This window comes from Mustela erminea, chromosome 20, assembly GCF_009829155.1.
Source record: "Mustela erminea isolate mMusErm1 chromosome 20, mMusErm1.Pri, whole genome shotgun sequence".
Taxonomy (NCBI): domain Eukaryota; kingdom Metazoa; phylum Chordata; class Mammalia; order Carnivora; family Mustelidae; genus Mustela; species Mustela erminea.
The window spans coordinates 26658425-26945533 of NC_045633.1; the positions used below are offsets into that span (position 1 = coordinate 26658425).

The 287109-nt window shown below is 49.5% G+C and overlaps 1 protein-coding gene and 4 long non-coding RNA genes across 14 annotated transcripts; 2 read left to right on the forward strand and 3 right to left on the reverse strand.

The window, feature by feature from the left end:
- Positions 1-25984: 25984 nt before the first annotated feature.
- Positions 25985-31416, reverse strand: LOC116580776. Its single transcript, XR_004281788.1, has 3 exons — positions 31160-31416; positions 30878-30995; positions 25985-27820 (listed from the first exon to the last, which is right to left on the reverse strand). It is a non-coding gene; the product is annotated as an uncharacterized LOC116580776 (long non-coding RNA).
- Positions 31417-31757: 341 nt separating this feature from the next.
- CARD11 (caspase recruitment domain family member 11) lies at positions 31758-143789 on the reverse strand. 4 transcript variants are annotated; one of them, XM_032327466.1, is made up of 25 exons: positions 143541-143788; positions 72498-72631; positions 63038-63250; positions 61506-61643; positions 60296-60621; positions 57442-57621; positions 56420-56572; positions 55863-55988; positions 55202-55399; positions 53788-53964; positions 52983-53034; positions 51365-51447; positions 50159-50259; positions 49227-49279; positions 47748-47880; positions 46906-47107; positions 46376-46502; positions 44315-44555; positions 43638-43734; positions 43148-43243; positions 41452-41587; positions 40068-40247; positions 36314-36438; positions 35190-35305; positions 31758-33509 (listed from the first exon to the last, which is right to left on the reverse strand). In XM_032327466.1, exons 2-25 carry the CDS (start codon positions 72502-72504, stop codon positions 33305-33307), a joined length of 3465 nt encoding a protein of 1154 aa, XP_032183357.1. In that variant the 5' UTR covers positions 72505-72631; positions 143541-143788; the 3' UTR covers positions 31758-33304. The 4 variants fall into 4 exon arrangements, with proteins under 4 accessions (XP_032183357.1, XP_032183358.1, XP_032183354.1 ...); XM_032327467.1 differs by lacking the exon at positions 143541-143788 and adding an exon at positions 87261-87350; XM_032327463.1 differs by lacking the exon at positions 72498-72631 and having other exon boundaries at positions 143541-143789.
- On the forward strand, positions 87491-91729 carry LOC116580774. 4 transcript variants are annotated; one of them, XR_004281780.1, is made up of 3 exons: positions 87491-87572; positions 87695-88765; positions 88989-91729. It is a non-coding gene; the product is annotated as an uncharacterized LOC116580774 (long non-coding RNA). The 4 variants fall into 4 exon arrangements; XR_004281781.1 differs by having other exon boundaries at positions 87495-87866; positions 88618-88765; positions 88989-91728; XR_004281783.1 differs by having other exon boundaries at positions 87503-88765; positions 88989-89116; positions 89208-91727.
- Positions 135524-143457, forward strand: LOC116580775. 4 transcript variants are annotated; one of them, XR_004281786.1, is made up of 4 exons: positions 135577-136579; positions 137241-137499; positions 139440-139506; positions 140837-143457. It is a non-coding gene; the product is annotated as an uncharacterized LOC116580775 (long non-coding RNA). The 4 variants fall into 4 exon arrangements; XR_004281784.1 differs by lacking the exon at positions 140837-143457 and having other exon boundaries at positions 135524-136579; positions 139440-139562; XR_004281785.1 differs by lacking the exons at positions 139440-139506; positions 140837-143457 and adding an exon at positions 138556-139043 and having other exon boundaries at positions 135524-136579.
- A 6005-nt stretch (positions 143790-149794) lies between the features above and the next one.
- LOC116580777 lies at positions 149795-156192 on the reverse strand. The gene is made up of 3 exons (XR_004281789.1): positions 155219-156192; positions 151379-151619; positions 149795-149916 (listed from the first exon to the last, which is right to left on the reverse strand). It is a non-coding gene; the product is annotated as an uncharacterized LOC116580777 (long non-coding RNA).
- Positions 156193-287109: the final 130917 nt, after the last annotated feature.

Sequence of the window (287109 nt, forward strand, 5' to 3'; positions counted from 1 at the left end):
TATGGTTATGAAGACACAGACTGAGAACGTGAATTTGTAAAACACGTCTCAGGCTGCTGAGACCCAAGTAAGATCTTGCTAGGACCTTATTACAGATTTGAACCTGTCCCAGGTGAAGTGAGTCACAACCTCTTGGTAGTAGCTCAGGTATCTCTTAACCTCCAGGTGACTGGCCAGATTTGGGAACCGTGGTCGGTTAAAAGCCAAACTGAAGCGTATTAAAATGTTTAAGAGTTTGAAGTATTGGAGCAAAAATTCAGTCACACCAGAAGTGGTTAAGAATACTCCTCGGAATGGGCCAGGGAAAAGAATTCTATAGAGAAAGTGCCAGGAGCAAAGAAAGGGAATTTATTCTCTATAGCTTAAAGGTTAGCTGGCTGTTTGTGATTGGTTGTCTTCAGCGTTTCGATTTTGTAACTGTGAAGCATTTACAGACTTGGATTTTGGCTTGCTTTCCTAAGCCATCACTGCATTAAAGCCACTTTAGTCTAATGGCCTCCTTGTTGAATTGTTTTAGCAAGTCTTAAAGATGATCCTGTCCCCAAACCCTTCTCACCAGGTGGATAAAATAAAAACCAGCTTGCAAACGGCTGACCCAAGTACCCAGGTTCCACACAGGATGGACTTGGGCCCTGCTCTCAATTTTACTGTATCATTGTCTCTGTGTAGAGAGGAGTGAGTGTTAGAAAAAGTGATTTTGAATGTTATGTCATCCCATTCAACAAATAACCTTTACGTACTCATGAAAACACCAGGCACTGGAGACTTTAGGAGAGGAAGCTGAAGGTGGAAAAGATGAATTCTTCGTGTCAAGAAACTTCCACGTTAAGGAACCAGGATGCTCAAGTCACTGAGCACACTGGAGACTACAGGAGTCCCTAGTCTCCACCTCAGATCCAGGATATTCCAGGATCTCAAATCCCCAAGGAGCCTAAGTCCCAATGATGGGTGGCATGTCATTTACAGGGGCATGAATTTGTATCACTTATGAGTCAACATATGATCTAGTACTCTGTCATCCTTCGAACATGATGAAAAAGAAAGTCTTGTTTCTCTGTTAAAATGGCCTTCTGCAGAAAGACACAACACCAGTGTTATGACAGAAATGGAAAGGACTTGCAGAAGCCTCAGAAAGCAGTGTTTCTTAAAGAGAAAACAGGACTTTTGAGCAAATAAAGAGGGAAATGTAGACTTCAATGGTGGACCAGAGTTAGCTCTTCATTCAATTAAAAGAAATCTTGAAAAGGTAAGGCACAAAACACTGTTGAGCAAGTTACAAATAACTTTACATCTTTATAAATAACTTTGTGTCTGTGTTTATGCAGTTATTATGTAGTATCCAGTCTGGGGAGTTGATAAGGTCTCTGGGCATAGCCCTTACATTTGTCAAAGGGCTCAGGTGCTTGAAGTAAACAAGCTTATCTGTGTACTTAATAATGATCTCTTAATAATCCCTTACATTCGTGTGATGAGTTGTAGTTTTTTAAGTGCTTCCACATACACCATCTCATTTGTCCTCTGCTGGGAGGGAGGCAAGGCAGAGATTATCATAACAGGACAATCTGGGTCCCAGGAAGTTCACGTCACATGTCACGGGAAGTATAGTTAGTAAGTTGAGGAAGCTTGATTGGAGACCTGACCCAGTGTCTTCCCCACGTGCAGTATGAAATGGATGAAAGCATGAGAACTTGGAAGCTTGGTTCTACCACCTACTAGCTATGTGATCTTGAACAACTCACTTAACCTCTCATGCATAGAACGAAGGCCCTAACACATAATGGGCGTTCAGTAATTTCTAACATTGTTATCCTCTTGGAGCTGTGGGGATCCGGTGCTAGAAATTTAGAACAATGATACAGGCATGATGAGGAAGAATCCAGAAGGACCAGACACTATATGATATTAAAATCTAAAACCTGGGGAAAGGTCAGGTTAAATAAATTCAGGTATAGCCGTATAGATGAAATAACATACAGTTTCTACAAATAAGCAAGACTGAAATTGGTAAACAGATGGCCACCATGTGTTTAAAGATTGGTCGAGGGGTGGGAGGCGTGGCCTGAATGCTCCTCCCACCTCGTATTCAATTCCACCTCCTGAGCTAAGGGGCAGCCGCAAGGGAGGGTCCAATGGCAGGGCCTGGAATACGTATGTGGAAGAGCGAGCTTCCCTGGGATCTCTGGAAAAGAGAACAGCCACAGGACTCCCAGTCTCCAACTCTCACTCTCACTCATCGTGAGCTCCAAGGTCAGGGATAAGGCCCAAGACTCTGGGGTTCCCAAAAGGAATAATCTCCCCTTGGATCCTATGAATGTAGTCCTGTGTGATGTCTTCTTTGGCCTGGAGAGAATGTGGGAGAGCTACATGGGCAAATGGGCTGAAAGCTTTCCCGTCTCTGAGGATGGGAACTTGCCAACAGGCACAACTGCTGAAACACAGGAGCTTCCTCTTTGGGCTCAGGGGAGCAACATCTAGCCTGTTACCTCATATTTCCTCACTACAAAGGGACCCTAAGAGCTTTCCCTGGAAGCCAAAGAGCTGTGAGTAGAAAAGAGAAAGTCTGAATAGGCTTAAGGGGACCGAGGGGCCAGAGAGAAGAAACGGAACGTCTCAAATAATGATAAATGGATGAAAGCTTGACGTCACCCCCATCACCACCACCACTACCATGATTGTCACCACCATCATCACCATCACCATCAGCACCACCATCATCATCACAATCACCATCACCACCATCACCATCATCACCATTCCATTACCACCATCATCATCCCCCCTCAGGAGAGTTGTTCATGGTATAAAATGGCATTGTAGGGGTGCCTGGGTGGCTCAGTGTGTTAAAGTCTCTGCCTTCGGCTCAGGTCATGATCTCAGGGTTCTGGGATCGAGCCCCGCATTGGACTTTCTGCTCAGCGGGGAGCCTGCTTCCTCCTCTCTCCTCTCTGCCTGCCTCTCTGCCTACTTGTGATCTCTGTCTGTCAAATAAATAAATAAAATCTTTAAAATAAAATAAAATGGCATTGTAGGGGCAACTGGGTGGTGTGGTTGGTTGAGCATCTGACTTTTGGTTTTAGCTCAGGTTGTGATCTCAGGGTCATGAGATCAAGCCCTGCATCAGGTTCTGTGCTCATTGAAGAATCTGTTTGAAACTCTATCTCCCTCTGCCTTTCTGCCTCCCCTCTGCTCACACACTCTAGCTCTCAAATAAATAAATCTTTTTTAAAAAATAAAAATGATAACGAGACATTGTACCACAACAACAAATGATAGTGGTAACCATTGAGAAATACTAAAAAACAAGATGAGAGAAGTGGAAGATAAAGTGAAAGAAATATCTTGAAACCCAGAGGACAAGTATAAAGAGATGGGAATCATGAGAGGAAGGAAGGGAGAGTTACATGGAAATGCTAAGAGTTCTAGAAGGATGAGGGAGAGGTCTGGAAGAAAGAAGTAGTAAGAGACTTCCTTTTCTGACAGTGTTGTAGACCAAATACTCAGACCAAACCTTCTGCAATAAAAATTAAAAATGCCTTATAAACTATTTAAAACTTTTTTTTTAAGAGTCACTGAGCTGATTAAGGAAGCCTCAGGGGCCAAAATCAAAGTGGAAACAAAAAATTCAGATTTAAGCAGATTAGTGCTGAAGCCACCAGCTTTCTTGACAACATCTGTTGACCCCTTGAAGATTAGGTTTCTATTTTCCTGGCTGCAGGAGATAAAACCTAAAGATTGTTGAAGGTAGGGAGTCTGATAGGAGAGACCTGCGTAAACCTAGGACCAGAAAGGACTACATATTCAGTGATAGAGCTGGTAAAATCAACAGTATGGATGTCAATCATTTATCAACAGATTAACTTCCAAAGGAAGCAGTGTACTTTTTTTTTTAACAACCAGTGAACACCGAAGAAAATAAAGCATCATGAGTGAAAGACAGCCCAAGATACAGACAACAGAATCACACTAAAAAATGTGGGATATTGAACTTGTCAAATACAAATGATAGAATGAAGACGCTTAATATCACAAGAGAAATAGAAGAGCCTGGATGGCTCAGACAGCTGAACGTCTGACTCTCGGTTTTGCCTCAGGTCATGATCTCAGGGTCTTTGGATCAAGCCTTATGTTGGGTTCCGTGCTTAACAGGGAGTCTGCTTGGGAGTCTCTCTCTCTCCTCTCTTCCAGCCCCTTTCCCTGCTCCCGTGTGCATGGGTATGTTCTCTCTCTCTAAAATCAACCAATCAATCAATCAATCAATAAAAAAAGAAATAAGAGAGGATGTTGAAAGTACAAATAAGGAATAAGAGACTATAAAAAACGTTTGGGAGAATGTGAACAAGAGCCAAATAATACATCTAAAAATGGAAACTATGATTGAAATAGAAATGTAATGGGTATGTTAAGTTGAAGACCAAGACACAGATGAATGGAGGAAGCTGGAACACAGATCTGAAAATATCACCTTGAATCCAACATGAAAATATGGAGAATAAGGGACAGGAAAGACCTACCGAACATCTATCTAATCAGAGTTCCGAAGGGACTAGAGAGAAGAAGAGGCAGTATCTGAAGAAATTACAGCTTAGAATTTTAAGTCGGCACACAACACAAACTGTTTAGCTTAACAAATGAAATCTGGGTGGAGATACACCATCATGACCTTGAAGGACATCAAAGACAAAGAGAAGACCTTGAAAGCAGCCAGAGAGAAAGCAGTCATGGCTACTATTTATAGGAGAGTTACTAGGAGCCAGGCACTATTCTAAGCATTTTACATGTGCCATCTCAGGAAACCTGGGAAGCAATCACAACAGTTGACAGACAGCTGATCTCTCAATGGCCAAAGTAGAAGCCAGATTGGAATTAGTATCTTTTTTTTTTTAAGATTTTATTCATTTATTTGACAGAGAGGGGAAAGCAGGCTCCCCCTTGAGCAGAGAGCCCAACGTGGGGCTTGATCCCAGCACCCTGGGATCATGACCTGAGCCAAAGGCAGAGGCTTAACCCACTAAGCCTCCCAGGTGCCCCTGGAATTAATATCTTAAAAGTATTGAGGGGACATAACCATTAGCTTAGAATGGTAAACCCAGTAAAAATATATTTCAAGAAAAATGGGAGTACACGAGGGCATTTCAAATAAAAACAGACAATTACTTTATCCTAATAACATGTGTTATGGACACATAACTGTGCCTTCATCCCAAAATTCATATGTTGCACTCCTAATACCCTGGACCTCAGAATGTGACTCTGTTGGGGCATAGGGTCTTTAAAAAGGTAATTAAATTACAAGGTCATTGGGTGGGGGTTGTGACCCCGTGACCAGTGTCCTCATAAGAAAAGGAAATCTGGACACAGATGCATACAGAGGGAAGACCATGTGAAGACACAGGAAGACGACGGCCACTTATAAGCCAAGGAGACTAGCCACAAAAGAAACCAAACCTGCCAACACCTTGATTTTGGACTTCTATCCTCCACATATGTGAGTAATTTAATTTCTATTGTGAAGCCATCGAGTCTGCAGTATTTTTGCTATGGCAATCTACTATAGTTTGCTTTAAGAAGAAGGAAAAATCATCTCAGAAGGAAGGTCCGCCATACAAAAAGAAAGAGGGGCAGTTTGTGAACACATAGGTAATTCTTATCAGTGACAATATTAAATAACAATAATAATTTTAATTTGTGGAGTTAAGGAGACTATAGCCTTAAAGCACTGGACACCAAATATATAGTTTGAGAGGAGAATAAACATTTTGATTAATGTTAAACTCTGTCAAGTTAAATATTCATGCTGAAAATTTGAGGGTAAGCACAAAAAGAAGAGAAATAGAGTGCATAAATTCCACACAGGCAGAGGGGAAAAATGGAATGAGGAACCAGAAATCAACCAAGACAAAAGAATGTGAGGAACGAAGGAGAGAGAAACACAGGAATAAAGGCAGGACAAATGGGGCAGAAATATATTTGGTGTAAATACATCCAGATATATGGTTCAAAATAAGTGTGAGCAGACTAAAATAGTTCAAAGACAAAATCTGTCAGACTGGATGAAATAAAAACAAGGTCCAGCTGCTTGCTCCTAAAGGACGTACCTGATGACCCAGAAAAGATCAAAGTAAAAGAGTAAAGGAAGATTTGCCAGGCAAATACCCAACAAAAGGAGTCTGGCATATCTATAGTAATAGGAGACCCAGTAGATTTTAAGTCTGGAAGCACGGCTGGAGACGAAGAGTCATTTTATAAGATAAAAGTTTTATGGCACTGGTAAGACAGAACAATTCTCAACTTGTATGCACCTAATAACATCCTCAAACACTGAAAGGAAAGAATGGACACAGCCTCACAGAGGAATCCACCATCACCGCTGGGTTGAAGGTGTGGGTTAAACATACCTCTTCCGGTAATTAATAGTTGAAGAAATCAAAAGGTGCTGTTGTGGGAGTCTGTTACTGTAGCCCCCAGAAGAATCACTTCCAGTATGAATCTGGATTGGATGTGGAGCATGCATTGACAAATAGAGTGTGGATTTCTTTCTTTTTTCTTTTTTTTAAAAATATTTTATTTATTCATTTGACAGATATTACATGTAGGCAGAGAGGCAGGCAGAGAGAGAGGGAGAAGCAGGCTCCCTACCGAGCAGAGATCCCAACGTGGGGCTCAATCCTAGGACCCTGAGATCACGACCCGAGCTGAAGGCAGAGGCTTAACACACTGAGCCACCCAGGTGCCCCTAGAGTGTGGCTTTCTTAAGGAAGCCTGCTAGCTTCTGTTTTTGTGCACTCAGAGCCCTGTGCTGCCTTGACAAGTCCAGGTGCTGAACTGGAGACACTGGGAAAAGATGAAGATCCAGGACTACCTGCAAAGGGAGACTGCTCCAGCCATCCCCATGTCCCAGCTGAGCTGTGCCCTCAGGCTCAGCTGAACCACACTGAGGGAAGGACCAGCACAGCTGCCTGGCTTGAGTCCAGGTTGCAGAGTTATGACCACATGAAATGCTAAGTCACTAAGATTTGGACCAACTTGTTATGCACCAATAAATAAGTTAAGCGACAATGAACAAGTCTGACCTACTACAGATAGGTTGAATTGCGATCCCAACAATTACAGAATACGTATTCTGTCCAAATGCAAGGAACATTTTCAAATGACCACCAAGGGGGTCAGAAGGCAAGTTTCAACACATTTTCAGGGACTGGTGTCATCCAGACCTCATTCTCTGACCATGTTGCAGTTAAATTTGATATTACTACCTTAAAAAAAGGTGTCAAGTTAAATTTGATGTCATTAACGTTAGTAGTTCTTCTGAAAGCCGCTAAGTTTTATAAGTCAGAAATAGACTTTCTAAGCAAATAGCCCAGCTTGTTAAATTTGTTTGTTAGAGTATCAAGTAAAAAAGGTCATAGGCTTGTTTGTTTTTGCCTCCTAACCTAGCACATCCTTACTGCTACAACTGCAATGTGGCGGTACAGTCCACAGCATGGCTCTCTATTCTGATCTTGGCTCTGTCCTCTACTCACTGTGTGGCCTTGAGCAAATTATTTAATCTTGCCGTGCCCTGCTTCTCTTCATCCGTAAAGTGCGAACAGTAATGGCATGAGTTGAAATTACTGAAGATTAGATGAGATCTGTAAAGTGCTAAGAAGAAAGATGTGCGAAAAGTAAGACCTCTGTAAATGCTGATTATAATTATTACCTTCATATTCTATACACTGACACTGATACTTGACAGTGAAAAGTCTCTCACCCAAAATCACACACCAAGGAGGTGGCAAAGCCAGAATCCCCCCGTCTTTCTACCTTCCTTGGCAACTTTTGCCCCCTTTACAGCATCACATGTCTCCCCCTTTGTGGGATGAGGAAGGGAGTCGCCATTCCTTCCTTCCCCTGCTCCCCTCATGCCCATCCACTCTGAAGAATTTAGTAATTCTGGCTCATATTCTGAGGAAAGATTGTTCCTGCCTTAGGACCTTCCTCTTGTTAGTCCGTCAGCTCCCAAAACTGTCCTGCCCTCATTTGTCTCCCAGGCATTCACCCTTTTGGGCAAAGCGCAAACCATACTTTCTCAGGAAGCCTTTCCTGACCCCAAACGTTCCTGCCTGCCCACCAAACTAGGACCAGTTCCACTGTCTGCTCTCCTAGTACCCCGTGCTTTCCACTTCCAGCATTTATCACACTTAAAATTATTTGTGTCCTTGTATGTCGAATGTCTCACCAACAGCATCGATGAAGCAGTCCGTCTATGTAAGGGTGGAGCCCTGCACCTGCACATAGTAGGAACTCAATCACTACTTGTTGGGTAGGTGGGTAGGAAGAAAGAAGAAGGGGATAAAAGGTGGATGGATGGATGGATGGATGGATGGATGATGAATGGATGGATGGATGGATAGATAGATGATGAATGGATGGATGGATGCATAGATGGAATGGTGGATGGATGAGTAGATGGACAGATGGGTGGGTGGATGGCTGGCTGGGTGGGTGGGTGGATGAATAGATGGATAGATGGGTGGGTGGATGGCTGGCTGGCCAGGTGGTTAGATAGATGGATGAGTGAATGGCTATATGAGAGGATGGATGGGTGGGTAGGTGGGTGGATGAGTGGATGAGTAGATGGCTGGTTGAATGGCAGGTATAGTCTCCAGGGGCCTTGAAGGCATCACAAAGGAACCTCTCTTTAGGATAGGCCTTGTCATTTCTCTTGGAAGGGGAGAAGGGAATTCTTCAGGGTGGTGCCTGCCATGGTTTAGAATAGAGTTGTCTTGCTGGTTGACTATTTCAACCAGAGTCAGTATGTTTTTTTTGTTTTTTTTTTTAGGAACATTAGTCATGGGACCTAGGACTCATGTGCTCTGGCACGTCTCTATTTGAAACTAGGTTCTACTTAACCGAACCCCACGTGCCAGAAGGAGAACATTTATGGGATCTAAGAGTCAGCAATTTTGAGAACCAAGCAGCCATCTGGACAGCAGGGTGAGTTTTTGTTTCAGGTGCTGGTCCGGGTTCAAACATCACAGGTTGGTGTCTGTTATTTCGTCCTCAGTAGCAACACACGTGGAGACTTCCCTGTCCCCTCTGAGGAGCAGGTTAGGATCTGGGGATGCCTTTGGGCGATGCTCAAGAAACAGCCAGATCAGAAGGGCTGCACAAATGCAAGGTGAAGGGGAAGGTCACACGTTCTTTGGACTTAGTTTAGTCTCACGAAATTCTCCTAAACCCAAGATTTATTCATTTCTGGCTCCCACCTCAAGTCCATTGAAGGTTCTAGGGGCAGGGATCGCCTTTTGAGATTTTATTTATCAGAGAAAGAGAGAGAGAAGGGGCAGAGGGAGAGAGAGAGAGAAGGGGCAGAGGGAAAGAGAGAGAATGCCCAAGCAGACTTCCCACTGAGTGTGGAGCCCAGTATGGGGCTTGATCCCAGGACCCGGAGATCAAGAGTAGGATGCACAGGGCGCCTGGGTGGCTCAGTGGGCTAAAGCCTCTGCCTTTGGCTCAGGTCATGATCCCAGGGTCCTGGGATCGAGCCCCGTGTCGGGCTCTCTGCTCAGCGGGGAGCCTGCTTTCCTTCCTCTCTCTCTGCCTGCCTCTCTGCCTACTTGTGATCTCTGTCTGTCAAATAAATAAATAAAATCTTAAAAAAAAAAAAAAAGAGTAGGATGTTCAACCCACCGGGCCACCAGGCACCCCTGAGATCTCCTTTATTTCAACTCATCCCAGGACCCAGGCTGACTCCGCAACCACCACCTTGAAGACTGCTGATCCCAGGAGAGGGAAAGAAAGAGCTCTGGAGGGTTTTGGACCCGCAGTGCAGTGAACAACCGGGAAACGACAACTTCTTCCCACACAGCTTGTTGGCCAGAACTTGGGATGGTTAGCTGGAGGCATCTGTTTGGGGGAGGCCATCGTACTCAGTGATTTAATCAAACACTAACCTGGGCGTTGCTGGGACAGCACTCTGTAGATGTGGTGGACACGGGGCTCGAAGTAAAGAAGATTACCCCGTGAATGCAGGCGCACCTCATCCAATCAGTTGAAAGGCACAAAGAATAAAAACTGAGGTTTCCCTGAGCGGAGGAATCCTGCATGGGTCTCCGGCCTGCTGACCTGTCTTACAGGGTTCACACCTGTTAGCCTTACAATCCTATGAGCCAGTTTTAAAAAATAAATCTCTTGTGGTATATAAATATAAGCCTCTTGATAAATATATATGTATATATACACATTATATACACAATTATTATATATACGTACTATATGTATAGTATCATGTGTATATAATGGCCTATTGGTTCCAGTCCTCTGGGGAAGCCCCACACTGGTCCACAGCTGCTTGTGTCTGTTTCTACAAAGGGACCAGGAAGTACTGTCTTAACCACAGATCATAAAAACACCCTAAATCTTTGGTTACTAGTAATAACTACTGTGGCGTTCCTGCAAAGGTTAGAGATAATCCATGGAAAATACTTAGGGTCCAGAATATATCCTGGATATTCTAGGCTCTGCCTGCCGCTTGCTGGCTGTGCCGACTCCCGGACCAGTTACTTATCTCTCTGTGCCTCAGTTTCTGCTTCTGTAGAACGGAGATGAACTAAGCAAGCCTGAACAGGTTGTAAAGATGAAATGGATTAATAGCCAGGAGGAATTCAGTCGGGCATGTGGGCGGTTACCTTATTCCTGTTACAGCCTGGCTCCCTCCTTGCCCTTGGCCTTCTCATCCCATGGCACCTGTCTAGAAACGCTGTCTACCTTATTGTGGGTTTCTATGTCCTCCCGGACGGGGAGCAAGGAGGTGTCCTAGGACTGGCTACGAAATTTGCAGGCCTCAGTACAAAATGAAAATACGGGGTCCTGGTTCAAAAGGTGTTAGGAATTTCAAGGCAGAAGAACAACAGAGTAGGTGTGGGGCTCTGCGTGTGCTGAGAGCATGGGCTCAAGGGTGGGGGGAAGGGGGACAGGGGTGTGGGAGTGTGTGGGGGCATCCAGGACCAAGACTCTCACAGGGAGCATGTCTGGGGCACGGAATTGCTGCGTGTAGAGATGACCCCGTCCTCCTGCAAAGTTGGGTTTGGACACCCGCTCGCACCAGGCACTGGGGACAGGCGTAGCTGTTTACGGTCGCTCTGGCCTACCTCGGGAATGCACAGGAAATGGTTTGGTTTTCCCCGCCAGTGATTCACTCCCCTCAGCCTTGCTCTTTCCACTCTCTGCTTCCTGTCCCTTCGCTAGAGCTCGGACAGATTCTGTCATTTCCCGGGCACTTTGGGGGCAATAAAAAGGCCTGTTTGGTTGAATCTAAAACTTCCATCTCAAATCCAATTTCACGGTCATCTTGTCCCCTTCTGCAGAACAGCCAGGCCTTGCCCTGCGGGCCCCGGGAGGGAGGCAGGGAGGAGGAACCAGCTGCTCTTCCCTCCTCTTCCTCCCTCTCTGCTTAGCCTGGGGTGGTGTAGAGCAGGGAGAGGAGGTGGAGGGGCAAAAGGGGCGGTGTCTCTTTCTTAACTTGACTGTGACACACCCCCTGCCTCCTCGCGGTCTCCCGCTTGTATGGCTGGCAGTGGAGGGATGGGGAGACGGCGGGCGGACATTTTGGTCACTTCTTCAGCCCCAAGAAGACATCTTACCCCTTTCACTGCCAGGTGGGGGGAACTGATACTCCTCTACCTCTAGCTTGGGGTCCCGCATCACAGTTCTGGGACGGCAGGGAAACGGCCCTCCTCCTAAGACAAGACCCAGAGACACTCAGAGCTCTGCGGGGAAAGCCAGAAAGCAAACAGCTGCTCCTCTGGCTTTGACACAATAATAATAATGAATGATTGCAGCTTGTTTTTACCTAACACGTCTTCTACGTGCCCCGAGATGCGCGGAGCTCTTCACTGACATTAAAGCCTTATGTTTCCTCAACCAGGAGGTACGTGCTATTTTAAGTCCCGTTTTTCACCGATGAGAAAATTGAGGCTAAGAATGGTTAGGAACCACGCCCACGGCCACAAACCCCTGCAGTGGCCAAGTCAGGGCAGGACACAAGATCCTCCCAGCTCCATGCCCCACGCTCATACTCCACTCTCTGACCTTGTGGAAGCGTCCATACAAGGTGCACAAGTACTATGACAATGGCGGTAGGGGCTGATTCTGCCTGTGGAGTATCAGGGAAGGCTTCATGGAAGAGGTGATCTTTGAGTTTTGTTGTAAAGGGCAAGCAGCTGGAGGGAATGGCCTGCGCAGATGTGGCTCTGCGGCCTGGACAGCATAGCAGGTAAGGACTTGTGGGGAGCTCCGGGAGGATGGGGCCCAGGGTCTGTGTCAAGGTGAGTGCTGGAGGATGAGGCTAAAGCCAGGCCCACTGAAGACCCTGAGAAGCATTTTGGACTCTGTTCCTGAGCTCGAGAATTCTCACAGCACCGAACATATTATGAAATTATCTCATTATTTACACGCTCATTCTCTGCCTCCCCCATTAAGGTGGACATCTGTGAAGCCAAGCATGTGACCGTTTTCTTCATCTCTAGATCCCCGAGAGCTGGCAGGCAGTGGGCACTCAGTGCATGCTTGGGGGAAAGAATGCATGAAGTCCTCCTGACTAGGAGGTGTGGCCCCTGTAGCTAGACCTTGCTGCCACTGTGTCCAAGTCCTCAGGCTCCCACTGAGCGGCTGCTGGCTCGGTGGGTGGTCTAACCTTGGCCCTGATCTGGTCTGGCCTCCTGGAGAACATGGCTCGAAATCCCCCTGGCACCCACCAGGTGGCGCTCATGCCACACAAAGAAACCCAGAGCGGGTTCTGTTGAACTGCGAGTGAGGAGGGGTAAGTTGGGGGTGAAAATCTCATCTGGGAGCCACAAATGAGTTCTCCAGGCTGCCATTTGTTCTCATTAGTGCCTGGATTCCCTTCTCCAGAACGAGACGGGGTGACCAGTGTCTTGGGACCCCAGGCCTTGTCCCCCTCCCCGGCCAGGGGCAGCTGTAGGTGAGAAAGCACAATGGCACGGGGAGGGGTTGCTGGGGTCGGGACCAGGGGTGCCTGTGTCTGTCACTCCCATCCAGCCAGCAGCTCTACTGCTGGCCACTACGCCTGTTCACCAGGCTTGGTCTTGGCCGCTTGGGAGAGCAAGGCCATTCATCAGCCCACTGCATGCCGCCATCCCCCCACCCCCCCACAAACCGCCCCGCCCCTGCTTGTAGCTCGAGGTGGGTGCTTCCAGCCCCAGGGATCTGGCCACGCCTGCCTTCTCCTACACAGCTGAGTTCTGGAAGCTTCTGAGGCCACCCTGGGAAAGAACCTGTCTCATGACCTGGGTGGTGGGGATGCATTTCTTCCATCAGGGACTCAGGTGTTTCTCGGTAACTCAGCCTGATGGCTACTTTGAGCCGGAATTCGAACCCATGGCAGAAAACGCCATCTTGGCCAGTTCTGGGTAAACTGGGTCATTTAAACTCAAGAGTTTAGAGAGTCCCTTTGCCCTTCTTTTGGCCCTGGCGTGGCAGTTATGTTCTAGGGAGTCATACAGACTTATGGCGCTGAGCAGGTGCCTGGTCATTGGTTGTTCCTGATGTCAGTGTCCCCTAAAAGGACAGGGGCGTGTCTCATCCCCCTGCTCTACTTGTCCCGAGGTGTCCAGGCCTCAGAGAGTTTCCTCTTCGGTAGCCTGTTCGCTGTCCCTTACTTCCATGCCCTTTGTCTCCTCTGCCCTCCCACCCCCACCAGCTCCTCCCGTATTGGCACCCCGCAGCTTACCAGATTTCCCTGGGTTCCGTCTGTCCCCAGCAGTCCAAGTCCTGGGGACTTCTCATTCCTCTCCCACCGGAGGGGGCAGGCTGCAGGGCCCCTTGTCCGACCCCCCAGTGACATCCAAACCCCGTGCTTTCCCCTCTGTCTCTCCACTTTCCTTCCCCAGCTGGAAGGGGCTCCGGCTAGTTTAGGAGCAGGGAGAATGCGTTCTCTGGATCTTAGTTTCTTTCCACGGATTTTGGAGCCACATGTTTTGTTCTGCCACAATGGTCAAGATTTGGCTTTCTAAGCTCTCTCCCCCAAGGGGATGGCTGCCTGCCCTGCCAGGGAGGGGCGTGAGGTCGAAAGGGGGTGTGCGCATGCGCATGCCCTGCGTATTTCCGGTGGGAAGACGCTCCCAGGACCACGTGGTCTTGGTGAAACAAACACACCTGTTTCACGTGGCAGGGGCGTGGCCTCGTTCCTGGGATCTGGACGTGAGATCGCTTAGCCCTGCGGTGACTGCCCGCGTGTGCTGGGGCAGGTGCGTACCAGGCAGTACGCGGGTGCTAATGGCGTCCTGGGCTTCTGCTCCCGCGGTTAGAGCAGAGCCGCTCACCTTGCAAACAGCATGCATGCGGCACACAAGCGGTGGAGGTATCCTGAAATTTTCTGGTAGCCTCATTAAAAAAGGAGGAAGGAACCGTGAGAATAAATTTTAAGAACATATTTTACTTAATGTGTGAGCAGTAGCAACATGTAATCAATACACGAGTTATTGATGATGCAGGTTTAAGTCTCCAAAGTCTGGTGTGTATTTTCCGCGTGTAAGGCATCTCAGCTCTGGTGCTACATTTTAATGAGAAAGAGTTGACCTGCCTTTAGATGTCACAAAACCTACAGCCGGAAGAGAGATTCGCATACTCCAGGTGCACCGAACGTACTTAAAAGTTTCCCAATAACTGAACAGTGTCAGTTTTCAAATTAAAAGAAAATTTAAAAACTTGGTTGCTCAGTCTCACGCCCCACGTGTCCAATGCTCAATAGCCACGTGTGGCCAGGGGCTACCCTGTTGGACAGAGAGGTCTAGAATGTTCTCTCCTTCTCTTCCTCTCAACACACATTCTCTTCTTCCTTTACCTGGCTAACCCCTCCCCACCGGTGAGCGCTTGCTCCCCCCAGCTTCCCAGGATGCCCTGGCCCCTCGCTGCTGGGTGGGCGCGGCTGCAGGTTTGTTTTCCAAATTAATGGCTGATTTTGAGGAGCACAGAGACCCACCCTTGAGGCCAGGCCGCAGTGTTAAAATGAGGCTGCTGTAAAACCCGCATCTGACAAAGACATGTATCCAGACATGTATATAAAGAACTCTCCAAACTCAAGGGCAAAGAAACAAACAACCTAATAAAAAATGCACAAACGATTTGAACGGACACTTCGCCAAAAATAGTGTTTGGGTAGCAGATCAGCACATGAGGAGACACTCCGCTTGAGAGCATGATATGGTGCCTGGAAAGAAGGAGGGTGGGTAGAGACAGCCTCGGCTGGCAGGGCAGCTCCTGATAATCTAGGCAGGGCCAGCCGGGGGGTGGAGTGGGGTGGGAGGGTGTCACAAATGCCCAGGGCTGCCTCCAGCTGGGCCCGGCAGCTCAGGGCCCTCCCTTGGCAGTTGCCTCCTGAAGAGAGAGCGAGGGCCGTCCCTGTGCTAGCAGACGGACAGGCGATGCAGCACGGTCCTGAGGTCAAGGAGGCTTCTCCAGGGGGGATCCCACAGCCGAGATGTTAGCCAGCAGAAAGGGGTATCAGAGAGCAGGGGATCAGAACATCACGGAGGGACTGCACCAAGGACAGCTTTGTGGGAGCCCACGGTGGGGGGGTGGGTGGCAGGAATCATATTTGAGGTGAGGCTGGGAAGGTGGCAAGGGCCGGTCTTGCAGAGCCTAAGGGCCACATTTAGGATTTTGATCCTGACTACCGACTCCCTTTGAGTCTAATGGCCAATGCAGCTCAGACCAAACCTCCCCATTGGCCTGGCCGGGGGCCCACCAACCAGCGTCAGACTGCTGCCAAGCTCCTGCTGGCATTCTGGGCTCCTCTGCTGATATATGTCCTGATGCCTTCAAGCAAGTTCTGAGAACTCTCTCGGGCACAGGGAGCTCTCGCCCAGGAGCTCATGAGAAATTCTGAGTCTCGGGCCCCGCCCAGAGCAACAGGACTGGAGTCCTGGGGGTGGCTTCGAGGGATTGACCTTTCGCAAGCTTGGCTGATGATCTTGTGCCCATTCTGGTTTGGGAACGCCACAGTCTAGGGCCAGCTCTGCATTACACAGATGTGTGGACTCCCGCCCCCAGGCTTGCTCTGGGTCCTGCATGGAGACCGTGTGGGGCCAGACAGCACGCCCGCCCTTTAGTGTCCGAAGAACCTACCTTGACACCATCGGTAAAAAATGCATCAAGACCCACCTTGTGCTTTGTGGGAAAATGCCTGGGTGGTTGGCATGAAATAGAATTCATAGGCTCATTCTTCTGGAAAAGAAATCCATCCATTTGCAGGCAGTGAAGGGTGTCTGTGCAATGCGGGGGACAGTTTTGGGAGCCACGGTATGGCTTTGGCCAAGACCCACCAGCTCTGAATATGGTTTCTGAAGCAGCCAAACAGGCAGCCTCCAAAGTTGCCCACAGTTCTGGCCACGTTCCTTGCTCTGCAGAGAGAGTGGGTGCCTCTGTCCCCCTCCTCTCCAGCCGGCGGCGGTGGGGGGGTGCCTACTCACCCTTGGGCACGTAGCTTCAGTGTCCCCTCCTTCCTGCTTGAGCTTGTGTGGGACTTGCCTAGGAACTGCCCCCTGAGGGTAAGCAGCTGGGGTTGAAACCAGCCCCTCCCCTCCAGGGTGTGCGGAGCGGGCTCAGACCAGTGCAGAAGACCCAGGATCCCCATCTTGCCTGAACTTTGCATTTAGCAGCTGCGACAGCAGCAGCACCTAGCTGGCTTGACATGGGCCGTGGAGGAGTACTGACACCACAGATCCAGTGAATAAAACCCATCGGGGCTTGCTTTCGCTTCTAGTTAACCAGCTCTCCATACCGCTCCTGGCCGTCCACGGATGGGGCTGGCTCTCGGCGCGCTAACTCCTGGCACCCCAGTCTGCCCTGCAGTGGGCAGAGCAAGCTCCGCTGACCGGGCATCCCCCAGAGAGGCGCATGTGGGAACTGCCCAAGGGCGACCTCTGGGCTTTGGCGGAGCGCAAAGGGCACCGGCCACAGGGGGCCGGGCTGGGGAATCCCGGGGTCCAGCTTCCGGCTTGCTGGGTTTGCCAATGGGACTGAGCCACTGACTGTCTCTTGGCAGAGTCCAAGCCGTGCTGACAGGGGAGGCCAAAGGGCAGAGGGTGTTATTATAGAGGAGAGACCATGATTTACAGCAGCAGTGGTCCGGGACGGCCGGGCTCGTGGACAGCAAGGAGATGGAGGAGAGCTGGCAGGCTCCTAACAGGATGAGGGATGTACATTTCATTGAGACGGTGTGCCCGAGTCCACGCGGCAGAGATTAAATAGCCCGTCCCCTGCATGCAGAGAGGCAGAGATAAATCAGGCTTTACTGCAAGCAGGGTGGCAGGGAGTTAATTAGGAATGGGGGAAAAAATACATTTCAACTCACAAGGAAGCCGAGGGAGCAGCGATGCCCAGCGTGGCCCCACCCGGGGATGTTTCTCTGGGGGAGAAGCCGCGGTCCACCCTCCCACCAAAGGACACACGGAGGGGCTCTGGGAGTATCCCCTGGGGAGAGTCGGCACCCGGGTGAGAGAAGGTGAGACTGCTGGTGGTCCTCGGAGCTGAGCCCACTTGCATCAATGGGGCTTGGCCGGTGCCTTGCCTGTGGGATTTGTGGGGTCTGGAACTTCCAAGCTGAGGTCAGCTCCCCAACTGGCCCACTGTCTTTCGGAGGCCTGTTTGCTGGGCTGTTTCGGCTTCTGCACCACGATTGTGCAGTACCCTGTACCTGGGACGCGCACCGTTCAGAGCCCAGCTCATTTCCAATTGGTCATCAGCTCATTAATCATGTACTGAGCCCCTCCTTTGTGCTGGGCTCCTGCGTTGGGATCTAGAGTCCTTCCAGCCATGTAGCTGCCAGGCGCAGAGCCCTGAGCAGGCAGGGCTAACCCAGCGTATGGAGGTGTACTGGGGGCACTCAGGGGCTGTGGACACCAGAGTCAGGGCAGCTGGCCTCCCTCTGTGGTGGGAAGAGAGGGATTGGTGATCAGGAAATTCTAGAGGGAAGCTTGGCTTGATGTATGTGACAGTCTACTGGGGCTATGGTTATAGTCCAAACGTCATCACTTAGAATGACAAGGCTTTGTGTGTTGGTAACACACCTGGCTGTGAGTCCCTGCGTCTCTCAGGTAGTTGTCCTTTGGGTAGTGACCAGATGACTTTGATCTTTGGCATCCCCATTCCCCGCACTCCCAACATGTGCTGGTCCGTGAAGGGAAAGGATCACGAGAGCCTCTCCCTTGGTTAATTCAATGCTTCATCTAGGAAACAGCACAGCCCACTGGCCACGGCTGGTCACGTGGTGCAGCCTGACCCGAGGGGGCAGGAAGCGGAAACTAGTGGTAGATCCGGAAGGAGAGGGAACCCAGTGACGGTGTACATGTCTGGGAGCCTGCACCCTGAGCTGAGTCCCAAGAGTAGAAACTAGCCAGACAGGGGAGGGCCAGCAAGGGGAGGGAAGGGGCAGAGCACAGCTGGAGTGTGTGTACGTGCATGTGTGTGCATGTGTGTGCACGTGTGTACGTGTGTGTGCACATGTGTGTGTAGGGTAAGATGATAGAGTCAGCACAGGGTGCAGAGACCAGACGGGGCAGGGCTTTGGAAATCAAACAGCAGAGCAGATGCTGTCCTGAGAGCAGTTGGTTGCCGGGGCTGGGGGTGGGGGGTCCCTGGAGGGCTCTGAGCTGTGGCGGGACCAGACCATATTTGCATCTAGGAAGATTCATCTGGCTGAAGAGAGGCGAACAGGCACAGGGAGCCTGAGCAGAATGGGGGGAGATGCTTTCTCTGTCCAATGGAGGGGAGAGGGGCTTGCCCTTGGGGTGGGGCTGATGACGGAGAGAGAGACCCCGTTCTGAGTGTGTCTGTCTTGCGGGCTCTCGTGCAGGACCATCGCACAGGCTGACACTTTGGACACGTTGTTCTGCTTGGCTTCTAAGCCTGTGAGTCCATGGGGGGCACAGATCTGGAAGTTGTAGCCTTGGGATGTGAAAGAAGCTTTAACAACTACTGGTTCTCAAATAAGAACAATACAAAATGGGGAGGGGACCACCGTTTCTGGCCCCCTATAATGGGGTAAGCACTGCTCCATGAGCTGGGAGCTCCCTAACATGGTAGGAATGATCCCCATGCTTTTCTGGGCCTCACCCTCTTTCCTCCCTGCCTTCTGCTTCCAGCTCAGGCCAGTCCCCATGTCCTGCAGCTCTGCAGCCCTGAGCCATCATCATCCCTTCCCCAGGGCCACCTCTAAAGGTCAGAGGTGCCTCAATCCTTGTAGGAGGAGCCCAGGGTTCCAGCAAGGCGTGCACAGGGCAGGGTGGGGTTGGGGGAGGGCACAGAGGGCTGAACTCTCCTCCTATGCACCGGTGTGAACATCTGACGCCCAGACGGGGTAATGGAAACTTCTAGAAGCAGTCAGATGCTCCGCAGGGGAGCATATGGGTCTTGAAAAAAGCTTTATGGTTTTTATCATTACAGAAGTATTATGGGCTGGCTGCAACGTTCAGATCTTTGCAAGGCGGGAAGCCAACCCCCGCTCCTCCCTCCAGTTCTGCAGCTCAGAGGTGAGCCTCGCTGACAGTGGTATCTACAGGCACATTTTCTGTGCATGCACAAGCCTGCATACATGCGTACACACATCGGTATGTGTGCATACACTCACATATAGTATGTGCTTCATGCATCATACATGTATTACATGGTACGTGTGCATACGCTCACATATAGTATGTGCTTCATGCATCATACATGTATTACACAGAAGGGTAATTTTCTCCTTTTCTCCCTCCACGGGCTGGGACACCTTTGGATGTCAGGACACACGAAGCAGCCTCCCTCTTTTTCACGAGCCCAGAATCCCATGGGTCCGTGATGGCCGTGCTCTGTGGACTGCTGAATACGTTCTTTTGCTACGATTTGGGGCTATGACAAGCAGCAGGCACGCATGAACACAGCCAGTGCGCCCTTGGAGGTGAATTTCACTGGTACAGAGGCTCAGCGGTGCGGGCTGCTGTTACCTGGCCTGGGGCTGAGGCTTGGTTCTCCCCCAGCGGGTGGGTCACAGAACTCTGTACCTCAGTTTGCCTATCTGTGAAATGGGATTGCAGGAACCCCCTCCCCTTTTACAGAACAGCATGGGTCCATGTTCAGTGGGGCATCGATGCCACTGTGGGTCGAGCTCTCTGACGACGGGTCTCCGCCTGGGGTTGGGTGGTTTGGGGCCCAGGACCCAGGATTCCAGGCTCCGAATGGGGCCTGGCCAGCAGGGGAACAATGCCCAGCTCTGGGAGAACAACGGGCCCTTCCCCGCCTGTCAAGGCATGAGGATTACATGCAGAATAATGCAGTCCCCGATCAAACCTGCAGCTGTAACTCAGGCCCCAGACGCTGCCAGCGCCATAAATTTGGGCGGGAAGTGCTGCTCTAGCAGTTTGCGAACAAGAGCGGGGGAGGTCGGGTGAATTACAGCCACGGAGGAAGCCGAGGCCCCCTGCCCGGCATTGTTAGCCAGAGCCTGGGATTGATTGCTCACTGGCTTAATGAAATTGAATTTTAATTTATATCTCAGCCCACGATGGGGGGTGGGGGCCAGGGGCGTGCCTGGGCAGAGGTGGGCTCGGCCCCAGGATGGGGGCATCTCCGGCAGGGCTGGGGGCCCCGTGGTGCCACAGACAAATCCTGCAGGAGGGACGCATGGGCTGGCCAGGTGCTCCCCAAAGTTTCAAGGGCATTATCCCCATGGGCATGTTTGGCTTTTCCCTTCCCGCCAGCGTGCACCGGTCACCACGTGCTCTGGGGGGTGGGGTGGGGAGGGCACTTCACAGAGCCAACATTTCGGGGTGACACTGACCTGGCCCTCATTCCCATGTCTCCTGGCCTTGGAAAGCCACTGTCCTCCTCCAGGCCGGTTTCCTCCTCCAAAGCTTGAGATGGTGGGAGCACCTATCTTTTAGGGTGTTTTGAGGTTTCAGGAGGTGGTGTTTCTGTGTCCGGTCCACGGTGGAGGTGAGATTTGCAGGAACCACAGTCCCCAGTGGAGCCTCCCCAGGCATGGCCCAGATCTCATGGGCAGCGTGGGACCCACCCCCGTGGCCAAAGGAGAATGAGGGTCTCCTTTGGGCCCAGTGAAGAGGGGGCTTCACAGAGGCTCCAGGTGGGGAGGTGCGGGGTTCCCAGGAGCTGGGGTCCTGCCTAGATGGGAAGCAAGGACAGGCTGAGGGGGCAGGAGGGGCTGAGCCTGACCTGACCTGCCCGGGAGGCTGAGAGAAACACCAGAATTTTTCTCTGCCTTTTCCTACTCGGTGGCCTCCATCATCTGGGCCCTGCCAGGGGCTTCCTATGTGACGCCCGGCAGGTGGCTTCAGGTGCAGTCCCCCCATGAGTCAGGTAGGGGGAATGGCCCAGCTCCTGAGGGTCTGGACCCCTCCCCACGTCAGGCTCTGTCCATATCCCACCGTGGCACCTGTAGGGTCTCTGGGCTCAGGCAAGATGTGATGAGGCTCACAGGCCCCCTGGAATGAGGGATGCAGAGACATGGGTTGTTCCTGGGTCCTCAGATAGAAAGGAGGCCACGTGTGGTAACATCCCTTCGTGTATAAACGTAGCTGTCCATCCCTGATGAGCAGGCAGAGGCCGGACCCCTGGCCGGCCCAGAGGGTCCTGATAGGTACCGACATGCCCACCCTGTTCTTCAATGTAAACACACTGATTACAGAAGAAAAGTCTAGGGGAAGCCAGCGTTGCTCGCCAAAACCAGACAGCTCAAAAATAAATATCTCCATTGTCTCCTGTCTCCTCCTCATACTATAGTGTATATTATCTGTATATGCATGTCTATGTATTTTAATATATCACGTATATATTATTTGTGTATATTACATACATATCATTATACATGATATTATTTTTCAAAAGTCTGCGGAGTTCCTAACGTCATTTGTCGCATACCAGGAAACGCTTCCTCACTCTGAGCCTGTGAATTCGTTCTCTTGGGTTGAGGTCTGTTGCTAATCCGTGCACCCTGCAAGCAAAAGCAAAAGCAAATTCAGGCCCAAGGAGAAGCTGATCGGCTGGAGGTCCCAGGGCTGGGGAGGGACAAAGGACAGCAGAGAAGGGATGTGGGGCCCCGGGTCAGGACTGGTGGGGGTGGGCAGCAGGTGGTGGGTGCGGTGGAATGGACAGGGGTGTCCCTGGTGCTGGGACTGGGTGCTTTCGACACACCCTCCTAACAGTCCTCTGAGGGGTGTTAACATTCTTGCTTCATTTTACTATCTTTTCATGAAATAATTCAAACACAGAGAAAACCAGAGAGTAGAATAGACCTGTCCCATGCCTGTCTTCCCGCTCCCCTGAATTCTATGACTTGTCCTGCAGGTGTTTTTTCGGATCTGATGGAAGAAAGAGACCATGACAGGTGTACCCTACCCCAGGCCTTTTCCCTTCTCTCTCCTACCCGGGAAAGAGCCACATTTGCAATGACTATTCGTCATCTCATCACACGAATTTGTGGTGTGATCAGGCACATAGGTCAGCGTAAACAGTCCGCGTGACCCTCTTCTGATTTTATACAGACCACGCCCACTTTACAGCTGGAAACACCCATGCAGTTCCCATGGTTGTCAGCGGCACAGCCAGACTCACAGCCTGCTGGTGGGGGCTCCGGTAAAACCACAGAGAGACGTTTCTCCCCTGAACGGGCCACCCGGGGCCTGCGGGAGGATGCTGGATTTATCGATGTGACTTTTAGGGTCTGGGACCTCCAAGGAAGTGCCAGGCCTTGGAGGGCCCCGGGTGACTTGGGGGGATGGCAGGAGCCAAGAGGAAACTGCCCTTTTGGTCCCGTGTTATTTTACAGAGGGAAATCAATAGCTCCTTGCTCCAGCCGCTGGTGCGGGGAAAGTCTGTGGCTCTGGAGGGGACAGGAGAGGCCGAGTCTCTGCAGAACCAGGGTGGGCGTAATCCTGGGAGACTGATGTCAGCAAGCATTGTGGAACTCTGGGCTGGGGGAACCGGGTCCTGGTCCCCCACCCCCGTCTCTGACCAGAAAGTGGGTCAGTGGGCCTGAGGGTGAGGATCTGCAGGGGACCGGGTGTGACAAGCTGGCCGCAGCCTGCCTGGGGAGATTTGAAGAGGGAGGGTGCATTGAGGGCAGATGGCTGTCAGCCTGCAGGGAACAAGGCCAGCAGTGGGGCTGGGGGTGGTGGAGGAAATTGGGGCAGGGAGGTGGGGGGGGGGTTGCCCCATGAATATGCGTGTGGCTGAGGGCCCTGGACTCCTGCGTGCCCTACCATGGACCTGACACCCTCCACACACGTGCACACCCACCCCAAACACACACGCATGTGTGCACACACCCCAATACACAGACGAGCACGGAAACGGTGAAGCCTTTCCCACCACTAGAGGGTGCCAGAAGTCTTCCCAGACTCTACATCCACTGGCTGAAGCTGGTGTGCATGGACACACACACACACACACACACACACACACACACAGCCTGTGTTGAAAAGAAAAGGAAAAGCAAGAGTGAAGAAAATCCCCAGAAAAACCAGCGGCTGATGGTAATTCAAGTGGACGAGGGCCACAGATCCCAGATGAAAGGAATGGGGCCAGATGAACCCGTGATCCTTGCCTTCCCTCCCAGATGGAGGGGCTGTACAGACACTGCTGCGCCAGCCCGGGACTCAGGGTGTCGGGCATCCGGCGGGTCTCCTTCCCCGTGCTCCCCTCTAACTCCTCTCCGCAGGGAGGGGTGCAGGGGTAAGAAATCACATTTCCCGGGCTGGGCTAGCCACCCTGCTCCCTAGCCATGACCTGGAACGCAGCAGGAACCGGGCGTTGTAAATGTTGCCGAGCGCCCGGCCACCTCCCTTCCTGCCGGGCCTGGAGCCCTCCTGGATGGCAGCCCTTGGCCGCCTGGGCTTTCTGCCCAGCCCCTGCAGGGGTGTAGCACAGGGCGTCCCTGCCGGGCCCCTTGCCCTTGGATTCAGAGAGCCAGGATGAGCGCAGTGGCTCTCCCTTGAGGCAACACAGCCTTCCACCCTCTCGTCTGGTGCATGGGGAGGGTAGCTGAGAGTGTCTGGAGTTCCTCTCTAGGTGAGTTCCCGGCCAGGCTTCCCCCGCTCAAGCTTTCATTGAAGGTCTGCATTCCTTCCTGCTTAGGGTGTCCCTGACAGCGCACCCCCAGCCATGATCAAGGTCTGAACCACCCTTAGCCCTCGCCAGGCAGTTGTAGGGGGTGGTGCCTGGTTCCACTCTCAGTGCTCGGGACACCAGACCTCCTGGTCTGTCCATACCGTACCGTGGAGGGGGGCTGGGCTCCTTTGCCCTGTGTCGGGGACACCTGCTGACCGCTCCAGGCTTTGCTAAGTTTGGAAACAGAAGAATGAACTACACCCAATTTGTGTTCTAGACGGGCTCCTTCCCTTGGGCCTGTGAACAGAATCCAGGGGCATCTGTGTGCTTCGACTGGATGGAATGACCACCTCACTTGCTCTAACTCTGAATCAAGGTTGGTGTTTCCTTCCATTATCTGCGGGGGCAAGGAGCGAGCCCCCTGAGGAATGCACGCGTCCCCGGGGCTGGCTCGCTGACCGACACGCGGGCACCTCGCGGCAGCTCCACTGGTGACTGGAGACACCATCACACCTGTCCCAATGTCCCCGCCCTAGGTCTTGCCGTTGAATCTTGTTACTTGAAGCATTTGCAAGAAGGCACATCAGTGACCAGATTACAGATTTGCTCTTAAATACTTTGAGAACTGTATTTCAACAAAGACAGTTTCCCTTACAATCCTGTGAGCTTTATTTGATGCATGGGCAAATGCTGCTTTGAGAGGAAGGGGGTCTCTGAGGGGTTTCAGATGCTGGAGGGATCATGGGGCACACCCTGGTGAAAACCACTCCTGGCCAGAGACACACCGGTGGCCCGGGGGCCGGTTGGGGCGAGGTCTGGCCAGCCCGTTCCCTGGGCGGTGGTTGGGGGCGCTGGGAGTGGGGGAGGGATTTGAAGGGCACAGAGCGTTAGTCTGGGCACTAAGGCTGAGTGTTGGTGGCTGGTGGGGGGCGAGGTTTTCAGGCCACCCTGTTTGGTTTTGAACATTTGGGGCAAACCCAACCTGAGAAGCCTAGGGGCCCTGGCCTCGCCAGACTGTCCCATTTGGGGGCTCCCTTGTGTGAGGTCACTTGGCCCTCACAGCCACCCCCCGCTGGGCACATCAGGTTTTATGGCCTCACTCTACAGAAAGATGACCTTCGGGGAATTACAGAAAGTTCCCTTAGAACTCAGATGTCCCTCCTTCCATCCCTGGGTTCCTGCATCTGCCAGCCCACAGACGCCTGGGGACCCCTCCCCGTGCAGGTACGCTGTCCCCAAGGAGTCTCGTGTCCACCCCGTGCTGGGTTTTGGGCTGGGGACACGAAGAGTAAGGACCAGTCTTTTCTGGAAGAACTAAAAGTCTCGGAGCCATGGTCTGCGTCTCCGTCTCTCACACACACATGCGTACGTGCGCACGCACACACGTCTCCCACAGCCTTGTAGCCACATTTGTGCCCAGTCAGCCCAGCTGAGGAGCCTTGCAGCCTCGGTCAAAACAAGGTCAGAGCCGAACACGACATGTGATAGAAAAGGAGGAAATTCCAGTTATTAGACATTCATTTCCAGTCAGCCGTACCGGCTCGGAAACTTTCGAGACAATTTTTAGACGAGCACCTGGGGTTTCGACTCAGCCAGTGCTGAGAGCAGAGCGTGAGCCCGTGGCCCCCTCACTCACAAGCTGCTAATTTTAGCACCCAAACAAACCAGCAAGCCAAGCGTCTCCTCTTCTGGTCCACGCCCCTCCTCTCCCACCCCTCTTCTCGTGAGCCCCACGCTTCCTGCTGCCCCTGCAGGGGGCCCCTCCCTCTCCCTCCCAAAGACCTGGGTGCTCCGGCGTGACCCTGACCCCTGCCCCGACAGTGAAGCCTACCCCAGGGATGCCCCAGCTGGCTGTGAGGGGTACCCCGAGGCCCCTCCCTTCAAATCTCAGCTCTGCCCCTTCCCAGCAACTGTACCTCAGTTCCCCCATCTGTTAAATGGGGCTGACGTTCACCACGGGGACATGTTGGTGCCAGGACTGGTTTGAGGGTGTTGTTCAAGGCCAGAGGTCCAGGACCCTCAAAGCCAAGGGAGCAGGCAATCCTGGCCAGCTTGCCTGAGGTGGTGGTCAGAGCCCCAGGTGAGCAGATGACCAAGAGAAGGAGGGGGAAAATCAATGTGGGTGAGGACAGGCTGGCAGTGCCCGGCGACCCCCCAGCCCCATGGAGGGAGCTCAATTCATCCACAGAGGTCGGATGACAAGAGGGCAGGGCGAGAGGCGGGAAGGGAAGCCGCCAGGTGAGGGCCCGCTGCCCGGATGGGCCACTGCGTCCCTGACCCAGGTCTGTGTGGAGGGGGTGCTTGGACCCTGCAGGAGGAGCCTGGCTGGCCCAGACCCCGGGGACCCCATGAACCCTGCAAGCGAAAGTGACAGCCACCTTTGGTTTGTGACTGTTTCTCTAACAAATAGAAATTCAGCGAAACAATAGAATCGGATTGGGAGAAATTAGGTGCGAACCGGGTAAAGGTCATGGGGTCACGTGAGGTCACGTGAGCTGCCCTTTCTGCTAAGAGCGACACCTCCAGCTGTCAACATGCAGTGTCCCTCTGGTGTCCCACTTGGATTTCTCTTCTTTGAAGGTGAGGGCCTGGGGACAGCCAGGCTTGTGGGAGCGCAGGTACCCGGACTACCTCCCCTGTACCCCCTTCTCTGCCAATGACTGGTCCCCTAACCCTGACCTGCCTGTGCTCACAGCTGGGCACGCCAGGGGAGCCCCCTGCCTGCTGTCAAGGGAGAGTGAGTCCTGACATGGAGTTTTCGCTGATCCCATGGTATCAACACTGTCCCCACACCGAGGCTCTCCCTGATACCATCTGGCTCAGCCACCCCCAGGGCTGCCTTGTTTGCTGGCCCCTTGTCACCCCCAGGGGGCCTGACTGCTCTGGAACTTTCTGGCTGCAGATATTCTCAGCTCCTCTGGTGATGTGACCTGAGAGTGGCCTTTCGAAAGTGGCCGAAGACAAGAAACACAGTCCGGCAACCATAAAAGGCATCCCAAGACTTGAGTTCCTTAAATGTCACGAAGCAAACACATTGTGTGCACTATAACCCTGGAAAACATGCTCTCTCTTTCTCCCATCGACTTCTCTCACTGCGGCTCCTTCCTCCAGTCGGAGGATTCCCCCCAGGCCCCTATTCTCATTCTTGGCCTCCTCCTGACATAAAAGGTCCAAGGGTAGGAGTGGTAGAGCCCTCCGTAGGGGAACAGTGTATCCCATCACACAACAACCTGTCCTTCTTTTCCACTTGAGCTAGCTGGGGCAGGCTTCTGTGTCTGCCCCAGGACTTTTGCACCTGCTGTGCTCACTGCTTGAACACTCTTGCTCCACATTGTTTTTCCATGGCTTGTTGCCATTCCCTTTGAGCCCTTGCTCAAAATGTCACCTCCTCAAAGGTGACATTTACCATCTAATAGATTTACCATCTAAATAAGCTCTCTTGTGGCAAATGTTGTTGTTTCTTCCCATAAGGACTAGTCCTGTTTCCTATGTTTGAGTGACAATGTGCATAGCCCCAGAGTGGGTATAGGATTCAATACTCGCCAAATGAGACATCAGAGAAGGCCTACTGGGGGTTTCTGGGAAACATATTCCTCCACAATAAAGGAGAGATCTTCCCTTCTTGTTTTGGGCACCAGAAGTGAGGATGTGATGTCTGGAGCTGTGGCAGTCATCTTGTAACAATGAGGTAATTGGCCCGAAGAGGAAAGCCAACTGTTCTCTAGAACAATGAGAAGGTCTGGTAAGATAGGGTTTGCTTCCTACATGACATTAAGTGATTGGGGCTAAGTTCCAACTACCTCCTTTAGATGAACTACATGCTGGCCAATTTGTCACAGTCCCCACCTATCCCTATGGACTTACCATGGCCCACTTCACTCACTTACATCCTTGCTGGACTCTGGGCAGCTCCGATGGCGATGCAATGACTTGCACTTAATTATATGTCCAACCCAGCAGCTGCCTGTGCCCAGCTACTGGGTGTGAGGGGTAAATCAGACAGACCTGCTCTCCACCCTTGTGAAGCTCACAGTGAAGACAGTCACCCCAACATGGTCTGACAAGAATTGTGGCGGGTGTGCCCCTCAGGTCAGATCAGGTCAGGCCGTCCTCCCCCAGAGGACACCTGATGCATGAGTAGGAGGGAGGCAGAGTGAAGGGAACAGCATATCAGAAGAGGAACAGCCTGTGCGGAGCCCTAGACACCAGAGAAAAACCAAGATGGCTGATGTGGTTGGGGGGGTGCTATGTGTGGTTTGGGGGTGTCCTAGCTGACAGCGAGAGGCAAAAGGAGGCCCAGCCCCGAGGCCTGGGCCAGTGTGGCAGTGGCCATGGGGAGAGGTGAATGGCTTCAGGAGGGATTAAGAGTTCCAGGATGAGTGAGAGTATAAGAGAGACAGAGACACAGTGAGAGAAAGTGGGTGTCACCTAGTGTTTTTGGCCGCAGGATCGAGCAGGGGTGGGTGGGGAAGGCAGGTTTGGGGTCTGAGGGTGTGAATTTGGCTTTAGGCCTGTGTGGACTGGTATTCCCTAGTGGAGGACAGGAGGTGCTACGGGGTCCTGTACAAAGCTCCTCCCACCAAACCCTGCTTACCACTTTGCAGCAGAGAGCAGCCCCAGGGGCAGGGGTCTTAGAACTTCCAAGTTTCCCCAAGGCCAGAGAGGATTGGCTGGCCACACGCTGACAGCCCCTGTGGGTCTCGAGCGACAGGCCCACGGAGAAAGCCCCAGACCAGAGTGCCAGGCCTGTTCTGGTCCTCACCCACAGAAGCCGGGCCATCAGAGGGTACCACTGTGATGGAGGGCACCGGGGGCTGTGCAGTGAGTGGGGTGACCCAGGCAGAGCCCCTCTCAGAGATGCAGGGCCACAGCTAGTCCCTGCCAATGACCTACATATCTAACGAGGAAATGATGGGGTGGCCTGCCGGGGACACTAGACAGCTGTGGGAACAGATAGGGAGAGAGCTCCTAGGTGTAAAGTATGGGACAGCGTGAGTAGTGTCCTCTGTCATGCACCAAAGCGAGCAGTGGGCACACCATAGCTCGTCTGTGCACGAAGAGCCTGGACGGGTGCAGGCGGCTCTGGGGGATGGGGACAGGGCAGGGGACAGGATCTACGTGGATGGCGTCCTCTAACACATGCTTCTGAAGCCTGTGATATTTTATCTGTTAGAAATAGATTAAAAACCAAGGAGCCTCTGCCCCCACTGAGGTTCCTGGGTCCTTTCTGCTGGCCTCAAGGGTGATGGTCTGAATTGTTCTCAGGGTCTGTTTTTTTTTCCCCCCAAGCCCCACAGCCTGGGTGGGGAGGGAGCCAGGACAGTGGGGTAGGACACTTCCTGTTGCTTTTAGTTTGGGTTCCTGGGGTTTGAAATGGAAACAAAAAAACCAAGGATCAGTCTCAGTTGGAACCCTCCCCCTGGCCCCAGACTCCTGCCCCTGGAGATTTCTCTGGCCCCAGGTCATCAGAGCACAGGCTGAGGCTTCCTGGAAGTTGCTGGAACCCCTGCAGAACATTCTGGATAACACAGGGGCTGGGGCAGGTGCTAGGAGGTGCATCTCCCCATCAAGCAGCCAGAACATCCTGGTTGACCTTGGCAGGACTGCCAAAGACAAATCCAGGACAGGGAGCAAAGCAGGGCTGGAGAGAGATGCCAACCTAGATAGATGCACTCGCAGGGAATGTGACCCTGGACGCCGTGGGTTTTGAGGCCATTGTGATGGCACGACGCCAGGGCTCAGAGATGAGCCCCTCCCCCACTCCCCTCCCCACCCCCAAAGTGTGGCCTGGTTAGGTAGAAACCCAAGCAGGCTGCCTCGGGGAAGAGAGGAAACACACATCCTCTCCCTTCTGATCCTGAGACTTGGCCCCAAGCCAGCCACTGCCTGGGACCCCGGAGCCTGTCCCCAGTCACTGTGAGAGCAGAGAGGCCCGGCAGTTGCCACCAGGGCCCTGCCCTCTGAACTGGAAGATCCAGCAAAGCTTGCAGTTGGCAAGTCAGCTGGGGCTGGCTGGAGTTCCAGCTTTCTAGCTGTGTGACCTTCGTCTAGCTACTTGGCCTCTCTGGGCTTTTCTTCTCCTGTATAACATGGAGGAGAGTTGTGGGGTCAGTAAGTCAAAGAACACTTACAAAGTGCTTGGCACAGAGTAGGAGCTCAAAAAATAGCTGCTAATATTTTCCCAACCCGAGAGCACAGGTCATTAATCTGGGGATGCAGGGACCCCAGGAATCTGAGAAAGCCTGCCGTTTCTCCCCCCGGGGAAAGTGTAGATCTACAAATGTGACACCATTTCTGGGGCTCCGAGCTGTGTGGTTGGTGTCTATCCCTGGTGTTACCCCCTTGGCACAGGCTTCCTTCTCGAGCTTGGGGTCCTGGTTTCTCTATGCAGGAAGCAAGCTCTACTGTGCATCGTGGGCGCCTCCCTGAGCCCTGGGCTGGCTCCCAGGGGAAAACACGGCTTGCAGACTCTGGTACAGTAATTTGAGCTGCAGTCTCCCCATCGCCCAGCCCCACGCATGCCCCACTTTCCTTCCCAGGCAGCCTGGAGCTAGAGCAGATGATGTCAGAGGTCTTCTTTGAAACCCCCCCCCCCCCAGGGTGCCAAACCCCAGCCTCCTGCTGACTTCCCCGTTCCATCGGGGACTGACCCAGAACACAGCAACTCATTCCTGACCTTCTCTCCTCCTGCCCCATCTTATTAGCACGCACACAGGCCTGCCTTCTGGAACCTGATGAAAATGGCTCAGGGGTGCAGGAGAGAGGAGGGAGAGCCCACCACCAATTTTTTCCAGGCATCTTTCCCCACGTGTGTCGTCTCTTCGCCCTTTGTCTTCTCCCACCTCCCAAATTGCATGCAAGCCACGAGTTTGGTTAGTCTGCACAGGCCTGAGCATCTGAAATTAAATAAATAAATAGAAATAAATCAGCAGACCTTTCATTCCGGGTCCCTCTTCTGGTCACGTCTGTCCCCTTGGCTCTAAGTACTTTAAGAGGAAGCACCGGGTATGAGTGGAAACACAGCTGCCCCGGCTTGGGTAGAATTTACTGTTCAATGTACAGCTCTAGCAAGACGGAAGCCGCCACTTCCAGCTCCTGCAGCTTCTCAAGAGGCGGACGGCTTATCTGGGGACAATTAACCACAGCTGGGCCTCCAGAAGCATGGCCTCTCCGGGCCCAGTGCATCCAGCTTGATTCTGGGGCCTGTTTTGAGAAAGGGAAAAAAAAAAAAAAAGCCTTACTAACTGGCTCTTGGGGGAATATATTTTTGTTTGTAAAGGCGTTGCTCTCTCTGGCAAACCTGGGTCTTGGGTGCGGGGACTAATCATCATCAAAGAGGGACAAGGGGACCAGACCCCCTGCCTCGGACACCCCTCACCCCCACCCCCACTTGTACCTCCCCAGGCTTTGTGGTGCTCATTTGACTTCTAAGTGTCAAAATGCTAAAAAATAAAAATTTAAAAAAACCCCGCAGGATGCACAGTGTTGTTTTTTAAGACCGAGATATTCATCAAAAGCTCTTTTATTTGTAATTCATATCTTGACTATGTGGCAAAAACCTAAACCACTCATGCCCATGGTATTTAAGACTAAGAGTTGTTCCTGTATCTGTTATGAATTGCTTTAAGCTGTTTAGTAACCAAGGACTGAAATAATAGTCATTGAACACAAGATAAAAATTTATTTCTGTCCCATGTAAACAAAACCCAAGCAATAGCCCTGGGCTCCAAAGTGCCATCAGTGACTCAGACTCCTTTTCTCTATCTTCTCCACCACCCTCTTGCACAGAGTTTCCATTCTCAATGTCACCTCAAGGTCCAAGGTGACTGCTGGAGCTCCAGCCATCACATCTGTAGTCCAGGCAGGAAACTAGAGAAAGGGCTGTTTGTCTGCTTTGTCTTTCCTCCAAACCTTGTTGCCTTAAATTTTCTTGATTACTCCCTAGCTGCAAGGGAGGCTGGGGTATATGGTCTCTTAGCTGCACACCGTTTCCCAGAATAAAAACAGGATCTTGTTAGTAAGTGGGCTGTCAACCAGCAGTTTCTCCCCCGGTTCCCATGAACACGCAGACCTGGGATGGAAGCCCATCCTACCACCTACCCGTTTGATAAATACTCAGTGTGGTGGCAGGCTGGACTGGCCTGGTTTTGGCCACGCCCAGTCAGGTCCATACTTGGAAAGTCTGCATGAAGAAGTCCAGGAGGAGAATGGTTCTAGAACCCACAGGGTCTTTGCTATCTGCTGCGGAGGGAAGCACAGCTGTCCTGCACACACACCTGCCGCCCCAGCCCTCAGGCAGTGGGAGCAAACCCAATCCAGACCCTTACCCCGCATGCTGAACGGAAGGAAGCAGCTATGAACGTGACGTGCAGAGAAGCAGAGAGCCCGTGTGGGGAGAGCGGAGTAAGGGGCCCTGGTCTCTGGGGCTGGAGTCTGGGACGGGGGTGGGGGGGACCTCCCAAGCAGCCTATGGAAGGACAGGCCTGTTCCAGAGTGACTTGATAAGTTGTCACCAGAGTCAGGACGTAGCTTAGTCAAAGAGGAGCTGGGACCCATCCCGCCCAAAAACCAGGGGTGACTCAGGTGTGTCCTGGGTGAACTGGATGAACTAGGATGTCCAGTCTCCCCGCCTGCACCGGACATGGGGCTTGACCTAAGCGATCCCCGAGTGCTCTGCAGGTTACTGAGGGGGCAAAAGTTGAACACCTCTGCCAACGATGAAATAATCATAATTTTATAAAGGCTGAAAACAAGGAAATGGAGAGATTTTAATGCGAGAAAAATAATAGCATGGCACACTTCCCCCTCCGCCCCAACTGTCCTGCCTGGGAAGGCGTATCTGGCGTGTTCCGAGGGCTGGCAGGTGCCCTGGTGTTCAGGGTCCCTGCCTACAAGGAGGACACCTGTTCCATGCGTTACATTCATCTCCTGTTCCGGCTTCCGTGGGGCCGCTGGCCTACGGCCTGGCGTCGGGTCCTTCGGGGGACCCTGCCTCCCTGCTGGTGCCGTGGGGCCAGGTCAGCCCCGGGGGGCATAAACCCGTCCCGTCCCCACTGGAGAGTGTCTGTCCCCTCAGCTGCGTCTGTCCCGGGACTCCCTGGTGGGAGGTGGCCCGTGACCAGGAGGACGGAGCCCCCTCACCCCCCGGCACTGCCCGCTGGGGTCCGGACACCCTGGGAGCTGCGCTCGGACTCCGGGGGCCCCCTCACAGCTGGCCCTCGTCCACCCAGATGGTCTTGCGCTGCTCCTCGTTGATCTTGTCTTTGATGACCCGGAGCAGCTCCTCCACGCTGCCCCACATGTCGGCCTCCACCGTGGCGTACAGGCAGGGCAGGGCCTCCAGCTCCTTCTCCTTCAGCCGGCACAGCCGCAGGAACTCCTCCTCTGTCTCCGGCCGTGGCAGCATCTTTCTGTGGGCAGAGGGCAGGGGCGGGGGAGGGACACACACACACAGGGCGCTGTGGGAGCTGCACGGCAGCCCAGGCCAGGGGACCATCTGTCCCCGGGCTGGGCGGGGGGAGCCTTGGGGTGGGGGTCAGGGGGTGCTGTGCCACTTGACCTCCCCTGCCGCCTTCCAGCACTCCACCGTGCCACGGGCCCCGTTATCTGGTCACTGCGGAAATCCCAAGAGGTGGGGCTTAAAAAAATCTTTTAATTTTTTTCCTTTAGTTTACTTAAAATTTTTTTTTTCCCATCTTTCAGAGCTAGTTGATGGACCGCGCAGGGGGGCTACGCTGCTTAGTCTTATATAATCATGGTCACACACACGTAAAAGTTCCCGTCCTGACCGCTATTACAGAGCACAGGCCGGTAGTGGTACGTCTCTGCACGTCACCGTGCCACCGAGCTCCAGAACTTTCTCATCCTGCGAAACTGAGCCGCACATCTGCGAACACGCTAACTCCCCCTCACCCTCCGCAGCCTCTGGGGTCACCATCGACTCGTCTGCGACTCGTCCGGGGGCCTAGAGTAAGTGGAATCGCGCAGGATTTTCCCCTTGTCCCTGGCTTGTTTCACGGAGCTTGGTGCTGTCGAGGTTCATCCCTGTTGTCACTGGTGCCAGAACGTTCTTCCTTTCTAAGGCTGCATCACAGCTGTGAGCTGTTCGGAGATGATGCTTTGGGTTCCTCCGGGCAGGGTGCCCTGGCGTGGAACCACTGGGTCATGCGGCCATCCCGCGAGGACCCTCCGGGCTGCCGTCTTCGGCAGTTGCCGTGTGCTCCCATGTCGCCGCCTGCAGTGTGTGAGGCTTCCCCCGAGCCTCGCCATCACGCGGCCACCTCAGGTTTCCAGACAGCACCCATCACAATGTGTATGCGGTGGCGAGGTGGGGATTTTTGTCTTGTGTGCTCATTCGTGGGTTCCCCGGGGCCAGGCACTTAGTAGGTGCACTGGAAGGATTTGGTGGAAGAGGCCAGAGGCCTCACTACCTCTTCTCACTTGCAGCTGTGTATGTGTGGGAGAACTGGGGTTAGGGATAGCACCGCCTGATGGCCAGGTGCCAAGCCCCACAGCCAACCTGCCACAAATACCACGGGCTTGACCTTGAACATGGATTCAGACCTTTCCTCATCGCCTGCGAAAGAGGATCGGGTTCCAGCTCTCGCCCAGGTGGTCCTAACCCCTGTCTCTACACAGCACAGGAAGGAGCATTTTACGTCCTGTTAGATCATGTCAAATGGCGTGGTCTGGACCCCACAGCTGTGAGATGGCTCTCCCCGTTACAGTCCAGCACATGGTCTCTTGCCGCTGTCCCTGCCTCGAGGTCTGGGCTCTTCTCCCTCAGCACCTGCCCTGCTTGCCCTCGCAGCCCGAGGGCTGCTCCAATGTCAGCTTCCCTTCCCCAGCTGCCTGCAGCCTGCATCCATTCCCCCTAGTCCTCGTCCCTCTGGACGTGCTCTGGGTATTATTTTCTCCGTTGCTAGAGGCTGGGGGTCAAGTCTGCCCTGGATGGCAGCCAGGCACAGCCAGGCACCCTAAACAGAGAGCAGGGGGACCAAGTGCCCAGTGGTTCTAAGTGGCAACCCCAGAGGCGTGGCAAGGAGGGAGGGGCTGCAGGAAGCCCGGCGGTAGGGGTCTCTGAGCTCTACCTGAACCTCTTGATATTCTTCTCTGACACCCGAATGAAGAGCACGATGGGGTAGATCCTGGATTTGATCAAGTCCCTGGTACAGCTGATCCCGGCCTCCAGCAGACAGTGTTTGTCCTGCAAGCACAGCGGCCAGTGGTCAGTAGCTCCTCCAACCCCTCTGGGTAGCGGGGGCGGGGCCCATGGTGTAGGGTCAGGCTCTGCGGGGCAGGGATAGGGGCGAGAGAGCCCTGAGCGCCCCCAGCGGCACCAGGGAACCAGGTGAAGCCTGACCCCTGCTTGTTGGCACACTTGGTCCCACAAGGCTATGCACAGCAGTGAGTGCTGCCAGAACACAGGCATCGAGCCCAAGGGGAAGCAGGAGGCACGAGTGAGTTTTAATGAAAAGCAAAATCAGCTTCAGGAACATCTGCTACCCCTTTCTGCTTACGAAGGCGTTGGTGGTTCTATCAAGGGTAGAAAACCCCCGAAAAGTGAGGTGGGGCTGGACAGTCCCGGGAGCATCTGCAAGGTGTGATTCTCTGGCGCCGAGGAGCTCACTGCTTCTGAAGAAGGACAATCTCCGTGTGACCCCTCAGTCACCATCCACTGCAGAGCTGACACCCTACATGCTAGGGCAGCACTCAACAGTTAGCTTTGCTTTGGAAAGGGCCCCGGAAGGAGAAAGAACTCAATGCTTGGGGCCAATAAGGACCATATTGTCTGGCTGCAGAAGATTCTAGAATGCATGCAGATACTTCTCTAGTTGCTACCAACTTCCCTCTGAGGGGAATAGAACTCCTGGTGCCCACTTGTTCTCTCTGCCTGTCTCTCTGACCCACATGCCCTGTCTCTGGCCCTTGTTCTCACAAACAGGCACACGACCCTGGGCGAAGTGAATTGGGAAGACAAGTGCCAGGGAGCCATCAGAAATAGAAGGTGGCTTCAAACTGTCAACGTGCATGTCAGACCCCAGAGAATGAGGGTGTGTGGAGAGGAACATGGGGCAGAAGAGAAAAGGAGAAGGAGGAGGTTTGCCCACAGGGAGATCAGAGCAACTCTGTACCCCACCCCTGTCCACGGCTGAGGCCGCCTCACAAATATCACCGGTGGTCTCACCCCATCCAACCCCCAACTCCACCTCACCTTGGCGGCCACAGCTTCGATGTTGGCGGGAACAATACATTCAAAAGTGTTGGGGTTCTTCTCCCGGGAGTAGATGATAGTCTCTGTCTTCTGCTTCCTGAGGAACTCGTCTCTGGTGACAACGTCTGCGGACAGAGGGCCAGTCCTGAGGGCAGCACAAACCTCCCCTTTCTGGGCTCAACAGAACTCTACCTTGATCCCCTTCGGGCCACGTTTAAATGAACCCTAGCTTCTGTACTAGACTGTGAGGCTTCTCAAGGGCAAGGTCAAGGGCTTCTTTACACTTCCCACAGCATCCCACAGAAGAGCTGGCTGGTAAATTCTCAGCATTAAGTTTCATTGGACAAAGTAGCTCAGACACTGAAGTGCAATACTGGTGAGCTGTCTATCGTGAAGGATGGACAACTGTCCACCCACCCAACCTTTCAGCCATCCATCCATCCAACCAACCATCCAACCAACCATCCATCCATCCGTCCTTCCATCCATCCATCCTTCCATCCACCCAACCATCCACCCATCCACCCATCCAACCATCCATCCACCCTTCCATTCAACCAACCATCCATCCATCCACCCACCCATCCATCTATTCATCTACTCATCTACCCATCCACCATCCATCCATTCACCCATGCAACCAATCATCCATCCATCCATCCACCCATCCATTCATCCACTCACCCATCCATGTTTCCATCTACACATCCACACATGCAACCATCTATCCATCCACTTACTATCTATCCATTCATCCATCCATCTACTCATCCACCCACCTGTTCAACCATTCATCCAACCACCTACTCACTCACTCATCCAAACAGCCATCTGTTCGTCTAACCATCCCTCCATGAATCTACCCATCCATCTAACTGTCCATCCACCCAGCTACCCATCCACCTACCTATCTAACCATCCATCCCCCCTCCAGCTATCCATCTATCTCTCTACCCATCCACCAATACACCCGTTCATCTATGTACTCATCCAACTACCCACCCATTCATCCATCCCCCGACCTTCCCTCCATCCATCCGCCCATCCCTGAAGTTAATTTTTGTTGAAATTTATCATTTATTGAAAATCTAAGAATCAGTCATTAGAATCAAAATATGCTAAACACATAGCTGTTGTTGTACTTGAGAACCTATGACACAGCTGGGGAGAAGAATGCGGGATACAGGAAGCTACGAAACAATTTAGTAGGCACAGTGATGGGCTATTTACTGTGGCAGCAGTGAGGAGGTCTGGAGGGAACAGAGGAAGAGGCAGGCTTCCTGGAAGAGGAGGTATATACTGGAGACCCAGCTCACTGGCTGGGTGACCATGAACACATCTTTAATCTCTCAACCTCAGATTCTCCATTTATGAAAGGAGAGGGTAGAGTCAGTCCAGGACTGGAGTTCCCTGCTCAGACCCAGGCTGGCCGGGGCAGCCCACACTAGCCCGCGGATTTGGCGTGTACGCTACATTGTGCACTGGAAGTGAGTGGGAGAGCCAGCATGGGAGGAGCCAAAGGTGATTTTGGGGGAGGGAGGCAGCCTAGAACGCCCCCCTCTACAGTGCCCACAGCTGCCTGGCTGTGAATGCACCAAAGGGAAGACAGAGCACATTTGTAGGATTCAGAGCGGCTAAGTGGGATTTTTAAATCGGCTTTCTACCTAATCTCGTATTGCCAGGGAGGAAGCCTCAGGCAGGAGTGAGGTCCTCTTCCCAGAGCCTCCCTGCAGAGTGTGTGAGGTTCCCAGATAGGCAGGCAGAGCTGGGGGTGGCACACCCTTGAAAGGTTCCTACACCTGAAGCTGGGCTTGGGAGGGCCTTGGAGACACGCAGACCCTGTCGAGAAAGGCGGGGGTTGTCGCGGCAGCTGCAGGACTCAATGAGCTGTCTGCACCCGCCTGCTCCATGTCGGGGGGCTAAGAACCTGGAACCCATGCTGTCCTTGGCCCCAGGGTAGCCTCTGGCCACCCATGAGCTTCTAACTTCTAGGAGAAGTGGCCACTATTATCCTAGTTCCGCAGCAGAAGGAACAGAGAGCTTGATACCCTGCCCCAAATAAACAGCTGGGGAGCGATGGGAAGGGCAGAACCTAACCCAGAGACCACTCGCCTCAAGGAACATGCTCATTCCCACCAACCACACTGTCTGCCAAGGCCCTCCCGGCATAGAGGGTCTAAACCATGGGGTGGGCACTGGGGGTGCAGCCTCTCACTTCCCACTGAGCTGGGCATCCAGGGAGAGCTCAGGGTCGTCAGTGCCAGCATGCAGGAGAAGCCTGCGTGTGGCACTGTGTCCCGGGAATCAGCAGGGAGGTCTGCTCCCACTCAGGCCATCCCCCCAATGTTAGGGCTTACTGATGAATGCAGGTGGCAAAAAGCAAGAGAGAATGCTCGTGATATCTGGACCCCACCCTGTGATGGCTCTGAACGTTCCCGGACCCAGACCCACACGAGAAACCCACATGAGGTCTGCAGAAAGGACCCCTGGTGGATGGATACGGCCGCTTGGGTCGCAGGGATGGGGCTCTGCAAGCAGCAGGAGCACGGATGGGTCTCAAAAACATTATGTGGGGTGAAGGGAGCCAGTTACAAGGGATTCTACACTGCATGGTCCTGTTTGTAGAAGAGTCTAGAAAATGCAGACCAATGTGTGATGGCAAACAGATCAGCAGCGCCTGGGGCAAGGGGTGGAGGGGAACCCGAGGGGACCTCGAGGGGATGCAATGTCCTGTCTCCTGCTCGTGGTTGGGTTGTGGGGTGCAGACACCCGCCCAGACTCATTCAAGGGCACGTTGAAAATGGTGGCATGTTGCTGTATGTAAACTGCACCTCTGAGGGCAAACCCAAAACCTGGAGGTCTGCACGTCACATCCACTAGCACGACTGCTGTTAAGGCACAGGACCAGTGTCGGTGAGGTAGACACAGAGGGGACTGTCCCTCGGCCTTAACGAGGAAGGACGTGCTGCCACCGGCTACCAAGGGGTCGGACCTCAAGGACACGATGCTGAGTGACTGAAGCCAGAGGCCAAGGGACAGACACCGGATGACTTCCCTCACACGAGGCCCGCAGAGAAGTCAGATCTACACAGACAAAGAGTAACATGGGCACCCGGGGCTTGGGGTGGGCACTGAGGGTTTAGTGGGGACAGAGTTTCATTTTGGGAAGATAAAAAAGTTCTGCAAATACGGTATACTTAACAGACCTGCACTGGACACCCTGAAGCTGTTGAAGTGGTAAATTTTGTGTTACGTGTATTTTATTATAACAAACGCCCCGCTGGACACGTGACTTTCAGTTGATACGGGGGTCCCGGATGGCCACGAATTAAATACAGATGATGCTAAGGACGACTGTAGTTTGCGGTCAGGATTGGGGCTCAGCCCTCTGTTATCAGGTGTCTGACCATCGTCCCCTAGCCACATCAAGGACACAGGCGCCCTAGTGATGAGGGATGGCTCAGCTCTTACCTAAGGGGCCGGAGTGGGCACCCCAAGTCCCGTCCTCTAACTGACCCTGTGCCCTTCATCCCGAAGCCTCGGTGTGAATGGTGAAGGGGAGGTTCCCTGCTCTGGGGTCACGGGGAACTCCGAGGGGGCTGCCACAGCGACAGGGACCGTGACTCTACCTCCCTGTGCACACCGGGCCAGGAGGGGGCGTGGCCCTTCCATCTGCTCTCCTGCCCACCCCTGCACCTGACCTGGTGGAGGAGGTGGCCCCGGGATGCGCTCCTGGCTGGTGGGGCGCACTCACCTGGCTTGCACATGGTGAACTCCATCGCACCCCCAGAGTTGAGCAGTTTCTGCACCAGAGCCTTGGCTAGCATGGTAGGCGTGAAGAGGACGGGCCGGCGGCGCTCACAGTGCAATGAGTGCACCGGGCTGTAGGGGATCAGGCTGAGGTTCTTGCTGAGCTCACTCTCGGGGTCCATCTCTGGGAGGGGACAGGGAAGGGCCAGCAGTGAGACCCTGGCCTGCCCGCTGGGGTGCAGGGCACGGAGGGCCTGGGAGCCTCCTTGACCCCACGGGGTCTGCAGGAACCAAGATGTCCCTTGGCCATCCGGGAGTGTTTACGAAGTAACCCAGGGCCCGGCCCTGCTCTGGGCAGCTGGGGCCATGGCCCTGCCTCCTGGTGCCTGCTTTCAGGGAGGTGGTGGCGGCTGGAGGCAGGTCAGAGGCCTGTAATGAGCCCCACCACTCTGGGCGGCAGTGCTGAGCTCTCAAGAAGGGAGTGGGGGCAGGATGGGCAAGGATGGCTTTTCTGAGGACAGTCGGGGACTGGGGCCAGTGCTTAGAAAAGGAGCCAGGTGAGAAGAGCTGGAGCAAGAGCTATCCCTGAAGGGGAGGGTGGGTGGGGGGTGCAGAAGGAGAGTGAGGGGCCAGCAGGAACGGACGAAGGGGCTTGGGTGGGAAGGGCCGGCCAAGAGGGGCTTGGGGCTTATTTCAGAAGCTCTGGGAAGCCACCAGGGCCAAAGGCAGGGAATGATGTGGCTTCCCTTCTGCCTTTTCCAGCCTCTCTGGCTGGTGTGTGGGGAGTGGCCCAGAGATGGCCTTGGGCAGCTCCAGGAACCACAGCCCCAGAAACCGGCGGCGTGTCCTTTCCTAGGTCCCCTGACCTGGCTGTCAGAGGGCCAGTCTGGAGGGGAGCCCAGGCCCTCCTGCCATCTGTGCCTGGGCCACCTGGCCCCATGAGGGCAGCTGGGAAGGCTGGCTCGCCATCAGTCCCCTTCCACAGGGGCCCATGCAGCCGGGGACCCCGGGCCGGCTTGATAAATGGCAAGAAGCACGCAGTGGGGAGAGAAATCAATAAGTGAACACTTCACAGCAAACAGCTCCAATTAACATGGGCATCTGGGCTCCAACCAACGCTAGCGAGTGTTTGTGAGGGGTGAGCCTGGCGGGATGCCCTCCTCCCCCACCCCTGCCGGCAGGCTGTGTGCGCCACGGGGCCAAGGCCAGGCAGGTCCCCTGGCAGCTCCTCCCAGGGTGGAACCTGTTTCGAGGGAGTGTGTGTACCAGACCCCTGGTGGGGAGCCACAGGACCCGCCTGGACCCCCGGAAGCCCCCATGCCAGCAAGAGGTGGGGAGGGGCCAGGTTCCCTCCTGCTTCTCAGTCAAGAGCTAGGTGGCATCCATACCTTCCTGCTTCTCGGTCAAGAGCTTGGTGGCATCCAGGGACGTCCGGGTCAGGCTCCCCAGGGGGCTCCCCGAGACGATGCGGACTCGCTCATTGCTGTTCATTCTCTTGTACTTGTTCTCGGACCTGCTGACGAACTGGAGGACAGGGGCGGGGCTGGTGGGCCTTGTTTCTAACCAGACTGAACTGCCGCCACCAGGCTTGGGGACACCTCTGGTAGGACCCCAGCTCTTCCCAGGGACTGGGGTCAGTCACATTCTCCCGTGAAGATAGGAGACACTTAGCAGGCTGGAAGGGTCCTTGAGCGATTTTGGACATCACTGCTAAGTAAGTAAGCAAACAAAGGCTGACTCTCTCCTCCCTAATCAGGCTTGAAGCCTGCCGAGGGGTATGGTGCAGGTGGGGTGCACAGGGAGTCCCTCTGGCAATCCCATGTGCATTCCTGGGGAGCCATGGGTGGAAGGTCCCTGGCTGGGAGCCCCCACCTGGTCGGCGTGGGCAGGACAGCTCCAACTCCCATGACACTGCTCTCCACAGTCCCTGCCTCAGTTTCTCCAAGTGCTCTGGGCGTACCCGCCTTGTACAATTCAGAGTTGAGCCCTGGAGGGTGGAGAGGGATTCCTCCATGGTGGACACAGACTCTAAATTCCCACCGACTGTCTGAGCTGCTTTGATCTCTCCATACCCTCCTGCAGCAGGAAGAAAAATCCAGGGAGCTGAGATCTCAGTCGGGCTCTGTCGTTCACCGGCCCTTGGGCCTAGGGGCGCCCAAAGTTTATGACTTTTGCATGAGAAGTGGGCAGTGACATGGGCAGGACTGTGTGGTCTCACATGGTCCTGCCTTTAAGAGTAGCTCAGACTCTCCAGGGCTCCTTCCACCTCCCTAAGTATCTCTCTGGTACCTATCTGCATCTACCTGGTTTCAGTGTCACACCGCTGGGTGTGACCTGGGTTTCCTATGTTCTCACACTAGGATGGAGCAAGTGGAGTGACATACCAGCTCCGCTGGGGTCTGACTAGCATGGTACCAACACAGGGACACACTTGTGGGACCACACCTTAACCTTCCTCCCTTAGCTCTTGTCAGCAGGGCTGACAAGGCTGCAGAGGATGCTTCTGCATTTATGTGAAATCCCTTCTGAAGCTATCACCTACTGTGCTACTCAATGTCCTTGTAAAAGGATTCATACAAAATAAAATCCATTTTAGAATTAAACATAAGGGAAACATTTTTCTGGTCCCAGAGAACTAAAATGTTTCTGGGATCAGATAAGATTTAAAGAATCTGCAGCCTTTCCCTTTTTCCCTTGGCTGCCATGATGCTCAGAGATAAATTTCATGCATGATCAGAGGGATGAAACTGACCTAGACACCTGTGATGTCTGGTTTTTTTGGTCCTGATTCACTGTTTCTGATCTATTAATATTTGAATAGCTAAGTTATTTAAAATCTAGCCTTAACTTCCTCCCATATTTTATGCAAGTGACATTGTTTCCAACAGGTGCAGAGACTGTCCACTGACCTGTCACTGTGAGGGCACGATGGGAGGGGACATGTGAGGCACTGGGGAAAGTTTCGAGTGGTATACAAACACAGAGCACAGTTATTTTGATCAGGTCTTCTCTTCTCGGCAGCAAGAGGGCACAGACATAGCCAAACACGATTGCAAAGTCAATAGGTGCTCTGGGGCATTTTACCTGAAGGAGCTGGCCAAAAAGGAAACTTGCTCGAGAGAGGCGGGGACTGACCCGGGGGTCACTGGTAGAAAGTGGCTCTTCGGGCTGAAGGGTGTTCTGAAATCAGTTATCAGTCAGTCAGATTTGCTGGGCTCAGCAGGATGCGAGAGCCCATGGAGGCAGGCCACTGAGAACCAGGGACGTGTCCTCCAGCCCCCTTGGTATGAAGGGGAGAAGCATTAGTCGTGGAATCAAGGCATTCCAGATGGAGAGCAAGCTTGGAGGATAAGAGGGGCCTTGTTCTAGCGGAGACTAGAGATGCAGGGGAAAGGCTGTGTCCCTGCTGGGGAAAGTCCCCGAGGGCAGGACTCCTCCTGGAGGGGCTGTCCCATTCCCAAGGAACCAAAGTCCCTATAGCCCATCACCCTTGAGATTAGTGGCTCCCGTGTCTGCCCTCTCCAAACCGCCGCTGGGTGGGAGGTGTCTGCTGGCAGGGCACAGGGGTACCTACCCGGAGCGCCCTTAGGGTGTGGTGGGTGTTGTCTGTCTCTTCTCGGTTTCCCCTGTGCATCAGACGCTGTAACTTGACCAGGAGGAGTTGCTGGGCTCTGGGGGAAACGGGAGAGGAGGGCAGAACCTCAGGGCCAGGCCTGCCCCTAGGCAGGGGGAGCTCTGGGGCTCAGGGGCCACCCCAGGGAGGACATGATGCCAGGCAGCTCAGTTTGAGCCCCGCGGCCAGGGCTGACCATGGCAAATCCCCTCCTCCGAGCCCTGGGAGGGGGTGTCTGCAGGTGCTGACCTTACAGGGCCGGCCTGAGTGACCGCTGGAGTCCGCAGGTGCTTAACCGACACCTGCCGTGTCTAACGGATGCACTATGGCTGTCTAATTACGTGAGGATGTCAGGGAGGCGGCCTGTGGCAGCACTCACCATGACTAGCCAAAGAGCATAAAATCGAAAGCCCCATAGCATTCTCCGGCAATGGCTGAAGGATGGTTTCCCGGGCGTGAGTGAAGCAACAAGACTCAAGGGAGAAACACCCATGGGCGGCTGGGGAGCTTCAGGAGGAGGAGGGAATGGTGGGGGGGGGGGCTCACTGGTCAGCAGGCGCCAGTCCCCCGGTGAGCCCCTCTGCTGGGTGGCAGCCCCTTCTTCCCCTCCCTTGCCCCGGCACCGGCTCTGTCCTCACCGGCTGTAGCTGGGTATGGTGCCCACGTCCAGGTCGTGTTTCGTGAAAGGGTCGACCCGTGCGCACAGCCACTCGTGCCTGTCCTGGTACATGGTGTCGATGACATGCACGATGTCATCGCACTTAAGGGACAGGGAGCAGGCGTCCAGCTGACTGGAGATGTTCAGGTTCAGCCGGATGTAGAAGGAGTCCCCCGAGGTGATGAGACCCTCCTCCATGTCCTTCAGCAGCTTCCGGTACCCTGTGCAAGGAGAGAGGGTCAAGGAAGCGGGGGCTGTCCGCCGGCGAAGGGCTTCCCGCTGCCAAGATCCTCCAGGCACAAATTCCCTCCTTGCTGCCCCTGGGGATGCACCCAAGTGGCGCATGCCTCTTAGAGCTTGCAGGGACTCCCCCGTGTCCTGTGCAGGTTTCCCTCTTTGTCTTGGCTGCCAAGAAACTCGTAGCTAAGTTGTGTGCCAAGTTGCAACAAGTCTGGGACCTCCGCTATGACGCCCTCCACACTTTCATTTAGCTCTTCTGCTGTGTGCGCAGCTGCACTGTCCCCAGGGTTTGGCTGTGACATGTTGCTCTGCTGGGAGCAGTTTCATACGTATCTTTTGAGGACACGCGCTCTTGTTTCTCCTGGCTGTACTCACGGAAGTGCAATCACTAGGTCCTTGATTATCTACACATGTAGCTGTCCAGACACCACCCAAAGGTCTTCCCAAGTGGTAGGACCACACTGTGTGCTGTTTTAACCTTATCTAATGCCACTGTCCTCTACAGTATGTTTGTACAAATCCCTCTGGACGAAAGCAGGGCATAAACCTCGCATACAATAAATCCAGCAAACTGAATGTCTATAACATAAATCCATAATGCAAATCCCTAAATCAGACCACGCCCGCCCCCCGCAGAGCTGCCTAACCCAGTAGAAGCTATAACCGTTCTAAGAGTCAGGCTCTGTGTGTCGTCACCACACGCACTGGAGGAGGCTTGAACCCGCCAGCAGGGCTGTCTGGTCAATGTTTCTGGAGAAGCCAGGGATGGCTGGTCGGGTCCTTCCCGCTCCCCAGGGCTCCCCTGGGCGGAGTTAACGCCCATCGCTATATAAGCTCTCTGCTGACTCAGAGAAAAGCCCTACAGACCCTGCTAGGCGGGACCTTTCTGACCCTGAATTCTGGACCACAGAGCTTCAACTCAGGGGACTGCTGGCCAGTGGGCAGGGTGCTGCCCAGAGACTTTCTGCTGGGCTGGAAAGCCGGGCTGGGAAGAGGGGAGGAGACTGCCCGCGTGAGGAGGAGGAGGCTTGAGCGGCTGGTCCCTGTGTGTGGGGACAGAGCCGTCACAGTCATCTTCCCCAGCAACCAGCCACTGCCGGGAAGGAGTGCGCGCTAGCAGGGGGCAGTGGGGAGCGGCTAGAGAGAAAGTGGTTATTTATTCTCTGTTGAAACATTCATGAGTCCTAGTGGTTAAAAATAAGATCCAGCTGCAGAGACAATCACGCAGGAAAAATAACCCAGAGGTGAGAATGGGCGCTTAGTCTTTGGGAACTGCAAGGTGGAGCCTGGTGCTCACTGCCCAGGACTCGTGGCCCGAGGAGCCAGGATCGCAGCCCTGCTGGGGCCAGATGACAAGAGAGGGAGGCCTTCTGGAGATGGTCCTGGAGCCTCGACCATGGAGCAGAAGGCATGGCCCAGACTGTGGCTTGGTGGCCCTGCTGGTGCCGGGGCGGCCAGCCTGGAGTCCCCGCCTCCATTGGGGCCAGGAAGTAAGCTTCCACTGGGCAGGGAGAGGGGTGAGGCAGGCCAGGCAGGGAGCAGGCTGTCAGCCAGAGGCCCCTGCTTCCTCCTGCCCGGTCCGGCTGTCTGCATGCGGCCAAGCAGACTGTCTACTCTGAGATATCCCAGGGCTCCCATTCACCTGCCCTCCCCTGCCTGCCAGGGTGCCATCAGACCCTCCCGATGGGGCTGCGACCAGCTCGCTCCTCCCACTGAATGTGGAGGCCGCTTATCCAGGGCCCTACCCACACGGGTTGCACTGCTGGCCATGGCCGTGCACAGGTGGGCGTGGCGGCCTTACCTTCCTGGTTGAGCTTGTAGTGCAGGGTGATTGGGCCGCTGCATCTCTGGATGGTCCAGTGCACCTCCTCCTTTGTGCACGTGTCCAGGGGGACACTCTGCCGCTCGCCTTTGATGCAGCCTTCCACCTGGGTATCAGAGACACACTGTTCTTCTGGGGTCCACGGGCGGGAGGGGCTACAGGGGTGAGGCTGCCCGGCCAGGGAAACAAAAGCCCCTCTCCCCAAAGTGTGACCAGCTCAAGGTCGCCAAGAGTCAAGGAAGTGGCCCACTTAAACTCATCTACCTCCCCGTGGGCTGATGTGTGTGCACAGATGTGTGTGCATACGAGCTCCAGACACACGCACATGCACACGCACACACATGGGGGCCTTTGGAGAGAACTGGGCTGACGGGCTGCAGGCCTGCCCCCCTCCTGCTCCCTCCTGCGGGTGCGTGTGCCCTCTGTGAGCACAGGTGTGGAAGGAGTGGGGAAAGCCCTGGGCCTTACTCTGGCTGTGCTGCCACCTCCCCCGGCCCCCGGCCCCTCACCAGCAGCAGCTCGTGGCCCTCACGGAGGCCCGCCTTCTCGGCCAGAGAGCCCGGCTTGACTGCGTGGACAAAACTGCCTCGTGTGTTGCCCCCGAGCAGGGTCAGCTGTGAGGTGAGACTGTCGCTGTTCAGCGTGGTGTGCTGCACCGACGGCCCGGGACCCCGCACGTGCCCCACGGACGTGACAGATGGCCGGAAGGGTCTGGGTCAGGGAAAGGAGAGGCGGTTAGGATATGCCCCACGGTAGGCCTCCAAGGGTAGGGTCCCCTCCCACGGGCTGCAGTGTTGCAGGAGAAGCCACCTGGGCTGGGAGGTGTAACTGGCACTCGTGGGATGGGGGGAACCCAGAGGTGAGAATGGGAGCTTAGATTTCGGGAACTGGAAGACAGAGCCTGGTGCTCACTGCCCAGGAGTCACAGCCAAGGAGGAGGAGCAGGGTCCCATCGCTGTCCCCCCCAGCCCGTGGCCGCGGCCACACTGAGCTCTCCCACCGGACGTCTGTGCCAATAGGCTGCTCGGCTCCTCCTCGAACACCGGGGAGTGGACGGCTGCCGTCGGCACCGGTCACCAGGCTTCCCGCCTCTCAGGTGGGGTGGGGGCCCGATGGACATCAAGGGCTGCCCCCTTGCCTCTCTGGGTGGCCCTGGACAGGCCACTTCCTCTCTGGGCCTGATCGGGGTCCGGGGAAATGCTTTCTGGCTCTGGGACCCTCTGAGCCTAGAATCCAGGGGAGCTGGATGGTCCTTTTTTGGGAGATCTAGGGGTTGGCGGGCCTTTACCCTGCGGTCCCCTCCACCGTCCCCTCCCCCAGCTCTGGCTCCCCTTTCCCGCCACCAGGGTACCTTTCTAAAGAGAACTTCCTAAACATGAGGTTGACTTGCTCCAAGTCGTAGGCATCCAGGCCCTCGGACTGGTGGGAGGAGGAGGAGGAGTGGATGGACGGGGGTCCGAAGGAGCAGTGCTCGTGACTGTCGTCTGCAAGGGGGCCAGTGTGCTCGTGAGAACCCGCAGAACAGGGAGGGTGGCTCCTGCTGCTCCCCGCCTGCCTCCCAGGAAATTCTCCCACTGGGCCCCGGGCCAGGAGGCTGGCTGTAGATGCTGCACTGAAACTTCTTCCAAAAAACCATGCCCCTGCCTCTGAGGCCCTTCTAACGGGAAGCCCTGCCAGCTACCTGCTTTCTAAGACTCCTGCATCTATACGTAGGGAAGGGGTCTGCCCTAGCAGAATTGAATTGGGGTCCATATTTTCATCTCAGGACCACCTTAGGTCTTACATCTGCTGCTTCTAGGCTTGCGGGGTGGGGCGGGACCTGCAGGGCAGACTCTGGATGGAGGACTGACCCCTCTTCCCAACTCAGTGGGACCCCAAGGCCTCAGGAGTCAGACACCCGCTCCCTGCAGCCCAGGCGCCAGAACAGAGGACGTGCAAACCAGCTCTGAGCTGGTAACAAAGGCCTCTGAGCATCGGGAATTTGTCCTGACGCTGCAGAATGCCTTGGATGGCTGCCCAGAATTCTCTTTGGAGCTTTCCCCTTTCCAAAACTCCTTCAATTCTTCTCATTACCCAGCCTCTATTAGGTGCTAACCTCTCTTTAACACTTGATAGCTTCTGATGGTCTCCAATTAGGGAGAACTGCTAATCCTTCATCGTATCTGCTGGCAGCCTGAACCGCTGAGGGTGCGGGCAAGGTTGGGGGAAGCCCGGGAACGAGAGAGGGCGGCAGGCCCACCTGGGGCCGTGGGGGCCAGCCCCGGTGCTCCCGGCGGAGGAGGAGCCGTTGGAGGCATGGGAGCATCTCCAGGAGGCTTCTGGACCCTTCCCACCCATCTGTCTTCTGCCCACCCAGGCAGGTGCTTGGGGTGGGTACATCACAGCCCTACCAGGGGTCAGGCAGTGCAAGGACTCGGGGATGAGTCTTTGTGTCCTGTGCCCCAGGTGTAGTGGGCTGTGGGGGTTCCATGTGCGCTGGCCTAACCCCCCCCATGCCCCGATTGTAAGGGGCTGCAGCTCCCTGGAAACGGAGCCCTCGTTCCCAGCCTTTGCAGAGCTTCTTGTAAACCCATGGCTCTGCCGTGGGGCCAGTTTAGGACTGCTGCCCACCCTCGGTCTCCCCAGGGCTCGTGCGCCACACACCTCCGGTCTCAGGGAGGAAAGGAAGGAAAACACTGTCCTCTCAACGTCCACACTACATGTGGACCTAGGAGGTGCAGGGCTCTGCCCTGAGCTGGAAGGCCCGGAGTGTGGGTGACATGGTCGTGCCCCCGCCAGACGGCAGGCAGCCACCACGCAGGTGTGCCTCTGAGATCCGCCCGGTGCCTACCGTCAAAGTCCAAGACGTCGAACCCGCCACTGTCATTGTCTTCTTCGACTGTGCTGCAAGACACAAGGGAGGCACGGGGAAGGGCAGGTGACCAAAGGAGCTTCCCAGGCTGTGTGCCGTGGTTGAGGGCGGGGGAAGATCCTGGAACGTTCTGGCTCTCTGAGAGGCCTTGGCTTAGAGAGGGCAGCATGGGCAGGAGGGGAAGGTGGCCAGAGAGCTGGACGGACCACTGGAAGCAGGGTGTCCCAGGTGGCCGGTGTGAGGGGGCTCATCAAGGGCCGGTCAGCAGCGTCCCAACAGCCCCACTGGCTGGTTCCCACTCACTCCCCTTCCTGACACAGAGCCTTGAGCACCCACTCGAGCTCAGGCCACCGTGTGGGATGGGCCTACATGGCTGAGGGTGCCCTTTACACAAGACAGGACACATGCTCTGAGTTCTAAGCTCTCCACGACCACGAGGCCCACACCAGGCCGTGGACAGTTCAGGGACATGGATTCCACCCTGCAGGGTGCTGGGTGCTGCCAGACCTTCTGGAAACCACCCAGGGATCTCTAATCCCGAGCCGAGCATGAGATGCCCGATGTCCCGCTGACCCGCAGCATCTGAGTGCCCAGGGAACACCTCCACTGCGGTCTCCTCAGGTGGGGGACGGATGGTTTCCCAGAGGTGAGGAAAAGGGAGGGGAAGCAGGAAAGGGGAGACTCTTGCTGGGGTCTATGGCTCTTGGCAGGAAAAGCCTGATTTCCACGCGAGCGGGGCAAACCGACGTAGGCTATGGCGTTTGGCAGTTTGCGGAGCGACCCTGGGAAAACCAAGCGCCTTCTCTGAGCCTTGCCTCACCGGTGAACTGGGCAGCGCGAGGCTGGCTCAAGGGCTGAGTGAGTGGGTGTGGAGACTGTGGGGCGCCCTCTGGTCACCCCCCGCCACCTACCTGCGGTGAGGCGCGTCTTCCTTATAGCGCCGGAGGATGGAGTCGTTTCCGGGGGGCTCGGCGGTGATGGACATGATGCTGGAGCGGCTTCGGTGGGGCTGCTTTGAAACACAGATGCACGATGGGGAGCCCTGTGCCTCCGCGGGCACAAATATTACAGATACAGGGGCTCAAATGCACGTGGATGCGTCCCTGCCCCCAACAGGGACAGGCGAACTGGTTCTCAGCAGTGACCTTGGCCAGAGAAGGCTTGCGCTCAGCCGGGGGCCGCTTAGGGCAGCTGTAGCCAGAGTGGGGCGCACATCTGCTTACACATCTGCTAGCCTTGGGCGGGGGCAGGGAGGCCGCTGGGGCTGAGGGTGGGGCTTGCAAGGTGTGGGTGCAGGGCTGTGCCTTGAACCCTGCTCGGTTGGGTTCCACGGGCCCCGCGGCGCCGGGCTTGTAACCCTGACTCTGGAGAGGAAGACCCCGGGGCCTGGTGGTGGCGGCAGCGACAGATGCCCCAAATGGCACGGCTGCTAGAGGATGACCCTTTGAAGGAAGGCCTGCTGGCTCCTGGCAAGGGCTGCCTTAAATAAGAGCTGAGGCTTTTGCCCCCCAGAGCCACACACAGAAGGCATTTCTTATCAAACCTCTGGGTCCCCCAGGGCCTGATTTTGGAAGCTGAGCTGACAAGCTTCCCAGGGCTTTGCCTCTGGGGTTAGAATTTCTGCTGCCTGCCTTGGGGGGTTGGGACCCCCAGATTGGGGGGGTAAGGGGGGGAGGAGGGCGGGCTGGGGCTGGGGGACGGGCAGTGAGCCTGGCCTGTGTGGTCTGCGGCTCCAGCTGCTCCAGCAACCCCCCCTCTCCGGGGCTAGCCCCCCAGGGGCTGCCAGAGGGGCCCGGGACCTGAAGTCCTGGCAGAATTTTCAGCGGCTGCCTGTGTGGTTCCCTACGGCTCCTCGGAGGTCCGTCTCTTCCTCCCACCAAGTGTTAAATTGGGAAAGGAGGCAGCGAGAAGGTGTAAATACATCCTGAGCCGGTGGAAACATCTTTAAATAAACATAAGGAGGGTCTGGGCTGCAGCCCCGGAGTGAGGCTGCTCGCAGGCCCAGGGCAGAGCACAGAGCGCAAAGCAAGGGGGTGGGCTGCTGCAGCCCACGGAGAGGTGGGGCTGGGGACGGGCTCTGAGCCAGAAGGGGTGTGCTGGGGACCCGGCTGGCTTACCGTCTTGGAGAAGGAGTTGGTGATGGGCAGGGATCTGGAGGAGCTGGGGCTGGCGTCTGTGCCTTCTTCTTCATGCCCTCGCCCTGTCCCGCGGAGGCAGGAGGCAAAGGGGAAAGGCAGGGGAGAGGGGATTGAGAAACCCCCGTGAGCACCGAGCACCTGGGAGCTGGCCTGTCTGGGTGGCCTGTTCTCCTAGGGAGGGTGGGGGGGCAGCCTCCTCCCTCCTCTTGTTTCCCCAGCTGTTGGCTCCCGGGAGAGAGTCTCTGGTCTTGCCCACTAGTATGTCTTGCTGCCGCCAGGTCCTGGGCAGCCTGGGACCATGTCCCGTGTCTTGGGACTCAGATGGGGGCCCCAGCTGGCGCTCTGTGAAACAGCAGGAATGGAAGCATGGGTCTGGTAGACTGGAAACCTCCCTGCCCAGGGACCCTATCCTCAAGACGGATCCCACCGTCTCTACCAAACAGGCCGACGGGAGACAGGAGCCAGAGTCCGCGGCCTCCGTAAAGCCCTGGGCGGCCCTCCTGCTCCTCTGGGGGGCTGTCTGGGGTTTTGTGCACACTTCTCTCAGCCCTTGCCTTGCTGCACAGGAAAGCCAGCTTTCCCACCCGCCCCCCCAAAGCTTGTGCGTGAATAGTCGGACACACGCAAACGTTGCCTTAGACAGTGCAAAGGCTAGGGGAGGGTCCAGAAGTTCCATCATTCTGCTGCCTCTTTTCCTTCTTTGTGGGGCAAACACTCCTTCACAGGCCTCAGGACCTTTACACCCCCTTCTGATGAAGACGATTCTAGAGATACCTGCTCTGGCAAAGAGAGGGGTGGAGGGACCCCTACCTGTGGGCTCCTCCTTCCCCTGCCCCAACCAGACCCGGGAGGGGTGCACATCCTCAGTGTGGAGCCTCTGCCCTCTGACCTTCTGCAGCCCCACTCCCAGAATTCCCTGCTCTGAGCACTGGAAGGGCAGCACGCCAGGATCCTCCAGTCTGCCCCTGCTCCCTGTTGCGTCCCGAGTGGCCTTCGTGATGGCTCTTTATCCAGCCGTCTTCCATCCCCTCTTGCTTGGGTGTCCACAGCCACATTCTCCCTCCTCACTGATGGCCCCGTTTCAGAGCACAGGCTCCCATCAAAGGCACCTGGCACACAGCAGATATCTGACTTCCCCAGGCACACCCTCACTAGCCACCTGTCCCCCAAGGGTCACGGTGACAATGAGGGGCAGGGATCCTGAAGATGCTGTCTCTTGGAGAACCAGGGGCTCACAGCTGGACCCAGACTGCCTGACCAAAAGCCGGGACGGACAGTCGAGCCCGTGTCCTGCTGACAAGCCGTGAGCTGAAGCGCCAACCCTAGCTAAGGGATCATGGGCTCCGGGCTGACCTCAGTGTGTGTGTGAGCACGTGTGTGCACATGTGCGCGTGTGTGCCAGACGGGACGTTTCTACATCACAGCTCTATCCCTGTCCCATGACGATGAGCGTTAATTACTACCAGATGCCCCACCACCCCGGGGCCGCAGGCCTCTCTCAGGCTGACTGTGCAGGACAGATCGCCACAATGGGCAAAAAGGAGCGGGAGAGGCAGACGGACAGACAGAGAGGAGAGGAGTCTGGGTGCATACCAACCTTGGAGATCTGAGGCTCGTTTCAGGCTGATGGGGGACTTGGCTCTCTGTAGCTGTGAGAGGGAGGGGAAGACAACAGACAAAGGGGACAAATCAGACAAGGCCTGAGACACCTGTCAGCAGAGTGAGGGAACAGACAGAGGAAGCTTGTGTAGCCTCAGGATACCTGACGGCATGTGATGCCCGCACCCCAGGCTGTGTGGCAGCGGCTTGCACAGAGGGCCCCCCCCTCATCCTGGGAGGTGACAACACATGGCTCAGTGGGTATTAGAGCTGACAGTGGAGGCCAGGGAAGGAGCGCATGCGGGTGTGAGGCCCAGCAGAACCAGGTACATGACGCACACATGGGGAATTTTCCAGAAAGCATGAAGCTTTTGGCTACCCTCGCCCGGCACAAGGTGCTGGTGCTTCCAGGGGGGTGGGGGGTGTTCCACCCTGCGCTGCCCGGCCCCTCTCATGGGAGATGATTTCATGCGCTGATTCCTCCTGGAGAGGGAGCCTCGGACGGCCCTGGACACCGAGCGGAGCGGACAGGAACCCCAGCGGACCTCTCACAAGGCATTAATGTCAATAAACATGGGATAGACACTCAATACCTATTTGCTGAATAAACGAATGAATTTTGAAATAATCTTTACTTCATTCCGTCTCTAACTTCAGCTACGCGGACGAGAAATGGGAGGTGTGTGAAAGCAGATGGGGGAGAAGCTGGGGCTGGCAGGATTCCCACCGATGGGGCTGGAACAGGGGGAGTCGCATCCAGCCACGTCCCCCAGGGGCCCCGTGGCCGCCTCACCCCCCCGTACCTGGATGCCCTTCAGATTCATCCTGCGTTTGGGGGGGTGGTAGGGCAGAAAGTATCTGCTGTCTTCCGGAGACTCCTCCGAGGTAGACGAGTCGTCAGCTTCCTGCCCATTGGTCCTGGGGCTGGCGTCCCCAAAGTTCTGAGAGATGATGGCCACTGGCAGGTTCCTGGGCAGACTCTGGGGCGGAGAGAGGTCAGCACCAGTGATGTGGCAGGATGAGCGGCCACCATTGGCGGCTGACCTTCCCAGGGGCCCCAGCTTGAAATTCAGGACAGCCTGTGCATCTCCCTGACCCCTGTGTCCCCCTCTCCCCCTCCCTGATGCCCAGGCTTGTGGTTCTGGCTCTATCCACTTGTCAGCAGCCTCCTGCCCTTGTCTTCCCCTGCTTTGTGGTGTTTGCAGCATCAACAGAATGGCCCCTGGGGCCTGACAAGCCACCTTCACACCCCAAGGGGCAACCCTGGGCCTGAGCTCCAAACACAGAACCTGGCAGCTCGGGCCTTGTCTGTCCGGTACTTTCTAGCTACTGCCTCGGGCCCAGCTGCATGGGCAGTCGGTAACTTCCAGCTGCCCTCCCCAAACCACACAACCTTCCTGCTGCTTCCTCCAAACCCAAAGCTCTCTGCCTTACTTCCCGGCACAAAATGCATCAAGGTCCCCAAAGAACAACGAAGGGCCTCAGCCCTCAAGCCGACTTGGCCACCTCCTGCCACCCGTCCTGGCATGTCTCCTGCCTGTCCCTGCCCACCACCGAACAGATGGCAGAGCTGCCCAGAGGGATAGTTGTGATTCACAGCATGGTGTTGAAATGCCAAGTTCCTGGACCGGTGTCCTCTGAGGGTCTCGCTACAGGTTCCCCAGGCCACGGACCAGGGGTGCCCCCAGCTGCTAGGGTCTGGGCTCCTTCCCTAGTACATGGGAACTGTCATGGTACCTTCCTGGCAGGAGGGCTTGGTGGGCCGGAGCTCACACGCAGAAGGCACTCAGCCCTGCATCTGTGTGCGACTGCACTCGATCGCACAGCTATGACGATGGTAATGTCGTCTGCTCCGATGGCAGCGTCCAGCGCCACACCATCCGTAAAGGACGGTGCCCTCACAGGTACCAGGGGCTGCAGTGGGCAGCGGGCACCTGACACCCAGTGACCCTCCACGTGGTGGTGGCGACTTCGACGGGTGGCTGGCAGCCAGCCATGGTCCACGGAGAAGGAGCTGAGGCTGCCTGGTGAAGTCACTTGCCTAAGCAAGTGGCCAAGACAGGGTTTCACCCCGCATTTCCCAAGTTCAAAATTCACCGTCTGTGCAGAGTGGTGTGTGCCTGTGCAGGAGGGTCAAGGACAGGGTGGGGCTGCAGTGTGGGGAGGCCCCCCCCCCCCAGCTGCAGGTGTGCAGGGCCCTGCCCCGCCCAGCCCCACCTGCTCCAAGCTGCTGCTGTCCTTGGAGAGCCGCCGGAGCTTGCTCTCCAGGTTGACGATGCAGGCTTCCCGCCGGACCATCTCAATCCTCATCTCGTCGTGCTTCTCCTCCAGCTCCCGGATCTGCTTCCTGTACTTGTCCTTCTCGATTAAGCACTGTGAGTACTGGGTCTGGGCTTCGTCCCGGGAATGGAAGGCCTGCGGGGTGGGGATGGGGGTGGGGGGTGGGGAAGACAAGGCCACTTTGGTTCTTCACCCTGACCGATCCAAATCAGACCCGGGACGTGCTCTCTGTCTGGACGCCTGCCTCCCAGCTCGGGGATCAGGCTGCTCTTCTCCTGACCCCAACTCTTCCTCAACAGTCCACATCACAGCTGCCAAGTGTCCCCACCCTCGCCAGGCCCTTGCCAGGAGCCAGCACCGTGCTGAGAGCCCTGGGGCAGTATCTCTCGCCAGCACTCTTCCCCTAGCGGGTGGGGCTGTCTTACTCCTCCCATTTTCCAGATGTGGACACTGAGGCCTCCCTGGGGCAGAGCTAGCCTGCACATCTGATCAGTGACGGAGCCTGAACGTGGCTGTCTGACTCTGGGGACCGCACACTGGTGTAGGAGCCCATGGAGCCCGGCGCAGGCCCCCACGCCGTCTGGACGCCAGCCCGTACCTGGTCCCGCTCACGCTCCACCTCCTCCAACTGTAGCATGACCGTGTTCATTCGGTGCTTGTACATCTCACAGTCCTTGCCCAGCGTCGAGCACTTCAGCTCCAGGTCCTCCTTCTCCTCCAGGTACTGCGAGCGACGGGGAGAGCTTGGTGCCAGCACCCAGCGGGCAGAAGGCGGGGCTTCTAGGCTTGGGGGGGGGTCTCCCAGCCTAGCCTCCCCGCTGGGCTGTCCCTCCCAGAGAGCCAGCTCTCTGAAGAGCAGGGCCCACATTGGGGGGTATTTAGCTGGGATGTGCTTCCTACCCACTGCGTGCAAGGGAATGCGCAGGGGGGACAGGGCAGACACTGCGTGCCCTCACAGGGCCTGTGGTCAGAACGGGGAAGGCGGGGGCTGGGGTGTGCAGCAGTTCACCATTCACAGCGAGGGGCTCAGGCCAGCTTGCCTGGGAAATCTGGACTGGACTGAAACCTTAGTCCCCAGAAGAGAGTGGGGGTCGGTGTACTGGCCGGGGCCGGGGATGGGGGTGGGGTGCTGCCCCTCCACCTGGGGGCTCCCACCTTGTCCCGCAGCTCCTCCGCCTGGCGGACCTCCTCCTGCAGGTTGTAGATCTTGTTGACCAGGTCTTGCCGGTCCTCCAGAGCCTCCTTGCGGTCGTGCTCCAGGATGTCCAAGATGGCCTTGTCGGAGTCTGGCAGGCTGCGCTTCCCGGCCTGGGCAGGCGGGCAGGAAGGTGTGACCATGCTGGGGCTGGGGCTGGGGCAGGGCCAGGAGCCAGGTGGACCCAGAGAGAGGGGCGGGGGAAGGGAAGGGGGGAACCACAGAGCCAGCGACAGACGCTGGGAGAGGCAGAAGGTTTTGTGCCAGGGAAGCAGAGAAGGAGTTGGTGCCTCCTGGGGTCCTTAAGCAGCTTATTATTTAAGAATTTTATCTCCTGGAGAGAAGCATAAAACCCACTTCTGCTCAGGAACATCCCAATGCCTATTGTTCTGCCCTAGCTCTTATCAGAGCCAAGAAAAGCAGCCGGCGCTCCCCCAAACACTTCACAGGTGACAGCAAAGAGGGGACAGCTCTCCCGTCCAGATGCATCCCCCCAAATATCAATTAATCTGCTTTGGTTAACCTGGGATGCTGGCTCCAGATCCACGCCTTAAACCCCGGACAGCCAACCTGCCTCCAGAATGGGGGAGCCATTCTGGAGGAAGGGGGAGGGGAAGCCTTTTTCTTTCCCTGTCCAGCTGTCTCCTCCTCCACACCCGAAAACAAGTCTGTGATGAGAAACATGGGGAGCCACTGGACATTTTAACAAATCATGCGGAGCCGAGAGGTGGATTTCTTGGGATCTTTAAGGGGGAAATCGGTTTCCTGGTGGTCCCTGCCTCACAGAGCACGGGACAAGTGTCCCCTCCCATAATGTCGTGTCTCCGGCAAGTAGGGAGGGCGGTGACCCCACCTGGCAGGGCGGGGACATAAAGGACCCCAGGGACACCGTGGACTGCCTGCGGCGCTGCGGTCAGCAACAGGGATGCACACCCAGGCCGGGGTCTGCCCCTCTTGTCCCCTGCCCTGCCCCAGCCCACACCTGGATGATGGACTGCAACTCCTGGATTTTGGTCTTCAGCATCTCATTCTCCCTCTCCAGTTCCAGAACCTGCTCCCTCTTGGGCCGGTTCTCAATGTCGTTCTTCAGTTTCAGAGACTGGTTTCTCTCGAGCTTGCATTCTTCCTCCACCTTATTCAACCGGTGCTTGAGCTGGTCAATCTGAAACATCCAACGGCGCGGTTGGCAGGCAATACAGGGGAAAGGCAACGGTCGCCCAGATGCCCAGCGGACTTCCCGCACAAGCTGTTCCGGTTAGCGACAGAGAAGGGCTCAAAGAAACCTGCTGCGGTAAAACAAAGTGCCATCTTCTTGATGAAGAGCTCTTGATTTGTTAATTTAGGATAATTATGAAAGGGGCTACATGTCCCTTAGAGAACCTGGGGGGGGGCTCCATTCAAAATCCCATGTCATCGCAGGAAGTGAGGTGACCACGAGCTCAGGGTTCTGGGCCCCACACCCTGACTTTGCCCCCAGGGTGACTGGTATAGGCTTGTCCTTGTGGGTTTCCCACAAACTTCTATTCGGACAAACAGCACTGCTGTGAAAAGGACAGTGTGAGAACCTCTAGGTTCACAGCATCTCTGTCTTAAAGGACCCACACTCAGGGCCGGGAAAGAGGCTGCTTGGAAGAGGCAGTTTTGACACCCAGAAAGGCAACAAGACAAACGGAGATGTGCTGAGCTCTGCCCTGGAGAGGCGACTGTCAGGAAGGTAGCCCAGGAGAAGACTTCTTAGACCTTCGTGACTAAGTGCGTCTGTCTCCCCAAACTGATCGACCTTACAGAACACCCACAGCAGGCCTGACTTCAAGGGCCACAGGAAAGGGAGGCGCCAAAGGGGCAAGCTCCCTCTTACAAATCTAGGCTTATGGGGAGAACCCTGCAAGGCACCTGGCAGGCAGAGTGTGGTAACTTTAGCAAGGAAAACAGTGCTTGGGCCCCCATGGAAGGAAGAGGCACACAGGGAAGCAGCCTGGCGCTGGGAAATGACCTAGGGACTCAGCTGGCCAGATGTTCTTTCAAGTTCTGGACACGCTTCCTTTCTGTTCCTATATCACCAGGGAAATATAATATAGGACAAAGTTCTAGGAGAGAATCTTTTAAGTCACTGTCATGGGCTAACGTCTCCAAATCCTAGCTACAACAGAACTCCTTCCCGGCATCTTGGAAGGTCAGCCCGAGTGCCCAGTGCTGGGTCCAGATCCCGTGTCCCACCCAAGTGGGCATGGAGTGCCAGCACTGTGGGGTGCTTACTGGGTCAGCTATTTTGCCAAAGACAAGGGGCTGTGTCTCAGCAACCCTAAGACACAGGAATTATTTTCCATGATGGCCATTTACAAATGAGGAAACGGGCTAAAAGCCAAGTAAAGCGGTAAAGCCAGAAACAAAAGGTAGATTCGAACTCAAATGTGTAGGCTTTCAAAGTCCCGTGTTCTTGGCAGAAATGCTCTACTGCCCGCCATGCCACTGACTCCAGTCACCTGAATTCCAGCGAATTGTTTACTGATCTGTCTGCTTCAACTAAATTGTAAGTGACCCGAGCAGAAATCAGGTTATTTATCCCCGCGTCCCCCACCGTGCTTAGCACTGCGCCTTACACATGGCAAGCGCTTAATAAATATTCCGAGTCTATTTTCCACCCAGCAGCCAGAGTAATCCTTCTAGATATAAATCAGTTGTCACTCTCCAGCTCTCAATCCTTCAGTGGCTTCCCATCGCAACCGGAATAAATTCCAGAGTTCTTACCCTGCCCTGACGATCTGGACCGTGGCCACCTCCCTGGGACACTTCCTAAGTTGGCTCCTGGCCACTGGCTCCCTTGATGGTCAAAAACACCAAGCATGCCCCCTACTTAGGACCTTCCATGTGCTCTTTGCTCTTCCCCATGATCCCTGCATGGCTGGCTCCCTTCCTGTCCTCAGACCTCTGCTTCCGTGTCCCCTCCTCAGAGACCCTGACCATCCTCTTCAAAGTTGTATCTCTCACTCACTATCCTCATCCTCCTTCCTTCCCTCTTCTTAGTAGCCCTTATTATTAGCAGGTGCTTATGTATTTGTTTGCTGATTAGCATGTGAGCTCTGTGACAGCAGAGCCTGGGTCTTGAGTTATGTATCCCTGGAAAAGAGCCTGGTGCACGGTGGCCCTCAATAAATAAAAAGGATAAATGAGTTAAGCAAATTCCCTTCCCCGTCTCCATTTTGGAGGTAAACTCATTCATGACATTAATCACTTGGGTGGCGGATTGTTCATTGATAAGTACATTGACCGTCCCCAGTGCCATGCGGAGATTTGTGGATACAGCTGTGAACGGCGGGGTCCCGGCCTCAGACACCTCAAGTCTCCAAGTATCCGCCTCCTCGCTGATTTTCCTGAGGATCACTCACGGTCAGGGCCCCTGGGTTCTCCATCGTCCCCATCTCCTGGCTTTGTAGAGGGGGTGTGTGGGCATGTGTGCACACGCACGTGGTACCTGGGAGGGAGGTGGGGGGCGGGGCGGGATAGGGGGCGGGGGGAGGGAAGCCCCACCGGGTCCGTGTGCGCATGTCCGGACATGCGCATGGAGGATCTGAGGCCGGAACCAGGGGCGGGAATCCCCGCCGGGTCTGGATGCGCACGTCTGCACACGCGCACTGTGGCCCCGGCCCTCCGCTGTCATGCTAAGCCTCACTGGGTTGCTGTGTTCACACGCATGGTGGATCCAGGCGCCCCCAAGAACAGAGTGTTCCCCACTGTGCCTCTCCTAGCTGAGTGAGAAGCTCTGGGGGCCCGTGCGCGCCTGCCTTCGCGGGGGTCCCGAGCCCCAGCAGCCCCCCGCCCCCGCGCATGCCGCTCACCTCGAGTTGCAGGTCTCGGCTTCTCATGACCGCCATGTTCTTCTCCTCGCTGAGCTGGGCGTAGCGCATGGCCAGGTTGTAGTTGTCGTCCTTCACCTTGACCAGCTCGTCGTTGTAGCTGTCGCGCTCCTCCTTCATCTTGTAGTACCGCTCCTGGAAGGTCAGCAGCTCCACCCGAGTCAGCGTCAGCTGCTTCTTCTCGTCCTCCAGCTGCCGCGACTTGGCCAGCAGCTCGCACCGCTGCAGGTCCTTGGCCTTCATCTGCTGCTGTAGCTTGATGACCTCGTTCATGAGGAAGTGCGTGAGGCCCTCGTGGCCCTCCTCCACTGCGGAAAGGGGGCGCCCGTCAGGTCCGAGGAGGGGGAGAGTGCACGGGGTCCAGGGGTGGGGTCCGGGTCCATCCTTCAACTCACTCACTCACTCATTCACACCAACACTGCTCTGAGGCTTCAGGTCCTGGACGCTCAGAGCGAGCAAGAAAGCGTTGAGGAGGGAAAACGTCCTAGGAAGGGGGAAAAATATTGCTAAAGCCCTCCAGGGAGCCCTGCCAGGAGGAACGTGGCACATTTCAGAAACTGAAGGAAGACCGAAGTGGCTGGAGTCCAGAGAGGTGGAGAGGCAGAAGCGGGAGCGTCAGCGGGGAGGGGCTGACCGCGTAGGGTTCTTGTGGGCTCCACTAAAGCCATGGGTGTTAGCTGGATGCCGTGGAGGACCACCAAAGGTTTTCAGTGAGGAGGGTGGCTTGAAGGCTGGAGATAACACTGGAGAGAGCAGGAATGGCTGTAGAGTGGATGGGATTGGAGGAGCCTGGAACTGGGGTAGTGGTGGAGGCAGAGAGAAGGTTGATTGAGGAATATTTATGGAGGAAAGTTGAATGAGGTTACCGAGGGCTCTGGCTCAGGGTTGCTGCCGATACAGTACGCAAGGCAAGGACAGGATCCAGAGGGCAGTAGGGATTTCTGCCCCACTTGCACCAGCACTCATGGAGGTTGCTCCACGGACACCCACTTCTCTTGGCGCCTCCTTTGGTCTGTCTCCGTCACCTGCCTTTGATCATCAGGCTGAAATGAGTGGTTGACAGCACACCAGGGCCGCATGAACACTGTCCTAACGTCATGGCACTGTTCCCCCACTGGACTCATACATACACACAGATGCACACACACACTCCTACCAGAGTTCCAAGGCTCCTGATGGCAAAGCCACGTACCCACAATGGTGGAGAATCTCCGGGTGGGCTCCTTTCCGGTCACTAGTTTGTACAGTTCTGGGTAGTAAAATTCCAGGCTCTCCAGGAAGACCACGTAGCCCCTTTGGCCCTTGGTATGTAAGATGTCCAACAGTCGGCCTGGCAGAACAGAAATCACCCAGTGAGAAGAGTGCACTTCTGATTGGATGCCAGTCTCAGCGTCCAGCCTCACCCTGGACTCCTAGCCCTCAATAAACTTTAAGAAGACAGCCTCACCACATCCTGTCACTTGACAGTGGTATCTGGGAGTCCAGATACTATAAATCAAAGTGCCAGGTCCTCAACAGGGATTTAGGGGCTGTTAGTTTTCCTTTCTCTGAGAAATTGGTAGAACCAGGATAAATGGAATTGCAGTTATGGGAAACCAACAGTTTCAAAGAGCTTCCCAATTGACCGGCTTGACGGGTGCTGAAATTAACCACACAGGCACCAGCTCTTCTGTGATTGAAGGGGGCTGGAAGTACAAAGCACGTACAGAGTAATGCATGGTTTTCTGATACTCGGAGCAGGAAGACAAATCTTCAGGGGCAGAGCTAGGAAAAGTCATGGGAAACAAGCACGGCTCCACGATCTTTGGGAAACACCTTTAACCTAAATGTAACCTGCCAGGCACTTTCAGTTTCTTTGCTACTGGCTCCACATAATATTTACATTTCTTGGCCCATCCTCAAATATTTTATTTTCAGTTATTTCTTCCCTTGAGGCCCCAGGACAGATATAATAAATACGTTTCATCATACGGCAGGGAAGTGATTTCCAAACCTTTCAATGGTGAGCCACTGAAAGAAAGATATTTTACATTGTGACCTGGTGCCCATACACACCTACGCAAACACAGGTGTTCATATACGCTTATGTATGTAAAACCAAGTTTTACAAATCACACTTAGTACCTTTGAAGAATGGGATAAAGGGTCGTGGACCCCTTCTCAGAATAATATTTTTAAACAGATAAAAAGGAATTGGACTATAAAGGGAATCAATTCTAATAAGATATGGTATCAAATATTAAATTTGAGATTCAGTAATAAAAGTGCTTCTTCACTAATGCATTAATAACACGATCTCTTGGCAGCTCTAATAACTACTCTAATTTTGAGGGGGAGATGAGTGTAAATGCTGTTTTGGAAGATCTGTAACAGCTGTAACGTGGTATGAAGATATCTGTAATTTCATTGTTGACAAAGTCACAGGTATTGCTAAGCCCAACTGTGATTCGTCGCCTGCATACATTTGCAATTGATGGAAACGCTAAATCTCGGTTAAAGTTAGTAAAATAAAAATGTAATTTCCCCCCATCTAAGTTCACAGACGCTCCCAGTTCCAGATGTAGAGAGCTCGGTGGAGGAACAGGGGTGGGCAGAAGTCTGCGCACCCCAGTTTGAAAATTCCTGACCGGGAGAAACATCGTTCGGTAGTCATCTACAGGGTAATTCCTGGAGCTGCCACAAGAGGGCGCCCACCCTTTCCTCCTGGGCGGCTCCTCGGGTTACCTGCCCTGTTGATCTTGGATGGCAGCATGGGCGCGTTGAGGACCTCGTCTTCATCCTGCTCATCAATGACCTTACACTGGCGCAGGTAGGGGGTGAGCTTGGCCGGGTTGATGTAGCGACTGAGCATGTGCCGGTTGCACTCCACATTCTCCCACAAGGCATCCTCCTCATCCTTCAGTGTCTCCATGTAGTCGTCCATCTCTGGCCCTCCTCCTTTTGGACAAAAGCCCCAACAAGGTTAATAAAGGAGCCTCACCGGAATGACTCCTTAAACTCTTTTAGGGTGATCTCTAGAATATACTGTCGAGTGTTAAAAAAAAAAAAAGATAGTAAAGTACATAAGGTATTTTACCTCTTATTTAAGAAAGGAAAAGGATACGGACATAGAGATATATAATTCTTTATATACTACACATAAACAGTGGACAAGTAAGCCATAAAATTTGAAAAAAATTATTTATAGAGAGGGAAAATTTTGCAGTTGGAGTATATCCTTTCCATCCAAGTTTTTATCTTACTAAGAATTTATCTTCCCCCAAACAATACATGCTATTGCTTTCTGTTTTACAATTTCACATAAAAGACATCATATTGTATGCTTGTTTTCTTTTTCAACTTGTTTTTTTCTCTCAACCTTTTTTGAGTTTTATCTGCATTGATACACGCACATGCACACGTGCGTGCGTTCATTTTTTAAAAAACGGCTTTATTGGGATAAAATTCAGGTACCATACAATTCACCTTTTAAAATTCAATGTGTACATTTCAGTGGTTTTTAGCATATTCACAGAGTTGTGCGGCCATCACAATGGATTTTAGAACATTTCCACCATCAACCCCCAAAGAAACTCTATCCCTCTTAACTAGCATCTCCCCATCCCCCTGTTCCTGCTCCTCCAGCGGTAGGTGCCCCCAATCTACGTTCTGTCTCTGTAGACTTAATATTCTGGACCTTTCATGTAAGTAGAATCTTGCAACATGTGGTCTTTTGTGACGGACTTCTTTCATGAAGCGTAATGTTTTTACTTTTCATCCATATTGTTTCAGTACTTCATTTCTTTTTTCTGATGAATAATTTTTCATTATATGCCTATATCCTATCTTATTTACCTATCCATTGGTGAACATTTGGGTGGGTGGCTTCTATTTCTTGGTGATTATAAGTTATGTTGCTATGAATGTATGTGTTTATGTATGGGTTTTTGTGTAGACCTATGGGTTTTTTTTTTTTTTTTAAAGATTTGTTTTTATTTGAGAGAGCATGAGAGAGAGCAGAGAGCACACACAGGGAGGGGAGAGAGGCAGAGGAAGAGGGAGAAGCAGGCTCCCTCTGAGCAGGGAGCCCAGTGTGGGGCTCGATCCAAGGACCTCAAGATAATCACCTGAACTGAAGGCAGATGCTTAACCGACAGAGCCACCAGGGGGTCCCTAGGCCTATGTTCTTATATCCCTGGGACAGACACAGAAGGTGGAATTGCTGAGCCCCATGGAAAGCCCATCTTTACCATTTTGAGGAACTGCCAAACGGCTTCCCAAAGTGCCTGCCACAATTTACATTCCTGCTAGTGATGTATGAGAAGTCTAACATATCCATATCTTTGTCAACACTTGTGGTTGTCTCTCTGTTTTATTAGTCATCCGAGTGGGTAGGAAGTGGTCTCAGTGTGGTTTTGATTTGTATTTCTCTAACGGCTGACAATGTTAGCATCCTTTCATGGGCGTATCAGCCATTTGTATATGGAGAGATGTCTATTCAAACCACCCCTCCCCCGCCCAGTTTTAAACTAGGTTGTCTTTCCTATGGTGTAGTAGGAATTCTTTATGTGACCTGCATATAATTCCCTTATCAGATATATGATGTGTAAGATATTCTCCCAGTTACATTTTCACGTTCTTAAAGGTATTATTTGTAGCACAAAAGTTTTTAGCTCTGATGGGAGTCCCATTGATTTATTTTTTTCTTTTTTCACTTGGGCTTTTGGCATATACCTAAAAACCATTGCCTGGTTCGAGGCCGTGAAGATTTGCTTCTATTTTTCCTAAGAGTTTTATCCTTTTAGCACTTACATTTAAGGCCCATGATGCATTTTGAATTCATATTTGCATATGGGGTGAGGTTGAGGTTCAACTGGTTCTTTTTTTTTTTTTTTTAAAGATTTTATTTATTTATTTGACAGAGAGAAATCACAAGTAGGTAGAGAGGCAGGCAGAGAGAGAGAGGAGGAAGCAGGCTCCCTGCTGAGCAGAGAGCCCGATGCGGGACTCAATCTCAGGACCCCGAGATCATGACCTGAGCCGAAGGCAGCGGCTTAACCCACTGAGCCACCCAGGCGCCCCTGTTCAACTGGTTCTTTCACATGCAGGTATTTAGTTGTCCCAGCAAAATTTGTTGAAAAGATTATTCTTTCCCCATGGATTGGCCTTGGCATCTTCATCAAAAATCAACTCACTGTGTTTGCTTCTGGACTCTCGATTCTATTGCATGGGTCTATAGGTCTGTATTTACACCAGCACTGTACTGTCTTCATTACCGTAGATGTGTAGTAAGGTTTGAAATTGGGAAACATGCATGAGTCCTCTGAACTTTTTCCTTCTTTTTAACATTGTTTTGGTTAGTTACAGCAATTCCATAGGTTTTAAGGATCAGTTTGTCAATATCTGCAGAAGAAGGAAGCGGGGATTTCAATACTGAACCCACTGGCTGTGTAGACAGATTTGGAGGTCCATGAATACGGGGTATCTTTTCATTTGTTTGGGTCTTTACTTTCTTCCAGCAATGTTTTATAGTTTTCAGTGTACAAGTCTTTTTCTTTTTCTTTTTTTTTAGGTCTTTACTTTCTTCCAGCAATGTTTTATAGTTTTCAGTGTACAAGTCTTTTTCTTTTTCTTTTTTTTTAGGTCTTTACTTTCTTCCAGCAATGTTTTATGGTTTTCAGTGTCTTTTTTTTTTTTTTTTAAGATTTTATTTATTTATTTGACAGAGGGAGAGAGGGATCACAAGTAGGCAGAGAGGCCCGAGAGGGGGTGGAGGGGAAGCAGGCTCCCTGCTGAGCAGAGAGCCCGATGTGGGGACTCGATCCCAGGACCCTGAGATCATGACCTGAGCCAAAGGCAGAGGCTTTAACCCACTGAGCCACCCAGGTGCCCCTTCAGTGTATAAGTCTTGTACCTCTTTTGCTTAATGCGTTCCTAGGTATTTTATTCTTTTTGATGACATCGTAAATATGTACCGTTTTCTTAATTTCATTTGTGGAATGTTCACTGCTAGTGTATAGATAGACAACTGATTTTTCTCTATTGATCTCTCATTCTGCATCCTTACCAAAAGAATTTCTTAGTTCTAATTGTTTGTTGGCAGGTTTCTTGTGATCTTCTCTATGCAAAATAGTGTCACCTGCAGTTAGATAGTTTAATTCTGTCTTTTCAATCTGGACAGCTTTTATTTCTTTTTCTTGCCTAACTGCCCTGGCTAGAACTTCCAGCACAACATTGAATAGGATTGGCAAGAACGTCTTTTCTTGTTCTCGATCACAGGGGGAAAGTGTCCACTTTTTTTTTTTTTTTTTTTTTTTTGTCATTAAGTGTGATGCTAGTTGGTTAGTTGTGTGTGTGTGTGTGTTTAGATAGCAGGTTGGGGGAGATCCCTTACATTCCTGGTCTGTTGAGTAATTTTGTCATGAAATTAATCAAGTAGATGACCATGTGATTTTTAGTTTTGATTCTGTTAAAGTGACATATTATATTACTTGATTTTCAGGTATTAGAAAAACCATGCATTCTTGATATAAATCCCACTTTGTCATGGTATGTAATTATTCTTATATACTACTGGATTCAATTTGGTGGCGTACTTTTGAGGACTTCTGCATCTATATTCATAAGAGATATTGGTCAGTAGTTTTCTCACTTGTGAATGTCTTGGAGTGGTTTTGTTATTGGAGTCATATTGGCCTCACAGAATTAGTTGGGAAATATTCATTTCTTTTCTACCCTTTGGAAGAGTCTGTGAAGAATTTTCTCTTTTGTTTGGCAGAAGCTACCAGGGAAGACATCTGGGCCTGGGCATTTCTTTGTGGATATATTTTTGGTCACTAATTCTTTACTTGTTATATGTTTGCTCAGATTTCCTGTTTTTCTTGAGTCAGTTTCAGTAGTTTGTATCTTTCTAAGAATTTGTCCATTAGGAGACAATTATTCATATTATTCCTTTATAACACTTTCATTTACAGAAGCTTTCTAGTAATGTCCTCTATTTTATTTCTGATTATACTAATCAGAATCACGTTCTTCTGGATCTAGGGTGCCCTTGAAACTCTACCAAGGGATACCTTGCCTTAATTATGGGAAACAAAATGAATACCTATTTTAACTTCTTACTGCCCCAGCCATCATACTTTCAAACCATGGTTTCTCTCTTCTTAATTTCCTGTAAGTCTCATTAACCTCAGAGCGGGGAGCGGAGGGAAGGGGAAGAGAGGAGTGGAGAGAGAGAAGGGGACATCGAAGGGAAGAAGGGGAGAGGGAGAGAGAAAGGAGGGGGAGGGGAAGGGAGAGGAGGAGGAAGGAGGTGGGGAGGGAGAGAGAAGAGGGAAGGGGGAGGAACAAGAGGAGAGAAGGGTGCGTAGACTTCTCTCTTTTTTCCTTAGTCACTCTAGTAAAGGTTTATCAATTTTGCTGTTATTTCAAAGAACCAACTTTATCTGAAACGAATGTAGCATTACATGTCAAACATTCTTTAAAAAATTAAAAACAACAAAGAATTTTCGGTTTCACTGATTTCCATTGCCTTTCTATTCTCCAACTCACTGAATTCTGTACTAATCTCTATTATCTCCTTCTGTCTGCTTCCTTTGGGTTTAATGTGCTCTTCTTTTTCTAGTTGCATAAGGTGAAACACTAGGTTATTAAGATCTTTCTAAGTGAAAACATTAGAGCTATAAATTTCCCTCCAAGCACTGCTTCAGCTGCACCCATTTCGGTAGGCTGCAATCTTCACCTTCATTCATCTTGAAGTAAGTTTCCTAATTTCTTTCCTGATTCCTTCTTTGACTCACTGGTGATGTAGAAGTATGGTGTTCAGCTTCCCCCATATTGGTGAATTCCCCAAATTTCGGTGTTATTTGTTTCTAATTTAATACCATTGTGGCTGGAAAACGTGTTCCCTATTATTTCAATCCTTTTAAGCTGCTGAAGCTAGCTATACGGACCCGCATACCACCAAGCTTGGAGAATGTTCCAGATGTGTGCTTAAGAAGAGTGTGTCTTGCTGCCGGTGGGAGGAGTGTGCTAAGGACGTCTGCTAGATTTAGTTCGTTTATAGGGTCATTCAAGTCCTCTGTCTCCTTGTTGATCTTCTGGCTAGTGGTTCCATCCATTATTAAAAGTAGGCATTAAAGTCTGCGACTATTCAGTTAATTGTTCAATTTGACTGTTTTATGTATTATTCCATTGCAAGAATATACCATAATTTATTTACCCATGTCTCTACTGATGAATATTTAATTTCCCCCAGTGTTTTGCATGGACGCTAGGCGCTATTTGCAGCAGGAACCCACGGAAGCAAGCGAGATGCCGGAAGCAAGCGAGATGCCGGTCAGCTGGCCAGTCCCTTACTCCACAATCCTTTTGTACTAGGGAGTAACCTTGGAAGGGAATGTGGTGGTGTAAACACATCACAACACATCATGACTTTTAAAAAAAGTCAAATTTCAGAATACATGTATGAAATATACTATCAAAAAAAATTTTTTTTTGGTCTTGGTCCTAGTTCCTGACACAGAGCTCTTAGGACTCTTGGAATCTTGAATGATGAGTGTCTTTTGTATGGTAATGAGATGACACTCGGCTTAAGGGCTTGGAGATAGCTTTGTGGGGGGGGGGTGGCAGGGTGGATGCCGGAAAGACCAAGTAGTTAGAGGGTTATGACATTCAGCCCCACACCCCTACCTCTGGGGAGGAGAGAGAAGCTGGAAATTGAGTTCAGTCATCAAGAATGAATGATCTAATCAATCATGGCTATGTAAAGAAACCTTGATAAAAATCCTTCAGCAGTGGGCTTCAAGGAGCTACTGGGCAGGGGAATACATGTTTCCGCTGAACGGGTGGCTTACCTCAACTCCATGGGGACAGAGGCTCCCACACTCCAGACCCTTCTAGATTCCACCCTCCAGCTGCTCATTTGCATCCCTTAAGCTGTAATTAGTATCATGTCTTCTTGGGGTATATGAGTCATTTTGGCAAATTACTGAACCTGACAAGGGGTTGTGGGAACCCCAGATTTGTGGCTGCTTGGGGAGAGTATGGGTGACCCCTGGGAATTGAAGCTGGCATCGGAAGTGGGGGCAGGCCTGTGGGGGTCTTTGGTGACTCTGGAGAGTAGTGTTGGGATTGAGTCGAGTTGTGGCACCCCTAGCCGGTGCCGGGAGAATTGGCTGGTGTGTGGAAAATGACACGTTATTTGGGGGTCGGGAAGAAGATGTCACAGCGCAGCGTGAAACCACAAACGTAACACACCGCTAAGCAAGACGAGTCAAGCGTGTGTGCAGAGAGAGAGGAAGGAAGGGAGAGAGAAAGGGCAGGGAAAGGTTCCAGAAAACTGGACGCAATGGTCACATCTGAGAAGAGGAATAAGTTCAGAGGCTAGTGACCAAGGCGGACGTGGACATGACACTGTTTTAGTATTTACAACAAGCATAAGGCAGTGCACGACTTGTACGGTTTAGAAGGAAAAAAAAAGACAAATGAATGAAGGGAGAAGCCAAGTACGGCACAATAGTCAAGCCAATATCCAATCTTTCCCCCCAACACGCATCTTCAGGGAAGACCACAGGCCCAGCGGCTTGTTTGCACCAAGGAAACCCTCTGGCTGGTCCCCTGACCTGCCTCACGAAGGACTGGTCCACAGGCTGGGGGTTTCAGGTGAGGCCGAAGAGACAGCGGGACAGTGAGTGTGCTGTGGGCAATCGAGCTAGACGCAGCATTGGGGTCATCAGAGCTGGGTCGCAGAGAAGCCGCAGCACAGACAGGGGAGACTGGAACCAGAAAAGGTGGAGGAAGGCAGAAGAAGCCGGTCTGCTGAGCAAAGCCTCAATGAGAAGCCAGGTGGGTCCTGAAGAAGAGGCAGGAGCCGTCTCTCTCTAGTCCTGGCCCCATAAGCCTTGGCTACGTGTGCTGCCTGGTGCTTGCTGTGGGATCTCCGAGTCTCCACACCGATCTGAGCTATGCAGGTGGGTGTTTGCTTCATACAACTTGAAGGACTGTTTGCTGTCACCTGTTTGCTGTCATGAGTAACAACTGATTTGGGCGCGGAATGGTACACAGACAGCCCTGCCTCCCAAGACACAAGTCCTGACCCCCGCCAGCCCTCTCGCTGACACAGAGGATGGCCACCGGGGTCCCGTGGTGAGCCTGTGGTTTTAGGCGACATGAACATGCCCACGGCAGCCACTCCTCCCTGACGCTGGGTTAGTATGGCCATTTCTACCCAAGAAGCAAAATGTACTTTCCTAGACTATTCTCAAAGACTCTATCTAAATCCTAAGCACTCGATTCAACCCATTTATGGAGCATGTGGCAGCCACTGCTGTGTCTGTCCTTGTCACCACCCAACTCCTCCTGCATACAGAATCCTCAGGGTTCTCAGGAACTGAGTAGCCCGGGGCTTCAGGGAGGCTGGGCATCTTCTGAGCTGGGAGGAGCAAGGTCTTGTGCAGTCCCTACCAGTGGCTTCAGAAAAGGCACGTAGAGTGCTTTATAACACACACAACCTGTGGGAAAGCCTGCTGTGGGAGCACTTGGGTGCTTTTCCTTGATCTTTGACAGGGACACAGGAAGGAACACTGTCCTCCAGTTTTGGGATGTTAGCAGGTGGAGGTGTGTGTGATGCTTGGAGTTGTGCAGCCATTCTGTGACCTGAGGACTCACCTGAGGACAAAAACTAACACCCTCAAGATGGCAGAGCAGAAAGATGAAGAGAACCTGGGTCCCTGATGTCCCCTCCTGGGCATTGAATTCACTAATACCAGATGTTCCCCCCCACTGCCACTGGACTCCTTCACAGGCAAGATAATAAATGCCCTTTTCCCTGAGCCATTTTAAATTTGATCAACTATTACAGCCACCCCAAACCCTCCTGCCTGGTGAACATATCTATCTGATACAAAGACTAGCTAAGGACAGTGAGCTGAGAACCAGGTACTCACACAGGCTGACGCTGGTTACTGGGGGTCAAGGCCTGTGCCCAGAAATTAGTTAAATTTCAAGCCAGGGAGACATGCAGGTCTGTGTGGAGCAGAGAAGCATTTCTGACCTCTCTTCACGGGCCAAGAAGGCAGTGCCAGGCATAGCCAGTGCAACAGAAATGCCTCCTCCAGGGACTGGGGTGCCCTTTCCATGGCCTCTGCTGGGAAAAAGGAAAATAAAAACGAAGCAGGACATGACTAGAGCCAAGCACCGCGTGCTTTCAGTGATGCTGCGCACTGGAATGGCCAAGCAAGAAGCAGCCGCCTGCCCCCGTCCTCACTGAGAAGCCTCGGGGTGTGCCGCGGGAACAGCAGCGGGTCATGGGAGCCCCCACAATGTGACACTGTTCATGTCTCTAAAAAGGACCACTGAGCTGTGGTGTTAAGGATATACAGTGAAACCATACTGAGGAGCAAGGAACAGATAAAAACCAGAAAGGTGGCTCCCGTGCAGGGGGCAGCACCGTGTCCTTGTCCCTGGGAGACACCAGTGATTCTGGGGCCTGGGGTGACACTCAGCTGGGGACATAGTGTCCCCTGTATTATTGTCTCACACACAGACACAGACACACACACACACACACACACACACACACACACACACACACAAAACTACATGAAGTATTTCATGGGTAAAAACTACTGATAGTGTATCTAACCTCGAAGAAAAAACCATTTTGGACACAATTTCAGATCATTTCCTCCCCATACACTCGGCCGTGACCCAGCATGACTCTGTCTGGTCTTCGGAGATGGATCCACCGGCAACTGGTATCTGATTCTGGGCAGTTTCCTTGGAAAGAGTTTGCCCAGAATCGTGCCCTCAGACGCTGAGGCCCTGATGGCCTACAGTGCTGGGTGGTCCTGCCTGCTCTATGTCACGGTCCCCACAGTCCTCACTGGGGGTCGTGGGGTCTGGTGTTCAATTCTGAGTCAGAGCCTAGATCCCATGGGCCTTTTTACAAACAGCAGGAAAAGCAAGTTCAAGGGTCCTGGGGCAGGTTCTATGGAAAGGATCATTTTGCTCAGCTTTGCTCCTGCTGGCTCTCGGACTCTCCTCTTGACTGTGTCCCAGGCTCTTCACCAAACCTGCTCATACCCCTCTCTCTGCCTAGGACCTCCCCCACTGCGCCCCTGTCAAGTCTTAGATAAGCCTCACTCAGAGGTTTTGTTTTGTTTTGTTTTGTTTTCCAATACAGAAGGTAACACAAGCCAAGTACCTGGCATACAGTTGGTGCTCAGTAGACAGCAGCTGCCGTCCCGATATGGAGGTCCGACTTCTGAGCCTCCAGGCTGGCGCCTGGCCCTCCCCGAGCCAGTCTTCCTCGGGATCTAGAGCTGCGATGGCCAGAATCTATAAAAGGAGAGATAATCTGACTTGGCACAAGGGCGGAGATTGGAGAGAGAGAGAGAGAGAGAAAACGAACCACACAAGCATCAGAGTGATGCCCTGCTTTGGAAGAAAAGGCCAGAAAATCCTGGGGTGCCCATCTCTCCTGGTAGCAGTGACGCAGCGGACCATGGCCAGGAGCTGCTGGGGAGACGGGTTTTTGTCACAGCCCAGGGCCAGCCTGGAAGGCCAGGGGCCACAGGTCCTGAGCCCTCTGGGACTGGGAAGAAGGGCAGTGGTAGCTCTGAGGTTAGTCTTGGCCAGGTTGGAAGGTCTTTACAAAGTCCTTGGCAGGAGTGTTTGCAGAGTGGAGACGTTCTGATCACCCACAAATTCACAAGGTCAAAAGTGGCAAACCACAGTCCTGAGCCCAGAAGACTTCCCTTCCCTGTGAATTACGTCTTCAGCCCCCAGCACGCCATGGCTTTGGGCAGGAACACACCATGGCATGCACCGTAATTTCCCCAAGGTGGTGTTCCTTATGGTGACTGACGACGCCGTCGTCCGTGCCCAGCTTGGCCACCCCGGGAGCCCGGGAAAGGAAAGCCAGGGAGGCGGAAAGGTGAGGCACAACCCCTGAGAAGGTGAGGTGGGACCTGACACCTGTCCCGACGGCAGCTGGGATCCCGGTGGTGGGGACTTTAAGCAGCTGTTCATGACCAACCGCTCTTATTCGGCAATGACAGGGACCCTGGGACATCACTGTTTAATCAGGAGCTTGTTTGGTTTCAGCTTTGACGATTAATCACAGGTGACACCAGATCTCCCAGGGCTGATGGAAACTTCTCTTGTCGGGCGTCCACTTAGATCAGAGTGAGCTGTCACAGGCCCTCTGCCCTGGGGAGGTGGCAGTGACATGCTTCTCTGGAGGACACCATCTCCTTCGTTGCCTCGTGGCCTCCCTGCTCTGCGGCTGGGAACGGGGCCACCACTGCCTGGCTCTGCAGGCGAGGGCCAGGGGAGCAGGGGATCTGCAGAGCGAGAGGCCCCAGCAGAGACCAGCAGGCCGATAAGCAAAGGCAAAGGGAAATTATACTTTCCTTGCATTTGCATTTACAAGCAGGAGGACATGCATTTTTTTTCATAATCAGAAGAAAAGGCTTTTACAGAATTAATTGTAAGAAAGATTTTAGTTATAAGAAAGGAAAACCGGATTTCCATAGGGTTGTACAGCTACCCAACATGTCAACGCTGGTTGGAAAAACTGAGACACAGGACAACCAGTAATGAGGCTGAACTTTCTATTTCTGCTGTTAGAGTTTGGACGACACCCTCAAGAACTTGGTCACAAGGTCGGAAAAACATACAGGACGTGTTTCTTGAGAGATTAGCTTATTGGTGTAACATTCAAGTGGTTGAAACACCATCCCTGAGGCTTATAGATTATTTACTATGTGCCAGGCCGTTGCTAAACACAACTAAGCAACCTCAAAAACTCTCCAAGATAGGCAGTATTATTCGTATTATTATTGCTACCATCATCCCCGTTTTATAACCAAGCAAATCAAACCTGGGAGAGGTTCAAGGTCATATAATTAGCACGGAGGTCAGGATTTGGACCCAAGTTTCTCTGACTTACCACACACAGCCCCTAGAATCACCTTTTAAAAGAGACAAGTTTGCTTTTAGAAGGGCTGGGATCCAGAAAGGATATGTAGGTACATTCCCTGAAATAGCACTTTTACATGCAAACTTAACAGAGAACTCCAAATGCATTCTAAGAGGGCAGCTATAGGCTCAGGGTTAAAAAGAACGATTGCTTCTGGAAGTCGACTGCTTAGTGAGTTATTATTGTGTTATTCAAACGCAGTCTGTGCCCATTCACCCTACGGTGAGGCTGTTAAATCGACAAGCAGAACTTGTACACACTGTTTTTGTCAACTCCTACTTAAGGATAAACAGAGCCAAGGATCACTTGATGTTGGAGGAGAGTCTTCATGTGAAAGGAAGAAACCAAAAGCAACAAGTTGCTACAAAGAACTTGCACGAAGCAGACGATGCAGATTAAGAGAAAATTAAAAACAAAACCCCCCAAAACGAGAACCCCACAACCTGATGGTTAATATCCACTGAAATTAAATAAGATATTGCATCTTATTATTTTATAAACAATAGTAGGATGCTATGAAAAAGGAACAAAGAATGAGAGGGAGTTCTTGGCAATTAAAATAAAATACCAGAAATTTATCAATAGAATGTTTGGAAGACAAATTTGAGGAAATCTTCCAAAGAAGTTAATAAAAAGTTAAATGGAAGAAAGATAAGAAATGGTGGGGGAAATGAGGTTAATTTAGGTCTAATATCCAATTAATAGAAATCCTGCAAAGAGGTAGTTTCCTTTCTTGTCTAGCTTTTGGGGCTAGAATGTAAAGTTAGGGATGAAATTATCAGAGAATTAATATTAGAGGAGTTTCCCGATGCAAGACCACGAGTCTTCAGATTTAAATGGCCCTTTGGGTGCTCATTGCCATCAGTGGAAAAAGAACCTTCTCAGAACCTCTTTGTGAAATCTCAGGTCATCAGGAAATAAGAGAAGACCCTAAAAGCTTCCAGAGAGGACACATCAGGTCATAGGCAAAGGACTAGGAGTAAGTTTGGCATCAGACATTTCGACAGCCATACTGGAAGCTAGGAGACAATGAAGTGACGCCTTCACATTTTCGATGGAAAATATTTTTTAACCTGGAGTTCTATTAAACTTCCCCCCTCCAAACTATAGGCAGGAAAATAGAATGATACCATTTTCCTAAAGACAAAAGACTCTAAATACTTATTTATTTATTTTAAGGATTTGGTTTATTTGTCAGAGAGAAAGAGAGAGAGAGAATGAACAGGCAGGGGGAGTGGCAGGCAAAGAGAGAAGCCTAGAGCCTGGGACTCCATCCCTGGACCCTGGGATCATGACCTGAGTCTAAGACAGAAGCTTAACCAACTGAGCCAACAAGGCTTCCCGACTCTAAACATTTATTTCCCGCGTACCATTCCTTAGGAAGCTACTAGAGGATATGTTCCAGTAAAATGAAGGGAAAAAAGCAGTAAAGAGGAAGGTGTGGAGCTCAGAAAACAGAAAAACTGGACAAAGCCGCAAGGAAAGTTCCAGGATGAGAGAGAGGTGGCAAGAAGGAGCTAGCCAAGATTGTGGCAGGATCACGGAGGGCCCACTAGCAGGAGGTGGCCAGGGGGAAAACGGAATGGTCCTCTGATGTATTTCGCAATTTAGGAAATAATATTGTCAGGTAAATGACAGGACTGTGAGTCAGATGGAAAAATAGTGAAGGAAGGCACATTAAAAAACAAAACAAAACAATAACAAGCCCTCAACAAATGAAAAAAATAAAAGGCAGTATTAACTCCAGGAGAAAACAAAAAGGTAAGGAAAGACATCATCACAGCATCCAACTTGCCCCCAACATAAACAATGTTTACCTAAGTGATAATAATGTAACACATAAAACTGTGATCTAAATGCATGGAGAGAATGCAGGAAGGGGAGAGGCGTGGAGTGGGGTAACTCAGAAGAGGGCTAAATGCTCCTCTACCTAAGAGTATGTCAACAAAGAACGCCTTGAAGAGGCTATATCTGTAAATAGCCATACAAACCCGTTACTTAGAAATGAGGTAAGTAACAGAAGCAAACAACAATGAAGAGTCAGAAGTGCTTGCCTCTGGGGATCAGGACTGAGAACAGATGTTTTTATTACAAGCCTACTTCACACCGCGACTCTGCATGACTTATCTTATCCTGGCAAATAAATGAGCAAAAATTAACATATGTCAGTAGCTGGAAACAGGGACGATACATTTAAGTATAAAGAATCAAAGAGTTATCTCCATTCTCTGTGCACTTAACACAGTCTACCTTTCGCAGCGTTGGTCGGACAGCGCCCCTGTCTGTATACCGGAAGTGCTGCCTGTGTGTTTCATAGACGTCGCCTCGCTTCCCGGGAGCTCCGTTAAGGTAGGTTTTATTATTCTAGAGTTTATTATTCTCACTCTGTGAGAACGAGGTAGGATCAGAGAGTTAAATAATGGGGTGAGATCCCACCTGCCACTAAGCGGCCGAACAAGGATTCCAACTTACCCCTCATTGATTCCGACTCATCTGATGTTAATTAAACTAGCGGTGGTCACAACTAACATTTATTAAGCAGAACATCTATGCTTCATATGCATCTATGCTAATTAGCATCAATGTTATCCAGCAATTGATTCCTGGCTCCCTGGGCTCTCTATCTTTCTCTTTATGGCTTTATTCCCTCATTCAGTGGGAGCACATCCTCTAATAGCTGTCTACGAAAATGTCCATGGTGTAGCTCTAGGTAGACGCTGTGCTAAATGTTCCATGTGGATTATCTCTTTTCCTACAATACACTAGAAGACATGTACCACTGTCACCATTTTATAGAAGAGAGACTCGGAGGCTCAGCGACCTGTCTCATCTCCTATAGAACTTAGCATGACAACTTACTCTTAGGAGCTGTTCAGTATATACTGGCTAATAAATAAAAATCACGTCCTACGGGTGCTCAGTGGGTTAAGCCTCTGCCTTCAGCTCAGGTCATGATCTCAGGATCCTGGGATCGAGCCCCACATCAGGCTCTCTGCTCAGTGGGGAGCCTGCTTCCCCCTCTCTCTCTCTGCCTGCCTCTCTGCCTACCTGTAATCTCTGTCTGTCAAGTAAGTAAATAAAAATCTTAAAAAAAATTACATCCTGAATAAGATAAACAAGAGGCTATTACTATTTCAAATCCAGGGAGTGCCAGCCCTTTGGAAAAGAGCCGTTTGTGGGACAGATACCTCCTCTCTCCTAAGAGCTGCCCCGGAGCAAAAGCTCTGGAACTAGAAGGGGGTCAGCAGTCAGTCAAATAGATGTATCTTGGCTTAACTGATTTGCAGGGATGATTGGAGTGAGAGACTTGAGATGGAGGGTTTCATTTTTCCAAAGAAACCTCCATTTAATTGAAAGGATTTCTGGCAAAAAAAAAAAAAAAAAAAAGAAAGAAAAAAGAAAAAAAGGAAAAAGATTATTTAAAAGGATGGTCTACGGCTTGTTAGAAAGGACCAAGGAGCTGGTCCAGCCGTCTACATGTTCACAGCCCTGGAAATGAAGCTTTATAGAAAAGGACCAAAATGACCCCCCGCCGTGGCCCTTGCCACCTGCAGCCCCCACTCCTATAAAAAGGACATGTAGAGAAACAGGAAGAAACATCCCCCCTACAGGACTCTTCCCTGGGATCCCAGGTAACTTTCTAACTTATCTCTTTCAGCTCATTCAACAGAAATATTGAGAAGATAGTATTCCTCATCAATTAACGCCTGTACAGCAATCAACAGAGCTTCCCTGATACATATTTTGAAAGCAGCAATTATCGTTTTAAATTTGCAGTGGAGTGGCAGACCCCACCCGCTGCCTACCTAACATCCATTCTCTCTCAGCACAGTCCCAATTTTGTGGGAAGCCTTGAACAACTATGCTTACAGCCTCTCTGGCAGCTAGATGGGACACCGTTTTGGCCAATGAGATGGAAGCAGAAGTTTCTGCAGATGTTTAAAGGGCTCTGTAGAGGGGTGGGGCAGAATCAGGGCAGAAGAGTCTTTGATTTGTTCCCGTCTTCCTACCTGGAATGTGGATGCAATGTTCAGCTGCACAGCAGCTATCTTGTGAGCATGAAGACAAAGGTCACACTCTAAGTATGGCTGTGGAAGATTTTACAGTAGGATGCCACAGGCACTTTGGGTCCAAGCTTAACCTCCGAATTCTTGGTTCATGAGAAGAATAAAATCCCTACTATGCACAAAACTGATTTTGTTTCAAACAAAGGCGATTCAAGCCTCCTAAGAAAGTCCTATGAACCCTAGCAACAGACTTCTGAGGCCCACAATCGGAGTGACCACTTCTTCCGTTTGTGCTGATTCCTTTTTTTCTAGATCCAAAACCAGAGTAAGCAAGAGATCAGTAAGGACCAAGGACCGCTCGCCCATGAGCAGAGTGCCCTCCAAGGGGTCGGCGGCCCGTGAGGAGATAAGGCACAGTCCCGGACATGTGACGAACAGATCCTGCCTCAAACCCTGAGCCACGCTTTTCAGCCTTTTCAGCCTCGAGTCGTGTCTCCAGCCTCCACCACACCCACTGGAATCTCTCTGTTCTCTCATTCAGCTCTTGTTCTTCCACAGAAGCCCACCGTCCCCCAGGTTCCTACCAGCCCCAGCTCACATGACAGCCAAGCTCCTCGCCGTCATCCCAGAGCACCGCCAACCTCCCCTGACCATCTCCTCGGGGACCAGGCCACCCGTAATCGCACCTGGAGCTCCTCTAGGGACTTCATTCATCTACTTTCAGGTAATCCGGGCAAAGGGCCCATGGTTTCTGTGAATAAAACTGTGTCGACCTTGTATCTTTTAGGAAGGAAGAAGGGAGGCATCAGTAGATATCAGGGTTCGGGGTTGGTGGGGAGCACGAGGCATTGACTGAAGCCAGAGACCGAAGGCACAGCGAACACCACCCTTTCCCCATCCCCAGGCCTGCCACACACCCCACCTTCTCCTGCAGCTTCTGACACGCACCGTGGCAAAGAACATGGGAAGGGCACACACCTCTTGCATTAGCGAAGGATACTGCCCCCCTCCAGCTCCCGTTTTCCCATCAGCGCTGCACAGCAGCTTTTGAAACAAAGCACTTCCAGGAAAAACAGGTTTAAATTGTTCTGAAATGCATATCAATTCATTGCATTGGCTCTTCAGAAGCACCTGGATTCTGGAGCCCAGCACACAGTGCTCCGCGGCGCTGAGCCGGGAGCTGGGCCACTTGGCCAAATCTGGGAAGCGTGGTCTTGCTCTGGGGCTGGCCAAGGAGAGCCCTGGCCTCGGTGATCCTGAAATGCCGTTCTCTCGGAAGCCTGGTCAGCAGATGGCCTTTGCCACGGGCACAGTGACATCATGGCACCCACCAGCCAAGTCCAGCCCCAGAGCCCTCTGTGCTTTCAAAGACAGACCCTCTGCTTTATCCGGGTGGCCAGTCTTCACTGTTCAGCTGCCGTTTTGTTCTCTGGTTTGGGAGAAACTCGGAGCGTCCGCGGGCCCCTCTGAAGGCTTCAGGCTGAGACCTGGCTTGCAGTCGCGCTAACATTTGCTAAAGTAACAGCTCTAATGGTCTAAGGTATTATGATAAGAACATTCCATTGTCTCAGAACTGTGTTCAGTCGTCGGTTAGCCAAGACGCCCTGCATGACGGCTGGCGATATGGTCAGCCCAGGGTGCTGCCCTGCTCCGACCTCTCCCAGTGGAACCCAAGTCCCTGCTGTGGAACAGACCCACATTCTTGTGCTCGCCACCCGGGTTCGCCATCACCCACTTGCACACCCGCTGTGATTCCTTGAGAGGGCTTGTGTGATGCTCACGGGGAGTGTCAGGCACACACCGCCGGCCTGTGGTGAGCTCTGCGCACATCTGCCTGATGAGTGAACAAACGGGGCTCCTTCCAGAGTCCGGCCCGCATGCCTGGGGTTTCTACCGCGCAGAAACGGGACACAGAGTGCATTTCGGTGCATGAATCATAAGGAGATGTGATTCCAGTCCGGGAGAAGCGGAAGGAAACCACGAGTTCCTTTTTGATTTGGGGAATGGGGAGCCAGGTGGGAAGGGAAGGAATCAGACGTGGGGCAGGCACAGCCCTAGACCGGATCCTGCACGGATGGAGTCCTGCCCCCGGAGCTGGCGGGTGAGTGCGTGCGGTGAGAGTCTTCTGAGTGAAAAGGTTGGGCCCTTGCGTTTCACAGAAAAGGTCACCAGCGTCATCAAGTAAGAGCCCCACGCCGACAGCGGCCAGGAACGAGGCTGGAGGGTTCTGTGCAAGCCACACCTGGATCTTAAATCTTCCCCCCCACCCCCCCGTTTACCTCCTCCTGATGTCGCCTGGTTGGTTCTGCAACCCCAGGGGGAGTGCGAGCCCAGGTCAGAATGGCAGAGCCGGCAGGGTCCTGGGGGTGATGGTAAGGAAGCCTGCAGGTTCCCCGGAAGAGGTAGGGAGGGAGCAGGGCTGGGGAGAAAGAGGAAGAAGGAAGCCCGGGGTGGCAGGTGAGCCTCTGCTTGGAGAATGCAGTTCTGAGGTACAATGCGGTGATCGCCCAGGGGAACGAGCAGCAGGCCACGCGGGCCACACTGCCGTTCTGATGGACTTATCTCCGGGGCCCAGGGCTGGTCTGCAGCCTCACGAGCATGCTTTGAGGCCCCCGGCAACAAGGTGATCTGGGCTCTCTCTCTTCTGCCTTTCAAAGGCGCACAGAACACAGACTCCGAAGCCATGCGGTCAACAGCCAAAAATGCATTTGTATTTTCATGGGGCTGTGCCTTCTGTGAAATATCACGAGGATGGCTAACTCAGTGACTCTTCTGAGCACGTTTCCACACGTTTGACTAGGAGGACTCTGCTGATGACTTCAATCAGGGAGCGGGCTGGTATCTAGAAGCATGCAGAGTTCAGGTTTCCTCCTGCGGGAAGAGAGAGGTGGCTTTGGGGGCAGGGTGTCCCTGCCTCCGGCTTTTTCCGATGCTTCTGCCACAGTCTGAGTGGACCGCAACAAGTGAAACCAGTGGGGCCGCCTCTGCTGCGGGAGGGCAGCCCCTCAGAGGCCTGAGGCTCCTGCTTTGCGCGGCTGCAGGGGCTCCCACAGACGTCTTCTCGAAAGGCCTCTGGGGCTGGTGGGACCACTGAGGCAGGAAGCAGCATGGTATGTGGACCTCAGACTTTCTTATTTTTACCCTGCGGTGTTCGAGGCTTGAGGTCAGAGCTGTACTTTCTCCGACATCAGTCCCCTGGACAGGTCTGCAGGCAACAGCAGCAGAAGAGCCAGAGGGAGGGCCTTTGCTAGATGCGCGGTCTCTGTAGACGTCTTTGGGGTACGCCTACAGAGCTGGGGCGCTGGGATTGCATTTGCAAGGAGGATGTAGAGCCTGTCCTTGAGAGGTCAAAGTGCACTGTGCTTGTCGATGTCAGGTGACATCCCCCCCTTCCTGGAGAAGATGGGGTCTGCACATAAAGGATCAAGGAATTCTACTCTGAATAAACTGAAAGTCTAGTCAAAAAAAAAAAAAATCTTTGCATAAGGAACTAACACTGTGTGTCCTACTGGAAAGCATCTAATCCTTTTTTCTTTTTTTAAAGATTGTATTTATTTATTTATTTGATAGATCACAGGCAGGCAGAGAGGCAGGCAGAGAGAGAGGAGGAAGCAGGCTCCCCGCTGAGCAGAGAGCCTGACGCGGCGATTGATCCCAGGACCCTGAGATCATAACCTGAGCCGAAGGCAGAGGCTTAACCCACTGAGCCACCCAGGAGCCCCAGAAGGCATCTAATCTTGAAGTGGGGATCCTGGGTGTGAGTTCCAGCTCTGCTGTTTGCTGCTGTGCGGTCTTAGGCATGTTGCTTAACCTCTATGAGCCCCTCCCCCAGTCACTACCACCATTTCTCGGTCTGTAGAATTGGACAAGCAGCGCTAACATCTTAGGATTGCTGCTGTGCACACGGTAGGCACTTAATCAATATCACTTAATCTGGCCCTTTGGAAGCCAATGGCAAACTCTGGCTAGAAACAGGGTCTCTGCCGGATGTCACGTGTAATCATGCCAAACAGAACTTAGACAAAAACGCCGAAGATCTGTCTTCAACCGTTTTGTCGGGGCCGCCTGTTTGCATCTTACCCGCTCAGTGCTGTTGGCATCTCCTTATGTCCACTGTGCTGCTTATGGCCTCCGGGAAGGGATCTCTCTCTTTTCTTCCCTGGTCCACGCTGCGGTCCAGACAGGAGCTTGCACAGATGGGCGTTTAATATTTATAAAGGGATTGATTTCCAATGCATAAGTGCGCTCTCTCTTTTCCTCGTTTTAGCTTCCTCCCTGTGGCGGGGGAAGACCTTTGTGTCTGCAGACGTGGTGTGGGTCTTCACGACAGCCTGTGGACTGGCTCACACGCCCTTCTTTGGCACCGGCTTGCTTTGCTGTGTCTGCAATTTGGATCTCAGCGTCGATCTCTCTCGGCCTCTCAATCAGTCACGGATCAGAAGTCTAGAATCCACACTCTGTCCAATTTCTGACCCGCAGGGACAGAGCTATCTTGTCACAACCCACCCCGACTGGGTGAGAGCTGCGGCAAAGCCAGCTGGCCTCACGTTCTGTCGGGAAGAACACGATATCAGTCACTTTTTGCAGGATACTCCTTCCCTGGGGCATGGCCCGAGTCTGCAGGGCCGTCTGCGTCACCGTGGACAGCCCGTGCTAGCCACTGGCATGCTGCAAATCCGTTCGGTGTGGAAGCCTCCTTCTTGGAAAATTGCTAACCCCGTACCAGCCAGCACTTTCTGGAGAACGCTGAGGGCCTCTTTTGGTCCTGTGGGAGGTCACTAGCTGACCTTCAGGGGACACGTTTCTGGACGAAACTGTGGGTGTCTGACATGCAGTGGGCACTCATGCAGTATCAGAGGAGGGGAAAGAATGGAGCGTTGACAAAACCCACAACAGACGGCGGGAGTGGAGGTGGGCAGAGTGTCAGAAAAGATGGCTACGGTGCAGAAGGGCTGGAAAAACCACCCTCTGCATATTCAGCGTGTCCCGCGGGGGGCGTCAGTCACCTAATCTAGGATTACGCTAGACCGGGCTCACGCTTCCCAGGAGAAAAGGGACAATCATGACTCTGGTGATGGAAAGCTGCGGGACGCGTCCGTGGTTGTTAGTTTCAACTGGGTGGCAAAATGAGAGTGGTGTCTCGCCGCTCAGCACAGTTGCTCGCTCACAAAGGACTCCGGGACAAACCACGGCCTCTGGAGCCTTCTGGGACCAATGACCCAGTTTGTGGGGGTTCCAGAAGACTGATTTGTTCCATTCCCCTCTTTCTGCACGTCTCGAAACGTCACCACTTATTGCAGACATGTTGGGGAGAATACGTTCCGCGCCTACCTCCAGCACTCTTGTTTCCTTCCCCAGATTATTGTAACAGATTATTGTAACCATGAGCGTGTCTGTGCCAGATTCCGCCAGCACAGAGGTGAAATTCAAACCAGTCAGATTTCCTGTGCTGGGAGGGTCTGCCCAGAGATGGCAAGGGGGGGGGGCAGTAAGTCAGCTACAATGTATTAATTGAGGAACCACTATGTTGGGAGCAAAATAAGTTTGTGCCTCCAATGAAACATCCGGCTTTTGGGAGGGAGAGAGAAGCAGGAAAGGACCCAGAAAGGGTCCCTTTACTTATAATTAACTGCAAAATAAACAGCTCCCCCATGCATCAGGGCCCCTCCTTTCCACAGCCCCTGTAGCCCCACATTTCAATTAGCCCTGTTTTCTGGCCCCCTATCACCTCAGATAATCAAGGGCTGGCAGTAATTAATTGTGATAATGTGCTCTGGGGCACAGCTAACCGTAGCTCAGGAAGGAAGGCCAGAGACGTTCCTGTCCCCAACATGCCCGCGGACGAGGGCTGCTCAGGGTTCCAGCTGCACAGGCCTCGGGGTGGGCAAGGGCGGCGGGTAGAGAGCCTCACAGGCCTGCAGGCGGCTTCTGGTGTCTGCAACATCGTGGCAGCGAGCAGGGGTCCCCCCGCTGCTTCTACCTCCCTTCCTGGTCCTCACTGCCCTGAGCCCTCCAAGCCACTGACTCCAGAAATGAAGACATTTATACGCACAGTGGGATACGATTCAGCCACGAAACGGAACATGGTGCTGATCTGCACTATACCACGGGCAAACCTTGAAAGCCTCACACAGAGGGAAAAGAACCACACCCGAAAGAACCACGTTTTGTGTGATCCCGTTTATGTGCCATGTCCAGGAGAGGGAAATCCACAGACACAGGAACGAGGTGGACGACAGGCGACCAGGGGATGGGGACTGGCGGAGATGGAGGGGTGACTGCTAGCAGAGAAGGGGTTTTATTCTGGGGGTGCTGGAAAATGCTTCGAAGCTAGGTGGAGGGTGTGATTGTGCAACACGGGGAGAGTGCGGAATGCCACTGAATAGTTCACTTTCAAACGGGGGTGCACCTGAGTGTCTCAGTCAGTTAAGTGTCTGCCTTCTGCTCAGATCATGATCCTGGGGTCCTGGGATCGAGCCCTGTGTGGGATTCGCCGCGTAGCAGAGAGCCTGCTTCTCCTTCTCCCTCTGGGGTCTCTCTCTCTCTCAAGTAAATAAGGTCTTTAAAAACAAAATAAAAAGGGGTGTGGAGGTTAGGTGAACTTCACCTCCACCCTTCAAATCAGATCAAATAAATAAAAACAGCTACAGTTTCTGGAGCACACATGAGGTGCCAGGTCCTTGCTGGGAAGGTACTATCAACTCTGATGAAGAAGTAAGAGGCCTGGTGGCGGGGTGGGGGGGACCTGAGGGTGGTTGAGGGACCGAGTCAAGCCTACGAGGCCCGCACGCACCCCCCTCCTCCAGGCACCCCTGGGAATCAGGAGTGACGTCTGCTGGAGGGACGCTGCCTGCAGGAAATGCAGGACAAGGCCCAAGGGAGGCCGAGGCAGCAGAAGCAGCCGGGGTGCGTGCGGGTTTGTAGAGAGGACGAGGGCGGCGGAAAGGGAAGAGGAACTCATGGTTTTTAGCCCCCACAGCGGGTTAAATAACCCACAGGTGCATGGCCCAGGGATGGGACGGACGCGAGCGGGGGTGGGCTCCGGCCGGGGGTGGGGGGCGGGAATGGGAAAGTGGGGTCCGGCCAGGAAGGGCTGCTTCGGTGGAAGTGTCCGTGGAACCGTCATGTCCCTCCTCCTGGGAGCGACCGGCGGCGACCGGCACATGAACTTAAGCAATTTCCCGTAGGCCAGCTCACCTGTGTTAAAGCCACCAGGCAGCTTGAAACGTAAAAGAAACGGAGGAAAACTCACATTTTCCACTCCTTTGTGCGGGATAAGGGGGTAGATGGGACGAGGATTTTGCAAAGCATCTGTCCGGCTTTTCCTTGTAAGGAGAGTTCTGTCTTGTGTGCGTCTCTCCTTCTTAACGATCTATTATGTAAGAGTGTCTTTAAATGAATCTGTTGGGGCTGGAGGCTGGTGGGTGTCTCTTTTCACTTTCTCCCCTCCTGGGTGCTGGCAAACACCACCCGTGTTTTTCTGATGTTCTCTATGCTTCCTACACAGTGGGGTGGAAACATGTGCCCAGCCTCCGAGAGCAACAGGGGCAGGAATCTGGGGATCTCCACACTCAGAGATCATCACTAGCTTCTGTCCATGAAAGCGAAAGCCCATAAATCAGATGCAATCAGAAAACCTTTTTTTGGGGGGGGGGGCTTGTGTCAAATGACTTGATCACCTATAATTAATTAAATAAGGCGTCTGTCAAAACTGCACCCAGACACGGGAAATCAGGACGGACTCGAGGGCTGTTAAGAGTGAGTGTGGATTGCTGGGGACAAGGGAACCAGCTGATTTTGTGACCCTCTCTGGGCCTGTGTGGGGAGCTGGGAACAAGTCCGTCTGCAAAGCCAGGCTTGAAGGCCAGCTGCCTGGCGCTCTCTGCGATTGTCACTGGCCAAGCGGGCCTTTGTCCCCAGGCCAGGAGACTTCTCCATGGAGGAGTGGCACCCGCTGCGAGACTTGGAGACACCCCTGCGCTTATACTGTCTCTCGTTTTCAAGGATGCCTCCTAGACCTCCCTGCCTGCTTTCTAACCCGTGATGTCAGTTTGATCCCCTCAAGGTACGACTGTCTGATAAACACAAGAGCCCAAGGACTACAAAAGTTTCAGCCCAGCAGGACCTAAGGGATTCTTGAAGCCTTTTAGTAGGAAATGAGGAACCTTCTCTGAGGCCCTGGGGAGATGCTGGTGGGGCGGGGGCAAGGGGTGGGAGGACTTCCCCTTGGGCCCTGGTCCTTCTGCCTCCCAGAAAAGTCATTCATGCCCCGCTGTGCTTTTCTGCCCTGGGTTCTGGATCAAAGTTCTCTCGCCGGGCTCAGGCTCCAGCTTCTCTCTCTCTCTCCCTCTGTGTTGGCTACGGGCACGTGCTGATGGACCCTCGGCAACAGGTTCTTTCTTTGCACATGTTATCTTACTAAAGCTCAGAAGAGGCTGCTAGGAGCTCCTGGGGAGGGCGGGGATCCCGGGAAGGCAAGACTGTGGGGCTTCTGGCTGCCGACCCCTCCAGTGGGGAGCCTGGGTACCTCTCTGTGCACTCACGCCCACACCTCTGCCCTCGGCCCCCGCCCCGTCAGAAGAAAGTTTTTAAAAAAAAAAAAGAACAACAAAACCCAGCACACAATAATGGGAGTGTTCTGGTCCAAATCGACCAGGCATTTATCGAGGGCCCTTCTCTGAGCTCCGTTCCACGCTCTGTGCCGTCGACATGACAGCATCAAAGAGTCGCCCCAGCACCGGGGGGCCGGGAGCCACACCGTGTTGTTTAAGAAGTTCAGAAATGGACAGGAATATGCGTGAAGCTGTGAGACACACGCTGTGGACGAGAGCAAGAGGGAGGAGGTAGGGGATGGGGGGGGTCACCCAGCAGCCCCCACTCTGCTGCAGAAGCCCTCCCTGACAAGGACGCAGCTTCCCCAGCTCTGCACCCACATGGTTCCAAGCAAAAGGACCGGCCAGTCAGAAAATATACTTACGTGCTTGCAAACTAGCTCGGTCCTGGGTCTGCCTAGGGGGGGACTCTGTGTGGTCCCCTCCAACTCCCTCTCCTCCGGTGCGTGGCCTACAGGGCCCCCAGAAAGTGCTGATGCTGCAGGGAGCCAGCGGCCTCCCCGGAAGCCCACACAACACCCCCTCGGAGGCCGCCTCTAATTTTAGCAGGGCCAGAGGTGGGGGCTGGGGGGCTGCCATACTTCCCTTTTTATTTTTGTTCTGAGCAGAGTCTGTGGGTGACTTTCCACCGAGGGGGAGGCTGGGAGACGCGGAGGGGACGCTGCTCTCTCTGGCAGGTGGGGCCGCGTCTGCCGCTGGGGCGCAGAGGGGATGGGGGTGCCGGAGTGGAGGGAGGAGGGGCCAGAAGTCTGGCATCACTTGTGCTCTCCCCTCCTGCTGGCCCCTGCCGCCGTCCCAGACCTCACCAGGGACACCGCAACCTCCTGCCTGTGACCTGCACCAAGGAGGACTCCTGGCTGGCCTAGAACATTCCAGGGAAGATGATTCCGCAAGTCTCATATCAAGCTGCCCAGAGCCAAACAGCCTATCCTACTCTTTTCTCCTCCAGACATCCCATCCAGACGTCCACGGTAGGCGACGGACCCGGCTCCCCTCTGCCTCTCTGACCACCCGTGTCTCTGCCTTCTTACCCTGCGGGCTGCCCAGCGGGGTGGGGAGGCTCTGATCACCCCATTCCCCTGGGGGAACACAGGGCCATGTCCTCTCGGGGAAATGGGGGCAACGGAAGCCGTGGGTGGATGGGTCCAGGTGACGCTCGCACACGCCGGTGACCCAGCAAGGCCGTCCCGCCCCCTTCCTAGAAGCTCCCCGCCCCGCCTCCACACCTGGATGAGCGTCCCCGCCCAGGCGCCCCGGCCCCACACGGCGGAGCCCCACACTGCTTCAGCTTCCCTCCTGTGTCCCAGCCTATGTGGATCGCCACAGAACTTTCTGGACCCTCTCCGCTTTCCTAAAATACTGTGGTGAGATCAGGAAGCCCCACGCATTGTAAGTACCCAGTGCAGTGGGTTCTGAAAAAGAAGACCCCCTTATGACCAGTTAAGAAGTGGCACGTGGCCAACACCCTTGAAAGTTCCTTCACAGACCTTTCCATCCCGTGTTCCCACCCTCCGGGGTCACCAGTCCTGGGATGTCTGTCACCGAAAGACGGAAAAGCGTGCAACGCACTGTTTAGGACCTGGCTTGCTGTGCTCAGCATGTCGAGGGGCATGCGTTTGTGGCATGGTCACGGGCTTGTGCGTCTCACAGCTTATCTGTTCGCCTCTCAGTGGACATTTGGGTGGTGTCCCAAGCTCTCTTTTTGGGGACATTCTCGCACAGATCTTCATATGGACATGTGTTGTCATTTCTTTGGAATAAATACCTGGGATTAGAATTGCTGGGTCATGGCGTCGGGGTACCATCAGCTCCGTAAGAAACCGCCCGTTTTCCAAGGTGGCCGTGGGGTCCTGCCCTCCAGCCTGAGCTGGTGAGCGGTCACACACAGAAGCCAACGGTCAGGGAGCTCATGCACAGAGCTCACTCTGGTCAGCCTCTGGGCACGGCGGGTGGGCTGGGTCTGCAAGGCACCCTCTGAGCCCTCGGTGTCTCCACTGTCACATGGGGACAATGACCATGCCAGTGTCACTGGGGGTGTGAGGATGAAAAGGTGAAGTTTGGAGAACACGAGCTCAGTGCCTACATCTGGTCAGCACTCAGGGCTGGACACAGCTGATCTCCCATCAGGGATGACCCAGCCTCCCTCCTGAGGACAGAAAGGGGTTTGCAGCATCTCCTGGTCATGCTCCCATGTTCAAGGTGCTGATGGCATCACTGCTGGGTGAGCGGAAAGGAGGAGGGAGGTGAGCACGTCCCCCTCTCTGGGCAGGGCAGGACCTTCCGAAGAATAGCTGGGTCCATCTTCTTCCCAGTTCTCGTCCTCCAATTCTGAAAGCCAAGCCCTACTCTAATGCCACAGAAGGGAAGTCCTGCTTAACTGCAAATCCTGCCACGGGCCAGCAGTCCTGTGTAGCAGCTGACATTACCACCCAAAGCCAAGCCTCGGGGGAGTCGTAGGATTGGCCTGAGGCCACACGATGTCTTCGTCAGCTTCTGCTGCTACAGCAACACCCCTCAGACTTGGGGGGCTTAAACAAGAGGGACTCAGCTCTCACAGTTCTTCAGCCTGGGCAGTCCAAGGTCAAGGTGCTGGTGGGTTCTGTGTCTGGTGAGACCTCTTCCTGGTTCACGGATGGCCACCTTCCCATGCTGTCCTCACCTGGCCTTTCCTTGGTGTGAGCTCATGAAGAGAGAGCTCCCCTACCTCTTCCACTGCCTGTAAGACCCCAACCCCATCACAAGGCCCCCACCCTCATGACCGCATCTAACCCTAATTACCTCCCAAAGGCCCCACCTCCAAATACCACCCCACAGGGGCTTAGGGCTTCCTCACATGAATTCTGGGGAGGGTTTAGGGCTGGCTCTGCCTGGGATAGAAGGCTCCTGTGTGTGTCCCAAAGGAGTAGGGCCTCCCTCTACCTGCTGTGCTGTGAACATCACCAGGACACTGTCAACTGAGTGACGACTCCCGGACTCGCCAGCAAATCGATGGGAAGGAAGCACCACGGCGAAGCCTCCGTCCTAGTTGGTCAGAGCGCAAGGTAATGGGATTTCAGACCCAGGAGTGGTCTTTGGTGCCATTTCAGACCCCTGCACCGTGAATCCCCCGTTAGCGAACGTGAGTACTGACGGGTGGAAGGGAGCCCTTGCTGAATGAATGCTACCCACAAACGCTGGGCCTGGTGTCTGCAGGGCCCTCCGCGGGCGTTCCCGCAGGTGGCCTTCTCCATGCCTGCCCTGTGGGATAGGTCGCTTTACCCTCATGCTGCAGAAGAGGGTCCGGACACCAGGGCCCAGACCCCACGGGGTGGTGGGGGAGGCACAGGGACCGATTCCGGTCTTCTCTACCTCTGCACCCTGGACTTTCCTTCATGCCCCATTTTTCTTTGTCCTGCACAGAAAGCGGATCTTTCTAAGGAGAGATAAACCCGCCAGAGCCAGGATGAGGGTAGGGGAAAGGGGGTCCAACCACGTTGCAGGGTAGGGCCAGGTGCCTTCATGTCCTTCTGTCCCTGGGAGTCTAAGACAATCCCCACCAGAGAGACCAGCACGGGGTTGGTAGAATTCTTTCCTGGACTCAATGGGGAGATGCCCACTGGGCTCATCAGGGGCGCAGCACAGGGGTTGGAGTGTGCCCGCATGGAAGGGCAGAGGGAGCTGTATCGTCACGGGCAGCCGCTGAGAAGAGGTGCCCAGAGCCCCTCCAGGGGAGGTGGCAGGAGCTAAGTGACACGTGAGAGGAAGTGGCTTCCGGCAGCTTCCTGCACGCACACCCAAGGAGGTTCAAGTCTGAGCTGTAGGTGAAGAATGATTTCCCTACTATGGCAAGAAAGGAGAAAAAAAAAAACACCCCAACAACAACGCAAAACATCCGGCTCTGTAATAACAGCCTTGCGTGGTGTGGGGGGCAGGGGACCCAGACACAAAACACGCCCAACGTGGAGTGGCGCTTTGGGGCATCAGCCGCATCCCGGAGGCCCAGGTCTGTCCTGCTACGGCCCCAGAATGCGTTCGTTTGGGCCCGCCCAAGGACGCAGGATTCAACCTCTCCCCTTTGTGTTATTTGTTTTATTTATCTCCGCCTTGAAACCGTAGTTCTAAACACTGCAGGCCCTTGACTGCTGACTCAGCTGCCAGAGCCAAAACTCATAAAATCCTGTTTCCAAAAGGTCCAATGATTTTATTTTCTGACCATAAATATGAAATTTAATTAGCAGCTTGCTGCTAATGAAGTCACCACAGAAGCCAGCCTGGAGACCGCAGAGCAGGAGCAGAGCAGGAAAAGACCATCCCACATTAAACAGAACCTGTGGACCTGTTAACCCTTGCCTCTCCCTCTGCCCTTCGCCACAACCCCTGAATCCTGGAGAGCAAGGGAGCAGACTCCGAGCGGGAAGGACAAGGCGGGGCGGGGGTTGCTCACTTAGAGACTGGGATGTGGGTCGGATGTCCCCTCCGGTTGGTGGGAAGTTCCTGGGTACTCTGGCCTGGCTGTGTCTCCACGGCAGGGTGGGGGGGACTGGAAAGAGGCTGAACAAAAAAGAACTAAAGCTAAGGAAGAGCCCCGTTACTCTGTTTCGTTGGACACTTGGGGCTATTCACACTTGACCAAACACATGAATTCCAACACCCGCCCTGCTCCTCCAACTACCCCTGGTCTCAGTTTAACTTTTATAAAATGGAGTCTATAAATAATCTATAAATAGTTTATCTATAAAATAGGCATAATGCTCACAGCTGGTGGAATTTTAGTGATGATGGAACATAATTCTAAAGCCCGTGCCTGGAATATAGCAGGTGCTCAATAAATGGGAGCCATCATTATTAATATCCTTGGATGGATTCATTCATTAAATCCAAAGTCCAGAACTCAGTAAGATCTGAAGTCCTATTGCGAAGAAACGGACTATTTCAAGCATCATTCAAGAAGCTGAAGGTGAAACATGGAAACCCAATCCACACGGTTGGTGCTAAAATAATGCTGTCATCAACCAAATGTGTCCTGCGCCAGTGTCTAAGACCCAGGTATGTGTGGATGGTGTGAGAGTATGTCCATCAAGCAGAGGTCATGGCGCACACACAGATTCCCCAAACACAAACATCTGTTAGATGTGAGGGTCTCCTTCCCTCCTGATGGGATCTCCAGCACGAAACTTCAGACTGAGTTTGCAGTCAAGGCACACTTGTGTGACAGTACGATACTCTAGAAAACAGTTTATGGCAGAAGGTAATAGAGTTTTGAGGGTTGTTTTCATGCTTGCCTTTTTTTTTTTTTTTTAAATGAAGCATGCTTCCGTTCTGCTGGCATATAAGAACTTGAACCAGTAGGAATAGCACGTGTTTCAGCTCCTGTGGCTCTGGGGGAAATTTTCCTAGGGTCACCGCTGAGATTTCTGGGATGCTAGAGGCTGAACCCCCTCAGGTATAACTGTCAGCGCCAGCAGGTGCAGATGGCTTTAAGGATTAAATGTCATGGGTAAACAATGCTGGGTAAATCCAACCCTATTGTCTCCATTTACTGGGTTTAGCACCACGGTCTCCTCTACACCACAAGCATCAGTTGATTGCCCATGTGAGGAACTACCCTGGCTCACGGGCTGAAATCCCTCCCCCATCAGTGCTGTCGCACGGCCTCGACGCCATCTGGAGCCTGTGGGACCTGTAGCTCCTTAGGTCTCATCTCAGACCTTCTGAGTCAGAGCTTGCATTTTAACAAGCTCACTGGGTGACTCACACAGACACGGATAAGTGCTGTCCTAGCTCAGTCCTCACTGTTGGCAGAGACGCGGGTTGCTGACTTGCCTGTTCACTCCCCATCCAAGTCTTCTAGAACGTTTCTTTGACACGGGTGCTGGTCTCTCACGGCTCACACCTTGCCTGGCCTTTGATGGAGCCCATTTTGCTTAATACATTCATTCAGATCTTAGAGGTGACTGAGCCCCATGTGGGACCAGGTCTTTATACCTCATCCCTCAGTGGCCCTCACTTTGTCCTGGCCTTGCTGTGGGCCCTAGATGCTTATGTATGCAATGCAACAGCTCAGTGGTTCACTGGCTTCATTTCTAATCAGCAACCTGGAAACAACTTCTAAAACTTAGAGACCTGGGCTCTGCTGTCCATTACCTATCTCTTCCAACAATCACCTTCCAATGGGTCATGGAAGAACACTATTTACTTGTAGCTAGTTCTTCTGTAAAGTGAAGTAAGGGTTTTTCTGCAAAGTAGGATTAAGCTCCTCAGGTATTTCTTATAAAATTCCAGTTTTTAAAAAATTTATTTTATTTTTTATGATTTTATTCATTGATTTGTCAGCGAGAGGGAGGGTACAAGCAGGGGGAGCGGCAGGCAGAGGGAGAAGGAGGCTCCCCGTCGAGCAGGGAGCCCAATGCGGGGCTCGATCCCAGGACTGTGGGGCCATGACCTGAGCTGAAGGCACACTCTTTACCAACTGAGCCACCCAGGCATCCCTAAAATTCCAAAATTTTATACAACAAGATTTTTGGGTATACTTAAAGTCTTTTCTTGTGGACAGGGTGCCCCATGATTTCTACTAACAATAAATCCTAAATCATTGCTCATCTTTTATAATACCTTCTTATCTGGCTTGGTGAATTCAGATCAGTCATGAGGTATGCAAAAAGTAACACACCATGAATAACAGCAAAAATATTAAACAATTATAAAGTGACAAGATACCTGAAATAACTATTTGTAGACATTGGGACAGGTGGCTCAGGATGACCATAACAGAAGAGAAATTCAGGAGGCAGGCCTCAGGACTGCTCTGGCTTTTTGCCTGGATCCATTTTACATAGTATGGGCAGAAAGGTGGATCCCAGAGGATGGCAGGTTCACCAAACCGTGGAGACAAAGATCAGCGTTCAGGGCTGTTGATGTCTAAAGTTTGGGAGGAGAGATACCAAGAGCAACTAACAGACACAGACACAGACACAAGCTAAATACTAAACTATACTTACACATGGAAGACTCCATGAGTGCGGCAGACAGTAACTATCACAGGGCTGTGAACTGATAAATTTCAGATGACACACAGGACTGAGAGATGTCAGACTTCCAACTAGCCAGACCAGAGAAACAGTGTTCACTGAGTTCAGAGATCCAGAAAATCTATACCTTAGCAGTAGATCTACTCTAACTCCAGAATAAAGACTGCTCTAGATATACCTAACAAAGCTTAACAATAAGTTTCAAAAGGATTAGGCCCATTCATACATAAAGTAATCAAAACTTATCATGATTCATGATCAAATCCAGAAACTCAGTATTCACAATGACCAGAGTTCAAGAAAAAAATTTATTAGACATGTGTATAAGCTGGCAAATTTGACTCATAACCAGAAGGGGGAAAAAGTCAATAGAAACAGATCCGGAAATTACAGAAATATAATTTTTTATTTTTGGATCTGGAATGTGCATGCTAAGACTTTGAAACAGCTATTATAAATATGTCAAAATTTAAAGAAAACATGAGCACGAGAGCAAAACACGTATGAAACAAGAAATAGCTACATGGAAATTCTAGATGTAAAAATTAGAATATATAAGTTATAAATTCAAATAGATGGGTTTAACAACCACTTAGACATGCAGACTCATCAGTGAACTTGAAAACAGAGCAAGAAAAACTATCCACCTGAGGCAGAGAGGAAAAGAGAAGGCTGAAAAGACTGAACAGAGAATTAGTGAATTGTGGGATAACATCACATAGTCTAACACTCATGTAATTAGAGTCCCAGAAGGAGAAGAGAAAGAGAAATTGGGGGAGAGAAATTATTTTTAAAATGTTTCCATTTTTGACAAAAAATATCAACTCACAGATTCAAGAAACTCACTGAGCTTGAAGCAAAATAAATAAAAAACTATAATAGGAATATCTCAAATTGCTGGAAATTGAATATAAAGAGAAAAAATTTAAAAGCCAACTGAAAAAAGAGATATTCTATACAATGGAATAATGATAAGAATTACTGTTCATTCCTCATGGGAAACAATGTGAGGGGGAAGAAAATAGAACTACATCTTTAAAGTGCTGAAACAAAAAGTCAACTTGGAATTCTTTATCTGGGGAGACATCTTTCAAAAGTAGGATGAAATAAAAGCTCTTTCTTTGATATAAACCTGAAAAGATACATCACAGCAGACCTGTCGTATGAGGAATGTAAAGAATAGTCTTCAGAATAAAAACAAATGATACCAGACAGAAACTTGAAGTTGCATGAAGAACTGAAGAGTGTCAAAAATGGTAAATATGTAAGTAAATACATTTATTTTTCATTTTTAATTTCTTTAAAAATAACTGATGATTTAAAGCAAAAATAACAACTTATTGTGTACTTTATAACATATGTAGAAAACACAATAACAATAACACATGTAGAAACAACTTATTGTGTACTTTATAACATATGTAGAAAACACAATAACAATAACACAAGAATGAGGGGGGTTAAATGAAAGCATACATCCTAAGTCTTTATGCTAGATGCATAAAGCTATATAAGTGCAGGGTAGATTGTAGCAAGTTAAAAGGTGCGTTATATGAACCATAGAGCAACTGTGCACCTACAAATAAAGCAAAGAGGTTGTCTAACAAGTCGACAGAGGAGATAAAAATGGAACATCAAAAAAGACCTTGATTAATCCAAAGAAAGGCAGGAAAGAAGGAAAAATGAAACCAAGAATGGATGCATCATAAAGAAAAGACTCAGACAGTAAATGTAAATGGACTAAACACATCAATTAAAAGGCAGAGACTGTCAGGGTGAATTAAAAAAAACACTCAACTATATGCTGTGTTAATAGACACACATTAAATATAAAGACATAAGTAAGATAAAAGTAAAAACATGGAAACATTATTCATAAGACCTGGAATGGCTATACCAGTATCCTAAAAATAGGCTTCAGAAAAGGAGTATTACCAGAGATAAAGAGGGACATTTTGTAAAGATAATGGAGTCCATTCATCCAGAAGCTTTAACAGTTCTAAATATGTATGCATCTAACTATAGAGCTTCAAAACATGTGAAGCAAAAAATGGACAAAACTGAAAGGAAGATTGGACAAACTGACAATTATAGTTGTAGATTTCAACATCCCACTCAGTTATTGTTAGGACAAGTAGAGAAAAATCAAGGACACAGAAGATTTGAACACCACTACCAACTAACCTGACCCAACTGACATTTACAAAACACAACAGCTAACAACAGCGGGATCCCTGCAGAATACAGGTGCTTCTTAGGTGTGTATGAAACATTCGCTAAGATTTTATGTTGGGCCATAAAACAAATCTCAATAACTTTATAGGAATTAGAATTATATAAAATATAATAAAGGGAATAAATTAGAATAAATTTATAAATTTAAGACAAAAGGGAAGGGAAGAATTAGAAAAGGGGAAATAAATTAGGGACAAAGGGAATAAATTAGAATTGATAATTAAAAATCCCTAGATATTTGGAAATTAAATGATATAGTCCTAAATAAAGAAGAAGCAAAAGGGAAATTTTGAAAATATTTTGAACTGAATAGAAATAAAAACACAATGTCAAAAATTTGGGGCACACAGCTAAAGCAATGGTTAGAGGGAGATTTATGTTTTTTTAAAAAATTTTTTTAAACAGATTTTATTTATTTATTTGACAGAAAGAGAGAGAGAAGCACAAGTAGGCAGAACAGCAGGCAGAGGAAGAGTGAGAAGTAGGTTCCCTGTTGAGCAGTGAGCCTGATGTGAGGCTCGATCCCAGGACCCTAAGATCATGACCTGAGCTGAAGGCAGATGCCCAACAAACTGAGCAAATAAAGCAAGGTGCCACAGAAATTTATAATTTTAAAGCTTTATATCAGGTTTATTTCAGGTGCCCCAGAAATTTATAATTTTAAAGGTTTATATCAGGAATGAAGAATGATGTGAAATTAATGATCTAAATTTCTACATTAAGAAGCCAGAAAAGTCAAAGTAAGTAGAGAAAAGGAGACAATAAAGTTAAGAGTGGGAAACAATAAGATAGAAACTATAAGAGCAATATGGAAAAAATCAACAAAATAGCTTCTTTGAAAAGATTAACAAAACTGATAAACCTCTAGCTAGACTGATTAAGAAAAAAAAGAAAAAACAAAATAATTCAAGTAACAGAGATGAGATACTAACTATAGAATCACCAGGTGCTGAGAAGATATTATGGGAATATTATGAAAAACTTTATGCCCACAAATTCTATGCATAAAAGGAAAAAATTATTCAAAAGATGCAAATTTCAAAAGTTGGCCTAGGAAGAAATAGACAATTTGAGTCAGCCTACCTAATAAAGAATCTGAAGTCATTATCAGAAACTCTTTCACAAGGAAAGCTCTAGACTCATTTGGCTTCACTGGTGAATTCTACCAAACACTTCAGATAGAAATAACACCTACAAATTCTTTTTATAAATATAACATCTATAAATTCTTTCATAAAAGAGAGAAGTAGTACTCCCCATCTCATTTTAATGTGCCCAACATATGCTGATGCCAAAACCAAAAAAAAGTACAGGAAAAAAAAAAAAAAACCAGTACCCTCCATGAATAGAGATGCAAAAATCCTTAATGTAAATTTAGCACAAAATTTCAGAAATATATAGAAAGGATATTACATCATGACCAAGTGGGATTGCTTCCAGGAATGCAAGGTTAGTTCAACATTCAAAATCAACCACTAGTTCATCATATTAAGAGACTAGAGGAAAAAACCATATGGTTACCTCAATAGAAGCAGAAATCAGTTGGCAAAATTCAACTCATTCATATAAATGACCCTCAGCAAACTAGAATAGAAGGAATTTCCCTCAAGCTGATAACAGCTATCACCACACTTTATGATAAAAGGCTAAATGCTTTCCTTCTAACATTGGGGCCAAAGCAAGGATAGTCACACAAATCACTTCTATTCAACATTGTACTGGTATTCCTAGATGTGGATTAGGGCCAGTAAAAGAAATAAAGGAAAGGAAGGTTGGAAAGGAAGACATAAAACTGCCATTATTTATAGACATCATAATTTTGTACAGAAAAAATACGAAGGAATCTGTAAAAAAAATACGAGAGTATCAGTAATAACTACTTTCAATTAATCATAAATTAGCAAGGACACAGGATGCAAGGTCAATATACAAAAATAAAAAAACTAGTATCGAAAAACATAAAATACTATTGATTTAAATACAATGAAAGATGTATGAAATGTCCACACTAAAAACTACAAAGTATTGCTAAAAAAAAAAAAAAAGAAAGAAAGAAAGGAACCCTAAACCAATTGGAAAGACCTAACCCAATGTTCACAGATAGGAAGACACTTCAGTATCATTAATTAGGGTCCAAATTTACCTATGACAGCAAACATTTCAATCAAATATCAAAGAGCTTTTTTGGTATAGCATGAATAAACTGACTGTAATATTCATGTAGGACGGCAAGGAAAATTTGTGGGGAAAAAAGGACAAAATTGGAGGAATAGGATATAAATTAACATATATTAATTATAAATTTATGTGTTACATATTCATTTATATGTTATATACTACATTCTTAAATAACATGTAATTATTATATTATAACATATATTATATACAGATATCATGTCCAGGCTTACTGTGAAACTACAATCAGCAAGAGAGTGTGTTTTGCTGTGTAAAGATAGGCAACGTTATCAGTTAACAGAGGAGTGAGTCCAAAAATAGATCTATAGCTACACAGTTGGTTAATTTTTGCCAAAGACACCAAAGCAATTAGAAAGTGGCAGGAGAGTTTTTTCAGTGATTGATGCTGGAATAACTAAACAGCCACACATAAAAATATAATCCTCAACTCCTACCTCACGCTGGACACTAAAATTAACTCAAGATAGAGCTTTAAACCTAAAATTAAAAAAAAAAAACCCACCTAAAATCCAAAACTATAATGTTTGGAGAAGAAAACATAAGATCATCTTTACAACCTTAACGTGGGCAAAGATTTCCTAGACAAGATCCAGAAAGCACTTACGGCAAAACTGAAGATAGAGAAAAAAAAACAATAAACATCATCAAAATAAAAAACTTGAGAAACCATCCACTAAAAACACTCGTAGGAAAATGAACAGGAATGCTCCAGACGTGGCAGAAATTGTTGCTGTATATATACCCTGATAAAGGACTAGTATGTACAACAAATAAAGAACTCCTACCCCCGATAAAACCCCCCAGAAGTCAAAGAGCAGATGGAAGGCTTGCAGAAGCACTTCTACACTTAAGGGCTGTGTTTTCCAGTGTACAACTGGGTCTCCATGGGAAAAAGAAATTAGAATTCGAGAATTTGAGATGACCATTCTACTGCAAAGCTGTGCTTTCACTCCCTTGCCTTCTGAGATGCAGTGGGGGCGGGGGAGAGAGGTAGAACTTCGGCAAACACCCCGGAGATGAGGTCAACCTCACTGGAGCCCTTGGCATTGTGGGAGCCCCAACCACCACGTGTGGGGGAGTACGGAAGGGCTGAGTGCCCCCCCCCCCAAGTTAGTCTATCTGTGTTGGTTTCCCGGGGATGTGGCTGTAAGACGGAGGTGGGTTGAAACAACAGAAATTTATCCGGGCCTCGGTTTGGGCGGGGCGGGAAGCCTGATCTCAAGGTGTGGGCTGGATGGGTTCCTTCTGGAGGCTTGGAGAGAGAAGCTATTATTCGAGGTCCCTCTCTTTCTGCTTTTTTCGCCATTTCTGGCAATCCTTGGCATTCCTGGACCTGGAGACACATCACTCCAATCTTTGCCTTGCTGGGCCACGTGTTCTTCTCTGTGCGTCTCCATATCCTCTTTTTTTTTTTTTTTTTAAGATTTTATTTATTTATTTGACAGACAGAGCTCACAAGTAGGCAGAGAGGCAGGCAGAGAGAGGGGGGGAAGCAGGCTTCCTGCTGAGCAGAGAACCCTATGCGGGGCTTGATCCCAGGACCCTGGGATCATGACCCAAGCCGAAGGCAGAGACTTAACCCACTGAGCCACCCAGGTGCCCCGTATCCTCCTTTCACAGGGGCGCGCCAGTCAGCGGACGCAGGGGCTACCCTTTACCAGTACAAACTCCAACACCCGGTGAGTCTTTAACTGTCTCCAGAAGGCCGCTGTTAACACACACACATCTCCTGGAAGGAGAGGCTGGTCCTGGCAACTCTCTTGTCCTGTTAGAAAGCTGTAATTCACCTTGATGGGCTCAGGGATCCTGGTTCCCGGCAGAGGACACAAGTCAAGCAAGCTTCAGTGCAGGGAAATGGGCAAGGCTTCTTCAGGGAACAGCACGGGGCCTGGGTCTCCAAGGGGGCTCTGAACAGCCCATGGCTGGGTTCGGGATCTGCACGCCCAGGCCAGAGAGATGCAGCAATGGCCTGTTTTTCTGCATTCAAATTCAAAAGAGGAATATGGGCTCTCATTCGGGCCCCTCTCCCACGGGACACAGGGCTGCAAGAAGCACCTCTCAGGGTTCTTGAGAGAAAGTTTCTAGTGGCCACTCTGGATTGGTACCTCATCCATCTGGAAGCACGACTCAAATCTGGAGGGCCCTGAGAAACTGGGAACATGCCCCCACACTTGCTCACAGTGCAGGAAAGGGGGTGAGAGTCAGGGAGAAGGTCGCATCCGCAGAGAAAGGAACCCCCCCCCGCCGCAGGACAGACGATGGAGCCTCAGTGGGGGCGACCTCCTGCGGGTTTAGGAGCTGGTTCTAAGGAAACCTGTCCCCGCCCCTCCAACGACCCCTCCCCTTTCTCCAGGCTACGTCACCAAACGCTCAGAGTCCTTATGCCTCCTTAGTCTTGTCCCATCAAACTCTGCTCCCAGGAAAGACGTGTAGAGCAGAAACAGAGTGACCAGCTGTCTTCTCACAAGTCCCCTGGGATGCAGATGCTCCTGGCCACACTGGGCTCAGAGGCATGAAGCCCCAGTCCGGAGTGATACTCTGGGGTGGGGTGGGGTGGTGGGGTGGTGGCTTAGCCCTGTTCACACACAGGCGCGGGGCTCCGTGACCTCCAGACCCTCTACGCTTGGGCTCCGGCAGCCGGCTCTTCAGTGCACCCGCCCTTCTGCACACACCTGCTTGGGAACAGGGAAACAGCGATTCCTAACTGAGGACTTGCAAACATCAGGGGGTCTGACAGCCGTGCGTGGGGGCGCGGGGGACAGAGCTGTTCTGGGAAAGGGTGCCTCGAAAACACAGCACTGTTTGTCCACGAGAAAAAAAACACATGTAGAGGGTTGAACGGCAGTGGGTCCTGCCCGTGAACGCCTTTGCTGGACGGAAGCTCGGAAGTCTGCAGGACCGTCTGAAGAAGGCGGGTCAGAAACGCTCGGTCTCTGCCGGTGACTGTACTGGCTCCGGCTGTGCGAACAGAGCCCCACAGACCGGGGAGCCTTAACCAATAACTACTGATTTCTCGAAGCTCTGGAGGTTCCAAGGTCAAGATCAAGGTGCCAGCAGGGCTGGTTTCTGGAGAGAGCCTCTTCCTGGCTTGCAGCCGGCGGCCTCCCCTGTGTGCCCACATGTGGGGTTTCTTTCTCTTCTTATAAAGGGATTCATCCCACTGGGTCAGGCCCCCCCCTTTATGACAATTTTAGCCTTAATTAGCTTCTTAGAGGACCGTCTCCCAGGACAGTCCCACGGGGGCTCGGGCTGTCCACATGTGAATTCAGAGGGGACACAATTCGGTCCGTGAAAGTGATTCAGCTCACCACTTGCTCTCCGTCCTGAAGAATGTAGGACCCCATGGACTTCTTTAAACAAAGGGGACTTGGTGGATAACACAGTTATTTAAGACTCTTTCCCGCCACGCTGCAATTGGTCCAAATACAGACCTCCCTCTGAATTGCTCCCCCTGGCGACGGTCTGGAAGCTTGGAAAACAATCCCAAGGGTGAGGACTGCAGTCCTTTTGTGTGTGGTGACAATGACCCTGGGAAAGCTGGGACCCGCACAGCAGCCCCGCCCAAGAGCTTGGGTTCCTCGTGTCCCTGCACCTGGCCCATGCTGTTCCTTGCACCTGGGATGCAGATTCCTGATGCAGGAGGTCGGAGATGCAGCTGGTCCACAGGTGGCATTTTGAGTGGCAAGGACTTTTTCCCCTTTGTTGGTCACCAACAGCCGCCATCAGCCATGGGACTAAACTGGTAAAGGCAATCTCTTGTGTAATCCTTATGACAGCCTGTGAGCACGGTTTGGAGATCATGTGCCTTTTAACTGAGACCCAGAATCTGGAGACAGCAGGTGACCGGTCCAAGGTCACTGGGCAGTGAGTGGTATGGTCAGGATTCGATTCCAGGTCAGCCAACAGATGCTCATTCCCCCGCTACCTTTTTTTTTAAACGCCAGGTGACCCGAGATTAACCCTGTTTTTGGTTTAATCTCTCCCCTTCCTGCCTTCCGCTGGCCAGCTGGGATGAAAATCTATCACAGAAAGACGGAAATGGGGACTCGGGAACACATCAAGAATAACAAAACCGAGTTAACAAAGACAGAGGTGACTCTTTCAGGTCTCCTATAGCTGGCCGTGATTAATTTACAGCTTTTTGCATGCTAATGTTTTCCTGCCTTCTGCCAGTAATAAATAACCAATATGCTTTATTTAATACCTAGTTATTACTCATCCCTTTCGGAAATTTGGATTTTGATTCCTCACTGCGGTTCAATCGCATCGCATTTCTTTAACCAGGACAGCTCCATTAAGAGTCTCCTCCAAGGACATCCTAGCGAGGCGGTGACAGTAATGGATAACGGGTGACAAGAGAGAGTGGGGAGCTGCAGCACGAAATATTAGCAGCTATGGGGAAAGAGGGGGAAACCACGATAAAAAACACCAGCAAGCCACACTGAAGTAATGCTCAGGTTAGGACACCCGCCAGTAAAACCAGGAAACTTAACCACTGCGGCTGACGCGCAATTCGTTAACGTGCCTTCCTTTCCCTGTTTCTGGAGCAGAGACGTGGGTCACCCCATCACCTCCCTGCCACCGAGGGCTTCCCTCTTGCTCTGCCTTGAGCGGAGAGGACTCACCAAGCCTAGCCGTGTATTTCAGGAAGCTACTTGGAGCTCTTTCCGTCTCCACTTCCTCAAGGGGTCTTTCAAGCAACAAAGGCCAAACGTACAAGCCAAAGCTGGGTGGGTTGAGAAGTGGACGCTACGAGTTCCATTCTGCCCTGAGGCCACTCCGAGGGCATGAGCATCACTCCTGTGGTCTCTGATGGGCCACCTGCCTTCACGGTCACCAGAGCCGTCCACTCTGCCTGCGCAGGTTGGCCCACTCCCTCTCTCTTGTCACCCATTATCCATTACTGCCACTGTCCTCCAGTGCAGGAACGTCCAGGACGTGTCCAGCACAAGGAACTCCTCCCCGGGGGGGTGGCGCTTCCGAACTTTCTCGAACCCATTCGGTACCTGGAACCACATCCCGAATAAAGTTTTTTTTTTTCCTTTTTTAGAAGATGTATTTATTTATTTATTTGACAGAGAGAGATCACAAGTAGGCAGAGAGACAGGCGGAGAGGAGGGGGGAAGCAGGCTCCCTGCCGAGCAGAGAGCCTGATGTGGCCTCGATCCCAGGACCCTGGCATCATGACCTGAGCCAAAGGCAGAGGCATTAACCCACTGAGCCCCCCAGGCACCCCAAATGAAGTTTTTAAATACGCGATGCACCCAGAGGAGCACACAGGAAAACCACTTTGTTGAGACGCCAAATATTTTAAAAAATTATCATCTTCTAACCCATATGCTGCCTTATTAACGCCTCCAGTAATATCCAAGCCTGGGGCCCAACGACTCCCCTGATTCTGGGGACATGCAAATAATACGTTGAGGTATCCACAATAACCGCAACGGGATAGGAAAATATCTGTGATTTCTGTTGAGAGTGCACTGATGCTGTTGTGGCTTGTCACTGAATTCATCATCGAAGGAAATGCTGAACTGATGGGAAAAAAGATGTAATTCCCTTCCAGGCAAGTTCATGGGCTCCTGAATTCTCTCCACGGATCCTGGGGGTGGGGGGTGGGGGTGCCCAGGCTCCAGGCTAAGCCGTCTGAGCAGGTGCAGGACCCCCAGGTAAGGGACCCCATTTGTCCGGTTTGCTGTGGTCACATATGCCTGGCAAAGGGCCCGGCGTGTCTGCAGCTGCAGAGAAGTACCGGGGGTTGAATGGCATGGGTGCACCCTCACTTTGCATCTGTGCACGGCATTTCTGGGGGACTCCCTGAGAAGAGTGACGAGCGCTGGTCTGTTCAGGCTTGCCTCTGTGCGGACTCGTTCAGTAAGCACCCCACATCATTATTTATGTTAACTGAGCTCTAATTTACGTCTCATGAAATCTCCCATGTCAAGTGTATGATTCAGTGCATTTCATATATTCCCAAGGTTGTATAACCCTTTTATCTAATTCCAGAACACCGCCGTCACCCCCAAGAGAAGCCCGTACGCCTTAGCAGTCACTTCCCAGCCTCCCCTCCCCGCAGCTCCTGGCAACCAACCGCCAGTCTGCTTTGTCTCTATGGAGTCTCTCTTGGGACATTTCACATCAAGGGAATCCTAAAATCTGTGGGTTAGGATCCCTCAGTTTGCCCATCTGTAAAATGGGGACGGGTCTCCCTCGGAGGGCCGCAGGGAGGATTTAGAACATGAATACACTTAGAAGTGTAGACTTAGAATATGCAAGACTTAAAATATGCTTGGCACATGGCGAGCGGTGGAGAACAGAATCAATAAATTATGTCAATCCCACTGGGTCATTAATGCCAGGAAAGAAGCAAGCAGGTGTTGACGGTATGGTGGGTCTCTAAGAGAGGGCCCTTGGATGAGGCAGTCAGGGAAAGCCTGTGTCGGTCTTTTGTTTTTGTTTTTGTTTTTTTTAAAAGATTATTTATTTATTTATTTGACAGAGATCACAAGTAGGCAGAGAGAGAGGGGGAAGCAGGCTCCCTGCTGAGCAGAAAGCCCAATGAGGACCTCGATCCTAGGACCCTGGGATCATCAGCTCCTGAGCCAAAGGCAGAGGCTTTAACCCACTGAGCCATCCAGGTGCCCTACGCCCTGCCTGTGTCAGTCTTAATTCAAGGCCCAAAGGATGAGAAGGAACCAAGTAAAATGAAGCCTCAGGGAATCCGGGATCCTGGCAGAGAGACAAGCAGGCACAAATCTAGGGAAGAAAAAGGCCCGCAGTGGTCCAAGAGGAAGATCACATCGGCCAGGAATAGGGGCATCATCGTAAATCCTCCAGCTGTGACGTTACAGAAACTCAGAAGAAAACAGGAAAAAGTAATTTCAATAATACGTCGCATTTCACCGAATATAACCAAAGTATGAACACTTTGACACGTGATCAATATAAGAACCGTTGATGAGACATTCTGCATTTTTTAAAATTCTAAGACCTTGAAACCCAAAGTGTGTTTATTTACACGTACAGCACATCCCAGTTGAGGCATGGAGTTCAAGTGCCCGATGGCCACACCGGGGAGTGGCACAGACAGGGCCTGCCAGAGGGCGAATGCAGCGTGAGTGCTCATCTTCCGGGACAGTAGGCGTGCTGTGACGCGGTCTGCATCTTAAACAGACTGAAGAGGCTGTTTCGGGAGAACAGACTCCGGAGGAAAGAGTGAAGGGAGGGGGCCACTCAGGGGGCGTGGGGTCATGGTGACCTTGGACACCAGATGCTAACAGTGGACAGAGGGGCTGACTGTCCCATCTCACCGCCTAACTCCTGGTGTAACTAAAAGACCCTTCTTCTTTTTTTTTTTTTTTTTTAAAGATTTATTTATTTATTTATTTATTTATTTGACAGACAGAGATCACAAGTAGGCAGAGAGGCAGGCGGGGGCAGGGGGGAAGTATGTTCCCCGCCGAGCAGACAGAGAGCCCGATGCGGGTCTCGATCCCAGGACCCTGGGATCATGACCTGAGCTGAAGGCAGGGGCTTTAACCCACTGAGCCACCCAGGTGCCCCTAAAAGACCCTTCTTAAGGTACTAGATGGTGGTGCAAGATCTCACTACTGATGCCACCTCCAGTGCTTCCTGTATTAAGGCCCACGTCTGTTTCATTCACCCTGCTGTCTCAGCGCGGGGCCCAGAACTCAGAAGGCAGTCACACCGCTGGGGGAACCCTTGCTGGTCCCGGGCCCTTCAGACACTGGAAAGCCACACACTTGCAGCAGATCACACACGTCCCTTGTGCGGTCTAGTCTCCTGCCCAACTACTCATCACAGCCTGGCCTATTAATAATGCATCTTTGCCGGGAGGGCCTCTTAGAACCTTACCCTACTGTCACATCGGCTCAGTGATGTGTTTTGGCAAGAACTCAAAGTCAAGAAGGGCATAGGAGCGGATGCCTTCACCAACAAGCGGCCCAGAAAGCGCGGGGACCAGCTTTTCACACTGCCCGCTCCGAGTCACCTCTTCCCTACCTCGGGTCACCGTGGGAGGAGGCCACATCTGCTGCATGTGGATCGCAATGCGGTCTACTCCTACTCTGGGCCAGAGCATCGCGAGCTTCCTGCAGGTTACTATGGAGATGGGATGTCAGGTCCCCGCAGGGACAGGGTGAATGAGCGTCATGGGCTGAGGGGCCAAGAGGCCCAGGACCAGGCAGAGTGGAGATTTCCGAACTCCCCAAGGGGCTTCAAGAGTGGCCAAGAGAGGAGAAGTAGCTCGGTCAGCGGCCGGGTGTGCAGTGACTGAGGGCAGCACCCTGGGGCATGTCGCATAACCCACAGCCACACGCCAGGGAGTTCCAGAGAGCAGACCCTGACTTGAAGCACCACTTGGGGCTGGGAGAGAAGCCAGCAGCACCCCCCCACCTCCCTGGGCTCACAGCCAAGCCTTCCCAGGGAAGCACTCGCACCGGCGCACACTTCTGCAGCCAAGGCATGCCTAAACGTGCCTGGCACCACGCTTGATCTCTTTCAGCAGGAAAGTCTGGCCACAGAGAGGTTAAGTGAAATCTCTAGAAAGAGACCAAGACTCCGGCTGCACCGTAGTTGGGGTCCCCTGGGTCACCCTCCGCTTGGGATGAGAGACTCAGTTCTGCAAGCTTGAGGAACTGAATATTTTCCCCTTCGTTCTGGGTCATCTAGAGCACCGGGCTCTTCCGAGGCTGACTCATGAGGCAGAATGCTAATTCATTTTTGTCCCATTATAAATGGTCACCTTCCCCCAGAAGAGCACAGCAGTGTAGATTCCGGAGTGAGGCAGGCCTGGGATTGAACCTGGTTCTGCGGCTTATTGGCTGAGGGAGCTGGGGAAGGGACTCGAATTCTCCAAGCCTCAAATGCTTTACCTGTAAGAGGCGAACAATGACTCTAGAAACTTTACAGGGTTGCCACAGGGAGTAAATGAAGTGATGTGCAGAAGCTTAGCTCAGCGCCTGACACGTGGAAAGTCAATTAGAATAACCTGTTAATTGCACAGACATTGCCCCAGGAGACCAAAATAATGACTGGAGACACATTTAGTCTATGCGTACACACTTCTGAGTACTACTACACGCCCGTTTTTCTCTGGACACTAAGTCTGCAAGGGGTGAATAAAACCAGCGTGATCTCTGCCTTCATGGAGCTTACAGTCCAGTGGGTAATATTAGCATGAAACAAATAAGCATACTAATAAACCCAGAGTAAGACACTGTGATATGAGATTTGAAAGCAGTGAAGCGAGGTTACAAGAGAGTAAAGGAGTGAGGTATGTGCCCAGTGAACAAGTTCAAAAACAGAGCAAAAAAGGCGAGGTCTCCAGAGTCAGGATTTCCCTCGAAGTATGTTTAACAACAACAACAACAAAGTGAGTAGTGGGGCTGTGATGTGCTCAAATAGATTGGAAGCTTGGCATACTGCAGGACTTCTCAGAGCCTTAGCTTGTACATCTCCCCAAGGCAAAAAAGCAGCAGGCAGCCTTTCCCAACTTGTTTGATCCAGAGTCCTTGCTTTATGGAGCAACTCACAGGTGTTCTTTGTCACATACAAAGCGTCATCTCAGCTCCATGTACATCAATGTGGAAAAGCATGATGAACTCATGTTCACTCCAGGGATGTGTCTGTTCTGAAAACAGGGACTTGTCAGTAGCACCAGGCTATGCCTTCCCCAGGACAGTGCAGGTAAAGAACACAAGGTCAATTCTCGCTCTCCACCAAGAACTCCTCTGCTCTGTCTTGGCACCAAAATTCATGATGGACAAGGCCAGTGAATGAGATCCCATGCATCTGGTTACATTTGGCTTGGTGTCTACTGATGAGGTGTGGGAAGGGCCCATTAACTCCAGCTCATCTTTTAGGGTGGGTGACCCCCTGCGAGGGATCACCTCACTCATTTTACCTCAATTCCTGTCTGGTGGAATGTAAACAATTTTTTAAAAAATTTATTTATTTGACAGACAGAGATCACAAGTAGGCAGAGAGGCAGACAGAGAAAGAGGAGGAGGCAGGCTCCCTGCTGAGCAGAGAGCCTGATGTGGGGTTCGATCCCAGGACCCTGGGATCACGCCCTGAGCCGGAGGCAGAGGTTTTAACCCACTGAGTCACCCAGGCACTCCTGTCTGGTGGAATTTTAGAGGATGGTGTTTTCTGAGCCTATTCCCAAATGGCAGACCGGGTGGTGCCACGCCTGGGGAGGGACCAAGTGAGCCACAGAGGGATTGGGCTTGGAGTCAGACAAACTCCACTGTAACCAGCTGTGCAAGGCAAGGCAAGGCATATCTTCATCTATTTTTTTTTTTAAGATTTTATTTATTTATTTGAGAGAGAGACAGTGAGAGAGAGCATGAGCGAGGAGAAGGTCAGAGAGAAGCAGACTCCCCGTGGAGCTGGGAGCCTGATGCGGGACTCGATCCCGGGACTCCAGGATCATGACCTGAGCCGAAGGCAGTCGTCCAACCAACTGAGCCACCCAGGCATCCCGGCATATCTTCATCTATGAAGGCAAGGCCAGCAAGGCATTTTCTCATCTATAAAGTCAGAATCACAACATCTCTTCAACTGTGGTGTGGCGCACTCCGTCTTGAACACAATGGCTTCTGCCTCAGAACGAGCACACGCGTAAGCGTAAGGCCCCTCAGGAAATGACACTAATACTCTCCCCCAAGAAGCTCCTACGCCAGCTTGGCAGACAAACCAGTATAGCAGAGCAATCGGGAAACAATGAGACAATTACACGCTGATCTGCTAGAATTAACAAACGGTACATCCTGATTTCAGTTCCTGACTAATTTTCTGTGATAACCTTGAGGATAAGATAATAGAATTTGGATTGACTAGTCTTCCCGACAGGTGAACTCGGGAGCTGTTGAACAGCATCACCTAAAGACTACTGACATCTCTGCTGAAAAAGTGAATAAACATTGGGCAGGGCGTCAAATGGTAAAACCAAAGAGCTCATTTCTGGGCCCTGTCGTGGTCAACATTTTTTGGCAATGACAGTGAAGGAAGGGGTAAAGGAGAATCTTATCAGATCTGCAGGTCACACAACGCTGGGAGAGACCGTTAATATGATAAATGTGCTCATCAACATTCAGAGAGATTTGACAGGCAAGGATATAGGGCCCAAACCACAAGATGGGATTCAACAGAAATAAATGTAAAATGCTGAAATTTGCCTTTAAAAAGTGTAGACGGGCAGGATACGGGGAACTCGGCATGGCAGAGACCAGTGCAAATAAAAAAGCACTATGTGCATGTACTTTCGACTAACTAAATGTTGAAAAGGACCCAATAATGTAACACAAGTACTTAAAATACAATGTAGGGGGACGCCTGGGTGGTGCAGTGAGTTAAAGCCTCTGCCTTCAGCTTGGGTCATGATCCCAGGGTCCTGGCATCAAGCCCCGTATTGGGCTCTCTGCTCAGTGGAGGGCCTGCTTCCTCCTCTCTCTCTGCCTATCTCTCTGCCTGCTTGTGATCTCTGTCTGTCAAATAAATAAATAAAATCTTAAAAAAAAATACAATGTAGGATCATATGAAGAAGAGAAAGTCTGTGTACCATGTAGTTTCTCCCTTCCCTCCCACCCCCAGCCAATGCATGAGAAATTGCAAGGACTTTTTTGATAAGCAGAAGATTGAAAGAGGAAACCTAGGTCCAAATGACTGCAGAAAGGGCCTATTCCCAGCTTGGAAGTGCCCAGCACAAGAGTGGCCCTAGGGTGACAGGTTAGAGCTCTGCAGGGACAGGGGCAGCTCAGCAGACTCCTACCCCCTCCGCCATGGCCAGGCAGCAAATCATGGAGGTGCCTACCTGGAGGTGGGAGGCTGGTGGTCAGAGAGGTGGGGCAGCACCTAGGGCCAGGGATGAGGGATGGGCTGTGCAGCCAAGGTCCAGGAGCCCTGGAGGATTCAAAGCCGAGAGAAGGAATGCCTGAAGCATCTTTCCCCATGACACACCTGCCATCATCTCTCTCACAGAAAGGCTAAAGTGACAGGTGCAGCCATAACAGACAGGTGACAGAACATTCAGTGCAAATATAGTCCCTTCACGAGAAACCCTGGATGTTTGCAGAACACCAGTGCCACCGAAGAAAACCAAGTGCAACAAACAGAACCTCCTGCCCGGGAAACCGTTCACAGAGCCAGCAGAACAAGCCACGAATGAGAATATGCATATTTAATGTCTTCAGAAAGAGGCAGAATATTGGCTCAGCCAGGAGAGATTTGAAACGTCTCTGAGCCAAAAATCAGCAGGTGGATCCAAGTTGCAGCATGGACAGAGCTCAGGACTGAATCAGTGAGCTGGACGATCGAACTGAGGAATTCTCCTGGAATCCAGAAAAAAGGTGGCAGGGGGGTTGCTGAACAGAATGAAAGAAAAGTCAAGAGAAATGGATGCTAGAGCCAGGTGGGACAACATTTCTCTTACAGGTGACCCAGAAGGAGAAAATGAAAAGAATGGAGAGGAAGACAATCTCTAAGACATTCTAGGAAAAATAAACCCTCCAGAATTGAAAACTTGGAGGCCTCAGCTAACAGGACACACAAATTGCCAGTAAGATAAAGGAAAAAAAGGCCACATTTACCTTGTGAGGAATCTCAGAACACCAGACTCACACAGAAAAGTCCTAAAAGCTGACAGAGATATATTGCCTACAAAGACATAGAATCAGAGGGACCAACTGCAGTACCAGATACAAGAAGACAATGGGGACAATATCTTTACAGTTCCGAGAAAAAATACTTTTAAAACTAGAATTCTATGTTCAGTTAACAATGACTTGAGTGTAAAAAAAGGAAAAGAAACACTTTGCACACATACAAGGACTCAAAACATTTACCGTGTACAGACCTACAATGAAAAAATCACCAAGCAATGGACCTCAGTGAGGAGGAAAGAATTTCAAGGGGGAAGAAACAGTGGTACCTATGTGCTATGATCTGAATTGTGTCTGCAAAATTCATGTTTGTTTGTTTGTTTGTTTTTTCAGTAGTTTCCATGTCCAGTGTGGAGCCCAGAGTGATCTGAGCCCACAACCCCAATATCAAGACTTAAGCCAAGATCAAGAGTCAGATGCTTAACTGACTGAGTCACCTAGGTGCCCTGAAACATTCATATGTTAACATTCTCCAGCCCCCATACCTTGGAATGTATGTGTATTTGAAGACAGCTCTTTAAAGAATTGATTAAATTAAAATGAAACCATTAGGATGGGATTCTAAGAATGGAAAAATGTATTCCATATGAATAATAACCAAAGAGAACTGGGGGTGGGGTGGGGCAGCTTTCCCAATATGAGACAAGATAGACTTAAGTAATAATTGTTATAAGAGACAAAGACATTATATATTGTAAAAGGGCTGATTAATTAGATACAACAATTATACACATATACGCACCTAATAACAGAGCCCCAAATTACATAAAGCAAAAGAATTAGAGGGAGAAATGGTTCTACAATAACAGCTGGATACTTTAATAACCCACTTCCAATAATGAACAGAATAACCAGATAGATTGATGAGAAACAATGATGAGGGGTGCCTGGGTGGCTCAGTCGGTTTAGGCGTCTGACTCTTGATTTCGGCTCAGGTCATGATTTCAGGGTTGAGATATGGAGCCCTGCTCTGGGCTCTGTGCTGGGTGTGGAGTCTGCTTAAGATTCTCTCTCCCTCTGCCCCTCCCCCACCTCTTAAAAAAAAAAAAAGAAACGACGATGATCAAACCATTATAGGAAAAAAAAAAGAACAAAAATAACCGACCAATTCTACAAAAGGCAGGAGGCTAATAAATCATGAGAAATGGGAACCACGAGATGAAGTACTGAGAGTAAGTCCAGTGTGTCATAATTTACAGTAAATATAAAAGGGTTTAGGGGCACCTAGGTGGCTCAGTGGGTTAAAACCTCTGCTTTTGGCTCAGGTTATAATCCCAGGGTCCTGGCATTGAGCCCCACATCGGGCTTTCTGCTCAGCGGGGAGCCTGCTTCCTCCCCTCTGTCTCTGCCTACTTGTGATCTCTATCTGTCAAATAAATAAATAAACATCTTTTTTTTTAAAAAAAGGGTTTATGAGAAAACAGAATTCAAGGGAAAAAACATTAAAAGGGACAGAGAAGATTTTTACGTGATTAAGAACCATCAACCACCTTGACTGTTTATGCGCCTCATAACACAGCTTTGAAGCACATAAAGCAAACTAAGAGAAATAGAAGAAGTTGGCAAAGATGCTGCCCCCATAAGAGATTTCATAAAGTCCTGGAGAAAAGACCAATGAATACAGTTGCAGAAGACAAAAAATAATGAACAGGTTTGCTGTAATGGATCTACAGAATTCTGTATCCAACGGACAGGGAAGACAAGTTCTTCTCAAATACACGTAGAAATTTTACAAAAATTTACCATGCATTAGCCACAAAAGAAATTTCAAGGCAACAAAAAGCAAAAATAACATATTTGCTGGTGAAAATATAAAAATTTTAAAAAATGGCCAGAGACTCCCATTTCCAACCTGTATACCCCAAAAATACAGAAACATAAATTAAAAGCTATTGAAAAAGAAACAGTAATGAGAACACTATTTGCTAGAACTGATAGGAAGACTGAGCAAGGTGACCAGATACAGGCTCAACTTGTATCTCTCCAGATACTAAAACGTATCGTAAAATAATAGGCCACAGAGGTACAGATGCAGATAATTAGATCAATGAACAAAGGTCTAGCAAACAACTCAACTATGTGCAGAAATTAAGTGCATGAGTAGGGTGGCGCTCCAAATCCAGGCAGAGAATTAAAGGAGTGTTCAATGACTGTTGGGATAATTTGCTAACAATTTGGAGAAAATTCTACTCCTCCCTTGCCCCACTGCCAAAATGATTTGTGGGTAGATTAATGACTTAAAAATTAAATAATGAATTCTGAAAGTATTAGAAGAACCAAAATATGCGTATGACCTTGGGATCGGGAAGGCCTCCCCAAACAAGGCATAATGTGCTAATGTCATTTGGGAAAAGATTGATGTGTCTGAGTCCATCATAATTTAAAACTTCCGTATGATGGAAAACAGTGCAACCAAGTTAAAAATGTAGACTATGGTCTAGGAAAACATCTGTAATGTATGAAAGAAAGATTAATGCAGAGGATCAATAAGAAACAGATGAGGAACGGAGCAGAAGGAAAGTGAACCTGCAAGTCACAAAGGTTTCCGTGATCAATAAACATGAAGCCATAATTAGGCTCAGAAAACCGGCTGAAACTCAATGAGATCTCCTCATGCACCTGAATTTCTTCCGCTACAGAACAGGAACAATGAAAACGACCCCACCTCACAGGGTTGCTATGGGATTCACTGAGCTTATATAAATATATAAGTAGAGATTCTGGAGTAGTGCCCGGAACACAGTCAACCGTCCATAAGTATTAGTGACTATTATTGTCTTTCGCATGTTTGTGCAATCTGAGTGGCAAGAATGTTAGATCTTGGTAATACAAAGTTTTGGTAAGGATACAGGAAAAAACAAAAAATAAAAAACAAAAAACAAAACCTCTTAGGGGCACCTGGGTGGCTCAGTGGGTTAAAAGCCTCTGCCTTCAGCTCAGGTCATGATCCCAGGGTCCTGGGATCGACCCCCGCATCGGGCTCTCTGCTCGGCAGGGAGCCTGCTTCCTCCTCTCTCTCTGCCTGCCTCTCTGCCTACTTGTGATCTCTGTCTGTCAAATAAATAAATAAAATCTTTAAAAAGAAACAAAAAACAAAAACAAAACAAAAAAAAACCTCTCACACTGTCTTGGTAGAATATAAGTTAGTCCAGCCAGCTTTGGTTGGATGATTTGGGGATAACCATTCACACATACAGTAATTGTAGCCTACATCCAGGAATTCCCTGTTGTAAATTACGTTACGTAAAACATGGGGCTTTCATACCGCAGGAGACCTTGCTGGCATTCGTGAGAACAGAGTAGAGCTTAAACTACGGACAGCCCCACTTTCATCAGGGGAACGCCCCAGGACTGACGATATGCTTGTACACAGGGACGTCATAGCTTTGTCTACACTGCTTGAAAAAGTTAAAAGAATGGCTTCCCGTATGAATTTTTAGAGATGCAAATAAATAAAATACAAAACCAAACCAAATGCCAGTGAAATCTTTGGTTACTTTATCGTGGAGTGACTAGGGTATCCAGAGTATAAGAAGCATCAGCCTCTCCCCCTGTGTGGTGGGAAAGCCCCACGTCTGTGATTCTGAGACCAATCAGAGTATCAGGCTCAAAGACAGACTTTCATGACCAGAGTGCTCTATCTCTACAATACTTCCCCATTTGCCCAGTACAACCCGGTTTCTGCCAATTGCCCTAGTGTAATTATGAGCAGTGTCTCTTCTTTCAATCAAGAGCTCCCTGGTTTGATGTAAAGAAGTTCTCCCAAAAACAAAAATAAAAACCACAGGCACGATTCTCCCCAAACAGGTGTGGGATCTGAATACGGAACAAATAAGTGACGAAAAGACTCCAAGAAGACCCAAATGAATGAGGAGACATCTGGTGTTCAAGGATGAAAAAACTCAACCTGGTAAAGATATGAAATCTTGCCAAACGGATCTATATATTTAATCTGATTTCAGTAAAAAAAAAAAAAATCACAGCAGGATTTTTTGTAGATACAGATAAGCTAGTTTGAAAATTTATATGGAAAGGCAAAGAAACAAGAATGATCGAAACAATTTGAAAACCTGATTTTGGAAACTATTATAAACCTAGAGTCGTCAACAGGGTATGGTATTGGGGAAGGAGAGGACTTAGATCAGAGGAACAGAAGAGAGTCCAGAAATAAACCCACAGAAATATGGCCAAGAGATTTATGACAAAGGTTCAAAGCTACTCAATAGAAGGGTGGTCTTTTCAATAAACGGGGAGGAAATAATTGGGCATCCCTACGTGAAAACATGAACTTCCACACAAAATTCCACATTGTCTAAAAATTAATCCAAAATTGATCCTGTATTTAAGAATACAACATACAACTGTATATAACCTTTAGGAAAAAAACAGAAAATATCTGTGACCATAGGTCAGACAGAGTTCTTAGACAAGACACCAAAAGCAGAGCCCACGAAAAGAGAAATGGACTTTTCGAAAATCACAAACTTGGCAAAAGACGGTATTAAAAGGATGAAAGAGAAGATACTGATTGGGAGGCTATGATTGCGCATCAGTTGTCTCAGAGAGCACTTGTGTCCAGAACATCATAAACTACCCAGGAAGAAAAGGGACTCGTTGTTGATATCCACAATAATGTGGTTGAACGTCACAGCCATTATGCCGGATGGGGCGTCTAGGGGGCTCCGTCGGTGAAGGCGTCAGCCTTCCGCTGGAGTCATGATCCCGGGATCCTGGGATCAAGTCCTGCATTGGGTTATCTGCTCAGCAGCAAGTCTGCTTCTCCCTCTCTCTCAAATAAATAAATAAAATCTTTAAAAAAAATTATGTTATGCTGGATGGAGGAAGCTAGCCTCCAAAATTTCGCTATGTGATATTCTTCAAAAGAGAAAGTATAGTGTCAGAACACATCAATGGTTGGTTGGCAGGGCTGGGGGGAGGGGAGGGTGTTACTGATTTGAGGGAGTTGTTTTGGGGGCACAGAGCGGTTCTCAATGTGGATTACAGCGGTGGTCACCTAAATCCACATATACACTGAAAATCAAGGAACGACGCAGCAAAAGGGTGTTGATTTTTTGTACGTTAATTGAAACAAAGAACATCCTGATTTGACAGGAAGGGATACGGTCATCCTAACCATCCAGGGAAAGGACCGAGTTGGTGATCAGTGTGAAAATCCCAACAGGGACCGTAGAGGGGACTGGTCCATACCTACAAACCATGACTAAGCTGTCCGCCTGCCTGTGACCCTCTCCTCATCAGCTGTGGCCTCTCACACATCCCCACACAAGAGCCCTGCCTCACCTACAAGGGTGGACTGGATCCAAGTTCCTGCTGCCTCTAAGAGTCCACGAATTCCTCCTTCTCATGGGGATGAAATTCACACAACAGGAAACTGACCGCTTCCAGCGCATGGTTTAGCTGCGTTTTACACGTTCCCCGTGTTGTACAGGCACCTTTACCTGGTTCTAAACACACTCCCCAGTCAGGTCCTCCCCGCTCCCAGCCTTGGGCAACTGCTGGTTTGCTTTTCTGTCCCCGTGGAATTGCCTATCCTGGACGTTTCGTGTAAGTGGAAGGAGCAAGGCTCTTTCGCGCCTGGCTTCCACGCGGCGCGACGGTTTCAAGGCTGTCCTCACGCCGGGCGTGTGGATGCCATTCCTTTTCATGGCTGATTAACAGTCCATTGTCTGAATTTACCACATTTTGTTTATCCCTTCCTCTGCTAACGTGTACTACTTGGGTTATTTCCACCATTTGGCTCTTACGAGTAGTGGTCCCCGTGAACATCTGCATACCAGTTGTGTGAACACCTGTTCCCAATTCTTGTGGGGGGCTCACCTAGGAGTGGAATTGCTGGATCTTATGGTAACTCACTGTTTAACCTTTTGAGGAAGTGCCAAAGTGTTTTCCACACCAGCTGCACCATTTCTCACCCCACCAGGGTTTTGCTTTTAATCACAAAATGCATTAGAAGTTCAGAGGAGGGAGGCAGCTGAATGAAGTAGGGCACCCAGCAGAGGTTCCACGGGGCCCGAGCCAGATTGCAGGATGGGTGGTCTCCATGGGCACAGAGGACAGCCAGGCAGCGCAGGGAGGGAGCCCAGGCTGAGCCCCAGAGGTGGGGACAGGTCTGGCCGCCATCTACGTCATCAGCTCAGTTGAGAACCCACATTAAGTTGCAGGAAGTTGACTGGATGGGTGGGTTGAGGGCCCTTTAGCAGAGACTGGGCTCTGGCTTGGGACCCAAGACCTGTAACCCATGTCCTTTGGCTTCTAAGCAGATCGTGGGGATCTGCTTTAAAAGGCGGACTAGACAGGACAGAGTGCTGGGGGCCTTGTAATGAGGTCATTCTTTTGTCCTGACCCCCGAATTACAGAGGCAGGATACCCAGACCTGTCATTCAACAGCTTCCAACTACCATAAAAGAGATGTGCCAAGTGGGGAAAATACCAAACTAGATTTAGCATGCAGTCAAACCGGGAATCAGCCGGCTCCTGCTTCTCCTCTCTCTCTCTGAATTTAAAATGAACTCCCAGGAGCTCCCACAGGGGGCCTGGAAGGCCAATTAAAAAAAAAAAAATCAGCTCAGCTCCATGTTCACCCAGCAGCTCCATGGTAATGGGAAGGACACTGGGGAACCACAGGGAAGGCGCAAACCCAAACTGCTTCCCTAGCCCGCTTCCCCGCTCTGCTCTGAGGAACATGGGCTGGATGTGTATTTGGGGTTGACGCCGAAGTCAGGTCTAATATTTGCTCCATCACTGCTTCTGGTGTCCAGAGGAGAGTGTCTGGTTCCCTGTCTGGGGCTGTCGCCCACGTCGGGGCAGGGAGTCACATCAGAGGAGGCAGACGTCAGCAGATCCCCTGTATCAGTATCACAGACCAGGTGGCCGGGAAGGCAGAATTTGGTTCTGTTCTAGGTCTGGAGGCTGAAAGTCCAAGATCAAGGTGTTGGCAGGGTCAGTTCCTTGTGAGGCCTCTCTCTTTGCCATGCAGACGACTGTGCTCTCCCTGTGTCCTCCCCACGGTCACCCCCCTGGGTGTGTCTGTGTCCTGATGGTCTCATCTGAGGACGGCACCGGTCAGATTGGATTAGGGCTCACCCAACTGACCTCACTTTACCTTAACGACCTCTTTCAAGGCCCTGTCTCCAGACACAGTCCATTCCGAGGTCCCGCGGGTGAGGATTTCAACAGGTGAGTTTTGGTGGGGGAGTACCACTTGGCCCAGAACACCCCATGGTGCCTTTTGCCCTGGAGCCAGCCCCCTCCTCAGCTGGCTGAGTCAGGCTGCTCTGGCGGGCAGCATGTCCAGACTCAGATTCCAGAACCCACTCAGGAAGTCGGTGAGTGTGCTGAGGACCTGTTACTTCACAGAAAACCCCAGGCACCAGTTCCCTGTAGGAGGCATGCGGGAGTCTCAACCACCAGCACAGCACCAGGAATGAAAACTCCCAGTATCTCAGGGGAAACTCAGGTGCCTCGTCCAGCAGGCAAAGGAGAGAGACAGTGGGTTCCGGCGAATCCAGCTCTAGGACGGGCTGTCTTCCACTTATGAACCCGAGCCCGCGTTAGGGCAAGGCTCGTTGAAAAATCAGAATGTAGGTGTGGAGGGGAGGTTGTGGGATGTCGGGGAGCAGAGGCCCGTTTTGCCTCTGTGGGGCCGGGGCCACCCTGCTCACTAGCGGCAATGGACGGGCCCCTCAACCTGTTGCTCAAACAGGATGTCCCCAGGGCAGGACGAAAGTGTCTGGGGAGAAACTTCCAGAGGATGCCGCTCGATGGTACCCTGGTCACGGGTTTCTTCCCACATCAGTCCTGGGTCCCGCTGTGGATCCTGGACGACGCGATCGAGTTCGATTTGTCTAGTTTGTCACGGGGGCCAAGCTTGGCCAGGAAAACCCTGAGCGCTTCGACTGAATCCAAGATCCCAGGAAACAAAGCTCTGGGACTTTTACCACGAGTCCAAGCCTCTGACTCCAATAACGCTGTTGCTCAGTAGCTGTGCATAAAGTATATTAATTAAATGCCCAGAAATCTACTCTCTGCCCTCAGGGCTGCTTGTGATTCTCTAGAATGTTTCTCAGTGCCAGGCTGGGAACTTCCCAAGGCCATGGCTGTTTCTCACTATCTTTGCATCTCTTGGATATACCTGGCTCTCACCTGTGGAGCTTCTAGAACACGATGCTTGATGCTTGGGGTGCTGCCCCAAAAAGGATGTGACCAGTCGTGGTGTGGCCCAGGAAGAGTGAGTTTTGGAAGCTGCTTCTAACGTGGAGGTTGTGAAGCACTACAGCAGAGCTCCTGGCCTGAACAGAGATCCAAGCGGAAAAGGAAGAAGGGGCCAGGACACGAGAGTGAGAAGGGCCAGGAGAAGAGACCCAGTGGAGTCAGAGGCTTGGACTCACGGTAAAAGTCCCAGAACTTTGTTTCCTGGGATCTTGGATTCACTGAGCTGTGCCTCTTGAGATCTGCTACATGTAGACATCACCAGGGGCTCTTGTAGAAAGAGCTTGGAGGGTCTGGATTGGGGTCTGGGAGCCTGGATTTCTAACAAGAGCCCAAGAGAGGTCAGTGCTAATGGTCTGAAGACCGATGTTTGAGAACCAGGAGAAAGGGGCACCAGGAGAGAAGTCATCAGCAAATTCAGAAAGAGAGAGAGAGAGAAAAATTACCTAAAATGCTTCACGTTGGATTTCCGTTACATGCCTGCATCATGCTCTCCGTGCCTTCCCGACACAGCACCGATCTGACAGTAAAGGAACGAAACTCACGCACACGCGTGTGTGTGTTCACATGGACACCGAGAATGGGAGGAAGCAGGGCAACTGAGACCTATCAACAAAGTTTTGGAGACGGAAAGCAGACACAGACTACCCCTTCTAGGAAGACTACATGGTCTAAAACATTTCCACCATAATAGATCGAAAATGCCAGAGAAAGTCTTTCAGAATGTTAATTAACGTACATAACGGACGCCGTAAGACCATAAGCGCGGTCCTCAGGGGCTGGGAGCAACACCAGAGCAGGAGCTACAGAAGTTAGGGAGGAAACACTGAGGTTGGGCTGTCCGGCAGCCTCTGCTGAGCCCAGGTGAGCCAACTTGGGGCCAAGCTGGTGATGGGCGCTCAGACCGGAGACCCTCACCTACAGTACAGGACCCCTGATGGGCTGTATTTCCCAGAGACGTGATGGATTTTGAAAGCTCAGGTGAAGGGGCGCCTGGGTGGCAGAGTCAGTTAAGCATCTGACTCTTGATTTTGGCTCAGGTCCTGATCTCAGGGTTGTGAGATTGAGCCCTGAGTTGGTCTCCACACTCAGTGAGGAGTCTGCAGGAGATTCTCTCCCTACCCCTCTGCCCCTTCTGCTGCTTGCTCTCTCTTTCTCTAACTAAACAAATAAAATCTTTAAAAAAAGATTTAACATGGGATGCCTGGGTGGCTCAGTCAGTTAAGCTGCTGCGTTCAGCTCAGGTCATGATCCCAGAGTCCAGGGATCGAGTCCCGCGTCAGGCTCCTTCCTCAAAGAGAGCCTGCTTCTCTTTCTTCCTCGCCTGCTTGTGCATGCTCTCTCTCTCTCTCTCTTTCTCTGATAAATAAATAAAATCTTAAAAAAAAAAATAAAAAGATTAAACAAACTCAGAGACCGCAAGGGAATTCACCCATCTTAGCCTCCGCTGAGAGGCAGGGAATGTCCCTGCTGTGAAACTGTAGCCACCTGTTTCTGGCCAGCTTGAGGATTTTCGTTCACCTGACTTCATGGACCAAAACGCACCAAGCGGAGGATTTAGTTTAAATCGTCCTGCATGCTCGTACAGCCGATGGAAATATGTGAACATGACCGTTGCAGAACACGGTTAGTAGGAAAGCGGAAACATGAGTATCTTGCACACCCCCCGCCCAATTTCTCCATTCCTAGGTGTGAGACCTGACAGACGAGCACGGTCTATTCACACGGGAAGCTCGTGGCATCAGATCCCCGAAGGGAAGCCATTCTCCTCACGCTCATCAACCACGGGAGAGAGACACGAAGTGGAGTACTACACAGCAAAGTCAGGGAGCACAGCCCCACGGACGGGTCTCCCAGGCGCGTGCTATGTTAAAAAAGGCCAGCTACGAAGGAGGAGCCCAGAGCGTGAGGTTCGGTCAAGAGAAAACAGGAGAACCACCCTGTGCTGAGGATGGTTGTGAGCTCGGATGGAAGACATGACCCACAGAAGCAGGAGGGGAATTCTGATGTTCGGATCACTTTCCACTGCCAGCCACAAACGCTGTTGGGTAATGGCTTGCATTTTGCTCGTATGTACGTTGTACTTCCATAAAATGTTCCCATGACCCAAACAGACAACGTGAGACTGCTCCTAGGGGACCCGGGTGTCTGGCAGAAGCAAACCCACATCGTCTTTGAAGAAAACACACACTCTATTCGGGCCTCAACATTTTTCTGCAGGGTACGTTTCAAAGAACGTCGGCTCATGTAAATACGGAGGAAAACTGGTGGTTGCCGAAGACAGGGGGTGGGCAAAATGGGTGGAGGGGGTGAAGAGGCACAGATGTCCAGTCATAAAATAAATTAATGAATCAAAAAGAAATAAAATTAGTTAATAATTTAAATTTATTTTAAATTTAAAATAAACTTAAATTTAAAATAAATTTAAAATTGTAATGAAAAAACTTTCTTAAATTAAAAGAATTTTAAATTTAAAAATAAAATAAAATAATTAAATTATTTTATACATAAAATAAAATAAATCCGTTACAGGGATGGTAAGTGCGGAACGGGGAATACAGTCAGTAATGCTGTCGTATGCTCAAAGTGGTGAGCCTTCGGGATTGTTATAACTGTTGAATCATGCTGTGATCCAACAATTGAAGCCGTACTTCCATTAAACATTTTAAAATTTTTTTAAAAAATTAAATTCGATAAAATTATCTGTAGAACTGCCAAGCCAAATTCTTCTTCTTCTTTTTTTTTTTTTTTTTGGAATTCACGACTGATAGAAATCATTTATGCAATTAAGTGAAACACTTCATGTTTCCCAAAGACACCAAAACAGGGAACGATTTTTAAAAAGAGATAAAGCAAAGGAAAGCCTGGTCATCAACGGAACAGCAACGGTAGCATCAGACCCACAAGGAACCCAGATGTTAGAGGCTGAACAATGCGGAACGCAGACATACTATTTTTAATATGCTTAAATAATCAAAGCGTTAGATATGTTTAAAGAAACTAAATATAAAAAGTAAAGAGCAACTCAAAGCAAACAGGCAGATTTCTAGGTGAACCAGATCATCATGATTGACGTTGAAAAATTCCCGAAGCAAGGGGCTCTCTTTGAAATGAGGCAGAGCTGGGGATGTACCCCAAGGCCCATGGGCGAGGGGAGAAGGGCCAAGGCTATAAGGAGAGTACCATGTGCAGCAAATGACAAGGAAAGTGTTCACCATCTAAATCTCTATTTTTGTGTGTGTTTGAATAAGTCCTTTATAGTATGGTTTTTAAAGCTCTCAAAGGATGGTTCAATGGTAGGACAGATACACCAGAGGGAAGGATTAATCGACTGAAAACAGATATGAAGAAATCACTAGGGGCCCCTGGATGGCTCTGTTGGTTGGGTGTCTGACTCTTGGTTTTGTCTTGGGTCCCGGTCTCGGGGCCCTGGGGTTAGGCCCTGCATGGAGCTCCGGGCTGAGCAGGGAGTCTGCTTTTTCCTCTCTCTCTGTTCCTCCCCCTGCTCTCTCCTTCTCTCGAATAAACAAATAAAATCTTGAAAAAAAAAAAAAAAAGAAATCACTAAGATACCAACTGCCAAGAATTTACCAAGAAGGGGGTGCCTAGGAAGGCGAAAAGACAGAAACGATCAGGGAGGTTGAGGCACGTGGAGGCACAACGGAAAGGACACCACGTGGGTTTGGACGTCCAGGAGGAGAGACAGCCCTCGAAGGGGGCGTGGCGGAGCATTTTCCAGAACTGAGGAAAACGCGAGTCTCCATAGGCAGAATGTACGAGGAATCCCCAGACGCAGAACAGATGTGTCGACCCACACCCATTGCGTTTTGTGGGATGATGGAGAGCAGACACTGTTAAGACAGAGGGCAGCTGTAAGAGAAGCCAGGGATAAGAAGAGCACCCCCGAAGGAAGAACAGTCACTGGGGGAGGAGAAAACTGTCAACAAGAAGAGAAACTTCAGGCAGTTGATGGTTCATCCAAGGTACTGAGAAAACCTATCAGCTGACTCGCAACTGTATACTCAGTGCAATTTTATTTCAAGAACAACAGCAAGGGGTGCCTGGGTGGCTCAGTGGGTTAAGCTTCTGCCTTCGGCTCAGGTCATGATCTCAGGGTCCTGGGATCGAGCCCCGCATGGGGCTCTCTGCTCAGCAGGGAGCCTGCTTCCCTCCACCCCCACACGCCTGCCTCTCTGCCTCCTTGTGATCTCTCTCTGTCAAGTAAATAAATAAAATCTTTAAAAAAAAAAAAAAAACAACCCAACAGCAGCAGCAAAATCGGGGCCATTTTCAGACCAAGAAAAAGAGAGAATTTATCGCCAACAGACCCTCATTAAAGGAACTTCTAAGGGACATAACTCTGAAGGAAGAAAAATACTAGGTCTGGATGCGGAGAGGAATAGTGATCAAAGGAAATGGCAAATATATACATAAATCTAGACAAATGTAGAAAACAAAACTAAGGATGCCTATTTTGTGGGTTTAAAAATAAGAGAACTAAAATACTGGGCAGCAGTCCATGAGCTGATATGCTCAACATTTAGAAATGAATCCAAAAGTCCTTGCATTTTGGGAGAGGAGAACAAAAATGTTAGTTGACTTTATAGCTTATTAAATACGAATGTTTGAACGTCTCCAGTCTTGGGAAGCCTGGGTGGCTCAGTGGGTTAAGCCGCTGCCTTCAGCTCAGGTCATGATCTCAGGGTCCTGAGATCGAGGCCCGCATCAGGCTCTCTGCTCAGCAGGGAGCCTGCTTCCTCCTCTCTCCCTGCCTGCCTCTCTGCGTCCTTGTGATTTGTCTGTCAAATAAATAAATAAAATCTTTTTTTAAAAAAAGGTCTCCAGTCTCCAATAAGTGAATAAAAAATGAAGTGTATAACTTTCAAACTAGAAGCCTGTGGGTGAGGGATAGAACTGGGAGGGAAACACAACAAATATCTCAATCCTGAAGGGAAAAAAGTATATATAGATATAGATATAGGTATATCTATATATATATTTGAAGTTGGGGAATAGAAAAAGCACAAAATGAGTGCTTTAACTCAAAAAGATTGTCCAGGTAGGAAAAAAAAAATCTAACTACAATAAGCAAAATCATGACCAAGTTGGGTTTATCCTAGAAATACAAAGTTGCTTAAGTTTAGAAAATAGTATAAAGAGATTTGAGTAAGGGGCACCTGGGTGGCTCAGTCGTTAAGACTCTGCCTTCAGCTGAGGTCACGATCCCAGGGTCCTGGGATCGAGCCCCACATCGGGCTCCCTGTTCAGCAAGAAGCCTGCTTCTCCCTCTCCCACTCCTCCTGCTTGTGTTCCCTCTCTCACCATTTCTCTCTCTGCCAAATAAATGAATAAAATCTTAAAAAAAAGAGATTTGATTAATTAAGAGTAAGGCAGAATTGTACATACTTCAGTAACTGTAGAAACAGCAGCTGATAAGATCTGACATGCCTTCAAGATCAAACATATTTGCAAACTAGGAATGGAAAGGAAATAAATAAACTAATTAAATATATATATATATATATATATATATATATATCTCTCTCTCCACAGAAATCCTCCAGCAAACAAAATAGTTAGGAGTGAAAGTCTGAAGTTTTTCCTTCAAGACTGAAATGAAAACACAGATGCTCACTATTACTGCTACTATTTGATGTCTTGTTCAAGATGCTATGCAGCATAGTAAAAATAAAATTTAAAAATATATAAAAAATAGAAAAATAGAAAATACTTATATAAATATACATAATACACATAAAATATTTATAAATTTATATCATATATTTATATAAATATATAAAACATTAATATATACAAATATTTTATAATATATGAAATTATATAATATTATAGTATTATATAATATAATACTATTAATATAATATTATATTATATTATATTAATAGAATATATAATTAATATAGTAACATAATATTAATATATAAGCAATTATATTAATTAATATGATTAATATATTAATGTTATATATTATATTACATATATATGTTATATATTATATTACATATATAAACATATATATTATATTACATATATAAAACATAAATGTTTTATGTATTATTAAAACATAAATGTTTTATATATTATTAAAACATAATTTGTTTTTATAATATATATAATTGCATATAAATGTTTTTATTTTTTTATAATATATAAAATATTTGTTTTATATATATTATATATAAAGATATTTAAAAAATAAAAAAAGAATGAAAGAAAGGAACAAAATAAGAGATCTAAAAATTGAGAAAGAAGGGGAAAAATCACTATTATCCCGCACAAATGATATTAGTGCATAGAAAAACCAAAAAACCTGATGACTAATTATCAGAACTTAAAAAAGAATTCAGTATCATTCCAATCCCAAGATTAAATATATAGAAAACCCCATGTTCTCTACACTAGTAAAAACATAAATGCTAGGTTTTAAAAAGACATCTACTAGCAAAAACTCAGCAAGACCTTTAGAGAGATTTTAAACGTTTATTGAAAGACGTTATAGAAGACCTAAAGAAATGGAAAGATAAACCAAATTCACAGACGGACACAGTATCGGAAAGATGCCTGTTCTCTGCAAATGGATTGTATATAGATTCAAGACAAGTGAAGTCCCAACAGGGTATTTTAGAGAACATGAGGAGCAGGTGCGGGAGGTGCGGGAGGGGAAGCAAGTGATCAAGAAGAATCAAGACACAAGATCAAAGAATGAGGTCAAATGGATTGGTCCTACCAGGCATTAAGATCAAAAGTGAAGCAAAAAGTGATTGAGACTGCTGGCTGCTGGGGCACCTGGGTGGCTCAGTGGGTTAAGTGTCTGCCTTCGGCTCAGGTCATGGTCTCAGGGTCCTGGGATCGAGTCCCGCATCCGGCTCCCTGCTTGGCAGAGGGTCTGCTTCTCCCTCTGCCCCTCCCACCCACTTGTGTGTTCTCTCTCTCTAATAAATAAAATCTTAAAAAAAGAAAAAAGGTTGGTAGGTATTGGGGGGTGGGTGGAGGGACAGGTGCGTGAGTGAGTACATTTCCTATCTTCTTTAGGATGAAGTGTGGTCATGTGACCATGTTCTTTTCAATTCCAGGTGAACAAAAACAGTGGGTCTTCCTCCCAGGACAGGTGCATAATAAACCTCCCATGTGTGCGCTTTCCTGCTCTTTCCCTTCCATTGACCGGGTGAAAACAACACCATGGCCACGGGGTATGGTGGAAAGAGCCTGGCGCCCTGAACGGCAGGGAAGGCAGCTGTCCTCCTAACCTGAAAACCCGCCCCGCATTTTGCATGAGAAACAAAACCAGATACTTCCTGTTCTTTAAGACATTGGTATTGTGGGGTCCCCTTGCTCTGCAGTACAGCTGACCCTCAGGACTACACTACAGTAATGAAGGCATCTTGGTATCGACCTGTGATTTTGGGTAGAAAAAGCTGGATAAATGGCAAATCAACACATTTCTTGAGAACTAAGAGAATCAGAGAACTAACATCAGAGGAGTGAGGTCACAGGATAAATGGCCACCTTGAGAATGTGAGAGACGGGGACATCTAGCAGGAGGCAGCAATAGAGACCTATTAGAGGGAACAGAAGCTGGTGGTACCATACACTGGTAGGAACTCTTCACGGTGGTTTTGGCAGATTGCTGGAGGCCGAGTATAGACCAGTGAGACTGAAAAGCTAGGGAACCTCTCTGTGAAGGGGACACCACAATCTTCTTGGTTTCTCTACCAGGAACCCCGCCAAGTTCTCACAGGGAGGACCCCAGGAAGATGTACCCAGTGGCTCTGGCAGAGGGAGATGAAAGGAACCACCTTGAACAGACCCAGGACCTTCACACAGCCATAGTCACAGGTAAGGAAGGCGTCAAGGAAACAGACCAAGACACTGTGGCTGGAGGAGGGAGTGGGGCATAGAGGGGAAATCTGTATCCCTGGGGTACCCCAGCCCCAAGGCACAGGCCCACTAAAAGACTGACACTTTATCACACATTCTAGAACATTCCACCACACCAGCAGGCTCCAGGACTACCATGGATTAGAGCTGAAAGCGCTGTAAAAATGCACGCTTTGAGGAGGAGGAAAGCTCAAAGTCAAGAATGGAGACAAAAATAGAGGTCTCCGAGGCGGCAGGAGCTTGATTTGTGCCTACAGCTACCGTGGACCTTAAACAGAGCTCAGTCCTGGTCATATGAACGTATCCTCCCGCTAAAGGCCTCTTTACCTCAGGTTCTATTACTCTCCATGGAAAAGCACAAGGAATGCCAACAGGCAAGAAAAAAATCCACATTTTGAAGTGACAAGGCGGTGATCAGAAGCAGACTCAGGTACAACAAGGGTACTGGAACTATCAGATGGGGAATTTAAAATAACTGTGGTTAACAGGTGGATGGTGCTATTTTTTCCAGTAGTAAAAGTAACAGGCAGATGGGTCACGTAAGCAGAGATGGAAGCTCTCGGTGAGAACCGAGAGGGCAGACTAGAAGCAAAAAACACAGTATCGGGAATGAAGAGCGCCTCTGACAAGCTCGCAAGGCAAAAAAGAAAAAAAAAAAAAGAAAGAAAAAGAAATCAGTGGGGCACCTGGGTGGCTCAGTGGGTTAAAGCCTCTGCCTTTGGCTCGGGTCGTGATCCCAGGGTCCTGGGATCGAGCCCCACATCGGACTCTCTGCTCAGCAGGGGGCCTGCTTCTCTCTCTCTCTTTCTCTCTCTCTCTCTCTGCCTGCCTCTCTGCCTACTTGTGATCTCTGTCAAATAAATAAATAAAATCTTTAAAAAAAAATCATTGCATGTGAATATAGGTTAACCTAACTTCCCAAACTGAAATATAGAAAGAGAAAAGAGTAGGGGGGGAATCAGAACGGAATAAGCAAGAATTATTGGATAATATCAGAGGTGGAGGATACCTGTAATTAGATGAGTGGGGGGCGGGGCAGAAAAAAAGAGAAGCAGGAGGAATATTTGAATTAATAATCACCTAGAACTTTCCAGAGCTAATGACACCAAACCGCACAAATCCTGGAGACAGGTGCAGACTGGTGCAGATCCATGAGCCAGTCCTGCACCTTCCAACCTGCCCTCCCCCCTTCACCGACAGCTGGACCATGACGTCAGATTGTATCCACGTAGCTGGGATTGGGAGTGAGGAGGGGGTTTCTCACCCCGCAAATGACCGGAGACACAGACGTGCAATTAAAAGAGTTTATTTTAGACTATAAAAAAAAAAGAGAGAGAGAGAACACCAAGAAGGATAAATAACAAGAAAGACACATCTACAGGGGCGACTGGCTGGCTCAGTCGGTTAAGCATCCTGGGGTCCTGGGATCAAGCCCTGCATCAGGTTCTCTACTCAGTGGGGAGCCTGCTTCTCCCTCTCTTCCCCGCTCGTGCTCTCTCTCTCTCTCGCCTGCTCGCTCTGTACTCTTTCTCTCAAATACATAAAATCTTTTAAAAAAATAAAATGAAAAGAAAAACCCATCTACATACATCAGATCCAAACTACAGCAATCCAAAGATGAGCAGGAAATCTAGAAAGCATCCTCAGGGGGAGAAAACACCTACAAAGCACTAACGGTAAGAATCACAGTGGTCTCCTTGTCAGCCATCATGCAGCGAGAGTGGAGGGCCGTATCCAAGTATCAAGAAAGAAAAAGTTAGCAACCTAGAATTCTATACCCAAGGAAATCGTCCTCAAAGGGAAGGAGAAATAAAGACTTGCTCAGATAAACTAAATGCAGAATTTATGACCAGCAAGACTTGCCCTGTAAGACATGTTAAAAGTGGGTCTTCAGGCAGAAGAAAGACATTATAAAGAAAGGAAAAACACTGGAGAAGGAATAAATAAATACATGTAAAGTAAGATCTTTCCTTTTTCTCATTTTTTAAAAAAGATTTTATATTTTATTTGACAGACAGAGATGACAAGTAGGCAGAGAGGCAGGCAGAGAGAGAGGGAGGAAGCAGGCTCCCTGCCGAGCAGAGAGCCCGATGCAGGGCTCGATCCCAGGACCCTGAGATCATGACCTGAGCTGAAGGCAGAGGCTTAACCCACTGAGCCACCCAGGGGCCCCCATTTTTCTCATTCCTAATTGACCTAAAACAGAACTTTTATCTCAAGTACAGATCTTCCTTGAGTTCTGATGGGGTTACCTCCTGATCAGCCCATTGGAAGCTGAAAATACTGTTAAGTCAAAAATGCAACTTAATACACGTAACCTATCGAACATTACATCGTAGCTACATTTAAGCCTACCTTCAATGGGCTCAGAACACTGACATTAGCCCACAGTTGGGCAAAATTGTCTAACACCAAGCCAATTTTATAATAAAGGGCTGAATATCCCATGTCCTCCATCGGATACTGTACCGAAAGTGAAAACATGGGTGTGTGGGTGCAGGATGCTTGGAAGCGTACTGGCTATGTTCATCCTGGCACTGCTGAGGGGCAGCCGCAGCCCAGGGCTGCCCAGCAGCAGGAGAGAAATCATAATGCAATCGCCAGGCTGGGAACATACCCAAATCCAGCTCAAAGTACAGCTTCTACTGAAAAAGTACAGTTTCTACTGTACAGTTTCTACTTTTGCACCACCATAAAGTCAAAAAATGAAGGGTCTTAAGTGGAACCATTATAAGTGGGGGCGGGTCTACGATAGCGACAATGTTTGTGACTTTTCCCTAGTAGTCACAGTGTATCAGGTGATTCTAGTTTGGGGGCTGGTGAAATGAATGACCATGTTCTTACTCAGTGCCTATGCTACCTATGAGCCCAAGGCAGATGCATAACCTGCCTAAGCCACCCCAACTGATTTAAATTTTTAAGAGATACTTAGTGTATAATTTTAAAATGCTTGAAGACTTGGAGAAACATGTAATCTAGTGCTTTGTGGTCAAAGAGCTGGCAAGAAGGGACCCAGAAAGGCTCAGGAAATAGTCACCTTATACCACAGACAGTGGGCATGCAGAGGAGGGCTTACACCAGGACGGATGGCTGAAGATGTGGAAAAGGAGCTGTTATCCTCCATATCTCCTCCCCAGCCCAGCAGGAGAAGGAAGGTTTGCTCCCTGGAGAACAGGGCACCAGGTATGAGCGGTAAAGGGCCATGGGAAGAGGCAGCGGAGTGAGGGAGCAAGAAGCCTGGGGGACTGTAACTTTTTATGATAAGCCATGAGGAAATACTGCACATTTAAAACCAATACACGTCTTTATTAGATAAATATAAAAAACAAACTCGAGGGCGCCCGGGTGGCTCAGTGGGTTAAGCCGCTGTCTTCGGCTCAGGTCATGATCTCAGGGTCCTGGGATCGAGCCCTGCATCGGGCTCTCTGCTCGGCAGGGAGCCTGCTTCCTCCCTCTCTCTCTGCCTGCCTCTCTGCCTACTTGTGATGTCTCTCTGTCAAATAAATAAATAAAATCTTAAAAAACAAACAAACGAAAAACAAACTTGAAACAAGGTCAAAAAGGTAACAATAAGAACTCCCCAATCAAATCTCTTCTGAGCTCGGTCCTTAGGATGGCTTTCTCCGTTCTGGTCCAGGGCACAGGACCTGGGCACAGGTCCGGTTGCAGGACGCAGCAGCCCCATGAGCCTCCCCACTGTCAGATCCTATCCCTCTCCGGAGGCCTGTCCCGACATGGCTGGGGCCAGAACTCCATCCGGGGAATACAGGGTGCTCCCGTAATGACTTCAACACTTCTTCTCAACTTAGTCCTTCTTCTCACTTTCATTTTTCCCCCAAACGGGATAATCTATCATTTACCCTGCCTTGCCTGGGGCTATGCTATTTATAACAATAGAAACAGCATTTTTGGCTTGTCATCTTTCTCCAAAGGAACTCAGATTGCCTCTAAACCTGTAGTGTGCATACAAAGTACCTTGGAATATTGTTGAAATGCGGATTCTAATTTAGCGGGTCTGGGGGCGGGACCTAGGAATCTGCATTTCTAGCCGGCTTCCAGGTAAGTGGAATGTTCATAAAACGGTACTGCTGGTCCATGGCCCACATCCCGAATGGCAAAGGGACCTGGGGCAACTTTATGGGGTCATGGAAACAGTCTATGTCTTGACTGTGGTTGTCATTACATGGGTATATACATTTTTCAAAACACACTGGACTGTATAATTAAAATGGGTACATTTTATCCTATGTAAATTATCCTTCAGTAAAATTTATATTAAAGGAAAATCACTCTACAGGGATTATAGATCTAAATGTGGAAAAAGAGGGACGCCTGCCTGCGTGGTTCAGTCGGTTAAGTGACTGCCTTTGGCTCTGGTCATGATCCCAGGGTCCTGGGATAGAACCCCATATCAGGCTTCCTGCTCTGCGGGGAGCCTACTTCTCCCTCTCCTTCTATCCCTCTCCCTGCTTGTTCTTCCTCTCTCTCTCTCCCTCTCAAATAAATGAAATCGTCAAGAAAATGTGAAAGACGAAACAATAAAGCTTTAAGAAGAAGCCATAAACCTTGGGGTAGACAAGTCTTTCTGCAAAGGATTCAAAAAATAATTGGCCATAAGGGAAAAAATCCACGTCAACTGGACTACATTAAAAAGAAAAACTTCCATTCATCAGCAGACTTTATTAAGAAGATGAAAGAGCAAGCCATAAACTGAAGAAAGATAGCAGTAACACACATGTCTGACAATGGACTCCTACCTATCATATATAAAGAACTACTATAATTCAATAAGAAACTGCCAGCCTAAGAGATTAACAGGCAAAACACGTGAGGGGGTGTTTTGCCAAGGACGATATCCAAAATGGCCAATACGCACATAAAAAGTGACTCGACTTAGTCACAGGCGAAATGCAAATTGAAGCCACAACATTATTTATTTTGGCCGTAGCCCCACTGGAATGGATAATACGCACAGACAGACACCAGCATGTGTGAGCAAAGACGCCGGGCAGCTGGACCTCACATGTGACACTGACAGGGGTGTAGTCTGGAACATTCTTGGAGAATGACTTGACAGAATTTAGCAGAGCTGACTAGCAGCAAACTCAGTGATTCAGCAGATCCGCCTCTGGAGTGGAAATACAGGCATGGATCTCCAAAAGACAGGGTAAGAATGTTCCCAGTAGCCTTATTCCCAATGGCAAGAAATCAGAAACAACCCAAGGAGCCTTCACCAGTAAGTACAGATAAAATGTATAAAATGTGCAATATTCATGAAACAGGCTGTCTCTGGCGAGGGGCTAAGTGCCAAGTACAGCCACACGTGCAAAACGTAGATGCCACTCGGGGGGTCTGGATAGAAGATACAGCTCCCAATTAGATTTGTAGTTTCAAGAAACAGTATATTTTTAGCATCTCGATGTCCCACACAATACTGGGGACATACCCATACTAGTCATTATGACTATATGGAGAGTCACTATGATCACTAATGACCATACTAGTCATTATGACTATGATCACTAATGACAGTCATTAATTTTCAGCCGGTCAATTTCTGTTTCCTGATGTGGGCGCCGGTGACACGGACACGTGTGCTTTGCGTAACCTCCCCCGGGTCGTGTGCTTGGGGTCTGCACACGTCTCTCGTGTGAAAGTTACCCTTCAATGGGAAGTTTATCTGAAATCACAATAAAACGAATCCTGGCCCGTGTCCCATCGCAGGGAGGGGCCTTGCCTCTCGCCTCGAGTCTCCCATCTGTTCTCCTTGCGGCCACTCGTGATCTTTCGAACCTGCACATCCATCCTGGCTCGCGGCTCCTGCTCAGAACCCCCCAGCGGCCGGCTCTCGCCCACAGGACAGCATCTGCCTCCTTGGCACGGCAGCCCACGGCTCTCAGTGGTGGCCTCTCCTCCCTCTGCCCTGATTCCTCCCTATCTTTTTTTTTTTTTTTTTAAGATTTTATTTATTTATTTGACAGACAGAGATCACAAGTAGGCAGAGAGGCAGGCAGAGAGAGAGGAGGAAGCAGGCTCCCTGCTGAGCAGAGAGCCCGATGCGGGGCTCGATCCCAGGACCCTGAGATCATGACCTGAGCTGAAGGCAGAGGCTTAACCCGCTGAGCCACCCAGGCGCCCCCCTCCCCATCTTTTTGTCTGAGCCTGACGCTCACTGCCCCTCCATGGCTTTAGCATAGGCTGGTTCTCTGCAGGCAAAAGCCTTGTTATGCTCCCAGACTCTGTTCAGCTTCGATCGGGTGCTCCCTCACCTGACTCCTCACCACACTACAGGCCGGTTGGGGCCGGGATGCCAGCTCGCCCTCCTTTTATCCTTAGCATCTAGCAGGGGGCCTGAGGCTGGTGGACAATGGGCATGTGTGAGGGATGGGTAAATGGATAACAGCAGTAATGGGGGGTTCAGGTACGGCGGGGGTGGGGGTTGGGTAGAGGAGTAAATTGTTCTCGATATATTCTAGATTGGGCATGAGCACTTTTGGAGCTTGCTCTAGGTTCCCGTGCTAACAAGCGCATACGCCTGTACCATGAGTGTGCACGTGTCCCTTCCCGTGTGTCTCCCCAAGTGATGAGCCTGCTGCAGGTGCTGGGCACTCAGGGGAGGGCATCTTGCCTAATACTGCTGTGACCCCCACGTTACAGAAGAGGAGAAGCGCAGAGATGTTCGGGGATCCATTCAAGGTCTCGTGTCTGGTGGGAGGCAGAGCCCACACCTTCCACGTATACTCTTTCTTCTGTGAATAATAACCAGGTGTTGAATCACAAAAATGTCCCTAGGGACAGGAAAGGTGAGGGAGGAAGTATCAGGACCCACTCCGCCCCAGCCGTGGTTTGACTCAGGCTACCCTTCTGGTCCTGCTCAAATCAGTCTCTGTGGGTAGCCACCCCCTGTCCTGTGGAACGGCCCGTCGGGAAGGGGCACCACCCCGAGCCCTTAAACACGACGTTCAGCTCTGTCCAGAGACTTTCAACGCCTGCCTGAGATTTTCAGGTTTGAAACAAAACAAAAATCTGATTCACTGTTTCCAGGCCTACAGGAAACACAAGTCCTTTATTTTTCTGCCACTAACCAAAAAAAAAAAAAAAAGAAAAAAGAAAGAAAGAAAGAAATCAACCCAGGAAAAAAAAGACCCTTTATGTCTTCGAAAAGTTGTGACTGCTTCTCATTTCACACCACACCAAACATTGTTCATGACAAAGGCCGGAGAATGAAGCCAGAAGGAAATGAATTACAATAAAACGCACTCGCTAATAAATAAGAGCCCGGCCAATGAATCCAACTCAGAATACACCACTGGCAAGAAGAAATGCCCCAAAGCTTCGCTTAAACCAAATAATGTAAGAACAGATGGCTCCCCTGGGTCTGAGGGAAAAGTTCATGCATACAGGAGGCTACAAATGGGGACTCTTGTTTGGGATTTTCACAGAAAACACAGGGCATTAACAACGTTCAAGGTGAAAGCAGGGAGACGTGTGGATTTGGGGACAGGGAAGTTTTTATCAGGTGACAGAATGGATGGTTAAGGACTCCTCCACGGAGGTCCACTCTGGAAATAAGCCGGAGCTGGGCTCGGCCACAGGACTAACCTCTCCCGACTGCCCAAAGGGAGAATTAACTTAACTCCAGAATTTGGGTCCTAAAGATGAACCCTGAAGGGAGACAAAAATTTATTTCGGGAAGATTTTTGTTCCCCACCTGCTGGGCGGAAGCATCACAAAGGTGGGGGGGAGACCAGACCATGGTTGGAGACACAACGGCTCACCCCTGACCACCTGTAGGGCCCCAGAGAAAGCCACCTGCCCTGGCATTAAAGATGTCTCGATTTTCCAAGCACAGAAGATCATGCCCCACGCCCAATATTATGGTCACCCCCCCCCCTTTCTGGGCATCATTAGGGAAATCCAAATGGTGTGGTCCTGCCAGAGCAGGAGAAAAGGAAAGCAAAGCCCAAGGAGATGGTCCTGAGGAAGCCATGGCTACCAAGAGTTACGGACTAGAGAGGTCAATTAATAACCATAAAACCTCACACTTATATAACATTTTGTAATTTCCAAAGCGATTTTTCACCGGCTATCTCATATGCTCCCCGGAGCAATTTTTGGGTGGTCGGGAGGCAGAGGTTGTTTATCTCCCTCTTGCTCGTGAAGAAGCAAAAATCTGGGGACAGTGAGGTGATTTGCTCAAGGTCACGCAGCGATCACGGATTTTGAAGGCTCTGAGCATTCCTGGTTCTGACAAGCAAGTGCGCAGATGACTCATTGGGGGCACCCGGCTTCAGTTTTCAGTTTTACACCCACAGCAGACGTGGGCAATCGAGCACAGAACTCCTCCACCGCGCTCGGTCCTTCTCACGCAAGCCATCACTAGCTGCAAGGACTGGCCCTCGAGAAGGACCTCGTGCGCCGTCCCAAGTCCTGTGTAACTGCGTCGCGTCGGAGGAGACTGAGCCCAGAAGGCAGAAGGGACTTGGCCACGATTGCGCAATGGGTTCGTGGTCCAGACTCCGAGTCCCCACCCCCCCACTCCCCCGGCCTTGCTGAGTTGGGCGGTGTCTCCAACACCCCACGCCATTCTCCACCCGCTGGGGGAGCGAGGCCCCAAAGAGATGCACCAACAAGGCGTAAGAAGGGCGTTCTCCACGACCTCGCCAGAGCAGGTGGATTTCCGCGCTGAGCAGGGCACGCAGTGCTGTTTCTGAGAGAGGAATCAGGAGCCTCTCGGAGGTGGTTAAGCCTGAGCACCCGCAGCGTCGTGAAATTCTGGATCTGCTCTGTGTCCAGGTCAAGTTGAGACTGCTGGCTGTTAGCGTCTAGAGCTCAGGAGGGGGCCTGAGCAGCAGACAGAGACCTGGCCATCGTGAGATTGGGGGCACCCGGGAAAGGTGAGCATGGGGAGAAGAGGCCCCAGACACTCTGACCCTGAGGTCGGGGGTTACGGAGGAACCAGAAAAGAGAAGTAGGAAGGAGTGGTCAGTGTGGCGGGACCCACGCCGTGTCCTGAAGAGGACGGAGAGGACAGTCACGTGAGGCCGGGATTAGGTCGTGGGAGCACTAAGAACGGACCCCTGGATGAAGCTGCCTGGGGGCCATCAGTGACCTTGATGAGAGCTATTAGAACTGAGTGCTGGGGCCCAGACGCAGCGGAGGAGCGGGGGACAGAGAGTGTAGACAACCTTTCCAGAGAGACCTGCTCGAAAGCTGATGGCCTAAATTGCATCCTCCGTGTTCATAAACTGAAGCCCCAGGGACCTACAGTCGGCGATCCTCCATCAGAGGAGGAAACGGGACACACACAGAGTCTTAGCAGCAAACGCACCGAGCGGGAAAGGTGGCCGTCTACCCGCCCCGGATATGGACCTTCGGAGACCACAGCCCTGGCCTCACGTTCCTCGGGGATGTCCAGCCTCCCGGACTGAGACAGTAAGTCCCCACTGTGGGATTCTGCTCTAGTGGCGGCGGCGGGGGACTGGTGCGAAGCCGGCCAGAGCCAGGCTTGCCGGGAGCCGCGAGGGGCCAGGAAAGCCGGGGGGTGGCGGGCTACTCTTTTCTTTAAAGTCTGGTAGAGCCACAGCCTATCTGTAGGCAGATGGCCATGATCCTTAGGGAGAGGGGAGATGTGGACGACGTAGGAGAGCAAGGGTGCTGGGGGGCAGGGATCCTCTGGACAGATGTGACTGGCCCCGGGACCCATGCAGGGGGAAGGGGGTGGGGAGCGGCAGCGTGCCCAGACCCAGGAGGGAGGGTGGCCGCCGGCTCAGGGCAGGAGGGCCTGTTCGTTTGACTCTGCCACAAGGCAGAGAAGGTTGGGCTTAAAAAGTATATTTTAAAGTTAGTTAAGAAAGGCACAATACAGTGTCAAAGTTCTATATGACACTGAGGGAGAAAGATGGGTCCGTTCCCTGCGGACGCCCCGTGCTCTGCTGTAGTCGGGGGGGGGTCCCCTACTTGGAGTCACTTTCCTCTGAGACCTAAAACCTCCCCGAATATAGAAGCCATGAGACAGAAACTGCCCAAGAGACCCTGGGAGAACATCCCCCGGAACAGAGGATCTCTCTGAACCCGTCTCTTCGTCCACAAACAGGGATGACCCCGGGCTATGGAGCCCCAGGAGTGATGGAGGTTAACATGTGGGGCTTTGAAAAGCACCTGAGAATCGGGGCCTGGAGCCTGGGATGGCTGAGTGAGGTATCTCTACTACTCAGCTGAACATGTCGCCCTGAACCAACTATCCTTGAATCCCTTAAAAAAAAGAAAAGAAAAGAAAAGGCCATTTCTTCTTAGAAACCTTCAGTGAATCCCATAATCCTTACTCAGAGGCCAGGAAGGAAGTACTAATGTCGGTAAGTCACGGTTATATTTCATTCCAATGTTCATCCACTAAAATAATAATTAACTGACGTTCAGTAATGCTGGCGTGGGGCTTCTGTGTGCCTTTAGATTTAAAAAAAAAAAAGAACGGGTCATTGCTACTCAGACTTCTGCAAGAATGTCCACTGCGCCTTTGTCATAAGAGCTCCTAAGTGCAAACACGCAGATGTTTCCCAACGGGAGATGGTAAAGAAAGCGCGGTATGTTCACACGGCGCGGGCCCCACAACCCCAGTGCGGCAGCACACGGCGTCAACCAGCGGGTCTCAGGCGGGAGGCAGAAGGGAACGTGCCCTGTGGTTCCATTTATGTGACATCCAAGGGCAGGCAAAGCAGGTGGGGGGGTGAGCAGCAGGGCTCACCAACCCCAGGGGCCTGGAAGGCTCCCTGACCCCAGGGGCTGGAAGGGACCTGTGTCTCCACCTGGGTGCTTGGCTACACAGGTGGATGGATACACTCAGCGGCTGTGCAGGTCAGATGCATGTCTTGTCTTTCAACGGGAGTGTTGAGGTCCTGGGATTTCTCTTACTGTGATGCCACTGAGATCAGAAGTCAGGTTCTCGGGGGGGGGGGGGGGCGAGCGGGAAGGTGGGACCCAGGGCAGCTAGGACAGCAGCAACAGTGGATGGGAATGACTCTAGCCACGCTTCCTAACCTTACTTTTTATTGTTTCCTTTTTTTTAAAATTTAATTTGAGAAAGAGCACGTGCGCACATGCCTGAGCCAGGGGGAGGGGCAAAGGGAGAGGGAGAAGCAGACTCCCTACTGTGCAGGGAGCCCGACATGGGGCTCCATCCCAGAACCCTCAGATCGGGACTCGAGCCGAAGGCAGATGCCAACCAAGCCACCCAAGCACCCCTGCATTGTTGTTTTCTTGATCATCAAGATAACAGATGCTCTTGGTAAAAAAAGAGACATAAAGAGGGACAAGGACACAAAATAAATCCTACGAAACATAAAATAAATACCAAGCCGCTCTCCCCAAGGTCCAGACCAGAGCAGTTTCTTATACGTGTTAGTTTTTTCCAGAAACTCCTCAGATATCCCCTAGAGTCCTTCCTGGCCCATTAATGGCCTCACAGAATTCCACGGTACTGGATGGACCTCACTCCTGGGGCACACTGGTGTGGCTTCGAACTTTTTCTTGTGATGATGCTACAGTGGACATCGGCGCGCAGAAACACTCCATCTGTGAGCTAAATTCTCAGAAGCGGGATTCCTGGGCCAGAGGGTTTCAACACTTATCCTGTTGGTAAATATTGTCAAAGCCACGACGTGGAAACTGGTGCGCCCCTGCCGTTTGACTTCGCGTGCATTTCATTAGGAAGGAAACACGTTGACTGGCGTGTTCATACTATTTGCTCAGGTCCTTTAAGACTTTTCCTCTTGGGGCACCTGGGTGGCTCAGTCAGTTAGGCATCTGAATTTGGCTAAGGTTGTGATGTCAGCCTTCCTGGGATGGAGCCACGTGTGGGTCTCCCCGCTCAGCACGGAACCTGCTTCTCCCTCTCCCCCTGCCGCTAGTGCTCTAGCTCTCTCTCAAATAAATAAATAAAATCTTCAAAAAAAAAAAAAAATTCTCCTTGTGGACCACGTTCTCCCCTTCTGGATTTGGCAAACTATGGTCGGGGTGAATCCTGTGTGCCCTGTTTTGTGCCCTTGGCCTGATCTGGCCATAGTTGCTTGTGCACGCCGTCTCACGCTGCAAGACCACAGCTGAGCAGTTTCCATAGCGATCGTCTGGCTCGAAAAGCCTAAAATATTTACTCTCTGGACCGTCACAGAGAAAGTGTGCCAATTCCTACATCTTGTTGATGTGTGTGTGTATGTGGGTGTGTGAGTTCGAAGAGAGCACTGTGGTACATACGGTTTCGTGTTTAATTCCTCACTCTGCTCCCCACCTCCACCCCAAGGAACCAAGTCAGAAGTACGACTTTAAAAGGAGAAGTCCCCAGACACTGAGGTCTACGTTAATTTAGGGTTGGTATTTTTTTTTTAAAGATTTTTATTTATTTATTTGACAGAGATCACAAGTAGGCAGAGCAGCAGGCAGAGAGAGAGGGGAAAGCAGGCTCCCTGCTGAGCAGAGAGCCAGATGTGGGGCTGGATCCCAGGACCCTGGGATCATGACCCAAGCTGAAGGCAGAGGCTTTAACCCACTGAACCTCCCAGGCGCCCCTAGGGGTTGGTATTTTTATAAGCATTTTACACATGGGCAGTTAAGGCTTGGAGCTATGCTGACTCTCCTGAGTGTGCTGAGGACACCAGCTAGCGCTCTGCAGAGTCAGGGTGCAAGCCCCTTCTGTCTGACTCCAAGACCACAGATCATCCCACTCAAGGATCTTGCCTCCTTGTGGACAGGGCCAGACCAGGGGTGGGTGGCGGTGACCGGAGAAAGCCAAGGCTGATGAGTGTTGCCTGCGGCACCACCAGGATCGGGGGTGAGGGGTGGGATTTGGGACAGAAGTGTGGCAGGCCCCGCCTTGTCACTGCCGCATGTATGTCCGAGGACTGCTCATTCCTGACTGGGAGTGGGGCAGGAAGGAAGTCTGTACCCTCCAAAGAGAAACCAACGGGGAGGAGGGAGCCCTCTTTTGGGGTGTAGAGTCTGTGCACCCCTCCCTTGGGCTCAGCCACAAGTGAGGACCATCATACAGTGGGGCATGACCCCCTTCAGCTGTGTGGGGAGCTGTGACACAGTACATGTGTCTGGGGGAGCCTGACCGTGGGGCTGGACCACAGAGAGAGCAAACCTGGGGAAGTGGGAACACAACCCCTATGACTTGTTGGCACTGGGCCATGGACACCCGAACACAAGCGTGACAGCGACCATCATAATCTCGAAGCCCTGAACAGATCATGACCAAAAAAAGGTTACCCTCCTGGGAACATTAAAACCACTGATCCACAGAGCAGGAGGAGCTCGCCAAGAGGTCAGGGGTTGATGCCCAGAGTGTTTCTCCTGCGAGGGCTGGCCCAGGTCGGGACTGGCATCTGGGAAAACTGATCTTAGAAGAAAAGCATTTTTTAAAAAGATTTTGTTTATTTATTTGACAGAGAGAGACACAGCAAGAGAAGAAACACAAGCTGGGGCAGAGGGAAAGGGAGAAGCAGGCTTCCCGCCGAGCAGGGAGCCGGAAGCGGAGCTCGATCCCAGGACCCCGGGATCATGACCCGAGCCGAAGGCAGACACTTAATGACTGAGACACCCAGACGCCCTGGAGAAAAGCATTTTTAAGGGGCATCCTGGAAAGCTGTCTTTCCCTTTTCTCTCTGTTCCTGCATTTAAATTGATGCAGATATTTTCTAGGCCGATGGGATACTGAAGAACGTCCAAACAATCACCTGGAGGACGGCGCTTGGGGACAAGGAAGCCGTTAGCGATACTCGCAAAGGTGGTCATTTGTCACAATTCGTGTTTTCTCATTTGATGCTTGATATAACCGACAATCCTGAGAATAATCCGTAGGAATATCCGGGTTTCACCGGGGAGAAACGACTCCCAGAAGCTGACGTGACGGCCCATCCAAGGTCACAGGCAGAGCACGGAGGACACGACCCGCCCTGTCCCCATCACCAGGGCGCCCGGCCTCCAAGGCTGAGCGGGGAGTGGAAGGCGGCCTTAAAACGGACTCGAGCGTCTCCGCGGATCTTCCAGCGTTCCTCTTCATCGCCATCATCTGAACATCAGGACCCGAGCTCGTCTTCCCGGTGAGGTGCCGCGCCGGGCCGCCTTCCCCCTTCACCGCCCCTCCCCCCAGTCCGCCCCTCCCCTCTGCCCCCGGCGCACCAGACACACAGGCCTTCAGTCAAGGGAAGCAAGTCATCTCTCCAAAGGATGGAGAAACACTAGTAGGAAAGTGAAAGAAGAGGCCAGGATGTTGTCCTGCCAGTGCTGTCTCAGCCTGGAACCTTCTACCCGTCATGCCCTCTGAGCGTGCCCACCTACCATGCCGCGCAGCCTTACTGCCCACCGTCCTCCCTCCCCAAGTCTGTTCCATCTTGTTTTGAGTCTCAGTACGCTCAGCACGAACTACTTAGGGCAAGGACATCTGGGTCTCACTTCCCTTCGGTGTGTCCCCCACGACGCCCAGGGCAGCACCCCCCTCGACAGTGCCCACCGCCTGATTCAAACAAGGGCCGTGACGTTTCGATGAACAGTTAGGTAGGTCCACAAGTCATCTGAAGAGATCTCGCCAAGAATGAATGGATAAAACAAAGCCAAGAGGGTTGGCACCATGGAATACAACTCAGCCTTAGAGAGGAAGGCAATTCAGATGCAGGAACCCCCTTATGGGAGGTCCCTGGAGGAATCAGAATCAGGCTCACAGAGACAGAAAGCAGAAGGATGGATGCCGGGAACCGGGGGGAGGGCGTGGGGGTTAGTGTTGAATGGGGACAGAGCCTCAGAGTGGGAAAATGAGAAAGTTCTGGACACAGCAACAGCAGTGGAGAAGGTAAATTTCACATTACGTGTATTTTACCACCATTAAGAAAAACATCCCATCAAGGATCATTCCTGCGCTAACTCAAGACCAGACTGGCGGGGCCAGACGCCTTTCTTTTTGATGCCAGTGCTGAAATAAGCTTTGTTGCTGGAGTGTGTCGAGGCTCGGTGCCAGGCTCCCTCTGGCCTCAGAGCACCCCTGGCCCACGATGGGACCAGCATTTCTTTATGGCTTCCTCGGGGGTGGACAGAAGTGGATGAATCCGTGGCCCCCAGGACTACCAGGGAACATTGCACACATGGTAGGCACTCAGTAATTGTCAAGGGACTGACCAACATGTTTTCCCTTTCTAGAAGGTTGATAACCTTGTAGGTTCGAGAGAGTTGTAAATGTCAGGGCAAATTTTTGGAATTGCAAATCAAAGGCTCTCGGGGCGGTCTAGGCACAGACGTCAGTTTGGTCCAAGTCCAGGTGTAAGCAAATGGCCCTCCGCTGACCCACTCCTGGGCTGGTGGTGCTGGGAGGCTCCCAGCTTAGACAAACCTCTCCGTTCCTGCAGGGCAAGTGCAGCTGGGTAGGCTGTTTCCCTACAGCCTCCTAGTCTCCCTTTGGCCCCTCCAACTTTGTTCTGAGCTATGAAACCACTGAGAACTCACCTTCTCTCCCCATGCCCCAGGGTGCAGGAGAGCTTGGGGGAGGGGGGCCTTCCTGCCTAACCCTGTGCTGGGCTGGTCCTCCATCCAGGGAAGGGAACTGCAGGCTGCGGTCACCAGGACCTCCTCCTGGCTTTGCTGGGAACTGGAGCCCCTCCTGTCCCCTCTCCACGGGAGAGGCCGTCCTTCCCCCTCTGCACCCAGGGGCCCCACCTTCTCGGGAGCCTCTTGAGTCAGGCCTCGCTGTGGTACGGAAACTTCCTGTCCTTTCAGATGTTAGAAAAGGTTCTTTTCCTCTCTGTGGGGCAGGTGCACCAAGGGGCGCCCTGCCAGGCCACTGCCAGGGACCTGCTTCCCCGGACCCACGTCCAGGTTCACCCCTTTCTTCTGAGAGGGGTGTGGGGACTCTGCCAGGTGGAAACACAGGGAGACTGACCCGACCGTCCCAGAGAGCACCGGAGGAGACACAGGGAGGTGGAAAGTGGGACTAATCAGGACTGGAAGGAGAGGTTTGGGGTAGCCGTGGGGGGCGGGGATACCACATGGAGAGTGAGGTAGAGAAAGGGAGGGGGAGAGAGATAGATGGGGGTCCAGCTCCGCAGGGCGAGGAGGGCAAGTCGTCCTAGACCTCTCAGGTCGCTCCCACCCCGGGGTGTGCTCTCCCCGGGTGCGCCCCCACAGCGACCACACCCCATCGCCAGCACCGCCCCCGTGGCCCACCCCCCATCTTCCCGCCGCACCCCTCCTGGGCCCGGATGCATTGTGGCCCCCCCACGCCGTCCCACCCCCGCGTGTCCTCTCCCCCAGCACACCCCCCCACACCCCGACGGTGCCCCCCGCGGCGGAGGCATCCCCACGCTGCGCCCCCTAGTCGCGCCCCATGCCCCCCACCCCCCGCGTCCGCCCTGCCTACCTGGGGCGCTCATGCTCCACCAGCCGCATTGGCCGCCTCCTCCGCGCAGGCGGCCGTCTTCCCCCTGGGTCCCGGCCCTTCGGCCCTCCGCGCCACCGCCCGGCCGTAGGTTAAAGGGTGCCACCCGCCCAGGGGCTGCAGGGCGGGGAGGGGGCTACGCGCAGCCCAGGCCGGAGTCCCCGAGGCCAGAGGAGGTGAAAGAGAGAAAAAAAGGAGAGAAAGTGTGTCATAGGCTGGCAGGGGGAGGGAAATGCAAAACCCGGCAGGAAATGAGACTAAAAAATGCAAAAGGTTAGAAAGAGATAAGGAAGAGGGGGTGGGGCGGGGTTTGGGTCCCTGGCCCCTGGGGAGCAGAGGGGAAGAGAGTGGAGGGGAGAGCCCGTGGGTCCTGGGGTTGCAGTTCAGACCCCCCAGTTCCACTGCCTTGGCTCAGGGAACCTGGAGAGGACCCAGGGGGTGCCAGCTCCCGGTCCGGGTGTAGGCAGCTGTCCTTTTGCAGGAACTGGGCACATTCTGAAGAACTTCCAGGCCTCCTCCCTGTGATTTGGTGGGAGGCTTTCCCCGGCAAGGAAGCGGGAAGCTAGGAATCCTATAGCCTTGTCATCCCCTTCCCCCTCCCAAGCCCCAACCTCTCCTCACCCTCAGCCTCTGTTCTGGAAACTGCCCTGGGCTTGCCTGGCATGTGCCGCTTCTGGACACTTCATGGCCACAGACCCTACTTCTGCCTTCCTCCCCCGACCCACTGCCCTGGGCCCGGGACACCCACCCCCACTAGTGCTCTCAAAAGTTCTGCTGAATGACCCCATAAGAGAAATTGTGCTTTCCAGATGTCCACGTTTATAATAATTTACTCTTGGCAGCTATGGCCATAGATCCTGGGGCGGGGACGGTGGGGGTGGGGGGTGGTCCTTGATCTTCACTGTGTGGGTGGGAAGATCCTGCCTGAGGCTTTATCTGAATCATGAACCCAAAAATCTGGCTGTCTTGGACACAGCCTGATATTCTCAGACTGTTCTCTCCCGGCTGAGGCACCCCTACTTCCCCAGCCCCCACCACCCCGCCCACTCTGCCTCAGTTTGCCATTTTTCTTCCCCTTCTCTTTTCATTTACCCCTGTAATAGCTAGAGGACATGCCTTCCCATTTCATGTTGTAAGTTCTCTGAGAAAAGTCCCTTGAGCTACCAGAGCGAAAGGCATTTGATATATTAACACATTAAGCGAGAGAAAAATCAATCATGGCGTGTGGTCAGAGCGCGGGAGAATCTGACATCCAGGCCGTCTTGGGGGGGCGCGGTGGTGGGGATGTGTGCGCACTGGGGACTGAGGAACACAGGCTTGCTTTCTGTGGAGCGTGTTCGAGACTGTGACTGAGACCCGCACGGAGAGAAAGTTCCTCCAAATAAATAGCAGCGAGGCCCAGAGGACTCGCCAGGGATCGGGTCGGGATCTCCCCTGCGCTCTGAGACCTTCACATCAGGCAGCGTGGTTTTCAAGAAGTCTGGCTTCCTTTACGCACGGTGGGAAGGGTCAGCCTGCCTTAAAACAACGCAGCCCATTAGGGAGCTAATGCACACAGCCAAGGGCAAATTTCTGCAAAAAGCTTGGTGAGTTGTCACAAGGCAAACACACACCTCTATAGCCCACACACATAATCAGAAATAGAACGCTGTGCCGCCTTTTAGGCACCCTCCCCACCACGGCTAACCACCTTCCGACCCCTGACAGCATAGATAACTGTGCCTGACCTCTGACCTACGCAGCCCCAAAACTGTGTGAATGGAACCACACCTAGATCCCCTCTGGAGTCTGGTTTCTTTCACTCAACACTGTAATTCTGAGATTTAGCAGTGAGATTACGTGTAGGTACAGCTCATTGAAGACACACATGTCTCTTTTCCTCCCCAACACCTTCTTAGAATTTTTAAGCATTCAGACAAATTAGAAAAATTGTAGAGCGGGGCGCCTGGGTGGCTCAGTGGGTTAAGCCGCTGCCTTCGGCTCAGGTCATGATCTCAGGGTCCTGGGATCGAGTCCCGCATCGGGCTCTCTGCTCAGCAGGGGGCCTGCTTCCCTTCCTCTCTCTCTGCCTGCCTCTCTGCCTACTGTGATCTCTCTCTGTCAAATAAATAAATAAAATCTTTAAAAAAAAAAAATTGTAGAGCGAACACCCATATACCCCACCCACCTGATTCTACAATGAGCTTTCTGCTTAATTTGATTTATTACATATATATTTCCATCGAGGTATCCCTTAGTCATTAATCCTTATTTCTGATGACACATTTCCAAGTAAGTTGAAAACATCAGCAGACTTTACCTTTCAATACTGCGTTAGGCATCTCATTAACTAGTGGTGGGTTTGGGGACAAAATTTACATACATGCATATCATTAAATGGAAGTTGGCTTGGCCTTTTTTTTTTTTTTTTTTTAGGTAAAATTTATAGATCTTAACTATGTCATGAGGTAAGCTTTGACAAATGCACACACCGTGGAACTTGATCCCTTATGAAGACAGAACTGTGTCTTAATCTACTTTTTCAACCGTAAATTTTAAAAATTCTAAGAAGAGGTCAAGTATTTTCAAGAAAAATTTAGCGTCTGAGTTCAGGTGCTAAATGTGTAAGAGACACCAGATTTGGAAGAGTCTATAAAAAAAGAATACAAAATATCTCATTCATATTTTTTATATTGCTCACATGTTGAAATAACAGTATTCTAGATAAGTTCAATTAAATAAAAGATATATTAAAATGAATCTCACCTGCTTTTTTAACATTGCTACTAGAAAATTTAAAATTTAAGGCCAAAGAAGTATTTCTTTTTTTTTTTTTTAAAGATTTTATTTATTTGACAGAAATCACAAGTAGGCAAAGGCAGGCAGAGAGAGAGGAGGAAGCAGGCTCCCCACTGAGCAGGACCCTGGGATCATGACCTGAGCCGAAGGCAGAGGCTTTAACCCACTCAGCCACCCAGGAGCCCCCAAAGAAATATTTATAGGAAACCTGCTCTGAGTGTCCAGGGCTCTTGGAATGGGGACACTGGCCCAAGGGCCCCTCCCCATGTGACATTTACTAGAGGGACAGCCTGCCTAGACCCCCACTGACCTGAGCCCCCCAAAGCAGTGTCTCCTGAACTATTAATAGGAGAAGACATTCCCCAGCCCTCCACCTTTTCAAAAAAAGCTTCTAATCTCTTTTGGACTGGTACTTTTATAAAATATAATAAAAGGAATTCTAGCAAATGACAGTAAATAAAAAAGACACTCAAGATACAAACTTGCCCTTCATGCTCGGTTATCGCGGCAAGTTCGAAATGGTGTAAAAGAGCTTCTAAGCGCTTGGTTTCAATTTCTGTTGCACAGAAGGACTGGGGTTCATGAGCCAGATTTTGTACAGCGCTGCCCTAGAGAAAAGTCAGTGTGGCACGCCACGTCTGCCCCACAGAGCCCTGCCAGCCTCTCATAAGGAGGTCGGAAAACATTTGTCAACCCCCGGTCTTTGGAAATGTGGGCATAAAGCGGCAGCTTGAAAGAGGGGACTTTCTGAGCAAATAGGACAAGCATCTCCCATGGGTGGGGAGGGTAACACAGGGTAGGGAAGGAAGCATAATGATCCAAAAAAACGTCTAATGAGTATCCTCCAAGAGATTCCAGCAGAAATCACACCCGCAAAATAAGAACAGATTGCTATGGAACGGGCTGCCTGAACAGAGGGACAGTTTATGTAAGTACGAAGAGCGACTGTCAAAATACAAGATGAGGGAAATAAGGTACAATAGTGGGGCGGGGAGATGCCCACCAGTGGGATCTCCTAGGCTGGAGAATAAACCCAATGAAACCCACAGAGAGATGAAGAGTGTTGGGCCCCCGTGTGGCTCAGTCGTTAAGCGTCTGCCTTCGGCTCAGGTCATGATCCCAGGGTCCTGGGATCGAGTCCCGCATGGGGGTGGGTGTCCTTGTTCCGTGGAGAGTCTGCTTCTCCCTCTGTCTCTGCCGCACCCCTGCGTGTCCTCTCGCAAATGAATAAATAAGATCTCTCTCAAATGAATAAATAAGATCTTTTAAAAAATAAAATTAAAATGAAACCAAACTAAAAAAGAAATGAAAAGTGTGAGAGACGAGTTGAGACATTACGTGACCAACTTAAAAAGACCGAGAGGCCCAGGGAAGGAGTGTTCCAGGCAGGGAAAGAGAGAACGGAGAAAGGAGCTAACCACAAAACGGCATCAAGTGTGTGTGTCAGAGTCGAGGAGGGGAGATCTCCACAGTGAGGGGGTCCGGCGAGAGCCCCCGTGGAAGGTGAAAAAATATCGGCACCTGGATTCCGTCTCATGACATTTCAGGGAAGAAAAGAAAAAGGCCGATAATGAGAAGATTCTTAAATCTTCTAGAAAGGGGGGGGGGTATGCATGGCCATGCCAAGGATCAGGTGGGACTCTGGGTTCTCATCAGCAGCACTGGATTATCTTCTAGCAACGAGATAATGAAGTAATGCTTCAGCGTTCTCAGGGAGATTTACTTTAAACGTGGAGTTCTGTATTCAACCAAATAATCAATCAAATGTGCGAACAAAATAAACACATTCTTAGACATGCAGGGATTTTGGAAATTTACTTCTCAAGCACTTCTCTTGGAAAAAAAAAAAAAAGACTCGAGAATGAGCCACAGCAAAATGAAAAGGCAGTTCCCGAGACAGGAAGCCACGTGCTCTGCGAGTGAGTGAAGCAAGTCCGTGAGAACAGTAAGACAGTCACCGAGCAGCCAACCTCGGAAAAAAGTCAGTGTGTGTCTTGACCTCTCGGTACAGACCCCAGCTACCAAAACATGAAAAATCGTGCGGTTTCTGGATGGGACGAGGTTTTATGGCACATTGAGCTGAAAGTCTGATTTGGTCCAAAACGATCGTCCCTAAGGCATCGAGCTAGGAAAAGAGTGAACAGGGCCAAATGGGGAGGTTTTGCTTTTCCCCGGTTTCCTTCTCCCCGAGAAAATGCACATTTCCATATTCACGTAATACTTTCATCATAAAATACATCCGCAAGGAGCTGGAAAGGGGAGCCCCTGAAGAGAAAAACCCAGGGAGAAGACTGGTTGGGGAGTCACCGCACCCCTGCACTCAAGTTGGTGTGACCGGTGCATGTGGGTCATGGGATCACTGATGTGACCCACCATTGTGTTCAGAGAGAACCGCTCTCTTAGTTGGAAGTCATCTTGTCTTGCTCCGGCCGCCCCCTCTCCGGGTTAGCAGACCCAATCCCAGTTTTAGCTCTCTCTGCCTTAAAATGCCCGAGACTCTGGTCTGTCCCCTCCGTCCAGGTGTTGAGAGAACTTCAGGGGACCCCGTCTCCCTAAAGCTGGGGCGACTAAGAAAGGGAAGGGGCATCTCGCCTTGGTGTGCACAGCTGCCCGTGCTCCTTCCCCATCTGAGCAGAGGTAGGAATCCTGGGGGTGATTCCAGGAAGGGGTGGTTTCAGAGAGCAGGGGGTAAATGCTGAATGGGAGGGGAGGTGGGGGGGCTCCAGCTGGAGCCACAGATGCCCCCAGAGGGTGCTCCCCTGGAGGCTGGAGGCTGCCTGCGGGGGGGGGGTGTGTGCACCACAGAGTTTCCCTTGATGGGGTCACCCCAAACTGACATCCTAGGAACAGGCCAAAAACAACAGGCTCCCCTGCCATTGCTATACTGTGGATGCGGTTCGCTAAATTTTTCCCATTCCCCTAATTGTCTGCTCCGTCTGCTACCCCCCCCCTTTCCCAGCATCCTCCCCCATAGGTCTCAATCTGTCCACCAACACTCCCACCTTCAAGCCTCCTCCCTTCCGAACAATTTTAGCCATCTACAGCAGGTTAAGAGCTTCGGGGAGATCAGGAGGGAAAACAGGAGGCTGGCGTTACCTAGAGCCTCGGACCCGGTCACAAGGCGCTGTTCTGAGACATTTCTGTATTGCACCGAGCACAAAATGGAAAGAGAGCAGGAACCCAGGGGATGGTGAGGGCCTCGCTCTTAAACGACCCCTCCCTGGCTGGCCTCCCCCTACTTCCCTCCACCTCTCCCCCACCCCCAGAGAGCAATCTCATCCAGCAGTGGCTGTCTTCAACTCCAAGAAAATCACGCCTTATCGCTGAAACAGTCGCACGCTTGGGACAGCAAAAAGGCATTTCACAAACTATTGATCTGAGAATTAATATATTGCTTTTCTCCCAGATGCCACACCTCACTGCCGTTGTATATATTAATACCCCCCAGAACAGCATCGAGAGCAAACCACCTTCCAGGCCCTTAATTACGTTTTACGTACTTTGTACTTTTATGCTGTGCTTGCTCTCTGCTCCTCTGAGCTCATTCCTCTTCATTTCAGACTGCTCCTGTGCCATCTCCCTGCACAGAGACGAATCAGATCCGTGGGTCCACACTGCCCTACACCGATGGAAAAACAACCCACTGAGAGGTCCATTTACTTTCCTGTATGCTGAACCCCTTCAATGACCCTTGACTTGTTTTTGTTGTTGTTGTTTTAATTCCTGCTGAAAGCATGGGTTAAATCCAGGAGGAAAATGTTCCCTTCTAGAGGCCGGTAATATACATGCAACAGTTTCCAATTGTTGGAGCTGTGAAATATGGTGATAGCTGTCTGTGTATCTCATGGGGGAAAAGATACCTTGAAATTCGCTTTGCCACAGTATTGATGGGGAAGCATGACTGCAAACAAACAAACAAACAAAAAAAGCGGGGTTGGGGGGAGGCGGCAAAATGACAGTGGGCTCGTGATTGCACCAGATCTGCAGCGAACGTAGGGCTCTGTAAGACCAGAAGGGTGGCCGCGTGATGGTCCACGAAGTGCCACGTCGTGCAGTAGGCAAGTGTCGGGAAAAAGAAGACAGCCCCGTCACCACAAACCGCCGGGTTTTGTCCATTTTTTCTCCTTTCCGGGGGGGACAGATAACACTCTCAGAAACTTGACCATTTTCTTTCTCAGTTAACGAACATTAGGGTAATTGGCACATCACATCCTTTCTACAGTGTGGCGTGTGGGCTTGTGGCCCCGCATAAATAATGAGTAATTGTGGTAATGACCAGAAACGCGTGTGAGCTATCGCAGCGCCCGGGTAATGGATGCTTTGTTTGTCTTCGGGGACTGAATTACCAGCATGTAACTGATTAGGCTCTAAAAACGCTCTGGGTTACCTGAGGCTTGAAAGGTGCTTCATCAAGTGGAGTCCGTTCCCCTCCGCGCGGACTGTAAGAGGGGCCCGGTATTTGCTTTTGGTCCTCTCTGTTTAAAAATGGAAAATATGTAGCCTTGCTCATCCATCACCGTGCCTGCCAATGGCTTTTTCCCCTCCCTCCTGCTTTCAGAGAAAGCAACTGGAAACACCCAAGTAATACAAATGGCTGAGTTATGCCTGTTTTTAGCACACCGTGTTTGAGCACCAAAGTCAGGGCTCATTAAAAATACGAATGTAGTGGCTTATAGAATTGCCCACTTTAAACACAGTCGTCTACACACCAGTGGTTCTCAAACTGCTTTATAGTAGGTCTGGGTTTTTATGAGGCATCTCGCAGTATCTGTGTGCATAACACACTTCAGTATATCTCCCCAAGGTTCCCTGAGCACGGCATTTGCCAGGTCGCTCCAGCCGATTGAGAGGTAAGCAGCCCTCCATATGACTGATGTGAAAAACACCCGTTGCTTTGTCAATGTTGACGCCCGCGTGTGACCGTTATGGGGCGACTAGTTGGAAGAATCAGGTGCCTTTCCGGGCAGGTGCTTCTTCAATCCTTCTAAGCTTAAGCCTGCGAGTATTTTACATTCTTGAAAATTAAGTGCATTGTTATCTACCTTGAACTCAACCGTGAGCAGAGCGGAAGATTTGGGTGTCTGACCTTTCATTTTCTTAATCAAAGACTTGTGTCCGTTGGAAACGTTTGCCTTGAAATGGGTGAGTTCAGGGTGTCAGAACACAGAGAAACTTGGTGACTTCCAATCCAGGATTGGCGCGGGAAACAAGTCAGAGAGAAGGGAACTTTCCAGGGAGCAAGGAAGGGAGTGGGGGAATAACAACATGGTTCAAAACGCTGAGCTGAGAGATAAACACACCAGAGTATGACACGAGACACCGTCAAGGTAGAAAGGTTTCACTGGGCATATTGTTTGAGACACCCACGTGGGTGTTGCCAAGAGGGATCACACACACCGCAAAATCAAGCCAAGCCAAACAAGAACCACCAAACAACTAAATGTACCCTTGTGCATGTACACGTGCACACACACACACACACACACACGTGCCTGTTATGTATTCCACATTTACGCTACTCTTCTCCAGCACTTTCATTTTAGGGGATGCCAAGTTTAAACTGTAACACGCTACTGGTCCACCCAGTGGTAATAGACTTGACCAATGCATGAAATGTATCAATATCCTACTAGTAACTATGGAGATTGATCGGGCCTGCCTAGATTAGCTGATTCATTTAGAGTGTGATATTCCAGCCCTTCAGGACACGTCCCTCCCACCCCAGCAGCAGTACCGGCGTAGGTGATGATCAGAGGAGATTATCTGTAAACACTATCCTCTAGACTACAAAACTACTTTCAGCTACAATTATATCACGATCAGTAACAATCATTATTTGCTCGGTGTCTGGTTTTAAAGCTGTGACCTGTTATAGAAAGAATGAATTTCAATTTTAAAGGTATTATTCAATTTCAGGAAAATATTTCACACGTGAATGAAAATGTGTAGATAATGAAATGAATATTACGGCTCGTGACTCGTCCCATTTCCCTGTTTTAAATTTTAACCATAAATGACAACACGGAGCGGCTGCAGAATGGCAGAAATGAAGTAATTCAAGTTGTTTGGTTCTGTATAATCACTGTACTGTTGTTATTCATTAGAAATCCGCTGTTTCAAGAGGGGAGTGTGCAGCGCCCGGGGGGGTTGGAGGTAGGAACCAGTCTCAAATGAGCTTCTAAAAATTCTGAACCCTTAGGAACTTCTAAATTTTAAATAGCTTTATTGAGATATAGTTTGTGAACCATAAAGTTCACCTATTTAAAGGGTACTATTCCATGGCTTTTGGTATTGGTCTCTAAAGAGTTGTGTGGTCATACCATAGCCTAATTTGACAACTTTCTTAATCACCCCAAACCCTGTACCCCCTGGCAGTCATTCTCACCACCCCTTCCCCCTGCTGAACCACTAATCTATTTCTATAGATTTGCCTATTCTGAACATTTTCTACAAAAGGAATCATGTACTAGGTGGACTTTCGTATCTGGCTTTTTTCATTTAGCAAAAGGTTTCCAAGGTTTCTTCATGACATGGCAGGAATCAGTATTTTATTCTTTGTGCCGCCAAGTAACACTCACTTCTCGAAATGCACCCCATTTTGTTGGTCTCTTTATCAGCTGATGGTGGTTTCCACTTTCGGACAACTACAAGTAAGGCTATGAACATTTACGTACAAATTTTTGTGTTGACATCCACTTCCTCTCCCTTGAGTAGGTGCCCAAGAGTAGGATTTCAGGGTCACATTGAACTAGAACACGCCAAGGAAATGCCAAAGTGTTTCCCAAAGCAGCTGCACCATTTACATCCCGGCCAACAGTGTATGTGCATTCTGATTTTTCCTTTTCTTGCCACACTTGTCTGTCTCTTCTATTACAACCATTCCAATGGGTGTGGAGAGGCATCTTATTGTGGGTCTTATCTCATTGTGCGTTTCCCTAATGACTAAGGATAATTTTTACTTTGATTTAATTTATAATGGCTTTCAGGTGTTTATTGGCCGTTTTGCATATTTTCTTTAGAGATGCGTCTGTTTAAATTCTTCAGCCATTGAAAACATGGGGTTGACCTTTTATTGAGTTTCAGTGTTCTTTATGTATTGTGGATTCAAATCCCTTATCAGATTTGTGACTTTTTAAATACTCTCCCTCATCCTGGGGGTTCTTTTCACTTTCCTGATGGTATTGTTTGCAGGAATAATTTTAATTTGGATGTGGTCCACTTGCCACTTTGTGTGTTGATGAAATATGAAGAAATAAGTGACTAACCCAATTTACTCCCGTGTTTTCTTCTAAGACGGTCATAATTTCAGCCCTTGCATTTAGATCTGTGATCCACTTTGATGTAATATTTGTGTATGGAGTGAGGTAGGGGATCTAAATTTATTTTTATGCAGGTGAACTTCTATTTGTCCCAGCAACCTCACTGAAAACACAGTCCTTTCCTCACTGACTTGTCTTGACCCCTTTATTGAGACTCAATTGTCTGTAAGTGACGATTTATCCTTGAAGTCCCAATTTTATTCCATTATGTATATGTCCATCCTTAAGCTAGTACCACCTTATCTTGATTACTGTAGCTTTGTAGTAAGCTTTGAAATCAGGTGGTGTGAGTACTTCAGCTTTGTTCTTCATTTTCGAGATTGTCTTGGCTATTCTCAGCCCCTTACATTTCCATATGCATTTTAGAGTCGGCTTGTCGATTTTTGCACAACAGCCAGAGGAGTTTTTGATAGAATTGTGTTAGATCTATAGATCAGTGTGAGGCGGATGAACATGGGATGGCTTCCCACTTATTTAGATCTTTCTTTCACTGATATTTTCCCAAACATACCCCACACCAACTGTGGAGCCCAATTCGGGGCTCGATCCCAGGACCCTGAGATCACGACCTGAGCTGAAGTCAAGCGTCGGCCGCTTCACTAACTGAGCTGTCCAGGCGTCCCTGTTAAATTTATTCTTAAATATTTTATTGCTTTTGATGCTATTGTAAGCGAAGAGTTTTCTTAATTTTTTCCTTAATATTATACATGGTTTTCTTAATTTAGCTTTCATATTATTTCAAGTGGATAGAAATACCATCGATCTCTGTACATTGATCTTGTATCTCTCCAACTTGCTGCAATTGCTTATTAGTATTAATAGTGCTTTAGTGAATTCCTTGGGATTTTCCATATACAGGATCGTGTCACGTGCAAACAGAGATTGTTTTACTACTACTACTATTACTACTACTACTACTCCTCCTTCTTCTTCTTCTTCTCCAAATCTGAATGCCTTTTCTTTCTTTTTCTTGTCCAACTGCCTTGGCCAGGTGCTCCGGCAGAAGTGCTGAGACAAGAATCTTTGTCTTGTTCCCATGCCAACATACTCTGAAACGGAACACGCTATGTAGCTGAGTTGGCGTGGGTTGGGGGTGGACTGTAGAACTGAATTAACTCCCCTGTAGAATGTTTATTAAATTTCAAGCACCAAGGATGTGCTGATCTGAGGCTCACCTATACACATGGTTATGAAAACCCAAGAGTAACCACATCAACTGTTTAGCACTTAGACCCATCGAAGATGGTTTTCAAGGAGTAATTTATTACTGGCATCATTGTGTAAAGCTGCTGGTGCAATTAGCGGGTCTTATTATTATTTTAAAATTCTCTGCAGAGAATGTGTTTTTTTGCTGCTTGCACCCAAGGCAGAGGACTCTCACTACCTCCGCCCCTTGGTGCACAGATGCCTACTCTTCTTTCTGGTGGTCTCTGAACCCTCCATTGACACAGACTCTTAGGCTCATGCCAGATCACCCAGGGGCGTGGACCACAGCGCTCACAGCAGTGAGCGCCACTGCTGCATTCCTCCCCACCTTGTGCGGAGAAGACCCTTTGCACACACCTGCAGATGGGACCCAGAGGGTCTGGGGACACACCGAGTGGCCTCTCTGCTCTCTCGATGCTGCTGTTGGGGCCACAGTCAGGGAAGAGAGGTCAGGGTGACAATGCCACGGATGCTGTGGGGTTGAGTGCCGCACATCATCCTGGGGTGGAGCAGGGGCGTGTGACCAGGACAGGGCTCTGCTGTGATGCATCACGTGACGCCAGGCCCATGCCTGCTTCTCTTTCAGTTTCTGTTCCGTTAAAAGGAATAGTGGTACAGGTTTGACCTGCCACCACTTGGCCTGCTCAGAGGGGAAAGTTTTGTTAATGTGGCTTTGTTACGGAGCCTTTGGGAGGAATGGTGTGCTATGAACGAGAAGGGGGGAGAACTGGCTTGCTGATTTCATTCCTGACTTCTAGGGGCTTATTTTCTGGGGCTTGTCAAAAAAATGTATGTAAACTGTGTCTTTTTTTTTTTTTACATGGACAGGAGAAACATGGAGAGAGCATGGTTTCCCTACATGCACTCACTAATTGAGATTAGGTATTTCTAGCAGACGTGCATGCTCCCTAAAGACCCTATGAAGGGGGAGGAGGCTGCCAGTGCCCCACTCCAGTCCCCTGGTGCTTGCCACTTCTGGTGACAAAGGCCCCACCCTCGCCAGCAGCAGCCACCTGGGATCCCCACCTGGAGGCCTTCTGTGGCTCACACGAGCAGCTCTCAGCACATGGCAGGTGCGGTTGGGGGCGGGTATTGGTGATCACCCCAAGTCACACACCTGCGTAGCAGTGTAACTTTGAGGTGTGCTACACCTGTCTCCCAGGGGTCCCCAGCAGGACCAGCTCCAACCGGGGTCCAGCTGCCCACCACAGTAACTGGATCAATGGAAAATCTTTGCTCAATGCCTTCAGTCCCTGTCCCACCTCCTTATTCTCTTACCTGGGTGCTCTGGGACCACCGCTCACACAAGCCGCTTACCCTCCAATCTGGTTTCAGGGTCTGCTTCTGCGGTCTCTGACACAAGACAGAATAAAAGGCACAGGAGAGGGCTGAGAGACGGTCTCTGGGGCCGTCTCTTTTTTTTAAAGGGCCACCTCCCTTTTTTATTTTTCTTGACGGTGGATCAACTAGGCTAGTTAAGGGTCAGCAGACATAGCCTGGGGGCCAAATCCAACCCACAGTCTGTTTTCATGCAGCCTGGAGCTACGAATGTTGTTACTTTGTTTTATTTTGTTACGTCTCATGACACAGGGATGTTTATTCTCGGTGAATCTCACTTACCTTCCTTTTCCCCTCCAGGATTGAGACAGAACTGCCATGTAACACTGTGTTACTTGTAGGTACATAACACCATGATTTGGTGTACATACATGTTGTGAAATGCTCCCCATGTAAGTTTGGTTAACATCCATCACTACGTATAGCTAACAAGCCTTTGTTCCTGATGAGGCCTCCGAAGATTGATTTTCTTAGCAATGGTCGAATATACAACACAGTATTTTTAGATCTCCGTTGTCAGGGTTCCTACCAGTCTTAACATGTGACAACCTGCTGAAAATTGCCACGAAATCGTGTATTTTAAAATATTTTCCTGAAAGAAATGAACTCTTTTAACGCACGGTGTAATACAATCGTGCCTTTCCCATGTTTGATTAGAAGGCTTACTTGAAAAAGATGTTGATTCGTTCCACAGGAAGGCGGCGTGGCTCAATGGGCAGCGGTAGGCGGAAATCGTCCTCCTAACTGGTCGTGGGCTTCATCGGGAGGTGTCCCAAGTCCGCATGGGAAGCCTTTTGGGAATGTGCAGTCTGGGTCACGGGACCTTGAACTGAGAAACTGGTAGGTTCGTTTCTGGGACGCTCCTTTCGGTATCTGCAAACCGGGGCTAATAATTCTTACCTCGCTGGTTTGTTGGGAGAAGCCTGGGAGGTAGGTGAGTAAATATGTGATCGGATCTGCTTCCTCTCCTGCCCCCGACGATTGCCTTTAAGAGGAGGGTGGAGCCAAGGAGAACTTTGTGTGGCTTCTTTAAAGTTCCCAGGGTCTTTGGTGAGTGTCAGACAAGTGTCAGGTGAAAGGTAGTCTAGAGATATAAAGTGTTGCTCTGATTACACTAACGCTTTGTGCTTGAAGTGATACCAGTAACAGGAATAACAATGACGGGAGGGAGAAAAGTATTAGAGCCCAGGTGAAGGAGTCTTCCGCTGCTACCAGAATTGTGGGCTCAGGGACCGGAAAAACAGAGCTGCACAAGGCTGGGGCACCATGGGCGTCGACTCTAACCCCCTTAGGAATGGGAGGTTTAGAAGGGTAATGATCTCTGTTCTCCTTGGATGGGTGACTTTGCCCAACCCTTCACCCACTCTTCTGCCTCCCCTTCCTCCCACCAGAGAGGTGGCAGTGTTTCCTCCTGCCTGGGCACCATCCTACAGTCAGCTCCCTTCCACCTGGACCCCTCCCAACCCTCTCCAAGGCCCACCTCCCCTGCACATCCTCCAAGGGTCAGGATGGCATCCGACAGCGAATGCACTTTGCCCTATGCCCTCCCCATGCCGAGCCCTTTGACATAGGACCTCGACCTCCTGATAACTTCATATCGTGGTTTGGGTTTCCCTGGATCTTTGTGCAAGAGGTTTATGTGGGAGGTAATGCCAGGGAACATGGCAGGGCAAGGAAAAACAAGGCTTGGAGGCTGAGAGCACAGGCAGCTTGGTGAACAAGTCACCACGGGGGACAGAGGAACACTGCCCCCCCCCGGGGGGTCCTGGGTACAACTTGGAATAGCACCGGGATGATCACACCCGGGAGCACAGGAGCCATTCTTTATCTACCAGCTCTTTTGAGTGTCTGGAAAACATCTCCTAGGCACAAAAATGCAGATATAGCGAAGGAGAACCAGTGGGTGCTCGCTAAAATAGGTTCCAAAGGAGGAAGTTGGCTGAGACAACATGCTTGGAGTATGCCAGTGCCCATTTTGAAGAGGAGGATTATGATGCTTACTAAGAGTTTCCGGCATTAGCCCCTGGCCCGACTCGGGGTGAAACTGGAGATTCCCACTGTCCCGTTGAGGTGTCTCCCTTCCTCACCCCATGCCCAGCACCAAGAGGAATCCAGCTGTGCTGAAAAGAGCATGGATTACACTCACGACCCAATCACCCACCCTTGGGCCCCAGGGCCTTTGCACTTCCATCCTAGGACTCCCGCCAGACCCAGCACATGCCTTCCCTATCTTCAGCTGATCTGGAAGCACATTCACATGAATTGGTCCCCACTTGCGATGTGAGGGTGGCGAGTAAAGAGGGAAAAGAAGGTTCAGATATGGATGAAGTCATGACACCTCCCAGCGGAAGGGCCCCTGAGCCTCCATATCTGAGGGAGAAGGTATTTCAAAGGTCAAAAGCTGACATGAATTTCGTTCCTAAGTCCTGTCACATTTCTCCACACATATCATGGGGTGTCTAACTTAACCCCCTCATGTGCACTTCTTAAAGCCCCCTCCTTCCTGTCCCCAGAACCCAGCTGCTCCTGAGGCCCTAAAGGGCCAAACTCGCCCTGAGCCCCAACTCCTTCCCAAGCCCTGGCTCTCAGGCCCCCCCATCCTTCCAGGCTGTCCTGTAAGTCAGAGCCCAGCAAGCAAGAATCCCTTCTCTTTAGGACCTGGAAAACAGACACAGTGACAAAAGATTCTTATCAGCGGGAGAGGAGAAACAACACTTCTTAAAGTCGGGGTCCCCTCAATTGTATATGTTGATATCAACACATCTGGCTGACCTTCATTTCTGGTTCCTGGGAGGGGGTGGCGGAACCCTCACGATTTCCCAATCAGACAGAGGAGTGTCTGTCATTCGTGGTGGGGCTCTCAGACCACACCAGAGTTTATGCTAATTAGCTGGTGTAGATGGGGGCCCAGGCACACAAGAAGGACCAACTGACATGGGCCCCCTGACTTGGAGCCCCAATCCTGGTGGCATCAGCCCCAACCTCTGGGCTGGGTTGAGTTCAGTCACATGACCAGTGATTTAATCAACTGTGCCTACATAATGAGACCCCAGTAAAAACTCCAAAACTCAGCAGGCTTCGGGTTGATAATCAGACATCTGTGTGTGGGGAACAGGAAGCATCTGAGGACACAGACGCCTGCCTTTTGGGCTCTTCTTCCCTGTCCTTGCCCGATGGGTCTCTTTGTTCAGCTGGCCCTAATTTGTAATCTTCACAAAGAACAGTAGAAGTCAGCACAGTGCTTTCTTGAGTCCTAGGAGCTGTTCTTATGAATTATGGAACCTGAGGGAGCAGCCGGGGGCTGTGAATCCGTAGCCAGATGGTCAGAAGTGCAGGTGGCCTGGGGACTTCTGAGCTTTGCAGTGAGCGTCTGAAGTGAGGACCGTCTTCGCTGTGAAATCTGACCTAACTCCTCACCGTTGGCGTCAGCATCTCATGGTAGCGAAGATAATATAATATAGATGAAAATTTGTCATTCTGTTTGGAGGACAGTCACTTTTCAGGTTTGACTAATTCATTGTGCTGGGACCTAGATGTTCCCCCTCTTAGAGCTTAGAATTCTGTCCTTGTGTTTTGCGTTCCATGTTTTTGACTGAAGATGAGGATAAGGGTGAAAAATTCTCATCTGGGGGTTGAAAAACCAGGGTATGATGAACTGGCAGGTCCGGAACGTAAAGTCCTGTCTAGGTTTCCCTTTGAAGATGAGATGGGCAGTCAGGGTCAGAGGCCACGTTCACGAAGAACCCCAGACTCCTTCCACAGTTTGTGCTACTTCGCAGCTCTGCATAGGCATTTCCACAAGAGCCAACAACTTAATGACTCATAAGACCCTTTTATGGCCTTGGAAGTGGCAAAGAACCGAAAGAGAAGACCCAGTTTGTTGGATTCAGAGTTACTGGGATCAAGCTGGATTTGGTGTCTGTTGTTTACTCATTTGTTTCCAAAAATAAATTTCGGGAGGACAGACCATTAACAATAAAAGATGCTCCAGTGTACTTGAAACTGTTGGAGAACCAGGTAAAAAGGCCATAAAATATAAAATTGATTGTGGCGGAGGGTTTTTCTAATGCCAAGACAACAGCAGTCGAGAGAAGCACCAACTGTGCACCATTGATCTTGGCTGGCTCATGCCTCCCCTCCGGTTTTCCAGGGCAAAAGTCCCCCAACAGGTAGTCGTGAAAGAGAAATGCTCAATTTGCATCTACAGCCTGGAATTTGAGGTCTTTGGGGGAGTAGTCCCTTGAGTCACACAATCCAAATATATATTAGGCATGAGTTGTGTCTGGCCCACCTTGAGCCACTTTTGCTGGGAGCCTTTCCTCAGAGCGCTTCACAGTCCCTCCAGCAGGTCTGCGGAGAGTCTGAGCACCGTGATGTCCTATAAACCTGGGGTGAAGTCGCCCGTCTTCCACTCACCACCCCCCTGATCTTGGGCAGCTCAGTTCTCTCATTTCTAAAAACGCTGATACGGATAACTACTTAAGGTGGGTCAAATAGTCCCCCCACCCCCGCCAATTCACGTCCACCGGAACCTCAGAAGGTGGCCTTATTTGGAAGCAGGGTCTTTGCAGATGTAGTCAGTTAAGGGTGTTGAGATGAGATCATCCTGGATTTGCGGGGGGGGGGGGGCCCTAAATGATGGGCGTCCTTCTAAGAAGAGGGGAGCACACCAAGAGGTCACACCAAGATGGAAACGGAAACTGCAGTGATGCGTCTAGAAGCCAGGGAGCATCAAGAATTTCCGGCACCCACCAGGAGCGAAGGGAGAAGGGCATGGAGTAGAAGGAACAGAACCTGCGGAAGGAACCACGCCCACCAACACTTTGATTTCTGGCTCATGGCCACCAGAACAGTGAGAGAATCTGTTCTGTTGTCTTCAGCCCCGTCCGCACTTACAGTGTCATCTCTTACAGCAGCCAGATGTTCGTTTTGCCGGCTGGCACTCAGCAACATATCAGCCTCCCGATTTACCCACGGAGAGCCAACGTCTTTGTGTAGGCACTCCCTTGGTGCCCTAGCTTGGGTCTCCACTTTTGAGTTTCTCGTTTATTTTGTATGTACTGCAGACATTGTTGGTTTCCTGCCCGTGTGCCCTTGGCACTCTGGCTCACCCCTGGTTGATAAGTGCAGCAACCATAACTCTTTCGGAGAGCTCTCTCTGGCTTTGGGGACCTGCTTGGTTTGCATGTGGGACAGAGAGCAAGCTCCCCGGGGATGCCCTGCAACCCGTGGTAGATGAGAGTTGGTGAACAAATCCCCAGCTCCTCACGCCCGAGCTGGGGTGGCTGTGAGGTGTGAGCCACAGTCTTCTCCACCCCTAGCAGGACGGAGCCTGCTGGGGCGGCCACGTCAGTGAGCTGCTCGGTGACACGCACAGCACTGGCCCTCTTCCTGGATTGGTTTCCTGTGGCTTCTAGAACAAATGGCCACAAGCTGGGTGGCTTAAAACAACAGTTGCCATTCCCTCGCAGTTCTGGAGGCCAGGCGTGGGAAACCAATAACCTGGGCTGAAATCAAGAGTCAGTGGGGCCACGTTCCCTCCAGAGGCTCTAGGGGAGAGATCTCTTCCTGGCCTTTACCAGAGCCTGGCGGTTGTAAGCAATCCTTGGCATTCCTTGGCTTATGGGCACATCACTCTGAATTTTGTGTCTCTACACGGTCTTCTGCTGTGTAGTCAAATCTCCCTTGGCCTCCTTCATACACATGGGACTGGACTGAGGGCCCAGCCAATCCAGAACAGTCTCCCTACCTCAAGATCCTTAGCTGAACCACATCTGCAGAAAGTCACTTTTTTGCCATCAAGGTAACAGCCACAGGTTTCAGGGATTAGAATTTGGAGATCTTTTGTGGGGGTGAGCATTACTGAGCTCACACCACCTCCCTTCCCAGAATCAATCTCCTCATACACTTCTCACACTCACCTCCTAGTCTTACGGTCTAACACTATTATTTCATAAGGAATGAGACTCACTCTTTCCAGGGGTGATTTACATATGTGATGGACTCACATTTCACTAACGGTTACACTGGCAGGAGTCTGAACAATGTTCTTAAGTTCTTTGAAGGTTGTTTATTCACTCGGAACCATAATCCCAAGGTGGAGGGAATGCTTGGCTCAAACAGGCTTTTGGGGAACTATAATCCCAGAAAAGGAAATCAGGGAGAAGTCTCATGGAGAGACTCTTAACTGCCACTTAAAACATTCTTCAGCTTCTGTCTCTGTGGTTTATAATGTGATGTATGTCGTGGGCGAGAAGTTTGGGTGGGAAGGTCACAGGCCAAAGAGAGCCCAAACCCTCAACTGTACATCATCCCCTGCAGTGCACTGTGGAGAGTAAGAAGGAAGAACTGTCACCTCCTCCTGCCGGGCCCTTGCTTGAGGGGGCAAGGTTGAGAACACCCCCACTTCCCCATGGCTCTTTCCTCTACGCCGACATTGAGATCAATGCTCTGTGGTTGACGTCAGCTTTCATCGGCGGGACTGAAAGTCACTGTACCATTTCTGGAGATACATTTTTCTGTTCACTCAACTCTTTGTTCGTTCATCCATTCATTCATTTTCTCCTCTGTTGGGCAAATATCCAGCAGCTGCCTGTTACGTACCAGGCAGTAGAAGGGCTCCTTCCGGTCAGCAGGAGGGAGATTTAGGGATGACTTTCCCGAGGAAGTGATACATCATTGGAGACTCCAAGGATGAGGAGGAATGGGCTGGCTTGACAAAGCAGAGACGAGAGTCTCCTGGTGGCAAGAAAAGGGAGCAGAGAAGACCCAGTACCTCAAGGGGGAGACATAGGGTACAGGTATCTGGAGGGGAATGACCGGAGATCGGACATGGAGAGAGGCAGGGGTCTGTCCTGGGGCCCTGCTGAAGAGCTTGTATTCACTCAAAACACAGTGGAAGGCCACCGAAGGCTTGGGGGCAATGTTGGGAACTGAGAGGTGTTTTTAAGGACATCGCTCACTCTGGCTACTGTGTCCAGAAGGTACCAGAAAGCAGGGAGGGTGGAAGCAAGGAGGCACGTTAGGCTCCTCCAGACACCGGGGCGGGCTGGGGTGGCGCCTGGATGGAGGGCACTCTGCCTCCACGATCCTCTGCGGACGGAACTGGGTCACTCACAAATTCAGGTGGTCGAAGACCTGGCCCCTGCACCTCTGCGGGTGATTGCATTTGGAGATGGGGGTCTATGGACAGGTGGTTAAGGTTAAATGAGGTCACAAGCGTGGGTCCCAATCCGCTCTGATCAGAGGAGGAGGTCAGGACGCTGACAGGCATGGGGGACCACCAGGCGGGGCCACAGGAGAAGACGGCCGTCTGCACCCCAGGGAGAGAGGCCTCAGAAAGAAACCAACCTGCCAACAATATGTGGATCTCAGGCCTCAGCCTCCAGAACTGTGAGATAATAAATTTCTGTTGTTTAAGCTGCTGGTGTGTGTTACTTTGTTAAGGTGACTCCCCAAACTAACACATGCCATTAAGCTAAAACCCAACGGCCAAGGGGTCTAGGCTATCTTCCCCTTCCGCTTTCTCTAAATGCCTTTGCCTCCCCGTCTGCGCACAGCTGTCTCCCGGGTGCGAGGCTGTAGTTCCCACGGGCTGCCCACTCGTCCGCATACAAATGTCATCTTCTGGGGGGCCCCGCCTGTTGGCCTTCTGTCCTTTGCAGAATGAATCTCAGAGTTCTTACGCATCAACTAGGTAACTCACTCCAAAATTCTGAACTGTCCTTTTGGCTGCCCCAAGTCTCCTACACATTTATAGCAATGCTCCAACCAAATGAATGTCATTTCTACATTACAGAGACAGACCAAATTAGCATTTAGCAGAGAAAGGGGCTTCTTTTTCTTCTTCTTCTTCTTCTTCTTTTTTTTTTTTTCCCGCAAATCATATAACTCTAAATTACCTTCAATTTCCTAAATGGAATCTGGCTCGTGATTCACTCTGGTATGGAGTAGTCTGTAATGAGATTATATTATGTTTGGGGGAAAACATTCAAATGACCAAGATAATTAATTTTGCATAACAACCAACATATAGCAAGATCCAAAGCCGTAACTCAAAGCCTGCAACCTGCCAGGGCCCCTCGGGGTGAAAATGTTTCTTTCAAAATACAGCAACAAAGACACTTCCAAGGACCCGTGAAATGCAGAGCGTTTACAGCTGGAAATGTTGGGTTCTTTCTGTTCCAGCCACAATGCACGTATTTTCTCAGTAGCTGTCATTTACCGTGGATCTCTCCTGGGCTTGGGAAGATGAAAGAGTATCTTGGAGGCGTTTTGCTGGGAAGGATCTTTTGAGAACCGATTCCAAGCATTCAAAATGTTTGGTGGTGTTTCAGGGCCCAGCTTATGGTAGGCAGGAGTGTGTGTGTGTGTGTGTGTGTGTGTGTGTGCATGTGTGTGCACATGCACGTATGTGTACACACACAGCCTGCTCATCTTGTAAATAAAAGAATAAGATCAAACCGTCTTCAGTTCTTTGAATCCTCATTGCCAGGTGGCATTATCTATATGATATTAGGCTTGTCTGAACATCTGGGAAGGCTTTGACTCCGAAGCAGTTTTCCGATCCTGATTCATTGTTAAAATCACCTTAGAAAGAGCCAGGACCGGGCGCCTGGGTGGCTCAGTGGGTTAAGCCGCTGCCTTCGGCTCAGGTCATGATCTCAGGGTCCTGGGATCGAGTCCCACATCAGTCTCTCTGCTTGGTGGGGAGCCTGCTTCCCCTTCTCTCTCTCTGCCTACTTGTGATCTCTCTCTCTCTGTCAAATAAATAAATAAATAAATAAATAAAATATTTAAAAAAAAAAAAAGAAAGAAAGAAAGAGCCAGGACCTGGCAGGTTGGCCCCTCCATCCTCATATCTCTCTCTTGGCTGCATCTGATTCTTTTTTTTTTTTTTAAGATTTTATTTATTTATTTGACAGACAGAGATCACAAGTAGGCAGAGAGACAGGCAGAGAGAGAGGAAGGGAAGCAGGCTCCCTGCTGAGCAGAAAGCCCGATGCGGGGCTCAATCCTAGAACCCTGAGATCATGACCTGAGCCGAAGGCAGAGGCTTTAACCCACTGAACCACCCAGGAGCCTCTGCATCTGATTATGACACAGTCTAGGAATATATGTGAGATTGGGAGATGGAGAAACTACATTCTTGCTCAAGATCTGCTTCTGACAGCCTGCATGGTCTCAGTAATAAATTCCTGCCCTCAAATGCTCGTGTATAAACGTGCACAGTGACACCATCCACGGCAGCCAAGAAAGGGGAACACCACCAATGTCCATCAGTGTGTGAGCGGACAAAGTGGCATATGTCCACGCAGCGGAACACTACTTAGCCATAAAAAAGGAACAAAGCCCTGAAAACGGGAAGCTAACTGACAGGAGCCGGACATAAAAAGTCACATGCCGTAGGATTCCTTTTACATTAAATATTCAGCCTAGGTAAATCCAAAGAGTCAGAACGCAGATGGGTGGACACCCAGGATGGCAGGAGGGGGGAATGGGGGAGTGACTGCTTAACGGGACGGGATTTCCTTTCAGGGTAAGGAGAAGGTTTAGGTACCAGGTAGACATGGTGGCTTCACGCCACCATGAATGCACTAACTTGTGAACTGTACTCTTTAAAATGTTAGCTTCGCATTCCATGAATTTCACCTCAGTTTTTAAAAAAGAGATGTGCCTGCTATCACTATCCTCCCTCTTCAGTTCCAGATCTTGGGGTCTTCATCTGCGAAAATTAGGACGTTGGACCCCAAACAGAGACCACCTGGGCTGGTCCTGGGTTTGGTTCTGACCAAGATGCAACAGAGGGGATACTATGTAACTTCTGTCACTGCTGGATCCGAGGACATCTGCAGCTTCCACGGAACCCTCCAGCTCAGAATACAGATGCCACGTGATGAGGAAGCCCAGGCTACGTGAGGGGCCGTGGCAGAGCTTGGCGGCACTGACTGCTGGGCCGTGAGAGGGAGCAATCTTGCTGTTCCAACCCAGTCGTGCCTTCGGATGAGGCAGCCCCGGCTAACCTCACATGGAGGTTTTGTTTGGATACAGGGACAGCTACAGCTGTGGATACAGGTACACACAGAAACATTTGCAGCCACCTGCATCTACAGCTTTCTCTGCATCTAGCTAGGTAGTTCTATGTATGTCTATTACTATTATCTGTAGATTTACGAACGGACTCACACAATCGTGGAGGCAAGCCAGCAGACTGCCATCCCGGGGAAGATATTATAGCTCCAGTCCCAAGATAATTGACTGGCAGAGCTCCCTGATCTTCAGTCTTTTGTCTGGGTGGCCTTCAGCTGATTAGGTGAGGCCCACCCACAACTCGGAGGGTCATCTGTTTTACTCAAAGGCAAATGATTTAAATGTGAATCTCATCTAAAAGAGTACCTTCACAGCAACATTTGGACCAGTGTTTTGACCACTTATCTAGATATCGGGACCCAGTTGGGTTCACACATAAAGGTAACCTACCCGGGGGGGGGGGGCAGGGAACTGACAGTGGGACAGAGTCCCTTCTGGCACTCAGTCTCAAATTTCCCTTCCATCCAGGCTCTGCCCTTTGGTCCCCTTCTATTTCCGGAGCTGCCTGCCTGAGGCACAGGGAACTGGAGTGTGTAGCATCTAGTGGTGCCTGGTCCCCAGAACGTCCCTCACCTCCCGACTGAAGAGGACAGGAGCGGGAAACCCAGCCCCTCTCCTCGGGCAGAGACAACCCAGAGGCCTGACTGAGTCTCTGGTACTCCCCATGGGGTGAGGCAGAAAGCCCGGCGTGGCGCTTCTCCCAACATCTCAGCCTTGCTGGGTTCCACCTGCTCTCCAGCCATCCCTCTTCCTCCCTGAGCTGAGGGCTCGAATACCCATCTTAGGATCGGCTTCTGGGAAACCCAACTTAAGACAGACTGCCGTGTGAGGGGGCAGCCAGGCGGGACCCAGCTGCGTGCATTTGTTGAAGCAAATGTGTACTGAGCACCTGCTTTGCGCGAGCATTATTTTTAGACACCAGAGACGGAACAATAAAGCAGATGGATAGAAATTCCTCTACTGGGTGGTCGGGGGCGGGAGGTGACCGTGGGGCTGAATCCTTCTAACGGACCAGAACAAGGAGGTTTTTCTAGGTGAGGGGACAGAATTTATGGGTCTGCTCCTCCTTAGTCATTGCCAGTCCCATCTTCTCCGCACAAGACCTTTGTCAATTCTGGAGACCCCCAGCTTCACTCTGATTTTGTGCAGAGTATCTCCCCGTTGCCACTGGTCTCTTGTCCTTATAAGCAGAATAATGTACTTGTCTCCTGCAACCACCAGCATGCTGCACGCCTCATCCTTTACGGAGTCGGATAGAGCCACAAACCCCCCAGCTCCTCACACCTCTCCAGAGGGTGGAGCTGTGGCCTCCCAGCAGGCCCATGACTGTCTTCCCCATCAAGCCTTCTTCCTGCCACCCCCGCCCCTGCCCCAGCCAAGCCACAGCAGGATCAAACCACAGACGGCTTCCCCGACGTGAGCCATGCCACCGCTTCCCCTCCCCGTCCCCCCGACCCCACTGCCCCACTCGGCGACTGCCGGCTTCACAGACTCCCCGTAAAGGTGCGCTGGTGTTTGGTGATGGATATGGAAATTCAATAAAAGGCAAGTTAATTAAAACAGAACAAGCTGTTGCCTGGGGCAGCAAAATGTAACTGCTTATTATGTGAATGAATGTTAAGATACAGGGGAGTATAATTTTCTGTCTCCCCCTGTGTTTCTTGGAGCCTGTTTGGCAAAGACAGAGCATGAGTCTGCCAGCTGGGGACGGACAGTTCCAGCCTCAGATGTGTGTCAGATGTGGATGGGTGTGTGTGTGTGTGCGCACATGTATGTGGTTGGCCCTGGGTACGGGGTTGCATAGGAGTGAAACTCACAGACTGAGCTCCTGGGCAAGGCATCAATCGCGTCTGGAGCTTGGTGGTAACCCCAAAGCACAAGCAGCACCCCTTGCCCCCTAGGGGCACCTGTTGCTAATTGCTGCAACTGTTCTCAGAAACAGGTGTCCTGTTATGGCCTGATTGTGTCTCCCTCCCAGGGGCCTGCCCCCTTCCCCCATACAGCCCCCAATTCATATGCTGAAGTCCCAACCCCCAGGACCTCAGCCTGGGCCATATTTGGAGACCAGGTCTTTAAAGAGGTAATCAAGTTAAAATGAGGTCCTGTGCGTGGGGCCCTCGTCCAATCTCACCACCGTCCTTGGGCGTGGACTCACATGGAGGAAAGAACAAGTAAGGACAGAGGGAGGTGGAGGTCATCTACAATCCGGCCAGGGGGACCTTGGAAGAAAACCAACCCCGCAGACACCACATCTCAAACTTCCAGCCCTCAGAACTTGGAGAAAATAAATTTCTGTTGTCTATGCCACCGAGTCTGCATTATCTGGCTACGACACGTCTAGCAAAATTAGGTGCACCTGACCACCTGTTATCGCTCGGGGGTCTTCAGGTAGGCTGAGCTCACCTGTGCCAGGGGCTGGCTGGCAGCGGGTCCCAGGTGGCTTTAGCTGGGGCGGCAGCCATGTCACTGTGCTCCCGTAAGGTCCTGCAGGGGGCCTAGGCTTGCTGTCGGGGTGGGGTGGGGGGAGTTGGGAGGTGCTGGAGAGAGAGACAGGGAGAGATGGAGAGAAGGAACAGGTCTCTCTAGGGCCAGGCTCCCTACCTGCCTCCCATCTCTTCTGCTACATGCTATTGGCCAAAGAAAACGACGTGATCCGAATTGCACCAAGGTTGGGGGGAGATGAGGGGGCGGGGAAGCCACCCAGACCTCTCTGAAGGGCAGGGTATGCATTCTGGGAGGGGTGGAGAAATGGGGTCATCTGTGCAGCCAGCCCAGGGAATTCCGAAATGTTTTATTTTGAATGTCAAAATCTGCACTTCAAGCCTGAGGAATTGGGAGGCGGTTAAGAAGGACAGAAAAACACTCAGAAATAAAGACACAAGGGGCCCCTGGGTGGCTCAGTGGGTTAAGCCTCTGCCTTCTGCTCAGGTCATGGTCTCAGGGTTCTGGGATCGAGCCTGTTGTGGGGCTCTCTGCTGAGCAGAGAGCCTGCTTCCCCCTCTCTCTCTGCCTGCCTCTCTCCCCACTTGTGATCTCTCTCTCTCTCTCTGTCAAACAAATAAATAAATAAATAAAATCTTTAAAAAAAAAAAAAAAAAAAAGAAAGAAAGACGAAAGACGTGGGAGTCCCTGCCCGCAACTATCAATCAGAGAAGAAGATAAGGCTCTGTGACATTAAGTCCAGTGGAAAAATCAGAAGCAATCCACAAAACTGGAGTGACATGATGTTTAAGGTTTAGGCTACACCTTTTACACACACGGTAACTGACAAAGCTGGTGGGCATCCCTGATCTGAGTCCCACAGAAGAACGCCAAGAGATCAGGTCCCTGTTCAGAGAGCCCTCTTCTGGGTACCCAGCCTGCTACTGTTTCTGAAAGGCTCCTGACGTCCCCGCCCCCATTGCCCTTCCCACTCTGGCCACTGTGTTTGCCTCTGGGGACTTCATTGTTTGCTAGAATCCACCCCGCCTGAGGGCGGGGGGCTTTGCTTCCCCAGCTACCGCCAAGCCTCCTCCCACCCAACACACACTCCAGGGGCCTCTCCTAGGAAAATGGGGAGAATAAGAAATATTAGGGGCAGCCTCAGAAATAAATGGGAGATTTATTTACAAGGAAATAAAAAGGTTTGCATTTCTAATAGGCTAGGAACCATTAAGCTGCTGCCACCGCCAGCTTGCTTGCCAGTGATGTGAGAGAGACAGATGGTAAAACTGTGACCAGCTTTTGCAACTAAAACAAACACCCTCCCCACCTCCCCCATCCCCAAGCCCATTGTGGCACCAAGGGACTTGGTCTCTCTAGGGGGTCCTAAAGCTAACAATGGTTTGGTTTATGGCTTTGTTTGAACCCGGCTTTGTCCAGCAGGATGTTTCGCAACAGCTCAGAAATATGTGAGTACATTCCTTGAACACGTATAATTTAGTTCCAATTGCTGCTTGCTGGTGCAAACTGCAAATGAGGATAAACAAGATTCATACTTAGTTTCAAGCACGTTGCAATATGAGCAAAATTAACATTAGTAAATAAGACCCTTCTGAAAAAGGACGGGCTTGGTAGGAACTGCTCTGTACTCTGAAAAAACTAATTCTGAGGCTGAAAAGACCCAGTCATCAAGACGAGAAGAGCAATTTTCAGGACGGGGATGTGGCAGGGAGTTGGGGCCGGGGCCGGGGCCGGGCTCGCTCACGAGTCAGATACAATGCAATGCAATTTATTTTTCTCCAGCATCCTCACATGCAAGTTTAGCAAAATGCTCTACAGCTAATTACTGACTTTCTATGCAAATACGAGCCGAGTATGTGGCACACAATTCATCAAATGGAGGCTCTCAGAAGGCATCAGAGGACGAGTGAGGATGGGGAGCTGCACGCAGGCCAGGGGGAAGTGGGTGGTGACACTAACGGAGAGTGAAGAGGCCCCCCCACCGGGAATGAGGGTAACGTGCCTGGAGCATTCCTGGGGTCTGGAGTGTCCTGGGGCGGGGGTGGGACCAGGAATCAAGCCTTGGAGGAGCATAGGGGATTGGTGGGGAGGGAGAAAGGGATGCTGGTCCAGCTTGGGGATGGGTGGTAGGTTCTGGCAGCTCTGGGGTAGGAGGGTAGGTGTTTCACTCGAGATTCTGAGGTAGACAAGAAGCCATAGAGGTTTGTGTTGGGTCGGCGGACTCCGGGAGTGCAGGAAGAACAATAGAAATGACCAGTGGCTCCGGAGGCTCCCGGAGTGCAGGAGGCACAATGGAAATGACCACGGGCCGGTCCGCTGTCTTCCAGCCTCCCTCCCGCCCCCCCCCTTTCCTTCACCCTTGACTCTCCTGCCAAAAGGATGTATGCGCAGGTCACGGCTCCATAGGTAACCGGATACCTATGCAGGAAACAGAGAAAAGACCCCCGCCAACTCCCTCCCAGTGCGACTTCCCCTACTCTGCTTTCCAGAGTTGGGGAACCTCGCCCGAGGGTGCCCACCTCCTCCCGGCACAACTTTCTTGGCTCCCCTTCTCCTGAGCCCTGAAACTTCGCCAGAGAGTGCCTTTAATAAATCTGGCCTTGCGCCTACCTCGCCTCGTGTCACGTTTATCTCTCCTATAAAACCTTACAGTTGGTGGTGGCAGTCAGCGGTACATGCATGTGTCACGCTGAAGACGGGAGGTGGGTGGGTGCAGGCGTCCTGCGGGGTGACCAGCAGTGAGGGTGTTACAGGAAAGAGGATGACAGCATGCCGCAGAGGCCTCCTGGAGGGGTCAGATAGTCGGGGGTTTCGGGACGAGGTTGAGATGTGGACTTTCAGCCGACAATGTTCAAAGGATCCATCAAGGGTGACATGGTGGGATCCTGAAGTCACCCCGTGCTGGGTGAGGACAGCAGATGGAGCTCGGCCCTTTAAGGGTCTTGCACCCTGGAGAGGTAGGCCAGTGGGGTCCCTGCATGGATGACCACAGAGCCACCCAGGGAAGCAGGGTTCCTGCTCCCCACCCCAGGCTTCTCACGATGAAAGCAGCATCCAGCGTCCAGTGGAAGCCTGACCCATGGCCCCTGAAGTGAACTTGCTGAAAACAAAAGTAAAAGTTAAGTTGTAAAACCCCAATGTGCCCAGAGCATTCTGGAAATAATAAATCAGTCAGATCACCTGTTGGCATCTGACAGATCAAAAATTTGAAAAAAAAAAAAAAGAAAGAAAAGAAAAGAAAAAGAAAACAAATCAAAACAGAAACCCAATGAACTGACATATTTTCCCTAAGCATCTTCCGTTTTTTGTTTTTGTTTTTGTTTTTGTTTTGTTTTGTTTTGTTTTTAAGATTCCATGGTCAGGCCCCTACAGTTCCGACTTCTGTAATCTTAGCCCATTTTCATTCTGGAAAATGTGAAGAGGCTTGGAGATTCATGATGCAAGCCCAGGGAGTGTAGTTTGCTGACTGGGTGGATTGGCAGGCCCCCCACCTCCCCCCCCCCCCCACCACTGGGACAGCCATATCAAAGGCCCTGGATTCTGAGATGGCCCAGAGCCCGCTGAGCCAGAGCCCCTTGAGAGTCAAGGCCAGACTTAGATAATCTCCTCGGGGTAATGCTTTTCACCTTCATAAGGAGAAGAATTATGATGCTCTTTCACCCGTGTCCTCAGCTGATGGCCGGAGAAGAGAGATAATATTTACTATTTTGTCCTTACAAAATGCAGACAGTGGTGCGGACCATATATTTGAAAAGCAGAGACTTGATATCTTGAGCCGGGGAGGGGGGGTTAGGAGGTGGGGTGGCGGTTGGGGATGGTGTCGTCGGGCCAGGAAAATTGGGAGATAGCACTTTATTTATTTACCTCCAACACTAGAAACTTCTCCTGGAAGAACTCAGTGTCAGGGACACACGATGACGGGCAGGGACCACGCCGCTGCTCGCTCTGCGGAGAAGCACTCCGATGTATTAAGGAGGCATAAGTCAGGAGAGTTGGAAGCTAAGGACAGGACGAGCCATCAGCCCCCATTGTTTCTCCACTGAGTTGAGTCCGAAATGACAGCTTTGCCTGCAGGCTACAAAGCGGGGCGTTCAGAGAGACTCAGAAGTGGTCTTTCTTTCCTATGTCGCTGAGCTGAAGACTGTCACTTCTCATTTGGTGTTCCAAGAGCTCGCCTCCCCTCCTCCTCGTTAGCCGAGGCTGCCCCTCTCCCCGAGGGAAGGAGGTGCCCAGATTGCAAGGCGGAGGGGTTCTTCCTAACTGGGGGAGGCGGCCTTTGGGAGATGGGACCATCACCCCTGTCGGTGTGGCTGGAGACAAGGTGACCGGAGCGCGCCTGAGTGGGCAGCCTTTCCTTCTCCGGAAACACCCCTTGACCTTTCATCCTAATGCAATGGCATGAAAATCCTTGAAGCCGCAAAGAAGAACCAGGAGGCCTATCTGCTCTCACTGCTTCAGGTCACCCCTGGGATAATAAAGATGCTCCCGTTTCCAAGAAGAGTGGCTCAGACCCAGCCCTTCTGTCCTCCGAGGAATTCTCTGGGCTGATCCCTGGCAGGGCCCCTCTGAAACAGGTGTATGCTTTCACCAGCCGCGTTTTGCTGGGAGCTCAGGGAACCTGCATCCCACTTACTGGCATTGATGGATAACCCTATCGGTTGGGGGAAAATGCTCCGGTCATGCTCTGCTGATGTGTTAGGAAAGAAGTGACTGCATAACATTTACTTTCCAGAGCAGGGCTGGGACCAGAAGTCCACAGGGTTTTTGGGAGGTGGGGGGCGGGGGGAGCACCAAGGGGCGTTTCTTCTCCCGGCTGGTGGTTCCCAGCTTGACCTGCCTTTTAGGGCCTGGACATCAGGAAAACACTCAGGGGGTCCAGAGGGATTTCTCCGTGTGGGTAGCTATGCCGGGGTCGGGAACCGGGGCGAGGTCGTCAGGCTGGGGTGGTCTTAGCGGTTTCCCGCAGAGACAGCGGCCCTCAGGGCCGGATCCACTAGGGTCTCTCGGAATCTCATCTCCTAGGCTTTCCGGTCCTCCCGCTCTGCACAGAGATGGGCTACCATGCGCCAGTTTGAGGCCTGGGGAAGGCAGTGACCATCAGTGGCCGGAGACCGCACACTTTAAACACAAAAGACCCACCTGTCTGACGCCCTAGACTCCTCCCCGAGCTTTCTGGTCTCCGCCTGCTCTAAGCCTCAGCAGTGTCCACCCCAGGCAGGCGAGTCCCCCGGGGAGACGTGGGAGCCTGCAGGCTGGTGCGGTTCGAGCTCCGGCAAGCTGCTTAGCCCCGGTCTCTGCCTCTGTGCAGTGGGAGTGCCCTCAGGAGCTTAGTGCTGGTGCCTGGGAGACTTCGCAGGAGCTGGGAGTCCGGGGGAAAGTTTTGGGACCTGGAGGAAGAAGGAGTAATAGGAGCTGATGATGCCTGTCCTCTCCCCTTCTAGCTCTTGAGTTAAGAGCCCAGGATGTCCATGGCGGGAACGGAAGCATGTTCGAACGCAGAGTTCCAGGAGGCTGCCGGGTGCGTGGCCAGGGTCCGGGCTCCCCGCGTGCATCACGAGACCCCTCGGAGGTGGCCAGGTCAGGCCCAGTTCGGGAAAGCCCATTCTTTCTTGGTCCACCAGAGGGCCATTTACTAAATCCCTGCGACCGGCAAATTGTGTCCCTGCTTGGAAAAATGGCTCCCTGGTGTCTTTCGGGGCCCACCGCTGTTTATTAACCTGCTGGAGGGCCAATCAGTCATGGATTTCAGGGACAGAAATACAGCCCGTTTTGGCTTTTCTTGTCTATTGTCTTAGACGAGAACGTGGGAATGAGTCGCATATCACCTGTGATCTCCCCATTGTGCGAGTTATGGATTGATGAGTGGATGTTTATAGTCACTCATTTATTCGTGTGATTATAATATAAACATTTCCACATAGTTAAAATGCCTGTTAATAATATGTGTAAATGAATTGCTTCATTCTTTCAAGAAGTTTTTATTGAGTACCTACTATGTGCCTGGCCTGTGTGAGGCTCTGGGAAAATGGTGGTTAAGGAAAACCTGACATGGCCCCAAGTTCACAGCACTTACAATCCAGTGGGATGCTAGACAAGAGTCAAATAATCATCAGAAATGAATATAGAATTGCAAATTGTGTTTTAGGGAAGTCACACGCCACTCTCACAGCCTGGTGTCACAGGATTTGACTTGGTCAAGGAGCTGGGGTGGCTTTTTGAGGAATTGACCCTTGACGGATGAGATGGGGTCAGTTAGGTCGGTGAAAAGGGGGGAAGAGTGATTCGGGCAGAGGAGACAGCATTTGCAAAGGCCCTGTGGCAGGAGGACATGGGGCAAGCATGAGGTCAGAGTGGAGAGGGATGGGGCTACACAGGCGGGCAAGGGCCAAGTGGAGAAGTTTATCTTTATCCCAAGAGTGCTGGGGACCAGTGGGATATAAAGAAGGATATAAAGGGGTAATGCAGTCAGATTTGCCTTTTAGTACAATCCCTCTGGCTAGCCGTGGTGGGCTCTGCAATGTGCCATCCCTTTCAATCTGCAGAAATAAAGACCTGCTCCACCGTGTGCCAGGAGGGCCGCTGGCAGGACACCCTCAGCATGTGGCCCCTTTACGGATGATGTCTACAGGAGAGGGCACTGGCCCCAGTCACACCCCTTCCCAGGAGGACCAGTGTCTGGTGCCATGTCAACCCCAGAACAGCTCCAAGAGGTCCTCTCATCTCCAGAGTTCCCACTGGGGCTGTCAGAGGCCTTCCTTGAGGCTGGATTGGAGCGCAATAGCACCCCCTCCCTGATCCTGCAAGCCCCCTCCCCTGCCACGGGGGACATCTCTAACCCCACACCCAGCTGGTGCTCCAGCAGGTGCATGCCCCTCTCTTAGCCTGCGTCCTGGGGGCACCCAGGATCATCGGTGACAGATTGGGTAAGCTGGGTGCATCTCATCATCGCTCAGCGCCAACGATACACTCAAATGTTCCAAAAGAAGCCCACACTTAAAATATTGGTAAGGATATTTTAGAAAGTGAAGCTTTAAAAAAAAAAAAATCTGTTGCTGCAAAAGGGAGAAGGGTAGGGCTCCCCACCTCCGCGGGGCTGAGGAAGGGAGGCCTGTCATGTGGCTGCTGGGCCTCACTTCCTGTCCCCTGCTGGGCTTCTGTGCACCACGGCTCAGGAGTTTGCTCGCCCCTGGAGTGCCAGGCCTCCTGCAGGAAGCCCGCTGGGGTGCACTGCCTGCTGCCCATCATGCCCACTGTGCCGCTGTTCCCTGACTCTGGCTGTCCACCCGCAGCCCAGCAGCCCTGCCTCCCAGAGCCCCCAGAATGGGAAGCAAGGGGGCGACCGGAACATGCTTCTGTTCATCTCCTATTTCCATAACCTTCACACTGTGTGCAAGACGGGGATCGTTGCAAATAAAACATGAGAGAATGAACACTCTTCCAAGCTGGGTATCCACATACATTTTTCGGTCCCAAAAGCCCAAGGACAGACTCGGTGTGCGTGTGTGTGTAGCTGTCACTAAACGTACATTATCTCCCTGTTGGAAGAATTCAGAATTCTACTAGAACATTTGGAAGATAAAGGCCAAAAAAAAAAAAAGAGAAAAATCACCAAAAAAGCCAGACATCCAACCACAACCAACTCTTATCTTTGGAACAGAATAAGGTTAAAAAAAGATTAAAATAATCACAAAGGTATGATTTAATCTTTAAAGTCTTATAAATATTAATATGAAAAAGACTTTATATTGGGAAATGTTATTATACAGCATAATGTTAATTTTATGAAAATCAATTCATTCAGCACTCATACATTTTTTACTTCTCTCCTTGGCTTTTGCTGACGATTTGAGTATTACCGTCCTGCTCAATGTTTCCGACTTCGACAATGAGCGCCTGGCAATGGGGCGTAGCGCGGGATTTTGACACCACAATTATCTCTCCGATAATGCCCTGTGATTCTGCATAGGTAGGAATCAGATGGAACCGAGTCGGGACGAGCGCCGCTGAGCCGCAAGCTGGATGTTTTTAATTAGAACCGCGATCTGATTTCTATCGCAGCCTTCGGAAATGCAAAGGCCTCAGACACGGAGCCGAGGGGGTAGAACGCCCCCAGCGTGAAGGGCCTGGAGAGGGCAGGGCAGAGACGGTGGTCGGCAGGAGTCCGCTCGGGGCAGGTACAGGGTCCGCCCCAGTGTTTCTCATCCCCTCAATTACCATCCAGCAACCCTGGATGGCAGGCTTGCAATTGCCCCCATTGCACAGATTAGAAAGACTGAGGCCCTCGAGGGTGAATAAGGCACCTCACTAGGGAGTGGCTGGCGTGAGCTGCAGACCCAGGTCCCCTTCACTGCACGCCGGCTCCCCGCAGACCAGGACCTCCGTTAGGATTCTTGATGCACCAGACAACGTGACATTTTGTTCCAATTTCCACGAGATGGATGACCCAGTGAAGTTCTTTGAGGGGGAAAAAAAAAATGTAGCCCCATCACAGCATTGAGGGGACGGAGGTGAAATCAAACCTGAAGTCACATTTGGAACCAATCTCAGCTCGTGGGGACATGGCTGGACGCCTGGCGGGCGGCGGGGCCGACGTGGCCATCCTGCGGGAGCAGGCCAGGAGGTAGCTGCCGAGGCCATCCTGCTTTTTTCTAATTGGTGAGCTGAGAGCCGGCAGTGCAGCCTTGTTAGAGAGCTCACACGGGTTGGAAATAGGACAAGTCGGTGTCAGAGTCGACGCCAGCTCCTCTGTAAAGGTCTCAAGAACAATCAAGCCGAATTAATTTCCAAGAGACCCCGTGACAGATTCTTGATTATGAGCCCCAATTAAGGAAACCTTGGTTTCCTCTTTGTTTAACGTCAGGGAGTGAGGAGACCGCCGGGCAGATGGCTCCCGGGTGCCGAGGGGGAAGCGTTGCGGCCTCGTTTGAACGGCGCACCCGTGCCTCGGCAGAGCCTTTCATGCTCTCCAAAGAGGAAGCCGAGAAATCCGTGCCTCTCGCTCGAAGCCCAAGGAGGGAAACGCGGTAATGACCAGATGAAGAGCTTCTGCTCTTCCCCAGAGCCCACAGAGGCGGAAAGCAGGGAATTGAAAGATTCTGTCTTGGGCTACATAAATGTGCCCCCGGGGGAAACGGGCCAGCAGAACCAGAAAATCCAGAGAAAGGGCTTCCGTTGGGCTCTTCCCGAATCCACAGGTGTTTTCGGGGTGATGGGGCCAGGACGACACTTGCACTGCAGGAAGGGGAGGCCGTGTTCACGGGGCCTGTGAGATTGGAGGAAAGGGAATGAGACAAGTGGAATGGCGGGGCTGGGCCTGGATGGGGCGCCCGTGTGCGTGGGAACCGGGGAGGAATCCGGCTGCAGGTGTAGGTGCTGGGGCGACAGCCCAGGCACAGAACCCAGATTCCCAAGGGTAGACGCCCATCTGCAAGACTGGGCTGGAGACTCCGACGTGGGGCAGGGAGGGCCGGAAACCTGACCCGGGGGTGCAGCCTGTCTACACGGGACACGCCGTCTAACGGGAGGGGGCGGCGTCCCAGCCAGCATGCTGAGGCCTGGGGCCCTAAGGCCTGGGGAGGGACAGGTGGGGTTCCGAACCCAGGACACCTGGGGGGTCTTTGCAGTGAGGGCATTCCTGTTGACAGCCCATCCTGGGTACAGACATTCTTCTGGGATGAGGAGAATGTTCGGAAGCTGGAGAGAGGTTTTGCCCATCATCGTGGAGGCCTGGAATGCTGCCAAATTGTACACTTAAAATGGTTAACCCTATGTCATGTGGATTTCACCTCAATGGAAATAATAATAAAGCTGGAATGCAGAATTCTCCCAGCCATAGAGCTACCTTTCCAGACAAAGATGCAGGATATTTCGGGTGTTTCGTGTCCAGATACCCTAGCTTCTCTGCCTCCCTGAACCGTAACGTCTGACCTTTGTAGGACTCGCCTGGTCCCTCCTCGCTTTGGGAATAAAGGATATTTATAGATTTGTGATATTGCTGCTAGGCGAGTCTTGCCAAAGTTCACCCCGTTCTCTTCTACACCGTTTGCAAAGTGGGCAGAGAGCAGGCCTTTGTATAGTAGGGGTCTTGGAGCCCCTCACCCGACCCCAACAGTCTGAGTATCAAGGACCTGGTTGGGGTCCATTAAGGCTGCTGGAGCACACTCCAGAAAGTCAATGAGGAAATGTCATCGGGAAGACAGAAGCTCTGTCCACCCAAGTTTTAAAATGGGGGCAGGATGCCCACTGTGGTTACCGGATCAGAAAGGCCCCACTGGTCCCTGCAGAGGCCAGTGCGCAGATGCAGTGACCACGGGCTGGGGCCTGGGACCCAGGACCTGGAATCACCAGCAGCTCCATTATTCGCTTCCAAGCAGAGGACACAACCACAGCAGAGCCCAGAACCTCCCCTTACTCCGGACATTGCATTCATTCAGTGGGGATCAAATCAGAAGGAAGAGATTTTTTTAACCACTTTCCAGCTCTTGGGGTTTTATTGCAATGAAATCATCAAAGCCTGATTTAGATAGGGGGTCACCTTCATGTGAGACAGATCGCAAAATAAAGTCCGAAACATGGGTGTCCCTGAAAGACCTGGCTAGGTCCGCAGATCACCACATCTGAGGACCAACCTCGGGAATAGAAAGTCACCCCCATTTCACGGCAAAAGGCCAATCCCTCAAAAGATCTGTCCTTTCACCTGGGTGGCTCAGTGGGTTAAGCCTCTGCCTTCGGCTCAGGTCATGATCCCAGGGTCCTGGGATCGAGCCCTGCCTCAGGCTCTCTGCTCCACAGGGAGCCTGCTTCCCCTCTCTCTCTGCCCTGCCTCTCTGCCTACTTGTGATCGCTCTCTCTGGCAAATAAATAAATAAAATATTAAAAAAATATATATCTGCCCTTTCCTGCCCCCCCCCCCCCCCCCGCCAAGGAGAAAATAATCAGAACATAGTCTTTCTGTGTGGTGAAAAAGAGAGAAAAAAAGTTCCTAGCCAAGATGGGAAAGTCTTACAAAAAAGAAAAGTGAATTGCTCTCCACGCAAAGTTCTCACTGCAGGACAGACATTAATTAGGTGTCTGAATGGGACAAGGTCAGTCTTTGGTTTCCCAAGTCCAAGATGCTCTCTTTGCCAGAAGCGGTTTTTCCGGACTGTTTTCAGTTTTCTGGCCTGAAGCCCCCGCACTGCTCCTACAGGTTCCAGGGTACACGCCAGGCTGGGGTCCCAGGCTGGAAACCCGCCTGAGCACCCCATAGGAGTGGAGGGAGCTGGGGAGACAGTAGGCCAATGACCCGGGGGTCTCGGTCCCTGAGAGCATCACACTGAGGCTTCCTTTGGCCTCAAGATCTCAGCAAGGAAGTAGGAGGAACATCATTGTGTCCCTTCGGCAGAGGGAGGCACTAGGAGCTCTGCAAAGCTCTGGGGTGGTTGAAACCTTGCATTCTGGGGCCAGAGTTCTGGCCTAAAGCACCTTCGGACTTTATAATCCACAAACATCTTCCAGCAGGCTTTGTAACTATTGTAACGTGAAAATGCTACATTGGTTTCTGAGGCAAAATGATTTGCTCATGGAGTTCATACACACCTGAACTTTGCCTTCCTGTGTCGTTAAACCCAAAACGCTCTTCTGGAAAGATGTGGAAATGGGGGAGGCGAAGTGGGGAGCTGTCAGGTCCTTCGGTCACAAAAGGTTGGAGGGCCAGCCTGTGGGCAGGCCAGGGTCGGCTGGCCATGCTTATGACTCCAGAATTTTCTGTGACAGCTTGGATCACAGCTGTAATTGAATGCACAGACTGTAAACACACCTCTGCTGCCTGCCTTCCCTGAAGAAGGCACAATCTCTGAGGGTAGGGGTTGTGTACCCTTGGATCTTCCCAGTACTCATTGTGGTGCTGGGCACAGGTTTGGTATAAGATACATATTTATGGATTGAAAGACAGAGGTCAGTTTGAGGCTAGATAATAAGCTTTCCTTTTTGAGAGTCACAAAACAGCACTGGATAAGACACAGAGATAAGGTACAGTGTTTGTTTCTGCTTTTTGCTGTTTGTATTGCAGGACTTCTCAGAACCTTTGATATGCGGATGTGCTCTGTGACTCTCCACTATTGGCTGTATTGTGCTGTGCTCCCCAAGAGGCAGCAGCAGCGTTCCCTCATAGTCCCTGGCTTGTGGAATCACTTTCTGCGATGTTCATTCACATCCCGATGGACCAGCATTCCAGGGGACGCACTTTGCATTGGACGGTGGTCAGCAATCATCAGGGAGACACCCCAGTTGTACTAAGAGGACATGGAGGAGGTGGGAGGGGTGCTCGGAGGGTGCTGCCCACGGGACCCTGAATTCTAGGTGATATCTAAGTCAGCCCCAGACAGGGCACACTGCCGGGAGGGGACACCAGACCCAGGCAACCTCCCCGGGCAAACCCGTCCTGGGAAACCCGTGCCTCCTCCATTTCCCCCAACAGACGTCTCTGTTTTGAATGCAGAATCAATTCATCTCCAACCACAAAAATAACAAGTGGAAGCTCCGTGAGAGGAGGGCCCGTCCCTGTGTCTGTCTTCAGACGTCCTCTCCTGAGTTCAACAAGTATTTGTCGAGTGAATATGCGGCAAATTATGGGACAAATTGTTATTGCAAAGACAGTACGTGTTACTGTTACACCACTTCTGGGCATTCTCTTCTGGGACTGTTCAGTGTGAATAAAAATGTCTTGTGGGAACTCTTGAAAAAGAAGATCTGGTTTCTAGGTTCCCAGGCCTCGCGGCACGACAGCCTCCCAGGTGGGGACACTGGAGGAGCCCTGGGTCCAAGGGCCTGAGAGCTCTGAGTTCAAGACCAAGCTCTGGTGTTTATCAGGATGGGGGCTGGGATGGGAGACCTTGGATGGGCTCTCGGTGGAGAGAGGGGGAGCTGAGACACACAGAACGGGAGGCGCCAACCAAGGGAAGGTTGGGGGTAACTTAGTTTGGCTTCCCCTACCAGCAGAGCGTGAGACAGAGATTAAGGGACCAGAAGTTTATTTGGGAGGGGGTCCTGGGGAAGTAAGACAGGGAAGGGGAGCCAAGGAAATGAGGGTCACATCCAGACTTACCCCTGACCCGGAGGATCGTGCAGCTGGGTTGTTTGACCACCAACCCCTCCTCGTCTGCATTTAGGGTATGGTGGGGGTGACCTTAGTGGCCGGCCCTCGGGCCTTCCACACTGGCAGCACATGGTGACCAGAGCAGAGGCTTGGGATAGATCGGTCCTGGCAGCTGGAGGTGGGGAGCCCGTTGAACCAGTGAGGAAGGGACAAGGGGATCTAAGTAGGGGAGTGTTAGCATTTGCCACGGGAGGCAAGAGTGCTCTGTGCCACAGTGCCTGTCCAAGCAAAAGCCCTATAAGAAAGCGCTCCCCGTGTTCCAGGTGAGTGTGGCCAGAACACCATGAAGGGAGAGGTGGGGAGGAGGTAAGGCAGTGTAAGTGTTTTCATCTGGAGGAGGTAAGGCAGTGTAAATGCTTTCATCTGGCTCTAAAAACCAACAATCACACCAACAAAACCCGCTGAAGTCCTGACCTGTGGTGTTTGCCAATTCCCATGGTGTAAACAGTCACATCATGGCTGTGACTGCACTCCCAAGGTGAACCCCACATGCAGAGTTGGAAACAGAGGCGCGTGTTTGGCTCTCACAAGTCCACTGAAGCCAGCTCAAGTGCATGTAGTACGGAGGAAGCAGAAGTCATCTGAAGGGCTTTAGGCAGAGGACAGAAAAGATGGTCTAAGTTATGTCTGTCAATGAGCCGTGAGGCTAGGAAGGTCACCTGAACCACAGCATGAAGACCGGTCCGCTTAGGACCTTGGCGGTGGGCGTCCGCGCACACCCTGGTTCCGAGAATCTCAGTTGCCGAGAGAAGATATGGAAAAATCCATTGTCAGACCTTCTCATGCTGGGCTGAGACCCGTTCTTGCATTTAGATAACATTAAAGGTCTTCCATAAATTAGCAAAACACGAGGGACTGTGGAAAAGCAGGTGCGCCCTATCCCCAAGGGCAGCGTGCTCCTTTCCCAAAGGGTCCCCCTCACCCCCGTAAGTAGAAGCCTCAACGCAAGCTTTGCTGACTTTTGTCAGTTTCAGTTAGACCTTAAATACTCCTTGAATATATTTTTCTGTAAGTAAGAGAATCATGGCAGAGAAATGAAGCTATCTGTCACATAAACGCCCGCCTAGAAGGAGTGGGAGTGTAATAATGGGGGGGGGGGTTGTCAGGCTACCAGAATACCTGTACAAATGAAAATTGATTTTCTTGAGAATTCTTTGCCTGGTGAAATAAATTAAATCTGCATTTACTTCTATTTGTTTAAAAACCTCTTTGTTAAAATAAGTGCAGCAGTATAGAGACATAATCTAATAAATTAAAGGAGGATAAATTTTACCTAATAACGTTCTGCCCAGAGAATATGTACAGAGGGAACCCACCAGAGGAAGGCTCACGGAAGCCACTTAAATGTCTGGGCTAATTCTATTTGTAATGGTAAAACTGACAAACAGATATGTTCGGGCCTCTTCAAGCTTGTTTTATTTTACTTTTTTCCAAATCAGGTTTATTATTATTTTAATTGGGGAAAAAATAATCTACTGAGTTTCCACTTAGCCTGGAGAAATACAGATTTAACTAGGTCTTAAAATTTAATGCAGCTTGAATGGCGCACCAAGAGGAACAATCTCTAATGAGAGGAAAGTGCATTATCAGCCTTACATGAAAACACATGGGATAAAACTCCATCCTCCACCCCAAGCACATCACCCTGCCTCTCAGATTTTCTGTCTCTCCCAATACAAGGGAAATTTAAAAAGCAGTGAGCGTTTCTGGAATGTCAGCAGGGACCTAGTGCTTGCTGCTGAGTACACCCTGGGGTGGGGTTGGGGGGACGATCAGGCAGCGTCGCTAACAGCACTAATGAACACTCTAGTGTCCTTGTTGGGAACACTCTAGGAACTTGTTGGGAAGAAGAAGTTGCTGTCCCTGTAGCTACTTGAAGACAGTTGGGAATAAAGGACAACACATGAAGGGCAGCCAATTCTGCATTCAGAATTCTTCTCTTAATGTCGATATTTGTCGCTATGAACTTCCCTCTTAGAACAGCTTTTCCTGCATCCCCTACATTTTGATATGTTGTATTTCCATTTTCATTTGTCTCAAGAGGCTTTTAAAATTCCCTTTTGATTCTTCTTTGATCCATCGGTTGTTCGGGGGCATGTCATTTGATTTCCACGTACTGGTGAGTTTTTTTATTTTCTTCTTGTAATTGATTACTAGTTTCATTATCATTGTGGTTAGAAAACATGTTTGATGTGACTTCAGTCTTCTTTTTTTTAAAGATTTTATTTATTTGAGAGTGTAAGTGAGCAAGGGAGCATAAGCAGGGGGAGAAGAAGAGGAAGAGGGAGAAGCAGGCTCCCTACTGAGCAGGGAGCCAGATGTGGGGCTGGATCCCCAGACTCTGGAATCATGACCTGAGCTGAAAGCAGATGCTTAACTGACTGAGCCACTCAGGTGCCCCATGACTTTAGTCCTCTTCATTGTGTTAAGATTTGTTTTGTGGCCTGATGTGATCTATCCTGGAGACTGCTCCATGTACACTTGAGAAGAATGTTATTACTCTGCTCAGCTGGATGGGATGTTCTATCCATGTCTGTTAGGTCCATCTGGCCTGACATATCACGGAAGTCTGATGTTTCCTTACTGATTTTCTGTCTGGGTGATATATTCATTGTTGAATGTGGAGTATTGAAGCCCCCTAACTGTTACTGTCTTGCTGAGTATTTCTTCCTTTAGGTCTTTTGCTTAATATATTTAGGTGTTCCAACGCTCAGTGCATATGTGTTCAAACTTTTGACTAAGTGACTAAGAGGGGGAATTAGACTTGGATGCTCTTGTAATGCCAGGCACTGGGCATACACTTCATCGAATCCTAAAACAAAGATGCTCCCATTTTTCAAAGAGAAAACTGAGGCTTAAAATGGAAAATCATGACCAGCAAACGTGACTCCAAAGACCATGTTCCCATGTGACGTTTTCATCTCGTTGTTGGAAGAGTCCGCTGAAGAAAGCTATGTGTCTCTTTTTCCACTTGTAGGGTTTTTTGGTTGTTGTTTTAAAAGATGATGAAACTGAGCAGTTCTGTTTCCACCAACCAGGGGTGGTCACTTCCCAATCCCGATTTTTAACTTCCACTTTTCTGGATTCACTTTGAGCCGTGAATAGATATGGGAAGTCTATGTGCTCTTGACTTTCAAATCAAGCCACAGTCAGACTGTTGAGCTAGAAACTTACTGCTGCCTAGTAGCTTCAGAGGGACTTGAAGTTCTTGACTTTTTGAAACTGAGAGCTGACGATGAGCCGTGTGGAGCTGATGGCCTCCTGCAGAGGAAACCAAGTGGCTTAGACGCAACGGGGGTCCTCCTCCCTCTGGCTCTGCTTCCTGCAGGCCCCCCTGGCCTCCTGTGTCTTCTCTGCTCTGACCACATTGATTCGACTTTCCAAACCCTTGCTGAGTGCCTACCCCAGTCCAGGGCTTAGCCATGCAGCAGTGAGGGCGAGACCAGAAGCCCACTACTGAGAGCTGCAGTTCAGAGGGGCTGGTCGAGAAAAACCACGGTGTGTGGTGACATGAATACCCCAGGACCAGAGGACGTGGCTTCAGAAAGGGGTGAGGGGGTGATCGGGAGGCACTCAGGACAGCTAGGCGAGCAGGTGGGCAAAGGCACAGATTTGAGAAGCTGTGTGGTCTTGTTCTGTTGTTCCGTGGGGCTGGAGGCATGGGAGGGAAGGCATCAGAGGAACCGCAGACACGTTTTCTAGGCCAGTCTCAGGAGATTGGTTAATCTTCAGCCAGAGGTTGAAGCAGACCAGCTAAGAATGTCAAGCTTCGGAGAGCCTGGCTTGGGTTTGCATTTTATTTTATTTTTTACAGATTTTATTTGCTTGTCAGAGAGAGCACAAGCAGGGCGAGCAGCAGGCAGAGGGAAAAGCAGGCTCCCTGCAGAGCAGAGAGCCCGATTCGGGACTCTGATCCCAGGACACCAGGATCATGACCTGAGCCGAAGGCGGACGCTTCACCGACTGAGCCACCTGGGCATCTCTGGGTTTGCGTTTTGGAGAGACTTTACCAAAGTGCCTGTTCCCAAACAGGGGTCACTTATTAAGAAGCAAGCCTGTGGGGAAACTGGCAGGGGCTCCAGGTGCGCAAGCTCCGAACACATTCCTTCCTCTCTGTCCCTCACCTCTGCAACCGCCAGTCAGTGAATGAGGAATCCTGCAACTTCCATCGGAAACACATCCCAGTCCACACCTGCTTCTCTCCATCCCAACCTCCACCCCCGCCAAGTCTGAACCTCTAGTCATCTCTGGCAGCATCCTCCTCCTCCTGGTCTACTGGGTTTCAGGTGCCCCCATCCATTTCCTCCAGTGCAGCCTATGAACCTCCTAATAGGCAACCCTGTCACTTTGCTCCGTGTGGACAATCCCACGTGACCTCCTGCTGCTCTGAGGACACAGCCCAAGCCCTTTCCCTGGCGCACAGGGTCCCATGTGTTCTGGCTTCTGTCCACCTTGCCGCCTGTGTTTGCCCTGTCCCTCCCCCAAGCCCTCCCATCTGGCCATACTGGAGGCCTTCACTCTCCCAGGGGCTGTGGTCCTGGCTGCCTTGCCTGTGCTGCCCTCTGCCTGGGGGCGCTCCGTCCCCAGCCACCCTGCACACCGCCCTCTTCCACATGGCCGCCTTCTCTCTGTCCTCCGATTTTCAGTGTGGATTTGACTCCCTCTCACAAGGCCAGACTGTCTCGTAACCAGCTAGAATGAGGTAAAGGGGTGCTGCATGATGCCAAGGCATGGTCGGACGAGGCCATGCAGGCCTCCGTCCTGAAACGCTCACTCTTTGGACGCTCCTCCAAAATGCTCCCAGATGCTGCCTAGCGGGGACTCAAGGGTTGTGTTGTCAGGAAGCCCGAGCGGCAAGGAGAGCCCAGCCTTCAAGACATTCCAGCCCATGGACCAGACATAATGAAAGAAGCCTCCAGATGTTCAGGCCTGCAGCCATCTGAGTCACCTGTCACCTTCCCAGAGATGGGACATCCCTGCTGTACCCTGTCCAGTTTCCATGACCCACAGAGCATGCAAAATGATGGTTGTGCTCTGTCCTTATGTTTGGGGTGGTTTGTTAACACAGCAATAAGTAAATAGCTCGAACAATTGGCTACCACATACCCGTTCACTGTCTCCTCTTCCTTGCTGGAAGAATCCTGCTTTTGTTTGGAGCGGCTGCATGCCCACCTAAGTACTGGCTCTTGCAGCCTGTCTTGCAGTTGGGGTGGCCATGTGATACAGTCGAGTGTTCTGAGAAAGCTTTTCCTCTTCGGCTCAGAGGGAACAACGTGGCCTGTGCTCGCATTCTCTCCCTTTCCTGCCTAGATAGAGAGGACGATGGCTGGAGCTATAGCAGTCATTTTGTGATCCTGAGGAAAAGGCCAAGAGATTTGCCAAGATGTAGGTTTTGACGTTGGTGAGCAACTGAACCAACACTAACAGCCAACCTCCTTGGACCTTCTTGTTAGAAGGGAAAAAGGACCTCACTTTCGTTTGAGTCTCTCTAGCCAGGATTTCCCTCCTTGCGGTGGAGGCTTTCCTGACTGGTTCTGTGCTCCTCATCTGTGCTAAGACTCTTCTACCCTCAGAGCTCATCTCTCCAGTGGATGCAAGCTCTGAGCAGGCAGGGATCACCTCTGTCCCCTTCGCCATCGTGTCCACCAAGCCCCACGTCTGGCACGTTGGAGGAGGTGCTTATATGTGTGTCGAATGACATTGACTCGATGCGGGACTGATGATTCCGAGAAGGTTAGAAGCAGAGCCTCAGAGACGTTTCCAGCCTGACAATCTCATGGGTGAGGAAGGGCTGGGGCCAGGGTCTCTGACCCCCACTCCGGGACCTCCAATTCCAAGGTCGCAGGAAGCCTCACTCAGGTCAGTTGGAGGAAAGGCTCCTTGCTGCAGACCTGTGCTGGAAGCTTCCTCTCTGCACTTCTTCCCTCTGGTATTAACAAATGTTAATTTGCTGCAATGATCATTGGCCTTTCCAGTGCCCTTTACACTGCTATAATTTTGTGACTTCACTGAAAACACCAACCTTGTAATTTTACTTGACCTTACAGAAAAATCCTTGGAGGATATGTTCTAAGTCAGGGGAATGTCCAGATATATATAGATATATCTATATATATCTATATCTATATATTTTTTTTTTGCTTGTGGGGTTTATTCCACTTTACATGAGGATTTAGGTCATGTGTGTGAAAACTCATACTTATTTTAAAGTGGGATAAATGTGCCACTGGTTTTTGTATCTGTCTCGCCCCACTGCCCCTCTTTCCCATGCTGTCTGCTCACAAATGACCAGCTACGCCACTGGCCATGCATTTAGGCTAAGTGACCTTTCGTGTAGTTTTGATTCCAAAACATCCAACAAAATTCTGCTCTTTGAGTTCTCTTGAACACGTGGGGAATCCTCTAAAATGTGCCCAAGCTCACTTACAGGCTTTCTCCAGCCCTGGGTGGTGATGCAGGCTGTGCCCACGTTCCTCCTGCTGGTTTTCCAGAAGGACACATCCCAAGTTTCCACTTGGGACTAATAGTTGCCTGAGACGCAATGGAACTCGGTCTTTGGGGCTTGCTTGCCTAACTGTGGAGTACAGCTCTGCCCCCTCATGAGCCTCGAGACCCAGGGCAGTTTTCCAAGACTTTCCGTGCCTCATTAGCTCCATCAGGAACCCGGGGGTCTGGACCGCCTGGAGGACTAGCTTCACTGGGACGGGAGGGCTACAGCGAGAGGCACTTGTCACACCCTAGGTGTGGGGCACAGGGGGTGAGGGCCATCCCTTCCTGCTCCTGCCTGGCCAACAGCTATGTCTGGACCAAACAAACCCAGAGCGGGGAGTACAGGTAGTCAGGGTCATGAACTGTCACAGGTGTCTTGGGGTGGAGGCAGCCACGGCAGGAGCTGCAGGTGTGGGTGTGGGTGTCGGGCTTCTGTCCAAGACGGGACTCAAGGAGGCAGCAGAACCACCCATCCCGGCCTCCCATAAAAGATAATAAGGAGACAGAGCACGGGATGCAGGAGAAGCAACACGAACAAAGCCGGTTAATAAATCCCGGCTTAAAGCCCTTCCCCGATCACTGGAGTTGAATTTCATCTCACAATGCCACGCCACGCCTAACAAGCATTTGGAGGTCAGGCGGCCCCTGAGAGCTGCAGAAGTTTTCAGACACAGGTGGCTCTGTCTGTGTGGTTGTGAGGAGGGATGAGCCTTTGAGTTCCCTTCTCCGAGCCAGACGACATTGACCAGCTGTAAACAGGGGTGTGCCAATCAGTGGCTTTTCCAAGACTTCCACTTCTCTTCTCTGTGGCCTCATGATCCAGGGCCACGTGGTGGGCCCCACAGCCAAGGGGTCGAGCGGACTGCTGAGTGCCCAGGGCCCAGGCTGCCATGGAGGCCGGTGCCCCCGACAGGTGACAGGAGTGCGGGCCAGGATCCCTCTCCGGGGAGGAATGTTGGCCTTTGGGGAGGAAGAGTGGACAAGTGTGCATAGAGGCCTGCAATTTTAATAGAAAAATCAGACTTGACTTGGTTTGTGTAATCTGGGAAAAGCCACAAGAATTGAAAAACAGGCCAATTCTGAAGTCAGCACCTTTGGCCCTGAAGAGGCTGGGATGAGACCCTCCACTCCAGTCCTCAGCCCAAACCAGACGCAGGGAGGGGCCGCAGTGTCTCTTTCCAGCGGGGGGTTGGCGGAGAGGCATTTTGCCACACTCCAGAAACACGGGCAGCATCCTTGTGTCTCATTATCAGTGACACGACTCAAATCCTCATTTAAAGAAACCTGTTTGAATGAAACTTAACCGCTATTTCACTCTAATCACAAAACCAAGAGCCACGGAAGTTTCTAGAACAGATATTTTAAAAAATATATACATATGTTTTATTTATTTATTTATGTGAGAGAGAGAGGGAGAGAGGGCACAAGCAGGGGGAGGGGGGCAGAAGGGGAAGCAGGCTCCTTGCTGAGCAGAGAGCCTGATGTGGGACTCAATCCCAGGACCCAAGATCATGACCTGAGCCAAAAGCAGACACTTAACCGAGTGAGCCACCTAGGCCTCCCAACGTGGTTGCGTTCTGATAAAGCTTTACTTACGGATACTGGAGTCTGGATTTCATATATTTTTCACATGTAACATATCAGTCTGCCTCTGATTTTCCCTCTAGCCATTTAAAAAGGCAAAACTGGGGCACCTGGGTGGCTCAGTGGGTTAAGCCTCTGTCTTTGGCTCAGGTCATGATCTCAGGGTCCTGGAATCGAGCCCCACATCAGGCTCTCTGCCGAGTGGGGAGCCTGATTCTCCCCCTCTCTCTGCCTGCCTCTCTGCCTATTTGTGATCTCTCTCTCTGTCAAAATAAATAAAACCTTTAAATTAATTAAAATTTTTTAAAAATGCAAAACCATGCTTAGCTCATCAGCTACAGAAACACAGGTGGTGGGCTGGATATGTCCTGAGACCTACAGTTTTGCCAGCCTCCATTCTAATAGCTAACATGGGTGAAAATCTTAGGATCTTGACAAAGATTTTCTCGTCAGGACGCGAAATGTACTCATCGTAGAAGTAAAAACTGTATAAATTGAACTTCACCAAAATTAAAAGTTTCTGCTTATTACAAGACAGCATGGGGATCGTGCATCTTCAAAAGACATCATTTAGATCAGGCACAGACTGGAAAATATATTGCCAGTGCATCTATCTGGCAGAAGATTTGTACCTGGAACGTGTAGAGGAATCCTACAAATTAACAAAAAAGAGCCCGATTTTAAAAACAAACAAAAGACTTGATTGGTCCCCCCCCCAAAAAAGATTAAGGAATGGGGGATAAATATATCAGAGCTTCTCAGTATTTTCGGTCATTGGGGAAATATACATCACAGTCACAGTGGGCAGGACGACACAGACGCAAGACGGACCCATCCTGAATGTTGGCAGAGAAGAGAAGATGGGGGTCCCCGGTGTTGCTGGTTGAAAGCAAAATGCCACAACCCTTTTGCAGAACCGTTTATTAGAAATTCGATCACCTACCTACACCATGGGACTCTGCACTTCCTCTGCAGGGTTTACCCACGAGAAATGAAGATGTCTGTCTGTCAAACGACGTGACCAAGAATGTGTAGAGCAGCCTCCTTCGTAATAGCCCAGAGCTGAAAACAGCCAGAATGGACATCAGTAGGAGAACGGATACACGGTGGGGTAGTTATGCCACAGAACACTAGGCAGAAGCAACAAAGCACGTACCACTAAAGCGTGCCACATCGTGGCTGATTTTGTTTTGTTAAAGACTTCATTTCTGAGAGCAGTTTGAGGTTTGTTAAGAAAACTGAGAGGAAGGGGCGCCTGGGTGGCTCAGTGGGTTAAGCCTCTGCCTTCGGCTCAGGTCATGATCTCAGGGTCCTGGGATCGAGTCCCGCATCGGGCTCTCTGCTCAGCGGGGAGCCTGCTTTCCCCTCTCTCTCTCTGCCTGCCTCTCTGCCTATTTGTGATCTCTCTCTCTCTGTCAAATAAATAAATAAAAATCTTTAAAAAAAAAAAAAACTGAGAGGAAGTTGCAGAGGTTTTCCTTCCATATACCTTGCTTTCTCCACTATTGACATCACTCGCCAGGATGGCGCTGTTTTTTTTGTTTTTGTTTTTGTGTTTTTTTTAATTTTAAGATTTTATTTATTTATTTGGGAGGGAGAGAGAACACACACAATCGGGGGGAGTGGCAGAGGGAGAGGGAGAAGCAGACCCCCCGCTGAGTTGGGAGCTTGATGCGGGGCTTGATCCTGAGACCCCGAGATCATGACCTGAGCTGAAGGTAGACATTTAACCGACTGAGTCACCCAGGAGCCCCAGATTGGCACATTTTTTTTTTTTTAAAGCAAGGACGCACCTGTACTGACATCTAATCACCTTGAGGTTCACTTTCCATGTTGTACATTCTATAGGCTTGGACAAATGTATAAGGACAAGCATCCACCATGATAATATCATATACAGTAGGTTCACTGCCCTAAATAAAGATCCTTCATGCTTCTTCTATTCATTCATTCCTTCCTCCAACCCTTGGCAACCCCCGACCTTTCTACCATCTCCATAGTTTTGTCTTTTCTAGAAGGTCATAGAACCGGAATCCTGAGTATGGAGGCTTGCATGTAAGTTTCCTCCAGGTCTTCCCATGGCTTCGTAGCTCATTTCTTCTTGGAGATGAGTAATACTCCATGGTCTAGACGGACCACTGTTTGTTTACCCAGTCACCCACTGAAGGGCATCTTGATTCCTTCCATGTTTTGGCAATATGAATAAAGCTTCCATGGACTCCCTGTGCACCTTTCGTGAGGACATATGTTTTCAGCTCCTTTGGGTAAATACCAAGGAGCGTCATTCCTGGATGGTAAGTTAAGAACATGTTTAGTTTCATAAACAACCGCCAAACTGTCTTCCAAAGTGACTGCTTTATTTTACATTTACCCCAGTCGAGAATGGCAGTCCCTGGACAGTTCCAACCACATCCTTGTCAGATGTCGGCCATGCATCGTGGTTTTGGATGATTCTTGAAAACAATTACACTGAACAGAATAAGCAGGACACAAAAGGGTATATGCTATGGAAGCCCATCGATGGGAAGCCCAAGGACAAAGGACATCATCTACGATGACAGAAACCGGAAAGGGCTTGCCTGGGTGCCGAGGGAGGAGAGTGAGAGGAGGGAACACGCCGAGCTGATGCAAATACCCTCAACTTCGTTGTCATTGCGGCGGCCGCTAGTCACAGGCCACTGACTTAAATTGTGGCTAGTGCCACCGAGGGACCGAATTTCTTGTTTTATTTCATTTTAAATTAATTTGAGTTTAAAAACGGAAGCAATACAAGACATTCTTCTCTTAAATACAACTCTATTGCTTCGTAGGTCATCATTTCACATTCTGTGCTAAAAAGTCAGCATTCGAAGTGAGATGGGCTGAAAGCATAAAATACACAAGTTTTGAAGATTTGTTACCCCCCAAATTATAATTTTAATCTTGATTATCATTCTTTTGGATTAGACCAACAAAATTGATTGATATTGATAATAAATGGCAATTAAAAAAAAACACTGGGCTGAAATTACAGTATTGAAATTATTTTCACTTGTTTCTTTGTACTTTTCCTAATGTGATGACCAGAAAATTTGAAATTGCACATGTAATTGCTACCGGAGGGAGCTGGTCTCTTTCTCGTTTTGGGTGGTGGTTCGCTGAGCGTAAGCAATTGTCAAAACTCGTTGAACTGAACACCTAAGTTCTGTGCATTTAATTGTGTGTTAATTAAGTTCAATTAAAAAATGACACCACATGACCCATACTCGACTGATTTATGGCATTAGAAATCAGGTGAGTGGAAGGCTGGTAATGGGAGGGAAATGAGGAGATTTCTAAGGGGCGGGAATGTTCTTTTTCTTAGTGAGGACACTGATTATACAGGTAAGCCCGGTTTGTGAAAATTCACTGAACTTCATGTCTGAAGACAGAAAATCTATCTTTAATACACAGTTTTTAAACCCTGTTTGATACTTTCTCAAGTCTTTAAAATTGAGCTCAGCTCTGTGGTATGCCGAAGGAGTTAGGTCTTTGGATTCTAAAAGGCAAACTCATGCAGGACAAGTGGCTAATTAGTTCTCGGTGGTCCTGGGAGACACAGTGTTTTACAACCAGGAAGGTTTCCCAGTCCCAGGACTGGTGTCCCTAAGCCCTAAACTCTCCCGGTGGAAGACTTGCCCTATTTGAAAGAGAGAAGACTACGATCATGCTACTTGTTGAGCAGAAGTTGCCTGAGAACAGCTCCCTGCATTGCGTGCAAACAAACTTCCACCAGACTTCACCTTCAACGAAAACTCCAGCATCAGAAGAACCCATTCTATCTGCTGCAGGCAGGCCTGGAGCCTGGTGACCCGAGGGACATGGACCTCCCAAAGGTGATGAGGTGGAGATGGCATGTGGCTGAGGGTAGGAGTTAATCACTCCCACTGTGTGTCCTCTCTGGGGTGACTATAGTGCTGGGCTGCCTCAGGCAGGAAGGCCAGACACCCGCTGGGGATCTCGGCACAGGGGTGGACACGCAGCTTGCCCAGAGTTGCAGCAGGGGAGTAGACTCAGATCTCAGGGTGTGGGGGTGGCCAACTCAGCCCCGTCCTGTCTTTGGGAGGGCCAGACCTGCAGACACAGTGGTAGCATGTGGAGGGAGTGGACGTGACTTTGGACCTGTGGCCACGGGCACCACGACTGGCTTTGCCGCTACCCATGCAAATTTGTGCAGGCTACTCAATTTCTCTCAATCTCCACTTTCTCTCCTGATGAAGGAAATCATAATGGCCACTTGCAGGATTATTCAGGAGTAAAGTTAAACAGGTAAGGTATGCCAAGTGCTTGGTGAAGGGTATAGTTGGTTTTGGGGTGCAGTTGTCTTCAGGAGGACCCCAGCCAGTGAGTGGACAAAGAACAGAACTGAGCCTCCAACCAGCTGGTCAAGGCCACAGCCAAGGAGGACACAATCCGCAGAATCACAGCCAGGCTTTAACACCAGCAGAAAGCCATGGGGCTCATTAGAAAATGGGGCAGAGCCAACTGTTGATGGGGCCTGGCTTAGGTTGCATTCTCCAGAAGCTGATCCTTGAGGGAGGATTCACGAGAAAGTGGGGATCCTCTGATGGAAAGTGTTTCCAGAAAAAACTGATAGGAGAATAGGATGTGGGACCAGCAAGGCAAGGAGGCCAGGGAGGGTAAAAAGACAAACACCGTCTCGCAGAGAAACACTGTGATGGCCAAGACGGTGTCCAAGGATCCTCCCTCCTTGTGTACGTGGCCCCTTGGTAATCCCTGCGACCTAGAATAGGACAGACCTGCTTGACAGTAGGATATTGTGGAGAAGACCCAGTGTGACTCCTGAAGCTAGGTCATAGGAGTCACTGTGTTTCTCTCTTGCTCTCTGGCATCACTGCTCTGGGGGAGGCCAGCTGCCATGCTGTGAGGACACCCAAGCCATCTGTGGAGAGGCCCACGTGGAGGAACCGAGGCCACCAGTCAACAGCCAGCACCAACTTGCCGCCCATGTGAGGGCGCCATCTTAGAAGCAGAGTCTCTGGCCCCACTCGAGCCCCCAGATGAACGTCTGGACAATGTCTCAACTGTGACTCCCAAGAGACTGAAGAGGAGTGCCCAGCGAAGCCACATCCCACCCCCTGACTCACAAGACACCGAGATAATAAATGTTAGTTGTTATTTTAAGTCACAAAACTCATGGGTAAATCTGTTTACACAGCAATAAAGAACTGATAAATTCATTTTGCCTCAGCGGCACAGAGGATCTCTGGAGACAGACATATCCCCCAACCCATCAGTCACTGGAGAAGAGTTTCTGGGGGTGGGTTGGAGACAAAAGACCCCGAGGCACAGCTGGCTCCCCATGCTCCAGCAACTGGAAGATGGTCTCCCATAAACATATCCATTTGCTGGCTGTTAGGGTCAAAAGCAGGCTAGAGGGTTGTGTGCGTATCAGGGCAAAGGGATCTGAGGGAACATGAGTGGAGCCCTGACAGCGTTGGCCCGAGGGGCAAATCTAGCAGGTTTGTGGGTGTGAGTGTGGGGAGGGTCCCCACGGTAAGGACCCAGATCTCGCTTACTGGGGGGAGGGGTAGGTGGCACCAAGCCCAGTGGTTAAGAACCTGGGTTTGAACCCGGGCACCTCGATCTCTCTGAGCTTTCAACAGCTCATCCATAACGTGGGGGCAATAACACATCCTCGTTCACAGGGTTGTGTGATGATTTAGTGGGGTCCCTCGGGCTTCTTGTTAGCCCACAGTAAGCACTTGGGATGTTAGCGATTACTGGGTGTGATGACAATTACTATGAAGGTGATGAAAGATCAAGCAAGTTACCATTGTGGGGTCAACAACCTGGAGCAGAGCCGGGGACACCTGTACCCCCAGAAAACAATACCATAATCCAATTATCGGGGAGTCTGCAGAAGAGCGGGGCCAAGATGCAGCTTTACCAGCCTCTCTTGCTCCCATCCAACTCTCATGGGGACGAGGCAGGGCTGGGACCAGCAAATGGGGAATGGGAAAACAGGAGAAAGTCTCCCCAGCTGGGGTTTCATTACTGCCCAGGTACCTTGGAAGCCCGTTTCCAAGCCTCTGCACTTACCACTTCTTACACTTGACCCAGTGGTTTCCCTTCAGCCTGCTGCTACAGACAAGGCATGTAGGACTGTCTGCCCAGGCATTACTGTTGCCAGTAAATACCCTGGAGGGGCTGGTTCTTGCCGAAATCTGCCTGATGAGGGAAACTAGAACCAGAGACTAGAACCTTCCATTTGCTCAATGCTGGGACACCCCAGATTTCACATCATCCCTGGTTGCCCTCTTGGTGGCATTGATTTCCAAAGTATGTGCATACGTTTCTAGAACTGTGGTACTTGGGAGCTGGAATGGACTCCGGAGCCCAGATGTAACACATGACCTTCTATCAGAGACCCGTGACTGCCTCCATGGAACATACTCTATGGATCTCCATTTAATAGTGACTGATGCAGATCCTGGGTCTTTCTCTGATGAGTCCAAGCTATCTGTCAAGGAGGAGAGACAAGACAGGAGGGAAGCATTATTATTCCAAAGCACAGTCATTAGATTAATAGTAAGCTCAAAGCAACGCCGTCGGCGTGGGGAGAATCAATAAAGGAACAGGGGTAAGTCTGTCTCCAGATAAGAGAGCTGCTTCTCAGGCAGGTGTCCTATTTACAGATCACGTGTGTTCAGTCCATTCCTCGTCCCTTTTCCCCTCGAGCTCTCCCGGGCGAGCCGATTATCATCTTTAAGATGATAATTTTCTGTTGGCAACAGAAACCCCCACCACCATCATTCTTTATCTCTGCCCCATCTTCCTCCACGTGCCCACCAGGAAAATTAGACCAAAAACCCCTGTTGCTTTTGTGCCGGAGCAAAGACATTTTTTTTTTCCACGACTTTTCTGAAAGAAATTTGTATCTCGCCACCATTGATCTTTCCCTGTAATTTGAGAAAGTAGAACCTTGAAGGCCATGAGTAGACAGCAAACTTTAGAAATAATTTCCCCAGATGGATTTCCCCTGTGCCCTTCTACCCACAAACATTTAGTTTTCCCAAGTCATAGCTTCTCAGCAAGTGACTTTATTTTGATGGCTTTAATTTTTATGTTCCAGATTTATTATTCAGAATGGGAGGAGGGGGGGAGGAGAGGACGGGCGATTTTCTCTGGAGGGTATCTCTTTTGAAATGGAAGGAAATGCTTGCCTGATTCTGGATCAGCCGAGCTCAGAGTGGGGGTGGCAGGGATGTGGGCAGGGCGGTGGCTGACAACTGGAGGAACAGACCATGGTATGACATTGGGGCCGGACAGGGGAAGAAGACTGATGGCTTCAGTGTCCAGAGTCTAAGTGCCACATGACAGGTGGCCAGCCTTGCAAGACACTTTCAGCCTTCACACCCACCCCTGCATTCTGGACCACACCCTCTCCGTTTAGAAGAGACTCCAGAATTCTCCCCCTGCTCCTGAACCACTGGTTCTGAATCACATACTTCACCCTGCCCACCATCTTGTTTTGAATTCTCCCAGCGTCTGAACTCATTGATCATCTATGGCTTATTTTTCTGTTTCTGACCTCACCTCGCCCTTTGGACTTGACGCTTTGATAGAGCGGCGCTTTTTGTCTTAAGCCATTATTGACTGAGATCAACTTCCCTCCTGGTTCACTTGAGCCACTGCACTCCCTCTCCTCCCCCATGGGATTCTCCTGCTTTTCCTTGTACCAAGAATGGGACTTAGATGGAGAAGCCCCAGCGGGATTTCGGAATAGACTACTGCCACTCTAGAATTGTTCTGTCTCCTCTCCTGTCTCTTGATAATTTCACGTTTGCAAATGTAGCACTTGGGAAACCATTTCTCCCCACGCCCCCTTGGTGTATTGGGAGCAGTTCTGTTTAGACAGTTTGTGACCTGCCCTCCCTCCCTACTTTTTTGCAAAGTTCCAGAGCAGAACTCTGCGCTTTCCATGAAAAGCCTATTACAATGTATCTATTGATGAAAACCGTACGGCTCATCACCAAACCTGCCGAGTCAAGATCATACGTAAAACTTAGGCTCATAGCTCATCAATTTGTAGCTATTTCTTTTCCCTTTAAGACACTAAGATTGAGGGCGCCTGGGTGGCTCAGTGGGTTAAGCCGCTGCCTTCAGCTCAGGTCATGATCTCGGGGTCCTGGGATCGAGTCCCGCATTGGGCTCTCTGCTCAGCAGGGAGCCTGCTTCCTCCTCTCTCTCTCTCTCTGCCTGCCTCTCTGCCTACTTGATGTCTCTCTGTCAAATAAATAAATAAATAAATCTTTAAAAAAAAAAAAAAGACACTAAGATCGAATTCCTTATAATATTGGGTATCATCTAAATGCTCAACCGTAGGGGACTGGGAAGATATGCCCCAGTCCTACTAACTAACTCTGTTTGCAACGACTATTTAGTGACTCAAAGAAAGGATGCTGAGGGAAAAAGGTGGGGGTGAAGACATGTCTTCCCTGTAAAGCCCCTTCCATTGTGTCCTGCAGCCTCAGGGCTGGGGACATCGATATGGTCCTGCTGGGCAGTGTCCAACAGTGCAGCAGGAAATCAGCTGAGGGGCAGGGACACGAGGAAAGGCTGCTGCTTTGAGCCAAAGGCTTAAGGTGGGAAAAATCCTTCGTGCGCATGGTGGGGGTGGGGAGGAGGATGGGGAGGACTGAGGGGTGGGTAGGATGGCAGGCTTACCATCACTGCACTGAGATGCAACCACGGTAAATCTCTTCAGGAGATGGTGTTCAAGGCTTATCTCTATTCTTTCGTACCTATCTTGATTTTTTTAAAAATGTGATTTATACTGAGGGACAGAATAAATAGAATCACGGCATGCTTACAATTTACAAGGCTGATTTTGCGAACAGCTCAGTCGCACATTCTCCCATGTTTGAAGCGCGTGCGTGCGTACACACACACACACACACACACACACACACACCCACGCTTACCCCCATAGACATTCAGGGAGCTGCCCTGGACTGACGGTTGCCAGATTAAATTGAGGGGTTCAGATAAACAACAATTGTTTTCTGGGTATAAATATTCTTATTTGTTCTATCTGGCAACTCTGCCTCGACCCCTGATTTATGAGAAGAAAGGCTTACATTAGGATTTACTACTTCCCGGGAGAGAGGGAGAGGGAGAGATGGAGAGAGACAGAGGGAGAGAGTGGGAGAGATTATCGCTTCCTCTCTCCCCTGAGCACAAAGCCCTGCAGGGACTGCCTTTCTCCGATCATAAAGTTTCTCAGCCAATTTGCTTTCCCACCTCTCCCGAATTTTTCCCTTTTTGAGGGAACTCACTCTCACTGTCTCCTATTTGCCTGGATTTACATATAATGAACCTTCTCGCTGTCTCCCTAGCAACGGGGCCTCTCACCAGCAACTTCCCCCAAACAGTCTCAGACAGAAACCCCACAGAACACTGTTCTAGAAGCGGCTGGCACCGCTTCCCGCCCAACACCTTTTAAACAACATTTAAACAAGGTTTTAGAAACTTGTGTTTTTCCATCGCGTATGAACTCCCATTTCATTTTTGGGGAAGGGGGGGCGGCGGAGGGAAAGGCCCACGGACGTTTTTCTTGTACTGAGTAGGAGGCTGCTTTTCATTCACCTCTGGGTCTCAGTGACCTGGGATGGAGAGAAGTTTCCAGACTGTGCTGAATAGTCACACGAGCCTGGAGCTAAGGAGGACTGAGGGATTCTGGGAGTGATGACGGCCACATGTAGGAACAGGGAAGACAAAGACAAAGACCCCTTTGTTGAGTTCCTCATACATCTTGTACTTTGAAAGATTTTTGTTTACTAAGTTGCATGTATTAAGAAATAATGAGGTCCTTGAATATATTATTATTGTTAATCGAAGACATGCAACATACGATGGGCACTTCCACTCTTCCAAGCCAATCAGTGTTTCCCAGGGAGTGGAGAGGACTCCGTTCAAGGGCAAAGATGCTCTGTATTTTCTTTAAGCTCAGTGGTCCGTGCTCGGTAAATGTGTGGCTTACGGCCATGGAAATACAGAAGCAAAACTAAACCCTCCCTTACTGCCTGCACGAATGGAGGGGCAGAGCTGAAGGTGGGGTGGAAGACGTCAGCGATTCAACAAGAGAGAGGCTCCGGAAGAGGGATGGGGTCATCTGGGGGGACTTGAAACAATTCCACTGACCAGCACACAATTTTGGGACAATGGAGCCCTTATGTTCTCAGCCCTGACGTCCAACAGCCTGCGGGCAAATATCAGCTCTGCTGCTGCTTAAATGTGTAGTCCTGACCCCGACAAGCCTCAGTTTTCCCACCTTTAAAATGGGGCCGACGACCGTAACAACTTGCACCATTTGGGATATGTGTGGAAGGGAAGAATGCAAAGTTCAACTCCCACTGAGACAGAACCTTGTTCATCTCCATTCCTGGGCAGTGTGGGCTTCAGTATAACCCAACAACAACATGGCTGCCAAGCAGCCCTGGAGCTAGAAATGTCCGCAGGGAGAGGCCAGGGTCCCCTCCAGATACCCTCATGGAAGGGTGGGTGGGTTTTTTCATGGAGCCCCTCAGGGTTCATGGACAGATTTGGATGATGTGACCACAGGTGAGCCCCTCCGGGGCCAGGATGTGAATCCATTGGTCAGACAGGGCTGGAGGCACCCACCCCCTTCCTCAGAACAGAAGTGTGGTTAGCCCCAAGGAACACGACAGCTCAGAGATCAGGATCCTTGTGGGAGAGCTGTGAGGATTCAAGCAGGTAGTATCCGCACAGTGGCAGGTACACAGTGGGTGCTCAGTAACTGTTAGCTATTTGTGAGCTGCTATTCTTTTCCCGATGGAAACAGGGTAACCAGCAACCTTGCAAAAAAGAAAGAAAGAAAGAAAGAAAGAAAGAAAGAAAGAAAGAAAGAAAGAAAGAAAGAAAGAAAGAAAGAAAAAAAGGTATTCCACTGGAAATGTTTATGTGCATATTCCTTTACCATCAGCATCGCCATCAACACCCTCACTGGCTGAGTGCCTACTGAGTGCGGACACTGTTGCAGATGCTTTCGGTACCGAGATCTAATCCCCGCAACAACCTACTTCAAGGGCATCCTCCCCCTCCTGCCTTCCTGTGCAGAACCCGGATTTTGCTCCGCGTGGCAAGGCACTGCATTTCTAAAACAATATCTTCATGAAAACAGACCAAACCCACTTCTCGTTTGGGATGTGATCCTCTAAAACTGCGAGGCAATTGAAAATGGAAGGACTACATCCCGCAGACCGAGACGACAAATATAGGCAACCCTGAGGTTGCTCCTTCCCCTGCTACCCAGAGGGGCCACGTGACACACTCTGGCCAATGAGGCGGGAGGAGACACCTGCCGAGACTTCCACGGGTGTGGGGAGGGGTGGAGGGGGTAGATTGCCTTCTTGGCACAGGTGCCACCTGTTCTTCCTGGTGCTTCCTTCTCCTTCGTCCTGCTGCCCCCGGAACAGAAGGCTGTGGGGGAGCAGCCACCTCGTGGTCGTGGGGGTGGAAATCCCCCACTAAGAATGATGGAACAGCCACAAGAGCTGACTAGTCCTGGCCCACCTCCTGCTCCTAGATGTCTTGTCCTCTGTTGAGGGGGAGGGAAAGGCACTCTTTTTGCTGACCTTGGGTTTCTGATGCAAGCGAACACAGCTGCTCGCAACTAATCGCTAGATATTATGACTCACTTTACAGATGAAGAAACTTAGGGCGGTGAGCCCTTTAAATCAAGTCTGGAATTCAAACAGGCTCCCAAACCAGTGCTCCCACCTTAAAAAGGGAGGAAATTCTGGCACATGCAACATTATGGATGAACCTTGCAGACGTGACGCTCAGTGACATAAGGCAGACACAGAAGGACAGATACTGTAGGATCCCACGTCTATGGAGTCCCTGGAGTCGTCCCATTCCTAGAGACAGTGCATGGTGGGAGCCAGGGGTGGGGGGAGGGTGTGTGGGGAATGGGGGTTTGGGTTTGGGGACAGAGTTCTCAGTTTGGAGAAGCTGAGAAACTTCCAGAGATGGATGGTGGGGACAGCTACCTAGCAGTGTGAATACACTTTATGCCCCTGAACAGGACATTTAAAAATGGCAACATGGTAAAATGTATGCCATGTATATTTCACCACAACAGAAAAAAATTCCATGTGGGAAAATCTCACTAAAACAAAGCAAACAGAAAAACAAAACAAAACAAAACAACCAATGCTCCCTCCAACACCTGCCTTATAAAAACTATTAGCATTTTGGGTCGCCTGGGTGGCTCAGTCAGTTAATTGTCTCCCATCAGCTCAGGCCATGATCTCAGGGTCCTGGGATTGAGTCCTGCATCAGGCTCCCTGCTCAGCGGGGAGCCTGCTTCTCCCTCTCTCTGCTGCCCCCCTGCTTGTATGCTGTATTTCTCTCTGACAAATAAATAAATAAAATCTTCAAATAAATAAAATCTTTTAAGAAAAGTATGAGCAAATGTTCCTGTACCCCCTACCCCTCCGCCCAAGTCCTTTGGGTTCTGGTGGGCATCCAGGATAACGAAATGACTTCTGCTGTTGGGACTGACACCACTCTGCCTACAGCAAGGATGAGGGACAGGCAAGACCCGTGCTCACAGCCCTGGAGACAGAGACTGAATTTCTAGTGTCTCTGGAGGTGGAACAAACCTCAACGAAGGAGACACACGGCCACGCCAGACCAAGAGGACCAGGGATAACATTTCTCCAGGAAGGAAACATTTCCAGAGTGCATACATTAACATTCAAGACTCCCCGAGAATATTCAAAGTGTCACGGAGGTCCTGATTTGGGGAGAGGCTCTCCCTTTCCCTAAGTGAAAATGTCACCGCTCTGCTTCTGGAACGAGGCTCGCAGCTCTCAGCTCCTCTACCCCAGAATCACTGAGGCATCCTAATTAGGTTAAAGGGTTTATACATCTTTCCTTCCCCATACTCATTCACCGTCTCTCTGGATATTTCAGCGTGTGAGGGTTTAAGCTGTGAGTCACTGATTTCCTTCCTGGGGGGCACGTACAGAAGAGTAAAATAATGTCCATCCTGCCTTCTAGTGCTTAAAGCAAATCTCTCGAGCCCGAGGACGTGTAGGGAAAGAGATCAGGGTGCATTTAGGCCAGCAGTTCCCAGTCCTGGCAGCCCCTTAAGATATCTTGGGGACCTCTGACACATGAAGCTGTCCGGCCACACCCCAGATCGAGGAAATAATCAGCTGTCGGGTGAGGGCTGGGCCACGGCGTTTTTTTTCAGTTGCCCTGCTGATTCCAATGCGCAGTCGACTATGAAAAACCGTGCTTTGGGATCCTTGCTGCCCCATGTGTGGTCCGTGGACCGGCAGGGTCAGCATCCCCTGGGAGCTCGCTGGAAAAACGATCTCGGAGACCCCCTCCAGGTGTCCTGAATCACCCACTGGGATCACCTGAATCAGAATCTACAAGTTAATCAAGTCCTCAGTTGACCCACATGCCCACTCCTTTGGGAAGATTCAGGAGGAATGTCTTCAGGGGGCACCTTGATTATGGCTGACGATTTCAAGCCTCGTTGCCCTCAACTCTAGTTAATTGCTCCCTGATGTCTCCCACCTTGGGGGAGACTTGGGCTGTGATACCAGCCATCCCAGGGGTGGAGTGGTACCTGAGCGTCCACTCTGACTTCCTCACCATGGCATGACCCGGAAGGGTCCGTTGCATACAGAGCTAGCTGTGTGACCCTTCTAGTACTAAGTGCTGCCTCTAGGGCAAGCTGATGCCAAGATAATAATGATTAGGAATAACAGTTCCATTTATTGGGGACCTACTCCGTGGTGTTTCATTCGATCCTGCTGGCAATCCTTACTCGATACAGAAGTCGATATTATTGTTCTGATTTATAGATGGGGTAACAGAAGCTCAGGGAAGAAAGATGCCTGTGCAACAAGTTCGTGCCACTGGGATTGCCGTGGGTGGTAATGGCAAGTTCCCCGTCTCCCCACTGTGCTTAGGAGCCTAATGGGTGGGAATGAATGAGGGAAGGGGATGGACGCTAGGGGAGGAAGAGGGAGCAGGGACGGCGCAGAGCTGCGAACCCAGATGAAGCAGAAAAAACTGTTTGTCAAGACTCCCGGTTACAAGGGACTAGAAACCTAATACCATCGAAGGAATTGCAAAGAAGGATTTGTTGACTCACCTGAAACATCTAGGAGCTGCAGGGGGCTGGGGGGGGGACTCAAGACATGGCATCTTTCCAGGCTCCTTGGGTGGCTCAGTGGGTTAAAGCCTCTGCCTTTGGCTCAGGTCATGATCCTGGGGTCCTGGGATCGAGCCCCACATCAGGCTCTCTGCTTAGCAGGGAGTCTGCTTCCCTTCCTCTCTCTCTGCCTGCCTCTCTGCCTAACTGTGATCTCTGTATGTTAAATAAATAAATAGAATCTTAAAAAAAAAAAAAAAAGACATGGCATCTTTCTCTCTTTCTCTCCCTGTCTCAGATCTGCTTTCCTCTGTACCCACATCGCTCCCAGGTAGGCTCTGCCTTGTGGAAAAACTTGTCTAGCACTGCCCGTCCTACACTTACTGCTTTGTCACTTGCGACTTAACTTCCCAATCACTACCTAGACCCTTAGGATTGACACTGGTTGGCTGGACCCTGGTGATCTGTCCCTCCCTGCAGACAGCCAGAAAGAGCTGTGGAATGGTTCTCCCAAGGAGATCAGAGCGCTGTTGCCGGAAGTGGGGAGAGAGCTGGGCCCGCGGGAATAACTATCCTGATATCCATATCTGCCTCTCCACCCTCCTCTCTGCTCCGAGGCCGATTTCTATGGGCTATATTGCCAGGTCTCCCTTCTCCTCTGCCTTTTCTCTCTCTGTCTTTAATGGCTTTCTTAATGTATAATTTGCATGCCCCAAATTCCATCCGTTGCGGGTGTACAAATTCAATGATTCTTAGTAAATTTATAGCATCGTGAAACCATCACCACCCAATCCTGTTTCAGAACATTTCCACTATACCCTCAAATTTACTCCAGCCTGTTTGCTGTAGCTCCAGGCAAACCCAGAATTTGCCTTTTCCAGAGATTTCATATAATGGAATCATACAATATATAGCCTACTACGTCTGGCGTCTTTTGTGTGATATTTTTGAGGTTTATCGCTGTTGCAGCATATGTCTGTATCTTGTTCCTTTTTATGCCGCGTGGTAGTCCATTGGGTAGATACGCTGCATTTGGGCCGTCTGTCCACCAGTTGGTGGACAATTTGGGCTATGAGCCGTTTGGACTATTTATGAATAAAGCTGTCGTGAACATTCGTGTACAAGTCTTTGTGTGGACGTGTGTTCTCAGTTCTCTTGGACGGATTCTGAGGAGTGGGATTGCCGCCTCCTACTGTAAGGTTTATGTTAAAATTTTTAAGTAAGTGTCAAACTGTTTTCCAAAGCTACTGTATCACTTTACATTTTCACCTGTGGCGAATGAATGGAAGTTTCAATTTTTCTACACCTTTGCCTCTACTTGGGATTGTCTGATTTAAAACAAAAAGATTGTAGCTACTTATTAGGTTTAAATAGTGGTATCTCATTATGGTTTTAATTTGGGTTTCCCTAGTGACTAATAATGTCGAGTGCCTTTTCATGCGCTTATTAGTCATTTGTATGTCACCTTTGGTGAAATATCATTTAAGTCTCCTGCTCATTTTTAATTTGGTTAGATTGTCTTCTTATTATTGAGTTGCAAGTGTTCTTTGTATTTTCTGAATATAGTTCTTCTTCATCAGATATATGATTGGCAAATATTTTCTCCCAGACAGTGGCTTGTCTTTCATTTTCTTAATGGTGTCCTTTGAAGTGCAAGGGTTTTTAATTTTAATGATGTCCCATTTATCAATTGGCTCATGCTTTTGGTGTCTTGTCTCAGAACTCTCTGTCTGACACAAAGTCTTAAAGATTCTCTCCTATGAGTTCTAGAAGTTTTTTAATTGTAATTCTCACATTTAGGTCTATGGTCCATTTTGAGTTCATTTTTTGATACAATGTAAGGGCCCAAGCTCTTTTATTTTTATTTATTTATTTATTTATTTATTTATTTATTTATTTATTGTTGGATATGAATGTCCAAACACCATTTTTGAAGAGATGATCCTTTTCCCTACTGAATTGTCTTGGCATCTTTGTCAAAAAAATCAGTTGACCATAAATGAAAGGGTTTATTTCTGAAGTATTATTTCTGTTCCATTGGTCAATATCCCAACAATTCTTCCAATACCACGTTGTCTTGATGATTGTAGCTTTGAAATTGGGTCATTTAAGTGCCCCGGCTTGGTTTTTCTTTTCGCAAAATTGTTTCGGCAATTGTAGGTCTTTTGGGTTTCCATGTACATCTTAGGATCAGCTTGTCAGCCTCTGCTGGGATTTTAACTGGCACTGCTCTGAATCCACAGATCAGCTTGGGAAGATTGACATCCTAACTGTGATAAATCTTCCAGTCCACAGCCAGCAAACAGGTCTCCATTTATTCACATCTTCTCGGTAAGGCTTTATAGTTTTTAGTGTACAGATCTTACTTTTTTTGTTGTTGTTAGATTCATTACGAGCTATTTTATTCCTTTTGATGCTATTGCAAATGAACTTCAGAAAAATTTCATTCTGGAATTATTCATTGCTGGTATAGAAAGATACAATCTATTTTCGTAAGTGGATCTTTTATCCTGAAAAATGTTACATTTATTCTTCTTAGGAGGATTTTTGAGTGTGTATATGTGTAGATTCCTTAGGATTTTCTCCATATAGAATGATGCCATCTGTGAATGGAAAGTTTTCCTTCTTCTTCTTCTTTTTCTTTTGTAATCTGAGTGTTTTCAATGTTTCTTTCTTTCGACTTCTTTCACTGGCTAGAATCTTTGGTTTTATGCTGAACACAAGTGGGGAGAATGGACATCTTTGCCTCATTTCTGGTCACTGCAGAAAGCATTCCAGTCTTTCACCAGACGGTGTGATGGTAATGGTGATTTTTTTTTTATGCTTCAACAGGTTGAGGGGATTCCCTAACATTTGTATTTTGTTGATGGTTTTCTCGTGAATGGGTGTTGGATTTCGTCAACTGCTTTCTCTGTGTCTATTGGGATGATACGCCATCTGAGTGTGCCATCTGTTTCCTGCTAGGACCTTGCCTGATAAAAATGCTTACGGCAAGATGAAATGTGAATGATGAAGTTCCCTATTCCTCCATCAACGGATCATCAAGCTGAATTGGGGCCTCTTCGCCCAGCCTTTGGGCTTCAACAGATCTGAGTTTAAAATATGTCCACAAATTGTTTGATACTCCCGGTGTCGAAGATGAAGCCTAATCACCCTCCTTGGACGTGGACGGGACTTAGTAACTCCCTTCTGATTCATAGAATATGGGAGAAGTGCTGGTGCATTGTTTCTGATTCTACTTCATAAAGGGCATTGTGACCTCTGCCTTGTTCCCTGTCCTAGATCAGTCCCTCCAGAAGACACCGGCTGCTGTGTGGTCAGAGCACTCAAGCAGCCCTAAGGAGCTGAGGGGTGGGGCTTTGGGAGCCCCAAACCTTCAGATGACTGAAGGAGGAGCCTCAAACCTTCAGATGACTGAAGCCCCAACCAACACCTGACCGCAAACTCATGAGACACCCAGAACCCAAACCACCTAGCTAAGTCACTTGCACATTCCTGAGCCACCAGAACTGAAAGGCAATAAATGATTATTATTTTTACCCACAGGGTGCTGGGGTGATTTGCTCCGTAGCAATTGAAAGTATAAGAGACATTTCCACCTTCTCTCAAGTTAAGTTAAACTCTATAATGATGAATAATGGGCTGAAGGAACAAAGGTTTCTAGACCTGGGGTCTGTGTAGATGTTACGTCCCATAGGGTTAGGAATCCCTCGGAATCCCTCTGAGAAGGGCTTGGGTGAGCAATATACGTGAAAATGTCTTAGAGGTAGTGTTAGGGTCCGTGATCAAAGGAGCAAGACTGATACAAAGCGAAGGTCAAGCAAAGCTTTATTTTGTGCCAAGCATCAAGAATCAAACCGACCGGTCGGGGCCGCCTCTTACAGACAGAGGGACCTCTCCCAGTCTTACAGACTAACTTTTATAGGGCAAAGGTCATGTGGTTGAGCCTGGCCACACACAGGTGGCCAATGAGATTGTAACACACAGAGAAAGTTGCACAGGCATACTAGGGCACACATGCGTGGCCAATTGAATTACAATTTACCCTATGGTAGTTATTTGAACTAGCCTATCACCTTGGTCAGAATTGGCGCCCAAAAGGCAGGGCCCACATTCTTTAGGGAGATAGTGATTGGATGTCTCCACCTGGCCTGACCCGCCCTTGTATTTGGGCTCTGTTATCTGGGACTGGTTGAACATATTTTACTAGTTTCCCGGACTTGCTTTTAAATAAGTCCCCCTGGGGATGCAGAGCAGGGTCAGTTTAAGTTTTACTGCATAAACAACAAAATCACTGTTTAACCGAGATGAAATCACTCTGGCTAAATAGGCCCTTACAGTGGCAAATACAGTGTAGAGTGTTAGTCCTAGGAGTCTCACGGTCATTTCCGAAATTCCACTCAGTGTCCTCTAGCGTCCTGTCCATCCCGCATGTCAGATCTTTGATCATTCGTGTTCTTCTAGGAAAGGGACACAAGGTCATGGCCTCTCGGGGCTGCCCTGTTGACCAGGGACCTGATGCTGACACACGAGCCCACCCACATTCAGCTCCCACCCATTGCTCTTTCCAGAGTGCCAGATAGGAGGGACCCACACACTCTGAATTTTGATCATCTGTGGGTGGGTGATCCGTTTTCTAATTACATTCTCCACCCGGCCCCTTCTGCTGGAAGTTTCACCCAGGAGGGAAGATCTGAAGCACTGTGTCAGAGGTTATAAAAGCATTTACACAGCAAGTGAGGTCTTGCTTAATAATCGGCAATAAAAAAAAAAAAAAAGAAGAAGAAGAAGAAGAAAAGAAAGGAGACAAGGAGACAAGGAATTATCTGCCTCAGGCTGTGATCCTGCCCTGTAGCCGTTTGGGTAAAGTGAACCGGGTGCCCTTGTTTTCTGATGAGCAGAAGGTCACCATTCATCTCCATTTGCACAACTGAAGACTTTCTAGGCTTCCTTCCAAGTGGGAGGAAAAGTTTTTTTTGTTTTTTTTTTTTTGTCCTGAGAGACAAGACACTCTTCTCAAGCAGCGCTGTGCCTTTGTCAGAATGTTCTGGATGTAAGTGACAGAACCCAGAACCCAACCCTAAGTAGCTTGAGCAAAACGGGTAACTTCCTTCTCTAACTGAGCCAGAAAAGCAGGCAAGAATGTAGCTGAGAACGCGGATTCGAATGCCGTCTTTTTTCGTTTCCTTTTTTCTTAAATTAATTCCCTTTACTCTCTCTTGACAAACCTACGGCCAGCAGCTGTCCCCAGACCTGACGTCCTGTCTCGTACATCCAGCTCTGTGCCTCATGTCACCATTGAGAATTGTGTCAGGGCTCACACACTAAGTGTGGAACCACTTTCCTGTTCGCTCTCCAGCCATTCTGTTCCTTCCCACCCCATGGCCTTTGCCCACATTGTGTCCTCTGGGTAGACGTTCCTTCCTCATTCTTCACCTACTTGGTTCTCATCCACACTTAAGAGCTGGTTGTGCAGGTTTTAAAATAAGCTCACAGATCCTTTAACGTTCCTCCTTCCCAAATGGAGCCCAATTTTCCCTCATTGTAATGAATCTGGGAGAAGGGCCATTGTTGTCTCTTGGGTCGCCTGTTCTGGTCAAGCCAGACGCCATGTTGTGAGGACGCCCTCACGCAGCCTCTGCTTGAGTCTACATGGTGAGGAATGGAGGCCGCTTGGTTAACAGCCGACAAGTGAGTTTGGAAGTGGATCCCATGCCCTGGCTGAGCCCTCAGGTGATATCACCCCAATCAACCTTTTGTCTACAACCTCATGAGAGACTCAGCTGGAGTCATCCGTGAATCCCTGACCCAACAGAAATGGAGAAGATTAAACATTTATTGCTTTGAAGTACAAGGTTCCATGCTAATTTGTTTCATAGCCACTGCCAACTGATATGGTCATTCCTACATTATTCTCTTTCATAATGCCTCTGACATTTACATTTAGATAATTAGCTGGGGAACTCCCTGTTTAGAAATGTCTATTGTGGTCCTTGCCATGACCTTGGGGCCTTGACCTGGGTAAGTGCCGATCAGGGTCACAACTCGCATCCAGCTGGTGGTAGTTCAAGTCTGCTGGGGGGGCATCAGCGGGCCAAGCAAAAGAGACAGCCAAGGCCCATCGTTTTCAATAACCCCTCCTTTATGAGACAAAATTATTCCCTGTAATAATCACACAACAACTATTATTTTCTGGAATCCTCCTTTAGTTTTTAAATAATAACAACCGAAAACAAATTTTTATTTTAAAGATATTATTGGAATTCAATGAAATGAATGTGCTGTTGAAACACAGGAATGCCCGAGGCCTTGGGGCTGGAGGCTTGAATCATTTCTTGAGCAAGTCCCAACCATCTCAGGCCTTGGCAAATTTCCTCCTTAAATGAGTCTGTACTGCTGTGTTCCCCAGTGTTGGGACCAACTGTGTAACTGGGAACTTTCCGTATCACCCTCCACGTGCACTGTGATGCTGATTCTAGGACAAGTCAGTCACAAATGTGCCCATCTGAAGATAGACTGTTCCATGGGAACAGCAGTAAATGTCTAGAACAAGGCCGATGGGAGGATTTGGGGAGGGCACAGGCAGAACGGTCAACACAGGGTGATAATAAAAATCACATGGACTTTTAGTTGGTTTTAGTATAGTTTTAAATTCTCTACAGACAGTGTGCTTCTGTTGAAGACTCCTGGGATGGGTGGCTCCCACCCTTGGTAGGCCGCTCCTGGAACGACCAAGGAAAGACTTATCCAGCGATGAGCTATGAGCAAGATGCCATGTGGGGCAAGTTTTTCCAAACATATAGGAGACCGGCATTGGCAACCTAGCTCATCGTTGCTGTCCATGCTCCAAGGACTGTGTCCTGGGTGGTGAAAGCTTCCTCGCGGGTGCTGGCGCATCACGGTCTTCAGCTGCAGACCTTTCTGCAAATGCATTGCCGTGACTGGGTGTGGGGACCTCCCAGCACACCCCCTCCCAGAGCAGAGTGCAGACTTACGAACAACGCTTTGGGTGTTACCAGGTTATAGCTCCATTTCCCACACAGAGTCTTTAAAACACATTTAAATATTTCAAATCATCTCTAAATTTTTTAGAATTCATAAATTTGGAACAGTAACAAGATCATAAAAGAAAAAGCCTGCTACCGACCAGTAGGAAACAGAGCTGACTTATTTATATGTTTATCATTTATTTTCATTTCCCACCTGGATAGTCCCCGGAGATTTGATTTCTCGTTTCCTGCAGAATCTAAAGACAGAAAGCAGAAGTCGGTGTTAAATAATCTTTACTCTACACCTGTTCGAACTACCTGCAAGACACTAGTCATTTGTCCTTATGCACAAACATCAATCCAGGGAACATGAAATTTTAACTATCAATAAATATTCCAACATCCGCACACACAGAGCATCTAATTCCAGCATCAAAATGCAGATAGGCATGAATAGATATTTGGATTTATGATGAAAAGGAATCTTGTCTGCAAGCCCCTCCCGGGTAGATCTGGGACTGGTGTAAAATATCCGGGATGATGTCTGTTTCTCTCTATTTCCATCAAGTTGGTCCTGTAATCCTGTTTAATTAATAATAAACACTGCTCATCCTCCCTCCCCTTCCATTTAAATTATGTTTGAAATGAGATGGCGGGGTGCTTCTTACAAAAATGCCTTGAAAAATAAACCACATCAGACATGAGTGATTTATTATCACTCAGAATGCTGGCAGGGGAAGCCTCAGAAGAGGACAAAATTGACGCTGCTTCCTGCCCGCATTTCTCCGATCGGAGCGGTCCAGTGTGGGTTCCTCTTGCGTCCACGCATGCGTGGTGAAGGAGATCCCGCACACACTGCCCCCCTCCACTGTCCCACGCGTCCTCGCTGCCCTGTGCCCAAAATCTTTCAGGCCTTTGGAGGCCAGACCCACCATTATGCCCCAGAACAGCTGGGTCCTCGGGGCACACTCCCCACTGTGCCCACCAGCCACCATCCAGTTGCCAGAAATCAACCGTCAGGAGAACAGAGATCTCAATGTCTGCAAGACCGTTGATGAGTCTCATTACACGGTGAAGTGTTCACTGTTTGGTGTGATCCTCCAAGCCATGGTTCTCGGACAAGATTCTGCCCAAATCACAAGGTAGCTGTGCTTTCGATAACTTGCTCTGTTAGGAATACGGGCAATTATTTATTGAGCACATACTAAGTCCATCCCAAGAATGACCTCACTTTGTCTTCATGACTCGTATTCACAGCATACCCATTTTACAGGTGAGAAAACCAAGATGCCTGGCAAGCAAGCAGCTGAGCTTGGAGAGACCCCGAGATGATGACCCCAGAGTCCAGACTCAACCCTTTCAAGGTATTACTGATTAATAATAATAATAGCTAGGGTTCTATGAACACTGAATGCCAAGAGATGTGTTAAGCCTTCTGTAAATACTGCTTCCTTAATTGTTTTCCGCTTTTGACAATTGAGGGAACTGGTGTCAGAGAGTGAAGTCAGTTGTCTTAAGTAAGTCCTAGCGCTGCCAGGGGCGCTCCCATCTTTCCAGCTCTAGCCCCTTGTGTTGTTCTGTTTTATGGAAATAGAGGATGGAACAGTGTGGGATCGGTCCCAGGCAGGAAGTCCCCCAAGAGCCACCCTTGGGAACTGGGTTTCAGTTTTCTTAAATCTGGTTCCTGCTCCCTTTACTGGTCTGCAGCTCCTCCAACTGAAAGAGCCAAATAACGAAGTGAGAACATTCCTGAGGCACTGGGGCCTTCCCCCGCCCATCAGATTGTTTAAAATGAGGAAGAAGCGTGAGGCTATATTAGAAGTCAGAGAAAATGTGGGGGTGGTTGGGGGGAAGCAACTCCCATACCCTGTTGATTGAGGCTAGTTGATCCGACCTTTCTGGGAGCAGCTTGGACATCTGCAGTAGCGTTGACGGTGCATAGAATCACCAGCCAGAAATTCCTCTCTCGTGTGTGCACCCCAGGAGGCATGAGAAGGAAGCATATCGTTTGCAAAAGGGAAAAAGCCTATATGCCTCCAACAAGGTGAAGATGAATAAGGCATGGGGCATTCATACGCTGGACTCCTGTAAGCGAGGGGAATGAATGAACTAAGTGCATATATAGATCACCGTGAATAATCATCAGAAACACAATGCTGAGTGACAACAAGCAAGTTGGGGGAACCGTGAGCAGCCCAAAGAACAGTATTGAACACTATTCACGGACAGGTGTATATGATGGCCCGGAAACCCCCCGTGCCCTATTCAATAGAGGTGAAGAGGCAGAGAGCCCTGCCGGTGGGGTTGGACACCCTGAACTCGATCTCTAATGTTTTGTTCATTTCATCTATTTTCAAAGCCCCGAAAGACAGAAAATGTTGGCATTTGTTGGTTGAGGTGGTGGATGCCTGGAAAGTCCTTTTGTTAATCTCTGAGCTCTTCTGCGTTTCCACACTTGAAAAAAAATGAAAGCTCAACATGGAAATGCATACTAGATCCGTATGACCCCCTTCTTCCACCAACAGGGGAATGTGTCGTGGCAGGTCCGGTGCCAGAGACTGAGCCGCTCTCCCAAAACAAGTACATTTCTTGCTGACGTGCCCTCCCCAGGAACAGTGAACACAGAAAACAGAGAGCTGGTTGGCTTTACAGTTGCAGCCAGGAGATCTTTAAAAAAAAAAAAAAAAAAAGTCTGGACATGGTAGATGATATTGATTCATACATACGCAGAGACCCAAATTGGGATGGGAGGGTAAAAAGCAAATCAATCAATACATGCATATCTTCTGCTCCCGACCTTAGATAACGTGTGCTGATTGAGGGCCTTGTCACTTACTCATAAAAACCAGTGTTAAATATTAATAATTTGTCGGATGGTTTGGCCCCAGAAGAGGCCACCGCCCCCTCCCCCAAGGCACTCTGGGGACTCCCCAGCCCCACTCTGTGCCCCTCCTCCACCCCCCGGGACACACGAACAGATTTAGATAAGAAGTCATCAGAACCCGTGCGTGCTCTCTCCGCCAGCATGACTGTGGACAGGACAATTACGGAAACAGAATTCATTGTTCAAAAAGGCTGAGCTCATAATATCAGTGTGGATTTAGAAAAATCATTTCTTGGCCAAGAATTAAAAATAGCTTCTCCCCCCCCAAGCCCCCACTTCTCTCTTTCTCTCTCTTGCCAGATTTAGAATCTGAGAAACCTTGATAGGTCACCTCCTCGTTAGTATTCCTGTGGTACCTCCTATTTGCAACACGCTTGAAAATCATTTTCTTTTAAAACACCCGTTCTTTACACCATTCCTGCGAGGGAGTTCTAAGTTATTAGCTTGGTTTTCAATGCAAGGGGGTGGAAGCGGAGAGGCTAGGGACCCACCCACCCGAGGAGCCTAAGGGGCTAATTTGGCGATTCCACGAATCAGGAACTTTGCCCCCAAATTTGAGCACTCAGTGCGAGAGGCATCCCAGCTGTTTCTCCTCAGTGGCCTCCTTTTGTCTGTCCTCGAAGGGTTCTCTGCCATCTTGGAATTAAAGAAGAAAAAATTCAACAAGGACCCTCATGGCACCTTTCTCAGACAGATGTGGACACTGGAGCCCATGGAGGGGGCCCAGCGGGGAGCAAAACTTGGGCGCCCCCACCCCCTGCCTGGTGTCCCTGCCACTCCATCGCCTGCATCACTCCATCCCCACGCCAACCGAACAGGTTGACAAGTGCCCCCCCCCACATTCATGTCCACCCAGGACCCCAGAAGATGATCGTCTTTGGAAATAGGGTCTTTGCGGATGTGATTATTTAAGACATGGTGACGCTGGGTTAGGGTGAGCCCTAAATCCATTGACTAGGGTCCATGAGAACAAAGAAGGAAGGCTACGTGTGGGCTTGGAGGGGCAGAGATCCAAGTGACCCGTCCTCAAGCCAAGCAACGCCCATAATGGCCAGGAACCACCCGGAGCTGGCAAAGGCAGGAAGGGCCCTCCCCCAGAAGCTGTTGAAGATGGGTCCCCACCCACACCCCGGTTTCAGACATCTGGCCTCTAGAATTAGGACCAAATACATTTCTGGGGTTTCAAGCTCCCCCCAGTTTGGGGTGCTCTGCTCTGGAAGCCCCAGGACCATCAATCCACTTGGATCCAACTCTCCCTCCGTGGACCTCTGTCTCCCAGGGGGCTTCTTGTCCTTAGCTCTGGTGTCGGCACAGGTGAGCAAACCCACATCAGTCTCTTCCCTTGGAAAAGCATATTTACCAAGTCCAGTATCTGGGGCTACCTGGTGCCCATTCGCTATTTTAAAAAACAAAATTTCTTGGCAACAAATACTTCTTCCTGAGCAGGGACTAGAGCTGGAATGTGTCCCCAAAATAAAAAGGTTTTTTTTTTTTTTTTTTTTTTTTTACTTTGCCTTTTTTTCTTTCTGCCTGCCTACCTGACATCCTTCTTCTCGTCCTCCCTTCCTCCTTTCTTTCTTCCTCTTTCTCTCTCTCTGCCTCCTCTTTTCCCTCCTTGAACACCATCTCCAACCTGTAGGAGTTGGAGCTATGTGTAGGAGCTATGTGATTCTGGAACCCAAGCCGGCCGGGTTTGGGAAAGCTACCTAAGTACTTCTTCTGAGCGACAAAATTATATTTAATTGGAACTTTCCAAATATTAAGAGACCTCGCACTCTGAGCAGCCAGAATTTCTGCTGTCTTCTCTGCTTCTGTCCCCAGACTGAGTCCCCGGCTCGCCTCTCTCAAGCCCACAGGCTACTAACACCACCTTATGGCCTCAGAGCAAAGTACATATGGGTGATTTGGGCAACAACACATTTAGGCACAGCGAGGTCAAGCTCTTTTCTTGTTCTGTCTTTTTATTTCCCTCTGCACTTGGGAGCTTTGAAACTGCACTTGTGGTACAGAGGAAGGCATGTGCCAAAAGAATTCTCTAGTGCCCCCTCAGACCTTTTGAGAAACAAGCATTTTGAATGTAATAATAATGTCACTGCCATAAAGAATTATATTATAATTAAGCTGATATGAGCGGCCCCAGACCTCAATGATCACACTGCCTTTGTTTGGAACTACGGCTAAAGGAATACATTGGCATTTTTCTTCCAAGACGGTGCTTGTCCTGCTCAGCTAATCAGCACTATTTGCCTCATTCCTGTAAGATCGTTCTAGAAGTCTGTGCAATTTCACCGATGTCATTCCTCTTGCTTGAGGCATTACTACCGGGGTGCCGTGGAAATCCTTATGTCCATTAGGAGCAATGTATGAGGCAATCGTACAACTCCGAAATCATAAGAGCAAATAATAATTACAACAGGGAAGAAATATCATACCCACCTATACTAATGCGCTTAACTGTTGAACAGAGATCTTTAGGATGATGAACCACACGCCCCCTGGGAGAAAAATGAGAAGGAAAATGCCAGTACAATTTATTCTGAGAGCCATCTCTCATGGGGGGGGGACCCCATTCTGCTTGGTAATCCTTTCCTAAGAAAGTTGTCGCAAACCGAGGGGGAAGGATCTGGGCTAACTCCGCGTGAGGTCAGGTGGTACTGGCCACTGGGGTTGGGGTTCCAACACGGGAGTCCTGGTGCACACCCACTGTGCGGCAGAGTCGGGGGACGGGGATAGAGAAGGTAAAAGGAGATGCCCAGTCCGGGAAGGGGCTGAATGTTTCGTGCCACCAAGGGTAGAAATCAGAGCTGGCTTGAGAAGGAAAAGAATACTAATGCTCAGAGACTGATTTCCGTGGAAGAGCTGGGATTGTATTTTTGAGCTGAGGAAACAGACCCAGAGGACACACTGTCCTCTGAGGTCACTCAGCTCCCCCTGGCAGCCTTCTCCTGTGGGTTCCTGTCTTCACCATCTCATCCCGGGGCAGGTTGGGTGCCTGAAGCAATCTGAACAATTAAGGAAAAAACTAGGTATTTTCTCAAATGAATTTTATGTCACCTAGAACTATTGCCGGGTTTTCTTAATTGAACGCTGTACATAGGCTGCCCAGTAACCCTGATGCTAAAAATGTGTTTTAGGGAGGAGAGAAGTGAGAATGAAAAGGGGGAGGGGCAGGGAACAGGAGGGGGGACCCGGGGGGTGGGGGAGAGGTTGGCTCCCATCGGGGAGCACCCAGCATAGCAGTTTCAAACAAACTTCCACTTGACCCCGTTCAGATGCCTTTTTCTTATAGGGGACTATTTATTCCCCCAAACCCAGTGCATTCTTGAGGCTCTGTTCCTCTTAAATACCCCAACACCTACCCCACCTACAAGGGGGACAAGGGCATCTCCTCGCTGGCCTCCCCCGCCCACCCTCCACTCCACACTGCGCACACGTCAGCAACCAAGCCCTGGTGGGGCACCCTGACACCTCCAGACTGCCTGCCTCACTTTACCCCCGCCCGGCAGCTCCCAGCTGCTTCTGAGCATTGACTCAGTTGACAGCAACCAAGCCAGCATTGACTCTCCAACATCCACCCTCCAGCCACAAAGCAGAATTGTCTGAAGCCGAGACCAACCCGGTGTACCTCTCCCTGGCCACTCCCTTCGCCGTCCGAGGAGGCCCCCTTAGGATCCCTACGGTCAAGGCTCGGGCTTGTCCTGACAGTCTTTTCTCTCATTTCCAGACCCGACCATGCCTGGTCTCACAGCCTTGATGACCCCCTGCCCAAGTCATGCACTTGTCAGACGTCTGTCCATCCCCTCAGGATGTACCCCCCGCACCCTTTCTCTGCAAGGCCCTCCGCCTCTCTGAGACCTGCAGCGGAGGGCTGGGTCTCTAGGCTCCTAGGGCTCCTGGCATCCAGCTAGCCGGAGCAGCACCAGGCTCTTCTGAGGGGCCATTCTACCTCCAGAGCTCCCTGCAGGGAGAGTGAGGTGGGGGGAGGGGGGCTCGTTACAGCTCAATGTCCCCCTCTGCCCGCTCCCTTTCTTCTGACCCCCCCGCCCACCCCCAGCACTCCTCAGTGGGCATCCTGCTGCCAAAGCTGGGCCTGCCTCTCTCGGAAATGTCATGGGCAGCAGCTGAGGCCACTGTTGCAGTTGCGGGGCGGGGGAGGGGCAGCAGGTGCAAGCTGGCGAAGGGTGACAGCACCAGTAACCGACCGAGGAACAGAGCGCAGAATCCACGTCCAACCCGAGGCCCGAGCACCGTCTTCCCTGCTGCCAGGGAGATGCGAGCCACCCTCCGGGGCTGCGGATGGAGCCCCAGGACGGCGACATGTCCGTGTTCGCTGCTTGTCTTCCCTGTGCAGTTATGCAGTTCCTGTGAACTTGATTCTCTATCCTGTGCCCTCACTCCTTCCCCTTACAGCTGCTCTAACCGTGCCTTTCATTCTTTGTGTTCTGATGCTTTGATGTCTTGGGGCCTTGACCCAGAGAGACTGCCCCTCCCATGGCTATCGAATTCCTAATTCCTAGCGATAACACACCACTCGCCCAGGAGCACACCTTTTGAACGCAAGCCGTCCGGCCCAGAGCCCCTGCTCCAACACTTCCCTCTATGGAGCTCTCACACTCTGGCCCCTATCCTCCTGCTCCCATCACCAGAGCTGGGTACCAGCCACCTGGGGACAGCCCCTATGCCACAGAGCCCACTGGCATTATTCAGATTTGCCAGTCCTCAGCCTTCTCATCCTGCTGATCCTTGAGGGGTGAGCAGACGTCTGATGGTGCCCGTTAGACCAGGAAGGTAATGACTTGCATAGATCAGCTGTCCCAGGAAGGCATGCAGCCTCAGACACAGATTTCTTCAGAAGAAGTCCCTGAAGGGCTCACAGCTGAAGGCTGGCCGGCCTCAGCTCTGCCCACAGCAGGAACGATGGGTTCCTCCCTGAACCTGGCAGGGCACAAGGCGGGTCACACAGCGGGGCACGGAGTCTGTCCCAGCCCCCACCTCCTCCTCACGGAGATCACTCTCCAATCTGTAAACCACCATGATTAAAATGCTTCCTGGTTTATTTTGTTTTACTAAGTCTTGGTTGTATTCATTGTGTATCCTCAACGTATTATTTCCCCACTTGCTGATATTATGGGGTGTATTAATTGCAGTCGAGAAGGAAAACATTAGTGTGGAGGGTGTACACACACACACCCTGGAGTGAGCCCATTTAGTGCCAAATGATCAGGTCATTGGTGTTTTCAGTGCTCAGTGTTATGCAAAAATGCTTGCCGGATTATTCTACAGGTGGTGGAGAGAGTTTTAGTCATTTTTTTTTTTAAGATTTTTATTTATTTATTTGACAGAGATCACAAGCAGGCTGAGAAGCAGGCAGACAGAGAGGGGGAAGCAGGTTCCCCGCTGAGCGGAGAGCCCGACGTGGGTCTTGATCCTAGGACCCCGGGACCAAAGGCACAGGCTTTAACCCGCTGAGCCACCCAGGCACCTGGAGAGTTTTAGTAATCTTTGGGAATTGCTTGGGGTTCTTAAACGGCCTGGAATGCACTATGATATTTTCCCGTTTAAAATAATGGAATATAGTCTCTCCTTATCCAAAACACTGCTCTGTGACATTTGAAGGAGTGGTTGGTTTTTCACTCAGCAATCTGATATGTAGAGCTTGACTCCATCCTTTTAAATGGCTGTATCATATTCCATAATAAGGTATTCAGAATGTCCCCAGCTACTCTCTATTGAAGAAAACTTTGTTTCCACTTCTCCCATTAGAAACAGCCTTGTGACATTCTGGAGTGGTTGCATTTCCCACCCCCTTCTCCCCCCACTACAAACAATGCTGTAGGCATCGTTCATTTCCCCTACATCCTTATACATGTCTGTCATGCATGGTTGATTTTACTTGTGTAGGATAAACTCCCAAAAGTGAGGTTGTTGCTCAACGGTCATGCAGTTAAAATTTTAATAGATAGGGTAAGGTTAATTCCTATAAAGCTTACAGAAATGCATGCTTCTGCACAAGGTACCAGAGCACCAGACTTCCCATATTCTTGCAAGCTTTGGAAACTAGTGCCCTTTTAATCATGTGTTAATCGAATCGCTGAAAATTATCTCATGATCAATTTAATTTGCATTTCTTTGATGGGTGGTAAGTTTGAGTGATTTTTCTCAAGCTGGATAGACCATTTTGATTGTCTCTTCAGTGAATTGTCTGTTTCTGGATGACTTTTCTCTAAAGTCTTAGTTTCCTCCCCGGTAAAATAGGGAAGCAATGATATCTGTTTCCTGGAAGTTGTGAAGGCTTACTGAGTTTATAATGCACGTGAAGAGCTTCAGAGGATGTCTTGCAACAGGGAAAGTACTGTTGTTATCATTGTCCTCCCTGCCCCTCCATGTGAGGTGCCAAGCCCCAGGGGCTGTTTGCACTATTTTGCTCTGTACACACTGGGTCCATTCCGGGAAGGGAAGAGGCCAGGTTAAGACAAGAGTTTGGCCACTGATCAAAGGCAGGATCCTGCAGCAGTGGGACTAGAATGGACAATGGAAATGCCAGGAGCTAAGTTTGGAGAACTGAAACCGGGAGCAACACCGGCAGGGGAACTTTTGGGGGTCAAGAAAAATGGGGCTGATCGTAGGCAATGAGGCTGGGAATAAAACACATGAAGCAGCTGCCATGTTCCAAGTACTTTGCCTCCACAACATCTGAGTGAGATAGGACAAACTGATTACCCCCAACCTGAGACTCAGAGGGGTTGAGTGACTTGCCCAAGGTCACACAGCATGTGAATGGCAAGGCAGACACATGAACCCAAGATTGTCTGACCCCTGGGTCCTGAATTCTTCTCCATCCCAAGTTAAGAGACAGAACCGACAGGTTTCGAAGAGACCCCGCCTGTAGGTAGAGGGACCCCTGACCATGGGGGTCTCCCCCCCAAAGCCTAAACCATTGCCGTTTCTTGATTTCTTTGCTAGAATGTTAGGAGGGAAGTCGAAAGCTCCCCAAGTCATTGTGTAGTTTCGGCATTTCTAGATCAAGCAGGAGATGCATTTGTTACCACACTAATTAGAGCAGAAATTAACTGAAATGCTGAGTTTTAGTAGAGAGCGATGTGGCTGCAGGTGTCAGTAATTAGTGAAGAATAAGCCATTTGATGTTTGTAGACACAGCCTTACCAACTTTCCATTCAAAATAAACTTTGTGGGCATATTGTTTTGAACAGCTTTTGCTAATGCATGTGTCTCTCTCGACGTCGTAATTCAGCATAAATATTTTAAATAAATCAATAACGTCATCCTCCAGTGGCAGTGCACAAATGAAATTTCCAAAAACGAAGGAAGAATATTTTGTAGTGAGAGAGGCAGAAATGTGCAAGACAGCCACACAGAAATTACAGTTTTCTTGCTTTCTTCCTTTTTTTTTTTCTTCTTCTTTCTTTCGGTTTCTTGGGGTATAAATAATTCACCTTCAATATCCTGTCCTGAGCAGGGACGGAGGAAATAAAATAAATAGAATGCCAGTGGATATCTGCAGGCTTTGGAAATGGCATTAGAAATCCCACTTAAACCAGACTTTCACCAGTTAGTCCGGAATTTCACTGCTCAGCAACAACCTGAGTTCCTAGTGGGGAAGGGTTGAAGAGGTAGTGTCCATAGAGACAGAGGTAGCTGTGCCTTAGAAAGTGGAATATATCCCTTTATTATGCCAGACAATTTGGCCAGCTAGGACCTGTGAGACTGTGTTTTTGGCAGGTGGAAACAGGAGCCTGGAAATTCTTTTCCTTGTGAACAATAGGCAATAGCCCAACATGGCACACACCTACCATGGGAAATTGGGTCCAGGTTTCTCACTCTTGCCCAGGGATGATGCCTGGCTTTTTCCAACACTTGGCTGGGTTCTAGAACATTCTCTGCTTGTCACTGCTCTATGAACCATGCATCTGCATATACACAGATCTTGAATTAGCCAGGTGGGATTCTACAACTGTGGCAAGATGAGGGGGCTCTGTCTTCCCCCAGCCAGGCTGATGGGCCTTGTTCCAGAAGCTGCCTGTTCCAGAAGCTCCCCAGACCACCTGGGGAGGTGGTCCAACAGATATCCTCTGACAAGTAAGCATCCTTAAGGATAACAGTTCAGTGGGTTCAAACATATCAAATATGTTTAAATCCACAAATTCCAGGTACTTAAAAAAGAAAACATCCCTTGTTGACTGCCTTTGAGGGATGCTAAGCTACCAAGTCATTATTTTGAAAATTGATCCATAAAAGATGAAAAAAAAAATCAAACTAGCAACTATATCTCAGGCCAGGTGACCAAGTGGTGGATGAAGGGAAGGGAGGGTCCTCACTGTTCTAGCTGATTAATGAAGAGGAATGTAGAATTCACCTAGAACCATTTTGCAGCCCGTAACATGTTCATGGAACTAAGCAATGACCATTAAAAGCCATAAAGTCATCCCTCCCCACAAAACGCAAACCAAGCATTCTGTGCCCCAGCTGGAAGGACACAGCACTGTGTAATGAAACATTCTTCCCAAAAAAACAAAACCTGAAACTCATCAAGACTCTAGACCCAAACACTAATTTGCAGAAAATACAGGGGACAAAGGAACATGTTAAATGACACCACAGAGATGCAACCCTTGAAATCTAGACAGAGGGCAAACTCCATAGGACAGATGACCCCATTTCTTCATCAAATGATGAGATTAAGGAAATATTTATCTACATAATAAAGGGAAAGGGAGGAGTTAGATTAAAGGCTATATAAGGGAGGGCAATTAACCACACTGTGGGTCTTCCTTGGCTCCCGAATCATATTTAAGCACGGCAAAAGGAAAAAAATCCACAAGACAGAGAACCTTGATTGTTGGCTGGGATTTGATGATATTAAGGAATAATTGTGACTCCTTTTAGCTATTGTGACTACTTGTAGCTGTGATAATGGCCTCATGCTTATGTTTTTGAAGATGCAGACTGAACTGTTTATAGATTAAATGACAGAATGTCTGGGATTTGCCTCAAAGGAACCCAGGACCCACCGGGAATGGGTAGAGGAGTGCACGTAACAGAACTGGCCTTGAGTTGAAACCCACTCCACTTCCTGGGTCGGTAGACATGTTCTTTCTGTGTCGTGCAACATGGCGGCCACTAGCCACCTGTGGTTACCAAGCGCTTTAGATGTGCCTAACACAGACTCAGTTTCAATTTTAAAAGTCCGTGCCTTGGGGCGCCTGGGTGGCTCAGTGGGTTAAGCCTCTGCCTTCGGCTCAGGTCAGGATCCCAGGGTCCTGGGATCGAGCCCCGCATCAGGCTCTCTGCTCAGCAGGGAGCCTGCTTCCTCCTCTCTCTCTGCCTGCCTCTCTGCCTACTTGTAATCTCTGTCTGTCAAATAAAACAATAAAATCTTAAAAAAAATAAAATAAAAGTCCGTGCCTTTCTCAGCACTGTACTGTGAAGGAGCCTGAACTCAAGGGCCACCAAATAATGAATGAGGTGAGAGATCTGAGCGAAGTCCTAACCACTCTTCCCAGGCTGCAGGACTTGGGGAAAGTTTCTGGACCTTCTTTGTCTCCCGTCCCTCCACTGATATGCAGGAAGCTTCACCCCAAGCTCCTGCTATTATGTCTCACCCACTCACCTGGGGCTGCCCACGAGAACACAGGAGACAGGGTAAGTAGAGGCCTTTTGAGAACAGTAGAACAGCAAAACATGAGTCTGGGGATGTTACACATTCATTTATCCAACCCACTGCAGGAAGGTGGCATGCTCGGTGTGAAAGACTGGTAGAGGCCAGGGAGAGCTGGGCTCATTGTTTCCTCAACCCCCACCCCTGCAAGGGTAAATCTCTTTCTCTGTGAATTTCCCAGGGAGAGTTTGGGGCTGTGGTCCAGCTAACAAATCCATTCCTTTGCTTTGACTCTGGACCAGTTTCTGGGTTGGCATCAAATTCAGTCTCCCAGACTTCATCCTGGGTGTCCCCCCAATCTTCTTTCCCTTGCCAACAGGAAGCTGGGATCACCCAGGGATGCATCCAGCCTCTCTGTGTCTTGGGAGCTGCCAGGCCCGAGGGATGCTGGTGGGCATCTCCGTGGACACGGCTGGCTGTCACTGGCTGCCTGGCATCTCGCCCTGGAAGCCATGCCTAGTGACACCACATCAGACTGGAGAGCAGGTCGGCTTAGAAACACACCATGAGGAAGTCACGCACTGGAGAAGCAGTGGGTGGACACAGGGCTCCCTAGGTCGGGCTCTAGAGGGAATGGCTTCTAGAACTCTCCTGGAACACTCAGGCTACTGTTACTTCTGATTCTCCTCCCAACACACACACACTTTCTTTTCTTTCTTTTTTTTTTTTTTAAGATTTTATTTATTTATTTGACAGACAGAGATCACAAGTAGGGAGAGAGGCAGACAGAGAGAGAGAGGGGGAGGTAGGCTTCCCGCTAAGCAGAGAGCCTGATGCGGGGCTTGATCCCAGGACCCTGAGATCATGACCTGAGCTGAAGGCAGAGGCTTAACCCACTGAGCCATCCAGGCGCCCCATACACACTTAAAAAATTTTTTGTGTGTAAGGTCCATTTCCAGAAATAAAAGATTGTTTGTGGGACACACTTATCATTACACAAAGTTTATTTTAAGAAATGATTATTATTAGAGATTGCATTACCTGTGTTTGTTACTTTACCCAACTTAATCCCTTACAGCTCAACTCAGAAGGATTTTTGTTTATTTTAAACCAGCTAACACACACACACACACACACACACACACACACACACACACACTTAACCCACCACATGAAGCTCCTGCCGGAGTCAAATCCACAGAGACACAAAGTAGCAAATGGGCCCCGGGGGACTGGGCAAGGCGGGTGGGGGGGCGAGTGTTTAATGGTGTGGAGTTTTGGGTCTGGATGATGAAAAAGCCCAAAGATAAATGGCAAGGATGGGTGCACAGCCACGGGAAGGCACTTAACGCCACAAAACAGTACACTTAGAAATAATTAAAACGGCAGAGCTTGGCCACACGTGCTGGGTTTGACTGCAAGGGGACTGGGTGAAGTTGTAACAAATGCAGACGTTGCCATGGCTGACGGGAAGAGAAACGTCCCCCGGGGGGTGCTGTGCAAGTGAACTGGGCTAATCTATAAAGACCCTAGAATGTGCCCAGCACAGAGCCGTTCTCGGGAAATGTGGGCTATTCGTACAGAAGGCGATCTTGCTGAAATCATCGACGGGGACCTGCTTGGACTCTGCTGCCCTCTGCCAGCTGCAGGTCCCATGGAGTCTGGTGGTGGCGGGCGAGCGACAGTTCTAGCCTTCCCAGACTGGGGGAGGGGGACGGTATGGTCCCGGATGGAGGGAGCCTTTCCTTTCCTCTTGTGTTGTCAGCACTCTTGGTTGCTCTTGGGGTGGGGAGGTCAGCATCTCCTCCCACGGTTTCTGTTACCCTCAAGAAGCCCAGCTCAAAAGGCAGCTCTTTTCTATGTGCAGGGGCTGCAAGGGGCGGTGGTTAATTGGTAAAGAAATAGCACAGACCTGATGCTCTATAAACAACAAGCTTTCATTTCTCACATTTCTGGAAGTCCCTGATCAGGGTGCCAGCAGGTCTGGTGTCTGGTGAGGGTCTGTTCCCCAGTTCCTAGCTGGCCCTGCTGGCTGTGACCTCCTTGGTAGAAGGGACCAGGCAGCTCTCTGGGGTCCTATCCCTAAAGGCACCGATCCCATTCCTGAGGGCTCCCCGCCATGACATACCACCTCCCCAAGGCCCCACCCCCTAATGCCCTCTCCCTGGGCGTTGGGCTCTCAACAGAGGAATTTGGGGAAGACACCAACATTTGGGAGTAACGTTCATCTCTACAGTGGGGTCTTCCCTTTCTGGACTGTTCCTTCAGACCCCGTAGATCTGGAGGCTTCCTCCCTTCTGCTGCCCTTCAGGGTGGCCGTTAGCATAGGCCATCACCTTGGGGAAGCGAGGGTCCAAGTGCGATGTGTGCACAGAACCCCTGAACATCCGCACAAAGCGATTGGCTCAGCAGGTGTGGTTTTCTAGAAAGTTCCAGCTGATGCTGCTGAGGCTTGGATGGCCCCTCAAGCAGCAAGTCCGAGAATCTTCAAATACCCCTGGCAAGGACCCCGGGGAATTGTGCTTTCTGGGGAAGAGACAAAGGTGGGCTCTCAGCCCCGACACTCTCAGCCCCACATGCCGGTCACTGCCGCTGGTCAGCGGAGAGGCCTCACCGGCTGTGGAAGCGCCAGACGGAGCTCACTTTCCAGCAAGAGAGGATGTTGTTCTCCAGCTGAGTGGTTCAGGAAGAGGCAGGACCAGTGAGGGGCTCTTCTCAGATCCCACCCAATCTGGACTGCCGGGGGCATCAGTAGAGCTCCAGGGAGTGCCTGGGTCAGCAGAAAGTTCCAGATGCATCTCAACAAAGATCTGTGTGCTTGCTCTTTTGGGGAATGTTCCCTCCTGACAAGGTAGAAACACGACTTGACCACCCTCTGCCTCCTCTAAGAACCTAACTAGATCTCCTTGGGGCTCCCATGAACATGCTTGCACACACACACACACACACACACACACACACCCCTTGCTCCCAGGAGGCTGGGGTGAGTTATTTGCTGAGGTGATTGTGCCCCTATGCTCTCCTGCCGGCCGACATCTCGTGCCCCTTTCCGCACACTCACCCCCTGGGCCCTCTGAAGAATTCTCTGGAATTTGCCTGAGCTTTAGGCCAGGGCTCCATCTGTCCCCGGAGCAGAGATCCTGCTTCTCTGACATGGAGGGCAGCCTCCCCAGAAAGTGGCCATGGAGCAGACATACCCCGTCCCCCCCATACCCCCCCACTGCTGCCACAGCCTAGAGCCTGTTCCAGAACAAAGGGTTACCTTGCCAAGTAGTTAATGGAAATCAAAGAACTGTGCGCTCTTGTGATCTCATCACAGACAGACCAGGTTCAGAGCTGTCCCTGATATGTGCAGTCGTGGGTCCTTACATTTCGTAAACGCCGACACCTGTGTGTGTTCTCTTCCACTGTGCATGTACTTGACGGTATAATGGTGGTTCAATACCAGAAATTTCCTTAAGTGTTTTCCATAGTCTTCCTAACTGTGGCCTCAAAGGACTTTAATGATGACTGTGTTTGGTGGGAAATCCGTCCCTGTTGGGATCCCTTTCTGCAGGGCATAGGGATACACTGGCTCACCTGGGGTCCGCATCCCAGCGAGGCAGCTGTGGACTTGGCTATCCGTGGAAAGCCCGCCGAGCCATCTGAAGACCCTGTCCACTTCACTCCAGTGGGCGGGACACAAGGGCGGTGCCTGGCTCTCAGAGGTCACCCCTCCCTCTACCTTCCTCCAGCCTCTCCTCTCTAGCTGGCATCCAGAGCCTCAGCCTGAGCAGGACAGAGGTGAGGACTGGAGGCATCGAGAAGGCACATCAGGCCCCAGCCTTCTGGACAAGCCCTCAGTAAAGCAGGGCACTTTGCTACAACTCCCAGGCTCTGGACACAAAGGGAGGTCTGATCCCTACCTCTTCAGGCCACAGCCAAGAGAGCATGGCTTGACCCCACACATTGTCCTGCCAGGATTCCACGGCCCATGGGGCCAGGCGGGAGCAAGGCTTGCAGGGGACCCGGAGGGAGTAGGCAGCCCCGCCAGAAAGAAATCCCCCCAGAAAGCTTGCTCGTGGAGATTTACTCACCACGCAATAAGCCCTGAAATCCCACGAAACAACAGTGATAGACAAGGCGGTCGCATGTGCAGGAGAAGAGCCTGAGGCTGGCTCCAGGCTCCCGCTGTGCCTGGCCCGGATGGCTCTGGGCCCACCCAAGCCAGTCAGGGACACTCGGAGGGAGAGGAGGGCAGGAGACCCTGCACATAGGGCCCAGAGACCTCCTTAGGCCACACAGCCATGACGAGCCTGGTGCTGAGGCCAGATCTGGGTGGTAAATCCAGCCGCCACACTTCCCTGTGACAGGCTAGAGTCCTACCCCAGGACCTGTGGCTGTGACCTTATTTGGAGACAGAGTGATGGCAGAGGTGATCAGGTGAAGATGAGGTCATTAGGCAGCCCCGGATCCAGCAGGACCTAAAAGGGAAATCTGGACTCACACAGAGGGGAGGCAGCACCAAGAGGCAGGGGGGATGCTGTGTGAAGGTCAGATCCACAAACCAAAGGACATTTGCAGCTGCCCAAGGCTGGGAGGGGCCTGCATGGCTCCCCGCACCGATTTTCAGTTGGGGAGCATGGCCTTGCCCACATCGGGATCCTGGACTTCCGGTCTCCAGGTTGCTGTCCTAAGCCACTGAGTTTGTGATACTTCATGTCAGGGTGTCCACAGGAACCGGGACCATGGTAAGGAGAGATTAATGCCGACTCCGAAGTTGCAAGCTGCTGGGGGTGGGGGATGGGCTTAGCACCGGCAGTTCTGTTTCCCTGGGGCTCAGGGGGGCCCTTCTCCCAACCAGATGAATACGAGCTTGACCTTAGCGTGGTACTGCTTCGATTTTATTTCATGATATTTTATTTTGCTGGCTGGGAGTGGGAGAAGGGCAGGGAGCTCAGAAACCCTGAATGTAAATGTATGTAAAATTTGAAATGCAATTTACACTGTTGAGCCAAGAGCCCCGGAATGTTCAACCTCCTCTCTCTCTCTCTCTCTCTCTCTCTCTCTCTCTTTCACACACACACACACACACACACACACACACACACACAAAACACCCAGGGATTGCACCACTGCAGAAGAACTTGGTCGTGGCTGCCAGCCCATGCTCCGGAGGAAGGCAGGGGGTAGGACCAGGCAGGTGCCTCTGACTGCTCTCAGAGCTCTTATCAAAGGCAAGATGGGGCTGCAGACCCACTCTCTCTCTTTTCCTGCATCTGTGTTCCCTCTCTGAGCTCATGCACCCCCTCCCTCCTCCCCCCTCCCCACTTCCTAACAGACCCAACTTGCAGAAATTCCTGGCTCCCGTATATACCTCCAGCAGCATACTAATTAAATGTTTCAAATGGTTCTTATCCATGGTTAAGTGAAGATAAAATTTTAATGATTTAATTAGCAAGCTCAAGGAAAAAAAAATCATAATGAAGAAAGGTGTTTGCAACTGTCCTGGGCTTTGAGCATTTCTCATAATGCTATGTTTGAGTTGAGGGAGGCTGGGCCTGGAATGTTTGTTGCTGACTGCCCTGGAGCGGAGGCCCCACTTCTCCCCAATGGCTGTAGGGAGTGGGGCTGGCTTTCATCTGTGTCTGAGGGGCTGCGCCCAGGGGACCTGGGAAGGGGTGCCCTGGAATGTTCTGCTAGTCAGCCTCCCTGGGCAATCCAGTGGAGGCAACTGATGCCACTTTCCAAAAGCTGCTCTAGAACCTGGTCGCTTTTCACATAGTTCTTGTGACTCTTCCATTCTCCTTTCCGCGAGCAGCTCTCTTATTTCCAATGTGGGGAACCGATTTACTTCCGGCCACATGAACGATCAGAGTTTGCTAAAGAAAACCTCTCCTTGCGTTGAGGTAGGATGGGTTTGGACGGAAAAATTAACTGCCTCGTTTGACGATTTTTAGTGTTTCCGCTCTGGTGGCTCCCATCTTTCAAAGTGGGATACTTTTCTTTATGCAAAGAAGCCAGCAGCGAGAGCCCCCAGCGAAGAAGGACCTTGCTCCAGGAGAGGCGCCACCCTGCCCTGCCCACCCCAGCTCCCACCAGGCGTACCTTTTCTACTACTGTGCAGGCTCCACAGATTGCCTGAATGGCTCTGTAGGGTTCACGGAGCAGAGCCATCGGGTCCCAAAAAGCCAGCAGATCATGTCTCCCTGGCCGGCTCTGGCAGAGGAAACAGTGTGTGCCCAGCTGCTTCCAGAACTTTCTGGAAATGGAGCAACAAGAGCTCACAGCTGGCACTGACTAGATAAGGAACAAGTGTATCCTGTCCTTCCTTGATCAGACGATGCCCGCATGCATGGGGCTCCTGTTCCACCTGCTCTGAGTTGAAGTCCCACTGTTCATGTTATGTGCATGGGGAAGGCAGGGACCCGGTGCTTCCCGGAGCTCCCCGGGTTTGGGCCGAAGTCTTTGTAGGGAGGAGATTCACCTGACAGGTTCACCTGGAACAGCTATGTAATCCAGCCTTTTTCAATCTGCACAGACCTCCCTGGCCTCACCATTGGTATTAATCATGGCCTTTTTTTTTTTTTTTTAAATTTTCTGTGTTCTGCTGTTTTGAGATCTTGGGGTCTTGCTGACCCTCCAGGGACTGTCCCTCCAACTAGCTAATTCCTAGAGATAACAACAACAACAACAAAAAAAACCCTGTGAATATATATGTCTTTCAAATTTAGACCAACCAACCCAGAGGCCCGCACCCCCAACCCCCTCCTCCATGGGGCTCTCTCGTTCCAGGCCACTGTGTCCCCTGTCCTAATCCTCCAGGGCCAGAGAGACAACCAGGGACAGCACCTATACGTATCGGGAGTCCACTGATATGATTCAAACTAGCTTGTTCCAAACCTGTCCACCCTTCCTTGCTCATTCCTCCCACAGAAACCACAGCCAAGGATCTGGCCATGTTTTCCTCCTGCTCCCTCTGCCTCTGGACAGACCCTGGTGCTCCCCGGCGTGTCCTTGAGTGACATGCAGCCTCTTGTTTCTGTATATATGAGAATAAAGACATCTTCCCTCATGGGGGGGTCCTTTTCAAGTCTGTGTGTCTCCCCACAGTGATGACAACAGATTCCGAGGACTTCGAATCCGGGCCTCCTCCTAGCGTCAGACTTCGGGAAGCCCAGCCCGGAATCGGTTCAGGGCGGCAAACAGCCACGCCCACAAACATGCACACCCTATTCCACTCTTCTTCCCGCAAGGCTGATCTGTAGGGGCGATATCATTGGACGAAGCTGTCTTTGGCTTTCCATTGGACCCAACCTGGCAGAGGCGGGGCGGGGCGGGGCGGGGGAGTGGCCCCGAAGGAGTTCAGAGAGGCTGAAGGGGTCAAGGGCTGTGTCTGCTTTTGATTTCTCCTGGCTTGCCCCTTGCATGGTGGCCAGGAGCCAGTGGTGTCCCTCGACAGAAGTTACAGGTCACCTCAAAGGGGTGCTCTCCATGGGGCTGTCTCCTCCGTGCCCCGTTGGGGCTAGATGTGGGGGCAGGTGACTGTCACTAGCCCTGAGACACCTCATTCCCCGGTGGGCCCCCAGCAACTCCTCACGGCTTCGTTGACGGTCTTTCCAAAACCCTCCCTGAGTCATCTTGACTCAAGGGAGCCATCTTTGTTGGGAAGGTTCCTGTTTCCTCATTCCTTACAACGAGGTGCAAGACTTTGGGGTTCCACAGAGGGACAAGGAGGGTGTGCACCTTCTTTTGTGTGTGCTTCCCCACCCCTCTCACACTGCCCCCTCCCATCCTTTTGGAGGGGAGGGCCCAGGCATGCAATATTTCTGCCAAAAACTCTTTCCCTGTCATGAATATGTTAACAAATGCTGTCAAATAATGGTTGCGGCCGATGAAATTTGTTGCTGGCACAGGCTACCCGCTGCCAGACAAGGCTGTGTCTACTGCACAGGAACCCGGCTTCCTCTGCCAGGAGATCCTGGCATGGGAGGTCACCGAGGCCTGCTGCAGGGCGTTCCCACCCCAGCGGCAGTGACAACGCCTCCTGTAGAGAAAACGCCTTCACAGACGGCTTCTAAATTCCTTCTTGCAAAGGAGGCAGCAGAGATGCCAAGGGGGATGGTAGGCACCTGCCTGGGTCTCTGAGGCAAGGGGAGATGGGGAGCAGAGGGAGAAGGGCTGGGTATGAAAGCCAGGGGCAGGGAGAGAGGAGGAGGCAGAACAAGCTGGATGCAGGTGCAAGAGAAGCTGTGGACCCCAGAACCATCCAGAGGAAGCAGAACCATCAACTCGAGGGAAATTGTGGGCTCAAGGCCAGGGGTGGTGCTGAAGGGTCTCAGGGGCTCTGTGTTAGTGCCCTGCATGTAGAGATGTGGCTGGTGTGGCTGCTGTGTGCAGTGTGGATGAGCCAGAACATGTGCACCGGGGAGCACTGAGCCAGTCACAGGAAGGGAGTGTATCAGTCAGCGCTCAGTGGAGAGAGGCTGCATAACAATCCAGCCCAAAACTCAGTGGCTTAAAACAGCAATTCATTATGCTCACGGCCCCAAAGGTCAGCAGAGGGTTGGAGGACATAGACTGGCCTTGGCTGCAGGGGCTCTGATCCACACATCTCTCATCATACCTCTGAGACAGTGGGCGAGCCAGGCATGGTATTTTGTGACAATAACCAAAGGTAACAGAGCAGATGCAGACATACTCTCTCTCTCTCTCTTTTTTAAAATTTTATTTATTTATTTGACAGAGAGAGACACAGTAAGAGAGGGAACACAAGCAGGGGAGTGGGAGAAGGAGAAGCAGGCCTCCCATGGAGCAGGGAGCCCGATGCAGGGCTTGATCCCAGACCCAGAGATCACGACCTGAGCCGGAGGCAGATGCTTAACCAGTGAGCCACCCAGGTACCCCAGATACACATGTCTTGAAGCCCACTCTGGGAGCTGCACACCTCACACCTTCCTGTTGCTTCTTGCATCAAGCAAGTCCCACAGGTGAACCTGCAGTCAGCATCTGGGAAATTCTCTCCTTGAATAGAAAGAATAGCCAAGTCATGAGGCAAGGGGACTGGATATGCAGGGAGGGGAGGGGCTGGGCCAGTGGTGGCCACATGGGAGAGAGGTGGCCGCAAAGTGGGGGTCTTTGTGTCTCTGGAAATTAGGAGGTGGGAGAAAGCTTCATATCTAAGCCTTCAGACTTTTTTTGAAGAGTTTATTTTTTTTAAGATTTTATTTATTTATTTGACAGACAGAGATCACAAGTATGCAGAGAGGCAGGCAGAGAGAGAGAGGAGGAAACAGGCTCCCCGCTGAGCAGAGAGCCCAATGCGGGACTTGATCCCAGGACCCTGGACCATGACCTGAGCTGAAGGCAGAGGCTTTAACCCACTGAGCCACCCAGGCACCCTAGAAGAGGTTTTTAAAGCCTCAAGTTTAGTGAACTTGCATAGGACTCCGAGTGTCCACCTAAAATAGCTTGTCCCCCAGGGGGCATTTTCCCAGAAAGCACGGTCTCTTTCTCAGCATTGTCTCTGCGATGTCTGTCCGACCTTGCAGGTGTTTTCCAAACACCAGAGTGACTTGGTTCATCCACAAGTCCAAAAGCCAAGAGGTCACAATGAAACTCTTTGCCCAGCCCCCTGCTGGGGACAACACAGTCATGCCAGAATCCTGATGTATTTCCCATGGGCAACTCTAGTAGTCCCCCATGTCCCCATGGCTGTGTCCAGTAGCGTCACATAGATGGAAACAAGTCATCAGATAACGGACTAAAAAGAATTCCAATATCGGATCTTTTTTCTCTTTGAACATTAAAGTAGATACCAGTAACACCCTTCTTACAAAAAGAAACACTGAAAAAAATCAATAGACAAGTTTCCTAATGGGAAACTTCCAGCAAATAAAATTCCTCCTCTTGTTACATTTATCAGACGTAGAGATGGCTCCCTGGGTGTGTTCCGAGCTCACCATCAGCCGCACATGTCCTGCGGTAAGTTCTGCTGAGGCGTTTTCTCTAGATGTCTCAGGGAGCAGGCACTGAATTCAGGGGATGATCCCCTGTTTTCTGAGCAGCATTTGGAGGATTTTCACGTAGCTTCCAGCCCCATGGTCAGAAATGGAGTGGGAGAAGTGAGTCAATAAATCAAGAGTCATGCACAACATTTTAGTCCACTCCCCTTCAACCTGTGTGTGTACACCCTGTTCGGACACAGAGACAGGTCCGTAAACACCACTTCCAAGGGGCAAAACACTTAGGATCCTCCTCTTGAGAAAGGATGATTGGATGGAGCAGACGGGAAGTTTCTCAGGGCAAACCTCCTTGGGCCATTAAGTGCTTCATCCATGGGACCCAGGGGCTGTCTGCATCTCTGCAGGAGCCCCACATTTCTCCTTTCCATGTCAGAGCCATCGCCCCCCTGGATGGGCAGGTAGGTGGAGCTGCGGGGGGTTCCCAGCAGCCAAGATCCTTTGTCTGCCCTTTGTGTGAAGGGCAGTCTTGTTGCCAGGGCTGCTGGTCCGCTGACACAAAATGGCAAGGGGGCTTCTGAGAGAGTGGGAGATGTCCTCTGCATCCCTGGAGCTTTGCCTCCAGACCATTTATCTTGTGGACAGACCACAGCGAGGGATGCCTGAGCCTGCGTTCCAGGTCCTGTGAATGGCAGTTTTGCTGAAGGCAAGAGGGGAGAAGATTTCTGTGTTTCCTCTTGCAGCGCAACCCCTGGCAGGAGGCTCCAGTGGAAATGTGTCCTGTGGTCCTGTCACACACACGGGAAGACACCGAGAGAGCCCAAACCGGACCGTGGCCTCCGTGGACGCTGTGGTCATAATGCAGGGACAAACAAAAGAAGGACCTTTTCAAGCATAACTTTGGCTAGAAGTGATTTTTAGTTCACAGGACCTTGGAATTTGCTCCCCAGTTAATGCAACTCTACGGCACCAGGCAAAGACCTTTCAGGTGATACCAGGTCTAGGGAGTGTGGGGCCACCTTGTGATGCCAATGTCCACACCCCACTGCTCCCACCTCCCTACCCCCAGCCCCACCCATGGACGAGCACTGGAGGATCTCTAAGAAGAACACACAAAAACCTCAGGTGTCAGTAATGGCTGCTGAGGTAGCCAGAGGGTTTGGTGGGACAACGACTTGGTGGCATTTCCACCATTAGCCTGACTCAACTCTCCTATAAGTACCTGGGGTCCCTCACGGAGATAAGGAGAAAAGCGTTTGATGATACCTCTGCTGTGGGTTGAATCACACCCTCCAGGAAAGGAAAGTTGAAGTAGTGACCCCCAGTACCTGTGAACATGACCTTAGCTCCATGAAGATGGACATTTGGTTCTCTTATTCTTTTTTGCAGAGCTAACCCCTACAGTAAGGGTCCTTAGTGAACGTTTGCAGAGTACATAAGAGAATCTGGATGCGGCCCCCACAGGGACCGTAAAGAAGGGTCGTGGGGCTTCTCAGTATATCTGGGTGCCATGGGGACAATGAGTCCCTACCTGGTTGATGACAGTTGCAGCTTTTCCCAATTCCTTCCAGAACAGTGTGTGAGGACCTGCCTCTGACCCTGCCTCTGCTGTGATGACTGCATCTTGCTGCTCCCTCCCCGCACGGAGCTCTCCCACCAGATGCACCGCTTACCTTTTCAGCGCTTCAGAGGTGAAACTGACGACGCCTGCCAGATACAGAACAGGTGCGTCCCCATCCCCGTGTCGGATTCCAGAGGGCCCTCTGCAGGCTCCAGTCTGCGCGGCTCTGGCCCTGGAGACATCCGCCTGCCCCCTCTGAGCTGGGAATCCACCACATCGTGTGAAGTCGAGACAGCAGGGACGGTGTGGGTTGCACTCTGCCTGACTCTGGATGGCACGCCTCCGTTTATTTTCTATGCCTGGTGCCAAAATGCAAGACATGTGCCATATGCCCACTGATCCAAAGACTGTGGGATTCTAGATGCATCGGCGGCATTCACACACTCGGCGAGGTGTGAGCTTTGCCGCCACACGGAGCACACTGGTGTCTGCGCCAGGAGGCTCAGCGCTCCTTCCCGGACACATCAAACCCGCGCATATGGTGCTGGAGGTGTCATAATTCCAGACACATAGCATATGTCCTTGGAGCAGACAAGGCACTAAATTAATTCTAAACACCGGTTGTAAGTTTCTTACCGAAATGCTCCCTTCACCGTATAAATAGCTTTTGTGTTCCACATTTCCTACGGCGGGCTCCATGGAAGCCCAGACATGCGACTCTGGCTTTATTTTTACAGGCTGAGCAGTCTTCAAATAGCCCCATCTGCATAAAGGGAAATTGGGGGGAAATGATGAAGTGCAAAGCAAAGAAACAAGGAGTTTTTTTCTCTTGTCTCAATAGAAAGACTTAGGGTCTCTGAAGGGTGCTGGTCCGAATCCTCCAAGGAGGGACCTTGTCGTGGTTCTTCCCTTCTCTTCTCCAGGATAGGCTGTGTTCCCTTTGACACCCGGAGTCTGGGCTTCTTGGCCCCAGTCCTATCTCTGCTTCTCTGCTGAGTTGAAGGTTTACTCCACATCGAGAATGACCCCTAGGTAACATCGGGAGCCCCACACAAACTAGAATCCTGGCCAGAGGCCAAAATGACATGGAAATTACTTTCTGGGTGAGTAAGTTTGGGGAGCTGGGGACCACGAGGAATAGTCTGACCATTGACCACAGACTCAAGTCTGAGTCTTGAGCCTTGACCCTCCTCGGCCCTCCTCTCCCTTGCCCTGCACTCCCATCCCTTCCTTCCCTCCCATGCCCTTTCTTCTTCTCCCCTCTCCCCACCTCCTGTTCCCGCTTCTAGTTCTGTTCCCCTTCCCCAAGATAAGACCAGTCAGGGCCATAGCCGGTCCATGTGATTATTTTGTGGATGTTAGAAAAGTGTGCTCTCCTGAGTGTACACAACTCTGTGGGCACTCCCCTTTGTAAGTGGACAATGCTCTTTGCAAAGGAAAAGTCTCCCCTTCCTCTAAGCAGGTGCAGCTTTGTGATGAGCATAGAGCTCAGTGAATGGAGGACAGGATGGATTTTGGCTCCCACTTTCCTTCTTGGCTGGATGGATGCCTTTGTAAAGTGCACAACCTATACAACAGTCCCAGGCAGCCTGGGGAACATACTCCTACCTCCTCTGTCTGGAATAGATACTTCCTACTTGCTACTGGCCTTTGTGGCAGATTATAGTCTCAAAAACCAAACACACACAGAAAAGTCAGCAACAGTATCTCCCATTTCACACAATCTTCTTTACAATGACAGTTCTTTCATCTATAGTGGGTCTATCCCCTTGAATTTAGGTGATTACGACTGTGACAGAGTGATGCTATGTGACTTCCAAGGCCAGGTTATAAAAGATGATAAAGTTTCCACTTGGTTCTCTAGGGATGCTTCCAGGCCACAAGGAAGCCAACCAGCTCATGCTGAGAGAACACAGAGAGAAGCCCCGGGTCTGCATTCCATCTGACAGTGTAGCTGAATTCCCAGCCAACAGCCAGCACCATCTGCCAGAAAGGAGGGAAGGTGCCTCCAGGTGATTCCAATCCCAGCTGTGCCCAGACTTCTAGCCTCCCCAAAGTTGGGGTGTTTTTATTACACAGTAGTTGTAACTGGGACAGCCTTCTAAACTCAGCTCTCTGCTCCCTCCTTCAAGAAGCCCTCCAGGATGCCTAGATTGGGTGAAATCCGCTAGCTTCTGCACCCCAGTCCCTTGCCTCAGGCTACTCGATCTCAGCCCTTACACCATGGATCAGTGGATCAGTTCACTTAGTCCCCACCTCCCCTCTGTGAGCCAGGTGTTCCCATCCCCATGTCACAGGCAAGGATATTGAAGCTTACAAGGCCAGGGGACACTGCTCAGGTCAATAGCTGAAGTGGCTGTGAAAAATGTAAAAATGCATGAAAGAATATACACGAGTATTTCTCCAGGTGCCAGGCCCCTGGGTACTCCCACTTGGACCAGTGGGACTCTTCGCAAGGACCCCTGATAGGTGAATGAAGCCTGCAGCACTTCCTGAACTCAGCATCCCTCCCATGAAGTAAGCCGTCGTCCCCTGGAACTGTCGGGGACCACCGAAAACAAAAGAGCAAGAACGCAGGTTCCTAGCCAAGCAGCAGCAGCACATCAGTCATGTGGCTCAGACACGTGGCTGCGGTGCCGGAATGTTCAGAGCTCTTGGGGCAGCTGGCTCTGAGTTGAGACCAGAACTCTGTGGGCGACACCAGGTAGGAAGAAACAGGGAGGTGTGTGTGACCAATGTTTTTGCTGGTGGAGACCTGCGGGGTCCCCCGAGCCAGTGCTCTGTTTCCAGGCCCCCCCTGGGTCCCAGGCTGAGAAATTGGGGGCAATGACCTCACTTGGCGGCCTGGGAGCTGGTGCAGTTTCCTCACTGGCCAGAACTGCTCGCGTCTGTGATGTAGGGCCGGCCTCGGAGGAGTAGGGACGGGCAGAACCACCCCTCATACAATGAAACCTTTTTTTCCCATAACACATCCCTTTTATATATTGACTTTGAACATCACGAGTGGCTTGCATTTTTAAGAAACCACACAATACAGTAATACACTGTAAAAACTTGTTTCAAACAGAACATAGAATACAAAGTTAAAGAAGTGCCCTTTAACTTCATTCCCCCCTCCCCACTTTCTCTCTACAGAGGAACCTCTGTTAATACTTAACCCTCTTCCCTTCTAGTCTCTTGTGCATGGATTTGCATATGGAAACACACAGCCTGACTCTATACATTCTGATACAAGGTTTTGCGTAAGTGCAATTGCACAGTTTGAGTTACACTGTGACTTGCTTTGCACTGAATTTTCTACTCATTGTCTTGTTTTTGTGTATGTGTTTTTTTTGTTTGTTTGTTTTCCGGGTTTTATCCCCCCATGTCTGTTCACTTAGCTAGAAAGCTCCTTCTCGCAGCTGCCTGGCTTTCCAGAGTGCCACTGTGTCACGGTTTATTTACCCAAGTCCTCCTTGGAAGCAATTTGGACTGTTTCCTGTTTTTGCTATTACTCGTGCTCCAGATCAACATCTTTCTGGTTACTTACTCCTTGGTATATTTGCACAAATGCTTCTAGCAAACAGGTTGAATTGACATTGTTAAGTTAAAGGGTGTGTGCATGTAAATGTTCCACGATACTGTCAAAGGGCCCTCCTCGAGTGCTGTGCTAACACTTCCTCCTGGAGCCGCCAGGAGCGGCGGGGGTACACAGCCTCTCCAGCCTTACCTGCGATCAATCCTCTTACTCTTTGCCAATGTAATAGGCACAAATTATATCACTGTGACTGCAATTTGCATTTCCCTATTTAACTCCTTAGGCTGAGCATATTTTCGTATGTTTATCGGCCAATCATGTCTCATCTATAAAAGTGCCTATTCGTATCTGTATTATTTAGGATGCTTTGGGGAGCAAGGAACAGAAAAACGTGACACAACTGCTTTGGCCAATAAGGGATTTATCTCCTTGTGTTGAAAGAACCGCAGATCGGGGCACTGGGGGGCTCTGCCAGTGAAGCATCTGCCTTCCGCTCAGGTCGTGATCCCGGGGTCCTGGGATCGAGTCCAGTGTTGTGCTCCCTGCTCAGCGGGGAGCCTGCTTCTCCCTCTGCCTCTGCCCCACCCCCACTCATATTCTCTCACTCGCTCTCTCTCTTTCTCAAATAAAAAAATAAAATCTTAAAAAAAAAAAAAAAAGAAGTTGAGGACAAGTACCACGGTGCAGCTGTTGTGGAAAAACAGTGTCTGCTCCTTAAAAAGAGAAACAGGATGGCCAGATGACTCAGCGATGCCACTTATGGGTATTTACCCCAAAGAATCAAAAGCAAAGACTCAGAGAATTAATTGCACACCCACGTCAATAGCGGCAGGAACCCTAAGAGCCAAAAGATGGAAGCGACCCAAGTGTCCATTACAGGATGAACAAATGAAGATAATGTTTGTCCATCCACACAACGGAATATCACTCAGCCCAAAAAAGGAAATTGTGACACCTGTTAGCACATGGAGGAACCTTGAAAACATGGTCAAACAAGCTGGTCACAAAAAGATAAGTATTGGAGACAGAGAGGAGACGGTGAGGAAGAGGGGACCCGGGGAACGGGTGGGGGTCAGTGTGTAACGGGGACAGAGTCTCCGTGTGGGGAGATGGAAATATTCTGGAGACAGACACAGGGGATGGTGGCACACCAGTGTGAAGGTATTTAACTCAACTGCCACTGAATTATGCACTTAAAGTGGCCACTAGGGTAAATTTCAGGTTACATGCACTTAACCACAATTAAAACCAATTTTTTACATTAAAAAAAAGAGTGCAGATGAGAAGTAGCTCCAAGGTTGGTGAACTGAGCAGCACAGTCATATCAAGGAGGGGCTAGTTCTTTCCATTTCTCTGTCCTGCTGTCTTTAGGGAAATCCCATCTTCGGTCAGCTCCCTCCAGGTCCTAGTCATCTGCAGTGGCCTCAGGCCTTGCATGTCTGCCCCAGAGCAGGAAAGGGGGACTCCCATTTCAGTGTCTCTTTTTAAGGTTGAGGGAAACCTTTCCTAGAAGCCGCATTCCCACCCCTCCCAGCAGGTGGGACTGATGGCATCACTGCCCGTGACCTGTTCTATCTTCAGGCCATGGGCAAGGAGAATGACCAACTGTGATGGGCCTCGAGGAGTCCAGGGTACCGGGCAGGTTGAGGTGGCCCTGAGCATCTCGGGACCCCCTAGGAAGGGGAGAGAGGACTGGCTGCCACAGCAGGTAAACAACACGGTTTGTGACAATGTTTGCTGCCTGTTATTCCAGTGGGTCGTTTGTTCTTTTTGATTTGTAGGAGCTCTTTATATATTATGGAAAGTAATCTTTTAACATAGCTGTTAACTTTTTTCCTAGTCCATTGCTCTTCTTTAGGAGTGTCTTCTATTTATATTAAGGCCAGAATTCAGCTGGAAGTATGCTTTTTCTCCTTCTCTCTTCTTGACTTCATAAATAATACAGATGCTTTTCTCTTGTCGAAAAACAAAACTGGAGGCAGCTGAAGGTGAGTGAAGTCATCCTTATTGGCTTGCAGGCTTTAAAGGCAAAGGATGTCTCAACTGGAGGCAGCTGCCTGGCAGTCATCTGAGAGGCTGCAGGTGGCGTGGTGCTCCCGTGTCACCTGCTGTCACGAGAGAATAGTGAAGCAACCTAGCCATTGCAGACACACGAGGAGGGGTGGCCCAGGAAAAGCAACGGCCCCGTCTGACACCCACGTGCATCTGAGATTGTGTTTCCACGGGGATCCACGTGGCGCGGTTCAGTTGATGGGGCTCATCGGAAGACAAAGTTGATGCCTGAAGTGATGGTCACAAGCATGCATAATCATCTCAAACTACCCGTGTTTCCAGGAGCCATGTGGGGCTGGGGCTGGCATGAAGGGCACAGACAATTCCTTTACAGTGACCGCAATACCTGACCATCCCCCTTCCTGGGACTCTCAGACTCTGCACACCCAGGGGAGGCAGAGAAATGTACTTGACAGGTGCATGGAGAATGAGGGGGGTGCTTCCATCTATCATCGGTCTCACCCAATTTGTTGAGAACTCAGGGGAGAAAGGGGGGCAGTATTTGACAGGGATTCCCTCTGCAACCCCAGAACACCCTCATCGGTTATCTGTGGACATGCAGGCTAGAGTGACTACCAAGAGCTCATGCATGTGTCATGATTCCCATGTTCCAGATCCTGTTCTCCAGGCTTTGCAGGTGTAATGACCCTATGAAGTTAGAATGACCATTGTCCCCACTGTACAGGTGAGGAAACTGAGGCAGGGGAGGCTAAGTAGCCACCAGGCAATGCTGTTGCTTTCGCCCCAAGCCCCAGCATTCTCTGCCCATTTGTGGAAATCAGAGCCCTTTTGCCAAAACCCGAGTCAGGTCTTTAGTGTCCTGGCCCCTCCTGGCTGGCTGCTTATCTTCTTCAGGTCAGGCCAGAGCATCTGTTTACTGAAGTGAGGACGGTGACAACCAGCTTTTGAAAGGGAAGGTCCTGAGAGAGAGTCTGTAGAAAAAGGAGAGAAGGGGCAATGCTCTGTGGGAGCTCAAGTCAGCTCCGAGGCTTAGAGGTGATGCTCAGAGTCACAGAGGACGAGGAATGGGCAAGCTGGGGGGAGGGGTAGGAGATGGGCATGGGGGCGGCCGGATGCCTTCATCTTGAGGTCAGAGAGCTGCAGGAAGGGTCCCCCATGGGGAGAGCAGGTGAGGGCCACTGAGATCCTGTAGCGATTCCAGGCCAGTCTCCTACCTTCTCTGGGTCCCACAGCCTCGCCTGTAAAAATGAGAGGTTCCTTCCAGGCTGGGTGTGAGGAGTACATGAAAGGATGTGCTTAAATCTCCCGGCCCTGGTCTGAGCACCCGCCTGCAGGAAACGTCCTCTCTTCTCCCCAAGCCTGTGCATCTGGTCCATGTCTTCGGTCTTCTTCCTTCCCAGTCCCCCCACCCTCTGTCTGATATCACAGCTGGTCCCACGTCCAGCAGCAGGGGAGGAGGAAGGGGTGAACGCGTTGTTGATTCTATAACCTTCAAGGAGCCACAGCTCATGTTTGGGGAGAAAGAAGCAGGAATTATTGGCTCACTCGGGTCTGTCTTCCAAATATTCCTGATGCTTCTCTCTTCCGCTGACCCCTCCCTGATCATGAATAATGGAGAGCCTGATCATGGTCAGATTGCCTAATGCGGTCACTAAACACAAACATCTGGCCCCCTTAAAAGCAAAAGCGGTCCCCGGAGGCACCACGCCCAAGGAGGATATTACCAAGGGAGGGTGGCAACCGACACAGATTTCCTCTGCAGCTACTTCCCAGCCCCATCCCAGCTTAAACCCGACGTCCCCGAATGGCCCAGGAGGGGAGAGCGGAGGAGCTTATGGGGCCTCAGGCCATAAATCTCACTCAGGGCCCTAATGCTAGAGCACATTTATGGCCCAATCAGTCCTTGTGCCTTGTCTCCTTGGCGTCTCTGCTTTGTTAACACTCAGCGTCCATATTTCCTGGTGACAAACTAGGTCATATCTATGGCAAAGGGTACTCTGAAATCATACTCTGTCATGCTTATGAAATGAAACATACACTGACCTTAGACTGGGGATCCGTTCTTAATTCAGACGGAAAGGTCAAGAGCGGAGGAGGGGACAGTGAAAGTCGCCACCCCCAGATTTCCCGGACGTACTTCCTGAGCCTACGCTGTGCCTTGGGACCAGCCGGGGCCAGTGGTCAGAGCTGGGCTGGCATGGGTCGCCTCCAGGCAGGAGCATTTAAGAGCTGGTACAAGTTGTGGTCTCTCTCTCCTCTGTGCCGTGGAACTGGGGGATGGGTGGGGGGCGGGGAGCTGCGTGTTGGTGGTCAAGACACGCAGGAGAGCAGCCGGTGTGACCAAGGCACTGAGGGAAGTCTGGTTTAAAATGTAGTGTTTTAATAGACAATTTGAGGCACAGCAGGACCGGGAGACCAGGAGATGACTGCCATTGGAAATACAGTCTTACTCACGGTTCCAGGAAGAGGGGGTCTGGGGTGCCATGCGGGGAAGCAGCAGGACCAGTGGCACCGTGGGCAAGAGCCTTCCTGTGGTTTCCCCAGGAAAGAGCGGGCAAGGGGGTGAGCAGGTTCAGGGCCGGCTAGTCTGAGTAATTCCAGCAGCTCTGGGAATTGGGGGCTGTCCTGGTCGTCTGGTCCCCAAGCGATTAGGGCAAGGGGACAGTGGCCTAGAGCAGGAGAGCCCCGTGGAAGAGGGGGTTGGGGTGCAGGCTCTGGGTTGGTTGGTCTGCCCTGGAGACCTGTGCTCCTGGGTGAGTGGTTTAGGACCCTCGGAACAGACTCGCCTTGGGAGGGGCAGTCCCTCCAGAGTGGGCGAGGGCCCAGGTGTGAAACCATCGGAAGACAGGAGATAAAGGGCATGGCTGATACAAAGACAGCCAGTCAGGAGATGGGGGAACTCACTCTGGGCTTTGTGGAAGGGAAATTAACCTTTGTTATGTGAAGCCGTAGAGATCTGGGTTGATTTTCTAAGGCAGCACACTGCTGTAGGAACACAAGGAACAGCTTGGGCACATGGATGTTGAGTTGAGTCTCAGCACCAATATGGCATCTGTAAAGTCCGTCCGTCCGTCCATCCGTCCATCCGTCCATCTGTCCAGGGTTCAACCACTCATGCTTGCTCTTACAAACAAGTGAGACACGTCCAAAGTAAGGGCAGTAGCAGGTAAGACTGCCATGCAGAGGTCAGATCTGCTGTGGGCAAAAAGAGGAGAGAGCAACGACCCTAACAGAGGAATCAGGGAGGGCTTCTCAGAAGAAGTGACATTTGAGTCAGATCTCGTTGGAGTTACGTTAAGAGATCCCCTGCAGAGACAACAGTCATGGATGTTCTAGGTGGTCTAGGAAGGGCACAGAAAAAAGTATATCCAAGCTTTGCAATGAGTACAGTGGGGCCAAACCAAACCAAACCAAAACAAAGGACAACAACAACAACCCCTCCCCCCCATAAAATCCAAAAATGAATAGCTAAAGTTTTAGAAAATGGGCAAAATTCCTGAGTGGCTATTTTTCCAACAGAGACCTACAAATGGCCAACAGGTGTATGAAACGGTGCTTGACATCACGAGTCACCAGGAAAATGCAAATCAAAACCACGGTAAGAGACCCCCCTCAAACCTTAGGAGGGCTGTTCCCCAAAACACAAGCAGTAACAAGTGCTGGGGAGGGTGTGGAGGAGAGGGAAACCCTCATGCTCTGCTAATGAAAACGTACAGTCGTACAGTCATTATGAAAAATGGTCTGGAGCTTCCTCGAAAAACTAAAAATAGAACTACCATAGGATCCGGCAATCCTGTTTCCGGGTGGATATCCAAGAGGAAATGGAATCAGTGTCTTAAAGTGATGCTTACACCCCCACGTTCAGGGCAGCCAAGATATGGAGAGAATGTATCCAGTGACAGATAAATGGATGACGAAGACGTAACACAGGCAGACGCACCCATGCGCGCACGCGCATGTGCGCACGCACGCGCGCGCGCACACACACACACACACAGTGCATTATCATTCAGCCTTGATGAAGAACAAAATCCTGCCATTTATAACAACACGGATGAACTTGGAGGACATCAGGCTGAGTGAAATAAGCAAGGTACAGAAGGACAAATGATGTGTGGTATCACTGATACGTGGAATCTAAAAAAGCCTTAAAAGACCAAAGCAAGATGATAGTTACCAGGGGCTCAGGGAGGGGAGGAATGGACAGAAGTTGGGCAAAGGGTACAAACTTTCAGGGGTGTAGTGAATAAATTCTGGACCGTAACACATAGCACGGGGGCTGTAGCCAAGAGCATGGCACTGCCTACTTGCAAGTTGCTAAGAGAGTGGACCTTATCCTTGCTTCTTGGCCTTTTGGCTACAAACAAGTGCAGAGGGTGGATTTCACGGATTCTCGTTGCACAAAGAAATGTAATCTGTGTGAGACGTCAGATGTGTTAACCTAATTGTGCTGATCCTTTCACAACGTGTACATTAAGTCATTGCATGGTACACCTTTAAAAAAAATCACAAGGCACAACCTAAGATATATAATTTCTGTTTGCCATCACACCTCGACACAGCTGGGAAAGAACAGCTCGGAGGGGCAGGAACAGACAGGCTTTGGGAGTGTGGTCAGAGATTCGGCAGACAGGCCTGGTGAGTTGCCATCGGAGTCTCTGTGCTTCCTGCGGCAAAGTGTTCTGAGCCTGGACAGCAGACACCAGGAGCCCCCATGATGAGATGGGCTGTCATGGCCCTTGGTTCTTGGCTCCCTCCTTCAGGGGCCCCTCCGTGAGATCTGCGAGGTTTGCCCAGCCCCTGTTGTCACAGCAGGGGTGAGGGGACTCTCTTAAGCTCTTCTGCTGTAAGGCAGGGAAAGTCAGTACTTTCTTCCCCTCTGCAGTCATGGCAGACATCACTAAGCAAGTGACAGGCTTTGCATCAGAAGCCAGATTGAACCTCGGAGGTCTTCTTAACATAGAGCTTCAGGCAGCTGCTATCCATGGGTCCAGATTGGCACGCATGTCAAACTGTGTGACATTTCTATTTTAAGGGATTAAGGATGTTCTCTTTCTGAAAGTATTTTTATTTAAAGAAGAAGAAGGAGAAGGAGAGGAAGCGGAAAAGGAGGAGGAGGAGGAAGAGGAGGAAGAAGAAGAGGGGCAGGAGGAAGAGGAAGAGGAGAAAGAAGGAGAAGGAGAAGAGGCGGCACCTGGGTGACTCAGTCAGTTAAGCATCTGCCTTCGGCTCAGGTCATGATCCTGGAGTCCTGGGATCCAGCCCGCTTCAGGCTCTCTGCTCCATGGGGAGTCTGCTGCTCCCTCTCCCTCTGCCCCTCTCCCCTCCACTCCTGTTCTCTTTCACTCTTTCTCTCAAATAAATAAGTAACATCTTTAAAAAAGGAGAAGAAGGAGGGATGGGGAGGAAGAAGGGGCGGGGGGAAACTGGCAGCGGGGAAGGCATAGTGTAGCCAAAGGAATGAATGCCTAATGGTGGAATTTTAGTCAGCAGAAGTTTTGAGGAAGAGAAGGGAGGTCTGCATGATCCCCTCATGTCAGACTTGCCCCAACCACTCAGAACAGTGCTCTGGTTGGGAAACCAAGGACACTGTCTACGTTCTCATTTCCTTGACTCTGTTGTCACCCAAAATGTTTGTCTTCGGTTTTCCAGGCCAAGGTAAACACCACAGAGCCGACAGGAGGTGCTTCTGTGGAAATCTCCCACGTTGTCTCCTTTCATGTCCCTCACAATGGCCACCATCGTTCAGGCAAAGAGAAGATGCTCAATAAATGTTTACTGAGTGAGACTAAGTTGTATTGCTACCTACCACCCTCCAGGAAGCCAGAGGTAACAAGGTTCACCCCCATAAAACCCTGATGGGCACAGCCGGCCGGCAACTGATGTTGACTGATGCATGTTTTTTAAAAAGCCACATGGACCCTGATTCACACAGCCCCTTGGCCCCTGGGGCACTCCCTCTTGGTCATGGGCTCTTCCATGTTTGCTCCGAGGGGACAGGCACGGTGGTTTTCACTGTTCCCCCTCCTAGTCTTGAGCCGGACACACAGAAGGCTCTCCATCCACACTTGTGGAAGAAGGAGCAAACTCTTACCAGCACAGCGACCTCCCTCCCGGTCAGGACGCTAGGCAGAAAGGGCAGTCAAGATCTATGTGTGTGTGTGGGGGGGTGCTCCATGCCCTATGCCTCCCATGCAAGGTGTGGATGCATGATCTGGGCAGCTGGGGTCAGGCGGGGGCTCTGCAGAGGTCGGAGGGCATGCTGCAAGAGCGGGGGTGGGGGGTGGGGGGTTGGAAGGGGCCTGAGTCCCCTTCCCAGAGATGCCTTTGCAGAGCTGTGTTTTGCACAGTACCATTGCTAAATCTCTCCCAGAGAACCAAAGGCTTTCTCGGTTGACAACCTCTTTCCTGGGTTGTGAGGACCAGCCCCCGGTCCCTGGGTCAAACCCACATGGTCTAATTTTATCAGAAGCAGCTGGCACCATTGTCATCCTACGCCAGCTTGGGTGATCTGCGCTCACCCTTTCTCTGGAGACTGCACAGATGAAATCAGAGGCCCCAAATGTTTTCACTGACCCAGGGCAGGGAGGTGGATCGTGAAAACATGAGCTCACAGACACTGACCCTGTTGCCGCTGATCTGACAGGCAGAGCACGGTGGCTCTTACTGAACAGTGGGGCTGGGGGAAGGGGTGCAGGGAGCGAGCCTGGAGATCCTCAACTTGGAAAGAGCAGGGTTGGGGGTGCGGCGCCTTTCCTCCCGCCTCCATGTGCACACACTCTGCACCTGCCCGGTCCAGGTGGGCTCAGGGTGAGGGGCTACAGGGTAAGCGGCTCAGAGAACCGCTCCTAGTTGAGTCTGGAGGACAAATCCAAAGGGACCGGCATGTGCAGAGGCCTCAGGGTGAGTGAGGGCAGGGCAGCACTGTCTTATCTGAGGTCCCCCCAAAGCAAACCCTGCACCAGAGATTCCGGCGGCGGGGCGGTGTAGGGGGGTGGCGGTGGTGGTAAGGATGGACAGAGACAAAGCAGTGGAAGGCAATCCTCAAAGTGTGACTTAGGAAGTCAGAGAGCACAGAGCCAATGGGAGTGGGACCCCACAGGGAAGTTCTGGGAAATGGTGCCAAGCACCTGCCTCAGATGATCCTGGGCATGGAGTGAGGGGCTGGGGTATTTATACCTACACACGGGTAAGAAAGTTGCCTCTGGGGGCAGGGGGAGGTGTTTATTGAATCCCAGGTATTCCTGGTCCGCCCTTTCCCAATAGCTCAGGGACAGCTCTCTGACAGCAGTCAAATTCTGGCCTTTGGCAATCAGACTGCTGTGCCTGGGACAGATGTGGGAGGTCCTGGGCCATGGAGGAGGGGGTCACAGAGAGTCACCCCAAGGGGATCAGGACAGTTGGGGAAGATTTTGGCAGCAGGTAGGGGAGGCCAGCAGGGCCCAGACTATGGAGGTGTGCACAGGAGGCTCGGCCACAGGACTTCATGCTGTGTGCCCGAGGAGTGGTGGAAAAGTCAACTGTCTGAAAGCTCTCAGTTCCGAGAAGGGCCTGGAGGAAGCAGGGAAAGTTTGCATGCCCCCCAAAACCCAGACTTATTACAGTCAGACTCTGAGCCAAGACCCCATGAGGGTTTGCACGCCTCTGCTCTCTCTTTTGGAATTCTGCAGCCAGCATACCAACAAGCCTGTGCTGACCTGCTGGATAATGAGAGACATCGCCTCTGTATCAGGCATCACTTGCTGCCTAACAAATTAGTCCAAACCTAAGCAGCATAGAACAACACACATTTATTACCTCCTGTTTTCCATGGGTCAGGAATCAGGGCTTGGGTGGTGGTATCTCTGAAGGCCACACTCATCAGGTCAGCTGGGGCCAAGGTCATAACAAAGTCCTCCTGGGGCAGAATCCACTTCCAGGCTCCACGACCAGGTATCGGTAGGCTTCACCTCACCCAGGGCTGCCGGCCAGAGGCAAGCCCCACGTCCTTGCCGCATGACTTCCGCAGAGGGCATTTTATAGCATTGCTGAGTGCCAAAACGAGAAGCAGAGAACAATCAAGATGGAAGTCATAGATTTTTACGACCTCATCTCACCAGGGATATCCTATCACTTTCACTGTATTCTCTTTGGTGGAAGTGCGTCAGTAGGTCAAGCTGAGAACTCCATCCTCCATGGAGCGTCCTTGGACCTCCCCTTCTTACAGATCTCCTTTTGTCTGACCTCATCCCATCTGGTGCCTATGCTGGCCACCTGGCATTGATCACATCCCTCTAAGAGCACCTGGCTCTGTGTTTGGCATGGCCTGGTCGCCACGCTGGTCTTGGTGGCTTTTTCACTTCCTTGCGAGATCTTCCCTATGGGGCAATCCAGCTCCCTGTGCCCCAGGATGGATATGAGTTGTGCGTCCTCCAGATACCCCATAATTGTGCCTTCCATATTGCAGAAACTTGATGACAGCTTGATTCAGCTCTCCATTATTACACAGGTGTGAGCTTTTAAAAACTTGAAGATCTTAGCAAATACATAGATCGAAAGAAACAATGCAGAGGGATCCTAGATACGGTTCACCTACTTTTCCCCAACGGTATGAACTTGCATAACTATAGGACCATATCACACCTGGAAATTCATGTCATCTGCCCACTTAATGCAGCTTTCATCAGGTTCACATGCATCTGTTTGTGTGTGTGTGTGTATGCAGGTATTTCGTTGTATACAATTTTATAATGTGCGGATTGTGTGACCACTGTTGACCACAGTAAACACACAACTGTTCCAACAAAAGGATCTCTTGTGGGGCACCTGGGTGACTCAGTCAGTTAAGTGTCTGCTTTTGGCTCAGGTCATGATCTCAGGGTCCTGGGATTGAGTCTCCACATTGGACTCCCTGCTCAGCAGAGAGCCTGTTTCTCCCTTTCCCACTGCCTGCTGCTCTACCTACTTACGCTCTCTCTCTGTCAAATAAATAAATAAAATCTTTTTAAAAACCTCCAAAAAACCTCAAAACGGATCCCTTGTGCTGCCATTTTATATCCAGAGCCCCCTCTCCTTATCGCCTCCTACCTCCCCCCAAGAACCTCTGGCCACAACTAACTTGTACCCCATCTCTAATTTTATTATTTCAAGAGGGCTTTGTATTTTTAAAATTATTTTGATTAACAAATAATGTATTATTTCCCCCAGGGGTACAGGTCTGTGAATCATCAGGCTTACACACTTCACAGCACTCACCATAGCACATACCCTTCCCAATGTCCATAACCCAACCACCCTCTCCCTACCCACCCACCCCCCAGCAACTCTCAGTTTGTTTTGTGAGATTAAGAGTATCTTATGGTTTGTCTCCCTCCTGATCCCATCTTGTTTCATTTTTTTTCCTTTCCCTACCCCCAAACTCCTCATCCTACCTCTCAAATTCATCATATCAGAGAGATCATATGATAATTGTCTTTCTCTAATTAACTTATTTTGCTCAGCATAATACCCTCTAGTTCCATCTGCATCATTGCAAATGGCAAAATTTTGTTTCTTTTTATGACTGCAAAGTATTCCACAGTGTGTGTGTGTGTGTGTGTGTGTGTGTGTGTATGTGTGTGTGTCTTTATCCACTCGTGGACATCCATCTTTATCCACTCATCTGTTGATGGACATCTGGTTCTTTCCATAGTTTGGCTATTACGGACATTGCGGACATTGCTGCTATGAACATTAGGGTGCACATTCTCCTTTGGATCACTGCATTTGTACCTTTAGGGTAAATACCCAGTAGTGCGATTGCTGGGTCATAGGGTAGCTCTATTGTCAACTTTTTTTTTTTTTAAAGATTTTATTTATTTATTTGACAGAGAGAAATCACAAGTACACTGAGAGGCAGGCAGAGAGAGAGAGAGAGAAGGAAGCAGGCTCCCTGCTGAGCAGAGAGCCCGACGCGGGACTCGATCCCAGGACCCTGAGATCATGACCTGAGCCGAAGGCAGCGGCTTAACCCACTGAGCCACCCAGGCGCCCTATTTTCAACTTTTTGAGGAAACTCCATGCTGTTTTCCAGAGTGGCTGCACCAGTTTGCCTGTCGTTTCCTAACTGGTTAATTTTGGCCATTCTGACTGGTGTGAGGTGGTATCTCACTGTGGTTTCTCATTGTGGTATTGTGGTATTTCCCTGATGCTGAGTGATGTTGAGCACTTTTTCATGCATCTGTTGGTCATCTGGATGTCTTCTTTACAGAAATGTCTGTTCATGTCTTCTGCCCATTTCTTGATTGGATTATTTGTTCTTTGGGTATTGAGTTGAATAAGTTCTTTATAGATTTTTGGGTACTAACCCTTTATCTGATATGTCATTTGTGAATATCTTCTCCCATTCTGTCAGTTGTCTTTGGTTTTGTTGATTGTTTCCTTTACTCTGTAAAAGCTTTTGATCTTGATGAATTCCCATAGTTCATTTTTGCCCTTGCTTTCCTTGCCTTTGACGATGTTTCTAGGAAGAAACTGTTGCAGCTGAGGTCAAAGAGGTTGCTGCCTGTGTTCTCCTCAAGGATTTTGATGGATTCCTGTCTCATATTGAGGTCTTTTGTCCATTTTGATTCTATTTTTGTGTGTGGTGTAAAGAAATGGTCCAGTTTCATTCTTCCACATGTGGATGTCCAATTTTCTCAACACCATTTGTTGAAGAGGCTGTCTTTTTTCCATTGGACTTTCTTTCCTTCTTTGTTGAAGATCAGTTAACCATAGAGTTGAGGGTACATTTCTGGGCTCTCTGTTCTGTTCCATTGATCGATGTGTCTGGCTTTGTGCAAGTAGCATACTGTCTTGATGATGACAGCTTTGTAATACAGCTTGAAGTCTGGAATTGTGATGCCACCAACTTTGGTTTTCTTTTTCAACATTCCTCTGGCTATTTGGGGACTTTTTTGGTTCCATGTAAATTTTAGGATTATTTGTTCCATTTCTTTGAATAAAATTGTTTTTATTTTGATAGGGATTGCATTAAAATGTAGATTGCTTTAGGTAGCATAGACATTTTCACAATATTTGTTCTTCCAACCCATGAACATGGAATGTTTTTCCATTTCTTTGTGTCTTCTTCAATTTCTTTTATGAGTACTTCAGAGTTTTCTGAGTACTGATTCTCTGCCTCATTGGTTAGGTTTATTCCTAGGGATCTTATGGTTTGGGGTGCAATTGTAAATGGGATCAACTATTTAATTTCTCTTTCTTCTGTCTTGCTGTTGGTATATAGAAATATAACTGCTTTCTGTGCATTGATTTTATATCCTCACACTTTACTGAATTCCTGTATGAGTTCCAGCAGTTTGGAGTGGAGTCTTCTGGGTTTTCCACATAAAGTGTCATATCATCTGCAAAGGGTGAGAAATTGACTTCTTTGCAATTCAGATGCCTTTTATTTCTTTTTGTTGCCTGATTGCTGAAGCTAGGGCTTCTAGTACTATGTTGAATAGCAGTGGTGATAGTGGTCATCCCTGCTGTGTTCCTGACCTTAGGGGAAAAGCTCTCAGTGCCTTTAAGAATGATATTCGGGGTACCTGAGTGGCTCAGTGGGTTAAAACCTCTGTTTTCGGCTCAGGTCATGATCTCAGGGTCCTGGGATCAAGCCCCGCATCACATCAGGCTCTCTGATCAGCAGGGGGTCTGCTTACCCCTCTCTCTCTGCCTGCCTCTCTGCCTACTTTTGATCTCTGTCAAATAAATAAATAAAACCTTAAAAAAAAGAATGATATTCACTGTGGGTTTTTAATAGATGGCTTTTATGGTATTAAGGTATGTACCATCTATCCCTACATGTGAAGAGTTTTGATCAAGAAAGGATGCTGTACTTTGTCAAACGCTTTTTCAGCATCTATTGAGAGTATTATATGGTTCTTATTCTTTCTTTTATTAATGTATTGTATCACATTCGTTGATTTGCAGATGTTGAACCAACCTTGCAGCTCAGGACTAAACCCCACTTGGTCATGGCGAATAATCCTTTTATTGTATTGTTGGATCCTATTGGCTAGTATTTTAGTGAGAATTTTTGCATCCGTGTTCATCAAGGATATTTGTCAAGGATATTCATCAAGGATAATTCTCCTTCTTGGTGGGGTCCTTGTCTAGTTTTGGGATCAAGGTAATGTTGGCCTCATAAAATGAGTTTGGAAGTTTTCTTTCCATTTTTTTTTTTTTTTTTTGGAACAGTTTCAGGAGAGTAGGTATTAATTCTTCTTTAAATGTTTGGTAGAATTCCCCTGGGAAGCTGTCTGTCTGGAGCTCTTGTTTGTTGAGAGATCTTTTATAACTGTTTCAATCTCCTTACTGGTTGTGGGTCTGTTCAGGTTTTATATTTCTTCCTGGTTCAGTTTTGGGAGTTTATAAATTTCTAGGAATGCATCCATTTCTTCCAGATTGTCAGATTTGCTGGTGTATAGTCGCTCATAATATGTTCTTATAATTGTTTGTATTTCTTTGGTGTTGGTTGTGATCTCTTCTCTTCCATTCATGATTTTATTAATTTGGGTCTTTTCTCTTTTCTTGTTGATAAGTCTGGCCAGGGATTTATCAATCTTATTAATTCTTTGGCTTAAAATCTAACTTAAGGATTGCCATAAGGACAATGCCACTGCATTGTCTGACATAAGGATTGCCACTGCAGCTTTCTTTTGATGTCCATTAACAAGGTAAATTTTTTTTCCACCCCCTCACTTTAAATCTGGAGGTGACTTTGGATATAAAATAAGTTTCTTGTAGATAGCATGTCGATGGGTCTTATTATTGTTATTTTTTATCCATTCTGATACCCTGTGTCTTTTGATTGGGGCATTTAGCCCATTTACATTCAGAGTAATTATTAAAAGATATTAATTTAGTGCCATTGTATTGCCTGTAATGTGACTGTTACTGTATATTGTCTCTGTTCCTTTCTACTGCTTTTAGGCTCTCTCTTTGCTTTCAGGATCCCTTTCAGTATTTCCTGTAAGGATGGATTGGTGTTTGCAAGTTCTTTTAGTTTTTGTTTGTCCTGAAAGATTTTATCTCTCCTCCTTTCAATGACAACCTAGCTGGATATAGTATTCTTGGTTGCATATTTTTCTTGTTTAGTGCTCTGAATATATTATGCCATTTTTTCTGGCCAGCCATGTCTCTGTGAATAAGTCTGCTGCCAAGCTAATATTTCTACCATTGTATGTTATAGACTTCTTGTCCCGAGCTGTTTTCAGGATTTTCTCTTTGTCACTAAGACTTGTAAGTTTTATTATTAGATGATGGGGTGTGGAACTGTTTTTATGGATTGGGGGGGGTTTCTCTGTGCTTCCTGGATTTTGATGCTTGTTCCCTTTGCCATATTAGGGAAATTCTCTACTATAATTTGCTTCAAGATACCTTCTGCCCCCCTCTCTCTTCTTCTTCTTCTGGGATCCCAATTATTTCAATATTGTTTTGTCTTATGGTATCACTTATATCTTGAATTCTCCCTTCATGGTCCAGGAGTTGTTTGTCTCTCTTTTGCTCAACTTCTTTATTCTCCATCATTTGGTATTCTATATCACTCATTCTCTCTTCTGCCTCATTTATCCTAGCAATAAGAGCCTTGATTTTTTATTGCATCTCATTAATAGCTTTCTTGATTTCAACTTGGTTAGATTTTAGTTTTTTTTATTTCTCCAGAAAGGGATTTTATTTCTCCAGAGAGGGATTCTCTAATATCTTTCAAGCCTTTTTTGAGCCAAGCTAGCACCTTGAGAATTGTCATTCTGAACTCTAGGTCTGACATATTACTAATGTCCACATTGATTAGGTCCCTAGCCTAGCCTAGGTTACTGCTTCTTGCTCTTTTATTTGTGGTGAGTTTTTCTACCTTTTCATTTTATCCAGGTAAGAATATATGAATGAGAGAATAAAATACTAAAAGGATGGCAAAGACCCTAGAAAAATATACACTAACCAAATCAGAAGAGACCTGAAACTGTGGGGAGAAGAAAAGGGGGAAAAAAAAGAAAAAAAAATATATATGTATTAGACTGGTGAATAGAATACAGCCACCCATTTGATTTTTGGTGTATTCTGGTCTCTTAGAAGAAACTGCCTCTCAAAATTTTAAAGAAAGAAAAACTTATATATACAAAAATAAGGGTAAGCACGTTGAAGGGATGGAATATTACTGTAAAGATGAAAATTTTAAGAAGATTCTAAAAAAGGAGTTCATAAGATAAGTTGGTTGAAAAAAGAAAAAAAAAAAAAAAAAGGACAGACTGTGACCAGACTGGAGACTAGAACAAAACCATGTGCTATATTTAGGGCATATTTTGATCTATTAGAAGAAATTGTATCCCAAATTTTTAAAGAAAAAACCCTATATGTATACCAAAAATAAGGTTAAATACAATGAAGGGATAAAATATGACTGTAACAATGAAAATTTAAGAAGATTTTTTAAAAAAGATATTGTTAAGATCAAACAGTTTAAAACAAGCGTTAAAAGAGCAAGAAGGAAAAGTTAAACAAAATAGAATAAGAAAATTTTTTTAAAAATATTTAACTTTGTAAGACTAAAGGATCATGGGGAAAATGCCATGAATTCTATGCGTTGCTCTGGAGTTCTGCTCTTCTCATTGATCTGTGAACTTGGTCATGGCTGGCTGTTCTTGCTGATCTTCTGGGGGAGGGGGCCTGTTGCCGTGACTCTCAAATGTCTTTGCCTGAGGTGGAATTGCACTGCCCTTGCCAGGGACCAACATAATAAGTAATCTGCTCCGGTTTGCTTTTGGGAGCTTTTGTTCCCTGAGCGCTTTCTGTATTGCTTTGGAGGACGGGAATGAAGACAGCAGCCTCCTAGTCTCTGGCCACATAGGAGCTGAGAGCTCAGGGCCCCACTCCTCAGTGCACCCTTGGAGAGAAGCATTCAGTCCCTCCCATCTCCCTGGTCCCCAGGCTTGCTCAGAGGTCACCCCGCTGGTGACAGAGCATTTCTATCTCTGGTGCATCATCCTGTTTGGAGTCTCCAAACCCAGCGGATTCCTGCCTCCAGAGGAGGAAGGTGAGTCTCCTTAAATCTGCCACTTGTGGGGTCCCTGCTCTTAGAGGACTAACCCAACTGTGCTCTGGGTCACAGTTTAAGGTAACTCTGAGCTGAGAACCCACTGCTCAGCTCCATCTCTTCCACTGGTTCCCCTGCACCCATTCCTGGCAGCTCTGCCCCACTCAGACACCCCCCATCTTTCTGTGATCCTATGGGTCCTGAGACCCCACCCCCACCCCCACTCCTGCTTAGCCTCTGGAGCGAGGTCCCTCAGTAGAGTGGACTTCTAAAAGTTCCGACTTTGTGCTCTGCTGCTCCACCACTTGCTGGGAGCTGGCCCCTCCCCCCGTGGCCTATCTTCCCGTCGCTTTGGATTTACTTCTCTGTAAGTCCTACCTTTCAGAAAGTGGCCAACTTTCTGTTCCTAGAATTGCTGCTCTTCTCTTCTATCTGCTGTTGAGTTTGTAGGTGTTTGGGATGGTTTGATAACCATCTAGCTGAACTCCTGAAACCTAATGCTGTTTTGGTCTTCTACTCCTCTGCCATCTTGCTTCCTCTCTCAAGAGGGCTTTATTAACGGAATTGTGTACCATGTAATCTCTTGATGTTTGGTTTTTATTACTCAGCATCACTCCCTGGAGATCCATCCAAGTTATTGTATGTAGCCAGCATTTGTTCTTTTTTATTGCCAAGTAATATTTCATGATAGGAACTTACTATCATTTGTTTAAACAGTCAAACTTTGAAGGACATTTGGGTTGTTTCTGGTTTGGGGCTATTATGAATAACTCTGCTATGAACATTCCCGTGTATAGATTTTAGACTGGACCTACTTTTTTTTTTTTTTTTTAAGATTTTAATTATTTATTTGACAGAGAGTGATCAGAAATAGGCAGAGGGGCAGGCAGAGAGAGAGAGGGGTAAACAGGCTCCCTGCTGAGCAGAGAGCACAATGTGGGGCTCCATCCCAGTACCCTGGAATCATGACCTGAGCTAATGGCAGAGACTTAACCAACTGAGCCACCCAGGTGCTGCTGGGCCTACATTTTAATTTTTCTGGGATATATGCTGGGGAGTTGCAGTTGCTGGGTCAAATAGTATGTCCATGTTTATTTTTTTTATTTCTTATTTTATAAGAAACTGCCTTACTCTTGTCCAGAGGGGTGCTGGGACAATTCACCTCCCCCCCAGCACAGGAGGAATGGTTGGGTTTCTCCACATCTCCACCAGCAGTGTGTGCTATTCCTGGTTTTTGTGTGAGCCATCTGATGGGTGTGTAGCAATAGGTCCCTGTGGCTTTAATTTGGGAATCCCTCCTGGCTAGTGATGCTGGTTATCTTTTTTTTATTATTTTTTTAATGTTGTTCATGTCTTTTACCAATCTTCTAGCTGGATTTTTTTTTTAACTGTCCAGTGTTGAGCATATGAATATATGCTAGGTATGCTAGAAATTTATATTTCTAGGTATGAGTCCTCTGTCAGTAATGTGGTTTGCAAATATTTAATCCCTATCCGTATTTTGCCTTTTTGTCCTCTTAACAGGATCTTTCATGGAGTAAAGTTTTTAATTTTGATGAACTCCACATAACCAAGTTTTCATTTTATTAAATGTGCTTTCCATAAACTCTTTGTCTAGCCCTTTATCCGAAAGATTTTCTCCTATTATTTTTCTAAAAATTGTATCATTGTATTTTCACATTGAAGTGCATGATTCATTTTGAGATACTTTTTGTATAAAATGTGACACTTAGAGGTTCATTTCATTTATGGTGTTGTTATTTACAAGTGTGCCATTATTTCAGCAGTATTTGTTGACTAGGTTATCCCTCTTCCATTGAATTGCTTTCCTATTTTTTTGAAAATTCATCTGGCAATTGTGTGAGTCTATCTCTGGGTTCCCTATTTGGTTTCAGATCCATGGGTTTATTCCCTCTGCCAAAACTACCCTGTTTTGATGACTGTACCTATATAGTAAACATTAATATTGAATAGAGAAAGTTCTCCCAATTTAATGTTTCTTCAAGAACATTTTTAGCTATTGTAGGTCCTATGCTTTTCCATAGAAATTTCAGAACACGTTTGTCTGTGAACAATTTTGCTCAGATTTTAAAAGTCATGAGATCAATTCTGGGAGAACTGACATCTTCTACTATGTTGAATCTTCAAATCCATGAGCATCGTACATTTCTCCATTTGTTTAGGGCTTTTTCTATTCATTTTGTTAGTATTTTATAATATGCAAGATACAGATCCTTTACATGTTTTGTTAGATTTATTCTGAAGTAGATACCAAAGTTGGTCATTTATTTTGGAGTAATTGTGTTTCTAATTTTGCTTTTCACACATTCATTGTTAATATGCTGGAATGTGATAGATTTTTGTGACTTGTTGTTCTATCAAGTGATTACTGGACTCACTTGTTCATTCTAGAAGTTGATTGGAGGCTCCTTAGAATTCTCTATATACAAGTCATATCATTCCTAAAACTTTATTTCTTCTCTCCCAACCTATGTATCTTTTATTTCTTTTTCTTTTCTTCTTTTTTTCTGTTCTACTGGTTAAAACCTACCCCCCCCCCCATTCTATTGGTTAAAACCTCCAGGCACAGAAGTTGTCCTTTTATTTCCAAGCCTGTGGAGAAAACATTTAGTGAGTACTTACTTTCATAAGCATGATGTTAGCTGAAGGTTTTTGGGAGATGCTCTCTATCAAGTTGAGGAACTTTCCCCTGTATTCCTAATTTTCTGAGAGTTTTTATAACAAAGGAGTGTCAGATTTTGCCCTATGTGCTGGGGTCTTATTTTGCATAAATTGGTAAGATCACATGATTTATCTTCCTGAGCCTGTTAATATGGTAGATTACATTAATTTTTGAATATTGACCCAGTCTTGCATCCCAGGAATAAATTCCATTTGGTCATTGTATAATTCTTTTTTTATATATATTATCAGATTCAATTTGCCAAAATTCGTGTTGAGGATTTTTGCATCTAAATTCATGAGAAATATTGGCTTATATATATTTTCTTCTTTCTTGACACTATCTTTTTCTGCTTTTGGTGTCAAGGTGATATTAGCCTCATAAAATGAGCTGGAAGGTGTTACTTTCTCTTCTATTTCCTAGGAGACACTGCGTAATATTATTGGTTGCTGTAGGGATTCCAATACGTACACAATTTATTATGGCTTGCTGGTGTTGAAACTTTAGCACTTGAGTAAAGTGTAAAAAGCCTTATTTCCACTTAGGTCTTTTAATCTCCTCATTAATATATGTGTATTATATGTATGTTAATACATCTGTCAATATGTGTATAATATATATGTTAATACCCATATTAGCAGGTATTGACATGTATGTATTGTGTTAACATGTTATATAACATATATATTAACATATAACACAAGTATGGGCATGCACACACACGTACAACACATATGTCAGTGCTATTCTTTCTTCTCCTTTAAGACTCAGAAGATACAAATGTTAATTGTTTTCATATTGTCTCACACTCTCTGTGATTCTGGGATTTTTGATTGTTGTTGTTGTTTTTCCTCCAGCTTATTTTCTCTCTGCTGGTGAGGATGGGAAGTTCTAGTGATCGGACCTCAAATTTGCTGATTGCCTTCTCTGTCATCTCCACTCTACTGTTGAAGCCATCCAGGGAGCACTGTTCTTCTTGTCCTGGTTATTGTGTTTTTCACTTTTTAAATTTCCATTTGGTTCTTCCCCCCGCCCCATACCTTCTATCTCTTTACTAGGAGTTTCTATTTTTCATTTGTTTCAGAAGAATCCGTAATTGCTTTTTTGAAGCCTTTTTATGATGGCTGCTTTTAAATCCTTGGTAATTCCAATCTCTGATTCATCTCAGTTTGGGTGACTGCTGCTTTCTTTTTGCACCCAGGTAGTGATTTTCCTGGTTCTTGACAAGAAGTGATTTTCTATTCTCTCCTGGGTATTTAGGGTATTACGCTGTGAGACTCTGGATTGTGTTCTATTTTCTTTCTTGAGCAGGCAGTCTCTCTGGGAAGACGTGGGGTGAGGGCTGACTGGGTTGTGTGTTCAGCTTCCCACTGAGCCCCGCGGACACCGTCCTGGCAAACACGGGGAGCTGACACTCTGCCTCCTTGCAATTGGGTAAGAACATTCCCATTGGCTCTGCGGACATCTTCCCAGTGAAAATGGAGAACAAACCTGCCCCATCTGATTGTCTCTGAGCTCCCTGGCCCGGCTTCACAGATGTAGGGATGGGAAAAGTGGACAGCTGACTCCCACTGCTTCATCGTAACAGGGCAGGGGCAGAAGCCTCCCTGACTCCAAGGGAGAGGAGAACTCTTCCTATGCTTCTTTTTTGTGTCATGTCCAGGAGATTTTAGTTGTAAGTGGGAGGGCCTGGGGGTGGGGGGATGGGGAGACCATCGTGTCCAGAGCTAGAGGTTCAGGTATGGCACGATCTTTCTATGCCCTCTCTTGTCTGTTTCTTTATCTGTACATAGGGGCATAATAATACCCATTCCACCTGCACTACAGAGCTGTTTTTAAGAATTAACTAAGATGCTTATGCAAATGAAAGTACAGGGGGAAAATCTTATGCTGGTAGGAACTTTTTTTTATAATGACGGTTATTTCTGAAGCTGGGTCTGGCAATATGGAGCTTGAGAAGAGACAGGATAAGGGGTAGGGCTCCTCCCTCTTCATCTATCAATTTAATGTTGGTGAAAACAAACTGGGCAGCCAAAAGCCAGCCTTCTATTGCCTATACCCTGTTTCTTTTGAGTCCGTGGTGACCTTTCTCTTGACAAGCAATAACCCTGGAGAAAGCTAGAGGAAAAACGAAGATTAAGGTCATGGCAAGGATAAAGTAGTAAAGTAGCTTTAAAGAGCCTAATAAACCAGGATAATTGAATGTAGTAAGGATGGTGACTGGGACAAAGAGGGGTGTCTGCAGCACCATTTCCAGGAAAACAATCGTAAAAGGGAAAAATAATGCTGAACCCAGGAGGGGAGGAGCAAGCCATAAAAGGGACCCAGGGCAGATAGGGATGGCCCCTCAGAATGGTTAGTAATGGCATTGCCTTACTTAGCGGCAGGGGCTGGGACCTCCAGTTGCAATGTTGGATTATGAATCAGGAAGGCCTGGGTCTCCGCAGTCATTGGCCCCCCTTCCAGGGAGGCAAAATGTTCTGAACTTCCTGCCTTGGAGTCTCAGTTCTGCCACCTTGTATCTATGTGACCTTGGGGAAGCTTTTTAACCATTCTATAAAATGAAATTGGTAAAGGTGCCAACCCCACCAGGTTGCTTGAGGGTCAAAGGTGACAGGGTAGGAATCGTCCAAACTGCCCATCATAGGTGATCGGTGTATAGGGCCGTTCCCTTCCCAACTCCAAGGTCAGCGATCTGACCTCAGGCTCCAGCTCTTGGAGGCATCTCTTCCAAAACTTATGTGTTCTGCCATCATTTCTTCCATGTAGTGGCTCAGCATTGGGAAGGGCAGGTCAAGGTGACCTTGCCCTAATCTCCTCTCCAGAATACTGTCCATCCCCTTCTCCTTACTCCTCTTTCTCCTGTGTCCCTGGGGGTCTCCCCTGAGCTTACCATGCAGGGGGTTTTGGAGGCCCAGTCCTTGGTTTACCCCTAAAGAAGGGTGTATTCCTAGATCAGAGTGGGGGCTGGGGCCAACCGAGAGCCAATTCCATCTTCCACTCTCCTGCCCTTATGTCTAGCAGATGCCGGGTTTGATGGAGCTCAAAGTGCCTCAATAAACTAACTCACTGTGCTCAGAAGATGGGTGCTACGTCTGCCCTGTGCAAGGTTGAGGTCCCCTCCCAGGGCTACATTGGATCCAGCTCCTACCAGCTGAGAAGAGCCAACTGTTAGATTTCAGGAGTTTTGGAAGCGGGTTGTTAAACACAGACATTATTAAAAATTAGGTTGTAAAAACTTTAAATACATGATATTGAAAACTTAGATAACAAATACTCAAAAGTTCTCACTCTTTAATTATTGTGGTGTTTGCTCTGGGGGTGGTTCATGTCTGTCATATGTTTAGGACATACTGTATAGCAATGTGGTGGCTTGACATTGGCCGTTGGCCATAGTGGGAGTAGAAACACCATGGGAATCAGCAAACACAAGAGATCAGAGCTGGATTTATTGCTTGGTTGATTGTTTGTGTTTAACACAGTGTTGGAGAAGAGGCTCACAGTGTAGGTTAACGTGAAGAGTGTGCTGTGCTAAATTAGGAAAAGCACGAAGAATTAAAGCAATGTTCTGTCTGTCTCTGGGGACTCTTCCCATATTCAGCAAAGATGGCACTCGGGTCGTGGATGAAGAAGTGAAGTCTGGGCAGACACCTTTGGTTGTTTTACCTCCATCTTAACCAAAGTACAAACGTGTACCACAACTCATGATGGAATTCCTCTCACCAAGCTGGTGGTTAAATGTTAACTGGCCCGCCGCCAGGTCTAGAACAGCGCCTCACGGAAAGGGCATGTCCAAGAAATACTTTCTGGGTGACTGAAATCAGTAAAAACAAGCCACAAAGGACGTGTGGGGCCATCTCACCCATTTGGGATGCTTTGGTGGTGGTGGCCCTGTGCGTTTTGGGTGCTGTCTCTATCCCCATCCTCACTCTGCCCCACTTTTGCCCGCGTTCAGCTGTGCTCTGTCCTCCAGAGCTCCTCCAGAGGTGACAGGCTCGTGAATCACCTGCTGGTCCCGTGCACAGGCAGATTCAGGGGCGAGGTTCTAGCCACACCGAGCTACATGGAGCTTTACATGGAAGATCAGGTCCGCCATCTTTGAATTTGTCACGTCCTTTTCTTGCAGCGCTGGTTGCTCTGATGCTCACAGGACTGGCCTCTGTACATCTTTTGGGTCTCTTCCCAGGACCGAGAACTGTCCACAGAATGAAAGAGAGCCCTTCCCCTGCATGTCAGTTCCCTGTACAGCATCATTTGTCATCATCCCCTCCTCCAAGAATGTAAGGCCCTTGGGAGTTCTCCTGTCCTCCCTGGGGACTTCGTAATAGTAGGTGCACAATACATCTTTCTGAGGCGATGGTACTGATGTCGCGACTACTCAGGGGGTTCGAGTCAGAGCACTGGACGCTGTTCCGGGAAGGTGCGGGGTGGGGCAGGGGTGTTTATCCCTCACCTACCAGGAAGGGAGGACTTTTCTTACACGATGGGCAGTAGAGCCCTCTCTCATCATTTTGGCTCCTCTAGCATCATGACCCCTCACCAAGAGTGCAAACCTCCAGCCCCAGCAATCACCCCATTTTCTTCCCCCGACCCCTGCCTGGTCAGCTCTTCCTGGCGCATGCAGATGGCCAGGCAGCGGGCCCAAGGGGAGGCCCTGGGTAAGGGCTGGCTGGCCAGCTGCTGCTTTCTGCACAGTTTCTGTAGAGTTTTGCTTAAACAAGGAGCATGTAGACGCCGCACAGGTAGCACCTGGAGGTACATTCAGGCCAGCCTGGTGCCCCTGGCACTTTTCTCAATTGCAGACACTCTCTAGAGCTACGCTGGGCTGTGGATTGTGTCACCAACTCAGCCAAGAGATGCCTGGAGCCCTTCAGTTTGGGGGCAGGGGGAGACGAAGTCTCTGGAGTGTCTGGAATTGAGCCCCCTTGTGACTACTCTTTTTAAAAAAAATTTTATTTAAATTCAATTAATTAACATAGAGTGTATTATTAGTTTCAGAGGTAGAGGTCAGTGATTCATCAGTCTCATATAACACCCACTGCTCATTCCATCACGTGTCCTCCCTAATGTCATCACCCAGTGACCCCATCCCTCCACCCCTCTTACTTCCAGCAACCCTCAGGTGGTTTCTTCTGATAAGAGTCGCTCGTGGTTTGTCTCCCTCCCTGATTTCATCCTGTTTTATTTTTTCCTCTCTTCCTTTATGTTTCTTAGATTCCACATATGAGTGGAATGAGATGATCATTGTCTTTCTCTGACTGACTTATTTCGCTCAGCATAAGACCCTCTAGTTCCGTTCACGTCATTGCAAATGGCAAGATTTCGTTTCTTTGATGGCTGAGGAATATTCACGTGTGTGTGTGTGTGTCTGTGTATTTATATATTTATATACACCCCCTTGTGACTACTCTTAACACTAAATCAACACATGGAGTGTCTTTTGTGATTTTTACCTTCTACACCCAGAATTTTGATAACATCAGCACACATACCACACAGCTGAGTAGGACACCCCTGCTCGTGTGCCGGGCATCCTTTGAATTCATTTAACCACCCCGACAATCCCACAGAACAGAGTCTCCTCCTGTCCGAACTTGGAGACGAGGCGCTCGACGCACAGAGAAGGTAAGTCCCCTGCCCCAGGTTAAACAGCGAATGGGGAGAGCTGTGATCCTGAGGACCAGAAGCTCAGCTGCCTAGACAAAAGGTGAGCACCCGGTGTCTGTTAAGGACCAGATCATACAGACTTCAGGCCTTGTGGGCCATGCAGCCTCCGTGCAACCCCTCACCTCTGCCACCAAAGTGTGAAAGCAACCCGGGGACAGTCTGGAGCTTTGTGGCATCGTGGTATTCAGGAAAACAGTACTCAGCTCTCGCCTCCCCCGGACATGCAGCCAGTGTGGCCAGTGTTCAAGAGAAGCCACAGGTGTGGATGTGAGGGGTATGTGTGTGTGTGTGTGTGTGTGTGTGCCCGCACATCTGCTATCTCCTTTTTCAAATGTTGGCTCGGATTACTAAAACAAAATCAAAAGTCCTGTGCAGACCAAGGAGAAGGTGTTCAAGGACTGACTCTGCCCCACAGGCTGCTGGTTTATAACCTCTCGGCTCTGGAAACCTACCAAACAACGCCGCATTTATTAAGTAATAATTCATCTGTTTTCCCATATTTTATTTATCAAAGACCTCGGGAACCGTCAAGCCGAACTCCTTATCAGCAGGAACTGACCAGCGGACAAGTGTTACCTCCCAGGGTTGGACGATAAATCCTGGCGAACCAGGAAACCCTGACATTTTAATTAGCTGGGACATCCTTATCAGCAGTGAATCCTGACCATGCCATCTCACATTGTTTGTGAACCCCTAATTGGGAATCTCTGATTTGGTCCCTCAAGGGCCACCTCACACACACGGGAGGGCTCATTCTCATTATTCTACAGTGGAGGCCACCTTTGTATTATTCAACAGACCCCACCAGCTCAGCCGGGCATCTTGAGTGGCTGAATCAAAAAGTAAAAAGGGAGGTTCTGTTTGCCGCAGCAGCAGGAAAAAAAACCCACAGATTTTTTTGGGGGGGTGGTGAGAGGCACAGAAGAAAGAACTGTTCTAGACCCAAGCAAGGCAGTAGACAGATTTCTTCCTCTCAGGCTCCTGGAGACAGTGGAATGCAGTGGAGACGGGACCACACAGAAGCTTTGTTCCTCTCAAGCACCATATTCACCCGAAAGGCCCCTTCTTACCTGTCGTCTCCATGGAGACTTGGCGGAGGGGTGGGGGAGAGAGGTGTCCCTGTTTCTTAAAGGAGTTAGAAAACCCAAGCCTTCAAGAGAACCACAACTTTGATGGGATCCCATGCAAGAATGTCCCCCTGCCCCTGCCCCATCAAATAAAAACAAATCCATTTGGTAAGGAGGGACTTCATTCGAAAGGGTCGTTAGTGGAGGAAAGGGGGGGGCGACAGGGCACTGTGGCAATGTGGGGAGAGCTCAGGTCTTGGTCTGTAGGCATTGTGGGATTAGGCAAAAGGGTTTTCTTTCATGGGGAGGAGTGAGCAAGGCTAGGAAGAAGGGGCATGGGCTGGAGATGGCCGGGGTGTGGGCCGGAGAATTCTCACCTGAGACAGGCCTGCTTTGGGGGGGTGGCTGTCGGCAATCCCTGAGTGTGGGCCAAAGGTCAGGCACCCACAGGGCAGAGAGGTGTTTGCCATGGTTGACCAGTGGGGACTCATCACTGGTGAAACAAAGGATGGGAATTTGGTGGTCTGTGTTTGGCCTTGACTGAGATAAATATGGCAGCAGCATCCTCGAGTCTTATCTGGGTCACGTGGCAAAGGGTGTTTGTTCACGACAAGCTGCTTCCAGACCATAGAATGGGGAGGGACTTCCTAACCCTGGTGTTTTCCAGGAGCACAGGGCTGAGGTAAAATTCAAGGCCCCCCTCGCCCCCAGCCCCAGGCATCACAGACAAATCTATGGCTTATGGAAATTTTTTTGAATTCTACTACCTTTGCCTAGAGCCATCGAATGAATTTTCTGGGCCTCTCCCTTCCGGAAAGTTCCCTTCCATCTCCCCCAAAGGAGCGGGTCCCTCAACTCTGGAAGGGTCTGCAGAAGGAAGCAGGGCTGACACTGAGTGAGGGGCTTATCTCAGTTTCCCCTGGAATTGGGAGGAGGCCCTTCCCAAGGTCCACCCATCCCTGACACTGTAAAGGGGTTCCGGGGTATCCTGGACCTGAGGTTTTCACCCCTTTCCGAATCCCTTTTCACCCTTAATTCCAAACCAGCTCTTTCCACAACCGCAGACTCTGACCCTACTTACCAGGTTCTGTTGCTAAACCTGAGAGCTTTTTGATGATCCTAAAAGGCCTGTAAAAATATTGCCAAGAGCTGGGTTGCCACAGATATGGAAAGTTTAAACTATTTTCCTATGACAGTACAAATAACACTCATTGGCATCATTGTAACCACTAACCGCGCTGTGGGTGTGGCTGCGTGCCAGGCCCTGTGGGAAGCACATCACTGCTGTGGACAGACCCTCGGATCCAGGCAGCAACCCCGTGGATCTAGTCTTACTCCTCCCATCATACAGATGACAGGACTGAGGTTCTGAGGGCCGTGACTGGTCGCAGAGCTGGGATTTCAACCCTGGGCAGCCCGGCCCCAAGACAGGACTTCCCCCAACCAACTCCACAGCCCCAGGGTCTACAGAAAGCACCATCTTGTTTCCCAGAAATTATTATTTTCTACTGGTTGGCAGGTGGAGTGGAGGCGGGACACCTGCTGGGACCTTGGTGAGAGTGTCTGCTGCAGAGGCAAGCGGGTAGGTCTGTTTTAGGGAAAACTGGCTGCTGACAGAGGCCGCCCGTTACCTCCAAGGCACAGTTTCTAGCCCCATGTTGGGAACTGAGGTGCTTTTCCTTTTAAGAGGCTCTCAGAGTAAATGAACTTGAGATTTCATTAAGATAGCTATTGTGTGAGAAAACTGGGCAATCTGGCTGAACAGGTTTTGGTTTGGTTTTGTTTTTTAAAAGAACTACCTACTTTAAAATGAGAATAGTATTAGTTACATCTCCAAAGGTTGAGAGGTTGGGGTGGGGGAGGGAAGAGGGAAAGCTTAGAGTAGGGGAAGCAGGTGGCTGACCCCTGTGGTGCCGGTGATATGGGAGTTGGCCCAGGAGGTGAAACAGGGCCAGTGTGGGAACAGAACGCCAGCAGCCTCACCCCCCGCCCCCCAATTTGGGTTAAATCTCTGTTCCGCCTCCTAATGAGCTGCATGGCCTTTAGTGGGCTGTAGTCCCCTGGGTGAATGTCGGTGTCCTCAGATAAAGGCAGGCATCCTAATCGCGTCTGCCCAACGGGCTCTATGAGGATGAATGAAATCATCCACATAAATACATCCTGTCTATAAAGTGATGACTAAGTCAATATTCTTTTTAAAGTAGGCATAATTATCCTCACTGTACGCAGAGGAAACCAGTTGGAATGGCCAGACCCACATCCTAAGGCTAGTAAGCAGTGGACTTGGAGTCAGCAGATCTGGACCCAGATTCCAGCAGGCAGTAAGTCATTAGGAACCAGGAGGTAGTATTAATGGTAATGGTGAGTATCAGTGTTGTTACAGGCTGGTGGCTTGGGGTCTGGGATCGGGGCTGACACCCCGTTGTGACCGCCCAGCAGTAACAGCTACTAATGAGGACGGGGCTCACAGGATGATTATCGGGAACAATTTGCTTGCAGACCTTGGCCTTGCTGGCTTTATAGTCTGGTGAGGCAGAGGGAGGCAGAGAGCTCTTGCGAGCCCGCAGAATTCCTCTTCAGGGGTGAGGTGACACTGTCACTTCAGCCGGAAATTTAACCCCACTGCCCCATGCTCAGGGATACACAAAAGGAATTGAAAAGATTTTCCAGGGATGCTGTGGGATCACTTGTCTGGATAATGATTACAGGGATTACAGAGAGGCAGTGGGGCAATGGCTGCAAGGGAAACTGGCGAGTCAGCCCCTGTCACTGGCTCGCTGTGCAACTTTGGGCATGTACTTTAACGTCTCTGAGCACTGCTCTACTCCTTTTATAAAATGGAGGCGATGATAACCTGCTGCGAAGAGCTGGGGTGAAGATGGAATGAGACCCTTGTAAGGTACCTGGCACCTAATAAAACCCAGGATAAAATTTAGCCATTATTTGGAAAGATGAGTCCTTCTTGTCTCCCAGGGAGGCGGGAGTCACATCTGTCAGGGGCGGGTGGACTGATTCGGAGGCACTGCAAACATGTTGTCTTCTCTTCACACACCACGTGGTGGCCACCTTGAGCCCACTCCTGACCTCTCAGAAGGAAGTCAGTAAGGACCTTGCAGGTCCCACTATCCTGGCAGTGCCCCCCACTCTTTACCTGCCCTCCAGGAACCCCCAGGCCCTTCCCTTCGGTGTGTCTGAGTTCTATTCTGTCCTGTGGAGGAAACCAAGTTCTTAGCCTGACATTGGCCTTTTCCTTTTTGTTTTAAAAAAAAAAGAAAAAATGGTGAGAAATGTTCCCTTCTTGCCTTCCTGCACCATCTCCTCTTTCTCTCCCTCAATTTCTTAGGAATGAAATCACCCAAGATATAAATAAAATGTTCTAAGTAAAGCTCTCCTCAACTGCAGCATAAGACATATCTGCGTATGTATGTGACTGTCAGCCAAAATAAATTAACCTCCAATGGAAGTCATTCTCATGTAATTAATTATTCTTGTATCAGCTGAAAGAGACAGGTGCACCATTGACGTGCCTTGCCTGAATTTCTCAATGAACATCTTAAGAAGGCTGCACTTAAAATACAGAAAATGACTAGGACACAGCTATCGCTTTTGTTCTGATACTGTTCCTTGACTTAGAACCTTTATTTCTCAATTACTACAAACAGAAAACAAAAGAACTCACATGAAAGGCATTTGGAAGTACAGGAGGTATGTGACGGGCTAATTAAGCCGCAGGAAAGCAGCCTCATGTGTCAGCTGATGTTTTCCTTCTCCAGCTAGAGAAAGGGGTTTAGGTTGCTTGGGGATTTACAGCAAAACAACCTGTGATGGGGCACGTCTGTTATTGGCTAGAGTTCTTCCTGCATCTTGGAGGTCAAAGCCCTGGCATGTTAAAATATTTGTACAAGATGAGAAAATAGGATGTATGAGGAGTTGGCCAGGTGAATTTGCAACCTGTTGAGTGAAATCATCCAAAGAAGGACTGTTAGGGAGTTGGAGTCTCTAGTGGAGTGCCTTCTAGCTCTTTCCTTAGCCTTCTTTGAACCGTCAAAGGGGGACATGACATGAATCTGGGGAGACAGTGACTATACTGGGAGACTGAATCAGACCAACCAACTCCAACAGACGAAATGAGGGGCTGATTGAACAAGCTGGTTTCTAAAATAAATGCAAATTCTTACACTGGCGGTTAGAAAAAACACAGGATACAAAGAATTAACTTAAAAGCAACCTTCTGATCATAACCCTTTCTGAGCTGTCTGGTTTTAAGGGTGCCTCTTATTTATGAACAGCAAATAACTGTATTTTAAATCCAATTAGATATCTAATAGGTGATCTTAACCCAATCACATTTATTGTGATGCCTGATATACTGGGGTTTAATTGTGTCATCTCATTTTGTATTTTTCTATTTACCACGTCCCCCCCGCCCTTACTTTCTTTTATGGATCAATAAAGTTTTCTTTTTTCCTTTCCTTCTATTGTGTTGGAAATGATAGCTTTATGCTTCTGGTTTTTTTGTTTGTTTTTGCTACCCATACATTTTTTTGAACAAAAAGATTTTATATTTTTCTTAAAGCCTAAAATTACATAGTATCTCTGTCCTTCCCTCAGGTGAGAAAAGGGCCTTTTCCTTCCCATTTTCCATGTTACTTCCCTATAGAAGTGCACATCTATCTTTTGTAAACACAAACTAGTCCTGCTAAGATCAGTGGTTAGTAAAATCTATCAAATTACTCAATGATGTCTTTACTCACTCTTGCTGCTTGTGGCCCACTTCTCCACCAGAGTGGAGTGCATCTTTTTTCTTTTCTTTTTGCTGAAGTGCATCCATTAGTAGCTTTCTTGTGGAAGGATGGGGCCATCTGTGCAAGTAAACTCTTCCCGTCCTTTTATGCATGAAAGTATCTTTGTTCTCACTCTTGTGCGATAGCTTCCCGGGGTATATAATTCTAGATTGACAGTTATGCTTCCTCAGCTGTTTTGTGTTTGAGAGCATCTAATGCTGCTGATGAGATGTCTGGATTGTCTTTGCTTTATGGGGAGATCAACGTCTTCTCTCCAATAGTGATGAATCTTTTCTATCTTTAAAACTCTGCAGTCACTGAAGTTGTCTGTGTGTCAGTTTGTGTTTATCCTACTTAGTGCAAGATGTGAAATTTCTAATTAAGGATCCAATATCTTCCCACAAAAACAAATTCAGCAAATAGAAAAGCCACCTCTTATTCTTGAACAAGATGATTCAGCATCATAAAGATATCAACAATCCCCATAAAAATGTCATGTTGTCACCCCCCGCCATGCACCCCCCCAGAGCCAGACAAGACGATTTGAATGTTTAAATGCAGGGAAACCACACAAAAGGGAAATAAAGGCTAACTACTGTAAACATATTATATGGCTTCTTTGAGTAAGAATGTGGTTATGCTAGGGCATAAGTAGATGGAAAGATCAACATAAGAAAGATTAACACAAATACCAGAAACAGACCCAAGGACATAAGAAAACTTAGTCTGTGTTAAACATGAGGTCTCAAATCATTGGGAGAAAAGATAGACTTTTTTTTTAAGATTTTATCTATATTTATTTGTCAGATTGAGAGAGAGAGAGAACACAGGAAGAGTGGCAGGCAGAGGCAGAAAGAGAAGCATGTTCCCTGTGGAGCAAGGAGCCTGCTGCGGGACTTGATCCCAGGACCCTGGGATCATGGCCTGAGTCAAAGGCAGCAGTTTAACCAACTGAGCCACCCAGGAAACCCAAAGGTAGACTTTTTAATAAATGGTTTTGTAGTAGGTATTTATACTTGGACAAAATTGAATTCACTCCTCACACCATAAACTAGAATAAATTCAAAATGGATTAGAAAGCTAAAGTAAACTGTTTTTTAAAAAATTATGGGTGAATTCCTTTACAACATGAATATGGAGAAATTCTTTCTAAATGTGATGAAAAACCCAGATGCAATCAATAAAAAGACTGATCATTTGATTGTTAAAAATATACCCTTGTATGATTAAAAAAGTCAATGCAAGCAAAGTAAAAAACACACACTAAATGAGAAAGCATGGAATATAAGTATTATATGTATAAAATATATTATAGACAAATATATGTCCCTAATACTATAAACTCCAATATATATGGTGTAATAACATCCCTAATATATAAAATCCTTTTAAAAAGGAGGAGTGAAAGACCACAAACTTGATTGAAAACTGAGCAAAAGGCATAATCAGATAGTTCATAAAAATCAACGTACAAGTAGCGTAGAAACACGAAACACATAAACATATGAAAAGATACTCGCTTCTTAATGAGAGGAATAGAAATTAAAACTACACCCAGGTACCATCTCTTTCCTTTTGTTCTTGAAGAAATTCTAGACCTGAATGATACTTTTTCTTGAAGAAGACACAGTGGGATGCAAAGTGGCTATTCCTTCCAGAAGAAAATATGGTGCTATCCAACCAACTACAAAGCACGTACGCTTTGACACTCTGATCCCATTTTTACGGATTTACTCTGAAGACACCTCTGCAAATTTAAAACAGCACATGAACAGGCCAGGTATTACAGTCTTGTTTCTCATAACAAGATATTGGAAACAACCCAAACACCATTCCTAGGAGACTCCTTGAAAAAATTATGGTACACCCATGCAGTCAACTGCTGTGAAGCAGAGAAAGCAATGGGGAAGATCCTTAAGAACTGATAGAGTGTTTTCCAGGATATGTTGTTAAGAGAAAAGAGCAAATTGCAAAAGAGAATTGGGATATCCTAAGGGTGTGTGTGTGTGTGATTTTTTTTTTTTTCCTGGAAAGGAACACAAGAAAGAGAAACAAGTTAAGAGCTTCTTCTAACATTTCTTACAAGGTAGGTCTACTGGAGACAGATTACTCACTTTGTGTTTGAAAACATGTTTCTTCCTGACTCTTGAAGGACAGCTTTCCTGGTTCTGTTTTCTAGGCTAAAGGTCTTTTTCTTTTTATGACACGTTAAGTATTCTGCTCCATCCTCTTCTTGCTTGTGTGGTTTGCGAAGAGAACTCTGATGTGATTTTAATCCTCGTTCTCTGTACATAAGGTGTTTTCTTCCTCTGGCTTCTTTGAAGATCTTCCATTTGTCTTTGATTTTCTGCAGTTTGAATGATAGGCCCAGGTATAGATTTTTTGGTGTTTATCCTTCCTGATGTCTTCTGAGATTCCTGTAAATGTAGTTTTGGGTCTGTTGTTAATTGTTAAAAACTCTCGGCCATTATTGTTTCAAATATGTCTTCTGTTCCTTTCTCTGTTTCTTCTCCTTCTAGCATCCCCCTTACACACATGTTGTACATCTTGTAACTGTCCCACCGTTTTGGGTATTTGTGTCCCCCTCTGACCCTTTCTTTTCATTCTTCCTTCTATTTGCATCTCAGTTTGGGACGTTTCTACCGACATTTTTCAAGCTCACTGGTTCTTTCCTTGACCATTGTCCAATCTACCAGCTTGCCATCAAAAACGTTCATTTCCGTCGCAGAGTTTTTGATGTCTAACATTTCCTTCTGATTCTCTATTTGCAATTCTTTATCTCTGCTTACCCATCTGTTCTGGCATCTTGTCCACTTTTTCCATTAGATCCCTTAGCCTATGAGTCATAGTTGTTTTAAATTCCCAGCCTGATAATGTCAACATCTGGGTCGTATCCAAGTCTGGTTCTGGTGCTTGGTTTGTGTCTTCAGACTCTGTTTCCTCTTGCTTTATAGTGTGCCTGAAATACTTGCTGAAAGTCAGCAGGTAACAGGAGCTGAAGTAAGGAGACCTCAGTCTAGCTCTCTGGGATTCTTATATTGGTGGCCTGTGGTTCTTGTCCCTTAGGGACATTGACAGGGTGTTATTGGAGAGCAGGTCCTTTCGGTAGGTGCCTCTGCTCATTCCTGCCCCCTCAGGAAGTCACCTGGGGCCACTGTTTCTGTATTTCAGCCCCTATTCATGAGTAAAGAAGTCCTCCTCAGATGACCCAGGCCTCAGATACACGGAGTCAATTTTCTGTTTGCTTTACCCTCCGAGATTTGACTCCCAAAGAATCTGGGTGTTTTTCAAGGGCGGTTAAGTCTTAAAACATATTTTTATACTTACTATAATTTCATAGAAATCATTATTTCTATGATTTTGGAGATGGAAGGAAGGAAGCATTGTGTGAACTCATGTTACCATTTTTATGGAAAGTAACCTCCTCTTCCCGCCTATGGCTTTGAAAAAAAACAGCCCGTTTCAGAGAGCATGGATTTCCCTGGCTTTTGATTGCTATCTTAATTAGCTTGTAGACAGACATTTGCTTGACTTGCTTGGATAATGATAACAATCCTTTTGGAAGATTATTGACTGCTACTTTAGATTTTTCAATCAAAAACCTTAAATTGCAAAATTACATATTTCAGGCATGTATTAACTTCAATAACAAAAGTAAAGAGGCCACATAGAATCTTTGAACGTCATTGAACTTCCTGCTCTGATGCACAATTACAGTATTTTTGTGAAATTACAAAGAAAGTAAGAGGACGTGATCTTTCCACTCTTAAAGGCAACTTCTTTTCTTTTCTTTCTTTCTTTTTTTTTTCCTCCCCAGCCCAAATTCAGGCGTATAATCCATGAAGCCACGCAGGGTTTCTGCTACCTGCCCTTCCCAATTGTTGTTCACACTCGGCGCAGGTGATCAGCCAAAATGCGTTTGGGGGAAAATAGTAATTTTGCCCACCCCCAGTCCACTTTCCTTTCTGTCCCCCATCACCGCTCCAATTTGGCCATAATTGTACCGTTCCCATAACAACAGCGAAATAGCTAGAGCTTTGCGAAGGGCTTATAACAGGGTTGTCCACAAAGCCGCTGGCAATGCTGAGCAGCCCCTGCGTATCAGCATCTCACAAAAGAGACAGCTATCAGGGTGAACGTTCTTGGCAGCTCCAGACCTAACTTGCTAACTTGCTGCTGATCACCGCCTCTGCGTTCCCGAACCGAGGCCCGTATTTCTCTTCTGTTCCTCACATGCGCTCAGCCTTCCGATTGTCATTCCCTCGTGGCCTGCTTGGGACATTAAAAGAGGCACACACACAGAGAGAGAAACCCAACGAAAAACTCCCTCTCAGCATATATGCCAACAATGGCAGCAAAAACCAAAGAATAACATTATTGAGGTCTTAGGGTGTATATGAAATTACATGGTAACAATGCCAGCACCAAGCATAAAAACACCTTAACGGGGATTGCTCACTCTCTCTCTTTCTCTCTCTCCATATATATATATATATATATATTTTTTTTTTTTTTCTTTCCCTTTTGCTGAGCCTCTGTATAATCTTTAGGGAGCAAATTTGTTGATGAGGATACAAGAGCTGGCCGGATGAGAAGTTCCTTTGCTACGGACTGCAAGGTATGTCAAGCTAAGTTAGAGGAGTTCTTACCAACAGCTATTTTGATCCCTCAGTAATGAATGAGACAGCTGTTGTGGAGGAACCCGGCACCAAATCCCATTTTCTGTCTGAACCGAGGACTGGTACTTTGCAAAAAGACAGTTCCTCTACCCTTCCTTTGTGAGTGTGCTGCCAACATGCAGGCGGACGTGGGGCAAAACCTGGGGTGCAGGGAGGAAAAGAGACAAGGATGGTGGAATAAGAGGTTGTGATTCACATTCATCTGCGGACCCAGACTCAGGGATTGCTCCAGTGGCGGTGCGGCACCTGTGGCTGCAGGTGTGAAAACCACTGGCAAGGACTGCAGGCAGAGCCGAGGGGCTCCCTCCGACAGAAAGAGATCTTGGGTTTACCTCCTCTGTTGTCCCTGGGAGCTGGGGTAAGCTGGGCTCTGGGGTAACATGATACTTAGAAACCAGAGACCTCCAGGCTTCAGGTTGGACCCATCAGAAATGGGTTTTTCAAATGCATCACTTGGGAGGAAATTTTCATTTTTACCCTGTCCGGGGACAATGCCAATATTTTGCATTTGCAAGAGCTATTGTCTAATTTTCCAAGCAATTTCTTGTGTTTTACTAATGATTTGATTGATCCCACGTGCATTGAAATCTGCTCTGATGGTTGACTTTGTAAAGTGTGGATCACAGACCAGCCGCACTGCCTCCCCTGAGCCAGTGAGAAATGTAGACTCCTGATCCCACCCCAGATGCCTTGGATCCGAATCTGCATTTTAACAAGACACTCAGGTGGTTTAGTGCAAAGGAGGTGTTGGAAACACTGTCCTGGATTCAGCCTATGCAAGTCTGTTCAGGGTGCTCTCGTATTTTTATTTGCTTGGGAAGGATGAATTTGTCATTTTTAAAGATTTATTTACTTATGGACACCTCGGTGGCTCAGTTGGTTAAGCATCTGCCTTTGGCTCAGGTCATGACCCCAGAGTCCTGAGATGGAGTCCCGCATCAGCAGGGAGTCGGCTTCTCCCTCTGCCTGTGGCTCTCCCTGCTCATGCGCGGTCTCTCTCTCTCCTCTCTCTGACAAATAAATAAATTCTTTTAAAAAAATTTATTGGGGGGCGCCTGGGTGGCTCAGTGGATTAAGCCGCTGCCTTCAGCTCAGGTCATGATCTCAGGGTCCTGGGATCAAGCCCCGCATCGGGCTCTCTGCTCAGCAGGGAGCCTGCTTCCCCCTCTCTCTCTGCCTGCCTCTCTGCCTACTTGTGATCTCTCTCTGTCAAATAAATAAAATCTTTAAAAAAAAAAAATTTATTGGGACGCCTGGGTGGCTCAGTGGGTTAAGCCGCTGCCTTCGGCTCAGGTCATGATCTCGGGGTCCTGGGATCTAGTCCCGCATTGGGCTCTCTGCTCGGCAGGGAGCCTGCTTCCTCCTCTCTCTCTCTCTGCCTGCCTCTCTGCCTACTTGTGATCTCTGTCTGTCAAATAAATAAATAAAATATTTAAAAAAATTTTAGAAAAAGATTTATTTATTTACTGATGAGAGAGAGAAAGAGCAGAAAGAGGGGCAGAGGGAGAAAGAGAATTTCCAGCACACTCCCCGCAGAGCGTGGAACCCAATGGGGGACTTGATCTCATGGCCCTGAGATCATGCCCATCATTGAGCCAGACTTCGGAATTTTTTTTTCCATTAACATATAACGTATTATTTGCCCTAGGGGTACAGGTCTGTGAATCATCAGGCTTACACATTTCACAGCATTCACCATAGCACATACCCTCCCCAATGTCCATAACCCAGCTACCCTACCCATCCCCCAGCAAGCCTCAGTTGGTTTCATGAGATTGAGTCTCTTATGATTTGTCTCCCTCCTGATCCCATCTTATTTCATTTTTTCCCCTCCCAACCCCCATTACCCCCCTGCCCTGCCTCTCAAATTCCTCCTATCAGAGAGATCATATGATAATGGTATTTCTCTGATTGACCTATTTCACTTAACATAATACCCTCTAGTTCCATCCACGTTGTTGCAAATGGCAAGAATTTTTTTTTGATGGCTGCACAGTATTCCATTGTATACATATACCACATTATAGACCACATCTTTATCCTTTCATCTGTTGATGGACATCTGGTTCTTTCCATAGCATGGGTATTGTGGACATTGCTGCTATAAACCGAGTGCACATACCCTTTCAGATCACTACATTTGTATCTTTAAAGTAAACACCCAGTAGTGGGATTGCAGGGCCATAGGGTAGCTCTATTTTCAACTTTTCGAGGAACCTCCATACTGTATTCCAGAGTGTCTGCACCAGTTTGCATTCCCCAGAGGGTTCCCCTTTCTCGGCATCCTTGCCAATGTCTTTTGTTTCCTGACTTGTTAATTTTAGCCATTCTTATAGGTGGGAGGTAGTGTCTCATTGTGGTTTTGATTTGTATTTCCCTGATGCTGAGTGATGTGGAGCACTTTTTCATATGTTTGTTGGACATCTGGAGTCTTCTTTACAGAAATGTCTGTTCATGTCCTCCGCCCATTTCTTGTAAGTATAAGTATACTTACTTTCTGTTTAAGTATGGATTATTTGTTCTTTCTATGTTGAGTTGGATAAGTTCTCCATGGATTTTGGATACTAGCCCTTTATCTGATATGTCATTTGCAAATATCTTCTCCCATTCTGTCAGTTGTCTTTTGGTTTTGTTGCCTATTTCCTTTTTTGTGAAAAAGCTTTTGATCTTGATGAAGTCCCAATAGCTCATTTTTGCCCTTACTTTCCTTGCCTTCGGTGATGTTTCTAGGAAGAAGCTGTTGCGGCTGAGGTTGAAGAGGTTGCTGCCTGTGTTCTTCTCAAGGATTTTGATGGATTCCTGTCTCACATGGAGGTCTTTTATCCATTTTGAGTCTATTTCTGTGTGTGGTGTAAAGAAATGGTCCAGTTTCATTCTTCTGCATGTGGCTGTCCAATTTTCCCAACACCATTTGATGAAGAGACTATTTTCCATTGGATATTCTTTCCTGCTTTGTTGAAGATTAGTTAACCATAGAGTTGAGGGTCTATTTCTGGGCTTTCTATTCTGTTCCATCGATCTATGTGTCTGTTTTTGTGCCAGTAGCATACTGTCTTGATGATGACAGCTTTGTAATACAGCCTGAAGTCTGGAATTGCGATGCCACCAACTTTGGCTTTCTTTTTCAACATTCCTCTGGCTATTCGGGGTCTTTTTTGGTTCCATGTAAATTTTAGTATTATTTGTTCCATTTCTTTGAATAAAATTGATGGTATTTTGATAGGGATTGCATTAAATGTGTAGATTGTTTTCGATAGCATAGACATTTTCAAAATATTTCTTCTTCCAATTCATGAGCATGGAACATTTTTCCTTTTCTTTGTGTCTTCCTCAATTTCTTTCATGAGTACTTCATAGTTTTCTGAGTACTGATTCTTTGCCTCTTTTGTTATTGCCTCTTTTGTTATTCCTAGGTATCTTATGGTTTTGGGAGCCATTGTAAATGGGATTGACTATTTAATTTCTCTTTCTTCCATCTTGCTGTTGGTATATAGAAATGCAACTGATTTCTGTGCATTGATTTTATATCCTGACACTTTACTGAATTCCTGTATGAGTTCTAGCAGTTTGGAGTGGTCTTTTGGGTTTTCCACATAAGGTGTCATATCATCTACAAAGAGTGAGAGTTTGACTTCTTTGCAATTCGGATGCCTTTTATTTCTTTTTGTTGTCTGATTGCTGAGGCTAGGACTCAGTGGTGATGAGCACTGAGTAAATAGCAATGGTGATGGTAGACATCCCAGCCATGTTCCTGACCTTAGGGGGAAAGCTCTGTTTTTCACCTTTGAGAATGATATTTGCTGTGGGTTTTTCATAGATGGCGTTGATGATATTGAGGTATGTACTGCCTATCTGTACACTGTGAAGAGTTTTGATCAAGAAAGGATGCTGTACATTGTCAAAGGCTTTTTCAGCATCTATTGAGAGTATTGTATGGTTCTTGTTCTTTATTTTATTAATGTGTTATATCACATTGATTGATTTGCAGATGTTGAAGGAAACTTGTAGCCCGGGAATAAATCCCACTTGGTTGTGGTGAATAATCCTTTTAATGTACTGTTGGATCCTATTGGCTAGTATTTTGGTGAGAACATTTGCATCCGTGTTCATCAAGGATGTTGGTCTGTAATTCTCCTTTTTGGTGGGGTCTTTGTCTGGTTTTGGGGTTCAAGGTAATGCTGGCCTCATAAAACGAGTTTGGAAGTTTTCCTTCCATTTCTATTTTTTGGAACAGTTTCAGGAGAATAGGTATTAAATCTTCTTTAAATGTTTGGTAGAATTCCCCTGGGAAGCCATCTGGCTGGGGCTCTTGTTTCTTGTTTGTTGGGAGATTTTTAATGACTACTTCAATCTCCTTACTGGTTGTGGGTCTGTTCAGGTTTTCTATTTCTTCCTGGTTCAGTTTTGGTAGTTTATAAGTTTCTAGGAATGCATCCATTTCTTCCAGATTGTCGGATTTGCTGGCGTATAGCTGCTCATAATATGTTCTTATAATTTTTTGTATTTCTTTGGTGTTGGTTGTGATCTCTCTTCTTTCATTCACAATTTTATTAATTTGGGTCCTTTCTCTTTTCTTTTTGATAAGTCTGGCCATGGATTTATCGATCTTGTTAATTCTTTCAAAAAACCAGCTCCTACTTTTGTTGATTTGTTCTACTGTTCTTTTGGTTTCTATTTCATTGATTTCTTCTCTCATCTTTATTATTTCTCTTCTCCTGCTGGGTTTAGGCTTTCTTTGCTGTTATTTCTCCAGCTTCTGTAGGTGTAGGGTTACGTTGTGTACTTGAGACATTTCTTGTTTTTTGAACAAGGCTTGTATCACTATATAGTTACAAGGTTTGTATCAAGATATAGTGGTATAGTTACAAGGCGTGTATCACTAAATGATTACATGCCTTTGCCCTGTCCCACAGATTTTGAACAGTTGTGTTTCCATTTTTATTTGTCTCCATGAGTTTTTAAAATTCTTCTTTAATTTCCTGGTTGACCCATTCATTCTTTAGTAGGATGCTCTTTAGTCTCCATGTATTTGAGTTCTTTCCAGCTTTCCTTTTGTGATTGATTTCTAGCTTCAGAGCATTGTGGTCTAAAAATATGCAGGAATGATCCCAATCTTTTGGTACTGGTTGAGACCTGATTTGTGACGCAGGATGTGATCTATTCTGGAGTATGTCTCATGTGCACTAGAGAAGAATGTGCATTCTGTTGTTTTGGAATGAAATGTTCTAAATATATCTGGATGTCCATCTTTATTCTCTGTGTGATTTAGGATGAGGTTGTCTCTAGGCATAGAGGACCTTTCTGATTTTCATGACTGCTCTTTGAAGGTCCTTTGTAGGATTGTCACGATTCGAGGGGGAGGTAACTTCACAAACGAGTTTAGGGAAGGAGGGTGTGACACTGGACATGCTTCTCAAAGGATGAGAAAACAAAAAGAGACAATGGAACAGAAGACAGTCCTGGTTACATCATGCCCAGTCCTGGTGGAATCCTTTATCTAGATCTCTGTGTATATACAACTTATGGAACATAATACATTTAGACAACTTGAAACCTCAGTCACCATTAGATGGAACTTGAATCTTGTGAATTTGTTAATCCCAAAAGCAGTGTGTGCTGACAAGGTAGCATGCTAGACTCTCCAGCATGGCCAACTCCTGACAAAGAGATGATGGCTTAGCTCATGAGATGATTAGTACAACTTGCCCATGCCCTTCTGGCACAACATTGCTATTCTTGGATTGGGCCAGTCAGAGTTGCAGAAACTATGGGAACAGGGAAATCTATCTGGAGGTAAAGGAGGAACTGCCTGTTCCTCCAAGCTTCTCAAAGCCAACAAAGACTGATGTTCTGCTGACAAGATGCATTCTGAGGAAATGGCAGCCAATGTTTAGCAAAACATGTGGGTTGAGAAAATATTTCAAAAACAAAAAATGGAAAGGATTGGCTTGGAACAAAGGTAACAAAGGAGAACCTGATGTGAGATGAGGCTAGAGAGGTAGAGGGGCTTGTTCCCCATAATAGATAATTTTGTTGTTATCTTAAGAATGCTGGGAAGCCATTGGAGAGTTATGAGCAGGCAGTGACATTACCAGGATTTGGGACAATCACTGTGTGGTGGGACAACTGGACTGAGAGAAGTCAGGATGGTACAGCTAAATAGGAGGTTACTGAAGTGAAATGGAGGTGGCTTAGATGAATATCATGGGGGTGGTAGTAATGGTGGGGGTGCTGGGGGGTGGTGATAGTGATGGTGATGGTGGATGTAGTACTGATGGTGATAGTGGTAGAGGTGGTGATGATAATGATTGTGGTGGTGGTAGTGGTGGTGGTGGTGATGGTTGTGTTGATGGTGGTGATGGTGATTGTGGTGATGATTGTGATGATGTTGATGTAGTGGTGGTTGTGGTGGTGACGGTGATGACAATGGATGTGATGGTGGTGGTGGTGGTGGTGGTGGAGATGATTACGGAGGTGATGGTGGTGGTAGTGATGGTGATATTGATGGTGGTGGTGGTGGTAGTGGTGGAGATGATTATGGAGGTGGTAGTGGTGATGATGGTGGTGGTGGTAGTGGTGATGGTGGTGGTGATGGAGATGATTATGGAGGTGGTAGTGTGATGATGGTGGTGGTGGTAGTGGTGATGGTGGTGGTGATGGAGATGATTATGGAGGTGGTGGTGTGATGATGGTGGTGGTGGAAATGGAGAGAAGTGGAAATATGCATAATATTTAGAAAGCAAAATGGACTAGATTTAGTGATTCTTGGAAATCACTTAGATTTGGAGGATGAGGAAAAAGAATAAATCAAATTTATTTTGTAAAGATTCTAGAAATGACCTTAAGCACTCTTTGCTTAGTTGAGCATGTGTATTTGTTAACCTCCTTTCTCTACTATGGTTTAACAATGGGCCTCAGATGGTAACAGTCTCCTTCCCTGCCGTGCATGTGTTAGTGATTGCAGTGGGGAAACTGAGGGGGATGCACATTTTGACAATCCTTTCATCAGGAGATGGGACTTGTTTCCCTTCCCCTGTGATGTGGGCTGGCCTAGGATGGCTTCAGAAAACTTGTAGGAGAAGTGATGTGCCTAACTTCCCCCACAGTCCCTTATCTCTTTGCCTAAGGAGTCAAGACCCTGGTAATGGATGTTCCATCTGACGGCCTGGTCCCTGAGGGGTACCATGATGCATTGCCGATTTAAATTATAGGGGACGTAAATCACTCAATTTGAGCACTCCTCCCCATGGAAGAGGTTAAATCCCTGCTCACGGAGAGATGCATGAGAAGCAAGAGGCAAGAATCTGTCAAGCGCGATTTCTCATCCAAACTCAGCTCCCTGGAACAGAGACTCCTAAGTGACTGTTCAGGATGTGAAAGCATATGCAATCTTAGGAGTGTGTAAAACGAGGAAAATAAATCGGCAATTTCATGTGGTAACTCTTAAAAAGTCTATCTGGTCCAGTTAGTTGTTTTTGTTAACATTTTCATTGTAAAATGGCATTTCTTCCCAGGATCAAAGCTCATCGAAATGATGCCTTTCTAGGAGCAGAGGCACCAACTTTGCACCCTGCTAATTGTATAACTGATTAAAGCTTGAATGCATCAAAACATCCTTTGGAATCATCAGAGAGGTTTCACCGGTAGGGGCTCAAAGCTGAATGTGTCCAAACACGTCTGAAGTCAGGGGAGACGGAGCTGAGGAAATTAACATGGCGTTATGTCATTTCACAGTAATTTAAAAGAATGCAGAATTTGGCTTTCAAAGGATATGCTTTTTCATTTAGGGTAAAATAAGGTGCACTCTCCAGTCAAAATAAGTGGCCCATTCGTGTAAAGTTAATGTATGAAGTACAATTTATCTCCAGGTTGTTGAAGGGAAAGCAATCATTTAAGGGGCACTGCCGTTCCCTGGGAAGGGAGCCTCCAAGACAGTTTTGATCCATTGATGAGTGCTGTCTAATACGCTCCCCGAGGTACAGTTTCCCTAAATCTATTAGACTTTTACAGTCTTCCAGGATGTGCAGTCTGGAGATGCTTCATCACACTGTATTAACTTGACAACGTAATGTACTGCCATCTTTTATTTTCATAGGAAGTACTAGGTTTGACCTTGAAACTCTTAACCACACTTTATAATCTTCGGCCCATCCTGGCATAGAGGGCCCCCTAAGAAAAACGCCCCGGCAAGATTTGAGTCCATAAAACCTTGGATTGGAATGACCGAAATGGGGGAGGTTGGAGAGGAGGGGTCCTGGCAGATCTGCCTGGATCCACAGGGGCAAGTAAAATGGGGATGTGAGGAATCACGAAAATGATTAACAGCTAGAGTTTACTGGAGTTCTTACTTTGTGGCAGGCACAGCACCTCACAGGATCAGCCTCCTTACTCCTCGTGAGATTGGACAGAGGCTCAGGGAGGTTGAGTAACTTATCCACAGTCACCCAGCCAGTAAGTGGCAGAGCGTGGAATGGAAGTCAGGTCTTTTCGACTCAAAAGCAAGAGTCCTAAGCATGATGCAGTGATGCTTCACCCTAAAATAAAATCTCTGCTTTTGAGAAAAGTTAAGTCATCTCAGGATGTATTTGTCCGTTTTTGCCTTTTGCGTATCACGTCTAACCCTTCCCTTCACTTGTCATAAGCTCATGACTGGGCATTTCTTTCCTGGGTCCTTCCCTAGGAAGACAGAATCCTTCCTGGGGGCCAGGATGACTAGAGATGTTAAGTGCATGAGCTTCCAGAGGAGGCAGTTGAAAGGGGCTGGAACAGTAGCTCCAAGCAAACCTCCTAGATGCCGAGCCCATTGAGGGACCATTGTGCGGTGTCCCTGGACCAGTTGGTCCACATGCAGATGTCAGGGGATGGCTGGAAGTGCCTGATCTCTGCAGATATCTTGTAGGGTAACTTAGGATGGCTGAACTGAGGTCCCGGAGGCCAAGTCGGAGGTGAACAGTTCACCAGCCAACAGTGGATGCAGACATTGATCGGTTGGGAGGAGCACTGCCCAGATCTGTGGTGGATACTTGCCTCCTTGCAAATTTGCTTCTTCCTGCAAGCCATAAAGGCTTTTAATTATTGAAGAATGATCCCCGCGTCTGGCCAATTCATCAGCTTCTGGCAAGAGTAAAGAGTCAACCGGCTATGAATCCTATATGATTACTAATAAGAACGACATAAAATGACACCAGTGCTGAGGAATGTTCTTGGTTGGGCTCCAGCTGAGGCAGTCCTGGGTTGGATAACCCCAGGTTAAGATAGCTACTGCTTCCTTGGTGGTTCTAAGTGGATGCAGGAGGCAAATTCTCCTAAAAGTAAGGTACTCAGGGAGTTGCAGCAGGATTGGGAAGTAGGTTTCTAGTAGGAAGTAGGAAGATGGTTTCTAGTAGATCCCCAGGTGACCCCTCTCCATCCCAGGATCATGACCACTCCCTCCAGGGAACCAGGTGACCACCAGAGCCTCCTTTATGTACTTCTTCACTCTGGGGCCCAGGCCCCAGCATTCTGCAGAGATCCCCAGGAGGAACTTGGAGCCAGCATGCCTGGGCTCAAGTTGCAAGTTATGGCAGCTCAAAGATCCATCGGCAGATGAATGGGCAGGCTAAATGGGGGACAGCCATACAATTTGAAAGTATTCATCCATAAAAAAGAATAAAATTCTGATAGATGATGCAACGGGGTTGGACCTCAGAACGATGCAGAGTGAGGCAGATGCCCGAGGTCCCATGTGGTAGGATTCCATTTACAGGAAGTACGCAGAATCGGTAAAGCTCCTGAGACAGAAAGCAGGTGGGTGGTTACCAAAGGCAGCAGGTGGGAGAGATGAGGAGAAACTGCTTACCGAGGGCTGAGTCTCTTTCCCAGGTGATGAAGATGCTTTGGAGCTAGGTAAAGATGGAACTGTCCCAACCTAGAAAACATACTAAATGCCGTTGAATTATATACTTTAATATGGTTACTTTACGTCCCGTGAATTTCACACCAATAAAAAAAATAATAAATGCAAAAACAAATCAGATCACCTTGCAACCCAGGAGAGGGCAGTGAGATCCCCTTGGTTCATATCCATGGCTGGGCTGAGTTTTAGGAGAGCCGCTGCATTTCCACGAGAAGTTCAGGGAGTCAGCTTGCCTTGCTTGGATAACTAGTTCTCCCTCTCTTGAACACAGATGCGCCATCTAGAACCCCAGAGCCATCCTGCAGTGATGGAGCTTCCAGGAGGGAAAGACCTCAGGACCATGGAGAGGTTGGCCCTGTCTCCCCATGGCAGCCGCGAGTCCACCCTTGTAACAGCCCACCTCTTGTCTTTTTGTCATTAAGAAGAATCAATTCTTACTTGCTCAAATCATCCTAAGAAACAACAGAAGCCATCATCTGTGCCGAGATCACTGTGGGGCCTTCAAGAGACTGGAAATGAGGCGGGAGATGGATCTATGAGCAAATAATCCAGCATTGCATGGTGACCACCATGTGTGAGCAAGGTCAGAGATGCCTGGGAGCCCAGGAAAGGCACCTGCACCAGTCCTCCAGGTAACATGGTTGTTCAGGCAAGGGGAGGGGCTGGGGGTCCTGTCTGGGCACAGCCAGTCTCTAGAGAAAAGACCTGGTAAGGCCCATGTAGCACGCTAATCCCCGGCTCAGTTTTGCTACAGTGCAACATGAATCTGATAAAGGGAAAAAAAAAAACAGACATATCTGCAGTCTTCCAACCACCCTCCATGCTGGTCTTGCCATGCTATCCAGGGCAGGGAAGGGACAGGACCGGGACAGAAGGCTGGAGAAGCCCCTTTGCTCCCCTTGAGGAAGGACAGGGGGTGGGTTGCGTGAGAAGGGAACAAGGGAGAGGCATTAAGGAATTAATGAAGGAGAGAAGAAAATGAGATAAGCAGCTCCCATAAGAACCAGAGCATTGAGGGGAGAGGTATGGAAAGTGGGTTTTTAGGACATCCCTCTGTGTGCGAAGGCCTTCCGTGAGAAATTGTCAGTAAAGGCTCTCATTAACGTTCAGTGCTTTTTGGGGTTGGGTTTTCTGTTGGTCACAATGCCAGCTGTGGGAGTTTCAGTCTCCTCTAAGGCAGGAAAAAGAACACTGGGTTTCCTTTGGGCGATAGTGAGGAATAAGGTACACCTGGGGATGGAAGAGACGTGTAGATGACAGGACCGAGGGTCTCTGCGTGGAGAAGCCCTGGGCTCTGGAACTTTACCCTGAAGGCAGGGGGAGAGCTTTTGGGTGGGCAAATTACGTAGCTTCCCTAAAGCTCAATTACATCTACGAAGTGGAAATCCTGGTGATACCCGTCCTGTACATCTCTATCTTTGATATCACACAAAACCACACACGGGGATAGACTAACAGATTTCCCGGCACAGAGTCGCCTCCTCATTCACCATCCCCGAATCTGGATCTTCCTTTATGCTCCCAGACTGATCAGCCCCATGTCCCATTCATCAAGGACCAACGGTCTCTCTAGAGCTGTTCTGAATCTTGCACCAGAGCACTGCAGCGAGGTGAGCTTTGTGATAATTTCATGGTTCATAGCGATCTTCACTCCTTGATCCAGAGGAGGGGGCGAGGTGCGTGTTTCTGTGGGCAGAAGAGAAATCCACACCCTGTCTGCTTCGTTACGAAGCTCTGATCCTTGAGCTGGCCTTAATCTTCACTACAGCCCTATGACATAGCTCCTTGTACTTTCTCTTTATGGATGAAGAAACAGCCCAGAAAGGCAAAGTGCTCTGCCCGAGGCCACACAGCTAGGAAGCAGGAGGTCCAAGACTTGAACCCAGATCATTTGCCATTAGTCTGAGTTCTTTTTTTTTTTTTTAAGATTTTATTTATTTATCTGACAGAGAGAGATCACAAGTAGGCAGAGAGGCAGGCAGAGAGAGAGAGAGGGAAGCAAGCTCCCTGCTGAGCAGAGAGCCCGATACGAGACTCCATCCCGGGAAGGCAACAGCTTAACCCTCTGAGCCACCCAGCCGCCCCCTAATCTGAGCTCTTGGATCCAAAGACATGCGCCTCTCTCAGGAAAGCCAAGAAATTCTGGTGGAGGAGTGCAAATCCAAAAGTTGGTTAAACATAGTCATAAACCTACCTTAAAGGGCCAGATGACTAGAGTCTCTGTAGTTAGCATTAAAAAAAAAAAAAAAAAGTGGGGGGAGAATTTGTAAGTTTCTCACCCTCATAACCCATTCTGTTCCAATAAATTAACCGTGCTAAGGTTGGCAGAGAGACGGGGAGCTGCCCCAAATCAGAAGGCTCCATGCACACACTCTTTCTCTTGCAGAATCATTCCTAGAGGGGATTCCTGCAGCCAAATGACACCAAGTGTGACCACTGTGAAGTACAAACAGGATTAAGAGGAAAACATCTGTGTTTTGTGAGACTGCACTAACTCAAGACAAACAAGCTGTACATATGCCCAAATGCTCAGTGACTTTTGCTGCGGAGAGGGCTGGTGACCGTCTGGGCTGGGCGTTGATTAGAAGAGATGCCAACAATATGCAGGCATCCCCGCACCTGAGTTCTTTGGGTGGCCTGGGGCACAAAGCCACATGTG

Bases quoted from the DNA above. Each gene is read 5' to 3' on its own strand.
- CARD11 (XM_032327463.1), bottom strand. The intron at 55,400-55,862 runs GTACGGGCTGGC...CCCACCCCGCAG, and splicing joins TGGAGCGTGAGCGGGACCAG to GCCTTCCATTCCCGGGACGA. The intron at 35,306-36,313 runs GTGAGGTGGAGT...CTGTGCTTGCAG, and splicing joins TCGAAGCTGTGGCCGCCAAG to GACAAACACTGTCTGCTGGA.